General features: G+C 43.0%; 6 protein-coding genes and 3 long non-coding RNA genes across 32 annotated transcripts in view; 5 read left to right on the forward strand and 4 right to left on the reverse strand.

The window, feature by feature from the left end:
• Positions 1-9,252, forward strand: part of LOC144091175 (phosphatidylinositol transfer protein beta isoform-like) — a 43,471-nt gene extending 34,219 nt beyond the window's left edge. For 3 of the 5 annotated variants that reach the window (XM_077623278.1, XM_077623281.1, XM_077623282.1), the window contains 4 exons: positions 2,330-2,407; positions 2,483-2,587; positions 2,742-2,864; positions 7,719-9,252. In XM_077623278.1, coding sequence (XP_077479404.1) covers positions 2,330-2,407; positions 2,483-2,587; positions 2,742-2,864; positions 7,719-7,769 — 357 coding nt within the window. In that variant the 3' untranslated portion in view covers positions 7,770-9,252. Of the gene's footprint in view, positions 1-2,329; positions 2,408-2,482; positions 2,588-2,741; positions 2,865-2,932; positions 3,018-7,718 lie in introns of all 5 variants that reach the window. The other 2 variants (XM_077623280.1, XM_077623279.1) reach the window with 1 other exon arrangement.
• The window catches only part of LOC144091178 (uncharacterized), a 63,888-nt gene extending 53,167 nt beyond the window's left edge, over positions 1-10,721 (reverse strand). For 6 of the 10 annotated variants that reach the window (XR_013305634.1, XR_013305638.1, XR_013305636.1 and 3 more), the window contains exons 1-2: positions 10,152-10,721; positions 4,343-4,425 (exon numbers count right to left, since the gene is read on the reverse strand). Coding sequence is in view for 1 of the 10 variants with exons in the window: in XM_077623287.1 (XP_077479413.1) it covers positions 4,343-4,432; positions 10,152-10,181 (120 nt within the window). In the remaining 9 variants the exon portion in view is untranslated. Of the gene's footprint in view, positions 1-4,342; positions 4,433-10,151 lie in introns of all 10 variants that reach the window. The other 4 variants (XR_013305640.1, XR_013305635.1, XM_077623287.1 and 1 more) reach the window with 3 other exon arrangements.
• Positions 10,722-25,543: 14,822 nt separating this feature from the next.
• On the forward strand, positions 25,544-134,705 carry naa25 (N-alpha-acetyltransferase 25, NatB auxiliary subunit). 2 transcript variants are annotated; one of them, XM_077622185.1, is made up of 23 exons: positions 25,544-25,963; positions 29,076-29,161; positions 34,509-34,647; positions 34,716-34,834; positions 47,283-47,357; positions 47,431-47,538; positions 52,288-52,366; positions 54,076-54,187; positions 55,994-56,083; positions 80,939-81,111; positions 81,185-81,297; positions 81,369-81,567; positions 94,498-94,587; positions 94,653-94,933; positions 113,998-114,149; positions 114,223-114,348; positions 120,912-121,143; positions 121,207-121,330; positions 126,495-126,560; positions 126,629-126,726; positions 128,737-128,847; positions 133,960-134,100; positions 134,410-134,705. In XM_077622185.1, exons 1-23 carry the CDS (start codon positions 25,906-25,908, stop codon positions 134,530-134,532), a joined length of 2,895 nt encoding a protein of 964 aa, XP_077478311.1. In that variant the 5' UTR covers positions 25,544-25,905; the 3' UTR covers positions 134,533-134,705. The 2 variants fall into 2 exon arrangements, with proteins under 2 accessions (XP_077478311.1, XP_077478312.1); XM_077622186.1 differs by lacking the exons at positions 47,283-47,357; positions 47,431-47,538.
• On the reverse strand, positions 77,554-79,438 carry LOC144091249 (uncharacterized). Its single transcript, XR_013305655.1, has 2 exons — positions 79,336-79,438; positions 77,554-78,165 (listed from the first exon to the last, which is right to left on the reverse strand). It is a non-coding gene; the product is annotated as an uncharacterized LOC144091249 (long non-coding RNA).
• A 4,392-nt stretch (positions 134,706-139,097) lies between the features above and the next one.
• LOC144091190 (uncharacterized) lies at positions 139,098-149,398 on the reverse strand. Its single transcript, XR_013305644.1, has 2 exons — positions 148,882-149,398; positions 139,098-145,254 (listed from the first exon to the last, which is right to left on the reverse strand). It is a non-coding gene; the product is annotated as an uncharacterized LOC144091190 (long non-coding RNA).
• A 4,583-nt stretch (positions 149,399-153,981) lies between these two features.
• Positions 153,982-190,952, forward strand: brap (BRCA1 associated protein). 4 transcript variants are annotated; one of them, XM_077621968.1, is made up of 13 exons: positions 153,982-154,638; positions 154,794-154,955; positions 155,035-155,197; positions 173,490-173,679; positions 173,742-173,837; positions 173,917-174,065; positions 182,244-182,319; positions 182,391-182,529; positions 183,458-183,567; positions 183,637-183,726; positions 184,247-184,350; positions 184,425-184,564; positions 189,852-190,952. In XM_077621968.1, exons 1-13 carry the CDS (start codon positions 154,560-154,562, stop codon positions 190,076-190,078), a joined length of 1,725 nt encoding a protein of 574 aa, XP_077478094.1. In that variant the 5' UTR covers positions 153,982-154,559; the 3' UTR covers positions 190,079-190,952. The 4 variants fall into 4 exon arrangements, with proteins under 4 accessions (XP_077478094.1, XP_077478093.1, XP_077478095.1 ...); XM_077621967.1 differs by having other exon boundaries at positions 153,985-154,638; positions 154,797-154,955; positions 173,742-173,855; XM_077621966.1 differs by having other exon boundaries at positions 153,986-154,638; positions 173,742-173,855.
• Positions 190,953-202,518: 11,566 nt separating this feature from the next.
• tor4aa (torsin family 4, member Aa) lies at positions 202,519-235,266 on the forward strand. 4 transcript variants are annotated; one of them, XM_077621974.1, is made up of 5 exons: positions 202,519-202,692; positions 204,376-204,505; positions 217,226-217,609; positions 234,253-234,583; positions 234,657-235,266. In XM_077621974.1, exons 2-5 carry the CDS (start codon positions 204,494-204,496, stop codon positions 234,968-234,970), a joined length of 1,041 nt encoding a protein of 346 aa, XP_077478100.1. In that variant the 5' UTR covers positions 202,519-202,692; positions 204,376-204,493; the 3' UTR covers positions 234,971-235,266. The 4 variants fall into 4 exon arrangements, with proteins under 4 accessions (XP_077478100.1, XP_077478098.1, XP_077478099.1 ...); XM_077621970.1 differs by lacking the exons at positions 234,253-234,583; positions 234,657-235,266 and adding an exon at positions 218,844-225,427 and having other exon boundaries at positions 202,589-202,692; XM_077621972.1 differs by lacking the exons at positions 204,376-204,505; positions 234,253-234,583; positions 234,657-235,266 and adding an exon at positions 218,844-225,427 and having other exon boundaries at positions 202,559-202,692; positions 217,229-217,609.
• LOC144090489 (non-selective voltage-gated ion channel VDAC3) lies at positions 229,105-275,262 on the reverse strand. 4 transcript variants are annotated; one of them, XM_077621975.1, is made up of 9 exons: positions 274,905-275,262; positions 274,430-274,500; positions 251,808-251,857; positions 239,385-239,537; positions 235,713-235,765; positions 235,415-235,636; positions 229,886-230,036; positions 229,762-229,819; positions 229,105-229,694 (listed from the first exon to the last, which is right to left on the reverse strand). In XM_077621975.1, the coding sequence occupies exons 2-9, from the start codon at positions 274,494-274,496 to the stop codon at positions 229,603-229,605; spliced, it is 846 nt and encodes a 281-aa protein (XP_077478101.1). In that variant the 5' UTR covers positions 274,497-274,500; positions 274,905-275,262; the 3' UTR covers positions 229,105-229,602. The 4 variants fall into 4 exon arrangements, with proteins under 4 accessions (XP_077478101.1, XP_077478102.1, XP_077478103.1 ...); XM_077621976.1 differs by having other exon boundaries at positions 274,817-275,262; XM_077621977.1 differs by lacking the exon at positions 251,808-251,857.
• Positions 272,688-273,586, forward strand: LOC144090490 (uncharacterized). The gene is made up of 2 exons (XR_013305419.1): positions 272,688-272,966; positions 273,110-273,586. It is a non-coding gene; the product is annotated as an uncharacterized LOC144090490 (long non-coding RNA).
• Positions 275,263-288,358: the final 13,096 nt, after the last annotated feature.

A 288,358-nucleotide genomic window follows, 5' to 3' on the forward strand; every position in this document is an offset into this window, starting at 1 on the left:
GATAAGATGGCTGCCTGGGACCTACCGTATTTTCACACCTATAAAATGCACCGTGTGATAGGGCGCAGTCTCATTTGCGGGTATATTTTTAGTTTTTTGTCAATACATTTGCGGCATCGTCCGATAAGGTGCTAGCATGACACTAAACTAGAGTATGTTATGCTAGCGTACGTATGTTATGCCAGCCGCTAGCGTACCTATGTTATGCTAGCCGCTAGCGTACCTATGTTATGCTAGCTGCTAGCGTACCTATGTTATGCTAGCCGCTAGCGTACCTATGTATTGCTAGCCGCTAGCGTGCCTATGTATTGCTAGCCGCTAGCGTGCCTATGTTATGCTAGCCGCTAGCGTGCCTATGTTATGCTATCTACTAGCGAATGTTAGGCTAGCCGCTGGCGTGTTATTTTAAAGAAAAAAAGCTCGAACAACAGTGCTGGCCAACACTTGAGCCCAGTCATCCACAATCCATTGTAACTCGTGACATGCATCACTCCCAGGCCTTTTATTCTCCTTGTTATATCGGCATCGACAATTCATTCCAAATCGTCACGTAACTCGTGCGACGCCGCCTGTCCGAACTACTATGTTGGACATCCGTTAGCAATCTGTTAGCAAAGCTGTTAAATTGTGATTCAGTCCATTTTCCGAGCGTTCACACCCGCATTTTGTTGTCATTCACGTCAGGCATTTCCTCTGTATAGCTCTAATATGCTGTTTCTTTAAGTATTGAGTGTTTTTGAGGGTTAAAGGCGATGCGAGCACACGGAAGTCAAATGCTTTGCCAATCGCCCTAGATGTTTTGAATGGATTTACCGTAATGCTTGGAATGCGCGGGCACGCTCTTTTTAGGGTGAACGTCCACTGGATTGATCACAATTAGTGTGAGATGTTATTTTCTTTTTTCTGAAAGATCTGGTGAGTGTTAACAAAAATATAGGCAAGACATTATTGAAGCTTCCATGACCAGTTCTCTTTGTTGGCTCGAGAAAAGGCGAGATTCTCGTTCTGTCTCCATTTCTTAAAGCCTTCATTGCCTCCGCCCAAAGTGGGCGTTAATTTCATCACAAGTGGGTGGGTTTCAATTACAAGGAACATGGCTGATTTGAAATCAAATACTATTGGAGCTTAGCTTTGCCATCTGTTGAGATAGAGATTCTGAAAATATGACACTTCCCTTTGAACCATAAAAAATTTAATCTAGTGCACAAACAAGGCGCACCAACAGATTGGGCGCATCAACCATTTTAGAGAAAATTTTAGATTTAAGTGTACCCTATAGTTGTGAAAGTATGGTAAATTAAAAAAAGATAAATTTGACATTTTTCAGGAAGTTTCAACAGATTCATCAGATCAAATACAGAAACCACCATGTTTTGTCCACATTGATGACCTTGGATTGCATACATTACTGGAATGATGGTTGGGAGGCCCTACCATAGGGGCAGAGGACCTATGGCTCGAGAGCCACATGTGGCTCTTTTGATTGGTGGATATGGCTCTCTGCTAACCTTTTGCCATTTATCTTCCATACCACGGATCCTCCAAGTTTACGGGGGTTACTGGAGCCTATCCCAGCTGACTTCGGGCAAAACGCAGACTACACTCTAGACTAGTCGGCAGTTAGCTTTAGAGCACACAGAGACAAACGACCGTCCAAACTCAATATCATATTGCCACCAGCTGGAATCTGCACCAAAGTCAGGCGAGTGAACACAACGAGGCGGCCTTCTCCGCTAACCTGTGAGGTAAAATATGGAAAGCGCTGGTGAGATAGCGGAGTCCCTTTTTATAGAAGCGTCACGTCGTTGACCCTACCTCTAGCACCACTTTAATCTTCTTCTTTTTTTCATTAAACGCTTGTGCACGCATACACTCATTGATACTCATTGATTAGCATCAGCGTAACAATGTTGTCAAAAAGAATTCAATGGCTTTTTGTACTTTACAAGTGGTGAAATGAATTATTAAAAAGGCAAACATTTTCATGCATTTTTACTTTTAAATTCTCAGTATCGCTCAAGGAATAACATTTGAAAAAAGGAACTGTTTATGGCTCTCTCTGCCAAAAAGGTTCCCGATCCCTGCCCTAGCAGTTAAAAATGGATTGGACGTCTATCCCTGTCCTTTGCAGCCAATGAGTTCAAACTGGAAGTAGCCAGTATGATCAATACTTCCTCATTTTGTTCTTGGCTAAGACTTCTTTTGGGGTTGCCATTTATTTTGGGTGTAAATCCAATGTCCAGCAGTAGAGAAATTACTAAATGGTGTAGATTTGACAAAAGAAACTTACCGTAGAGAAAATTGAATGTCACGTGGTCTTCTATTGCAGGACTATAAAGCAGAAGAGGACCCCTCCCTCTTCCACTCAGCCAAAACGGGAAGAGGCCCTCTCGGCCCTGAGTGGAAGGTGAGGCCAAAGGGTGGCGGTTGAGCCTCTGCATCTTTCTGATTTTCCCCCATCTTTTCTCCTCCTCCCACGCAGAATGAGTTGAAGACCGATTGCCCATACATGTGCGCGTACAAGCTGGTCTCTGTCAAATTTCGGTGGTGGGGTTTTCAAACCAGAGTGGAAAACTTCATTCACCGGGTAATTATCATAAGTAATGCAATTTTCAGAGAACAAGTTGATTTTTTAGGCTTTGGCTGGTCCTGCAATTTACAGTGCACTGCAATTTCTGGTGCGTAGTTGACAAGTAGTCAAAATCACTTTGTGGCAGCTTTCCCTGCTTCTGTGTCTACAGCAAGAAAAGCGTATCTTCACCAACTTCCACCGCCAGCTTTTCTGTTGGGTGGATAAGTGGGTGTGTCTAACCATGGAGGACATAAGGCGCATGGAGGAGGAAACCCAAAGAGAACTGGAAGAGGTAAAGAGCATCTCCCTCCTCCAAGCAAACAGCAAATGGAGTTTTTTAACCCTGCAATGTCATGTTAGATGCGTCAGAAGGGTGACGTGCGAGGCACCTCGGCGACGGACGAGTAGGCTCCCTCGCTGTAGTCAAACTCTAGAGGCAGGCTAAGTAAGTCACGCATGGAGGCCAACCGACTGGCTGCCGCCTGCATGGAGAGCTTTTTGTCTGTCTTTGGTCCTTTTCACCTCATCTATGCTATCCTCTTGGTCATTCATAAGTAGGGCTGCCACCGTTAATCTACAACTAATCCATTACTTTTTTCATCGTTGAATTGTTTAGAACTATTGTTGATCTCCAAAAATAGTCTTTTTGATCCTCATAACTCATTGGCTGCCATTGACGGCACTAGACCATGGGTGTCCAAACCGGTCGCAAAGGGCCGCTGTGGGTGCAGGTTTTCTTTCCCACTAATGAAGAGGATACATTTTCATCAGTCTGTCTTAAAAGTGTAATCAATAGATGGCAGTCAGGTGTTGGCAGTTTCAGACAAAAGCTCATTGGTTATACTGTCCGTGCTGGATCAAAAACCTTCGCCCACTGTGGCCTTTTGTGGAGTAGTTTGAACACCCTTGCAGTAGACGTCTAACCCAATTGAAGTGGGAGAATTGGCAGCAATTGGACGTTTGTTCAATTGATCCCCCTTCAAAGGATTGTCTAGCAGTGGCAAGCTCATTTAAATAGTTTTTTTATGATGATTTGGATGTTAATGGCTCTGAAAGAGTTTGTATCATGTAATTTTTTGCTTAATTGATGCATTTGATGGAATAATGTGTCATCCCATTTTAAAATCCAATTTTTTTTTTATCACCGTATTTCATGCCTATAGGACGCACTTAAAAGTAAAAAAAATCTCTAAAATGGATGGGGCGCCCAATCAGTCGGTGGGCCTTGTGTATGTACTCAATTCAAAATTCTGTAGATGTCGCTGTATGACCCGGACCGCTTGACTCTCTGGGTGAATTTTTTGCCGACACGCAACTTCCATATAGAGGAAAAGGCCTGACGTGAAAGGGGGTGCAAAAAATAGCAGGGAGCAATAGCATATTTAGGTATGCATTTTGCAAAACAATATCAGTTTTACCCCCAAAAATGGCACCTGCTTACAAGCCATGGCTCAAACTGGAATCTATCTGCTACGCGGAGGAACATGGAAAGACGAGTCCATGCTTCGCAAATGGAGGGAGCTGGAAAATGAGCAGTTAAAAAGACAATGCTGAGTTTCCACAGAGGTAAGGCAATAGATGTCCGATGGCAAACATAGTTACTGACAGGCAGTGTTGGGCGAGATACACGACGATTTGTGAATGGGTTGTTGATGCCTGGGCTATTGTGTCGGCTAGCAAGTACAATGAGATTTAAAGCTTTCACTGCATAATGCAAAAAAAACAACTAAAAGACAAATAAATAATCAATAAATAAGTAAGTAGTCTAACCTTGTTCCGTCTGAAGTCCAGGATGAATTCCATGGTTTTGGAGACGTTCAGCGCAAAGTTGTTGAGAGCACCACTCGCTGAGTCTATGAACTCAACAACATACAAACGTAGATAATCAATATTAAGTCATGATAAATAATCAATAAATAGTACTGTACTCGCATATAAGCTACCCGCGTGCATAAGCCGCACCCTTAAAATTGCCTTAATTTTTGAATTTTTCAATTTCTCTCGTATAAGCCGCCCCCTGATTCCCAATTTTCACCTCCATATTCATGGTTTTAATAGGGAGTACACGTGTTACTTTGAAGGGAAAATCTTAAGAAAAATCATTGCAAGTGGTATTTCTGAGATACTGTATGAATCAAAAGCATATTATTAGGGTCAATATCATAAGTTAATATGCATGTCTTTGTAAATGCAAAATATCAAATTATTCAATTTGAAAAAATAAATAAGTATCTTGATGGGAACTTGATGCTTTCTAATTACAGAAATTACAATTTTCTTACCAGAAGTTTAAGATGTTGTGGCAGCCATATTGCTTCTAATGTCAAAATATCTCAATTCTTTCGATGGTTCATATTACTCCAATAGTTGTCACTTTCGAACAAGAAATAAAATGAAAAAAAATCTGTGGAATCTGGTTTTATTTCAAAATCAAGGCTACTCACGTCTGGCCGGTCAGAGCTCGTTTAACTAGGTTTAGACGTCAGCACCCGAGGTAAGCTGACTGCGCCCCGAGCAAGATATGTATGTTTTTTTTCTTGAATTTCATTCATAAACGTCACAATTATATTTTTTTAGCGTTTTATCTGCTTATCTTTTCTCTATTTTGAAATAAATGACCGCATCGGCCGCATTCGCTTGCATCATGACGTCATCGTGCCATGGCGGCGTCAACTTGCTGTTTCGTGCTTGTCGTGTTTTATGCGCATATAAGCCGTACCCTCAATTCAGTCATTTTTTGTCCGGCAAAAGCGGCTTATACACGAGTAAATACGGTAATAGATAAATAAGTGGCCAACCTAATAAAAAAGTAGTAATAAGTCTTGATTAGGTCGTAGGTGCAGAACTTCAGTTGAGTATGGTGACAGCCCTTGGGAAGAAACTGTTCTTGAGTGTGTTGGTCTTGGTTGGTATAGCTCTGTAGCTCCTTCCAGAGGGCAGCAGGTTGAAGTGTTGGAAGCCGGAATGCGTATTGTCTTTTATGATGCTCTCTGCCCCTCTAAGGCACTGGAATTTGAAGATGCTGGACAGGGTAGGTAGTTGATGATCTTTTGGGCTGTGTTGATCACCCTCTGCAGGTTGGTGGTTAGTTGCTCCTTCCTGAGTATTCTCAGGAAATGTAGCCTCTGCTGCGCCTTCTTGATGAGTGTTGTGGTGTTAGCCGTCCAAGTGAGATCAGCAGAGATGTGGAGTCTTAAGAATTTGAAAGTCTCCACTCTCTCCACACATTCGCCATTGATATACAGGCAGAACGGACCAGCCTTGTTCCGTCGGAAGTCCAGGATGAATTCCCTGGTTTTGGAGTGTATTCCACTGCGGTTTTTGAGGCGTAACTTCCTGTTTTGCCGTGCATCACAACCGGGTGTATCTCCCAGTTCGTTTTTTTTTAAATTATCGAACCAGCTACAACTCACTTTGAAGGGATCTGCTGGTGTTGAACAGTCCCTTTTTTCAGATGCTTGGTTTGCTTTCAAGTCCATGTAGATTAAGCTGGCTTTTTCTCATATTATTGACTCAGTCACGTTATCTCCTGCTAACTGTTTGTTTTATCCGTATTAAAAGAAGGGTCTCCATCTTATGGAAGGCTTGATCTCCTTTATAGCATCCTTCTGCTTAAAGATGGTACATATTTTCAAAGTATTCCCCATGTTGGCGAGCCAGCTCAGTCACGCATACACGCCTCATGTTTTACGATCATTTTGTGCTTAATATCGATTGTCATCATGTTTTTTCTTCTCTCTACCCTTCATTGCTTGCTTTGAACCCATTGTTGTTCCCTTAATTCTGCACTGTTTAACGCAAAAAACACGTAAAAAATGCAACCTGTACGCCCTGTGCTCGTAGATATCTTTACGCGAGGGAGATGCGGCGAGAAAGACAATGTGCTGTTATAATAAACAGACTGTCGCATACTCGCCCACCTGGCTGTCTCGTATGCTCGTGTCAAATTTGTCTCGTATCTCAAGGCAAATATTTGCTCGGAATTTTCCTCATATATAATTTCTCGTATGTTGGGGCACTCCGTGTCAAGGTTTTATTGTATTGTAAAACGAGATCATTGGGTGCGAATGAGGGATTTTTCCATTGATTGTGGGGCCTGATAAATATTGACAAAGTCCAATTGTTTTCATCTTGTGAAAAAAAATCTATTGCTAATTTGTGACTGGATATTAAAAATGAATGAATTATAAATTCATTTTAAAATAAATTTTGCACTTAATCAGTAGATTTGATCTAATTTGGCAATTTAGTTTCAGAGTAATCTAGTGCTTCTCAATTATTTTCGGTTTCGCCCCCGTCAGGAACAATTAAACGTTTCGTGCCCCCACATCGAAAAATAGTATTTTTCCATAAAATTCTAAGTACCGCGGCATAAGATTGTTTACTTGTTAAAATACAGAAAAGTGAATATAGAACAGCAATAAAGAGTAACTTATTCAACATTTAACATTTTTGTCTGAAACTAAAGGACTTAAAGCGCATCCATTTTTTCGTATGCCACTATGGTGTTAACAATGATTGCTAGATAAATCTATTAGCTCCCACAAAGAGTGACGATTGGTGCAAATATGCAGTTTTTGCTGAAAAAAAACTCAAGCAGCTCCTTTAATTTTGTAGTAGTCCTCATTGAAAGTGGACATTTAGTGCTGTAATGACGGTCTCAAAGTTTCTGTTTATTCGACTATCAAATTAATAATTTGTGGCAGCTCTGTTGTTCACATCTTATCATTCACCTACTATTCTGAAAATTTGAAGCATGGGTTAGGGTTAAGATGAGTTCATTAGCCTTTCACAAATGTTGTCACAGGTGGCCCGGTGGGGCGAGTGGTTAGCACGTCGGCCTCTCAGCTCTGGGGCCCTGGGTTCAAATCCAGGTCATGTCCATCTGTGTGGAGTTTGCATGTTCTCTTGCCTGTGTGGGTTTCCTCCAGGTACTCCGGTTTCCTCCCACATTGCAAAAACATGCATGGTAGGCTGATTGGACACTCTAAATTGCCCCTAGGTATGGGTGTGAGAGTGCATGGTTGTCTGTCTCCTTGTGCCCTGCGATCGGCTGGCCACCGATTCAGGGTGTCCCCTGCCCTATTATCCACTATATGGAACCTACAGTATGTGTATCAATGTTTTTTTTAATCCTTTTTTTCAGCTGCGTAAGACCGGTCCAATTCGAGGCACCAGTGCTGCTCATGAGCAATGAGCCAAACCACTCTGACCTTGTCCTGATGATGTCATCGGAGACACGCCCACTACCGACCCCTGCTGTCACCATGAGGAAGAGGCCCTGGTTCCATGTTACTGTACAGACCCCTTCTCCTACTCTGCTGAAACAGCAACAACCTGGTTTTAGAGAAACACACGCACATGTTTGTATGTGTGTGTGTATATATATATATATATATATAAATAGTAGTTGGCGATTAGGGCAAAGGGGCTTTGTTTCTAATTCTTTAAAATGAACATTAGGAAACGAATGTGCTATGATGATGTCGAGGTCCACATCAAAATAGGGCCGCTCGCATCGCCGTTGGACCATTTTATGATGTTTTTATTTCACTTGTTGGTTTGTCGTCAGAAGTGCGGTCAGTACAATTTCACCAAGTAGGGGTCAGCACTGTCACCTTTTAGATTTACCCTCCCAAGGGAATGATGTTGCATTGGTTTCATTTGTACCAAATAAACAAACATCCATTCCCTCTTTCAGTCAAAACTGTTGCTGAAATTGACAGATCGACACACTTGTTTAGCGTGATTATGTGCTCTTGCACAAATAAGCTTGTGACACTGGGTAATTAGCTAAGTATTTTCTAGGTGGCAGTTTGTCTCTAGTGTACTTTTTTATCCTTTGGCGTTTTCATGTCTGGTTTTATACTATATTGCTGACATATCTAAAACAAGTACACACAAGGGCATGACAAACAATTTTTTGATTTTTATTTTCAGTCTTTGAACTTGTTTAAACATCACACGACGACATGCTAGCATTTCCTAAGACACTTGTTGTTTTTGATGTTTGTATTTTTTTCTGTGGTCGCTAAAGGGAAACCTTTTTGATGGTAATAGTAACACCAGGTGAGGTTTGACAAGAGTAGACGGCTGTTTTTTTTTCAAGCACTGGCATTTAACTCCTTCACTGCCCTTGACTTATAATCAATGGTGCTTTAAAAGGAAATTAAAATTCATTAAGTTTTTCCCCGAATAGGCATCCAATCCTTTAAACTGGCAAGGCAACCTTCCTAGACAATGAGTTAAAAGAAAAATGTTCTGTGATGGGTTTATTTTTTTCCATTAACGGAATGACTAGTCACAAAGGCAACATTCAGGGGTATAAGTGAATGTATAATCACTACTATTTTTTCCCCACAGTTACAGTTGGTAAACTGTGACTAGAGGTCTAGATCATGGTTGGGCAAACTGGTCATCGAGGGCCGCTGTGGGTGCGCCCCCCTCCCCAACCGATCCAATACAGACACTTTAACCAATGAGATTTATGCAAAATACAAGAAACACATGACTGCAGTCCACTGATTTCACTTGTAAGACACCAAATTGGTGAAAAGGTGTCCTTTTTATGGGTTGGAAGGAAAACCCGAACCCAATATGGCCCTTTTTGGAATAGTTTGGCCACCCCTGGTCTAGACAACGGAACACAATAGAATATCTTAATAAATTTCAACAAACAACTCTGGTGTGTCTTTTCCCCTCCTTCCATCTAATTTCATGCTTAATTTTAGGCTTGGCCTATATGGCAGTTGGTGTCGACAGAAATACTGATTTGTGATACTAGTAGTATGGCCGCAATGTGAATTAAGCCAGGGTAGAAGAGATTTTCATAAGTAATCCATACCCATATGTGGGTACATATACATTTAGAAACAACTATTAAACTGGGTAGAGATTATTCTTTATTTGTACTGCCCACAATTTAGAAAAAATGTATATGTATTATGGGTCTCTAATGTGGTACCAGACAAAAAATACAAATGTCTGTTTAACAGACAAAATACAGTTATACCTCTACTTATGAAATTAATTGGTTCCAGAACTTCTTTTGTAACTTGAAAATTTTGTAAGTAGAGGTGTACTTTATATGTAAATTTTCTAATTCGTTCCATGGTCCTCACACAACTACCAAATAAACCCTTTAAAATTGGTCAATATGTCCCAATTTTGTATTAAAGATGTGAGGAAACCCCAAAATGAGAATATTATAAGAAAATGATATATTAATGTTTTAAAAGCATACAAAATCTATCCATGTTGAAACACATTGGAACAAGAGGAATGGTATGCAACAGAGAGACCACACAACCACTCTTGTTTTGGGTGGATGTGTGTTTGCTTTTCTCTATTGTGTACATCCGGAGGGGCGCGGAGCAAGTTAACCCCCGTGTTGGGGACACAACAGGCTAAAATCAAACACATCCACCCCAAACCCTAAAAAGACATTGACAACCACAAGGACACATAAGCACGTGTCTTATAAACGCAACATTAAGAGATCAACCAACAACATTAATTTTTTATGATTTCTTTGGAATTTTATTTGTTACCCGTTTTATTAGTCGCTGCTGGTTCTTACCTGTTTGGATTTCCCTTGCTCTTCTGCCATGCTGGTTGACGGACGTTTTGGGGGAAAAAAACTATCCAAATACCATTGCCTTTGACGACTTTTAATAATGTTTCTATAATGCAACGGACAAACGTCGTCAAAGTGGGCGCTCGTATGACTTGTGAACTTTTTTCTGGATGTTTTTTTTTCTACGGAGACTAAGTTCGTGAAATCTGTCAGCATTTTTTTTTGTTAGAATGCTCGCTGCTTCCTCGTCTGCCTTCTCGTTTTATTCTCCTGTATTGTCAAGTGTTCCATTACCTCTAGAGAGTTTGTTTTTATGCCCCTCGACCACTTGGTTGGCACATCGACGTCACAGTTCTGAGATCGACTATTGAATCCCGGGTGGGTCCCACGCTGACCACTTCTTTTCATTCGCACTGGTAATTTTCTTGGGAGGCATGTTGATAAAAACAAGCAGCTGCTTTATCCTCACTTGGAAAAACTCACCAAAAACACTGTCAGAACTCCATGACGACAAACGGCGGTCAAAAGTACATAGGAGAGAATCTTGAAACAGTGGTTGTTGGGAGACAGCCAATGAGAGCCCAGTAAATAGTAGGGAGGTTTTAAAGTGAAAATCAATGCATTCGCGACAATATTTTCACAATAAAATAACGGATGACGAATGCATGTACTTTTTGGGTTTTTTCGTAACTTGGATATTTTTCTTATCTCGAGGCACTCATTTGCATATAAAAAGCTTTCGTAACCTGGAAATTTTGCACCTCGAGGCATTCGTAAGTTGAGGTATGACTAGATGTTGAATGAGGACAGAGTAGTTAGTGAGCTCTCAAATTTTGCATCTGAAATATGGGCGGAAGTCCACACTTAAGACCGGGAGTTGGCAACCTTCGAATCTGGAGACTCATGCAACTCTTTAGCGCTGCCCTATGGCTCACTAGAGCTTTTACTTAAAAACAGGATATTGTATTGGAAAAAATGTTTGATTTCTTCTAATTCACCATATATTGACAAAGTAATAAATAGCGAGTGGTTTAACAGTGATAAAATGTGTTTAATAGAAGTAAAATTACACCAATTTCGCCAGGGATATAGACAGCGACATTCACGGAGGCGGGGGGTGGGGGGCTTCTGGGGACTTTATCCACGGCAACAACACACTCGTAAACGAACAAACAAATTTAAATTAACTTGGAAAAATATATACGACACTCAACGTTTAATGTAACTTCACACAAAACTGAATTCTAATTTTGTTTTAATCGTTTTTACCTTAGTTCTACGGGTTGACCCCACCCGGACGTTCCGCCGGAGTCTTCAAAACGAATGCATCGAGAGTTGTTTGGAACTTGCTGCTTCCCCGTGTCTGATTATCGAGTGTATTCCAGATCTTTTTTTAAATTTTTCGAACCAGCCATGACTCGCTTAAAAGGGTTCTGAAGGTGTTGAAGGCTCTCCTTTCATTGTTATCAAATCCATATAAATTCCGCTGGCTTTTTCACATATGGTTGACTCGGTCACGCTATCTCCTGTTAACCGTTTTTCTTTTATCCACAATAAAAGAAGGCTCTCCATCTCGTCGTGAATGTCACTGTGCCAGTGGGAAATTATAGTTAGTCCTTTGGAAGGCCTCTTCTCCTTAATTGCGTCCTTCTGCTTAAAGATGGTGGATAAGGTTGACGGATTCCTCTCGTATTACCCCACTCATATTTTTCAATTATTTCGCGCTTCATGTCGATAGTCAACGGCCGCCTTTTCTTTGCAAAACTGCCAATCCGTTGTTTACCTTGTATGTAAATGTAGACCAACGTGGGGGAAAAACCAGGTGGGGAAATGCAAAGTCCGCCCAGTGCTCGTATATATATTTTATATATGAAAGAGATGCAAAAAAGACCATGGCCATGGCCACCTGGCTTGGTCGCATCACGAAATTTTGATCGTATATCGGGCGAATTATTCGATCGAAATTTTCGTCGTACCACGAGCTGATCGTAGGTTGAGGTACCACTGTATAGTGTTTATTTTCGTTTAGGCTTCTAAGTGGGCAGCTCAGGGTCCTTAAGTTTTCATGTTATGGGATTTAGGCACTTGGGCGGACAGCTTGCGGTCTTTTAGTTGTAGTTAGAGTTCTTCTGCATGGAGTACCGCGAAAATTTTCAGCTGAGTTTTCAATTTTTGTCTAAAAGTTCACTAACGCGTTTGCGGAGAAGAATGTCATGCACTGTCAATTCTTTGGAATTCATATAAAGGAAACAGATGAATCATCTGTGTGTCTTCTTCTCCTTCTTTGACCGTAGTATCTGTGTAGATGGTGTCCCAAGCTAATTTGCTAATAGTTTTAACTGTTTATTTTTTCTCTACTTTGAAATGAAAGACCGTATCGGCCGCATTGTCTTGCGGTATGGCGCTTCGTCTTTTTTACCTTGCAGTTTCATGCTTGTCGTCTTTCTATGCGCATATAAGCTGTACCCTCGATTAAGTCATCATTTTTTTGTCTGACAAATGCGGCTTATATGCGAGTAAATACGGTAATTGACAAAAACAGAGGATTCAATGTTTCTTGGACCGAATCATTTGCATTCATTGCCAGAATGTTTGTTTTGTAGCAAGTTGTCAAATAACAAAAGAAGTCATGTGGAAAGACATTTCCAGGTAAGGCATGCTACATATGCAGGCGACTATTGAAGATAAATATTTCATATAATCACATGTATTCTTTCACTACTTTAAAATGATGTGTATCTGTAGATGGGTCATTTACTTTGTCGCCATGAAGCCTGTGGTATTTAAGATCCTCTGTGGTCTGTGTTAGTAAAAAAAGTTTCTTACATGACTGATTTTATTATCTGGGGCAGGGGAGGGGGTCGTTTCTGGGCCTTCTTCACCACTGCTGTGGTGTTTGTAGACCAGGAGAGCTTATCCGTGACGTGGACCCCCAGGAATTTAAAGGACTGGACCCTGTCTACACATACTCCATTTATGAGGAGTGGGGCCAGATCTGTGCTGTGTTTGCGAAAGTCCAGGATTATTTCTTTAGTTTTCGTGGTGTTCAGTGTGAGATTGTTCCCCGAGCACCACGAATACAGTTTGGTGACCTCATCTCTGTAGGCCGACTCATCCCCTCCTGAGATGAGTCCGACCACAGTGGTGTCATCGACAAATTTGATGATGGAGTTGGACTGGTGGGTCGGTGTACAGGGAGTACAGAAGAGGACTCAGTACACAGCCTTGAGGGGAGCCAGTGCTCAGTACAATGGAGGAAGAGAGGTGGGGACCAAGTCTAACAGTTTGTGGTCGGTTGGTTATGAAGTTCTTTATCCAGCAGCAGATGGAAGAGGATAGTCCAAGATGGGAGAGTTTGTCAGCCAGAATGTCCGGTATTATAGTGTTGAAGGCTGAGCTATAGTCAATGAAAAGCATCCTCACGTAGTTCCCATGGTGCTCCAGGTGGCTCAGTGCTGTGTGTAGAGCTACGGCGATGGCGTCCTCAGTGGACCTATTTGCTCTATAAGCAAACTGGTGAGGGTCAACTGAGGGAGGGATTGTATCCCTGATATGGTGGGTGACTAACTTTTCAAAGCACTTCATGATCACAGGCGTGAGTGCAACAGGCCTATAGTCATTCAGGTCAGCACAGGCTTTGAGCACCTTCCCAGGTACTCCATCGGGGCCAGCAGCCGTCCTGGTGTTCACGGTCCGCATTACCTGTCTCACTTCATGTTCCACAAGCTTCAGTGTACTGCTGCAGGGTGGTGGATATGTTGAGACTGGGTCTGATTTGTTAGTCTCAAAGCGGGCAAAAAACGGTTCAGTTCCTCTGCTAGTGAGGCATCTGCATTAACAGACACATTATTGTCATTGTAATTGGTAATATGTCACATCTTCTTTGGGTTATTTCCTGTGAAATGCTCCTCAATTTTCCTTGTATATGCTGCCTTGGCCTTTTAATGCCTCTCTTCAGCTCTGCTCTGGCAGCGCTGTATTGTACCTTGTCCCCTGACCTGAAGGCGGTGTTACGGCATTTGATGAGTGCCTGTGTCTCACTGCTCATCCAGGGTTTTTGGTTAGGAAAAACCTGCATCCGTTTAGTAACAGTGACGTTGTCCATGCAGTTTTTGATGTAGGAAAGTACAGTGTCCGTGTAGTCCTGGAGATTATGGTGTTCAAAAACTTCCGAAATGGTGCAGGAAAAACAGTCCTGCAGCTGAGAAAGGGTGTCCGCGGGCCATGTTTTTATTATCTTTATTTGTGGCCTTGTTAGCCTCCAGAGTGGGTTGTATGCGGGGGTGAGGGACAGGCAGAGATGGTCTGATCCAGCAAGGTGAGGGAGGGGTGTGGCTTATAAGCATGTTTGATATTAGAATAAACATGGTCTAGACCAGGGGTGGCCAACTCCGGTCCTCGAGAGCCGCTATCCTGTGTGTTTTCCATATCTCCCTCTTCTAGCACACCTGAATCAAATGACCAACTCGTCAGCAAGCCGTCCAGAAGATTGATACCGATCCTGATTATTTGATTCAGGTGTGTTGGTGGAGGGAGACATGGAAAACAGACCGGATAGCGGCTCTCGAGGACCGGAGTTGGCCACCCCTGGTCTAGACTCTAGAGTTTTATCCCCTCTGGTGTGACACTTCACGTAATGGATAAACTTAGGCAGAACAGTCTTTAAACATGCTTTGTTGAAGTCACCAGCGACAATAAAGACTCCATCGGGGTGGTCAAGCTGCTGTTTGTTTACAGCCGCTAGCAGGAGGCTAAGTGCTGTGCTAACGTTAGTGTAGTATATTGATACTAGAACTGTTTGGTTGCCTCAGGTTATACAGGTGTGTTTAACCACCGCCACCTAGTGACCATTGTGTAATACAGCATGACCCGAATGTTGACATGTTTTGCAGTTGGTCTGAGTGTTGCAATAAAGAGCTACACACCTGTGAAAGTTGGCTGTGCCATCTATTGCTGTTATGGATATATTAACAGTTATATAAAGTGCAAAGTTATCACAATGGCAACGAGGATGGGATCCCTTTCAAGCCGGTAGGGATTCCCAGTTTCAGAACGTGGAAATTAAGGTGTTACACGGAGATAACGGGACTTTGCAAACTAGCATTAGCAAGAGTTGCTAAGCTAACGTCGGCGGTGCATCATGGCCAGTTTCATCGGAAATCTCGGCAAATACAAGGAAGGTCCAGAAGACTTCGAGTCCGTCCTACTTGGAGAGGTTTGAGCAATGGATGATCGTAAACGAAGTGGAGGAAGGTAAACGAGCCAACATTTTCCTGTCTGTAATAGGTTCAGAAGCCTACGGACTTAAAAAACCTCTGCATACCAGATAAGCCAAGTAGCCTCTCGTATGATGTGCCGAGTGGAAAACTATCATCGCATTACAAACCGAAACTGCTGGTGATTGCGGAGCGATTCAAATTTCAAAAAAGGAATCATAAAGAAAACGAGTCTGTGTCAGATTATGTTGTGGCGTTAAAGCACTTATCAACCCATCCTCCAGGGTGTCCTTGGTGAAGATCATGCAGTAGTCGCTCTTGTGTGCTGATTGAATGATAACTCGAATTCCCCACAATATGCAACCTTGTTCCACAGACAGTTCATTTTTCCTGAAAAAGTATGGTTTCAGTCTCTCGTCCTTGTTTTGACTTGGCCATCCAGACCGAGTCAGCTCCAGTACTTTGCATAGGACTGGGTCCTTGAGAGTGCTCTGTGCGATCTCTGTAGCCTGCACAGGAAGCTCATCCACTACTGAGAAATATAAGATGCTGTTTTCCTCCGCTGCATTATCCTTTTCCTTCCCCGGCAGTCATATAAATATTCATGAAATTTTGTCACGCCAAAAATTATGGCCAAAGCCTCTTTCTCTATCTGACTGTATTTACTTTCTGTCTCTGTCAATGTACGCGACACAAATGCGATCGGTTTCTCATCTCCATTTTCCATTAGGTGAGACATGACCGCCCCGATTCCATAAGGGGATGCATCTGAAGCTAATCTCAGGGGTTTCTTGGTGTCATAGTGAACTACTACTGAGTATTTTTACTAACTGTTCTTTTGCATCTTGTAATGCTGCTGCACATTCAGGAGTCCATTTCCACTCAACTTCCTTCTTTAGTAGTTGATGTAGTGGCTGCAGCACCGTCGACAGGTCTTTCATGAACCGACCATAATAGTTTAATAGTCCTAGAAAAGACCGTAGCTCTGTGACGTTTGTAGGCTGGGGTGCATTAACAATGGCTGCAACTTTTGTCTCAGTGGGGTGCAGTCCCTCCTTATCTATCAGATGCCCCAGGTATTCTACTTTCTCCTGCATGAAGTCACATTTTGCTCTTTTCACTCTCACCCCGTAGCTCTCCAGGCAGCTCAGTACCTCCTCCAGATTCCTCAGATGTTCAGCTCCTGTTTTTCCTGTGACCAATATGTCGTCCAAAAAACAGGTCACGTGCTCCAAGCCTTGGAGGATCTGGTCCATCACATTCTGAAACATAGAAGGCGCACTGGACACTGCGTATGAAAGTCTATTTACACATACAGTCCTTTGTGAGTATTTATTGTCAAATACTTTTGAGTCTTTTTCTAACTCCAGCTGTTGGTAAGCATGTGACAAGTCTAACTTGCTGAACAGAGTGCCTCCAGCTAGGGTGGCAAAGAGGTCTTCAACGTTTGGTGGTGGATAGATCTCCTCTCCCACACTCTAATTTACTGTGACCTTATAGTCTCCGCCGATCCGAATTGACTTGTCTGCTTTGGGTACCACTACTATTGGCGTGGCCCACTGGCTATGTTCTTTCTTTGAGATAATGCCAGCTTTTTCTAAGCGATTTAAGTCGTTCTCAACTGCATTCTTTAATGCATAAGGCACTGGTCTGGCCTTCCTGAAGATCGGTTTGGTATTTGGCTTTACTGTAATGTTGGCCTTAAAATCACGAATAGTGCCTAACTCCACAGCAAACACTGCTTTGTGTCTCTGCAACACTGTCTCCACATCTGCTTTGTTACAGCCCCTTGCTGGTATAACTGAGAAGATGCTTGCCCAGTCCAGTTTGAAGTTTTTGAGCCAGTTACGGCCAAGGAGGGCTGGTCTGTCACCTTTTACGATCACTAGTAGTAGATCATCACTCTGGTTTCCATATTTTACCTTGACAGTCACTTGTCCCATCAAGGAAATGTTCTCTCCGGAAAAGGTTGACAGCTGCACTTTACTAACTGTTAATGGTAGATGAGAGAGATGCTTCTTATACACTTTTTCAGAAACAAGTGTTACAGGAGCTCATGTGTCGAGTTACATTTCTAGAGGAGTTCCTTCTAATTTGACCTGTACTGTCATTTCCTTCTTCCAATTTCCGACAGTATGTGTGGGATACACGGCATTCAAGTGACATGACTCACACAGTTCATCATCAACATTTCCTGTTGTCTCATTTTTATTTTCCTTTACATACTGTGTGTCCTTGCCTATTTGTAGTTTTACACGTCCTTGCTATGTGTCCTACTTTTGAACACTTGTGGCATATTTCTATTTTATACCGGCATAATTGAGCTTCGTGGTTGTTACCGCCACATCGGTAACAGGGTTGGTGATTTTCTGCTCTCTGTGGTCTGGAATTTTCACTTTTCCATTCGCTGGTGGCTGGTTGGTATTTCCATGCCCTTTTGCTTGTTTTCTTCTGGTCACACCTATTTACTGTGGCAGATCCTTTCATTTTGCTGGCGAACTCCAACGTATTCTTTGATGCCATTTCCATGGAAAATGACAGTTTGCATGTTTTTTTAAATGTCAGATCTTGCTCCGTGAGTAATCTTTTCTGAATAGCTTCCACTCTCAATCCACAAACGAATCTGTCTCTCATTGCTTCATCTAAATGGAGACCAAATTCACAGTGGGTTGATAACTGCTTTAACGCCACAACATAACCTGACACAGACTCGTTTTCTTTCTGATTCCTTTTTTGAAATTTGAATCGCTCCGCGATCACCAGCGCATTTCAGTTTGTAATGTGATGATAATCTTCCGCTTAGCACATCATACGAGAGGCTACTTGGCTTATCTGGTATGCAGAGGTTTTTTAACAGTACATAGGCTTCTGCACCTATTATAGACAGGAAAACGTTGGCTCGTTTACCTTCCTCCACTTCGTTTACGATCATCCATTGCTCAAACCTCTCCAAGTAGGACGCGAAGTCTTCTTGACCTTCCTTGTATTCACCGAGATTTCCGATGAAACTGGCCATGATGCACCGCCGACGTTAGCTTAGCAACTCTTGCTAATGCTAGTTAGGAAAGTCCCGTTACCTCCTTGTAACGCCTTAATTTCCGCGTTCTGAAACTTGGAATCCCAACTGTTAATATATCCATAACAGCAATAGACAGTGCAGCCAAGTTTCACACGTGTGTAGCTCTTTTTTTGCAACACTAAGACCCTTGCAAACATGTCAACATCTGGGTCACGCTGTATTACACAATGGTCACTAGGTGGCGGTGGTTAACACATACTTGTATAACCTGAGGCAACTAACAGTTATAGTATCAATATACTACAGTCCCTTTAGTTAACACTAATAACAAGTCAGTGGGGATGTAATAATTATCCAGCTCTTCATCTCTACATCACTGCCGTCGTCAACGTCCACAATTGCCATCGAGGAGGAAGTAACGGCCACCTTCAGCACCGGACATCTTCAGCAATCTCGAGCCACTTGAAGAGATTTTGATCTCATTTTGATGTTATTGACTCAAAAATAAAAACATTGTGGTGCCAAGAGAGATGAGTTGGAGGCAGGATGTCTTAGTCCACATGAGAAAACATTGATTTTACTTTTTTACAACACAGAAAGCTTTTGTCACAACATGCTTGACTCAAGAGAGGAAGAGAGGGTCCACCTCTCGCGTGTCTCACTATTAACCGCAAGGTGGACCCCATTTACATTAACAGGGTTCCTATCAGGTGAATTACAGTTGTGGTCAAAATTTTACATACACTTGTGAAGAACATAATGTCATGGCTCTCTTGAGTTTCCAGTTATTTCTACAACTCTGATTTTTCTCTGATAGAGTGATTGGAACAGATACTTCTTTGTCACAAAAAACATTCATGAAGTTTGGTTCTTTATGCCTTTTATGGGTGAACAGAAAAAAGTGATCAAATCTGCTGGGTCAAAAATATACATACAGCAGCGCTAATATTTGGTAACATGTCCCTTGGCCATTTTCACTTCAATTAGGCGCTTTTGGTAGCCATCCACAAGCTTCTGGTTGAATCTTTGACCACTCCTCTTGACAGAATTGGTGCAGTACAGTTAAATTTGATGGCTTTCTGACATGGACTTGTTTCTTCAGCATTGTCCACAAGTTCTCAATGGGGTTTAAGTCAGGACTTTGGGAAGGCCATTCGAAAACCTTAATTCTAGCCTGATTTAGCCATTCCATTACCACTTTTGATGTGTGTTTGGAGTCATTGTCCTGTTGGAACACCCAACTGCGCCCAAGACCCAATCTTTGGGCTGATGACTTAAGGTTATCTTGAAGAATTTAAAGATAATCTTCCTTCTTCATTATCCCATTTACTCTCTGTAAAGCACCAGTTCCATTGGCAGCAAAACAGCCCCACGGCATAATACTACCACCACGGTGCTTGACAGTAGGCATGGTGTACTTGGGGTTAAAGGCCTCACCTTTTCTCCTCCAAACATATTGCTGGACATTGTGGCCAAACAGCTCGATTTTAGTTTCGTCTGACCACAGAACTTTCCTCCAGAAGGTCTTATCTTTGTCCATGTGATCAGCAGCAAACTTCAGTCGAGCCTTAAGGTGCCGCTTTTGAACCAAGGGCTTCCTTCTTGCACGGCAGCCTCTCAGTCCATGAAGATGCAAAACACGCTTGACTGTGGACACTGACACCTGTGTTCCAGCAGCTTCGAATTCTTGGCAGATCTGCTTTTTGGTGATTCTCGGTTGAATATTCACCATCCTGACCAATTTTCTCTCAGCAGCAGGTTATAGTTTGCATTTTCTTCCTGATCGTGGCAGTGACAAAACAGTGCCATGCACTTTATACTTACAAACAATTGTTTGCACTGTTGCTCTTGGGACCTGCAGCTGCTTTGAAATGGCTCCAAGTGACTTTCCTGACTTGTTCAAGTCAAGGATTCGCTTTTTCAGATCCATGCTGAGCTCCTTTGACTTTCCCATTGTAGCGTTTGTGGGCGTTTGCATCCAATGAGCCCTATTTAAATGGCCTCAGAAGTCGCCAGCTGTAGTCACTCACAAGAAGTTAAGAGGCCATGCTATGAAGCTCATTTCACTGACACAACTTTCTATGTCACCAAAATTGGTAATTCGTGTTGCTGTATGTTTATTTTTGACCCAGCAGATTTGATCACTTTTTCTGTTCACCCATAATAAAGTCATAAAAGAACCAAACTTCATGAATGTTTTTGTGACAAAGAAGTATCTGTTCCAATCACGCTATCAGAGAAAAATCAGAGTTGTAGAAATAACTGGAAACTCAAGAGAGCCATGACATTATGTTCAAGTGTATGTAAACTTTTGACCACAACTGTATGTGCCAAACGCCATCCCCCTCCCCCACCAGAATTCACCTGTGCAATAAACCTGGGACCCTTGGGGGTATCACCTTTTAACCACGACGTGTGCGGCGGGGAGTGCCGGTAAGAGAACAAAGGTCTGAGAGGGGGTGGAAGCACCCAAGGAAGTGCCCCCAGTGTCCATCAATCAAGCATGCACGGAGGGAAGCTTTAATGGGGCGATGATGTGGCTTTGCCGCATGTGAAATGGAAAATGTGAGCGTTATATTATCAGTGTATGCAGGAAAAACCATTTGACGATTGAAAAAGGCGAGTGGCTGCCAACCCCCGTCAACTCATTGTTTGAACGCTGCTGCCTGCCCGAGCCATTTTTGGTAGCCTCAAACAAAGCTGACCTTTCTGCTATCCAATCACCATACTGATTGGAAGACGTACCTTTGAGAGCGTCAAAGAGCGGACGCATGACGTGAGCTGCATGTCGAATAAAACAGTGGTAGTACGCCACCGTCCCTCCCCAAAAACAATCTAAGCTGCCGAGCCGATCGTGGCTGGGATAGAGATGACGCCTCTACTTTTGAAGGCAGCGGAATTATGTGGGGTTGTCAGCGGGATGGACGTGGGACTTGGTGATAGCCACGCACCAGATCCACCATAGAGAGTACTTTGAGCCTTCACCACTTTGTGGCTTAACTACTCAAAACAGTAGTTTGAGTACATGGGGTTTTATTTAACTTAAGTATTAAAAAAAGGGAAAAGAGGAAAACAGGACATGAAAAATTGCGGAATCAGGGCACCGCTTCTTCTTTGGCGCTGAAATGGGTGGGACTCAGTGCAGAAGAAGAAGTGAAATTTCACCGTAGAAGAATGGCGGGCCAAATAATACAAACACCCGAGAAGGATGTTGTCTTGCCTTTTCTTCGGATAACATTTCGCATCGCGCACAGAAAGACTACGCCGAGCCTCTTCCACCATTGTATGGATTTTGAATCAGCATTGAAAATATCTCTTAAGTCCTGCGTCATCTCAGGCATCATAAATGGATGTGTGTTACATCTAGAAGGAAGAAGCAAACATTCGGTAACCACGAGGAATAAAATCATTGTTAAGATTGAAAAGGCCTTATTGGTCTGATCACAGATTGTGGGGACAAGGTGATTTCTCTGGATACCAACATGATTGGAACATATTGTGGAATTCGGTGCAGTTTATGCAGGCGCCCGTGAGTCGCAGATAGCATCATGTGTTTATATGAGCAGGGGGTTGACCTCCCGAGAAAGATACCAGATGGTCCGAAAGCGATGGCGAAGGATGGCAGATGTTCTTCATGTTCTCATTGTACTGTGCTCAGACGTCAGACGTGATGGCGAACGACGGCGGATGTCCTTCAATGCACTGTTCTCAAGCTTTAAAAGACGCCCAGGTGTGCAATAAAGTAGGTATTGCTCCTGTTCGAACCTCAATAATTGGCGTCACGGAAACGGGAGCCAAAGGGGAAGGCGTTGAATGCTGGCTGCTCTGTGTGTACCGTATAGCGAAATCTTTGCCCGTAAAGAAAAAGGAAAGATTTCTTACCATTTGATTGTCCATACGGTGTACGTGTGAGTGGCTGATGTCGATGCTTTAGTTTTAAACCTCCCAGGCAAAAAGAACATGTGTGGAAAAAGATAGGAGGTGAGACTTCACTCGCACGAAGACCAAAAAGTCTTCGTGTTTTATTTTAAAAGAAAATACTCAGATCAATGCTGTTAAACAGCTGATTTGAATCTCATTCGAAGGAAAGAAAAGAGGGCAGTTTGACCTGCAGCCTTTATTCCGAGTTGTTTGTCCGGGTGGGGCGTGCCCGAGGGAGGCGTCCAGGGGGCATCCTGATCAGATGCCCAAGCCAACTCAACTGGCTCCTCTCGATCCGGAGGAGCAGCGGATCTACTCCGAGCCCCTCCCGGATGACCGAGCTTCTCACCTTATCTCTAAAGGAAAGTCCGGACATCCTGTGGAGGAAACTCATTTGAGCCGCTTGTATCGGGGATCTTGTTCTTTCGGTCACGACCCACAGCTCGTGACCATAGATGAGGGTGGGAACCTCGATCGTCTGGTAAATAGAAAGCCTCGCCTTTTGGCTCAGCTCGTTCGTCACCATTACGGACCGTTGCAGAGTCTGCAACACTGCAGACTCCGCCCCGATCCGCCTGTCAATCTCCCATCCCATTCCCTTTTTAAAAAGGGGGGAACCCCGGTCTGCCAATCCAGAGGCACTGTCCCGATTCACAACATCCGGAGTCGAGGTCAGCAGCGGCGCATCCCCACTATTCACTGTGTTTATGGTGCACTGCTTCCCCCTTCCAAGACGTCAGATGGTGGACCAAAATTTCCTTGTGGCCACCCGGAAGTGGTTCTCCATGGCCTCACCAAGCTCCTCCTACGCCCGGGTTTTTGCCTCAGAGACGACCAGGGCTGCTTGGCCACCCGGTACCTGTCAACTGCCTTCGGAGTCCCATGGGCCAAAAGGGCCCGGTAGGACTCCTTTTTCAACCTGACGGCATCGCTTACCGCCGGTGTCCACCAGCGGGTTCTGGGGTTGCCGCCACAAAGTCTTTCTTATTTTCTATGACTCCTGCCTAAGTTATTAAAGTTTCGTGAGAGCACTCCTTTCTCCTCCATTGCCTGCTTCCCTGCATTTGGGTCCACTCTAGGTTTCCACGCTCGACGTCGCCAAAGACGTAACACACTGCCTCCTCTCACACCTCCGTTCTTCCCCGGCACTCCCCAGCACACACGTCGGGGTCGATAGCTGAGATTCATGTGTGGAGTAATGAGAGCTGTTTGTGTTGTAAGAAAGAAAACTAAAAGTTTTCTCGTATCGACAAAGATATTATTAAATTATACATTATACCTGGCATGTTCTACCCTGCGTGGGTTTCCTCCAGGTACTCCGGTTTCGTCCCACATTCCAAGAACATGCACGGTAGGCTGATTGGACATTCTAAACTGCCCCTAGGTATGGGTGTGAGCGTGCATGGTTGTCCGTCTCCTTGTGCCCTGCGATCGGCTGGCCACCGATTCAGGGTGTCCCCCACCTGTGGCCCAGAGACAGCTGGGATAGGTCCAGCACCCCCTGAAACCCTGATGAGAATAAAGCGGTTCAGAAAATGAGATGAGACATTGTACCTGTATAATGACAATAAAAGCATTCAATTCAATTCAATCCCGCCTACGGCATCAATAATTTATGTAGGAGGTGATAGCATTCTTATTTTTGCTCTGAAGGATTTTGTGAGGCGGCCCGGCGGATGAGTGGTTAGCGCGTCGGCCTCACAGTGGGAGTCCTGGGTTCAAATCCAGGTCGGTCCGCCTGTGTGGAGTTTGCATGTTCTCCCTGGGCCTGCCTGGGTTTTCTCCGGGTACTCCGGTTTCCTCCCACATTCCAAAGTCATGCATGGTAGGCTGATTGGACACTCTACATTGCCCCTAAGTATGAGTGTGGGCGTAAAAGGTTGTTTGTCTCCTTGTGCCCTGCGATTGGCTGGCCACCAATTCAGGGTGTCCCCTGCCTCTGCCCCGAAGCAGTTCAGAAAATGAGATGAGATTATGATTTTGTGAAATAAGTGACCAAACATAGATAAGACATTATTGAAACTTCAATGGTCAATTTCTCTTTATTCGCAAGGGAATGGACGACCTCTTATGATCTGACTCCAGCCCAATTTGAATAATAGTGGGTGGGTTTCAGTTACAAAGGAATTTCCATACAAGGATTTTTCTAAGGCTTGCTAGTCTTTTAATTAACTTGATTTAGTACTTGAGATATTTCAGGCTTCGTGGACAGTTTGGAAGAAGGAATTATGGGTCCCAAGTGTGGAATGTACAACGTATACAAGACTTGAGTGATCATATAAACAGAATACATGTGTAGTTTAAGTGATGTCGAAAGGTTTGTAGACTGGTGAGAATATATTTTAAGTACATAGCAGAGGGCAAGAGAATTTAAACGGGATCATAAAACCCCCTAAAACGCATTGTGATGCTCCTGCTTATTACTGGTCCTCAGCCATCAAGCAAACTACCCTGACGGTCTGAGATTACTGAGATTACACTCTCACAGACAGTAAACCCAAGTCCACCCACATTGAAAGATCATTAGCTTGTTTTACTGACTGGAACAATAAGTGGGCTCTCTGTCAAGCACTTGCTTTGACAGACACACATCATGCACAGGCTCTTTCCAATCTCTCTCACTGGTTGATCTAAACCAGGGGTGGGCAATTCCACAAAGGGCCACAGTGGGCGTGGGTTTTCATTCCAACCCATAAAGAGAACCCCTTTTCACCAATCTGGTGTCCTATGAGTCCAATCAGTGGATTCCAATCAAGTGCTTCTTCTTTTCTGCAGAAATCTCATTGGCTAAAGTATCTGTGCTGAATCGGTTGGAACAAAAACCTGCACCTCCAGTGGCCCCCGAGGACCAGTTTGCCCACCTCTGATGTAGGGTATTAAAATACACAGTGAACGAGTTATTATTTTGCCTGCACGCTATGACAAACATTGACACGCCCCTCAAACCAATAAAAGGAAAAAAAACAAAAAACTTCCTGAGATAGACGCAAATGTCAGGATATTTTATTTGACTCGTGGACATCAGGGAGCAACTATCATAATCAGCGATATAAGGGAGAATCCTGGGACTTCTGAGAGATTTGGGATGTCTGTAGACCTGTCAGCGAATCACACTATTTCACGGGAAATTCAAAATCGGGGGAGCCGCCCACTTGCCCCTCACGGGTCGGGATCAGGGAGCAAAATCTGTCAGAAGAGGCGTCCCAGTGTCTAACTCCCCAGTATGTAACAACTATGCCACCCGCCCATAGTACCTACAGATTACGAGAATGTTATCTACTTTGGCACTAGGGGGCTCCGTAGTATTACAGAAATGACACGAGACAACTGTTGCTCGTGAAGTCTCCTGGCTAAATACATTGCCTAATATCTGATTGGACCAAAAAAGTACACACATGAACGTCCTGAAGCGTTGCACTCTGTATGTAGAAAGAAATGTTGGTAAATGAAGAAAATTCTCTGCGAGAAGTAAACGAATACAAGGAGATTATGTATTATTTCTAATTTTGCTCGTAAATGTAGGCGTTAGTGTAAAACATTAGATGTGTTAATTAGTGCGCATGCGTTTACCCTTACCCAGCAGCAGGTAGACTAAACCACCATGGCGGCGAGAGGCCATGTGCAAGACCCCAACGACCGGAGACTGAGACCCATATACGGTGAGCACAAGCCCGCTTGGTTGGACGTGCGCGCTCGTATGCTTTACTTGAACTTTGGCGTACGTCTCTTTGAAGTGGACTGCCCCAGAGCCGGACGGGCAGTCATTTCGTGGCCCCTCCACGGGCAACCACGGGACGGGCTCGTCTGCCCGCTTCGCCCTATGACAGCCCACCTTCCCGGTCGGGATTGCTCCCACCACCTCCGTTTTCAGACGGAAGCCTCCCGATGTTAACATGAGTAAAATTCACATATAAGAAAGTGTCCGGTTTTGGAGATGTCTCGTTACCTTCTCCGGTGCTAATGGGAGCTATATTTGACAGCTATCCACGCGGGCTAACGTCTAGGCTAAAACGTTTTACATGGATTTGGGGTCCTATTGCTGTTAAAACACACAAACAGACACTCATCATTCTCCTCCGCTTATCGATCGCTGACTGACTAAAGTCAAGATTATATGGTTGCGTTTGCAATTTGGATTTTTCGGCGCGTTTTGTTGCTCGTTATGGTGAATGGTTAGCATAGCATTCCACGGGACAATGCTTTATGTTCAGTCTGGTAACTAGCGTGAGGTCACTCATCTTCAACTTCAACTTTGGGCATATCAATTATGTTTGCACGTATTAACTGCCAGCATCATGTGTACTTGTAGGATACATGGTTAATAACAATACTTGATCACAAAAGATGAGACCGCCCACATAGAATTTTAGAATAGCAAATGATTAGCTGTTTATATTCTTGGATGGATTTTTTTAGTTTGTTTGAGCTCGTTCAAGTATAAGCATCACACAATTTCAGAGCTGCCAACCTCCGTCGACCTCATTTCAGGAGTACCCTTGTCCCATTTCCGGAGTTTTATGTTTTCATCAGGAGTGAATGCGATTCGTGCAAATCCGATATAAAATGTAAACAATCAAAAACTAGGCAATTTAAATCAAAATGTTATTATCGTGCTCGGATGATTCACAATGCTCATCTCATTCATCTCATTTTCTGAACCGCTTTATCCTCATAATAGGATCGCGGGGGGTGCTGGAGCCTATCCCAGCTGACTTCAGGCCAGAGGCGGGAGACACCCTGAATCGGTGGCCAGTCGATCGCAGGGCACGAGGAGACGGACAACCATGCACACTCACACCCATACCTAGGGGCAATTTAGAGTGTCCAATCAGCCTACCATGCATGTTTTGGAATGTGGGAGCCGGCGCGCTAACCACTCGTGCCACCGGGCCGGCCCACAATGCACCCGTGTTACCGAATTCATCCGGTTTACAGTTGAATGAAATGCGTAAGAAAGAATGGTGAAAGCCGTAGCGATGGTGTCTATTTCGAGGCATTTAAATTGAAAATTTGGCACCTCCTGAAATGGTTGCTTAAAAAAAACCTAATGTCGCAATTTTCGAGATTTCCGGAGTCGAGGGAGGTTGTCCGGAGTCCTGGAGTTTGCGTTGCTTGTCCGGAGTAAACTCTTGAAATTCCGGAGACGTTGGCAGCTCTGCAATTTCCACACAATACAAATAACAGTCAAATGTTGAAGAAAAAAAGTTCAAGATCATAATTGTTTATCTGCTCCCATGCTTACTTACAGTGTTGCCACAAATACTGCACTTTGGTTTCTTGGGATTGGTTGCGTAAAATGTTCCAATTCTGACTTGGGTATGGTTGTCGTTGGCTCTTGACCTTGTACCCAGAAAGCCATGTGCTCCTTTTCTATTCTGGAGGATAAACGGAAGATAAACTCATGTTTCAGTGTCTCTGATGTATGTTCATTCGCCCTCTCCCAGTCAATATGGTTTTCATGTCTTGCTCCGTCAGGACTCGACATTAAGGACTACCCGGCCCGGGCAGCCAAGTACTCTTTTCTGGCAGCTAACTACGTTTTGACAGCTGCCCGAAAAGGCAGGTAACATTTTGATTATGTGAAGTAAAATAAAACTCAGGGACTCCTGAGAACCTCCCTAAACTCCGGAAATCCAAAAATGTTGTCGCTTACAATTTTTTTGGGAAGCAACCATTTCGGAAAAGTACCACATTTCCAATATAAATGCCTTGAAATTCACCCCCTCACTACAGCTTGCACATCTTACTTCATCTTGATTCAACTGCACTGTAAACCAGATGAATTCGGTAACACGAGTGCATTGTGAATCATCCAAGTTACAAGTTTTGATTCGTATGTCATTTGTCCTGTGCAACTTCAGCGTGGCAATCGATTCAGAATCGAATGAAGAGGTAGCCTCTATCGCTTTAACATTTTCATTTATGTTTTTTTTTCCATAAGGGAAGTAAGTATTATTAAGGCTGACTAAACAACCAGTCTTTTCTTTGGAAACACATCCTACCATTTGGTTGTTCTAAAGGAAGTAGCATTGGTAAGTCTTATCAATATGCTTGCTCGGGATAAGCACGGAATGGATGGCAATTTGGATGAAACTTCAAATAAGAAACCCAGACACTTGCAGAAGTTTATTGGTTCATATTTGACAAAATATCCCATATTGAAGCCGTCTCCAAAAGGACCGACATTTGCACATTGCACAAAATACAAATGCGGGTAAGGGACCAGCTGAAAAACTTAGTATTCAATGTTGTTGAAATTGAATTTGCCAATAAATGATAAACAAATTATACATTGTTCACTTTTTATACTTATTTTCATTATGCTGTACTTTTCAATAGTTTTCAAAAATACTATTTCAATTAATGTAAAAACATGATAAGAGTTTGATTTAAATTGTCCTACATTTTTTTTTACATTTTATATTGATTTCGTGTGAAGCGCATTCACTCCAGAAATGGGACAAGGGTACTCTTGAAATGGGGTCGACAGAGGTTGGCAGCCCTGGGTGCCTTAAAAAGTTAATGTAGAACCCTGGCCCTGAATGGTGGAAAAAATGTTAATTTCACAAGACCAAGTTTTGCTTCCTCGGGAGCAAGAAAAGCGATGCAAACACAATGGTCGTCTGGTGCAGTTAATGTTGCCTGGCTGCTTTTACAAAAGGGGAAACTGCATTCATCTCTGCATACATTGGTCATCTGTCCCCCCCCATGTCAACTCGAATGGATGTCTATTGTCTACAGCCAATGTTTTCACGCTTTGTTTTTCCTCAGACTACCTTGACAATGGCAACAACAAGATGGCCATCCAGCAGGCCGACAAGCTGCTGAAGAAGCACAAAGATTTGCACTGTGCCAAGGTACTTTTGGTTGCAATGAGACAATCTTAGAAAAAACATACTGTGATACTTCTTCACTTCACGGCTTCAACTTTCGCGGCATCACTACATTGCAGATTTTTTTCCGATGTATATTAAAAAAAGTTCGTTAAAATGTCAATCTACGTTGAAACTCGCAACCACAAAAAATGAAAAAATGTGGAAGCTTCATCTCAGCGCCGAAGGATATACAATAGGGGGAGAATTGGCGTACCAAATATCTTTTTAAGTGCCTTAGATGGCTTACGTCTTTCCATTTTCTCTTTTGTTGCGAGTGAATTTTGCATTGCGCAGATCACCTGTGGAAAAAGACAATTTCTTTGAGTCGCCGTTGGAAATGCCTCCTAAATAATGACGTTCCTTGATATGCTAAAGGCGTAACGCCATCGCGGCATAAATTGTGTTCTTTTGTACATAATTAGGCTGGTAGGAATCGTGTTAATGTTAATGGGGTCCGACGTGCGGCTAAAAGTGAGACACGGAAGTGAACGCTTTTCCCTTTGGAGATGCACGCGTGTTGTGGTGATCTGTATGCTGGGAATTATTAAAAATAAATTTTTGAGGTGAAGCGGTCCGAGATGTGGCTGGTCTCTCCGCCCAGGTTGCCGTGCTGCACGTTGCAACGACCATTCTTCTCGACGAAATGCTGCCACTTTCTCTTTGGCAACTGGCTCGCGGATGCCGTTGTTCACCGCCCAAAGCTTGCATCTTCCGAGGTGCGGAACTACAAATTCTCGTGTGGACTAAAAAACCCCGCCTCTGACTCCGAGGAATAAAAAAAATGAACCAGCATTATGATGGATTCACGCTGTGGCTGAAGCTGACATGACGATGGGAAGTCAACACACTGCATGGGGCCACTCAGGAGACTGACGGCATAAGCCGAAAGGACTCCTTGGTGGTCATTTAAATATCAGAAGCACCTTGCTAAAGTGTGACAAAATTCATTGTCTATTAAGTAACTCAAACCTTGATTTAAAAATAAAAAAAATATATGTATATATGCATATATGTGTATATATGCATATGTGTATATATGCATATGTGTATATATGCATATGTGTATATGTGTATATATGCATATGTGTATATATGCATATGTGTATATATATATGCATGTGTATATATGCATATGTGTATATATGCATATGTGTATATATGCATATGTGTATATATGCATATGTGTATATATGCATATGTGTATATATGCATATGTGTATATATGCATATGTGTATATATGCATATGTGTATATATGCATATGTGTATATATGCATATGTGTATATATGCATATGTGTATATATGCATATGTGTATATATGCATATGTGTATATATGCATATGTGTATATATGCATATGTGTATATATGCATATGTGTATATATGCATATGTGTATATATGCATATGTGTATATATGCATATGTGTATATATGCATATGTGTATATATGCATATGTGTATATATGCATATGTGTATATATGCATATGTGTATATATGCATATGTGTATATATGCATATGTGTATATATGCATATGTGTATATATGCATATGTGTATATATGCATATGTGTATATATGCATATGTGTATATATGCATATGTGTATATATGCATATGTGTATATGTGTATATATGCATATGTGTATATATGCATATGTGTATATATGCATATGTGTATATATGCATATGTGTATATATGCATATGTGTATATATGCATATGTGTATATATGCATATGTGTATATATGCATATGTGTATATATGCATATGTGTATATATGCATATGTGTATATATGCATATGTGTATATATGCATATGTGTATATATGCATATGTGTATATATGCATATGTGTATATATGCATATGTGTATATATGCATATGTGTATATATGCATATGTGTATATATGCATATGTGTATATATGCATATGTGTATATATGCGTATGTGTATATATGCGTATGTGTATATATGCGTATGTGTATATATGCGTATGTGTATATATGCGTATGTGTATATATGCGTATGTGTATATATGCGTATGTGTATATATGCGTATGTGTATATATGCGTATGTGTATATATGCGTATGTGTATATATGCGTATGTGTATATATGCGTATGTGTATATATGCGTATGTGTATATATGCGTATGTGTATATATGCATATGTGTATATATGCGTATGTGTATATATGCGTATGTGTATACAGACGCTCCCCTACTTACGAACATTCAACTTACGAACAACGGTACATACGAACATGTCTGCAAATTGCGTTTAAGTCCAAAAATGTTCGCAAGTCCAATTTTGTATTTCGCTCCTTTTTCGGAGTAGTACTTCTTTCCGCCGCTAATACCGACACCTGGCGCTGTAAGAGCTCAGCTCACCCAGCATCTACTTTCTTCTTCGTTGCAATGCGGAAGTGCGTGAATGTATCTCCAGTGTGCAAAGAACCTTTTTCATTTGTATCATTAAATATCTCATGCATCCAATATTGAATATGGTTGGTAAAAAGCTAAAGGCTTCTATTGAGGGAGTTGCAAGGAAGAGGCAAGCCATTTCATTTGAAACGAGTGGCAATAATAACGAAGCTTGATGCGCGTGAGAGTGGTGATTGTTTCACGGGCATACAACTTCAATCGTTCGACCGTCAGTACCATTTATAAACAGAAAGATCGAGCAGCAGGACCCAAATATTGAACGTTGCACAAAGTTTGCAAATCAATTGAATGATGCCATACAGTGCAACCGCATCATTTATGATGAAAAGAAGAAGAAAACTGTGCAATCGTCATTAGGTCGCTTCTTTTGGCGAGTTTCTAATACATAAATGTCTCTCTCTCTCTACAGTACTGTACATATTCTCTCCATTTTATTAAATGTTTTTTTTCCAGTACAAACCAATGCGTGTTACTTATACAAGCCTTAAACATACAAATGCACTTATATAAACCTTCAATATACTTATATTGGCCTTAAACATAAATTATAATACAAAATATAGCACTGAATCAACTTACAAACAAATTCAACTTATGAACAATCGCTCGGAACCAATTGCGTTCGTAAGTAGGGGAGCGTATGTGTATATATGCGTATGTGTATATATGTGTATATATGCGTATGTGTATATATGCGTATGTGTATATGTGTATGTATATGTATATGTGTGTATATATATATATATATATATATATATATATATATATATATATATATATATATATATATATCTCAGTGGCGGGCCGTCAGGGCCTTCAAGGCCTTCTCTGCTGGCCTAAGAAATATCTGAATCATATATTATATTTTGTCCATCAATACTTATTATTGCAAATGGTCTGTTAGCTTCCTTTCATTGCTTTTCCCCCGGGTTGCACTGCTTCCAGATGTGTTTTCATATTGAAGCATTTAAGTTCGGGGGCACTTTATCCACGGCACTCGTAAACGAACAAACAAATCTAAATTAACTTGGATAACTATATACAGACACTCAACGTTAAATGTAACTTCACACAAAACGGAATTCTAATTTTGTTTTAATCTTTTTTTTACCTTCGTTCTACGGGTTGACACCACCCGGACGCTCCGAAGTCTTCAAAACGAACGCATCAAGAGTTGTTTGTTTTTGCCTCTGCCTCAAAATGTTTTGAAAATGACGCGTAATCCAAGTTTTAGAATTAGCGCGTCACATCACTTGTAGGTTTGCTTTCTTGATGTTGTGTCTCGAAGGCACGCGGGTTCTCTGCATTGTACACCAGTAGCGGCTTAATTTTACAGTCAAAGCTCGCATTAGCACACAACGCTAGCGTTAAGCAGTCCTTCATAGGTTTGTGCCCCGGTAATGCCTTCTCCTCTGCCACGATGAATGTCCGCCTGGTCATCTTTTTCCAAAAAAGACAATTTTCATCGCACTTGAAAACTTCCTGGGGGATGTAACTTTCCTGAGTGATAATCAAGGCAAATGTCTTGATAAATTTCACCGCGGCTTTCAAATTGGAACTCGCCGCTTCCCGGTGTTGGATTACCGAGTGTACTCTAGATCTTTAAAAAAAAAATTCGAACCAGCCATGACTCTCTTTAAAGGGTTGTGAAGTTGTTGAAGGCTCTCCTTTCGTTGTTATCAAATCCATGTAAATTCCGCTGGCTTTTTCACATATGGTTGATTCGGTCACGCTGTCTCCTGCTAATTGTTTTTCTTTTATCCACAATAAAAGAAGGCTCTCCATCTCGTCATGAATGTCACTGTGCCGGTGGGAAATGATAGTTAGTCCTTTGAAAGGTCTCTTTCCCCACTCATATTTTTCAATTATTTCGCGTGTCATGTCCATTGTCAACGGTCGCCTTTTCTTGGCAAAACTCTGCCGATCCATAGTGTTGTTTACCTGGTATGTAAATGTAGACCAAGTGGGGGAAAAAGCGGGCGGGTGGGGAAATGCAAAGTCCGCCCAGTGCTCGTAGATATATTTTATACACAAAAGAGATGCAAAAAAGACAGTGCCATGGCCACCTGGCTTGGTCGCATCACGAAATTTTGATCGTATATCGGGCGAGTTATTCGATCGTAATTTCCGTCGTAAGACGAGAATGTCGTATGATGAGGTACCACTGTACTATTTAGTTATATCCCTTAATACCTGGTTAACACATGCGGACTACCGTATTTTCATGACTATATGGCGCATCGTATTTTTAGCCGCAGTATCAGTAACGAGTGCTATTCCTGTATTTTAAACACACAAAGGATGCACCGTTTTTTTAGACGCATATATGTTATATATTATATATATTTGCACCTCGACAGGCCCTTCCTGAACTATATCATTCACTGCCCTCAAGTCATGCATAAGCCGATATTTTGACTTATCTGCATTCTTTACCAGCAATATTGGCGTGTTACATTAACTGTTTGTTTCAATCAACACACCTCTCAACAGCCCTTTGATTGTTGGTCTAATGCCACTTTCTCATCAAAGTTTTATCACTATGAATCAAATAACCTCCCAAAATGATTCCAAAATCAAAATTTTCGCACCAACCTAATGTTACCAAAAGTGTATTTTGATGAATTTATGCCTTGTCATTTCCCGTGGCATACCTGACCATCTCTCCTGGCACACCAGTTCCGCAACACTGTGATTGGGAAACACTGTTCTAAAAAACCTTTTTATTCAAATGCTCTGATGTTAACGTTCATATAAAGTAATAAGCGGCATTAATACATTTGTGAGTTAAAGTACAAGTAAGTTAAGAAAATATGTACTATGAAGAAGGTTATGGACGCTTGAGCTTTTCTCCTCACACTGCCTTTATTGTGCCCCACCGGTCCACAGGTGCTGAAAGCCATCGGGTTCCAGCGGACGGGCAAGCAGGACGAAGCCTTCTCCCTGGCACAAGAGGTGACGTCACTGGAGCCTACGGACGATAATTCCCTCCAAGCGCTCACCATCCTCTTCAGGGAGATGCATCGGCGTGAGTGCATGTTACGTGTCAATCTGCACCTTCGTGCCTTTAACTCACTGTGTGCATCTGACTTCCAGCCGAGTTGGTGACCAAACTGTACGAAGTGGCAGTGAAGAAGGTTCCACTCAGCGAGGAGTATCACTCTCACCTATTTATGGCATACGCCCGCATCGGCGAGTACAAGAAGATGCAGCAGGTATGAACCACTGCCTCCTCAGGGCCTCTCTTAGCCACGGTTGATGGAGGCAGTCTGAACTTATAGGGTCACCTGAAAAAATATGACTGGCTGAATTAAAAATATATATATATTGGCTAAACAATCTAAACTGAAATTTATTTGTCTTAACAAATTTTTAACCTTATACACCATTTTTAGTTCAGCCAAAACAGTCATTTTATCAATCAAATAATAAAAAAATACCGTATTTTCACGACTATAAGGCACACATAAAAGTCTAAAATTTTCTCCAAAATAGACAGGGCGCCTTATAATCCAGTGCGCTTTATATATGGACCCATACTAAAATTGTTATCACGATAAAATAAAATAAATCTGCCGATTAGGGTACACCGACTCTACTATTTTCCCGTAGACAAAGTACTGCGCAGTGACTGCTGGGAAATGTAGTAGTTCTTTTGTCAATACACCCAATGGATTGTGGCCTGTATACATCGACATCAACACAGCATGACGAAGCATGGAAAGCACCGTTGGAAAAGTTACGCTAGCAACCAGCTAGCTACTATTTGCAAATGGATTGTGGCCTGTATGCATCGACATCAACACAGCATGACGAACCATGGAAAGCACCGTTGGAAAAGTTACGCTAGCTACCAGCTAGCTACTATTTGCGAATGGATTGTGGCCTGTATACATCGACATCAACACAGCATGACGAAGCATGGAGAGCACCGTTAAAAAAGTTACGCTAGCTACCAGCTAGCTACTATTTGCGAATGGATTTTGGCCGCCTAGACGAACGTATTAAACTCAGCATTTTCGATGGACAATTGTTCAATTCGGACACAGAAAATGAGGACTTTGATGGATTTGTGGGTGATGACGTGATTACATTGTAAAATGGCTAAATAAAGTACAACCGAACTCGGTTTTGCTTCCGTTGCCATTTTAAAAACGTGTTTTTAGCGTGCATTTGGTGCATGTAGCACCAAATTAGTGTGTTCGCCGTTGTAGTATATTGGTACTATTAGTGCAAAGTTATCACAGCCGTCAACCTGGGTGTATTGACAAAAGGACTATATATCCCAGCAGTCACTGCGCACCGGAAATAGCGTCTGGGGCTGCTTCCGTAGACAGCGCTATTACGGTTCCATATATAATATATATATGCCACCATACCTGTCAACCTCTGCCGATAACTGCCCTTATAAATGATTATGATTCCCCTTACAAACCCCCCAAAAACCTTACAAACACCGTACGAGTCGTACGGTCTTTGTAAGGTTTTTTGGGGGTTTGTAAGGGGAATCATAATCATTTATAAGGGCAGTTATCGGCAGAGGTTGACAGGTATGTGCCATGCCTGGCTGCGTCTAAAAGAACGGTGCGTCCTGTGTGTGTAAAATACAGAAATAGCACTCGTTATTGACACTGCGGCTAAAAATACGATGCGCCGAATAGTCGTGAAAATACGGTATACCTTAAAATATCCACAGGATATGTTAGGTTTAAGTAACGTTTGAATCCCACCTCCAAGACGGTGGCGCCCTTTGCATGCAGCCTCAAGCTCTCCATATTTTTGTACTCTTTGTGTTTTTCGTGTGTCTTTTTGGATGTTGTTCATCAATATCGGACTTGAACATCAACTAGAGCCGCATGGATTTATTAAACATTGGTCTACGGCACGTGACTACGGTTTCTAGCGACTTCCATCCCGTGTACAATATACCAAAAGAGCGAGCGAGATCGGCATGACCACCGTGGCTTATCAGGTTCGACCGGCGAAGACGACGGCAGCGGGATAGGAAGTGGAAGTGGAAGCGAGACTGGAGTTGGCCGGTTGACGAAACTCAGAAAGTTAACACCAGCCTACACTGTTAGCTACACCGTTAGATGAGTTAGCCAAACTTACACTGTTAGCTAGGTTAGCCTTGTCTACACCTCCGTTAGCTAACCCTACATGTCCCTTTGCCGGACTTAGAACTTTTAAAGAGGAACCGGCGGTGGGTGATTCTCAGAGTGATTTATGCGGGCCTACAAGTCCGCTAGCCGGACTTTCGACTCTTGAAACTGAACCAACGGGGCTGGTAAGTCCCAGAGTGATTTTTTTTTGTAAAAGAAATCTCAAAAGGCATTCAACACCATCAACTACCAGATACTGCTGACTAAACTGTCTAGTTTAATTTCTCACCACTAGCCGCTAGCGTACGTGTTAGGCTAGCGTACCTGTGTTAGGCTAGCCGCCAGCGTACCTGTGTTAGGCTAGCGGCCAGCGTACCTGTGTTAGGCTAGCCGCCAGCGTACCTGTGTTAGGCTAGCCGCCAGCGTACCTGTGTTAGGCTAGCCGCCAGCGTACCTGTGTTAGGCTAGCCGCCAGCGTACCTGTGTTAGGCTAGCCGCCAGCGTACCTGTGTTAGGCTAGCCGCCAGCGTACCTGTGTTAGGCTAGCCGCCAGCGTACCTGTGTTAGGCTAGCCGCCAGCGTACCTGTGTTAGGCTAGCCGCCAGCGTACCTGTGTTAGGCTAGCCGCCAGCGTACCTGTGTTAGGCTAGCCGCCAGCGTACCTGTGTTAGGCTAGCCGCCAGCGTACCTGTGTTAGGCTAGCCGCCAGCGTACCTGTGTTAGGCTAGCCGCCAGCGTACCTGTGTTAGGCTAGCCGCCAGCGTACCTGTGTTAGGCTAGCCGCCAGCGTACCTGTGTTAGGCTAGCCGCCAGCGTACCTGTGTTAGGCTAGCCGCCAGCGTACCTGTGTTAGGCTAGCCGCCAGCGTACCTGTGTTAGGCTAGCCGCCAGCGTACCTGTGTTAGGCTAGCCGCCAGCGTACCTGTGTTAGGCTAGCCGCCAGCGTACCTGTGTTAGGCTAGCCGCCAGCGTACCTGTGTTAGGCTAGCCGCCAGCGTACCTGTGTTAGGCTAGCCGCCAGCGTACCTGTGTTAGGCTAGCCGCCAGCGTACCTGTGTTAGGCTAGCCGCCAGCGTACCTGTGTTAGGCTAGCCGCCAGCGTACCTGTGTTAGGCTAGCCGCCAGCGTACCTGTGTTAGGCTAGCCGCCAGCGTACCTGTGTTAGGCTAGCCGCCAGCGTACCTGTGTTAGGCTAGCCGCCAGCGTACCTGTGTTAGGCTAGCCGCCAGCGTACCTGTGTTAGGCTAGCCGCCAGCGTACCTGTGTTAGGCTAGCCGCCAGCGTACCTGTGTTAGGCTAGCCGCCAGCGTACCTGTGTTAGGCTAGCCGCCAGCGTACCTGTGTTAGGCTAGCCGCCAGCGTACCTGTGTTAGGCTAGCCGCCAGCGTACCTGTGTTAGGCTAGCCGCCAGCGTACCTGTGTTAGGCTAGCCGCCAGCGTACCTGTGTTAGGCTAGCCGCCAGCGTACCTGTGTTAGGCTAGCCGCCAGCGTACCTGTGTTAGGCTAGCCGCCAGCGTACCTGTGTTAGGCTAGCCGCCAGCGTACCTGTGTTAGGCTAGCCGCCAGCGTACCTGTGTTAGGCTAGCCGCCAGCGTACCTGTGTTAGGCTAGCCGCCAGCGTACCTGTGTTAGGCTAGCCGCCAGCGTACCTGTGTTAGGCTAGCCGCCAGCGTACCTGTGTTAGGCTAGCCGCCAGCGTACCTGTGTTAGGCTAGCCGCCAGCGTACCTGTGTTAGGCTAGCCGCCAGCGTACCTGTGTTAGGCTAGCCGCCAGCGTACCTGTGTTAGGCTAGCCGCCAGCGTACCTGTGTTAGGCTAGCCGCCAGCGTACCTGTTAGGCTAGCCGCTGGCGGTTTTTTTTTTTTACAGACGGCACGAGTAAAACTGTTTGATAGTGCTATATTGGGGTAAAAAGTACACAAGTTGTCTGTACCTGATATAAAGAGTTCAGTGTTCAACATGCTATGCTCCACTGTCAGTCAGAGTTGTGTATTCCAGGAACTTGATTCCAGCTTTAACCAAAGCTCAGACAACAGTGCTGACCGACACTTGAGCCCAGTCATCCACAATCCTCACGCCATGAATCACTCCCAAGTCTTTGGTTCTCCTCGCTGTTAAATCGGCATCGACAATTCATTCCAAATCGTCATGTAACTCGTGCGACGCTGCCTGCCCGAACTACGATGTTGGCCACCTGGCATTCATCACTCCCAAGCCGTTAGCAAAGCTGTTAAATTGTGTTCGATCCAGGGCTTCAATCCATTTTCCAAGTGTTCACACCCGCATTCTGTTGTCATTCACGTCAGGCATTTCCTCTGTATAGCTCTAATATGCTGATCTTTGAGTATTGAGAGTTTTTTGAGGGTTAAAAGTGCTGCAAGCACACGGAATTAAAATGCCTTGCCACTCCCCTGGGATGTTTAGAATGCATTTGCCGTAATGCTCGGAATGCCTAGGGAGGCTATTTTCAGGGTGAACGTTCGCTGGGTTGATCGCAATAATTAGCGTGCCGGCAAGAAATAAAACCAGTCACTCAAACGGTCAGGGCATACAAAAATTAAATTCAGTGCACAAACGAGGCGCATCGACCATTTTAGAGAAAATTTGAAACTTTTGGGAAATACAATCACATCAAAACAGGAGGCAAGATGTCGTCCCTCTCGGCCTTTTTATATTATTCTTCTACAGGAAAATTTGGCTGCTTCAGTGCTGAGTGGCACCCAATTCAGCGCCAAAGAAGTGTAGCCCTGACTTTCGACATTTTTATACCCTTTCTTCCGCTTGCAAGTTTCAGCGTGAGTTTTGACATTTTTATGATTTTTTTTAATTTACTTAATATAAAAAAAAAGTGAAGGATCACAGTACTGTCTGTGAATGTACCCAAGTCATCATGGTGGAAAGTCTCCCACTGTGTCTGTTCAAAGCAGTCTTGGAGTCGGGGGAGGGCGTCGTCAGGTTAGGTGATAATGGGTCGTCTTTTGGGCTTTGTTTGTCGGCTAAAAGGGGGGTGTATGCTGGGGCCAACAATGAGAGGTGGTCTGACTGTCCAAAGTGGGGGAGTGGTATGGCTGTGTATTCACACTTGATGTTAAAGTAAACCTGATCCAGAGTTTTTTCCTCTCACCTGGGAACAGTGTCTATCCAGAACAGTGCTGTTTTTACACCATCCCTCATTCACGTAGATGCAAAGCCCACCGCTTCTTTTTTTCCCTGAGTCGCTAGTCCTGTCTGATCTAAGTAGTGTGTGGCCTGCTAGGTGCACCATAGTATCGGGTATTTGTGGGTGTAGACATGTCTTGCTGATGATTAGCATGCAGCATTCTCAAACGTAGCGATTTGCGGCAAGCTGTAAATCCAAATCATGTCATGTTGACAGTGGATTTCACTTTGGATAGGTCGTTGCTTCGCAGCGGTGGTTTGAGTGTCTGCTTTCTGAGCTTAACCAACAGCCTCGCTTTGGTTTGCTCTCCCAACGCTATGTCTTCCGGAATGCTGTGCGCGTAATGTAAGTCGCGAGAAATCGTAATTTCCTGCTGATAACCAATGTTTTATAGGTCTAAACTGTTATAATAATGTTAAAGTCCGGTATTGACGAACAACAAGTGAAAAAAACAAACCGTGAAAAGTGCACGGGTAGGAAGAGCTTGAAGCCGCTGAGCACCCCCATCTTGGTAAATGTTCATTTGCTTCCACCCTCCCACTTGAATATGAATATGACATCTACTAGTGATAAATTGGTTGAGAGTGAATCCTGGCCAGAGTAATAACACATTTTATTTATAACTTTGGCTGCCATTGATTGGAGGAGTCCAATCATTGGTTGCCAATGATTGGAGGAGTCCAAACCATTTGAAGTTCTAAGGCTTGCAGCAAATGAAGAAACATTCCTGCCCTGCTTCCCCTCCCAGTTCAACTGAATTGGGCATTTACAGTTGTGGTCAAAAGTTTACATACACTTGTGAAGAACATAATGTCATGGCTCTCGAGTTTCCAGTTATTTCTACAACTATGATTTTTCTCTGATAGTGATTGGAACAGATACAGACGCTCCCCTACTTACGAACGCAATTGGTTCCGAGCGATTGTTCATAAGTTGAATTTGTTTGTAAGTTGATTCAGTGCTATATTTTGTATTATAATTTATGTTTAAGGCCGATATAAGTATATTGAAGGTTTATATAAGTGCATTTGTGTGTTTTAGGCTTGTATAAGTAACACGCATTGGTTTGTACTGAAAAAAAAACATTTAATAAAATGGAGAGAATATGTACAGTACTGTAGAGAGAGAGAGAGAGATTTATGTATTAGAAACTGGCCAAAAGAAGCGACCTAATGACGATTGCACAGTTTTCTTCTTTTTTTTCCCCATCATAAATGATGCGGTAGCACTGTATGGCATCATTCAATTGATTTGCAAACTTGGTGCAACGTTCAATATTTGGGTCCTGCTGCTCGATCTTTCTGTTTTTAAATGGTACTGACGGTCAAACGATTCAATGCCCGTGAAACGCTCACCACTCTCACGCGCATCGAGCTTCGTTATTATTGCCACTCGTTTCAAATGAAATGGCTTGCCTCTTCCTTGCAACTCCCTCAATAGAAGCCTTTAGCTTTTTACCAACCATATTCAATATTGGATGCATGAGATATTTAATGATACAAATGAAAAAGGTTCTTTGCACACTGGAGATACATTCACGCACTTCCGCATTGCAACGAAGAAGAAGGTAGATGCTGGGTGAGCTGAGCTCTCACAGCGCCAGGCGTCGGTATTAGCGGCGGAAAGAAGTTTTTGGACTTAAACGCAATTTGCAGACATGTTCGTATGTACCGTTGTTCGTAAGTTGAATGTTCGTAAGTAGGGGAGCGTCTGTACTTCTTTGTCACAAAAAACATTCATGAAGTTTGGTTCTTTTATGACTTTATTATCGGTTAACAGAAAAAAGTGATCACATCTGCTGGGTCAAAAATATACATACAGCAGCGCTAATATTTGGTAACATGTCCCTTGGCCATTTTCACTTCAATTAGGCGCTTTTGGTAGCTATCCACAAGCTTCTGGTTGAATCTTTGACCACTCTTGACAGAATTGGTGCAGTACAGTTAAATTTGATGGCTTTCTGACATGGACTTGTTTCTTCAGCATTGTCCACAAGTTCTCAATGGGGTTTAAGTCAGGACTTTGGGAAGGCCATTCAAAAACCTTAGTTCTAGCCTGATTTAGCCATTCCATTACCACTTTTGATGTGTTTGGGGTCATTGTTGTGTTGGAACACCCAACTGCGCCCAAGACCCAATCTTTGGGCTGATGACTTTAGGTTATCTTGAAGAATTTGAAGGTAATCTTCCTTCTTCACTATCTCATTTACTCTCTGTAAAGCACCAGTTCCATTGGTAGCAAAACAGCCCCACAGCATAATACTACCACCACCGTGCTTGACGGTAGGGATGGTGTACTTGGGGTTAAAGGCCTCACCTTTTCTCCTCCAAACATATTGGCATTGTGGCCAAACAGCTCGATTTTTGTTTCGTCTGACCACAGAACTTTCCTCCAGAAGGTCTTATCTTTGTCCATGTGATCAGCAGCAAACTTCAGTCGAGCCTTAAGGTGCCGCTTTTGAAGCAAGGGCTTCCTTCTTACACGGCAGCCTCTCAGTCCATGGAGATGCCAAACACGCTTGACTGTGGACACTGACACCTGTGTTCCAGCAGCTTCTAATTCTTGGCAGATCTGCTTTTTGGAGATTCTCGGTTGAATCTTCACCCTCCTGACCAATTTTCTCTCAGCAGCAGGTGATAGCTTGCGTTTTCTTCCTGATCGTGGCAGTGACAAAACAGTGCCATGCACTTTATACTTACAAACAATTGCTTGCACTGTTGCTCTTGGGACCTGCAGCTGCTTTGAAATGGCTCCAAGTGACTTTTCTGACTTGTTCAAGTCAAGGATTTACATTTTCAGATCCATGCTGAGCTCCTTTGACTTTCCCTTTGTAGCGTTTGCATCCAGCTGTAGTCACTCACAAGAAGTTAAGAGGTCATGCTATGAAGCTCATTTCACTGACACAACTTTCTAAGTCACCAAAATTGCTCATTCGTGTTGCTGTATGTATTTTTTGACCCAGCAGATTTGATCACTTTTTCTGTTAACCCATAATAAAGTCATAAAAGAACCAAACTTCATGAATGTTTTTTGTGACAAAGAAGTATCTGTTCCAATCACTCTATCAGAGAAAAATCAGAGTTCTAGAAATAACTGGAAACTCAAAAGGGCCATGACATTATGTTCTTCACAAGTGTATGTAAACTTTTGACCACAACTGTACTAGTAATACACTCTCATTGCTGGCATCCTGGTAAGATGAACAAATTGTATTTTACTCATTGCCTGCCTTTGAAAGCATTTGATATCCAATACATTTGAGATGGGAGGGTTTGCTGGATGGAAATCGAATGGATGTATACAGTAATCGCTTGAATAATCTTAGTGGCTAGCCCGAGTGTGTTGACGTACACTCGTCATGGCAGGTTCACAACCGTATCTACGATGTTCATTTTTATTTATTTATTTTTAATTCATAGTGGTTTTCCACTCGTTTAGTGTCTTTGGAACACACTATTGTGGTCATCTTCCAAATGTCCGGTTCTTTCTTAGTAAAACACGCACGGTAGATTTTATTTGTGCCGCAATGGTGTGCTACGTCTTTAGCATAGCAGTGTCACATTTTCAGTCACTGTCATCATGTCTAATTTTTTCCTTGGTCTCGTTGGAGGCATGTTCACGGACGATTCGAAATCCAAACAAAGCTGGAATAGGCTCGGCGTAGTGTGTCTCCACAGGTAATGCACACTACAGTGATATGGGGGTCGGACCCCCCGGTAAAAGTGAAAATCCGCAAAGTAGGGTCACCCCTTTTTAAAAATATAAAATAAAATAAAAAATACAAATAAAATAAAATTCTTCATTGCTGAGTCCTAGTAGCAAGCGGAAGACGGGAGTTGCTTCCGCTTGCGAGTTTCAGCGTGGATTTTCAGATTTTTCTGAACTTAAAAATATATATATATATATTTTAAAAATACAAAAATAAGCCGCCCTGTGGTGTAGAGGTTCACTCCCCTGACTTCGTTGCGGACAGACGCGGGCTCGATTCCCGCAAGCGGCGGTATGATTGGGAGTGCGGATGGTCGTTTGTTTCTCTGTGTGCCCTATGACTGACTGGCGACCAGTCTTAGGTGTAGTCTGCCTTTCGCCTGAAGACAGCTCGGTTAGGCTCCAGCAACCCTTTGGAGGATGGGTGGTATGGAAGATGAATGAATTAATATAAAAAATCCCCAGAAAAAAGTCTGCGATGCAGTGAAGCAGCGACAACCGAAGCGCAAAGTAGCAAGGTATCTCTGTATTCGATATTTAATCCAAAGAAACCAGGAAATGGCAAGATGTCATCCTTCTCGGCCTGTTAGTTTCAGTGTGAATTATGACTTTTTATGAACTTCTTTATACTTATACATACACCCCAATGTACTAAAGCCGCAAAATGGTGAAGGATCACAGTACTAATGATACCATATTTACTCCCTTGTAAGCCGCATTTGTCAGACAAAAGAATGATCAGTGTATCAAGGGGAGGGCTTATATGCGCATAAAAAGACAACATGCACGAAACTGCAAGATGACAAGGACAAAACACCATAACACTATAACGCCATGACACCATGATGCAAGACAATGCGGCCGATACGGTAATTTATTTCAAAATAGAGAAAAGATAAATAGATAAAACGCTATACAAAATTTATTTTGACGTCTATGAATGAAATTCAAGAAACAAAACGTATGTTGCATAAAATGTGAAAATAACTCGTGCCTGTCACTGCTTGCCCAGGGGTGTCGCCATCTTACCTAGGGGCGCCACCATTTTATTTAGGGTGCCGCCGTCTTACTTAGTTAAATGTGCTCTTACTGGCCAGACGCGAGTAGACTTGATGTGTTCGTAGCTTTTACCATGTCAGCACATTCCAATAGTTGTTAACGCTGATCGAAGGTCTTGTGGTCGATCGTTTAAATATCAGCCTTGATACCTGCGTAATGTATATCCCATGCTATTGCACCCAGAGACTTAGTCTATAATCCTTATAAGGCGTGATTTATGGCTGTGTGTGTATGTTAAGATGCTCTCGCTACGTTTTTCCAAACCGTGCAACGTAGAGAGTTTAATCTTTTGGTGACCAGAAACAGCTGTCAGATCCTAATAGACAAGTGATGCACCTTCTCTAAGTGTGTAAACTCAACTTTTATTTGTTACAGCTGAAAGCAGAGTTGATGTATGAATTGTTGTTTTTACATGATGTGCCCTAAACGCACCGCGTGTCTGATTGGTCCGCCAGCGAGTTTCTAGGTGCTCCCCGGAACACTTTTTTTTCCTGTCATGACGGGAGTTATAAAACATCCTCCCATCCATAAATCACGCTTTATCTATTCTCTAATCCTTATAAAGCGTGATGTACGGATGGATGTGTGTGTGCACCTGGAAACTCGCTGGCGGATATTCTTCCCAAGTTGACCTTTGTAAATGATGTGGAAAGGCGTCTTGGGTCAGCGCGTCCTGCACCATCGTGTCTCGCCGAGTGTTTCCGTCACGACAGGGAAAAAAAAGTGTTTCGGGGAGCAGGAATAGATAAAGCGTGATTTATTGATAGGTGGATGTTTTACGTTAACATTCCCACACTAATTTTGTCCAAAACCTGCATCCTAGAGAGTTGATATTATGGTGGCCAGAAACGGCTGTCGAATCCTAATAGACGAGTGATTGAATTTCTTTACCTTCTCCAAGGGTTAAACTCAAGCTTTGAGCATTTGCAAGTATTATTGATGAGTATGCCTTAGCAGAAATACATTAGCTTGCTGCTCTCTTGCGGTGGTTTTAAGCATTACACTCTGTGACGATTCCAAAATCCATACTTTCTTCAGTGCACACTGGAGTGCTCCCGCTCAGTTTTTTCCGCTTGAAGTTAGTTGCATGAACTACGCAACAGCACCACTGTTGTGAGTATTTATTTTTGTCATATTATATTTTTTGTCTTTTTGCACGGCAACGCGCTCGTAACATAACATAAACAAATTTAAATGAACTTTGATTACGATGCAGACACACTCAAAAATAATTTTCATCCAACCTTACACTAAACTTAATTCTAATTTTGTTTTAAAATTTTATACCTTTCTTCTCCCAGCCGGGTTGGCTCTATTTGCCCCGCCTCCACCCTGGCTTTCAGACTATCGAGGGTTGTTTGCTTTTGTATTCCCTTCAAAAGATTCCCAAAATTATGCACACAAATGTCCTCACAATAGGATAACGCATGACCACTTGCCAACGAGAATTAGTATATACGTCATTCGCACTGACCAATGGAAAAAAAAAAAACTGAAAAAAATGCAACGCTCTGCCCAGTGCTCGCAGAGACATTACACAACGGAGTTGCGACCACAGAGACATTACACGAGGGAATTGCGGGGAGAGAGACAGTGCCCATGATGTTCTTATGAGCAGCCTCTCGTCTCCGCTGTCTGCTCGTATATCAAAATTTGTCTCGTATCTCAAGATAAATATTTGCTCAAAATTTTACTCGTATCTTAAATTGCTCGTATGTCGGGGCACTCGTATGTCGAGGTACCACTGTATATTATACATTCCTTTTTTGCATACTTTACATACGTTTGCTTCGTCATTTTCACCAGTTATGCCAAAAAAGGGAAGTTCTCATTTTGTATCGAGTTGGGAAAGGCGTAAACTATTTAAGTTCACCAAGATGGCAGCACAATCTTCTGCATTCCAGAGTAGTGGCGAGGCTTCCACCTCGGCGGGAGCTCAGGATTCTGCATCTATATCATGGTTACATGCTTTTGCTTTTGCTTTGTTGTTCTGCGGCCTTTGCGACTGTACTGTCTAACTTATAACTATGCCTTTCCTCTTGCCACTGTCACAATGAAATTTCCCGAATACGGGATGAATAAAGTTATCCAATCCAATAGCCCCGACCTTGCTCAGATGCCTATTACTGAGAGTGTGGACTTAATTGACCCTCATAATGTGCTTTTGATTCATACAGTATCTCAGAATTACCACGTGCGAAGATTTTTCTGTAGATTTTCCCTTTAAAATAACACATTTGTACTCCCTATTAAAACCATGAATATGGAGGTGAAAATTGTGAATCAGGGGTCGGCTTATATGCGGGAAATTGTAAAATTAAACAATTTTATCGGTGCGGCTTATACGTGCGGGCGGCTTATATGCGCGCAAATACGGTCAACTATACTAGCCAACTAAACGGCAAATACATTTCAATTTACAGCAGAAGGATGATCTGATTCCACATGACAGCTATCTTTGTTCAGTGGAATTGAAATAATTCTTATTGGCAATCAAACATGACCATTAGCTTTGAATAGGCTGGCAGTGAATGAGTTAGTCGCTGTGTTGCAAGGGTGAGAAAATGGTAGGGGCTTATTGCCAGAAAAAAAAGTTAGATTTGAATGGCGTCTTTTCCTCTTTCATCCTTCAGGCAGGAATGGCCTTGTACAAAATCGTCCCCAAGAATCCCTACTACTTCTGGTCTGTCATGAGTCTAGTCATGCAGGTACGTGTAACCTTGTCATCTTCACTGTGCATCACCAGAATTTTTCTTTGAATGCCATAACGATGTCCTTCAGGCCATCTCGGCACAGGATGAAAAACTTTCCCAAACCATGTTCCTCCCCCTGGCTGAACGCATGGTGGAGAAGATGGTCAAAGAGAACAAAATTGAAGCAGAAGCAGAGGTGAGAGTTGGGACACTTCCAAGGTTGAAATCTCAGTGGCCCGAACAAAAGTACAGTGGTACCTTGCGATACAAGCTTTATGCGTTCAGGGACTGAGCTCGTTTGTCAATTTACTCGTATCTCAAATCAACGTTTCGCATAGAAATGAACTAAATACAAATTAATTCGTTCCAACCCTCTGGAAAAAAACACCAAAAACAGGATATTACAATGGATATTTGAATGAAAAACATTTTTATTTCTTCTAATTCGCCATCTATTAACAGAGTCACAAATAACTAGTGGTTATGATGTTTAATACTACTAAAATTAGACAGATTTCGCGGACTGGAGAGAGAGGAACAGAGAGGGACTTTTGGCACGGCAACACGCTCAAAACATAAACAAATTTAAATGGACTTTGATTACGATACAGACACACTCAAAAATAAGTTTAATCTAACCTAACACTAAACCCAATTCGAATTTTGTTTTAATTTTTTTTAACTTTCTGCCGGCCGGCCTGGCTCTATTTGCCCCTCCCCCACCCTGGCTTTCAGCTGGAGTTTTTAAAAGGAACGAAGCGGGGGTTGTTTGCTTTTGTCTTCCCTTCAAAATATTCCAGAAATGATGCACACAAATGTCCTCACAATAGGATAACACATGACCATTTGCCACATTGAACTAGTTCTCTCGTATTGGGGAGCAAGCTCCGGCACACGTACATTGTTGTTCCCTTTATTCTGTACTGACTAACGGGGAAAAAAAAAACACAAAAAAATGCAACGCTCCGCCCAGTGCTCGTAGAGATATTTACACGAGGGAGTTGCGCCGAGAAAGACGGTGCCCATGCTGTTCTCAAAAACAGCCTCTCGCGTCGGCCACACCTGGCTGTATGCTCGTATATCAAAATTTGTCTCGTATCAAGGTAAATTTTTACTCATATCTCAAATTGCTCGTATGTCAAGGCACTTGTATGTCAAGGCATTACTGTATTGCAACATTAATCGGTCAACGTGTGAACCAGCGAAGTCTGAATCGTAACGTTGAACCTTATTTACATTTTTTTCCATTTTAAAATTCCAAACATTTCCCCAAAAATATTTTCAATAAAAATTGAAACAAAGTTAACAAATTAAAAAAAAATCAATATCAACATTTTATTTCCCTTTTTCCCCAAAAGAAATAATTCAAAAATTAAAAAGCTTATAATTACAAAAAGTACTTTCCCCTCAAAAATTTCTGGAGTTGCAATAAATATCCTGAAAAATAACAATTGTGAAGTGTTCGTACGGGTGTTAAAAATCCTTGAATGCTTGGGGTTTATTGTTGTTTTCTAGGTTTGAAACATGCTTGTGTAACATACAGAGGCACCTCGCCACTTTGCGCTTCGGTTATCGCTGCTTCACTACATCGCTGATGTCTTTTTCTGTGGATTTTTAAAAAAAAAAATTGTATTCATTCATTCATCTTCCAAACTGCCCATCCTCGAAAGGGTTGCTGGGCTTGCTGGGGCCTAACCCAGCGGTCTTCCGGCGAAAGGCATACTATACCCTAGACTGGTCGCCAGTCAGTTGTAGGGCGCACAGAGACACAAACACCCAATCATACCGCCGCCTGCGGAAATGCAGTCCGCGTCCGCCCGCAACGAAATCAGGCGAGTGAACCTCAACACCACGAGGCGGCTTATTTAAAAAAAAAAAAAAAAAGTTCATAAAAATTTTAAAATCCACGCTGAAACTTGTAACCAGAAGCCACTCTTGCTACTTAGCACTGAAGGATTAAATACAAAATAAAAAAATTAATAGGGGTGACTCTACTTCGCAGATTTTCACATTTTGCGGGGGTGGGGTCGAGCCCCCATTAACCGCGATAATCGAGGTATTAATGTACTTGAAAATGCCTTGAGGTCTTAGGCAGATCTGAACATCCTGTCTAAAAAGATCTATTAAATGAGTGAAAATGGAGTCGAATCAAACGTAAGGTACACAAATAAAGATGTATTTAAATGTAGGCTTGCTGTGGTTTAGTATATTATTAGTAGTCATACCTCTACTTACGAATGCCTCTAGGTATGAAATTTTCAGGTTACGAAAACTTTTTATCTGCAAAAAGATCAAAGTTACGAAACCCCCCAAAAAGTAAATGCATTCATTTTCCGTTATTTTATTCATTCATTTATTTTCTGAACTGCTTTATCCTCATTAGGGTCGCAGGGGGTGCTGGAGCCTATCCCAGCTGACTCCGGGCCAGAGGCGGGGGAAGTCCTGAATCGGTGGCCAGCCGATCGCAGGGCGCAAGGAGACAGACAACCATGCAGACTCACACCCATTGGCCCATTCCTCCATGCAGATCTCTTCTAGAGCAGCGATGTTTTAGGGCTGTTGTTGGGCAACACAGACTTTCAACTCCCTCCACAGATTTTCTTTGGGGTTGAGATCTGGAGATGGACTAGGCAACTCCAGGACCTTGAAATGCTTCTTAGGAAGCCACTCCTTTGTTGCCCTGGCTGTGTGTTTGGGATCATTGTCATGCTGAAAGACCCAGCCATGTCTCATCGTCAATGTCCTTGCTGATGAAAGGAGATTTTCACTCAAAATCTCTCGATACATGGCCCCCATTCTTTCCTTTAGTCGTCCTGGTCCCTTTGCAGAAAAACACCCCGAAAGCATGATGTTTCCACCCCCATGCTTCAGTGTGTATGGTGTTCTTCGGATGCAATTCAGTATTCTTTCTCCTCCAAACACGAGAACCTGTGTTTCTACCAAAAAGTTCTATTTTGGTTTCATCTGACCATAACACATTCTCCCAGTCCTTTTCTGTATCATCCAAATGCTCTCTAGCGAACCGCAGACGGGCCTGGATGTGTACTGACTTTAGCAGGGGGACACGTCTGGCAGTGCAGGATTTGAGTCCCTGGCGGCGCATTGTGTTAATTATAGTAGCCTTTGTTACTGTGGTCCCAGCTCTCTGTAGGTCATTCACTATTGCTCAGCGTTCTCGTTATCATTTTGTCGCCACGGGATGAGATCTTGCATGGAGCCCCAGATCAAGGGAGATTATCAGTGGTCTTGTATGTCTTCCATTTTCTAATAATTGCTCCCACAGTTGATTTCTTTACACCACGCGTTTTACACATTGCAGATTCAGTCTTCCCAGCCTGAGGCAGGTCTACAATTTTGTCTCTGGTGTCCTTCGACAGCTCTTTGGTCTTGGCCTTAGTGGAGTTTGGAGTGTGAGAGACTGAGGTTGTGGACAGGTGTCTTATGTACCGATAATGAGTTAAAACAGATGCTATTAGTACAGGTAACGAGTGGAGACATCGTTAGAAGAAGTTAGACCTCTTTGACAGCCAGAAATCTTGATTGTTTGTAGGTGACCAAATACTTATTTTCCACTCTAATTTGGAAATAAATTCTTTAAAAATCAAACAATGTGATATATATATTTTCCCACATTCTGTCTCTCATGGTTGAGGTTTACCCATGTTGACAATTACAGGCATCTCTAATCTTTTCAAGTAGGATAACTTCCACAATTGGTGGTTGAATAAATACTTATTTGCCCCACTGTATATAAGCTGTTCAGAAAAGGCATGGACACGCGTGTAGAATCCTAGCACTGACAGAACAATCCATTTTTACCACATTTTAAAGCCTTAATACGTATCCCTATTTAAAAAAAATTATTCATTCAAATTTATCAGGCTTGTTAAGTCTACTTTTTCACAATCCAACAATTTATCCAATTTTACTTTGTTTACATCAGCTTTAATGTTTAGATGAAGTGCAACATTTTCATTATACTTATTTAAAATATGCATTATTTTTGTTTGAAAAACACAGTATTCAACAATTAGAAGTATGTATTTCTTTATCAAACATTAAAAATTCCTATTTCTAACTAGAAATCAATGGTAAAGTGCACAACTATGACATTTTCCAGTCTATTCTAATCATAATACCAGGAAAAGTATTTCTAATAAAGCAAATCCAAGTCACGAGAAAACAATTCAAAACACACCAGAATACACAATAAATCAAACTGCAAATAACCTATGAGATTATTTAATTATTTTTAATTTGACAATGGATGGCGTGTCAGCCTCACAGTTCGGGGGTCGTGGGTTCGATCCCAGGTTGGTCCTCACTGTGTGGAGTTTGCATCTTCTCCCCTGGGCGTGTGTGGGTCTCCTCCAGATACTTCGGTTTCCTCCCACATCCCCAAAACATCCAGGGCAGGCTGGATGATAATTCTAAATTGCCACTAGGTATGAGTGTGATCTTCTAGAATGGTTGTCTGTCTCCTTGTGCCCTGCGATTGGTTGGCCACTAATTCGGGGTGTCCCTCGTGGCCCTTGTGAGGATAAGTGGTTAAAACTATCCCTGTCCCGAGTCTTTAAAAATCCTTCAAACTTAGATTTTGGAAGATGTTTGCATGCGTGTGAGAATGATGAGTTTTTAATGGTATTGGGAAAAACGGTACTCGGTCGTTTGGTCGCCGGTCTTTTGGTCGCCCGTTGTTTGGGTCCGGGCGACCAAAAGACCACGACCAAAAGTCCGGCGACCAAAAGACGGCGACCAAAAGACCGGCGACTAAACGACCGCACACAGGGAAAAACTGGTTAGGATTGCTTGGTCTTGAAAATATTTAAAAAGTTAACTAAATTTGGGCATGGAGAATGGTGTACAAACCCTGACTTTTTTTGTCCCAAAACCTTTGTGGATATTATTTTCGTTAATTCAAAGTTGGTGTGATGTGCGACTGTAGGTACAGCTCTACTACATGATCCTGGAGCGCTTGGGAAAATATCAAGAAGCTCTGGAAGTCATCAAAGGTCCACTAGGAGGTACCGTATTTACTTGCACATAAGCTGCCTGCGATTATAAGCCGCATCCATAAAATTACCTTAAAATTGTTGAATTTTATAATTTCTCGCATATAAGCCGCCCCCTGATTCTCAATTTTCACCTCCATATTTATGGTTTTAATATGGTGTACAAATGTGTTACTTTGAAGAGAAAATCTTGAGAAAAATCATCACACGTGGTATTTCTGAGGTACTGGATGAATCAAAGGCATATTATTAGGGTCAATATAAGTTCATATGCCTGTCTTTGTAAATGCAAAATATCAAATTATTCAATTTGAAAAAAGAAATAAGTCTATCTTGATGAGAACCCGATGCTTTTTAATGACATAAATTACAATTTTCTTAACAGAAGTTTAAGATGTGACGGCCAAATTGCTTCTAATGTCGAAATATTTCGATTTTTTTTCCCGATGGTTTGCAATAGTTGTTACTTTCGAACAAGAAATAAAAAGACAAAAAAAATCAAAGCGGAATATTGTTTTATTTTAAAATCACAAATGTACCGTTGTTTCCTTTTTGTGTTCCGACAGGGAGGGTGGTGTTTGCACGTAGACAAATTAAAAAATGAAGTAACGTACGCACAACCAGGAAATATGCCCATAGCGCTATACGTAGTGTTCACCAAGTCTCTGGGTGCAATAATAGCATACACATTACGCAGGTATCAAGGTTTATATTTTAATGATCGACTGCAAGACCTTCGATCAGCCGTAACTATTGTGATGTGCTGACATGGTAAATGCTATGGTCAGAGCACGTACCTACGGTAAAATGGCGGCGCCCCGAGCGAGCGATAGCAGACACAAGTGTACTCACGTCTGGCCAGGCTGAATAAGCTGGTCAGGAGGGCCAGCTCTGTTCTGGGCTGTCCTTTGGACTCTGTGGAGGAAGTGGGAGAGCGGAGGATGCTGACCAGGATGATGTCCATCATGGACAGCACCTCCCACCCCCTGCATGAGTCTGTGGAGTCCCTCCGAAGCTCCTTTAGCAATAGACTGCGGCACCCTCATTGCAGGAAGGAGCGCTTCCGCAGATCCTTCCTCCCATCAGCTGTCAGGCTCTTTAACAAAAAAATGGCTGTGTGTTAAGACCTACCGTATGCATGCATGTACATTTATGTGTATGTATGTATGTATATATGTCCTAAGCAACACGCTTATTTAATTATATATTTATTCATGTATTTATTTCTTGACCTACTTATTACCTATCTATTTATGTCTAAAATGCCTTTCCTATTCCTGCATCCTCACCCTCTTGCCACTGGAACAACGAAATTTCCCGAATACGGGATGAATAAAGTTATCCAATCCAATCCAATCCAGTCTGAGCACGTTTTACTACAGTAAGATGGCCGTGCCCCGAGCGAGCAGTGACGGGAACGTGTTTTTTCACGTTTTAGGCAAGATACGGTTTATTTTTTCCTTGAATTTTATTCATAGACACCAAAATACATTTTGTTTAGCGTTGTATCTGTTTATCTTTTCTTTATTTTGAAATAAATTACCGCCATTTTTTGTCGTGACGTCATCGTTGTGTTTTATGCGCATATAAGCCGTACCATCGATTCAGTCATCATTTTTTTGTCCGACAAAAGCGGCTTATATGCGAGTATATACGGTAATCATGGAAATACATTTTTTTTCTTCTTTTCTCTGCTTCCTGTTTGTATTTTATCGTCGCAGAAAAGCTGACCAGTGAGCTTCAGAGTCGAGAGAGCAAGTGCATGATGCTGTACCGGCGGCTACAGCGCTGGCCAGAATGCAACGCTCTGGCTCGCAAACTTCTGCTCAACAAGTAGGACTCAACTCTTGTTTACCGTAATTTACGGCCAGCGGGGCCCACTTAATGCGGCAACTGCCAATTGTCTTCAAATGGAAGACTAGAATTGACGCATACTATAAGTCACCCCTGACTATAAACTGTAGGAGAGAAATGGAAAATTTATGTTATAGTTCCGGCACATGATCGAGTGCCTAGCACGTCCCCTTCACAGTTCTGAGATGAAGGGTTCATCCCCGGTGGGTTCTGATCTTCTTGTGTGGAATTTGCATGTTCTCCATGTGCCTGCATTGATTTTCTCCAGGTATTCTGGTTTCCTCCCACATCCCAAAAACATGTATGGTAGGCTGGTTGAACACTTTAAATTGCCCCTAGGTATGAGTGTGACCGTGAATGGTTGTCAGTCTCATTTTGCCCTGTGATTGAATGGCAACCAATTCAGGGTCTCCCTTTCTATGGCCCATAGTTGGGTGGGATAGGCTCCAACATCTCTATAACTCTGGTGAGGATAAACTAAATGGAAAAATACTTTCAGGTGCCTTGAGGTCACTTTATATTCTTGGCCAAACCTCTTCACAACTTGCAAAGTTGTTATTGCACTACATATTTATACCACTTTTATCCTCACATGAGGATTTCTGGGCATTGATGACAAACTGAGAATTATTCTGAATTAAGAGATTTGGAGACAAAGCCAGAGAGACCAAACTTGGTCATGTCCAGTGGAGAGGGAGGGATTATATCAGTAGAAGGATGTTGAGGGTGGATCTGCCGGGAGGTCGACCTAGGAGATGCATAAATGTAGTGAGGGAGGACATTGAAGTAGCTGGTACAGACGCTCCCCTACTTACGAACGAGTTAGGTTCCGAGCGATTGTTCATAAGTTGAATTTGTTCGTAAGTTGATTCAGTGCTATATTTTGTATTATAATATGTTTACGGCCTATATAAGTATATTGAAGGTTTATATAAGTGCATTTGTATGTTTAAGGCTTGTATAAGTAACCTGCATTGGTTTGTACTAAAAAAACATTTAATGAACAATCGTCGAACGATTCAAGTTGTATGCCCGTGCAACGCTCACCATTTTCTCACCCGCATCAAGCTTCTTTTTTATTGCCACTTTTGTTTCAAATGAAATGGCTTGTCTCTTCCTTGCACTACCACCCTCACTAGAAGCCTTTTGCTTTTCACCAACCATATTGAATAATGGATGCACGAGATATTTAATGATAAAAATGTTCTTTGCGCACTGGAGATACGTTCACGCACTTACACACTGCAACGAACTGGGCAGAGGAAGGTGGATGCTGGGTGAGCTGAGCTCTCACAGCGCCAGGCGTCGGTATTAGCAGCAGAAAGAAGCACTACAAGAAGTAGCCGAAAGAAGCCAGGCTCACAGAACAAAGAAAGTTGTAAAAACGTTAAAGTAAAAAGTATAAAGTACAAAGTAAAGTAAAGAAGAATGTATTAAGAAATATTAAAATGTAATTTAAAAAACGATAGAAGGGCTGTAAAACACGAAAAACATAAGAATATACAGAGCTACTGTCACTGGCTTCCACGTGACGGCACCATCTTGGGAAAAAAAAAAACCTATGCGCAGTCATGTTCGTATGTACCGTTGTTCGTAACTCGAATGTTTGTAAGTAGGGGAGCGTCTGTATAGGGGAGGATGTTACAAAGGACCAAGTGACGTAAAAATTTCATTTACTGTGGCGACCCCTCACAGGACAAACCAAAATTGTATTTGTACCCATTTAGAACTATCCATGACTGGTTTGGGCCTCACAATGTTGTCATGTTGTCACTCTGCTCACAGTCCTGACGATTGGCAATTCTTTCTGGCCTACTTTGACTCGCTCTTCCACCTTATGGATCAGTCGTGGGCTCCGCCAGAAAAAGGAGAACAGTGAGTACAAATAATTTATTTTCTACAAAAATGGTTACCATTGCTGAGAATTTGAGTTTCTTTTGCTAGCTTGTAAATATTAGCGTACAAAACCAAATTTCAAATCGACGATCATTCACCATCAGCAATCATTTGCGCCTCGATTCATAAATTAATCATATAATCAACAATGAAATTAGTTGACAGATTAATCGTAAATATTAACTTCCTTCATTACTCTTGGGTACTGTTGAACTCCTTGTAAAATGCTTGGATTTTGATGATGTGTTTTCAAGGATTGATGAATGCTTTAACAAACGGTATCCAAAGCTGCCAACTTCTCCGGAATTTCTGGAGTTTACCCGGACAAGCAACGCAAACTCCAAGGCTTCGGACAACCTCTCTAAACTCCGGAAATAAAAAAAAAAAAATTGTCAATTTTTTTAGCAACCATTTTGGAAAAGTACCAAATTTCCAATTTAAGTGCCTCAAAATTCACACCATCGCTACGGCTTCCGCATCTTACTTCCGCATTTGATTCAACTGCACTGTAAACCGGAGGAATTTGCTAACGCGAGTGCATTGTGATCATCCGAGTTACAAGTTCTGACAAATGATTCGTCTTGTGCGACTTCAGCGTAGCAATCGATTCGGAATCGATTGCTTTAACTCCTCTATCGCTTTAACATTTTCATTTTTTTCGTAAGGTAAGTAAGGAATATTAAGACTGACTAAACCACAAGTGTTTTGTTTTGAAACAAATCCTATAATGTCCGGGGTTGTTCTAAAGGAATAAGGCGTACACAACACTGGTAAGTCTTATCAATATGCATGCCCGGGTTCAGTGCAAAATAGGTGGCAATTTGGATAAAACTTCTAATAAGAAACCCAGACACTTGCAGAAGTTTATTGGTTCGTATTCGACAAAGTATACCATGCTGAAGCCGTCTCCAAAAGGGCCGACATTTGCACATTGCACAAACATGAATCTGCGACTTCAGCTTGACACATGGTGGAATTACCGACTGTAAAACGCACGTAGAAGGACCCAAACACAAAGATAAATTTATTTTCATTATGCTGTACTTTTTCAATAGTTTGCAAAACACAATTTCAATTACGTTAAAAACATTGTAACAGCTTGATTTAACTTGTCATAAGTTATTTTATTTTTTTTACATTTTATATCAATTTTGCGTGAAGGAACGTTGATCGACCGGTAGATAAAAATCTTTGACTTTCGGCTCAACTCCTTGGTCACCACCAATGTTCCCTCTAAGCTGTGCGCGTGCGCAATTGCGCACTACTCTTGTCTTCTCTGCGCAGCAGCAATCATATGGCACGCAGTAAATAAAATCCCATTTTTTTTTACCCCCTTCCCCATGATGGTGCCGTTTAAGCGGCAGCCAGTGGCAGTAGCTCTGTCCACTTATGTTTTTCGTGTTTTACAGCATGTTTTACATGAAAAATTAGAGGGAACATTGACATGCACCTGCTTGTGGCAGGTGTGATACTGGTGTGCCCATAGCGAGCAATGATGATGTCGTGACCGGATGATTCGCCTAAAGACGTTTTGCCGACGGACGTTTGACAGACGGACAGGTCGCCGAATGAACGTTCGTTCAAACAGCGTTTAATGATTAAATACAAATACTAGTATTTGTTAGTTTAATGATTAAATACAAATACTAGTATTTGTTAGTTTAATGATTAAATACAAATACTAGTATTTGTTAGTTTAATGATTAAATACAAATACTAGTATTTGTTAGTTTAATGATTAAATACAAATACTAGTATTTGTTAGTTTAATGATTAAATACAAATACTAGTATTTGTTAGTTTAATGATTAAATACAAATACTAGTATTTGTTAGTTTAATGATTAAATACAAATACCAGTATTTGTTAGTTTAATGATTAAATACAAATACCAGTATTTGTTAGTTTAATGATTAAATACAAATACCAGTATTTGTTAGTTTAATGATTAAATACAAATACCAGTATTTGTTAGTTTAATGATTAAATACAAATACCAGTATTTGTTAGTTTAATGATTAAATACAAATACCAGTATTTGTTAGTTTAATGATTAAATACAAATACCAGTATTTGTTAGTTTAATGATTAAATACAAATACCAGTATTTGTTAGTTTTATGATTAAATACAAATACCAGTATTTGTTAGTTTTATGATTAAATACAAATACCAGTATTTGTTAGTTTTATGATTAAATACAAATACTAGTATTTGTTAGTTTTATGATTAAATACAAATACTAGTATTTGTTAGTTTTATGATTAAATACAAATACTAGTATTTGTTAGTTTTATGATTAAATACAAATACTAGTATTTGTTAGTTTAATGATTAAATACAAATACTAGTATTTGTTAGTTTAATGATTAAATACAAATACTAGTATTTGTTAGTTTAATGATTAAATACAAATACTAGTATTTGTTAGTTTAATGATTAAATACAAATACTAGTATTTGTTAGTTTAATGATTAAATACAAATACTAGTATTTGTTAGTTTAATGATTAAATACAAATACTAGTATTTGTTAGTTTAATGATTAAATACAAATACTAGTATTTGTTAGTTTAATGATTAAATACAAATACTAGTATTTGTTAGTTTAATGATTAAATACAAATACTAGTATTTGTTAGTTTAATGATTAAATACAAATACTAGTATTTGTTAGTTTAATGATTAAATACAAATACTAGTATTTGTTAGTTTAATGATTAAATACAAATACTAGTATTTGTTAGTTTAATGATTAAATACAAATACTAGTATTTGTTAGTTTAATGATTAAATACAAATACTAGTATTTGTTAGTTTAATGATTAAATACAAATACTAGTATTTGTTAGTTTAATGATTAAATACAAATACTAGTATTTGTTAGTTTAATGATTAAATACAAATACTAGTATTTGTTAGTTTAATGATTAAATACAAATACAGACGCTCCCCTACTTACGAACATTCAACTTACGAACAACGGTACATACGAACATGTCTGCAAATTGCGTTTAAGTCCAAAAATGTTCGCAAGTCCAATTTTGTATTTCGCGTCTTTTTCGGAGTAGTACTTCTTTCCGCCGCTAATACCGACGCCTGGCGCTGTGAGAGCTCAGATCACCCAGCATCTACCTTCCGCATTGCAACGAAGAAGAAGTGCGTGAATGTAGCTCCAGTGTGCAAAGAACCTTTTTCATTTGTATCATTAAATATCTCATGCATCCAATATTGAATATGGTTGGTAAAAAGCTAAAGGCTTCTATTGAGGGAGTTGCAAGGAAGAGGCAAGCCATTTCATTTGAAACGAGTGGCAATAATAACGAAGCTTGATGCGCCTGAGTGGTGAGCGTTGCACATTCAGTACCATTTATAAACAGAAAGATCGAGCAGCAGGACCCAAATATTGAACGTTGCACAAAGTTTGCAAATCAATTGAATGATGCCATACAGTGCTACTGCATCATTTATGATGAAAAAAAGAAGAAAACTGCAATCGTCATTAGGTCGCTTCTTTTGGCCAGTTTCTAATACATAAATCTATCTCTCTCTCTACAGTACTGTACATATTCTCTCAATTTTATTAAATGTTTTTTTTTTCAGTACAAACCAATGCGTGTTACTTATACAAGCCTTAAACATACAAATGCACTTATATAAACCTTCAATATACTTATATAGGCCTTAAACATAAATTATAATACATAATATAGCACTAAATCAACTTACAAACAAATTCAACTTATGAACAATCGCTCGGAACCAATTGCGTTCGTAAGTTGAGGAGTGTCTGTACTAGTATTTGTTAGTTTAATGATTAAATACAAATACTAGTATTTGTTAGTTTAATGATTAAATACAAATACTAGTATTTGTTAGTTTAATGATTAAATACAAATACTAGTATTTGTGAGTTTAATGATTAAACGCTGTTTTCAGCTGGATTTGACCGAATTTGAGAGCATTTTGAGCCGTTTGGCGAATGGACATATAGACGTTTTTTGCCTCCATCGTGACATCATCGCGACATTTTACAGAGGAATTCACTTCCCTGGGCTCGTTTCTAATGTCCAAAGAGCTCCAGTATTTGTATTTAATCATTAAACGCTGTTTTCGGCTGGATTTGACCGAATTTGAGAGCATTTTGAGCCGTTTGGCGAATGGATATATATAGACGTTCTTTTGCCTCCATCGCGACATCATCGCGACATTTTACCGAGGAATTCACTTCCCTGGGCTCGGTTCTAATGTCCAAAAGAGCTCCAGTATTTGTATTTAATCATTAAATGCTGTTTTAGGATGGATTTGACCCGATTGCTGTCATTTTACGGCTCGGTTCTGCTACATCTGCCCGCCCAAGAGTGCTTATTCCCGGGCTGCCATGCCCGCCCAAGAGTGCTTATTCCCGGGCTGCCATTGATGGGAGACTAACATTGATTTTAGTCAAAGTGAGGCTTTGACAGTAAATCTGCAAACAAATCCATTTCTTCTCCTTCAGCCATTGCGGGTTCACAAAACCGCTATTAAATCAACACAACAATATATTTGCTTGTGCAGCTCGCTCCAGATACAGTTTGGTAGATCTGGCTAGTCCACTCTATGACTAGCCAATCATAGTTGGTGAAAGCGATGACTTATCCCTACGCCTGCGAGAAGGCAATGACGTAGCCCTACGCCTGCGAGAAGGCAATGACTTATCCCTACGCCTGCGAGAAGGCAATGACGTATCCCTACGCCAGCGAGAAGGCATTGGTGTCGCCAACTCGAAATCTGATTGGTTAAAGCAACAGTTTTATCGACGCTTGTTTTATGCAGCAGAACTGATTGTGAAGGCCTCAAGGCAGATTTCTGACCCTGGCAACAAATAATAGCTGAAATTTGATTGGTTAGATGCTTAAATATGAAAACACACATCTGGAAGGAGCGCAACCAGGGAAAAAGCAATGAAAGGAAGCTGACCTACAATTTGGAATTATTTAATAAGTATTCATGGACAAAACATAATTAACATCAGTCTGTGATTCAGATGTTTTTTAGGCCAGCAGAGAAGGCCTTGACGGTCCACGACTGACACAAGACAATGCGACCGATACGGTCATTTATTTCAAAATAAAGAAAAGATTAACAGATAAAACGCTAAACAAAATTTATTTTGATGTAAATTAAATTCAAGGAAAAAAAGTATCTTGCATAAAATATGAAAAACTCGATTACTTCTGGCTGCCATTGCTCGCTCAGGGCGTCGCCATCTTCTCGTAGTTAAATGTGCTCTGACTGACCAGGTGATAGTAGCCTTGATACAGCACACCCCAATAGTTGTTGAAGCTGATTGAAGGTCTTGCGGTCAATCATTAAAATATCAGCCTTGATAGCTGCGTAATGTGTATCTCATGCTATTATTGCACCCAGAGACTTGGTGAACAATAGACCGCTACCGACACTTCCTGGTTTTACTGCTCACATGACTTCCTTTTTGTATTTGTCTACGTGCAGGCAACACCCTTTTGGAACACAGAAAGAAAATGATTGTATATTTGTGATTATGAAATAAAACAAAATTCCGCATTGATTTTCTTTTTTTGCAGAAATGCGAACCATCGAAAGAATCGAGATATTTTGACATTAGAAGCAATATGCCACAACATCTTAAAGCTCTGGTAATTAGATTTTCATTTCTGTCATTAAAAAGCATCAGGTTCTCGTTAAGCTAGACATATTTCTTTTTTCAAATTAAATAATTGAATAATTTGATATTTTACATTTTGCGATGATTTTTCTTAAGATTTTCCCTTGAAAAACGTATTTACTTGCATGTAAGCCGCACCCTCAAAATTGCCTTAAAATGTTTGAATTTTTCAATTTCTCGTATAAGCATCCCCTGATTCACAATTTTTACCTCCATATTTATGGTTTGTGTAGGGGGTACAAATGTGCCACTTTGAAGGGTAAATCTTAAGAAAAATTATCACAAGTGGTATTTCTGAGATACTGTTTGAATCCAAAGCATATTATTCGGGTCAATAAGCCTGTCTTTGTAAATGCAAATTATTATTATTCAATTTGAAAAAAGATGAGATCCTGATGCTTTTTAATGACATAAATTACAATTGTTCTTACCAAAAGTTTAGATGTTGTGGCGGCCAAATTGCTTCTAATGTTGAAATATCTCGATTTTTTTCAATGGTTCATATTACTGCAATAGTTGTCACTTTCGAACAAGAAATAATAAGAAAAAATCAAAGCGGAATTTTGTTTTATTTCATAATCACAAATGTACAATCATTTCCTTTCTGTGTTCCAAAAGGGAGGGTGTTGTCTGCACGTAGACAAATTAAAAAAGTAAGTAACGTAAGCACAACCAGGAAATACAGTAATCCCTCGATTATCGCGGTTAATGTCAACTAGACATGAGATAAACAAAAAAAACGCGAAGTTTAAAAAAGGAAAAAAAAAATTTTTTTCCAGTGCCAATTCCTTCCGCTTGCAAGTTTCAGCGTGGATTTTCACATTTTTATGAACTTAACAAAAACAATTAATTAACAAATAAAACTTTCCCCTAGAAAAAAAACGTGCTGTAGTGAAGCCACGATAATCGAGGGATTACTGTATGCCCATAGCGGTCTACGTAATGTTGACCAAGTCTCTGGGTGCAATAATAGCATACACATTACGCAGGTATCAAGGTTTATATTTAAGTAAGATGGCGATGCCCGGAGCGAGTAGTGACTGGCACAAGTGATTTTTTTCTTCACGTTTTATTCAAGATATGTTTAAGTTTTTATTTGAATTATATTAATAGACGTTAAAATACATTTTGTTTAGCGTTTTATCTGTTTATCTTTTCTCTATTTTGAAATAAATGACCGTATTGGCCGCATTGTCTTGCGTCATGACGTCACGGCAGCATTGCGTCATGACGTCATCACGGGGGGATCTAGTGAATAACCTACAGAGAACTGGGACTACAGTAACAAAGGCTACTATCAGTAACACAATGTGCCGCCAGAGACTCAAATCCTGCACTGCCAGACGTGACCCCCTGCTGAAGCCAGTACACATCCAGGCCCGTCTGCAGTTCGCTAGATGATCCAGAAGAGAACTGGGAGAATGTGTTATGGTCAGATGAAACCAAAATAGAACTGTCGAAGGACACCAGAGACAAAATTGTAGACCTGCCTCAGGCTGGGAAGACTGAATCTGCAATGGGTAAAACGTGTGGTGTAAAGAAATCAACTGTGGGAGCAATTATTAGAAAATGGAAGACATACAGGACCATTTATAATCTCCCTCGATCTGGGGCTCCATGCAAGATCTCACCCCGTGGCGACAAAATGATAACAAGAATGCTGAGCAATAGTGAATGACCTACAGAGAGCTGGGACCACAGTAACAAAGGCTACTATCAGTAACACAATGTGCCGCCAGGGACTCAAATCCTGCACTGCCAGACGTGTCCCCCTGCTAAAGCCAGTACACATCCAGGCCCGTCTGCGGTTCGCTAGAGAGCATTTGGATGATACAGAAAAGGACTGGGAAAATGTGTTATGGTCAGATGTAACCAAAATAGAACTTTTTAGTAGAAACACAGGTTCTCGTGTTTGGAGGAGAAAGAATACTGAATTGCATCCGAAGAACACCATACACACTGTGAAGCATGGGGGTGGAAACATCATGCTTTCGGGGTGTTTTTCTGCAAAGGGACCAGGACGACTGATCTGTGTAAAGGAAAGAATGAATGAGGCCAAGTATCTAGAGATTTTCAGTGAAAATCTCCTTCCATCAGCAAGGACATTGAAGATGAGACATGGCTGGGTCTTTCAGCATGACAATGATCCCAAACACACAGCCAGGGCAACAAAGGAGTGGCTTTGTAAGAAGCATTTCAAGGTCCCGGAGTTGCCTAGCCATTCTCCAGATCTTAACCCCACAGAAAATCTGTGGAGGGAGTTGAAAGACCATGTTTCCCAACGACAGCCCCAAAACATCAGTGCTCTAGAGATCTGGATGGAGGAATGGACCAAAATACAAGCAAAAGTGTGAAGAGTTACAGAAAGTGTGGCCTCAGTTATTGCCAACAAAGGGTACATAAAGTATTGAGATGAACTTTTGGTATTGACCAAATACTTATTTTCCACCAAGAATTGCAAATAAATTATTTAAAAATCAAACTGTCATTTTCAGGGGTTTTTTCACATTCTGTCTCTCATAGTTGGTTTACCCATGTGGACAATTACAGGCCTCTCTAATCTTTGCTAGTAGGATAACTTGCACAATTGGTGGTTGACTAAATACTTATTTCCCCCACTGTAAAGAGTTCGCCGTTCAACATGCTATGCTCCATCTCACTGTCAGTCAGATTTGTATATTCTGAGAACTTGTTTCCAGCTTTGGCAAAAGCTCGAACAGCAGTGCTGGCCGACACATGAGCCCAATAATTTACAATCCATTGTAAGTCACTCCCAACCAAGCCTTACGCCATGCTGATTCACGCTGATATATCTGCATCGACAATCCATTCCAAATCGTCACGTAACTCGTGCGACGCTGCCTGCCCAAACTACTATGTTGGCCATCTGGCATTCATCACTCCCAAGCCATTAGCAAAACTGTTAAATTGTGTTCGATCCATGGCTTCAGTCCATTTTCCAAGCGTTCATACCCGCATTCCATTGTCATTCACGTCACATGGGAAAGACATTGACAGCTTGACCCACTGCATCACAGATTATATTAACTTCTGTGTTGAGAACATTGTACCCTCCAAGAAGGTCCGTTGTTTCTCCAACAATAAGCCATGGGTCACCAGGGATCTAAGCGCCCTCCTTAACAAGAAGAAGAGGGCTTTTAGGTCTGGGGAGAAAGAGAGTCTGAAAATGGTCAAGAAGGAGCTGAAGAGAGAGATAAGGAAGGGAAAGACCATCTACAGGAGGAAGCTGGAGAACCAACTCCAGAGAGGCAACACCAAAGAGGTCTGGAGGAGCTTGAGGACCATTTCGGGCCATGGAGGCAACAGTGAGAGAGACCCGGAGTCCGGCGACAGGGAGTGGGCCAATGAACTGAATCAGTTCTTTAACAGATTGTCCTGCCCCCACTCCCCTGACCCCCCAGACCAGAAGCAATTCTCCCCCCTCGTTCTCCTCTTCCTCCCCCAATTCCACCGGTCTCTCCATTACTGTCGATCAGGTGACAAAACAGCTAAAGAAGATCGAGGCAAGGAAGGCTTCCGGTCCAGAAGGCCTCAGCTCCAGACTACTGAGAGAGTGTGCGGATCAGCTTGGCAAAGTTATTCTGCATATTTTCAACCTCAGCCTCAGTCTGCAGAAGGTCCCCACCTTGTGGAAAACTTCCTGTGTGGTCCCAATTCCAAAGACTGCGAACCCTAGGGAGCCAAACTTCAGGCCGGTAGCATTAACCTCTCACCTGATCAAGACATTGGAGAGGATCATCCTCAATCACCTCAGCCCCCTGATGAATGCAGAGCTGGACCCTCTGCAGTTCGCCTATCCTCCAGGCATTAGTGTGAAAGATGCTACCACCTACCTGATGCACAGGTCTCTTTCACACCTGGAGAACACGGGAAGCACGCTGAGAATGATGTTTTTTGACCTCTCCAGTGCGTTCAACACCATTCAGCCGGTCCTACTGAGAGGGAAACTGGAAGAGGCTGGAGTAAAGAACCACCTAGCCGCATGGATCATCGACTTCCTCACGGACAGACCACAATATGTGAGACTCCAGGACTGTACGTCTGATGTGGTAGCTTGCAGCACGGGGGCCCAACAAGGCACAGTGCTCTCACCACTCTTCTCCCTCTACACATCAGACTTCAAACATAATACAGACACCTGCCACCTCCAGAAGTTCTCTGACGACACCGCTATTGTTGGACGAGTGACGGACGGGAACGACCTGGAGTACAGGGGAGTCATCACAGCCTTTGTTGACTGGTGTAGGCAAAACCACCTCTACATCAACACCAGTAAGACAAAGGAAATGGTCGCGCCTTCAACGTATCAATCCAACCCTCAAACTATTTTCTGGCTATAAAACCTCTACTGCAGCTACAGCTGCAACACATAAAAAATAATCAATAAATTAATGCACAAAAATGGGGTAAAATCCACTTCCTAGCAGCATTTCATGATTAAATACAAATACTGGAGCTTTTCAGACATTAAAACCAGGCCAGGGGGTGATTTACCCGGGAAAAGACAGCGATGAACGTCAATGGCGTACTGGCAAACATTGCCCAAAAATGGGGTAAAATCCAGCCCAAAACAGCATTTATTGATTAAATACAAATACTGGAGCTTTTTAGACATCAGAACCGGGCCCGGAGTATCATTTCCCCGGTAAAAAGACAGCGATGAACGTCGATACGTCCATACGTGAAATGACAAAAAATGCACTAAAATACTAAAATTAGGTAAAATCCACTTCCTAGCATCCTTTATTTATTGATTGAATACAAATACTGGAGCTTTTGAGACATTACAACCAGGCCAGGGGGGTGATTTTTCCCGGGAAAAGACAGCGATGGACGTCAATGGTGAAACGCCAAAAATTTAACTGGGGTAAAATCTACTTCCTAGCAGCATTTTGTGATTAAATACAAACACTGGAGCTTAAATACAAACACTGGAGCTTTTCAGATATCAGAACTTGGCCCACAATTGAAATATTATTTAGGAATATGGCCATATTTTACTCACCAAAAATCCTTTTTACACAGTATCCATCCTCCTTTCTTTCTTCCTTCTTTCCTATCGCCATCGAAGCTAATGATGAAATTCGAGCCTGTCCTGTCATATTTCTGGCATAGTCCGTTCTGAAAATGGCTTTAAATCAAAACAACAATATACTATTTGCTTGTGGAGCTAAGTTAGCACACTGAAAGTGCCGCACACACCATATTCCCGGCTGTAACAGGCTTGCTAGCTTCGGAGTTGACCGCCCTTTCTTAATAATGTCCTTTTTTTTTTTTTTTTAAGTCTGTCTGGAAAATAGCTTTGTGAGAGAAATCTGCAACAGAATTCATTTGTTTTTGCCACTGTCGGCCAAGTGGGTGGAATTTGCGATCTCTGGCTGCTTTGGCCCGCCTACTAGCCAATCATAGTTTGTGAAAACAATGACATGACCCAGCCAGCAAAATGCTAACGCCTATTAAAAATCTTTGTGGGGTCGCCAACTCGAAATCTGATTGGTTAAAAGCAACAGTCTTGTTTAATGCAGCAGACCCCGCAAGAACTGATTGTGAAGGCTTTGAGGCAGATCTGATCTGGCAACAAATAATGGCTGAAATGTGATTGGTTAAATGCTTCAATATGAAAACACATCTGGAAGCAGTGCAACCAGGGGGAAAAGCAATGAAAGGAAGCTAACAGACCATTTGGAATAATAAGTATTGATGGACAAAATATAATATGATTCAGATATTTCTTAGGCCAGCAGAGAAGGCCTTGAAGGCCCTGACGGCTCGCCACTGATATATATATATATATATATATATATATATACATATATATATCAGCAACACGCTTATTTGTTTATATATTTATTCATGTATTTATTTATTAACCCACTTATTACCTATCTATTTATGTCTAAAATGCCTTTCCTATTTCTGCATATTCACCCCCTTGCTACTGTGACAACGAAATTTCCCGAATACGGGATGAATAAAGTTCTAAAGTTATCGGATTTCCTTTTGTACAGTAATGCCTCGATTATTGCGTTTAATGTAGACCAGACATGCCTACGATAAACGAAAAGCCACAAAGTATCGTCACCCGTATTTAAAGGAAAAAAATAAAAAAACATTCTTCAGTGCTGAGTCTTAGTAGCAAGCGGAGGATAGGGGAGTGGCTTCCGCTTGTCAGTTTCAGTGTGGATTCTCACATTTGTATGAACTAAGAAAAAATAACAGAAAAACTGAAGAAAAACAATCGGGGATGTAGTGAAGCCGTGAAAGTTGAAGCTGCGATATTCGAGGGATTACTGCATAGCTCTAATGTGCTGTTTATTTGAGTATTGAGTGTTTTTGAGGGTTAAAAGCACTGCGAGCACACGGAAGTCAAATTCCTTGCCACTCGCCTGAGATGTTTTGAATGGATTTACCATAATGCTTGGAATGCGCGGGGGGGCTATTTTTGGGGTCAACTTCTGCTGGGTTGATCGCAATAAGTAGCGTGCCGGCAAGAAATAAAACTCAAGCGGTCAGGGCCATACAAAAATTGAATTTAGTGCACAACCAAGGCACACCAAACGATTGGGCGCATCGACCATTTTAGAGAAAATCTTAGACTTTTAAGTGCGTCCTATAGGTGTGAAAATACATTACGTTTTGACAGCTGCCCAAAAGGGCAGTTAACGTGCTGTAAATAAATGAGGAAAATCACAATTTTTCTGTTTTGTCTCCTTCCAAAGGCGCAGCCATTTTGTGACACATTTTTTTGCACAGTTGGCTGTGCAGATGAACTTCCGCTACTCATTTGAATTTTGTTTACATTTTCTTTAGGGCGCTGCTATTTTGCAACATTTGTTTTTACGCAGGCTGGTGCGCATCAAACATCTTCCATTTGGGATTTCCTCTGTTCATCGTCCTTGTACCTGTACTCCTAACATATTTAACCATATCTGTGTTTGCTATCACATTATAAATTAGGGCAGGTGGCTTAAAAAGTTAATGTAGAATCCTGTAGGTCCTGGTTTCCTCATAACATACGACAATGTCCAGCCTTATGTCGCTAGAGCATGCATGCGTGTACCAGGAGTATGAAGCAATTGATCCCCTGACCTAGACCCAATAAAACATCTCTGGGACATAATTCAGTCAATTAGGAGCCGCCAAGTTACCGTATTTACTCGCATATTAGCCGCTTTTGTCGGACAAAATAATGATGACTGAATCGAGGGTACAGCTTATATTCACATAAAAACATGACATGCACGAAACTGCAATTTAATGCCGCCATGGCACGATGACGTCACGACAAAATGGCACCGTGACGTCATGATTCAATTGCGGCGCAACGTCATGACGCAAGCGACTGCCCCGATACGGTCATTTATTTCAAAATAGAGAAAAGTTAAACAGATAAAATGCTGAATGGCCAGACGCAACTAGCCTTGATTTTGAAATCAAACAAAATTCCACTAAAAAAATTCTGTTTTATTTTTTGTTCGAAAGTGAATACTATTGGAGTAATATGAACCATCGAAAGAATTGAGATATTTTGACATTAAATGCAGTATGGCTGCCAAAACATCTTAAATTTCTGGTAAGAAAATTGCAATTCCCGTAATTAGAAAGAATCAGGTTCTCATCAAGAGACGTATTTATTTTTTCGAATTGAATAATTTGATATTTTCCATTTCCAAAGACAGGGATATTAAGTTATGATATTGACCCTTAAAATGGAAGTTTTGTGCATAAATAATTTAAATTAACATCTTAATGTATTTATCTCAGATTACGCTATTCGCCCAAAAATATATGGTGTGATACAATCAACTAATTGTTAAATGTACCGTATTTTCATGACTATATGGCACACCCCATTTAAAGGCGCAGTCTCAGTAACCAGTCTCATTTCTGTATTTGACACACACAAGGCGCACCGCACTAATACACGCAGCCAGGCATGGCAAAACATACACCAGCATAAACATATGGACACAAGCTAAAAAAAATGTTTTTAAAAAGGCAACGGAAGCAAAACTGAGTTCGGTTGTACTTTATTTAGCCATTTTACAATGTACTCACATTTTTTGATCAATCATCACCCACAAATCCATCAAAGTCCTCATTTTCTGTGTCCGAATTGAACAATTGTCCAAATGATTCATCTAAAACGCTGGGTTCCCTCCAGTAGCGGGCCGTAAGGGCCTTCAAGGCCTTCTCTGCTGGCCTAAGAAATATCTGAATCATATATTATATTTTGTCCATCAATACTTATTATTCCAAATGGTATGTTAGCTTCCTTTCATTGCTTTCCCCCCTGGTTGCACTGCTTCCAGATGTGTGTTTTCATATTGAAGGATTTAACCAATCACATTTCAGCCATTATTTGTTGCCAGGATATGAAATCTGCCTCAAAGCCTTCAAAATCAGTTCTGCTGGCTCCGCTGCATTAAACAAGACTGTTGTTTTTAACCAATCACATTTCGAGTTGGCAACAGCACAATGCTTTTTCGCAGGCATTGCCATTTTCCTTGCTGGGATACGTCATTGCTTTCACCAACTATGATTAGCTAGCTATAGAGAGTAGGTGGGCCAAAGCCATAGTGAGGCAGCCAGAGATCGCAAACTCCACCCACAATGGCCAACAGAGCAAAACAAATTGATTCGGTTGCAGATTTGCTCACAAAGCTATTTTCCAGACGGACTTTTCCAGAAAAAAATGGACATCATTAAGAAAGGGCGGTCAACTCCGAAGCTAGCAAGCCTGTTACAGCCGGGAAAAGGGTGTGCGCCCCACTTTCAGTGCGCTACCTACAAATAGCTACCAAACTGTATTTGGAGCTAGCTGCACAAGCAAATATATTGTTGTGTTGATTTAAAACCATTTTCAAGACGGACTATGCCGGAAATATGACAGGACAGCCTCGACTTTCATCATTAGCTTCGATGGCGATAGACAAGAAGGTAGAAAGAAAGGAGGATGGATATTGTGTACAGTTAAAAAGGTTTTTTGGTGAGTAAAATATGGCTATACAGTGGTACCTCGAGATACGAGCTTAATCCGTTCCGGAACTGAGCTCGTATGACGAGATTCTCGTAACTCGAGCGGACGTTTTCCATTGAAATGAATGGAAAACAAATTAATTCGTTCCAGCCCTCTGAAAAAACACCAAAAACAGGATATTGGATTGGAAAAAATGTTTTATTTCTTCTAAGTCGCCATCTATTAACAAAGTAACACATAACTAGTGGTTTAATAGTAATAAAATGTGTTTAATCTAACTAAAATTGGGCAGATTTCGCCGACGGGAGACAGAGACGTTTGGGGGTATGGGGGGGGGGGTTCCACGACGACGCACTTGTAAACGGAACAAACACATTTAAATTAACTTGGATTAATACATACAGACACTCAAACATATGTTTAATGTAACTTTACACAAAACTGAATTCTAATTTTGTTGTAATCTTTTGTTACCTTCGTTTTCCGGGTTGGCGGTTTGCCACGCCTCCACCCTCACGTTCGCTATCGATGGACTGTTTGCTGTTGTATTGCCTTCAAAATATTCCCAAAATGATGCACACAAATGTCCTCACAATAGGATAACGCACGACCACTTGTCAACGAGAAATATTCTTTAAAGAACGATCGCGGGAGCTTCTTTCCCTAGAAAGAATAACATGAAATACAATAGTTGAGCTTACCCACGTATTGATTGTGGGTAATGAAGTTTTATTCTGAGAAAGGTTGCCATTGCCTATGGGTGTTGTGTGCACGAGTATACGTCATTACCCAGAAAGCCCTCTTTTTGCCCGCGCATGCGCGTTGTGTGTTTCCTGGTCTTAGGAGAAACTCGTCTGAATTAATCGTTCCGTGCTCGTAAATATTGTTATACACGAAAGATATGCAAAAAAAGACCTGGCTTAGTCGCATCACGAAATTTTGATTGGATTGGATTGGGTAACTTTATTCATCCCGTATTCGGGAAATTTCGTTGTCGCAGTAGCAAGAGGGTGAGGATGCAGGAATTGGAAAGGCATTTTAGACATAAATAGATAGGTAATAAAGTAAGTTAATAAATAAATACATGAGTAAATATATAAATAAATAAGCGTGACCGCATGACGGGCGAATTATTCGATCGAAATTTCCGCCGTAAGACGAGAATTTTGTATGACGAGCGGTCGTATGACGAGGTACCACTGTATTCCTAAACTATTTCAATTGTGGGCCCAGTTCTGATATCTGAAAAGCTCCAGTGTTTGTAATTAAGCTCCAGTGTTTCTATTTAATCACTAAATGCTGCTAGGAAGTGGATTTTACCCCATTTTACCGCAGTTTAATTTTTGCCGTTTCGCCATTGACGTCCATCGCTGTCTTTTCCCGAGGAAATCACCCCCTGGCCTGGTTGTAATGTCTCAAAAGCTCCAGTATTTATTCAATCAATAAATGCTGCTAGGAAGTGGATTTTACCTAATTTTAGTGCATTTTTTGTCGTTTCACGAATGGACGTATCGACGTTCATCGCTGTCTTTTTACCAGGGAAATGATACTCCGGGCCCGGTTCTGATGTCTAAAAAGTATTTGTATTTAATCAATAAATGCTGTTTCCGGCTGGATTTTACCCCATTTTCGGGCAATGTTTGCCTGTACGCCATTGACGTTCATCGCTGTCTTTTACCGGGAAAATCACCCCCCTTGCCTGGTTTTAATGTCTGAAAAGCTCCAGTATTTGTATTTAATCATGAAATGCTGCTAGGAAGTGGATTTTACCCCATTTTTGTGCATTGATTTATTGATCATTTTTATGTGTCGCAGCTGTAGCTGCAGTAGAGGTTTTATAGCCATAAAATGGTTTTTGAGGGTTTGATTGATACGCTGAAGGCGCTACGAGAAAATGCACGGACCGCCACTGGTTCCCTCTCTTCGTTGTCAGAGTTCCTCACATTGCCATGTGGCTCCACAGAAATGATGCTGGCTTTGGCAAAAGCTCGAACAACAGTGCAAGCAGACACGTTAGTCCAAGTGGCCACAATCCATTCGCAAATAGTGGCGTAACTAGCCCGGCACTGCCTGCTCTTCGTAAAGCACTGTTCGCCACCTATCATCCATTGTTCCCATGCCGCTTGCAACTTTGCTTTGAACGCCCGGTGGATGCCGATGTCCAGCTGTTGGAGTTCTTTAGTTAAGCCTCCGGGAATGACGGCAAGCTCAGATCTCATTTTTGTGACTTGGTTTTTCACCGCTGCTGTGAGATGAGCACACATGGAGTTGCTAATCAAGATTGACGGCGAGCCATGGAAAAAGCCATCCGGTCTCTTAACATACACCTCACCTAGCCAATATCTCATTTTCTCCTCGTCCATCCAGCCCTTTTGGTTTGCCTTCACGATGACGCTGGCCGGAAACTTTTCTTTCGGCAGCGTCTTTTGCTTAAAAATCACCATAGGTGGTAGTCTCTCTCCATTAGCATGGCAACCAAGAACGACAGTAAAAGCCGACTTCTCGTGCCCTGTTGTTCGTATCGCTACCGTGCTGGTCTCCTTCTCCACAGTGTGGTTCACCGGGATGTTGAAAGTCAGCGGTACCTCGTCCATGTTCGTTATGTGGTTAGGCTGTATAAATTTGTCGGTAATCTTCTTGGTGCAGTAGGTGCGGAAAACGGCTAACTTTTCAATGTAGTCTGCTGGAAGTTGCTGCGCCACGGTTGTCCTCGCTCTAATGGATAAATGTGCCGTTTCATAAAGCGAAAGCACCAAGACGGACCTCCTTGAAAATGTTAATTTTCAATTCTTCCGCTAGCGCTTTTGCCCTCAGTCGAATGGTGACTGTGGAGACGTTTCTCCCAACTGTTCTTAGATCAAGAATCCACCGCTCCAGTTGATCTTCCAAGTCGGGCCACCTCGCTTTGTTTCCACGGAAACACAGCTTCCTCTTCTTGACTTGGCGATGCTCGTTCTCCTGCTTCCTCCATTTGCGAACCATAGATTTGTTGATGTTGAATTCCCTCACTGCTGCTCTATTCCCATGTTCCACTGCATAATTGATGGCTTGAAGTTTGAACTGAGCTTCGTAAGCGTGCCTCTTTGTATTATTCATTTTCGGGGGGCCTTAGAAACCAAACCGAAATCATTTTGCAATAAAGCACATGCCCACACAAAATACTGGTACCTGGTAGGGGCGTGCCTTTAGCGTCTTCTTACACACACCCCCTCCGCATGCCTGACCCCACCCACGTCCGCCTTCTCTCTATATTAGAGGCGTGTCGGCCAGAAGTGCTCTCAGTCAGGCTTTGGAGCTCGGAGCATACACACGGCGCTCCGCATTATAAGGCGCCCTCTCTATTTTGGAGAAAATTTAAGACTTTTTAGTGCGCTTTATAGTCGTGAAAATACGCTAAGTAACTGTTAAATATGAAGAAACAAAAGATTTTTTGAGAAATAGAAAAATCCCAGCAAACACCAATTAAATTGAGCACAGAAACTAATTTTCCTTTTTAATGACTCAATAAATTAATGATAGTGGCAATTTTGAAATTTGGATTGGGTTGCATCTAATGTTTCGGTTACAGTGTTTTCTCTACTTTAAGTTACACTGAATCCCTCGTTTTTTTGCGGATAATGTAGACCAGAAATGGCCGAAATAATCGAAAAACCACAAAGTTGGATCATTCCTATTAGCACTACTCGGCCGGGGCTTCGCTGGCCCATGCCCGCGGTGTCGGCCGGTGGTCCAGCGGTGAGCGAGGTCTACCCCGGAACAGGTAGCCAGAAGTTTTTTGGAAGAGGTTGCCTTAATCAACTAGTTTGACCGTCCTCATGCTTTAAAAAACAACAACAAAACCTATGTTTTGATTCATTTATAACTGAAATTGGTGTGTTTTTTTTACCTCGTTTTGTTACCTGACATGTTTAGTCAGGCGAGTACAGTTACCCGTCGAATATCGCGGGCAATGGACCCATAGCCACAAGAAGACAAAGGACTTGGACTAAAACTCCTATTTACCTATGTTTTGGGATTTTCTATCAAGCGGAGAGGTACGTCGCACGAGTCACGTGACGATTTGGAATGAATTGTCAATGCCGATATAACAGCAAGGAGAATCAAAGGCTTGGGAGCGATGTATGTCGCGAGTTACAATGGATTGTGGATGACATGGCTCAAGTGTCGGACAGCACTGTTCGAGCTTTCGCCAAAGCTGGAATCAAGTTCTCGGAATACACAACTCTGACTGACAGTGGAGCCTAGCATGTTAAACACACCGAACTCAATATCAGAGTGTACCTTTTGACCTCGTGCTGTCTTTAAAAAAAACACGCTAATGCCAAGCCTAACATACGCTAGCAGCTAGCATAACATACTAGCAGCTAGCATAACATACTAGCAGCTAGCATAACATACGCTAGCAGCTAGCATAACATACGCTAGCAGCTAGCATAACATATGCTAGCAGATAGCATAACATACACTAGCGGCTAGCACAACATAGGTAGGCTTGCAGCTAGCATAACATACGCTATCGGATAGCTTAACATAAGCTAGTGGCTAGCATAACATATGTATGCTTGCAGCTAGCATAACATACGCTAGCCTAGTGTCATACTATCGCCTTATCGGACGAGGCGTTCAATGTATTGACAAAAAAACAAAATATACCCGCAAATGAGACTGCGCCCTATCACGCGGTGCGTTTTATAGGTGTGAAAATATGGTAGTTCAATTTTTAAATATATACCTTAAATTGGATTGGATTGGATAACTTTATTCATCCCGTATTCGGGAAATTTCGTTGTCACAGTGGCAAGAGGGTGAGGATGCAGGAATAGGAAAGGCGTTTTAGACATAAATAGATAAGTAATAAGTAGGTCAAGAAATAAATACATGAATAAATATATAATTAAATAAGCGTGTTGCTTAGCACATGTATACATACATACATACACATAAATGTACATGCATGCATACGGTAGGTCTTAACACTCATTTTTTTGTTAAAGAGCCTGACAGCTGATGGGAGGAAGGATCTGCGGAAGCGCTCCTTCCTGCAATGAGGGTGCCGCAGTCTATTGCTAAAGGAGCTTCGGAGGGACTCCACAGACTCATGCAGGGGGTGGGAGGTGCTGTCCATGATGGACATCATCCTGGTCAGCATCCTCCGCTCTCCCACTTCCTCCACAGAGTCCAAAGGACAGCCCAGAACAGAGCTGGCCCTCCTGACCAGCTTATTCAGCCTGTTCCTGTCCCTCTCCTGTTGCAGTGGCTCCCTAAAAAAAAATTTAATACAATAGTCTTTTTAAATTATTATGGCTGTAATATTTAATAAATATACAGTCTTACCTCTACTTACGAAATTAATTGGTTGCAGAACTTTTTTTGTAATTTGAAAATGTGAAGAGGTTTACTTTATATGTAAATTCTCCAATTCGTTCCTCAGTCTCCACAAAACTACCAACTAAACCCTTTAAAATTGGTCAATGTGACCCACTTTTGTATGAAATATGTGAGGAAACACACGATTTATAAATGTTTTAAAATGAATATATTTGCCAGTAATCACTGTGAAAATGTGCCCTGCGCCGCAGAAATACCATATTTTCACACCTATAAAATGCACCGTCTGATAGGGCGCAGTCTCAGTGCTGGTTGATGGACATTTTGAAGAAAAACTATCCAAAGACAATTGCATTTGACGACTTTTAATAATGTTTCTATCGTATTTTTCCATCAATTGTTTTATTTTTGTTGTTGGAATGCTCGCTCCTGCCGCCTCGTCCGCCTTCTCGTTATATTGCTCCTGGATTGCCGCGTGTTGCATTAACTGTAGTTCCTTCAGCTCCTCCATTGAGAGGATGATTTTATGCTCCTAGACCAACTCCCCAATGCCGTCCTTGCTTACCACTAGGCCCATCGCCGGCCCCATCGACACAATTTTGGGAGTTTCCAGTTGAGGCTTGACTTCAAATCCGTCAAAGGCACTTGGCCACTGCTTCCACCAAGTAGAATTAAGGGTACGCATGCTGATGATCTCCTTTTCGAAATCACAAAGAGGTCAGGGGAAGGATTCGTAGATTTTAATGGTTCCTTCTGTTTCAATATTGTTTGCAATTTTAGTCAACCGCATGCCACCTTCATATTTTTTCAACGACTTCAATTTTTTTTCTATAATGGGGCGCGCTTCTTTTTATTCACGCTCGCCATTTTCTTGGGAGGCATGATGATACAAAAAGAAACTGCTTTATTCACACTTGAAAAACTTGACAAAAAACACTGTTGGAACTCCGTGACAACGAACGGCAGTCAAAAGTATATGAGAAAATCTTGAAACATGGATAGTGGTTGTTGTGAGACAGCCAATGAGAGCCCATTAGAGTGTAGCGAGGTTATAAAGTGAGAATCAATGCATCCACCACAATTTCAAAATAAAATAACTACAGGAAATGCATTTAATTTGGGGGACATTTCGTAACTTGGATCTTTTTCGTATCTCAAGGCACTAATTTGCTTTTGTAACCTAAAAATTTCGTACCTGAAAACATTCGTAATTAGATGAATGACTACAGTTTTTGATCATTGTACTCTTGTACTGTATTTTTGAGCACTAAAAGGCGCACTGCATTATAAGCCGCACCCCAAATGAATGACACATTTCAAGTTGTTTCCATATATAAGGCGCCCCGCATTATACGGGTCTACAGTAGAGGCTGGGGCTACGTTATGCATCCACTATATGGTGCTGCGCGAAAGGGAAGGTCAACAAAACAGTCAGATAGGTCAGTCAAACTTTATTAATAGATTACAAATCAGCTTTCTGACAACTCCATTCAGTCCCAAAGTGAATAAACAACTGTTTTATTATTTTCTCCGAGGTAAAGTATTAGTATTTTCGTGACACGGTTTACCTTTTAACAACAGCAAGGTATAACATGTAAGTGCAACATTTATATCACAGTGGAGGGGAACTTTTCCTCCATTCAGTAATGCTGTTACGGTACATTAAACGTTAGTGCAATCACAATATAGTAACACTCGTAATAGTGCAAAGCAATAACATTAATAACTCAGTGTTGTTCACGAGGGTGAACCGTGCCTGCTCTCACGTACACAATGAGGCACTATAACATTCAGCTGTTGTCGTCCATATTCACAATATGACCAACCTTGTTCAACTGTAAACACAAGAGAAATATGTAAAGCTCACTTCATCAGTTCATTCCCCATCTATGAATCCCTCAAATTCTTCGTCTTCAGTGTCCGAATTGAACAGCTGGGCGAATGCGGCATCCATCACCCAGACTCCGTCTCATCAAAGTCGTCATTATTGGAGCCCGTGTCGCTTTGGTTGTCTGGCAGCTGAGTGACAATTCCTGCCTTCCTGAAAGCTTGAACCACATTTGAAACTGATATCAGCCCAGGCATTTTCGATCCACTGGCAGACAGTGGTGAATGTTGTCCGTTGCTCTCTTCCAAGGGGGATAATATATAATATATAGTTCGCAGTCTACAATGAATGCTCTGTTGACGCCAATCTAGTGGCATGAGGTCGGAATGACGGCGATCATCGAATTAGTGTGCTCGCCATCATAGTGGGTGGATAGACAAAAGAACTAGTGTTACCTCAACATACGAGTGCCCCGACATACGAGCAATTTGAGATACAAGTAAAATTTTGAGCAAATATTTATCTTGAGATACGAGACACATTTTGATATACGAGCAGACAGTGGACGTCATGGGCACTGTCTCTCTCCCTGCAACTCCCTCTCGAATGTGTCTCTGGTCGCAACTCCCTCGTGTAATGTCTCTCCAAGCACTGGGCGGAGCGTTGCATTTTTCCAGTGTTTTCTTTTCCCCGTTAGTCAGTGCGAATGGCGTATATACTACTAGTTGGCAAGTGGTCGTGCGTTATCCTATTGTGAGGAGATTTGTGTGCATCATTTTGGGAATATTTTGAATGGAATACAAAAGCAAACAACCCTCGATAGGTTGCATCTGAAAGTCAGGGTGGAGGGGGGGCACAGAGAGCCAACCCGGGAGAAGAAAGGTATCAAAATGTCAAGCAAATTAGAATTAAGTTTAGTGTTAGGTTAGGTTAAATTTATTTTTGAGTGTGTCTGCATCGTAATCAAGGTTCATTTAAATTTGTTTATGTTATGTTACGAGCGTGTTGCTGTGCAAAAAGCACCCCCCCTCTTTCCCCCCTTTCTCTCTGTCCGTCTCTCTCCCCCTGCGAAATCCGTATAATTTTAGTGCTATTAAACACATTTTAGTAATATTAAACCATTAGTTATTTGTTACTTTGTTAATAGATGGCGAATTAGAACAAATGAAAATGTTTTTCCAATCCAATAGCCTGTTTTGGGTGTTTTTTCAGAGGGTTGGAACAAATTAATTAGTTTTTAGTTCATTTCTATGGGAAACGTTCGTTTGAGTTCCGAGAAAATCGACATACGAGCTCAGTCCTGGAACGCATTAAGCTCGTATCCCGAGGTACCACTGTATATATCCCAGTATGCACCGCGCACGGGGGAAAATGGAGTCTGGCTGCTTACCGTAGTTGCGAGACCTGTTGCGGATCAATATTCATCCATATATAATATATAGTTTGCAGTCTAGCTTTGAATGCTCTGTTCACGCCGATCTAGCGGGTGGAGTTCTTTTTGTCAATCCACCCGGAATGACGGCGAACACTGAATTAGCAGCTCAACTCAGTGGGAGTGTACTGCAACATGACTGTACTGGAATCTTGGGGAAATTCCCACTTCTCTGGCACGCATACAAACACAACAATCTCTGTAACACCAACACAGATTCACTGATGGGTCTTCTGAGTTGTGTGGACACGCTCGACTTCTCTGACAATTAACCAAATCATCCCTGATCTGTTGACCGTGCATGTTAGCCAAGTCTCTTGAATCAACAAAGGTTGAAAACCCATTCACACTGTTCGCCCCAGTTTACGTACAAACTACACCAAACACTGTATTATGCTTCCACAAATCGCATGCACTCAACAATGTAATGGTTATTTGTAAAGCCGTGTTCAGAGTTACATACTGCTATATAATTACCTGAATTAATCACTCTAATTCAATCGGTTTTCAAGATAGTAAAGTAGCCTTGAGTTTATCTACTTCGTACGCCAAGCTCAAAGACCAAACATTTACCCATCATTGTTGTAAAGTCGGCAAGCAAGGCAAAGTTATATTAAGGAAGGAAAAGTGCAACTGCTTCCAAATTACCATCCACTAAGTACGACAGAGTCCCCTTTTCTTCACACATTCCGTTTTATCTTTTTACGATGACTGAGACCTGTCGGGTGTATTACTGGTGGCAGGTGTAGGGACAAAGCCTTTCCACTTTCAAAGCAGTCGTGGTGGCAGTTTCTCATGGTGCCTTTATGTCCTCTCTGGGTCTCCGTAGTGAGTTTGATGCGAAAGAAAATTGGCCGGGTACGAAGCCATGTTATTGGAAGTGGAAAAATCGACTTTTAGAAAATTTGGGGGCCAAATTCAAAAATCGAGCACGGTAACACCCTAGAGCCATACATTTGCAATTGTGTTGTCCTTCAGCATGTTATTCTGGCTCCAATGGCTCAAATCTGCACCATTGTGTTGACAGAGAAAAAATGCTGGCCACATTAGCATCAACGCTATCAAGCGCCGGACTGTGATTGACAGTCGCCTTAGACACGTACAGAATCATGGCACTGACAGAACAAGCCTTTTATGAAACCTTATATCATGGATTTACTTTTTTGGTCTTTCAAATTTTCAAACAGTCTTTACCTTCGCACAATTTATTCATTTTAATTTGACCTTACATGACCTTTTAGCATAAACAGGAATGAAGTGCAAAATTAGTTTACTTCTGTAATTGTTAGCTCATTTACTGTCACCGATCATGTTTTTGTTCTTCGACAGCAAGAGGCGAATCTTTTTGACTCAACATTCGACAGGTTTATCTATTGAATTCATCTTATTTATATAGATTACTATTTCATTCAAAATGATTAAGTGCCTACAGACGTCTTGGCCATTTTAAATGGGAGAACCGGGCAGTGAGTGACCATCCGCTGCCGAATGGTCTGGATGTCTGTCGCTGTCACTGGTGCCTGCTGAGCTAAGCAAAACTAAAAGCCGTCCTTGTGCGCAGCTGTTCGGAGGGAGAGGTGCACCACACGGTGGCAGATGTGACTCAGTTTGTGGAGGAAAGAATTGCAAACGAGGACGGCAAAGATGCTCACTCGCTGCGAGGCCCTTACCTGGCACGTCTGGAGTTCATGCAGCGACTACGAGAGCGCTGCCTTCCCGGAGAACGCCAGCTGGGTAAGAATAAAAGCTGCCGTAAGTTTTGCTGCCAGATTTTTTTCTTAAAGGGTACATTTTTGGGTGTATGCAGGAGAGCCTTTGGATTTGATGGTGCAGTTTTTCGTTAAGTTCGGCGACAAGCCCTGCTGCGTCACCGACCTCAACATTTACCTGCATCTGCTAGGCACGGAGCAGCACAAGCAGGTGAGTGAGCACCTCCTTACACCGAGACGCCCCTCCACTGAACGTGTCTGTATGCACTTGCTCATATTTAGTTGGCAGAGCGGTTGAGCGGGGCGGCCCCTCGGGGACCCGGTTGCTTGGCCTTCCCAGATGATGCTAAAGTGCTGCAGAGGCACTTGTGCACGTGTCAGCTGAGTCGAGCGCTGGGTCTGCACCATTCAATGGACGCCACCGCCAAGCAGAGGCTTGCCAACGAGCTCAAGTCGCATTATCGGCATGGCCTCAAGTTTGGTAAGGAGGGATGCGTGAAGTAACAATAGGTCAAACATTGCTAAATGATTGTCCATTGAAATGAATGAACATTTGTTTATTCCCTAGCAGACATCTAGCGTCGTCAATAGCTGATGTCAACAAATGACGTGTTTGTTTTGAATGTCAACGACTGGTTGTTTGGTCAAAATCAAATCAAAAGCCTTTATTGTCATCATACACAGCTGCGTATAACGAAATTGGTGGTGCTACTCCACAAAGTGCGTTTTCCCAGTAAAAAAACATGAATAGTAATATAAAATTATTGTTGGAATAATGATTAATACAATTTAATCATTATTAGTAATATTTAATTAAAACAGGAAAACATCGTTGACATAACTGATTACAACTTGCAAGGAGAAATCACTCATAACGCGGCTTCGTTCAAAAGCATTATCACGTGTATACTCTTCTCTCTATTTAGTCGCGACATACTGGAAACATTTAATGTAATCTGATTCAAAACAATTGCATAAGCTAACTGTTGGAATAATGATTCAAACCTTTTAAATCATTATTAGTAATATTTAATTAAAAAAGGAAAAACATCTTTCAACATAGCTGCTTACAACTTGCAAGGAGTTGCCTTGTGACGTCGTCTCAGTCCACAAAGCATTCTGACGAGCGGCATAGTCTTCGGTCCATTTAGCGGCACATAACCAAAACATTCAAAGGTAATCTGATTTAAACAATTGCATAAGCAAAAACAACTGTCTCAACTGTTTTGAACAATTGTATAAGCTTAACCGAATAACATCATGAAGGTTATAAAAACAACTGTCACAACAATCTGTTTTTATCGGAACACCTGCGTAAGAATTTGCACAATAAGCAAAACAACGGCATTAGAATTTGCACCAGTAAGCATAATAATTTCATTCTAAAGTAAACCAAGCAGGATTATAATGTAAACAAAGCAGTATTATAATGTAAGCAAAGCCGTATTTTCAAATCTGCTGCTGGAGTCTCGTCATAACAGTCTCATTGGGTCCTGCCGGGAGAAGTGTCCGTAACAATGTGTCCTCTAGCTTTGGGCCTTGAGGAGACGAATGTGGAGGAAAAATGTCCATGTTCCCATGACTTGATTTATAGCCTTACTACTTATTAAAAATGCTTACAACACATATAGAATATTCCATAATAATTCTAACATTCCCTCCTTTGACTATATGTTTGTTATTCATTTTATGACAAATCCAAAAAGAGACAGGGATATCTCCGTTGGCTGTTTTAATTTTACCCGCTTAGGCTGTACTCGTTCGGCAGGTCTGAAAAGCAGAAAACAAGATCATTTTCGCCCAATCCGTCCTCGGAATTACCATGCTCCTGGAATTCACTGCTGTCGTCAGCACGCTTCATTAGTAGGGGATATAATTCATGCAATTTAGAATTTGTAGGGGCAATCGCAGTGGTTATAAGTCGGCTTATCAAAGATCTTAAGCAGGGAATAATACAACACCCACATAATGTCAAAATCGTAGCAAAAAGGCTACGGAAAATGCAACAGATGGGGCCAAATTCTTATATTCTCCAAAAGTCTTACGCCACCAGCTCTGCCAGACGGATTCACTGACTCCAGAATGCTTCTTCATATTGCGGTTGAGGGTCTGCAGGCCATCAATGGCGCTGGTGAGGGACCCCCCGGGTGACGTGTTGTTCGGTATGTAAGTGCAACACTCATCTCCGAACATTGCACACACGCCCCCTTTCTCCGCGAGCAGCATATCAACTGCTATGCGATCCTGGAACGCCATTAGGCTAGTGGCTGCTAATTGTTCCTTTATTGCCACAAATCCCTGTTCAGTATAATTTCCAAGTTTTTGGACATTGTAATGCAGGTAATTTATCCGATCAACATTTTTGTTTGGAGTAATTAAAAGAAAAATAGACTCCCAACCTGCTGCGATCTGATTAACCAACTTATACTCATCTGGTACGCCCTGGGGGACGCCAATCGCATCAATGTATGTCGGATCACCCTCTCTCCATGCCGATCGACGCCGTCGCGAGGGGCCCGCCATCATACCGGATTTCTGTGCAGCCAATTGTATCTCCTCTACTGTAGATGGAAAAACAGACACTGGTAATAGCAGTGAGACCAAGGCACAAAGTCCTGCTGCATTTTGGCAGGAGTCGTATAATTTGTTTTGGCCGCACCACCACCATAGGTCAGAACGTGGTATCAGGGGTGCAGTCTGTTTTAGGACGTGGGCACACCACGTCTCATTTATCGCTCCCAGTGCCGGACCGTGCCCTGTGAGGACTAAACGGGTAAAATGATTAAACGCGACATGTGTTGAAAAGTTAGGCTTGTCCTTCGCTGCCGTTGTAACTGGGTAGACATTATTCCATTTCATACATTTTGGGCTTACATCTTCTTTTGTCATTATCTCCTTTACACAATCAGGGGTAATTTGCGCGGGCACTACTCGTAAGAGAGGGCGGGGCCCCATACATGTTATGCAGGTTTGATTTATAGTATTAGCTGCATTTTCCATCAACAGCAACCAATTATTTCTTACCGCCTCCCGTTTGGGAACTCCCCGTTGCAGAAATGAATTCTCTGGTCATCTCAGATTTTAATTTTACTATGGCGGATCCGGGTGTTTCCATCTCTGACGACTTTCTTACCGTCTTCATAGACATGGTCATTGTTGTTGAGACACAATTGTAGCTTTTTGTAAAAAGAGTCTTCTCCACCTGCCCATGGACTTAGGAAAAACGTCAGACAAGGATCCACAAGTTAATTTGTCAGTCTGAATAATGATTTGTAATGCCCCCACCGTATGGTTTAATTTTATCGAAGGCCTGATGGTTTTTTCGCACGCGTGTGTCATCCAAGCTTGCCAATCTAGACCAGTTTCTGCAACAAGGTTTCCCCAATCTGTTTTAGGACTGTTATGTACCACACATATTCTATAAAATCCATATGTATCCTTTGCAATGGATATGTAGCTTTTGTAGCTTGACATAAGGGGGAATCACCCGTGTTTTGGCCATATATCTGCATATAGATTGAATATATAACCTCCCCCTTTTTTGAGGCATGAAATTTACCATGACTCAAAATGGCAGCCCTCCCAGATAAGTCTTTTGTTTTTGTTTAGTCCCCCAGGTTCCCAAAATTTCCCATTGCAGAAATCAAAAAATTTCATTTGGCGAAATTCTTTTCTTTTTGTTTCTGTCCTACTCTGCCACCGCCGTCCTTGAAAGGCTTATCAGCGATTTCAGAAATATTCCACCTTGATATTAGAATATTGATACATCTTGGTGGCCAGCCAATTAAAACACAAAAGACAGACACTCATCCACGCTCGCACTCATAATCAAGGAATTTGCTTTGAGTGCTCCCCCAATCATCCATAATTTTGGTTTGTTGGAGTAAAACTGGAGTACCCAGAGAAAACCTACGAATTCTTGAGGACACCAGGAATACTCCACACTCCGGAAGGTCTGGATCCACTCCGCATTAGTAGATCCTCGAACCGCAAGATTGATGCCTGAAGAAACTAGATAATGAATGTATTAGATTCACATGGCACATATCTAAAAATAGAAATTTGTTCAATTGCCACCGCCCCTTACCCCAGTCAGTCAGCATGTAGACTGCCATGCGAGCGGCTGTGATTAACTACCTATTCGCCAATAATGCAATAACGGTAAAGTTGTGACACATTGAAACACACACACACCCCCTTTTAGTATTTTAACCGTTTGTAAAAACTTTATCTCCATGTTCTGCATTAAGTTACACCCCCTTTCAACGCTATCGAATTTTGCCCATTCTAGTCAACCCATCTACTTAAAGCATTTCTCAAAGGTTGATATTTTATAATTTGGAGATGTTATTTTCTAAACATAGACATTATTTCATCACTTGTTTCACACCATGAAAGGCCCTACCAGAATTTGTTGTAGATATTTCCCTTTATCTAAGCTTGTTATTGCCAATCGTTATCACCGTAACATTCAGGTGTATTAACCCCATAATTGCAATGCAGTAAGTTTTGGCTAAATTCTTAATTTGTATGCCCCTAAAGTAATAGACAGTAATAACGTCTCAATAGTCATCAATATGACCTATACCAAAGCATATTCCCCCTTTAGGCCAAACAGGGAACGCCTTTTGTGCACTTAAAGACGCTCCATGTTTCTTCTAGGGAAACTATGCCTATCCTTAACGAATTATCTTATCTACCCCAGCCAGGTTGAATTTACCTAACAATTTGGACGAATGCCATGAAATTTCTCATTTCTGCATTGTTAATTCCATGTCTGATCTCTTTAACAACCAAATAACTCTTAATACCTAAGACATAAATTGCAAATCACCCCATACTATGTTTACTTAAGATAAGAGCTATTTCTTATAGCTCTCTGTTACCACAAGAGAAATCTACAATAAGTAAATTAGAGAAATCAACCTTTTACTAGGCATTTCCTAATTACAATTTTCAATGCTTAATAAAGGACCCACAAATTGTCACCAATATGCCATAATATTGTAAAAAAAAATCCATTCATTTTTCTTTAACCAGCCAATCTCCTATATTAAAGTATTTTGAACAATCCAACCATTCAAAAACAGTAATAATCTCGTTTTATCCTCCAAAAACTAGCTCTCTTCAATTAAGAGCCCTTTGAACATCACAAAAGAAAAAAGAAAATAATAATAATAGCATTATTCCCAATTCCAAAGCTTTTACCAAATCAATCTTTGCCAAACAGATTTTCTATCTCGAAAGACATTTCTGATTAAATCCCAAAAATAAATGCGAAGATAATCGCGGAACCCTGCATCCCTTGCAGACCATGTTTTGTTCTTATTCTGAAATGTTTAAACGGAAGCGCGCCCTTAGCCGCTGACTGTGACCTTCACGCTCGCTGCAGAAGCAGCATTTTTATCTTTTGTTTACAAATTCCAAAACGCTCTCTTTTCTTTTTGTGCACAATGCTTCGTCTCCTGTGCCCAATCAATTATATTTTTAGAGAAGACTAAATTAATAAACTAAATTAATTACTCTCCTGATATCCAACTATATCACCATAGTTTGCCAAGACCCCATAATCACAATATGCTGCAAGCACAACTATATCATAGCAAAACCCATTTTTGCCCTCAAGTTTGCTTCAGCGCCCTCAAGGCCAATAATTGTAATATTCTCCACGGAAGGGGTCCCCCAAAAATTTTAGTCGCTTGTGCGGTCCGCGCGCCTACTATACTGTGTTATAATGCAAATCAGCCGCACCAAAACAGAGCGCTTCCCCCGCAATCAAAGCATTATTCGGCAAGTTTAGAGTATGACCAAAACGCAGTTTTGGCAACCCCGCTAAACATTTAATTGGCTGTTTTGTATTTCTGTTAACCAAAATATTCCCGCTAGCAGACGGGAACGAAACCATGATAAGCCACAATAAGCCATTTCATTCCAGTACATTGACAGTACATTTAGTTACTATTAACAAAGTATGCCTAGCACTCCAAATAACCATTTTAATTGCCGTTTTACAACTTTCAGCATCACACAAAAATTTCCAATTGAATTCATTCCCAAAGAATGTGATCTCTGGTTTAAAATTAGCTCAACATCCTCATGTTCAAAATCCTCATTCAAATCATTTTGAGCAGGCCTGCCTTGTTTTTAGAGACCTTTTTGTCCAGGCAATCACGCGATATATGCCCCAATTCTCCACAAACCCAGCACATAGCATTTTTGAAAACCCGATTTCTATTCTGTCCCCGTCAGCCGAGGAGGCCGCGCTATCTTTTATTTTGCACACAACAGACCCGTTTTATCACTCTTCTTTTTTAAAACATCTTCAGCATGGACCGCCTGATTTACGTATTGTTCAAGCGTGCCCGTAGGCCTATCTACCCAGTGTTTTTCAATCCATTCCCTAAGCGTATAATTTGAATGAGCATGCAACACATTTTTTAGCTGCTCCTGATAAAGGCTGCCCACCGCGTGGTCTTCAGCGATGCTGCTGTTGGCCTTAAAACAAGCCGTCATCCTGATTTGATATTCTGCAAAAGGCTCACCATCCCTCTGCTTAGCACTGCTGATCACGGTATAATTAGCTTTTGTTTTAAACGTCCCCGTAAGCCGATCAATCAGTTCATGCACTCTCAAATTCAAATCACGACCGTCATGACACAACGGGCCACCATCAGCTTTTGGATTCCAATCACCTCTAACAGCATGCCAATCACCTTTTAACGCGAACATCCAAATTTGCTGCGTTTCCACCCCATTCAGGTGATAAGATCGTCTAATGTCCTCCACTTGCAAGACAAACTCCCCCACATCAACCTTATGCGACGTGATGCCTTCTACGGCCTTTTTCACGTCGTCCTGCGTCCAAGTCCTGTGAACCAGGATAGTAGGAGCCTGCTCCTTGCCCACATTAGGATTAGCAACTTCGATCATGGGATATTGTTCAATAAACACATCACTCATTGGCGGCGCCCCAGGCTGGGGAGATAGCGTTTCTCCCCATGTCTTTGACCATTCCCCCACGGGCCCTCCCGACCTGGTCAGCCGGTCATTCATATTTGTCGGAGGGGGCCTCGGCAATATCTCCTCCTTTTTAACAACAACAACACACTTCTTCTCCACCGGGCCAGTCTCATCGTCCTCTTTTCTGTGGAATAACACAGCCTGTGTGTTTCCAGTCCTACAGTTATCAACTGATTTAACCCATCCATTACTCCGTTTCCTTGCCATCATAAACCAATAATAGGTATCATTATATCCCTCCTGCTCCATTTTGTTAAGGTTTCCCCCATGCTTAGCACGTATTTTATCCTGCAGTATCAATATCTTATGCATATTAAGCTGGCCAGCAAATCCATATTTATTTATCCATAAGTTTAGGTGTTTAACCCTTGTAGCGCTTTGATTTTCAACAATCCAAACTTTACACGGCAGACGCATCTTTGGATCGTCGTCAATAGCCGCATTACTGTTTGCACCACCCATTTTTGGAGTGGATTTGTGTGTATCCCCGTAGTACCTTTTTTTCTGTTTCTCCTTAGGCTTTAACAACTACGCACACACAACCAACGTCGACCACCACATTTTTATAGACCCCACCGTGTCTACCTGCTAGTGACTAGTATCCGCAGGGTTTTAAAATCGCCATCCCCAGGACGCGAGCCTTACTTCTCAAAATAAGGCCATCGCGTGTGATGCCCTTTGCGCATTTGGAACCCGTCAACAATATGCAGCCATCACACGCGGACTCGGCAGAAATGTCGATAGATGCTCACCCAGAGGATAGTCGTCAACCGTTCAGAATTCAGGCGCTGCTGAGAAATAATCCAGCCTGGAAAAGGGATTCTCGCCGTGCACGGTCACTCCAGATATTGAACTGCAGCGTCTGGATTCCTTATCGGGGTGTTGACCCCGGCTACTCGAAGGACCAAATGTTGGAATAATGATTCAAACCTTTTAAGTCATTATTACTAATATTTAATTAAAAAAGGAAAAACATCTTTCAACATAGCTGCTTACAACTTGCAAGGAGTTGCCTTGTGACGTCGTCTCAGTCCACAAAGCATTCTGACGAGCGGCATACTCTTCGGTCCATTTAGCGGCACATAACCAAAACATTCAAAGGTAATCTGATTTAAACAATTGCATAAGCAAAAACAACTGTCTCAACTGTTTTGAACAATTGTATAAGCTTAACCGAATAACATCATGAAGGTTATAAAAACAACTGTCACAACAATCTGTTTTTATCGGAACACCTGCGTAAGAATTTGCACAATAAGCAAAACAACGGCATTAGAATTTGCACCAGTAAGCATAATAATTTCATTCTAAAGTAAACCAAGCAGGATTATAATGTAAACAAAGCAGTATTATGATGTAAGCAAAGCCGTATTTTCAAATCTGCTGCTGGAGTCTCGTCATAACAGTCTCATTGGGTCCTGCCGGGAGAAGTGTCCGTAACAATGTGTCCTCTAGCTTTGGGCCTTGAGGAGACGAATGTGGAGGAAAAATGTCCATGTTCCCATGACTTGATTTATAGCCTTACTACTTATTAAAAAATGCTTACAACACATATAGAATATTCCATAATAATTCTAACACTAACCGAATAACACCCTTAAGGTCAAAAAACAACTGCGAACCCGAAAACAACTGTGTAATAAATTGCAGAAGTAAGGATACAATGTGACCCGAGCGGATGGGAAACCAAAGCAACTGTGTAAGAAATTGCAGAATAAGCATAATACAGACGCTCCCCTACTTACGAACGAGTTAGGTTCCGAGCGATTGTTCATAAGTTGAATTTGTTTGCAAGTTGATTCAGTGCTATATTTTGTATTATAACTTATGTTTAAGGCCTATATAAGTATATTGAAGGTTTATATAAGTGCATTTGTATGTTTAAGGCTTGTATAAGTAACACGCATTGGTTTGTACTGAAAAAAACATTTAATAAAATGGAGAGAATATGTACTGTATAGAGAGAGAGAGATTTATGTATTAGAAACTGGCCAAAAGAAGCGATCTAACGACGATTGCAGAGTTTTCTTCTTTTTTTCATCATAAATGATGCGGTAGCACTGTATGGCATCATTCAATTGATTTGCAAACTTTGTGCAACGTTCAATATTTGGGTCCTGCTGCTCGATCTTTCTGTTTATAAATGGTACTGACGGTCGAACGATTCAAGTTGTATGCCCGTGAAACGCTCACCACTCTCACGCGCATCAAGCTTCGTTATTATTGCCACTCGTTTCAAATGAAATGGCTTGCCTCTTTCTTGCAACTCCCTCAATAGAAGCCTTTCGCTTTTTACCAACCATATTCAATAATGGATGCACCAAATATTTAATGATACAAATGAAAAAGGTTGCAACGATGAAGGTAGATGCTGCGTGAGCTGAGCCCTCACAGCGCCAGGTGTATTAGCGGCGGAAAGAAGCACTACTCGGAAAAAAATACAAAATCGAACTTACGAACATTTTTCGACATAAACGCAATTTGCAGACATGTTCGTATGTACCGTTGTCCGTAAGTCGTATGTTCGTAAGTAGGGGAGCGTCTGTACTTTCTTTATAAGGTAAACAAAGCAGCCGTATTTTTAAACAATAATGCGATTATCGCCATCTGCCAGAGTCCAAGTCCAAACAAGGTACGAGTCTCTTGCAGATCAGCATCCTTGACTTGGAACAAGGGGTTTGTTGCCGTCAATAGTCCTGAAAACAATTAACTGGCCTCGAAAGCAGCTGTGGGGGAAAGTGTCCTTGTTTGGTCCCAACATAAAGCATGAATTAATTTATAGCTTTATTACCTATTGAAAATGCTTACAAAACAAATAGAAACATCCCAGAATAAATCCAACAAGTATTAAAAGTCACATCCCGGCTAGGTAAATTCTAAAATATTGCACAATCTAAGATATTGTACATTGTTATTGCACACCCCAAAGTTATTGCACAGAAAGGATTGTGTGTCGTGGTAACGAAAGTTCAGAGTCCTGATGGCTGTGGGAAAAAAACTGTCCTTAAGTGTATTTGTCCGTGCTTTGTGAGACCTGTAGCATCTGCCAGAGGGCAGCAGCTGGAACAGGTTGTGACCAGGGTGATATTGGTCCCTGACAATGTTCCTGGCTCTGCTGAGGTAGCGAGGGCAGGGAGCAGCCGATGATCTTCTGGGCAGTGTTGATCACTCTCTGCATGGTCTTTCTGTCTGCTGCCGTGCTTCCAGCGTACCACACTGTAATGCAGTATGCCCGGATGCTCTCCACAGTGGTTCTATAGAAGGTTACCAGAAGCTTAGTGTCCAAGTTGTTCCTCCTGAGTACCCTCAGGAAATGGGGTCGTTTCTGGGCCTTCACCACTGCCGTGGTGTTGGTTGACCAGGAGAGCTTGTCCGTGACGTGGACCCCCAGGAATTTGAAGGACTGGACCCTGTCTACGCATACTCCATTTATGAGGAGTGGGGCCAGATCTGTGCTGCGTTTGTAAAAGTCCAGGATTATTTCTTTAGTTTTCATGGTGTTAGGTGTGAGGTGTGAGATTGTCCACCAAACACCACGAAGACAGTTTGTTGACCTCATCTCTGTAAGCAGACTCATCCCCCCCTGAGATGATTCCGACCACAGTGGTGTCATCGGAAAATTTGATGATGGAGTTAGACTGGTGGGTCGGTACAGTCGTATGTGTATAGGGAGTACAGAAGAGGACTCCGTACACAGCCTTGAGGGGTGCCAGTGCTCAGTGTAATGGAGGAAGAGAGGTGGGGACCAAGTCTAACAGTTTGTGGTCGGTTGGTTAAGAAGTTCTTAATCTAGTAGCAGATGGAAGAGGATAGTCCAAGGTGGGAGAGTTTGTCAGCCAGAATGTCCGGTATTATAGTGTTGAAGGCTGAGCTATAGTCAATGAAAAGCATCCTCACGTAGTTCCCATGGTGCTCCAGGTGGCTCAGTGCTGTGTGTAGAGCTACGGCGATGGCGTCCTCAGTGGACCTATTTGCTCTATAGGCAAACTGGTGAGGGTCAACTGAGGGAGGGATTGTATCCCTGATATGGCGGGCGACCAACTTTTCAAAGCACTTCATGATCACAGGCGTAAGTGCAACAGGCCTATAATCATTCAGACTGTCAATGGTTGGCTTTTTAGGGACAGGGATAATGGTGGCAGATTTCAGGCAGGATGGGATGATGGATTGTTGCAGGGAACAATTGAAGATCTTTGTGAAAACACCAGTCAGCTGGTCAGCACAGGCTTTGAGCACCTTCCCAGGTACTCTGTCAGGGCCAGCAGCCTTCCTGGTGCTCACAGTCCGGAGTACCTGTCTCACTTCATGTTCCTGAAGCTCCAGTGTACTGCTGCAGGGTGATGGTGGATGTGTTGAGACTGGGTCTGATTTGTCAGTTTCAAAGCGGTCAAAGAAATAGTTCAGTTCCTCTGCTAGCGAGGCAGACACATTATTGTCATTGTAATTGCTAATATGTCGTATTCCCTGCCACATCTTCTTTGGGTTATTTCCTGTGAAGTGCTCCTCAATTTTCCTTGAATATGCTGCCTTGGCCTGTTTAATGCCTCTCTTCAGCTCTGCTCTGGCAGCGCTGTATTGTACCTTGTCCCCTGACCTGAAGGAGGTGTTACGGCATTTGACGAGTGCCTGTGTCTCACTGCTCATCCAGGGTTTTTGTTTAGGAAAAACCCATATCCGTTTATTAACAGTGACGTTGTCCGTGCAGTGTTTGATGTAGGAAATACAGTGTCCGTGTAGTCCTGGAGGTTGTGGTGTTCAAAAAGTTCCCAAATGGTGCGGGAAAAACAGTCCTGCAGCTGAGAAAGGGCGTCCTCGGGCCATGTTTTTATTATCTTTATTTGTGGCCTTGTTAGGCTCCGGAGTGGGGTGTATGAGGAGGTAAGGGACAGGCAGAGATGGTCTGATCCAGCAAGGTGAGGGAGGGGTGTGGCTCTATAAGTATGTTTGATATTAGAATAAACATGGTCTAGAGTTTTATCCCCTCTGATGTGACACCTCACGTACTGGATAAACTTAGGCAGAACAGTCTTTAAACAAATTTTGTTGAATTCACCAGCGACAATAAAGACTCCATCGGGGTGGTCAAGCTGCTGTTTGTTTAAAGCCGCTAGCAGGAGGCTAAGTGCCGTGCTAACGTTAGCATCCGGTGGGATGTAAATAGCCATTACAATGACAATCGTTGGCTCTCTAGGTAGATAGAAGGGCCTGTACTGTACTGCTAAGAGCTCGAAATCTGGGGTGCAGTGAGTGTTAATGATCCTACTGTTGCAGCACCATTCGTTGTGTATGTACGCGCAAAGTCCCCCCCTTGCTTTTTCCTGATAATTCTTTCGAACGATCATTTCAGAATGGGGTCCGGCTAGCTAGCGATACCGCGGCGTCGGGGATTTGCGGGTGTAGCCACGTTTCCGTGATGAAAATAACGTTGCAGTTCCTGACAAAGCTGTTCGTAGCAAGCTGAAGTTCCAAATCGTCCATTTTGTGGGTGATGGATCTGGCGTTGGTCAAGAAGATACTCCATACCTGTCAACCTCTGCTGAGGTTGACAGGTATGATACTCTGAAGCGGTGCTCGGTGTGGTTGCTTCCTTAGCTTAGCAGCTAGGCCCGCCCGGCATCCGCTCTTTTGCTTTCTTTCCCTTCGCTGCCTCCGTCGTACTCTGAGTGGGCTGAGTATCCACGGAGATCCCGGTGGTCTCGAGATGTCCTTGGGGATATTGTAGGTCCGTTGGTAATCTGTTCTGATGGATATATCGCATCTCCTCCTGAGAGTAATTAAATCCTGGCGACTGTAGAAAAAGTTTGCCTCACAGATGCTAGTAAATAACGATAAGATTGAGAAAACAAAACACCAAACTGGAGAGCATAGAGCCGCTGCCCCTCTGCGCGCCGCCATCTATCAGTGAACACTGATAGTGAAATCTATTGCATTAGATTGTACATATTGAGCCAAGTTAATAGAAGAATTTGTTGACTAACTTTTGTGATTGATCTACTTTGCAATCACCGCTCTACTCTGTCAAAATGGATTTGACATTGATCACCATCAGTTATACTGAAACATAGTTGAAAGTGAATGAGTTAATGACAGATGAATTAGTCAAATTCTTTTGCAATTGATCGATGCATTTGATAGATGAACCCCTCGACTGCTTTTGGCGTGATCATAAGCACTGAACAAGCAAGTGGTAGATTAATCTTTTGAATAATTTAGCAACTGCTGCATATTGCAATTAGTTTGTCACTAGTTGACCCACCAATTCATTTTAAGTCCAGGACAATTGAGGCGGGATTAAGAATTTCCACCTAAAATGGATCAGATGTCTATCATCATCAATAGCAGCCAGTTACCCTATTTTAGAAGAATTTAAGTCTATTTGCCTTTTTCCCAGGGAAGAATACACTGAAAACGGAGCTTCAGTTTTCCGACATGTATTGCTTGATGGCGGCTCACGTCTACATTGACCTGTGGACAGAAAGCGGTTGGTGCTCCTTTCTCGTCCGTCCCTTTCCCTCTTTTGTTGTGACATGCGCTTGGGTTACTCAGGAGATGAGAAGATGGCATGTCAGAGTCTGGGCCTCCTTCAGGAGGGCTTGTCCAACAGCCCGAGCAACGCTCAGTTCAAGCTCCTGCTGCTGCTTCTCTACTGCCGGCTGGGTGCCTTCGAGCCGGTGGCCGAACTTTACGCCAGCCTGGATGCCAAGCACGTCCAGCATGACACCATCGGCTTCCTTCTGACACGCTACTCCCAGTCCCTGGGACACTTTGCTGCCGCTTCCCAAGCTTGCAACTCCTCACTCAGGTTTTTCCACTCCAACCAGAAAGATGTGAGTCCGCCCTCATGTCAATCTTCTGAATAATGCTTTAAAAAAGTACTGTCTATCGCAGAGTAGAGAAGGCACTACAGTAATCCCTCGATTATCGCGGCTTCAACAATTTTTTTTTGTTAATTAATTTTGTTGTTGTAAATTCATAAAAATGTGAAAATCCACGCTGAAACTCGCAAGCAGAAGCAACTCCACTGTTCTCCGCTTGCTACTAGAACTTGGCACTGAAGTAAAAAAAAAAAAAAAAAAATTCAAGTTCATAAAAATGTGAAAATCCACGCTGAAACTTGCAAGCGGAAGCCACTCCCCTGTCCTTGGCTTGCTATTAGAACTCTCAGCACTGAAGTAAAATAAAAAAAGTAGGGTCAACCCTATTTAAAAAAATAAATTAAAAAAAAAAAAAAATTTACTTTGAGTACTTACAGTGCTGAGTCTTAGTAGCAAGCAGAGGACAGGGGAGTGGCTTCCGTTTGCGAATTTCAGCGTGGATTTTCACATTTTTATGAACTTGGAAAATATATATACAGTGGTACCTCGAGATACGAGCTTAATCCGTTCTGGGACTGAGCTCGTATGACAAGATTCTCGTAACTCGAGCGGAAGTTTCCCATTGAAATGAATGAGAAACAAATTAATTCGTTCCAACTCTGAAAAAAACACCAAAAACAGGATATTGGATTGAAAAAAATGTTTTATTTCTTATAATTCGCCATATATTGACAAAGTAATAAATAACGAGTGGTTTGATAGTAATAATGTGTTTAATAGGAGTAAAATTAGACACATTTCGCGGAAGGTATAGACAGCGGCATACACGGAGGTGGGGGGGCTTTATCCATGGTAGCAATGCACTCGTAAACGAACAAACAAATTTAAATTAACTTGGATAACTATATACAGACACTCAACGTTTAATGTAACTTCAAACAAAACTAAATTCTAAATTTGTTGTAATCTTTATTACCTTACGTAGTTCTACGGGTTGACACCACCTGGCCGCTCCGTCGAAGTCTTCAAAACGAACGCATCAAGAGTTGTTTGTTTTTGTCTACCCTTCAAAATATTTCGATAATGTCGCATACAAATGTCATCACAATAGGATAACGCACGACCACTTGCCAACAAGAAATAGTCTTTAAAGAACGATCGCGGGAGCAGCTTTCCTGAGAAAGAATAACAGGAAATACAATAGTTGATCTTACCCACGTATTGATTGTGGGTAATGAAGTTTTATTCTGAGAAAGGTTGCCATTGCCTATGGGTGTTGTGTGCACGAGTATACTTCATTACCCAGAAAGCCCTCTTTTTGCCCGCGCGTTTCCTGGTCGTATGAGAAACTCGTCTGAATTAATTATTTCCGTGCCCGTAGATATTGTTATACACGAAAGATATGCAAAAAAAATGCCATGGCCACCTGGCTTGGTCGCATCACGAAATTTTGACCGCATCACGGGCGAATTATTCGATCGAAATGTCCCCCGTAAGACGAGCATTTTGTATGACGAGCGGTCGTATGACGAGGTACCACTGTATATATATTTTTTTTAAATAGGGGGGACCCTACTTCGCGGTTTTTCGTTTATCGCGGCCATGTCTGGTCTACATTAACCGCGATAATTGAGGAATTACTGTGTATGCAGTCAGTATTTGAACACCCTCCTATATTGCATGTTCTTCCACTTTAAAATTATGGAGGGGTCTAAAATTTAGATCGTAGGTGCTAAATATGCGAGGCTTATATGCAAGTAAATACGGCATACATATATCGTAATTACCCGCATATAAGCCGTCTGTGCGTATAAGCCGCACCCTTAAAATTGTTGAATTTTACAATTTCTCATGTATAAGCTGCCCCTTGATTTCCAATTTTCACCTCCATCTTCATGGTTTTAATAGGACTGCAAATGTTTTACTTTGAAGGGGAAAATCTTAAGAAAAAACATCACACGTGGTATTTCTGAGATACCGTATGAATCGAAAGCACATTATTAGGGACAATATCATAAAGAAGTTAATATTCCTGTCTTTATAAATGCTAAATATCAAATTATTCAACTTGAAAAAAAGTATCTTGATGAGAACCTGATGCTTTCTAATTACAGAAATGACAATTTTCTTACTAGAAGTTTAAGATGTTGTGGCAGCCATATTGCTTCTAATGTCAAAATATCTTAAAGTGGAATTTTGTTTTATTTCAAAATCAAGGCTACTCGCGTCTGGCCAGTCAGAGCACGTTTAACTAGGTTTAGTCGGCAGCGCCCTAGGTAAGATGGCTGTTCCCCAAGCGAGCACTAATTTTTTGTTTGTCTGGGCAGAAAGACAACCTCCCTGAGCACACTGAGTACCAGTGTGAGCAACATCATTGCTCGCTATGGGCACACACCAGTATCACACCTGCCATAAGACGGTGCATGTCTACTACACATAAATGATTTAGTAATAAAAAAATGTAATGATTAATATCTATGAATGGGCGGCCCGGTGGATGAGTGATTCGCGCGTCGGCCTCACAGCTCTGGGGTCCTGGGTTCAAATCCAGGTCGGTCCACCTGTGTTGAATTTGCATATTCTCCCTGGGCCTGCGTGGGTTTTCTCTACGTACTCCGCTTTCCTCCCACATCCCAAAAAGATGCATTGTAGGCTGATTGGACACTCTAAAATTGCCCCTAAGTATGGGTCTGAGTGTGCATGGCTGTCCGTCTCCTTGTGCTCTGCGATCGGCTGGCCACCGATACAGGGTGTCCCCCGCCCCTTTGCCCAAAGTCAGCAGGGATAGGCTCCAGCACCCCCCATGAGTGATAAAGTGGATAAAGGGGTTCAGAAAATGAATGAAAAAATATCAATGAATAAAACATCTTCATAAATTCAATTAGAATATGCACAAATCCGACTTAAATTTTACCTTATTTTACACATCTTTCCTTCTCACTTCTCATTCTCGTTCAAATGACTTTTCTGCTGAACGTGTCACTTGAGATAGTCAAGTTTCCATTTATATGCAATATTTTTCCATGATTTTGCTTTGATTAATTTAATAAGAGATATTAATGAATATATTTATATTCATGTTAATGAACATATACATGTAAGATTGTAGCCAAGGGCTAATTTCCATTTATAGTCCATTGTAGGTTGAAGACACAATCACACATACTAACACGCACGCATGCACACAACCACACACAGCAGATTTAGACCGTTCTCACCTGATTTCACCACTTGTTCTTCTATTTGCATAGAAAGTAAAAAGGAATGTTCTAAGAAATATTAAAATTTTATTCAAAAAAAAGATAGAAGGGCTGTAAAACACGAAAAACATAAGAGCGTACAGACCTACTGCCACTGGCTGCCGCATGAACGGCGCCATCATGAGGAAAGAGGGTGAAAAAGTTTGGATTTTATTTTGTGCGCGCCATATGTTTGCTGCTGCGCGGAGAAGAAGAGAGTAGTGCGCACGTGCGCAGCTTAGAGGGGACATTGATGGGAACGTGAGTTTTTTCACGTTTTATGCAAGATACCTACGTTTTTTTTAATTTCAGTCAAAATAAATTTTGTTAAGCTTTTTATCTGTTTATCTTTTCTCTATTTTGAAATCAATGACCTTATCGGCCGCAATCGCTTGCGTCATGACGTCGTGGCGCCATTGCGTCATGACGTCGCGGCGCCATTGCGTCATGATCTCATTGTGTAATTACGTCATGGCGCCATTGCGTTCTGATGTCACGGCGCCGTCAACTTGCAGTTTCGTACATGTCGTGTTTTACTGCGCATATAAGCCGTACTCTCGATTCACTCATTTTTTTGTCCGACAAAAGCGGCTTATATGCGAGTAAATACGATATATATGTATGTGTATATCATGGCTCTCTTGAGTTTCCAGTTATTTCTACAACTCTGATTTTTCTCTGATATTGATTGTAACATACTTCTTTGTCACAAAAAACATTCTGTTTTGGTTCTTTTATGACTTTATTATGGGTTAACAGAAAAAGTGATCAAATCTGCTGGGTCAAAAATATACATACAGCAACACGAATTAGCAATTTTGGTGACTATGAAAGTTGTGTCAGTGAAATGAGCTCCATAGCATGGCCTCTTAACCTCTTGTGGGTGATTATGAGTGACTACAGCTGGTGACTTCTCTAAGTCCATTTAAATAGGGTTCATTGGATGCAAATGCACACAAACGCTACAATGGGAAAGTCAAAGGAGCCCAGCATGGATCTGAAAAAGTAAATCCTTGACTTGAACAAGTCAGGAAAGTCACTTGGAGCCATTTTAAAGCAGCTGCAGGTCCCAAGAGCAACAGTGTAAACTATTGTTTGTAAGTATAAAGTGCATGGCACTGTTTTGTCACTGCCACGATCAGGAAGAAAACGCAAGCTATCACCTGCTGCTGAGAGAAAATTGGTCAGAAGGGTGAAGATTCAACCGAGAATCACCAAAAAGCAGATCTGCCAAGAATTAGAAGCTGCTGGAACACAGGTGTCAGTGTCCACAGTCAAGCGTGTTTGGCATCTCCATGGACTGAGAGGCTGCCGTGCAAGAAGGAAGCCCTTGCTCCAAAGCGGCACCTTAAGGCTCGACTGAAGTTTGCTGCTGATCACATGGACAAAGATAAGACATTCTGGAGAAAAGTTCTGTGGTCAGACGAAACAAAAATCAGGCTGTTTGGCCACAATGCCCAGCAATATGTTTGGAAGAGAAAAGGTGAGGCTGATAGATCTGAAATACAACTTCAGGAGCAGGTCAAGAAAGAGTGAGATCAATTTAATAGGAAATAGGTTTATTACCGGACTGCAGGATGGATGGAGAGGTTTATTACTGGACTGCAGGATGGAGAGAGAGCGCTAACAGTGGAGAACCCCTCAGCCTGGTGTCCTTTGCAACTCTCTCTCCGAATGAACAGTGGGTCAGTCTTTATATAGGGAAACAGGGTAATATTTCTAAGACAGCGATGTAGGACAAAGTTTATATAAACAAAACTTTAGGCTGATATGGTTAAGACATTTGCAGGGCTAAGTTGTATGCAAACACAATATTTTTATAGCTCACACAAACTGCCGCAGCCTATCTTACATCGCGCGATTCGAACAAACAATTACAAAGCGAGTTGGCCATATCGCACAATACAAGCAAACAATTGCAAACCCTGTTAGCCAGCCTATCTTACATTTCGCGATGCGAACAAACAATCACAAAGCCAGCTAGTTAGCCTATCTTACATTTCACGATGCGAACAAACAATTGCAAAGCCAGCTAGTTAGCCTATCTTACATTTCGCGATGCGAACAAACAATTGCAAAGCCAGCTAGTTAGCCTATCTTACATTCCACGATCTTAACAAACAATTGTAAAGCGAGTTTGGCCACATGGCGCGACATGAACAAACAATTATTAAGCCAGTTGGCCAGTCTATCCCACATTTCCCTCCTGTTGTGAGTATAAAAACATCGGAATTTCGTTCGTTAGCGATGCTACTTTTAAATGAAATTCTTCACAAATTAGTTCAAACTGGAGTTTAGACCGACCAGAAGGGGGCGAAAACCCTCATGCAGTTGAGGGAAAATTGCTCCGTTGACCTCCCGCTTGGGACGATCGCCTCATGGTCTGGCGTCTCAGAATAGGAAAGACATATTAATCAGTGTCAGACAGTAACGCAACATCAGGGTCAGATTGGGATATGGATTGTTGCATTTGTATACGAGTTAACATTAGCTGGGTTTCAACAATCATGGTGCGTTCAACTGTGGCATTAATGGTACGTTTGATCAAAGCTGAGAAGCAGGGTAAACAACTGGTTAGGATAACAAGCACGAGAGCAATAACAGTTACAAACGGTACTAGGGATTTCAAAAGGGTCTGTGTCCATGAGCCCGAGCCATGAGTCTCCTACCATGGCACACACACCTCCCTGCTGGGCGGTTTTTCTGTCAAGAGCAAGGCACTTCTGGATAATCATTTGGGTCATGGCGGTTATTTGGGCTTCTCGACCTTGTTGTAGTCGGATTGATGCGTTGACATAGGCCTGGAATCTGTAGTCAATGGTTTCTAGACGTAGGGTGTTATTTGCTGTTCCTACCCAGGGAAACAGCTATCAGGATTTTGGAGGAGACTGACCAGTGTTTGTGTTCGAGGGGGACATCCGAGCCCCACACTGGATCATGGGGGCGGAAATTGAGGCTCCGGCGTTGACGTGGGTTGGCGTCGACTGTGGGGATTGACTCTGTTGTAAGGATGTATGTGTGGTCGGAGACATGTAGGGACACAGATGCCAGTTGAATTGGCGGAGATGATCATATACACTCGCCATCCGCAGAGCCACCATACTTGGTCCAGTACTGTCGATGATTGGAAAGTGACTTGTCTGATCTCGGCGCACCTGGTGACGTGAACTTGGTCTAAAGGGGTCTTGGGATCTGGTCCACTGAATTTGAAACAGGATGGATAACAGTCTGTTCGATTGTTGCACCCGACATATGTTGCGGGATTAACTGTAGCTGTTAATGGCACCGCGACCATGGTATGTAGGCGGTCGAACTTTGCCGGACAGGATTCTTTTGGATTACCCAGGATACAGTTGTAGGTGTGGTTGGCGAGTTCTTTGTTCTGGAGGTTGGCCCATAGCTGTGGTTGGGCTACGGCAGTGGGCATGAGGAAACAGACGTAACAACTCTCATTGGTTGTGGCGCGGGCTGTGAGTGCAGCGTATCTGTACCAACTGTTCCTCATCATCGGGTGGTAGTCATTTTCTTCTTGGGTTTGGACATGGGCGAGGATTGGGTGTCTCCTCAGGCTTAGGTGTTCCTGCCGAACCTTGGAGCATATTGCTGGTACTCGGCCGTTTGGTCGGCGAACTTTTGGTCGCTGGACGTTTGGTCGCCCGGAAGGTTATTGATAATTACCATTTAAATCGTTGCTCAAATTCCCTAAATACAAACTGCGAATTATTATTTAGTCATACTTAATGCCCTATTAATTATTAGGCTAAAGAAAAGCTCCAAATTTCCTGTTCTTTTATTTTGTTTTGTTGGAGAACTTGTTAAGACCCTGACTGATGTCCCTTCCTAAGGGGACAACTCATGTACATACAAACTTATACACTCAAGTTCACTCAGTGAAACTGCTCAGGGCCATTGTTGGCTTTTATTGATGCATAGACCGTGTTTTTACCTTGTTTTGTCGCCGGGCGTTTGGCCGCCTGTTGTTTAGGTCCGGGCGACCAAACGTCCGGTCATGCATATTGCTTGTTGGTGAAAAATGCAATGATAGTTGAGAATCTTGGGAAAGTTCGGGTCAGTTTTGCAGTTCCCAATGAACGCACAATGACAGCCTATCATCGCTGACACACTGTGTGGTAATATTCACCAGCTTTTTGAAGGGTTTGTTTTTCTTCACAATTTAGGTCTTCACGGAATTATAAATATCAACACATCTGCTGGTAGTTTTCAATGACAGAAGAGCGATTAACTTCCTTCGTTGAGAAGTCCTCAAAGACCTCGCGAATGAAAACTGCGAGCTAGGCTGTGTCGCTTGAGTTCATTCATCGCATTGAATGGAATACCACTTGCACCTTTTAATGTCCGAGTCCAATTGTGTCATGGCATCTTTACACAGTGCAGTCATTCTCCTGGCTACAGTATTAGCTCCAAGTTGCAGTAGCAGCTAAAATCTCATCCTTGCTTTTATTGTCCTCAAATAGTGACTTTGCCACTGCAGTCATAGCATCCTCTACCATGCCATCGGTAAAGGGCATTTTGTGCTTTGCCAGAATGCGTACAACTTTAAAAGATGCCTCACTTGCAGCGTTCGCCCTCTTTGTGGTTTGTGCAAATAATGATTTTTGTCGCTGAAGAACTAACTTTGGCTCTTTTTGTCAGGAGTGGCCTGTTTTGTCCCTCCTGACGTGCCGTCAGGGAAGCAGCTGCAGTCAATCTGCTGATTGCTTCCTGGCTTTATTATTTAAGGAGCAATGAGTGAGAGCACCATTGCCGGATCGTCTCTTTGTTTGTGCTTGCGCGTAGCATGCTGCCGTTCTGTTCCAGCCCATTGTGGATTTGTAGACCTTTGTTTATTCATTAAAGAATGTAGTTTGAAGTGAACTGGCTCGAGTCACACGTCTCCTGCGCTTGGGTCCCCTAAAATAATCCCGATCGCGCAGCGACGACGCAGCGACGCAGCGTGATCGTAACAGAACGATCCAGCCATAATGGACCCAGCGGGAGGCTACCCACGCTCGCGCCGACGCGCTCGTCGACGCCAGCCACCCTCGTTGAAGCCCCGCGACGACATGGATTTATGAATTGAGTCTTGCTGAGAGGCCCCACAGAGTCTATGAGGGAGTCTATAATGGACACTTGGCGTGGGCACCTCAGAGACGTCTGGGCAACGGAGGAGTCTCGACTAAGAGGTAGTACTGAGCCTCCATTCACCTTTAAACCCACCCTCCGCTCAACCCGTCGCACCGGACTGCCACACAGCTAAATCATAATTCCAAGGCTCCGACACCCTCAGTTCATCGCCCCAGTTATTTGAATTCAGACTCCAGCGAGTTTTTTTCTCAATGGAGGGAGAATCCCCAGCCTCCCTCGGCCCCATTGGAACGCCAAATCTTTGTCGGTTGGGACTCTGACTTTTCTGAAGGTGAGGACGACAGGGAGCTAATAGATTTATATGCTGGAGATTCGGACTCGGACAATGATTTTCTCAGCCGGTTCGGACTCCGATACGCTCCATCGGAGGATGTTGACCAATACTCCTCCGATTACTCCGACTTGGATTGCCCCGACCATGATCTGCCAGGTGGGTGGGCCATCTACAAGGGACCACCACGTGGCGGCCGGCGGGGGGCTCCGGTAGGTGTTTCGAACACCGCCCGTCTTGTTTTTTTGGGGAGACGCAGCAGCGAGGTCTTTCACCTGGTCGGCGGGCCAGCTACGATGGGCCACCACGTGGCGGCCGGTATGCTGTGCCGCCCTCCCGAAGGCGGCGGCTAGCACCATGCCGCAGGGAGAAGCAGAAGGAGGGCCTGGACGCTCAAGCCCCTGACCAAGCTTCTCGCCCGACCACGCCGCTCCAAGCTCCTCGCCCGACCACGCCGCTCCTCGCCCGACCACCCCGCTCCAAGCTCCTTGCCCGACCACGCCGCTCCAAGCTCCTCGCCCGACCACGCCGCTCCAAGCTCCTCGCCCGACCACGCCGCTCCAAGCTCCTCGCCCGACCACGCCGCTCCAAGCTCCTCGCCCGACCACGCCGCTCCCAGCTCCTCGCCCGACCAAGCCGCTCCCAGCTCCTCGCCCGACCAAGCCGCTCCCAGCTCCTCGCCCGACCAAGCCGCTCCCAGCTCCTCGCCCGACCAAGCCGCTCCCAGCTCCTCGCCCGACCACGCCGCTCCCAGCTCCTCGGCCGACCACGCCGCTCCCAGCTCCTCGCCCGACCACGCCGCTCCCAGCTCCTCGCCCGACCACGCCGCTCCCAGCTCCTCGCCCGACCACGCCGCTCCCAGCTCCTCGCCCGACCACGCCGCTCCCAGCTCCTCGGCCGACCACGCCGCTCCCAGCTCCTCAAATACCCGTGCCCAAGCCACGCAAGTTACTCCCTTTGCCACCTGGGCCGCTAGTCGCACCCGTGCCGAAGCCACGAACCAGGCTTCCGGTGCCGGCTGGTCCACCCAGTTCCTGGTCACTCGGTTCCTGTTCGCCCGGTTCCTGGTCGTCCAGTTCCTGGTTGCTTGGTTCCTGGCCGCCCGGTTCCTGGCCGCCCAGTTCCTGGTTGCTCGGTTCCGGTCTGCCCAGCGCTTGTCCGCCCAGGGCCCGGGGGTGGCGGCAGCGACCCTCCGGCGCCCCTGGACGAGGGGGCCGGCGAAGGCGGCAGTGACCCTCCGGCGCCCCTGGACGAGGGGGCCGGCGAAGGCGGCAGCGACCCTCCGGCGCCCCTGGACGAGGGGGCCGGCGAAGGCGGCAGCGACCCTCCGGCGCCCCTGGACGAGGGGGCCGGCGAAGGCGGCAGCGACCCTCCGGCGCCCCTGGACGAGGGGGCCGGCGAAGGCGGCAGCGACCCTCCGGCGCCCTTGGACGAGGGGGCCGGCGACAGTGGCGAGGGTGACTCGCCGGGGCCCCCGGACGAGGGGGACAGCGAGAGCGACTCTCCGGCACCCCCGGACGAGGGGGTTGGCGGCGGCGGCGAGAGCGACTCTCCGGCCCTCTCGGCCGAGGGGGCAGGCGGCCCCCCGAGCAGCCAGGGTAAGGTGCCCGACGACCGTTCTAAGTTTCTGGTGTCTGTTAAGGGCAGGGGGCTTGGCCAGCTCCTTAAGGACCGGCAGGGAGGCCTGCTGGACCGGCTACTCCCTCTCCTCTCCAAGGGCCGACGTGGACGCCCTCCGGATAGGCCCCTCCTAAGCCTCGTCTCAGGCCGGCGCGGACGCCCACCTCGATGCCTCGTCTCTGGCCGGCATGGACGCCCGCCAGGCCGGCCACTCCCACGCCTCTTCACCGGCCGGCGCGGACGCCCGCCGGACCGGTCCCCCTCTCGTCTCTTCACGGGTTGGCGGGGACGCCCCCCGGACGATGAGAACGGAGCTTGACCCCCCTCCCTCCCTGCCTGATTTTTGGCTTTCGTTTTTCATGGACATTAGGCATTAGGACGTCTGGGATCCGTCCGTTAGAGGGGAGGTACTGTCAGGAGTGGCCTGTTTTGTCCCTCCTGACGTGCCGTCAGGGAAGCAGCTGCAGTCAATCTGCTGATTGCTTCCTGGCTTTATTATTTAAGGAGCAATGAGTGAGAGCACCATTGCCGGATCGTCTCTTTGTTTGTGCGTGCGCGTAGCATGCTGCCGTTCTGTTCCAGCCCATTGTGGATTTGTAGACCTTTGTTTATTCATTAAAGAATGTAGTTTGAAGTGAACTGGCTCGAGTCACTCACGTCTCCTGCGCTTGGGTCCCCTAAAATAATCCCGATCGCGCTGCGACGACGCAGCGTGATCGTAACACTTTTACCTTCTCCTTCCGAAGATTTTTGGGCACAGGAAAGTCCTTGGAAACGTTTCCGTGTGGTAAAATGGCATTCAACGTTGGATCGCTTGCCAACAGACACACTGGCCCCGCAAATCAGACAAATGCACTTGTCGTTTACATTAATGGAGACAAATTCAGTTTCATATTATTGGACTTTCCCTTCTTAGCCATCGTCATAATTACAACAAGCACCTCCTGTGCAAATCCATTGCCCAAACATGCCCGAGGTGACTGCAACCTACAACACTACTTGATTGGTGGCTGCATGTTTTGATCGACAAACTGTCGAGGTAGGTTAAAGGGTGCAGCAAGTGTAGTTGCACCAGGGAAGCAGACGGACAAGGGAGTGAAGCTGTACTAACGTAAACTTTAATTACAAAAAAAAACCTTAGATACAAAAACCAGAGAAAGTGACAAAGTAACAACTAAGAAAAACAAAACAAACTTATAGGGATAACACGGGCACAAGAAGCACTGGACATGAATGCCGAAAAAGTAACACACAACAGGTACAGGACTGAACTCGGCAGACGATGCGACAAAAACTGAATAATACACGCAGTTTAAATAGACGGACAAAGTTTGATGAGACCGTTGTACATACCTGGGTGAGACGAGAGGCAGCGAGCAGCAGAGACACCGGGGGCGTGAAAAGGGCAGGTGAACTCAATGGGCAATCACAAGGACAGGTCACAGGATTGAAGGACCTGTATTTGTATTTTATATTTACCATATATACTCGCATATAAGCCGCTTTTGTAGGACAAAAAAATGACTGAATCGAGCGTACAGCTTATATGCGCATAAAAACACAACATGCACGAAACTGCAAGTTGACGACGCCATGATACGATGACGTCAAGACTCAATGGTGCCGTGACATCATGACGGAAGACAATGCGGCCGATACGGTCATTTATTTTAAAATAGAGAAAATATAAATACAGTGGTACCTCGACATACGATCGTAATTCGTTCCGAGACTGAAATCGTATGTCGAGCTTTTCGTAACTCGAGCGAACGTTTCCCATTGAAATGAACTGAAAACAAATTAATTCGTTCCAACCCTCTGAAAAAACACCAAAAACAGGATATTGGATTGGAAAAAATGCTTTATTTCTTCTAATTCACCATATATTGACAAAGTAATAACGAGTGGTTTAATAGTAATAAAACGTGTTTAATAAAAGTAAAATTAGACTCATTTCGCAGAGGGTAGATACATACACAGACATACACGGAGGCGGAGGGGGGGTGTTCGGGGGGACTTTATCCACGGGACTCATAAACGAACAAACTAATTTAAATTAACTTGGATAAATATGTACAGACACTCAACGTTTAATGTAACTTCACACAAAACTGAATTCTAATTTTGTTTTAATCTTTTTTACCTAGCTCTACGGGTTGACCCCACACAGACGTTCAGCCGGGGTCTTCAAAACGAACGCATCAAGAGTTGTTTGATTTTGCCTCCCCTTCAAAATATTTCAATAATGACGCACACAAATGTCATCACAATACGATAACGCGCGACCACTTGCCTGCTTGTCAGGGTGAGTCTTTTCTATAAAATCCGAAACCTCTTGCCACTTCGCGAGCATGTCTTTGATATCTTTTATAGCCAGGGGCCCCGCCTCTTCCACCGCCTCCTCGCTACTGAGTTCCGGCAACAAATGTTCACCAAATGTATTCCAAATCTTTTTTTACATTTTTTGAACCAGCCATGACTCGCTTTGAAGCAGGGGTCTCAAACTAGCGGCCCGGGACGATAATTTGCGGCCCCGTCTTGATATGAAAGATTAATGTTCGTGCGGCCCGCAAGATTGATATGAATGACACTTGTTGTGTTCGGAGCTGAATGAACCAATCACGGTGAGGTATACGGCTCTGGAGGGCGGGACATCGGCCTGGCTGTCCAGTGCCTCGCTCACTCACTCACTCATTCCTCCAATCAGCTGGGCGGAGGAGAAGCTGTGAAGCCGATCACTCCGCTCGGCGCGCACAGTCCTCCGCTGCTCTCAGCTTAGAACTGAATGAGGCGCTATGATCCGTGATCCAGCCTGTCTGTGTCTGTAGCCATCTCCGCGAGTGAAACTGAAACTTAACAGTAAGTGCGTTAACATGACACTTGAGAAATTCGGAGAACTGCCGTAATCCAATACGATCGGAGAGCGAAAGTGCGCATGCGCCACAGACCCGCGCGACTGAAAGTTAAAGTTCAACCCGAGACTCATTCCAAGTGGAAACACATTACAGAGCCCCAGAGATGTCTCTTTCAAAGCCTGCCGTGAAGAGAAAGGTCGGTGATGAACACAGACAGTTTCAAGAAAAGTGGGGAGTGCAATATTTCTTTGTTGAGTACAGGGGCACACCGACGTGTCTCATTTGCACTGAAAAAGTTGCGGTGCACAAGGAATACAATTTGAAACGTCATTATACTACGAGACATGCTGAGGAGTACGAAAAATACCAGGGAGATGAGAGAGCCAACCAGGTTGCCAGTCTTAAAACACGTCTTCTGAGGCAACAGGATTTCTTCAAGAAGGCTACCAAAGACAGTAATGCAGCAGTCAAAGCTAGCTACGACGTTTGTGAGTTGATTGCTAAAGCAGGAAAGCCATTCCCATAAGGTGAATTTATCCAAAAGTGCATATTACAGGCTGCACATTGGATTGGATTTGATTGGATAACTTTATTCATCCCGTATTCGGGAAATTTTGTTGTCACAGTAGCAAGAGGGTGAGGATGCAGGAATAGGAAAGGCATTTTAGACATAAATACATAGGTAATAATTAGGTCAAGAAATAAATACATGAATAAATATATAAATAAATAAGCGTGTTGCTTAGCACATACCGTAATTACTCGAATATAACGCGCACTCGAAAATAACACGCAGGTATAACTTTGGGCCAAAAAAATCTGGAAAAACGCAGTACTCGAATATAGTGCGCACCTAAAATTTCCCGCTGACGAAAATCAGAAATCTTACCTTTTTTTCTTCGTTTCACGATTGTTTTGTTCAAACAAATTTATTCATTAGAATCCTTCAAATGAAAAGTTCCTCTCTTTCTTTGTCTGTCCTCTCATACATCTCTTCGTTGAGAATCCTATCAACGTCCACGCTTCCTTCATCCACTTCCTCTTCCTCCCACAACACATCATCCGATTGGCTTTACGAGATGACGTAAAATCCGTGCGTCAAAGTGAGTTTGACAATGCTTTTTTCGATCGAAAATTTGTAATTTATTTTAGTTATTGATTATAACACTGAACTGAGAGAGGGTGAACTGAGACGGGTACGAGGCTAGAGGGGGGCAGTGGTGGTCTCGGCTTCACGAGATGACGTAAAATCCGTGCGTCGGCTCTACGAGATGACGTAAAATCCGTGCGTCAAAGTGAGTTTGACAATGCTTTTTTCGATCGAAAATTTGTAATTTATTTTATTCTATTCAATTTCAATTCAATTTATTTGGCAAGAAAAAGCACCAGGCTAAGGGCCATGTAACAAGACACCAAAAAAAAAAAAAAAAAAAAAAAGTTTTTGATTATAACACGCACCCCCAACTATTGGAATTAATTATTTTGCAAAAACCTGCGTGTTATATTCGAGTAATTACGGTATATACATACATACACATAAATGTACATGCATGCATACGGTAGGTCTTAACACTCAGCCATTTTTTTGTTAAAGAGCCTGACAGCTGATGGGAGGAAGGATCTGCGGAAGCGCTCCTTCCTGCAATGAGGGTGCCGCAGTCTATTGCTAAAGGAGCTTCGGAGGGACTCCACAGACTCATGCAGGGGGTGGGAGGTGCTGTCCATGATGGACATCATCCTGGTCAGCATCCTCCGCTCTCCCACTTCCTCCACAGAGTCCAAAGGACAGCCCAGAACAGAGCTGGCCCTCCTGACCAGCTTATTCAGCCTGTTCCAGACATTGTCTGTCCAGAAAAGAAAAGTCAGTTCAACCACATCATCCTTTCATCCAACACCGTGGCAGAGCGCATTTCTGACCTGTCAAGTGACATTTATGATCAACTGTGTGAGAAAGCACAATGTTTCAGTGTATATTCAGTGGCTCTTCATGAGACCACAGACATCATAGACACTGCCCAGCTCACAATATATGTCCGTGGTGTTGATGACAATTTTGAAGTGATGGAGGAGTTGCTCACAGTAATTCCAATGCATGGCCAGACCACCGCTAAGGAAATATTTCACCAGCTGTGTGATGCCATTGAGAATGCCGGTTTGCCATGGAAGAGCTTTGTTGGAATAACAACCGATGGAGCCCCATCAATGACAGGGAGGAAGAATGGACTGGTTGTTCAAAAAAAAAATGGAAGAGGAGGGTGTGGAGGAGGCCATAGCGCTGCACTGCATTATCCATCAGCAGGCCCTTTGCAGCAGATGCCTGAAGTTTGACAATGTGATGTCTGTCGTTGTTAAATGCATCAACCAAACCAGATCCAGGGGCTTAAAGCACAGAAGGTTCCCTGCTTTTTTAGAGGAAATGGAGTCAGAATATGGGGATGTGCTCTACTTCACTGAGGAACGTTGGCTCAGCAGAGTAAACGTGTTGAATAGATTTTTTGAGTTGAGAGCAGAAGTAAAAGACTTCATGGAGATGGACGGGGTTGCTGTTCCTGTGCTAAGTGATCCCAAATGGCTCATGGACTTAGCTTTTCTTGTTGATATCACACATGAGCTTAATGTACTGAACAAGAAGCTACAAGGCCAGGGGCAACTTGTCAGTGCTGCCTATGACAACGTGAGAGCATTCTGCACTAAACTTGTGTTATGGAAAGCCCAGCTCTCTCAGACAAACCTTTGCCATTTCCCAGCATGCAAGGCTCTTGTGGATGCAGGCACACCATTCAGTGGTGAGAAGTATGTTGAGGCCATTTCGAAGCTACAGGAGGAATTTGATCACAGATTTGCAGACTTCAAGACACACAAAGCCACATTTCAAATTTTTGCGGACCCCTTCTCCTTTGATGTGCAAGATGCCCCTCCTGAGCTTCAAATGGAGCTCATTGACCTGCAGTGCAACTCTGCACTCTAAGCCAAGTTCAGGGAGGTGAGTGGAGAAGCAGACAAGCTTGGGCAATTTTTGAGAGAGTTGACCCCCAGCTTCCCTGAACTTTCCCTAATGTTCAAGCAGACCATGTGCCTTTTTTGGGAGCACATACTTGTGTGAGAAGCTCTTCTCCACCTTGAACTTCATAAGTCCAAGTACAGGTCCAGACTTACTGATGAGCATCTTCAAGCTCTACTGAGGGTCTCCACTGCTTCCTCCCTCAAGCCAAATGTTACTCAGCTATGTGAGAAGAAGCGATGCCAGGTCTCTAGCAGCAACAAGTAGGCAAGAGAAGCCGTGTTCAGAATATTTCATGTTCAATGTTCCATTCAAGTTCAGAAAGTTAAAGGTTAAAGAGCTGTTAATACAGACATTTGAAATAGAATAAAAATAATTAGTTTTCTCTACTTAGCCAGCGTATATCTACTGCAGGGGTAGGGAACCTGTGGCTCCTTCGATGGGTGCATCTGGCTCTTCGCTAACCTGTGAGCTAAAATATGGAACCCGCTGGTGACAGAACTGAGATACTATGTCCAGTGCTGCTTTAGTCTTCTTTTTTTGCATTAGACTCTGCTAGAATGCATACTCTCATTGATTAGCAACTGCATAAGAATGTTGTCAAAAGTATTCTTTTTTTTTTTCACTTTAAAAGTGGTGAAATTACTAAAATAAAAGACACCCATTTAAATGTATTTTGACCTTTAAATTCGAAGTATGGCTCTCAAGGAATAAAATTAGAAAATATGAATTGTTTATGGCTCTCTTCGTCAAAAAGGTTCCCGACCCCTGATCTACTGTATGCTCATTATTATTATTTTTTATTACTGATTTATTTATTTTTAATTCATCTTTAAGTTAATTTATCTAATTCATTTTTTTTTGTTAAAAAATAAAGATATTTGATAACGTTGGAATGTTTTATCAGCGCTTTTCTTGTGGAAATCCTGATGCGGCCCACTCTCTCCCAGACTCTGCCTCTAGCGGCCCCCAGGTAAATTGAGTTTGAGACCCCTGCTTTAAAGGGTTCTGAAGGTGTTGAAGGCTCTCCTTTCGTTGTAATCAAATCCATGTAAACTCCATTGGCTTTTTCACATATGGTTGACTCGGTCACGCTATCTCCTGCTAACTGTTTTTCTTTTATCCACAATAAAAGAAGGCACTCCATCTCGCCGTGAATGTCACTGCGCCGGTGGGAAATTATAGTTAGTCCTTTGGAAGGCCTCTTCTCCTTAATTGGGTCCTTCTGCATAAAGATGGTGGATATGGTTGACGGATTCCTCTCGTATTACCGAGCAAGCTAGGTAACACGTACCCCACTCTCATATTTTTCAATTATTTCGCGCTTCATGTCGATTGTCAACGGTCGCCTTTTCTTTGCAAAACTGCCGATCCATTGTTGTTTACCTTGTATGTAAATGTAGACCAACGTGGGGGAAAAAACGGGTAGTGAAATGCAAAGTCCGCCCAGTGCTTGTAGATATATTTTATACACGAAAGAGATTGATGAGTTTATCCTAAGGTATTTCCAAATTCACCTTTCAATAAAAGAGGCATCTGAAGTCACATCCTTTAATTCTTGCAAGAAGAGAATACATCCACCCGTGTGTCCAGTCAAGATCATTCTAATAACTCGATGTCTCTCTCGCTAACGTATTCATAAGATTTTAACACCATGCCCCACAGAAGTCTAAACATTTTTAGAGTCTCATAACAATTTATCTCAGTTCTCAAAACAATTGTAGGTCTGTCGAATCTTCCCAAGAGAGTTTTGATGTGAACCATCCTGAAAAGATGATGCTTCCTAAAATAATCCACAGTTCTTGTGAGCCATCCTGAGAAGCCGATGCTTCCCAAAGCAATCCACCGTTTGATGTGAACCATCTTGATGCTTCCCAAAACAATCCACAGTTCGATGTGAACCATCTTGATGTACAGTTCTCTTGATGCGAACCACAGTCATTACTTTTGCAAGAGATGTATTAAAATGCCCTTTGTATTAATGTTAATAACTTCTTTGCAAGCACATATATCATAATATTGATACACATTTATAATAATGATAAACCTAACAGAGATGCAAAAAAGACAGTGTCATGGCCACTTGGCTTGGTCGCATCTCGAAATTTTGATCGTATCTCGGGCGAATTATTCGATCGAAATTTTCGTCCTACCAAAGCATGTCGTACCACGAGCTGATCGTAGGTCGAGGTACCACTGTAGATAAAATGCTAAACCAAGTTTATTTTGACGTCTATAAATGAAATTCAAGAAAAAAACATATGTATCTTGCATAAAACGTGGAAAAAAACTCGCGTTCCTGTCACTGCTCGCTCGGGGCACGGCCATCTCACCTAGGGCGCTGCCGTCTAAACCCAGTTAAACGTGCTCTGACTGGCATTATATGAACCATCGAAAGAATTGAGATTAGAAGGAATATGGCTGCCATAACATCTTAAACTTCTGGTAAGAAAATTGTAATTTCTGTAATTAGGAAGCATCAGGTTCTCATCAAGATAGACTTTTCTTTTTTCAAATTGAATAATTTCATATTTTTCATTTACAAAGACAGGCATATTAACTTCCTTTTGATATTGACCCCAATAATGTGCTTTTCATTCATACAGTATCTCAGAAATACCACGTGCGATCGTTTTTCTTAAGATTTTCCCTTCAAACTAACACATTTATACTCCCTATTAAAACCATGTTAGGCTCCAGCAACGCCCGCAACCCTTTCGAGGATGGGCGGTATGGAAGAAGGATGAATGAATTAATTAATTTTTAGTTTCATGTTTTGTAATTTGGACAGTTTTTCGCATCTTGGAACAAAGGGTTTCACATTAAAGTTTTTCGGAACCTGAGTATTTTGTATGGAGAGCATTTGTAAGTAGAGGTATCAATCTATATAGTCCTTCAATAGCCATGTAGAAAATGAATAGTGAAGGAGTATGTCGTTCCCCCAGACCTCCGAATACATCATTCAGGCATACAAGTACGGCGCCTTTGAGAAGATCCCAGAGTTCATCGCCCTCAGGAACCGACTCAACCAGTCGCTGCATTTTGCCCAAGTCCGCACCGAGAGGATACTATTGGATTTGTTCGTGGAGGCCGACATGTGAGCTGACTTGACCGAGGGAAGAACCAGCTCACCTTTGTTTACAGTGGTGACTGCCAATGTTGTTTGTCAGTGTGTCCAGTCTGGAGGAGAGCGTGAAGGCCATGTGTTTGTCTGCGGAGGAGGATGACATTCCCTGGGACAGCATGAGGGACAACCGAGACCTCACAGTCTTCACATGCTGGGACCCAAAAGAGCGGTACGTAACACATGCACGAAAGGACTAGCTGATTTATTATGTAATAAGAAAAAGTAATAAGAGTACGTTTTTCTTTATTGCCATTATCGTCTTCCCTCCGCCGCACCGTCTAGTCATGCTACCCGCCCAGTCATACTACCCGCCCAGAGAACTCGATTTTTAGATAAAAGCGACGGGATCCGCCTGGTGCCCGCAATGAGGGGAACTTAACTTCCACCTTTCTCCTCCGTGGTGTCTACCCGTTTTTCCCCACCCAAATTAATGTAATTACACCACAAAGGATGGTGCCGCTGATATGACGTGAATGCTAGTTCAAGACCAAAGTTCAGTGGCCGAAGAAAATAGTAAGGAACAGCTCGACATTTAGCAGGGTTAGCGATAGAGCAGTGCACACAAATCTTGAAAGCTAAAGAACTAGAACATGGCCAAAATGAGCTATTTTGAGATAGAGGACAACACCGAGGCTACCCCCTAAAAGTTCCAAGTCAAGTATAAATGCACGCGAGCTACACTGAGAGAAAACACGATTGACTGTACCTCGGCAGCCGTATCAGTTTACAGTCTTAATACTCTTTCTAACACATACAGCACGGCCAAGAAGAGGTTATTGATTTGCTAACATGCGGAACGATATAATAGCATGTGCGGTCGATTGGTCGCCGGTCTTTAGGTCGCCCGGAAGTTTGGTCGTCGGTCTTTGGGTCGCCGGTCTTTTTTGTCGCCGGTCTTTTGGTCGCCTGATCGGCTGCTGCCACCTACTGTCAATTTAGTCCAATGAACCTTCATTCTCTGGGAGAACTTGCAATGTTGAAATACTTTAGATTAGATGGTCATTTTTATCAAACAAATGAAAGTATTAGTATACATTTAGTTAGACAGTATTTAGATCGTTTCAACAGTATTTAGACTAAATCCTGTTGAAACGATCTAAATACTGTTGAAACGATCTAAATATCTAATATCAATAAGAGCACTCATTTAACACATCGGCTGCTGCCATCGACTGTCACAGGCGTCCAATGAACCTTCATTCTCTCTGGGAGAAATAAGAGCACTCATTTAACACATCAGCTGCTGCCATCGACTGTCATTTTAGCTCCAGTATTTGTATTTCATCACTAAGTGCTAATTTTACCGCATTTTAGTGCATTTTTGGCACTTTTGCGAATGGTCGCGCCGACGTTTATCGCTGTCTTTCCCCCGGGAAAATCACCCCCAGAGCCCGGTAGCCATGTCTGATAAGCTCCAGTATTTGTATTTAATCATTAAATGCTGTTTTAAAAACTATTACTCCGCGTTTGGAACACTTTTCTGGGCATTCTTAACCATTTTTTCTACCTTAAGAGAGATTCTCCCATTCATTCTCCCAGAGAGAATGCTATGACAGTCGATGGCAGCAGCCGATGTTTTAAATGAGTGTTCTTATTGATATTTTGATGTTTGATAAAAATGACCATCTAATCCAAAGTATTTCAACATTGCGAGTTCTCCCAGAGAGAATGAAGGTTCATTGGACGCCTATGACAGTCAATGGCGCAGCCGATGTGTTGAATGAGTGCCCTTTTTGATGTGTTAAATGAGTGCTCTTATTGATATTTTGATATTAGATATTTAGGTCGTTTCAACAGTATTTAGAGTCTAAATACTGTTGAAACGATCTAAATACTGTAACTAAAAGTATACTAATACTTTTATTCGTTTGATAAAAATGACCATCTAATCCAGGGGTAGGGAACCTATGGCTCGGGAGCCATATGTGGCTCTTCTGATGGGTGCATGTGGCTCTTCGCTAAGCTGTGAGGTAAAATATGTTTTTAAACCGCTGGTGACAGAGCCGAGTCCCGAATGCACCAATAGGAGTGTCACGTCGGCACTATGGCACTGACAGTACCTCTAACTTTAATCATCTTTTTTTAAATTATATTTTTATTAGACTTTTCTGCATGCATATTTTCATTGGTTAGCAACTGCGCAACAGTGCTGTCAAAATAATTCATTTAGTACTTTAAAAGTGGTAAAATGACCCCAAAAAAGTCACATCTCATTTTCACATTTTTACACTAAAATTCTGAGTATGGCTCTCAAAGAAATAAAATTTGAAAATAGGAATTGTTTATGGCTGTCTTTGTCAAAAAGGTTCCCGACCCCTGATCTAATCTAAAGTATTTCAACATTGCAAGTTCTCCCAGTGAGAATGAAGGTTCATTGGACTGCTTCAACAAAAACACCATCTGTGAATTTGTTTTTTATTAAATTGACAGTAGGTGGCAGCAGCCAATCAGGCGACCAAAAGACCGGCGACCCAAGGATCGACGACCAAACTTCCGGGCGACCTAAAGACCGCGACCAAAAGACCGGCGACCAATCGACCGTGTACCTATAATAGGAAGCCAGTAAGAGAAATTCTCATAGGGTAGAGCTCTTTTAAACAAAAAGAGGGAAGGGATTTCTTCTTTTTTCAAATGCCTCTTAAACACCTGTGCACAAACAGCAGCCTAATTGAACATTTTCCTAACCCATTTTAACCCACTTTTCTCATTTGAGGCTGTATTTCTTTTCATAATTGGTATCAAGAAGATTTCCCTGTTTGTGCAAATGTTATGAAAACGTTGAAAAAATCTAAAAACGTTTAAAAAAAAAATTAAATGGCCACATGTGAGGTATATTTATGTCACTTATTTTTGTGAGGCTGATAATAGTCTACTTGCCAATGATGTCTTCAGTTAATTATTTAATTTATTTTCTATTGCACAGCAACTTTCTGTTTGAAGGCAAATTTATAAAATATCATGTATATACATAAATAACAATAATAATGTCTGTCAATTTGTGCAGGTTTTATTATTTATTACTTTTCATAGTGTAAGGAGGGAGTTGTGTAATCTTTATGGCACGACAGAACAACGATGACACTTTAAAATCATCATATTTTATATTCTCTTTTTTTAAGTTAGGTAAAGTACTTACAGACGCTCCCCTACTTACGAACATACGACTCACAAACAATGGTACATACGAACATGTCTGCAAATTGTGTTTATGTCGAAAAATATTCGTAAGTTCGATTTTGTATTTTTTTTCCCGAGTAGTGCTCCTCTCCGCCGCTAATACCGACGCCTGGCGCTGTGAGGGCTCAGCTCACCCAGCATCTACCTTCTGTCCAATTCGTTGCAACGCGGAAGTGCGTGAACGTATCTCCAGTGGGCAAAGAACCTTTTTCATTTGTATCAATAAATATCTCGTGCATCCATTATTGAATATGGTTGGTAAAAAACGAAAGGCTTCTATTGAGGGAGTTGCAAGGAAGAGGCAAGCCATTTCATTTGAAACGAGTGGCAATAATAACGAAGCTTGATGCGCGTGAGAGTGGTGAGCGTTGCACATATACAACTTGAATCGTTCGACCGTCAGTACCATTTATAAACAGAAAGATCGAACAGCAGGACCCAAATATTGAACGTTGCACAAAGTTTGCAAATCAATTGAATGATGCCATACAGTGCTACCGCATCATTTATGATGAAAAAAAGAAGAAAACTGTGCAATTGTCGTTAGATCGCTTCTTTCGGCCAGTTTCTAATACATAAATCTCTCTCTCTCTATACAGTACTGTACATATTCTCTCCATTTTATTAAATGTTTTTTTCAGTACAAACCAATGCGTGTTACTTATACAAGCCTTAAACATACAAATGCACTTATATAAACCTTCAATATACTTATATAGGCCTTAAACATAAATTATAATACAAAATATAGCACTGAATCAACTTACAAACAAATTCAACTTATGAACAATCGCTCGGAACCTAACTCGTTCGTAAGTAGGGGAGCGTCTGTACTTTCATACTTTACATAAGTAATTACTTTTTCACAAAAGTTTAAAATTTCAAATTTGAAAGACAAAACATTTGACAATTGTTGGTATCGACTCTTTTTTTTTTTTTATCGTGATAACAATTTTTGTTGTATTGCCCAGCAGTACTATATTTTGAATCATTCTCCCCATGGGTGGCATATTCTTCTTGATTTCTGTATTTTTGGTATATTTATGACAAACAGGTTTCAGATCATCAAACCAAATTTAGTATGACACAGAGACAACCCAAGGAAATAGAAAATGCAGTTTCTAACTGACGATTTTATTTACCAAAGCAGAATAATAATAATCGGACATAGGCCCTGTCGTCATTATCAACAACACAAAAAGCCTACTTGTCATCACACGCAGAAACAGCGTGTGACGAAATTGGTGGTGCTTCTCCATAAGCTGCGTTTACTCGGCAAAAGACCTAAATAAGTGCAAGTGACGGACTTGTAATTTGGCATTCTGCTGTTGTGGATACAGGTCGCTTACCTCTCACTGTCTTTCACTTACCTTACTTCAGTCAGCTCGTAGGAGGCAGATCACCACCCAAACATCTTTTCATATTACCGCAGAAGGGAATGTGTGTTATGTTACCGCAAGTTTAGAACCTGCCGCAACGGTATCAGCTGCTCTGGCTGCAGAAGTGGTTGCAACGTCCGCAGATTGCCGAGCTGCGGTTTCCTCAGTAGTTTCTCGCTCTCGGGCAGCGGAGGTTGAGGCTGCATTAGCCGCCTGCCACTGAACCTTCTCACTGGTGGTTTGCTTAGCCCTGGCTGAAGAGGTGGATGCAGCACTGTTAGCTTTACGCAGGGCTCTGCTTTCGGGGCTTTGAGATGAGCGAAATTTAGCAGTAGCGGCAGCATCCCTTTCTCGCCGTCTCAAGCGCTGTGCAGGAGTTTCGTAAGATGGGGGTACATTCTTTGCGCCTGACGGGAGCGCAAGGTGTCCGCGTCTTCTGGATTTAATACACCTCTGCTTTTTCGACAGGCAGTGGATTTCTTTGTCCGACGGCCGAGTTGACTTTTCTTGGGCGGCATTGTTGAGTAGCCGTTTAGATCAAGTAGCGGGATTTGAGGCGGAGAAGTGGGAGTGACAGGCACTCCATGTTGACCTTAAAGTTAGGTTAGGCGGAACAATTTTGAAAGTTAATTGATTACCGATTGTGAGCTCTGTTTAGAAAACTGAGAATCCTGTCGTTGAAATCCAGCACACCTTTAAAATTGGTCAGTGTCCCAATTTTGTATAAAAGATGTGAGGACACAAGGAATGAGAGAAAATTCTAAGAAAATGATTTATTAATATCTTAAAAGCATACAAAATCTATCCGTATTCAATCACATTGGAACAAGAGGAAGGGTATGCAAGAGAGAGAGCACACAACCACTGTGTGTGTGTCTGTCTGTGGTTTTTCCTATTGTGTCCCACCGGAGCAAGTTAAGCACCAAGGGTCGAGACACAACAGGAAAAAATCAAACACACACACACACACACACACACACACATCCACCCTAAACCTTAAGAAGACATTGACAACCACACGGACACATAAGCACACGTCTTATAAATGCAACATTAAGAATTCAAACAACAATATTAATCAACAACAAACATTAACGTTTTATGATTTCTTTGGAATTTAATTTTCACCTATTTTATTAGTCACTACTGGTTCTTACATGTTTGGATTTCAATTGCCCTTCTGCTGTGCTAGTTGACGGACGTTTTGGAAGAAAAAAAAATATCCAAAGACGATTGCATTTGACAACTTTTAATATTTCTATAATGCAACAGACAAACGTCGTCACAGTGGGCGATCGCACGACTCGTGAACACTTTCTGGATGGTGTTACTTTTTCTACAAAGACAGAAAGTCCGTGAAATATCACCAGCATTTCTTTTATTTATTTATTTATTTTTGCTCTTGTAATGCTCGCTGCTTCCTTCTTGTCTGCCTTCTCGTTGTATTCCCCCGTATTGTCGAGTGTTCCATTAACCCTAGAGAGTTTGTTTTTATGCCCCCTCGACCAACTGGTCATCCACGCTGACCACTTCTTTTCATTCGCACTGGTGATTTTCTTGGGAGGCATGATGCTAAAAACTGAAGCAGCTGCTTTATCCATACTTGGAAAAACTCAACAAAAAGCACTGTCAGAACTCCGTGAAGACGAACGGCGGTCAAAAGTACATAAGAGATAAGAGAGAATCTTGAAACAGTGGTTGTTCTCGGGCAGCTAATGAGAGCCCAGTGTAGAATAGAGAGCTTCTAAAGTGAGAATCAATGCATCCGCGACAATATTTTGAAAATGAAATAACGGATAACGAAGGGATGTACTTTTGGGGGGTTTTCGTAACTGGTATTTTATTATCTCGAGGCACTCAATTGCATATAAAAAGTTTATTGACCTGGAACTTTTGCACCTAGAGGCATTCGTAAGTCGAGGTATGACTATTTGAGAGTCTTGATCGTTTATTTTTTTATAGTTTTGACAGGATTTTATTATTTAATTGGTGTGTCATAATCCGTGAAATGGGACCTTTAAATCAATGAATTATGCAAATAAACATCCTCAAGATGCAGAGTAGTTTCTTTATCATTCCTATGGAATGTTAGAATACACAGATTGACCATGATTTAGGTTAATCACAAAAATAGTCGACAAATTAAATCTATTGATTAATCTATTATTCAACCCAGGAAGTTGAGCGAGGAGCATCGGCAGCACTCCTTGGAGGAGGAGCGTGCATGGCTGCGCTGGCGCTCTCTCACCTTGCGCCTCCTAACCCTGGTAGCGGCAATGGGGCGGAGATCCTTGCCCCCGGACGCCGAGAACGGCGTGGCTGACAAAACATCGATGCTGCGAGGCCTCCTGGCACAGTTGAGCCAGACCTTGCAGATATCCATGCAGCTGTCTGAGAAGGGCGTGCAGGTAAAAAGGGAGTTTTGCTCTGGTGCGCTGTCCCTAAATGCCGATGCTACTTTGTGCTCGCAGTACCCGTTCCTGGGACCGCCCCCCTCCCGTTTGGCCGCTGCTCTGTCCTGCGGCAGCTGCCAGTGTCAAGCGGCGGCTCTGCAGCTTTCGCTCCACGTGCACGAGCTAGGCACCATTGGACTTGGTGAGTGCCGCCCTTCTGTTGTTCATTCACATCCAGCGCTCTGTGTAGCCATCAGGGGGGAATGCGTAAATTGCCATTAACTCTTTCAATGCCATTGATTATATAGATGTCCAATCATGTCTCTCTAAAACCAAATTTAAACACATTGAGTTTATAACTAACGTACGTACAATGCAAAATGAATCTACAGATAATTCACCGCTGCTCCTGATCATGTTCTGTTGCCAGTGACTGAGAGTAATTGAAAAAAGTAGGGGGGAATTAGTTGTTGAATTGATCAAATCCTTTGATTCATTTTAAAATTATTTGCTAGATTAACCCTTTCACTGTCACAATCATTGATTAGGTGCAATATCATTCTATAGATTAGGCCATCAGTGAACCATTCTTTGCCAATCATCGTGTTTCAGTGCCACTGCTATGTTAGAATGAATCCCAAAATGAGATGAATATTTTATGGGATTCTATTAGAAATTCATTGCAAAAATTGATAGATTCATTCACAGCCAGTGATTGTTTCGTTCCTAATCAATCAATGTCAAACAATGAGTTAATAACAAGTGTTTAAAGTGTGACTCCAGCCAAAATGCTACCTTCCATGTATCGAAACCAAATCTACTCTCTATAATTATCTAAAGCATGATAGCAAGCTATTTGTCCAATACCTTTTCGCAATTTCACATTGAAAGTGTGCCTATCTCATTGCACTAATAATACTTCAGGAAGACTGCCACGTCATATGAGGCGTACAGTATACTGTGATCCTTCACCACTTCACGGCTTCACTCCATCGCTGATTTTTTTCTGAAGTATAAAAAAAGTTCATAAAAATGTCAAAATTCAGACTGAAATCCGCAAACGGAAGAAAGATTTAAAAAATGGCAGAAGTCTGGGCACCACTTCTTTGGCGCTGAAATGGCTGGCACTCAGCGGCATTGAAGAAGCGATAAGCGAGATGCACTACATCTTGTCATTTCCTGTTCTGTTGCGTATGGATTTCGCATCACGCACATCACCTGTGGAGGAAGAGTCGCCATTGAAAATGCCTCCTAAATATTGACATTTCTGGATATGCTAAAGGCGGAGCACGCCATTGCGGTGTACCGTATTTTCACGACTATAAGGCGCAAATAAAAGTCTTAAATTTTCTCCAAAATAGACAGGGCGCCTTATAATCCAGTGCGCTTTATATATGGACCAATACTAAAATTGTTAAGATTGTTAAATATAATAAATCGGTCGATAGGGTACACCATCCTCTACAGCTCTCACAACTACGGCAAGAAGCCCCCGACTGCCCGTAGAAAAAGTACTGCGCAGTGACTGCTGGGATATATAGTTCTTTTGTCAATACAGTGGTACCTTGACATACGATCTTAATCCGTTCCGGGACTGAGATCGTATGACAAGATTCTCGTAACTCGAGCGGACGTTTCACATTGAAATGAATGGGAAACAAATTAATTCGTTCCAACCCACTGAAAAAACCAATAACAGGATATTGGATTAGGAAAAATGTTTTATTTCTTCTAATTCGCCATCTATTAACAAAGTAACACATAACTAGTGGTTTAATAGCAGTGGCGGGCGGTGCATTTTCTGGCAGCGCCTTCAACGTATCAATCCAACCCTCAAAAACTATTTTATGGCTATAAAACCTCTACTGCAGCTACAGCTGCGACACCTAAAAATAATCAATAAAATAATGCACAAGAATGGGGTAAAATCCACTTCCTAGCAGTATTTCATGATTAAATACAAAACTGGAGCTTTTCAGACATTAAAACCAGGCCAGGGGGTGATTTTCCCGGGAAAAGAGAGCGATGAACGTCAATGGCGTACGGGCAAACATTGCCCGAAAATGGGGTAAAATCCAGCCAAAAACAGCATTTATTGATTAAATACAAATACTGGAGCTTTTTAGACATCAGAACCGGGCCCGGAGTATCATTTCCCCGGTAAAAAGACGGCGATGAACGTCGATACGTCCATACGTGAAATGACAAAAAATGCACTAAAATTAGGTAAAATCCACTTCCTAGCATCATTTATTGATTGAATACAAATACTGGAGCTTTTGAGACATTACAACCAGGCCAGGGGGGTGATTTTTCCCGGGAAAAGACAGCGATGGACGTCAATGGTGAAACGCCAAAAATTTAACTGGGGTAAAATCCACTTCCTAGCACCATTTTGTGATTAAAGATATCAGAACTTGGCCCACAATTGAAATATTATTTAGGAATATAGCCATATTTGTAATTTTACTCACCAAAAATCCTTTTTACTCAATATCCATCCTCCTTTCTTTCTTCCTTCTTTCCTATCGCCATCGAAGCTAATGATGAAAGTCGAGCCTGTCCTGTCATATTTCCGGCATAGTCCGTTTTGAAAATAGCATTACATCAACAACAATATACTATTTGCTTGTGGAGCTAAGTTAGCGCACTGAAAGTGCCCCACACACCATTTTCCCGGCTGTAACAGGCTTGCTAGCTGCGGAGTTGACCGCCCTTTCTTAATGATGTCCATTTTTTTCCTGAAAAAGTCCGTCTGGAAAATAGCTTTGTGAGCAAACAGAATCTATTTGTTTTTGCTTCTGTCGGCCATAGTGGGTGGAGTTTGCGATCTCGGCTGCCTCGGTATTGCTTTGGCCCGCCTACTAGCCAATCATAGTTTGTGAAAGCAATGACATGTCCCAGCCAGCAAAATGCTAACGCCTATGAAAAATCATTGTGGGGTTGCCAACTCGAAATCTGATTGGTTAAAAGCAACAGTCTAGTTTAATGCAGCAGAGCCCGCAAGAACTGATTGTGCAGGCTTTGAGGCAGATCTGATCTGGCAACAAATTATGGCTGAAATGTGATTGGTTAAATGCTTCAATATGAAAACACACATCTGGAAGCAGTGCAACCGGGGGGAAAAGCAATGAAAGAAAGCTAACAGACCATTTGGAATAATAAGTACGTATTGATGGACAAAATATAATATGATTCAGATATTTCTTAGGCCAGCAGAGAAGGGCTTGAAGGCCCTGACGGCCCGCCACTGTTTAATAGTAATAAAATGTGTTTAATCTAACTAAAATTGGGCAGATTTCGCCAACGGGAGACAGACGTGTGGGGGGGTGGGGTTCGTTTTTTTTCCACGACAACGCACTCGTAAACGGAAAAAAAAAATTTAAATTAACTTGGATTAATATATACAGACACTCAAACATATGTTTAATGTAACTTTACACAAAACTGAATTCTAATTTTGTTGTAATCTTTTGTTACCTTCGTTTTCCGGGTTGGCAGTTTGCCACGCCTCCACCCTCACGTTCGCTATCGATGGGCTGTTTGCTGTTGTACTACGTATTCCCTTCAAAATATTCCGAAAATGATTCACACAAATGTCCTCACAATAGGATAACCCACGACCACTTGCCAACGAGAAATAGTCTTGTAGTACATTTTAGCCATCGCTCCGCTGCTCCTAAAGACCGGCTCGCAACTCCCTCGTTGAAATGGCTCTGAACGCAGCCGCTTTGAACGGCGCCTATGAGAGAGAGTTGCGACCAGAAATATTACAAAGAGGGAATTGCGAGCCAGTGCCGCTGATGTTCTTAGGATCAGCGAACGAGAAGTAATATAATACTCCTCGTATTAGATAATACAAATAACAGGAAATGCAACAGCTCAGCTTACCCACGTATTGATTGTGGGTAATGAAGTTTCATTCTGAGAAAGAGTGCCATTGCCTATCGGCGTTGTGTGCACGAGTATACTTCATTACCCAGAAAGCCCTCTTTTTGCCCGCGCATGCGCGTTGTGCGTTTCCTGGTCGGAAGTTGTCTGAATTAATCGTTCAGTGCTCGTAGATATTGTTATACACGAAAGATATGCAAAAAAGGCTTGGTCGCATCACGAAATTTTAATCGCATGACGGGCGAATTATTCGATCGAAATTTCCGTCGTAAGACGAGAATATTGTGTGACGAACGATCGTATGACGAGGTACCACTGTACACACAATGGATTGTGGCCTGGACATCAACATCAACACAGCTTTACGAAGCATGGAAGACAGCGTTGGAATAGTTACGCTTGCTACTAGCCAGCTACTATTTGCGAATGGATTGTGGCCTGGCCTTCGACATCAACACAGCTTTACAAAGCATGGAAGACAGCATTGGAATAGTTACGCTAGATACTAGCTAGCTACTATTTGCGAATGGACTGTGGCCTGGCCTTCGACATAAACACAGCTTTACAAAGCATGGAAGACAGCGTTGGAATAGATATGCTAGCTACTAGCTAGCTACTATTTGCGAATGGATTGTAGCCTGGCCTTCAACATCAACACAGCTTTACGAAGCATGGAAGACAGCGTTGGAATAGTTACGCTAGCTACTAGTTAGCTACTATTTGCAAATGGATTGTGGACTGGCCTTCGACATCAACACAGCTTTACGAAGCATGGAAGACAGCGTTGGAATAGTTACGCTAGCTACTAGCTAGCTTCTATTTGCGAATGGATTGTGGCCTGGCCTTTGACATCAACACAGCTTTATGAAGCACGGAAGACAGCATTGGAATAGTTATGCTAGCTACTATTTGCGAATGGATTGTGGCCGCCTGGACGAACGTATGAAACTTGTTTTCGATGACTCATTTGGACAATTGTTCAATTCGGACACAGAAAACGAGGACTTTGATGGATTTGTGGGTGATGATGACGTGAGTACATTGTAAAATGGCTAAATAAAGTACAACAGAACTCAGTTTTGCTTCTGTCACCTTTTTAAAAACGTGTTTTTAGCGTGTGGGTGTAGCTTGTATGTTCAACCTGTACGTCCCTGTGGTGCTCATAGATATCTTTACACAAGGGAGATGTGGAGAGAAGACAGCGATGCTGTTCTCATAAGCAGCCTCTCTCATATTTGGCCCCCTGGACGGCCGTATCGGGAACCATCTCTTATGCTTGTATCTCATATTTGTCTTGTATTAAGGCAAAAATTTGCTCAGAATTTTCCATGTATCTCAAATTTCACGTATGTTGGGACTCTCGTATGTCAAGGTTTTACTGTATGGGTCTTTCCTGTGTCTTAGAATACCTGCCATTTTCTCTGTGATGGACTAAAATCAGAGCATAATTTTTTACACCTTCTTTACTTCCGCAGACGACTCATTGGAACTCCAAACACAGATATGTAATGTTTTCAAGTCACTCGCCGTTCAGCTTCAAGGTTTGCGCCGTTCCCCACATTTCCTTCACCACGTCTTGGTCTTCACCTCCCTCTTGTTTCTGTTGCAGAAATGCTGAATAAATGTGCAGGAGACCAACTAGACATCAAAGACGGAAAGTTAAAAATCAAACCCACTTTATTAGAAAACCTCGTCTTCTTCGTGGAAGTGAGTTGCCCAACACTTCCGTCAAACCACGCAGCCATGATCAATTTAATTTGTCAATAAATCCTTCAAAGACATAGATGACGAAAAATTGTCCTATTTTTAAAAATAAATTAAATTGAATGCTTTTGTTGTCATTATACAAGTATAATGTGATTTAAAGCTTTCACCACTAGTGCACAAACACCAACAAATAAATAATCAATAAATAAGAAATGAATAAATAAGTAGTCCAAGTGAGGTCAGCAGAGTGAAGTGGGCTTATTCCGCCTGTCCAGGATGAGTTCCATTGTTTTTGTAGATGTTCAGCGCCAAATCGCACCACTCGCTGAGTCTATGGACGCAACAACAAGCAAGTAGACACATAGAAAATCAATATATAGTAGAGATAAATAATCAATAAATAAGTAGTCACCCTCTGCAGTCTTTCCGGTCAGCTTCTTGAGTGCTAGACTGATACAGCGTAGGTCAGCATACTCTCAATGGCAGACCGGTAGAAGTTTGTTGGTGTTGAGTTGCTCCTTCCTGAGTACTCTCATGAAGTGTAGCCTCTGTTGTGCCTTCTTGATGAGTGCTGTGGTGAAAAAGATTTTGAAAAATACTTTTAAAAATTAGTCCAAGTCGTTTTTGTCAGCTGCTTAATGCTCAATATTTGCTTAATGTTTACATTATGTAAATATTTTTATACAGTCAGTATTTGAACACCCTTCTTGCTATATTGCAACTTCTCCCATTTAAAAAATCACGGACGTGTATAAATTTTTTATCGTCAGTGTATGTCCACTGTGAGAGATAATCTAAAAAGAAAAATCCAGAAATCACAATGTACAATTTTACTTTTTTGATTTGTGTGATACAGTTGCAAATAAGTATTAGAACACTTGTCTATCAGCTAGAATTCTGACCCTCCAAGACGTGTTAGTCAGCCTTTAAAAGTCCGCTTCCACTCCATGTATTATCCTGAATCAGATGCATCTGTTTGAGGCCGTTAGTTGCATGAAGACACCTGTCCACTCCATACAATCAGTAAGACTCAAACTTGAAACTTGGACAAGACCAAAGAGCTGTCCACCAGATACCAGCGCCAAAATGGTATACCTCAACAAGGCTTGAAAGGGATACGGAGAAATTGCTAAGCTACATGGTGAAAAAAACGTCCACTCCAATATATCACGTTATAGGGTCTCACGAGTACTACTAATTAGTCCAGAACTACAGGAGATGATTTGGTCAATGACCTGAAAAGAACTGGGACCACTTTTTCCAAGGTTACTGTTGGTAATACACTAGACATCAAGTTTTGAAATATGCATGGCACGAAAAGTTCCCCTGCTTAAACTGGGACATGTCAAGGTCCGTTTTATTTTCCCAATGACCATTTGGAGGATACAAAGGAGTCATGGGAGAAGGTTTTGTGACTAATGAAACCAAAATAGAACTTTTTGGTCATTATTCCACTAACCGTGTTTGGAGGAATAAGTACCACAAGAACACCATTCCTATTGTGAAGTATCATGCTTTGGGGGTGTTTTTCTGCGCATGGGACGGGACAACTCCACTATATTAAGGAGAAGGAAAAAAATACAGGAAACGTTTAACAAAGGCTACTGTACCAAAAATTATCATTGGTTTTAAAAAACGTATTTGCAGCTGTATCACACAATAAATGGTTTAAAAAAAGCCCTACATTGTGATGTCTAGGTTTTCCTTTTTAGATTATCTCTCAAAGTGGTCATGCACCTATGATGAAAATTCCAGATCCCTCAATAATTTCTTACTGGGAGAACTTGCAATATAGCAGGGTGTTCAAATACTAATCATAGAACTGACTCTATCAGACACTGTGTTACTGTCTTAGACCCCCTCCAACAAAAAGTTTAAAACAATAATATAATGAAAATATTTTTTGGGACAATATTAAATAAAATGAATATTATGGTTGGATATTCTGGTTTTGTGCTTGAAAACTTGTCTCTGGTCGTTGGTCAGCTTCTTTTTTGCGCTTCCACACAGACTGTGTGCGTGGTCTTATGGGTCGCCAGCTACTGTACCAAAGTCCTTCGTCCACTCAAGTCCATCCTACAGAAGAAGAAAAAGAAAAAAAAGGACATCGGCGCGGCTCAGGTAAACTATTTCTGTGATTCAAGTTCAAGTGGATCAGAATTTTTGCCATCAATGACAGCCAATGAGTTAAGCCAATGAAAATCATCCATAAATGTTGTAGTTTCCTCATCATTCCTGGATTAAAATGTACAGATTGAATACACCATTAGATTAATTGCAACATTAGCTGAAAGTTAAATGTATATAAATCCCTGATTGGTGCTGGTGGTAGTGTTGGGAGTTTGGTATTTTTCCTGTTCTTTTTCACTTTTTCAGGATTTTTTTCAAAATTGTTTAATGTGGTTTTCCAGTTTTCAAGGTTTTTTGCATTGATTTGGGAGGCATTTCTACGTCACTTGTATATATTTTAAGAATTTATTTCAGGTCACTTCCTGTAAGAGCTGGGCGATAAAACAATAACGATAATCGTGAAATAATATTAAAAACTTAAGATCTTAATTCGATAGTTTTAACCTGCAATTACACCACCTGGCCACCACAGAAAACGGAAGCGCTGTTGTGAGATGAACGGTAGTTCCAGACCAACGCTCAGGAGAAAGGGATGATGGGCAAACGTGTTTTTAGCATGTTAGCAATAGAGGCTAACGCAGAGCATAAACGCAAAAGGACAATAACAGCCAAACTAAGCGATTATGAGATGCAGAACAACACCGAGCCAACCCACTAAAACATAAAAGTGAATTCTCCCTAGCGTTTTCTCTTTTTTTTAATGCCTCATAAGTACCTGTGCGCAAAGTGCAGCCTAATTGAAAATGTCCTTAACCCATTGAACTCATTTGATGACAGCCTGTAATATTTGTCTTACTTGATATCAAGGTGTTTTCCCATTTTATGTAAATATTCTGAAAACGTTTCACAAATCAAAAACTTGTTATGTATTTAATATTGTACAGCAACTTTTGGTTTGAAGGTAAATTTATAAAAATAAAGACAAATTTCTGCAGGTTTTAGTCTTTACTTTTCATAGTGTAAGGAGGGAGTTATCTTATCTTTATTTACTTATTCAAAGTTTGAAGTTACAAATTTGAATCAAAAAGATGTGATAGTTATCGTGATAATTGTCGAGGGAGGGAGAGAGAGACGGATGCGCTTGTAACATAAACTTTAAATATGAAATTAGATTCCTATACACACATAAAAGGTTTTAATCTTACGTTACATTTAATTTAAACCTTGTGCAATAACCAAGTCAAAGAGGCTAATGTATTCCACGGGGGCTTTCGAGTCGGAACTTCCTGCTTCTCCATACGTATTAGCGAGCCAGCTCGGTCATGCGTACATTACTCATGTTTTTCGATTATTTCGTGCTTAATATCGATTGTCATCATACGCCTTTTCTTCGCACTACCCTTCTTTGCACGGGCTTGCTTTGGACCATTGTGTTTCCCTTAATTCTGCAATGATGCAAAAACACGTAAAAAACTGCAACGCTCCGCCCAGTCCTCGTAGAAATCTTTGCACGAGGGAGATGCGCAGAGAAATGCGCTGAAATCATAAAGAACCTCTTGCGGCTTGGCCACCTGGCTGTCTCGAATGCTCGTATCTCAAATTTGATCTCGTATCTCAAGGTAAACATTTGCTTGCTTTGCGCATCGCTGGTAAATGGCACTCAGAAAAAGGGTCACTATTTTTGATGTTTGGCAGCTCTGTATTACTCATCAATATACTTTTCTCATAGTGATCATCCATACAGCTGTCCTCCCAAATAAATATAATATATAAATAATATCTGTACACGATACGTACAAGAACATCTTTCAGTTTCATATTTACATGTCTTGCAACTGCAGTTGACTAGGTTGAAGTATGTATTGTAATGTATTTTGATGTCTATGAATGAAATTCAAGAAAAAAGCGTATCTCGTGAAAAAAACTCACTGCTCGCTCAGGGCGCGGCCATTTTATCTAAAGCGGGGCGCCGCCATCTTACCTGGGGTGTTGCCGTTGCCGTCTTACCTAATCAAACTGGCTCTGACTGGCCAGACCCGAGTAGCCTTGATTTTGAAATAAAACAAAATTCCACTTAGATTTTTTTTCGTTTTATTTCTTGTTCAAAAGTGACAACTATTGCAGTAATATGACACATCGTAGGAATTGAGATATTTTGACATTAGAAGCAATGTAGCTGCCACAACATCTTGAACTTCTGGTTAGAAAATTGTAATTCAATAAAGCAATTAATGTGGTAATCGCGGGAAATGCATTTTTGCACATTAGGTTTACAGTGCATTAAAAAATCTGAATTATAATGGGTGTCTTATATGCGAGTAAATACGGTAGTTATATTGAAGATTTATCTTTTTTGTTTAATTTAATAATGGTCATAGACATTCAGTGCTCGCATTAGTGAATTTTCCCGCATATAAGCCGCCTCATCGTTGAATTTTACAATTTCTCGTATAAGACGCCCGCCCCCTGTTTCACAATTTTCACCTCCATATTCATGGGTTTTAATAGGGAGGACAAATGTGTTAATTTGAAGGGAAAATCTTAATAAAAAGAATCGCACATGGTATTTCTGAGATATTGTATGAATCGAAAGTATCATCTGCTGGATTGCACATTATCATAAGGAAGTTATCAATTTATTCAATTTGAAAAAATAAGTCTATATTGACGAGAACCTGATGCTTTTTAACGACAGAAATTACAATTTTCTTACCAGAAGTTTAAGACATTGTGGCGGCCATATTGCTTCTAATGTTGAAATATCTCGATTACTTTGATGGTTCATACTACTGCAATAGTTGTCATTTTCGAACAAGAAATAAAAAGAAAGAAATTAGAGCGGAATTTTGTTTTATTTTATAATCACAAATGTACAATAATTTTCTGTGTTCTGAAAGGGCGTTGCCTGCACATAGACAAATTAAAAAAAGGAAGTCACGTGAGCAGTACTACCAGGACGTGTGTCCGTAGCGTTCTAGTGTTCACCAAGTCTCTGGGTGCAGTAATGGCATGCGACACACATTACGCAGGAATCAAGGCTGATATTTTAATGATCGACTGCACAACCTTCGATCAGCCTTAACAACTATTGAGTTGTGCTGGCATGGTATGGCATGTATCAAGGCTAATCGCGTCTGGCCAGTCAGCTCACGTTTTTGAATTTCATTCATAGCCATGAAAATAAATTTTGTTAAACGTTTTATCTGTTTATCTTTTCTCGATTTCGAAATGAAGGACCATATCGGCCACATTGTCTTGCGTTGTGGCGTTTCGTCTTTGTCACTTTGGAGTTTCCTGCATGTCAAGTCTTATTTGTGCACAAATAAGCCATACCCTGGATTCAGTAATCATTTTTTCGCCAAAAATGCAGCTTGTATGCGAGAAAGTACGGTATTCATTTTTTTTATTACACTCTTACTGCAAATGAATATCAGCTCCAAATATTGGTTATCGACCTCTAACTGCTAATAATCGGTGTCGGTCCTAAAATACCCACATCGGTCGATCTCTAGTTAACAGCTTCTGTGGTACCACACCTCCAAGGCCATTCGATCTTTTTCTTTAATTAAAAATGTAATTAAATATCTGTGACAAAAGGCTGGTTTGCTATGATGAGCACTACAGACAAGACAAGGTTCAAACTAAATACAGTGGTAACTTGACATACAAGTGCCCCGTCATACGAGCAATTTGAGATACCAGTAAAATTTCGGGCAAATGTTTATCTTGAGATACGAGACAAATTTTGATACACGAGCATATGGTGGACGCGAAAGGCTGCTCATAAGAACATCATGGGCACTGTCTCTCTCCCCGCAACTCCCTTGTGTAATGTCTCTACGAGCACTGGGCATTTTTTTCAGTTTTGTTTTTCTTCTGTTAGACAGTGCGAATGGCGGAGCGATTGTGAGGAGTATATACTATGAGAGGAGTATTTACTACTTCTCGTTGGCAAGTGGTCGTGCATTATCCTACTGTGAGGACATTTGTGTGCATCATTTTTGGAATATTTTGAAGGGAATACATAAGCAAACAACGCTCGATAGGTTGCATCTGAAAGTCAGGGTGGAGGCGGGGCTAATAGACCCAACCCGGGAGAAGACAGGTGCAAAAAGTCCCCGAGTAAATCGACATACCAGCTCAGTCCCGGGACGAATTAAGCTCGTATCTCGAGGTACCACTGTATTTTGCTCAATGTAAGACAATGTAATATACTTATGTCAAATGACTTTGTCATTGGCTGGGCACCAATTCAGGGTGTCCCCCGCCTGGTGCATGTAGTTAGGTGGGATAGGCTCCAGCACCCTCCACGACCCTTGTGAGGATAAGCAAATCCACCTCCGACTCTGTCTTTTTTTGTACATCTCTCTTAAATGACCAATACATCACATCACAGTTGCAGCCCAGAATTCACATTATAAGTGTTATCTTGATCTAAATAGAATTCTCTCTCTCCCACCCCCATGCCCATTACACACAACAAGTGAACAAGTGTGTGTGGCTTACATGCAGTCAATTTGCGAGATGCATATGACATTGTTACAATCCATTTTGTATTTTTTTAAGGTGGTTTCCTTGTCTCTTTATCTTCGCTCGTATGTGCTAGATACAGTCGTCGCCTTGTTGTGTATTGATCTGAAACCACGGGACAGGACTCTGCTCCTATTGGTTCATGTGACCAAAAACCGCTGCGCACACTGCAAATCCGAGTATAATTATCACGATGAGACAGTAAAATAAAAGACTGACACTAAAACATTAATTATTCTAAAATGACTGGAAACTGAGTAGAAACTTTTTGGGGGTACAAATGTAGCAATGTATACATCTTACAAAGTAGATCAACTTGAGTGAAATGAACTAACACCATTTCGTCCAACCAATACAGCCTAAATTGGTCAAAGTGCAAGGGCTGGCCAACACACTAATAAAGTAGACAAAAAAGGGAATATTATAGGTGGGAAGGTATGCTTTGCAAATCATCTCTACAATTAATCCATCACTGCCAATGATCATGTTTTAGTGCCACTGACCTGTTCCAATAGTTGATGAAGCGCTCAGTGCCCATGACGATTATAGACATTCGATCGTGGAGTCGAATCGTCCTTCAGCTGTGAATTGAAAGTAGTTTGTCACTAGTTGATTCAACCGCCTTCCATGCAGCCGGCGGTGGTGTGTGGCTTCCAGGAACTGACGGCCAGCTTGCAGGACGTGCTGGCCCAAGCCCTGGGACACATCAAGGTGCAGGAAGTGGGTATCATGGCACTCAAGATGGCAGACTTGTCACTGGAAGGATCCACTGAGGTCAGTGGCTCAAATATTAGCCTTATGAAAACTAGGCTACAAGCTTACCAATGACTAGTGTGGCTGTAAATGCTCATCTTTCAGCACCCTCGACGGCGCTAAACGTCCCATTTTGAATGGGAGAGGCAAGAGGCAAATCAGTTTTTGTTAATTCTCCCCTACTATTTCAAATGGTTTGGATGTCTAGCACCATCAATGGCAGGCAATGAGTGCCCCGCAAGAATATTTTATAAAAGGCGTAACAGGGTTAAAAGCATTAAGGGGGAAAAGGTGAAATGGAAAAATATTTGCTATTTTCGATGTTTCTAGGAAGAGTCATCGTTCACTCGGGCGGCAATGGACAAGCTGCAGAGCAGTCACCTGCATTCGCTGCAAGAGGTGACAGAGCTGCTGAGAAAGCGAGCGGATACTCTGAAGAACCTCAAGATCTAAAGACAGACCCTTTTCCTAGAACAAGTTCAACACTTCTCACGTACGAGCGGACACACCCTTTATGGCATGCTGTCATTCACGTGCCGTTTTTTTTCTTTTATTTTTTATTTTTAGCCAAACTAGTAAATTATTGTACATAATAGTGCGGAGTTCAATAAACCACTATTTCCGTCTTCGCTTGCTCACTTGCGTGCGCTCCAGATTACACCTGTTTGTCGTGCATGTCTGAAGGAAGTCGGGCACCTCCAGCAAAATGAGCGTATGGCAGATGCAACTTAATTTTTATTTTATTTTTCTTGGACCCATCTACCCTGAGCACCAGGTTTTTCTGGATTCTGCCACACCAGCAGTTTCTCCACTTGTTAGCTCCCATTTTGTCTTGGAAGAACTAACTGGAAAACCCAGAAATATATGTTCTTAAATTAAAAAAGAGAACTAATATTTGGAGGAAATATTGGGAAAACTTGGGGACAAAGAGGAGCAACAGGGGGAAACAAGTGAGAAATCAACAAACAAACAAAAAACCACAGCAGAATAGCAGGGAAAATAAATTATAGATAATGACAAATAGAAAATTAGATGAGCTGGAAAAGAAATACTGTAAAAACTACTTTTAAAAAATATTAAAACATACAATAGAAAAATGATACCAAAAAACAAGAGGGTGAAAAACTAAAAGTCAAATACTAGCACTGAAAAAAAACTGCATAGTTAAAGAAAAACAAACCCTTCAAAAAATGAAATTGTGACAATTAGATGTTGTTTTTACTATCTATGTTTTAACTCAACCAGTGCCATTCCCAATCCAAATGGATTGGACGTCTGTCGCTGACAATGGCACTGAAATGTGATCAGTGGCAATTAATGGTATATAATTTTGCCAAATATACAGTGCCTTGTGAAAGTATCGTCCCCTTGAACTTTTCAAACTTTTGCCACATTTCAGGCTTTAAAAATACATTTTTTTCATTGTCTGATCTACTTTGTCCTCACAACGAGTTGTGGGGGGTGCTGGAGCCTATCACAGCTGACTTAGGGTGGGGGAGGACACCCTGTATTGGCGGGCAGCCTATCGCAGGGCACAAGGAGACAGACAGCCATTCACACTCATACCTAGGGGCAATTTAGAGTGTCCAATCAGCTTACCATGCATGATTTTGGAATGTGGAAGGAAACCGGGGAACCCGGAGAAACCCATGCAGGCCCGCGGCGAACATGCAAACTCCACACAGGTGGCCCGACCTGGATTTGAACCCAGGACCCCACAGCTTTGAGGCCAACGCGCTAACCACTCAAGCCGCCGGGCCGCCCAGCTTTAAACATAAAGATAAAAAATTAAAACTTTTTGTCAAGAATCAAAAAGTGGGACACAATTGTGAAGTGGACCTAAATTTATTGGCTATTTAAAAAAAAATTAACAGATAGAAACCTGAAAAGTGGGGCGTGCGACATTATACGGCCCTCTTGCATTAATACTTTGTAACGCCACCTTTGCTGCAATTACAGCTGCAAATCACTTAGTTTTGCACATCGCTGGACTGAAATTCTTGTCAATTCTTCCTTGTAAAACAGCTCGAGGTCAGTGAGGTTGGAAAGAGAGAGTTTGTGAACAGCATTCTTCAGCTCTGCCCACAGATTCTCGATTGGATTCAGGTCTGGACTTTGACTTGACCATTCTAACACCTGGATATGTTTATTTGTGAACCATTCCATTGTATATTTGGCTTTATGTTTTCGATCATTGTCCTGTTGGAAGATAATCCCTATCCCAGTCTCAGGTCTTTTGCAGACTCCAACAGGTTTTCTTCTAGTATTTGGCTCCATTCATCTTCCCATCAATTTTAACCATCTTCACTGTCCCTGCTGAAGAAAAGCAGGGCCAAACCATGAGGTTGCAACCACCATGTTTGACAGTGGGGATGGTGTGTTCAGGGTGATGAGCTATGTTGCTATTATGCCAAACATCATTTTGCATTGTGGCCAAAAACTTAAAATTGGGTTTCATCTGACCAGAGCACCTTCTTCCACATGTTCGGTGTGTCTCCCAGTCGGTTTGTGACAAACATTAAATGTGACTTTTAATGAATATTGTGGCAAAATGGCTTTCTTCTTACATAAAGTTCAGATTTGTGCAGTTTATGACTGATTATTGTCGCATGTACAGAATCTCCTCTGTGGATCTCTGCAGTTCATCCGGAGTGATCACGGTTCTAATGGCTGCGTCTAAGATCAGTCTTCTACCTGTTTCGAGGTTAAAATTTTGAGTGACGGCCACTCTTGGTAAATTTGCAGTGGTGGTCTGATACTCCTTCCATTTCAATATGTTTGCCTGCACAGTGCTCCTTGAGATGTTTAAAGCTTGAGAAATCTTTTTTGTATCCAAATCTGACTTTAAACTTCTCCACAACAGTATCACTAGTGTGCTCCTTGGTCTTCATGATGCTCTCTGCACTTTAAACAGCCCTGAGACAATCACAGAGCAGGTGCATTTATACGGAGACATGATTACACACGTGGATTAAAAAAAAAAAAAAAAAAGTATCACCTTCAGTCAACATTGGATCATTCAGAGATACTCACTGAACTTCTCAAGTGAGTTCGCTGCACTGATAGTAAAGGGGCCGAATAATATTAAATAATAATAAACTTTTCAGTTTATTTGTTAAAAAAAAGTCTAAAATATCCAATAAATTTCGTTCCACATCGTGATTGCTGATTCTTGACAAAACAATGTTATATCTTTGTTTGACGCCTAATATGTGGCAAAAGGTTGAAAAGTTCAAGGAGGGCTGAATACTTTCACATGCACTGTATTTGCAACTAATTGCCGAAGAGAGATAAACCAACTGAATAATTGGCAGTGAAAAATGTTAATTGACAGTGAAATCAGTTGAATAATTTTGCTCCTAGTTATTAATCTGTTGACTCATTGTGATTAATCTAGGCATTCTGTCGGAAATTTCAAATCAAAATGGATTCAAGATCTATCGCTGTCAATTAATGAATCATGATCATTGAGTCAATGAGTAAATGATTTATATGTAATTAATTTTGCGATAGATGCGATTCGACACGACCATCACGTTTTAGCATTACTGTTTCACAGTAATGATTGAGAGTTCAATCTCCAGTTGGTTCTCCCTAGGTCCTCTGGTTTCTTCCCACATCTAAAAAAGAAGCATGGCAGGCTGATTGAACACTCTAAATTAGGGGTGCTCATCCTTTTTTTCTCCAAGATCTAATTTTCAAGGACCCAACTTCATGCAATTTACCAGGTTTCACGAGGGGGGGGGGGGGGGGTATATGATGTCTCATTATGCAAAATGTGAATGGTTCTTCGTCTTATTGTGCCCTGCGATTGCCGAGTAACCAATTCAGGGTATCCCCAGCCTACTACTTATACTTGGCTAGGATAGGCTCCAGTACCCCTGCGATACTAGTGAGGGATAGAAAATGAATTAATGAATCGATGTGATTTAACAGTTAGCTCTGTAGACTACTTTGTGGTTAATCCATGAATAATAACTGCCAAATAGGACCTTAATTGCTCTAATTGCAGCCAATGAGTTAAGCACTCATCTCAACAATTTTCTACGAGAGAAAAGACATGAATTTGAATTATACTAATTGGGAAGTTTTCCTGTGTTTCTTGAAGAATCTGGCACATTTTGATCAACTTCCTGTCTGCTTCAAAGCACATGTTCAAGATCACTTTTGGATCTTTCCTATTTCTGCATCCTCACCCTCTTGCTACTGTGACAACAAAATTTCCCGAATGCAGGATGAATAAAGTTATCCAATCCAATTTGCGTTTGGACTGGTTGAAAATGTGTTCCTCATCGACAATCTGGAGTGCAAGCATCTGATCATCCTTTTTGTTAGAAAATGGAAAAAAACTGGAATATTAAAGTGTTTTGGAAATAAATGTTCAGTGTGAGGAAAACTGGCTTGAGCTTTAACTTTAAATTTTATGGTTAAAGAAAAAACTATTTAACAGAAATGTAATCATGGTACAGTAGTTAAGTTTCACACCTGAATGACACAAATGCTGCTTATCCTATTTTAGTGCCGTCTAAATTTTAATTGAATATTTTTCACAGATTTTTGGGGGCATGGTAAGAAAACGTGTTAGAAAATCTAAGTTTCAGGCTAAGATAAACTTTTGTGCATTTTTAGCACTAATCATTTTAGTTTCAATATTCAGTTTTTTCCTAAATAATTTGGTACATTCATGGATTATTTCCTGTATGTTTTGGGTCAAGTCATTTTGAAAATGATGGCAATTGGAGGAATTTTATTCAACGGGCCTGTTAGAAACCGAATGACCCGAAATTGAGTTTTTTTCTTACCTCCGAGATGAAAAGTTAATGTTATTAGTGATAATCGTAGTGATTAGATTACAATGACTTAATTATTCATTATTTTGACCTTTGGAACCTTCCTACAATTTATGTTAATTTGCCTCCATGCTAAAGGAAACTTTGTTTTAATTCACCAATTGACCCTGTAATCCTGAAGTTTACATGCATGTTCGTTTTCAAAAAAAGGACTCTAATAACAATGTGTTCAAATCTAAACAATTTATTGCCCAAAACAGAGGTATCCGATACAGCCCGCTGGGTCTTTACTACCATCCTTTCCTTAGCAGAGGTGTGTAGACTGACAAAGACTGTCTGCAGTTGGCCGCTGTGAAGTCTGGTACTGGTCGCTGATCTCCACTCCTTGGCTTCTTGTAACTCATACCATGTTGCCCTGGTGACCTCTGGCAGACGCAGTGTTCCATGGCTGTCTTCATTAACACGGCCACTTGGATCAAATAAACAGCCTCAACTTTCTTATATCACACCCCACTGTGAGGTCACTTTTAAATGTTAATACTGGTTATTAGTAAATATTAATCTCCTTTTCGTTCTCAACTATGTAGCGATTGACATAAACAATCAAAATATAAACAAATTACCAAGGGCAAAATATAATAATATGATCATATGACTTCTAAGACAAGAAAGTACACAACAATATGTAAGATGTAAGCACAATTGTAACTCCTAAAAAAGTGTGTTCTAAACTACAACTACGTCATTTGCGCAATGTTTTTACCAGTAAACAGTGACGGGTTATTGTACCTCCCTGAGTTAGACTTTAATTTTAACACGACTTGCATACCTCTCATGCATCTTGTGACCTTTTCAACTGGTACCGTGCTATTAATACTGGTTGAAGTATAACAATATCCTCCCATACAAACGCAAGCACAATCTTTTTCGACTAATCTGCTGTTGAAGATTAGTCCGTTTTGTTTATTAAACGCGGTGTACCGTTTGAACCAGCTCAACAGTCATAATTCCAGGTGAAATTGCCCGTGGTCGATTTTTGCTCTGAGAGGGGGTTAAAACAAATGGTTAAACCAATCAGAGCTGCAAACCTCCGTCGACCCCATTTCAGGGTTAGGGTTGGATGGTGGAAGCCGTAGGGATGGTGTGAATTTCTAGGCATTTAAATGGGAAATTTGGTACTTTTCTGAAATGGTTGCTTAAAAAAAATTAAGTGACAACTTTTTGGGATTTCCGGAGTTTAAGGAGGTTGTCCGGAGTCCGGGGAGTTTGCGTTTGCATTTCCGGGTAAACTCCTGGAATTCCTGGAGTACTTTGTAGCTCTGAATAAAGGCACAAGTGCCCATCCATCCTATGGTCAGGAAGTCTCACAGCAGGACGCCTTCACACATGCCCACATCAATGAGGTCAATTGATACTGAAAAATTGCAAAACAGTGGGAGTACGTGGGCAATTAATGGAAGCAGTTTATCTAGTCCAAATGCAAATCTATAAGGCAGGGCTGGAAACAATCTGACATCATCGAGGAGAGTGTCTTTTACCGTAGTCCATGGGAATGCCTGGCATTCACCCTTCAAGTCACCTATGGTCAACAATTATTATGTAGTTCTCGAGCTGTGTCCTATTGCAAATGTTAGTGAAATGTGTGGAGATTTAAAACTCATCATGTATCCCTCACTCTGTTCCAGAGTCATGGTGGAGGCTTCCTCTGCACTTGCTTGCCTATAATGATGCCAGTGCTATTAAGCCTCAAGCTATCTATTAATTGATTGAAACACTTTCTCGTAAACCAAATCACTGCCGAGTAGACGGCGCCTCCCTCCTTGTCGGACCCAAATCACCTCAGCTGTTGCTTCAGGCAGGTGTTGTGGCACCATGTTCCATCCAACAAACAATCTTAGTCCACAGTTCATTACAAGCCCATTAGGGAACTGAATCATCAGTCCATTCTGGCTGAAATAGATGGTCACTCCCATTTTATTGAGTAAATCTTCTAGATCACTTGCGCATACCTTTTTATCAAGACAAATTCATGTTGGAGTGTTTGTCCGGCAATTCCAGTCTTTAATGGCATGGTATTCAGCAGACTCATCGGTAGAACTGTGTTCAGTTGCATTAATTGTCCGTATTATCCACCTTCATGGGGAGATGAGGCTCTGCTTTGCCTCTCCCCCAGTACCTGGTCACTCCTTGTAACAGTAGAACAGTCCAACCGGCTGTTTTGTTATTGATGCTGTGGTTGTGTTGAAAAGACAAGGTGGAGACCTCTGTGCATCAGGCCTCTCTGTAGGGTAAAGCAGTGCTTTGCAGTGCCAATGTTCATACTGACGAGTTAAAGCAGTTTGTAGAGCAGGCGCTTCCTCTGCGTTTCACTGATGAAACTCCTTTCACGACTCTGCCCCTCAAATCCTATCCATTCACACCTGTCTCGCCACTCCTTGCTGCAAATTCAAGAACTGTTTCTGCATATATTTGACTTTTCGCATTGTACTGTGATCCTTCTTCACTTCACAGCTTCAACTTTCGCGGCTTTACTGCACAATTTTTTTTCTGAAGAATAAAAAAAAGTCATAAAAAAGTCAAAATCCACGATGGAACTCACAAGAGAACCCACTTCCCTGTATTTCGCTTGCCACTAAGAAAATGGCGGAACACAGAGGACTGCCACTCAACTCAGCACCAAGGAAAAAAATGGTTGCGCAGTGGGCGGTGCCCGTAATTTTTATCCAAAAATAGAGCTTTCTGAGTGGCCAAGAGACTCTATGAGGGTGGAGTTTTATCAAAAATGCGAGCCCCGTGTGACCTTAGCCGTGACTCTTATTTGAAAATAGAACTTGCTCAGCAAACTGGACGGCAGAGAGCATCGGCGAAGGAGGATTTTTTTTTTAAATGCAAGCCCCGGGTGACGTTACAGAGGACACCGTGGTCCTAAACCGAAAATGGAGCTCACTCAGCGGACTCCAGGAGTCTCGTGGTAGCAGAGCTGACAGTGGAATTTCTCCAGAAATGTTTCAAAGCTCCCGGTAATGTTATTGCGGGTGCCATCGCCCAAGGGGTAACGTGGAAGTTCAGATTTCATTTAGGTCCGGGCAGCGGGCTTACGTCGTTGCACTTATGTGAAAATAGAGCTCCCTGGCCGGCTAATTGACGGTTGGACGGCACAGAAGAGTGAAGTGGAAGTTGAATTTACCCCAATCCGAACACTGTAATAGCAATTACAAGTTCGTAGGTTTTAAACCTAGGTTCTCTTAATTTGCATGCCTTCAAAGCACCAGAAAGCAATCTAGTTGACATTAATTGTTTAATGCTAATGCAATCCGTGAATATTCTAATCAACATCAATATGACATTGTTTATCAATGTGCGTCCATGTGCATTAGGTCTAATACATGTGTACCAAAACACATCCGCATTAGTCAAAACAGATGAGGACTGAAGCATCTGGAAGCCTTCTGAAGGGTCAGTGGTGGAGGGCAGATGCCCCAGGTGCAGTTCTCAGAGCAAGTTCCCAACAGGCTGCAGTATTCTGGCTCCTCTTTGTTTAGGCTAACCAAGGCTTCCAGGAGCAAAGCTCGTACTTGGTTGCAAGCAAGTATGATAACAATAATAATGAACTAATGGTGAGCAAAGCATTCTTTAATAGCAAGGCTTGCTTGCTTTGGAGTTGTCCGACCTTTCTTAATGATATCCAGTCTTGAAATGTCCGTCTTGAAAATGGCTTTGACAGTAAATCTGCAAACAAATCCATTTCTTCTCCTCCTTCAGACATTGCGGGTTGACAAAACCGCTATTAAATCAACAACAATATATTTGCTTGTGCAGCTCGCTCCAGATACAGTTTGGTAGCTCTGGCTCGTCCACTATCACTAGCCAATCATAGTTGGTGAAAGTGATGACGTATCCCTACGCCTGCGAGAAGGCCTTGGTGTCACCAAATCGAATTCTGATTGGTTAAAGCAACAGTCCAGAGGGGGAGAGGGGGAGAGAGATAGAGATAGGGATAGATGGATAGAGATAGGGATAGATGGATAGAGAGAGACATAGGGATACGGATAGATGGATAGAGATAGGGATAGATGGATAGAGAGAGAGATAGGGATAGATGGATAGATGGATAGGGATAGATGGATAGAGATAGAGATGGGGATAGAGATAGGGATAGATGATAGAGATAGGGATAGATGGATAGAGATAGGGATAGATGGATAGGGATAGATGGATAGGGATAGATGGATAGAGATAGAGAGAGGGATAGAGATGGATAGAGATAGAGAGAGGGATAGAGATGGATAGAGATAAAGAGAGGGATAGAGAGAGGGCTAGAGATAGAGAGAGGGATAGAGATAGAGAGAGGGATAGAGATAGAGGGATAGAGATGGATAGATATAGAGAGAGGGATAGAGATGGATAGAGATAGAGAGAGAGATAGAGAGGGATAGAGATGGAGAGAGGGATAGAGATGGATAGAGATGGAGAGAGGGATAGAGATGGAGAGAGGGATAGAGATGGAGAGAGGGATAGAGATGGAGAGAGGGATTGATAGATCTGAAAATACAACTTCAGGAACAGGTTAAGAAAGAGTGAGATCAATTTAAAGGAAATAGGTTTATTACCGGACTGCAGGATGGAGGGAGAGAGCTCAAACAGCTGCGAACACGCTCACAGTCTGTTGTCCTTGCAACTCTCTCTGAATGAACAGTGGGTCAGTCTTTATATAGGAAAACAGGGCATAGTATGGTTTCTATGACAACGACCAAACTCTGGGCAAAGTCTGATTAATCAGTGGCAGGTCTCCATGACAACGACAAAACTTTGGGCAATGTCTGATTAATCAGTGACAAGTCTCCGTGGCAACGGCCAAACTTTGGGCGAAGTCCGGTTAATCAGTGTCAAGTCTCCATGACAACGACCAAACTCGGGGCAAGTTTCTAATGACATCGATGTTTCTATACTTACAAAAACTGATACAATATGAACAAGCAATTGCCAAGCGACTGTCATTTTATCTTACAATCTTATCTTACAATTCCCTCCTCTTGTGAGTATAAAAACATCGAAACTTTGTTTGTTAGCGACGCTACTTTTGAACGAAATTCTTCACAAATTACTTCGAACTGGAGTTTAGACCGACCAGAAGGTTGCGAAAACCTTCACGCAGTTGAGGGAAAATTGCTCCCTTGACCTCCTGCTTGGGACGATCGCCTCATGGTATGGCGTCTCAGAATAGGAAAGACATATTAATCAGTGTCAGACAGTAGTGCAACATCAGGGTCAGATATGAATATGGATTGTTGCATGTGTATATGAGTTAGCATTAGCTGGGTTTCAACAATCATGGTGTGTTCGACTGTGGCATTAATGGTACGTTTGATCAAAACTGAGAAGCAGGGTAAACAACAGGTTAGGATAACAAGCACGAGAGCAATAACAGTTACAAACGGTACTAGGGATTTCAAGAGTCTGTGTCCATGAGCCTGAGAGGAACCAGTCAAGCCATCCTCGTTGTGGAACCGGATCTTTGGTCATAGCGTTCTGGATGTTCTTCATAGTTTGTAGGGCATCATGGACTGAGTAGGATGCGTTGGCAGGGATGAAGGTGCAGCATGAGTCTCCTACCATGGCACACACACCTCCTCGCTGGGCGGCCACTCAGTCAAGAGCAGGGCAGCCCTGGAAAATCACCTGGGCCATGGCGTCTACCCGGGCCTCTCGGCCTTGCTGCAGCCGGACTGACGCATCGACACAGGCCCAGAACCTGCAGTCAATGGTCTCCAGACGCAGGGCGTTCCTTGCCGCTCCCACCCAGGGGAACAGAGCCATCAAGATTTTGGAGGAGACTGACCAGTGTTTGTGTTTGAGGTGGACATCCGAGCCCCCACACTGGATCATGGTCGTGAGCTCCGACACTTGTTCATCAGCTTTGACGGTGGTGGCCAACTTGGTGAAGTTAGTGGTCAAACTTGGAACATTTTGCATAACCACTAAGTGAGAGAATCCGCTTCTCCTCTCTCCTCCACCACCAGTCTGAGTCTTTCAACGAGTCCAGCACTTTGGGGGCGGCAGGCGCAATGATACCTCAGGTCGATTGCAAGATGCCGTCCCATAGCTTGCATCACGCGGCTCACGAAGCAAGCACCACCATCACTCCAAATGACTCGTGGTATTCCATGGCTTGGAATGATCCTTTTGCATATGGCTTTTGCGACTGCCCTGGCGTCCGCTTTCTTGGATGGGCATATCTCAACCCACTTGGTCAATGACCACCAGACAGTACCTGTATATGCCATCTTGGTTCAGCTCGATGAAATCCATGTTCAGAACCTCAAAGGGATATGTCCTTGTTTGCCTTGTTCCGCGCTTGGGTCGTTCATTGCCTTGATAGTTGTGTCTATAGCAGGTGAGACAGTTTCTGCAATTATTATTTTTTAAAGTAGGTTTGGAGACCTCTGGGAACATGCATTGTTTGTTGTACTATACTGATCATCCCCCTGTTGAGACATGGCTCCGCCCATGGCTCAATTTGGCAATTACTTCAAACAATGATTGTGGGACGGATGGCTTGTTTGCATAGAGGCCGCTCTCGCGTTGAGTGGCTCCTTCCGTTTCCCATTGTAGTTTCTCTCTTTCTGGTCGTTTATTTTAACCCTTTGTAAGAAGGTTTAGTCTCAATTGAAATGCTTTCATCTTTTTTGCATATGGAGACAATAAAACCTATATAAAAGAGTTCCCTATGGTTTATGGCATTGCTCGCTGAGCAATAATCTTTCCAATCAATATTGGAGTGGTTGCCGTTTCGTTTTATTAAGTCAGAAAGTTTATCTCGCCTGTCTCCTCAAACGTTTCAACTGAGAGAACCTTCTTACAGTGCAAAAGGTGGATCCTCATCCCCCTCTCGGCTATTTTCATGTCTGCTGGTTGGTCAGGAACACTTGGTATGGACGTTCCCACTTTAAGGCACCACCTGGCACCACCGTTGGTCCGTTTCCTGTTGAGAAGCACAGTCTCCCTCTGCTAACCCAAATTCAATACATTTCCTTAAAGATTTTTCTTTTTTCCCCCAATCTCTCTTTGTCACTCTCTTTCTCTCTCTCACTCTCTCTCTGCCTCTCTCTCTGTCCCTCTCTCTGTCACACCTTCAGCTGCTTTTCCCAAACTTTCTTTTCTATGCACTACTCTTTTCTCCATGCTTACCAAAATCTTTTCTATTCACTTAGAAAAATATTTTCTATTCACTTAACAAAATCTTTTCTATTCACAATTCCCTTTCTATGTTCATCAAACCTTCCACATCCTTCAAATTGGTACAGAAACCATGCCTCCACCCATCACGGCAGACACAGGTAACCCCCCACACTATGCATCTGCACGTACCCCACATCAGCAACCCCCCGATCTCCATTCTGCAGTCCGGCAACAAACCCATCTCCCTTGTCGCTTTTCGACCCTTTTTAATCACTTACTTAATAGTTTAAACAACAATTCTATTCTAAATTTACCAAAATTGATCTCAATACTTCGTGATTCACCCAATATTTCTGATCACACCAAGACCACAAGTCCCTGACTTTGTCTTAGCAGAGTCCCTGACTCTATAAACACACCAAGACTATAAGTCCCTGACTTATTCTTAGCGGAGTCCCGGACTCTATTCTTGTTCTACTTACGTTGGTCCCAGACCACAAACTATAATGTTCTACATACGTTGGTCCCAGACCACAAACTTTAATGTTCTACGTACATTGGTCCCAGACCACAAACTGTTAATACTACCGCAGTGATAATACTCATTCAAATTATCACACTTCACGGAGACAGAAATCAAAGGGTGAACTCACGATCTTTCTCGTTCCGAACCTGCGCTAGTTCGGGGGACCCGTCACCAGATCACCGGAGCGGCGAGGGAACGTCCGTCGGGTTGACCCTTTCAATGGAGGATGCTGTCGTCGTGCTCTGTCGTCGCTCCGGCAATTGTTGGCTGTTGGGTCTCGGGTTTCTGGCACCAAAGTACGATAAATCTGAAAAGCCAACTTCAGGAATAGGTTAAGAAAGAGTGAGATCAATTTAAAGGAAATAGGTTTATTACCGGACTGCAGCATGGAGGGACAAAGCTCAAACAGCTGCGAACACGCTCACAGTTTGTTGTCCTTGCAACTCTCTCTGAATGAACAGTGGGTCCGTTTTTATATAGGAAAAAGGGGCATAGTATGGCTTCTATGACAACGACCAAACTCTGGGCAAAGTCTGATTAATCAGTGGCAGGTCTCCATGACAACGACCAAACTTTGGGCAAAGTCTGATTAATCTGTGACAAGTCTCCGTGGCAACGACCAAACTTTGGGCGAAGTCCGGTTAATCAGTGTCAAGTCTCCATGACAACGACCAAACTCGGGGCAAGTTTCTTATGACATCGATGTTTCTATACTTACAAAAACGGATACAATATGAATAAACAAGAAATATCTGAATCATATTATATTTTGTCCATCAATACTTATTATTCCAAATGGTCTGTTAGCTTCCTTTCATTGCTTTTCCCCCTGGTTCCACTGCTTCCAGATGTGTGTTTTCATATTGAAGCATTTAACCAATCACATTTCAGCCATTATTTGTTGCCAGATCAGATCTGCCTCAAAGCCTTCACAATCAGTTCTTGCGGGCTCTGCTGCATTAAACTAGACTGTTGCTTTTAACCAATCAGATTTCGAGTTGGCAAGCCCACAATAGAGCTTCGGGGGCGCTGGCTAGCGGCATGTATAGTTTTCTGTGCCAATTATTAATACATGTGTATATACACATGTATTAATACATGTATATACACATGTATTAATACATGTATATACACATGTATTAATACATGTATATACACATGTATTAATACATGTATATACACATGTATTAATACATGTATATACACATGTATTAATACATGTATATACACATGTATTAATACATGTATATACACATGTATTAATACATGTTTATACACATGTATTAATACATGTATATACACATGTATTAATACATGTATATACACATGTATTAATACATGTATATACACATGTATTAATACATGTATATACACATGTATTAATACATGTATATACACATGTATTAATACATGTATATACACATGTATTAATACATGCATTAATACATGTATTAATACATGCATTAATACATGCATTAATACATGCATTAATACATGCATTAATACATGCATTAATACATGCATTAATACATGTATTAATACATGTATATACACATGTATTAATACATGTATATACACATGTATTAATACATGTATATACACATGTATTAATACATGTATATACACATGTATTAATACATGTATATACACATGTATTAATACATGTACATACACATGTATTAATACATGTACATACACATGTATTAACACATGTACATACACATGTATTAACACATGTACATACACATGTATTAACACGTACATACACATGTATTAATACATTTATATACACATGTTTTAATACATATATATACACATGTATTAATACATTTATATACACATGTATTAATCATAATTTATTAATACATGCATTAATACATGTATATATAAATATATTTGTATAAATAAATATTTATAAATATATATGTAAATATGTAAATATGTAAATATATAAATAAATATATAAATAAATAAATATAAATACAGTGGCACCTCGACATACGATTGTAATCCGTTCCGAGACTGAGATCGTATGACGAGGTTCTCGTAACTCGAGCGGACGTTTCCCATTGAAATGAATGGAAAAAAATTAAATTCGTTCCAGCCCTCTGAAAAAACACCAAAAACAGGATATTGGATTGGAAAAAATGTTTTATTTCTTCTAACTCCCCATCTATTAACAAAGTAACACATAACTAGTGGTTTAATAGAAATAAAATGTGTTTAATCTAACTAAAATTGGGCGGATTTCGCCGAGGGGAGAGGGGCACAAAACTGAATTCTAATTTTGTTGTAATCTTTTGTTACCTTCGTTTTTCGGGTTGGCGGTTTGCCACGCCTCACGTTCGCTATCGATGGACTGTTTGCTGTTGTATTGCCTTCAAAATATTCCCAAAATGATGCACACAAATGTCCTCACAATAGGATAACGCACGACCACTTGCCAACGAGAAATAGTCTTTAAAAAACGATCGCGGGAGCTTTCCTAAGAAAGAATAACAGGAAATGACATCACTGAGCTTCCTACGTAGTGATTGTGGGTAATGAAATTTTATTCTGAGAAAGGTTGCCATTGCCTATGGTTTTGTGTGCAGAGTATACTTCATTACCCAGAAAGCCCTCTTTTTGCATGCGCGTTGTGCGTTTCCTGGTCGTATGAGAAACTCGTCTGAATTAATTAGTTCCGTGCTCGTAAATATTGTTATACACGAAAGATATGCAAAAAAGACCTGGCTTGGTCGCATCACGAAATTTTGACCGCATAACGGGCGAATTATTCGATCGAAATTTCCCCCGTAAGACGAGCATTTTGTATGACGAGCGGTCGCATGACGAGGTACCACTGTGTGTGTGTGTGTGTGTGTGTGTGTGTGTGTGTGTGTGTGTGTGTGTGTGTGTGTGTGTGTGTGTGTGTGTGTGTGTGTGTGTGTGTGTGTGTGTGTGTGTGTGTGTGTGTGTGTGTGTGTGTGTGTGTGTGTGTGTGTGTGTGTGTGTGTGTGTGTGTGTGTGTGTGTGTGTGTGTGTGTGTGTGTGTGTGTGTGTGTGTGTGTGTGTGTGTGTGTGTGTGTGTGTGTGTGTGTGTGTGTGTGTGTGTGTGTGTGTGTGTGTGTGTGTGTGTGTGTGTGTGTGTGTGTGTGTGTGTGTGTGTGTGTGTGTGTGTGTGTGTGTGTGTGTGTGTGTGTGTGTGTGTGTGTGTGTGTGTGTGTGTGTGTGTGTGTGTGTGTGTGTGTGTGTGTGTGTGTGTGTGTGTGTGTGTGTGTGTGTGTGTGTGTGTGTGTGTGTGTGTGTGTGTGTGTGTGTGTGTGTGTGTGTGTGTGTGTGTGTGTGTGTGTGTGTGTGTGTGTGTGTGTGTGTGTGTGTGTGTGTGTGTGTGTGTGTGTGTGTGTGTGTGTGTGTGTGTGTGTGTGTGTGTGTGTGTGTGTGTGTGTGTGTGTGTGTGTGTGTGTGTGTGTGTGTGTGTGTGTGTGTGTGTGTGTGTGTGTGTGTGTGTGTGTGTGTGTGTGTGTGTGTGTGTGTGTGTGTGTGTGTGTGTGTGTGTGTGTGTGTGTGTGTGTGTGTGTGTGTGTGTGTGTGTGTGTGTGTGTGTGTGTGTGTGTGTGTGTGTGTGTGTGTGTGTGTGTGTGTGTGTGTGTGTGTGTGTGTGTGTGTGTGTGTGTGTGTGTGTGTGTGTGTGTGTGTGTGTGTGTGTGTGTGTGTGTGTGTGTGTGTGTGTGTGTGTGTGTGTGTGTGTGTGTGTGTGTGTGTGTGTGTGTGTGTGTGTGTGTGTGTGTGTGTGTGTGTGTGTGTGTGTGTGTGTGTGTGTGTGTGTGTGTGTGTGTGTGTGTGTGTGTGTGTGTGTGTGTGTGTGTGTGTGTGTGTGTGTGTGTGTGTGTGTGTGTGTGTGTGTGTGTGTGTGTGTGTGTGTGTGTGTGTGTGTGTGTGTGTGTGTGTGTGTGTGTGTGTGTGTGTGTGTGTGTGTGTGTGTGTGTGTGTGTGTGTGTGTGTGTGTGTGTGTGTGTGTGTGTGTGTGTGTGTGTGTGTGTGTGTGTGTGTGTGTGTGTGTGTGTGTGTGTGTGTGTGTGTGTGTGTGTGTGTGTGTGTGTGTGTGTGTGTGTGTGTGTGTGTGTGTGTGTGTGTGTGTGTGTGTGTGTGTGTGTGTGTGTGTGTGTGTGTGTGTGTGTGTGTGTGTGTGTGTGTGTGTGTGTGTGTGTGTGTGTGTGTGTGTGTGTGTGTGTGTGTGTGTGTGTGTGTGTGTGTGTGTGTGTGTGTGTGTGTGTGTGTGTGTGTGTGTGTGTGTGTGTGTGTGTGTGTGTGTGTGTGTGTGTGTGTGTGTGTGTGTGTGTGTGTGTGTGTGTGTGTGTGTGTGTGTGTGTGTGTGTGTGTGTGTGTGTGTGTGTGTGTGTGTGTGTGTGTGTGTGTGTGTGTGTGTGTGTGTGTGTGTGTGTGTGTGTGTGTGTGTGTGTGTGTGTGTGTGTGTGTGTGTGTGTGTGTGTGTGTGTGTGTGTGTGTGTGTGTGTGTGTGTGTGTGTGTGTGTGTGTGTGTGTGTGTGTGTGTGTGTGTGTGTGTGTGTGTGTGTGTGTGTGTGTGTGTGTGTGTGTGTGTGTGTGTGTGTGTGTGTGTGTGTGTGTGTGTGTGTGTGTGTGTGTGTGTGTGTGTGTGTGTGTGTGTGTGTGTGTGTGTGTGTGTGTGTGTGTGTGTGTGTGTGTGTGTGTGTGTGTGTGTGTGTGTGTGTGTGTGTGTGTGTGTGTGTGTGTGTGTGTGTGTGTGTGTGTGTGTGTGTGTGTGTGTGTGTGTGTGTGTGTGTGTGTGTGTGTGTGTGTGTGTGTGTGTGTGTGTGTGTGTGTGTGTGTGTGTGTGTGTGTGTGTGTGTGTGTGTGTGTGTGTGTGTGTGTGTGTGTGTGTGTGTGTGTGTGTGTGTGTGTGTGTGTGTGTGTGTGTGTGTGTGTGTGTGTGTGTGTGTGTGTGTGTGTGTGTGTGTGTGTGTGTGTGTGTGTGTGTGTGTGTGTGTGTGTGTGTGTGTGTGTGTGTGTGTGTGTGTGTGTGTGTGTGTGTGTGTGTGTGTGTGTGTGTGTGTGTGTGTGTGTGTGTGTGTGTGTGTGTGTGTGTGTGTGTGTGTGTGTGTGTGTGTGTGTGTGTGTGTGTGTGTGTGTGTGTGTGTGTGTGTGTGTGTGTGTGTGTGTGTGTGTGTGTGTGTGTGTGTGTGTGTGTGTGTGTGTGTGTGTGTGTGTGTGTGTGTGTGTGTGTGTGTGTGTGTGTGTGTGTGTGTGTGTGTGTGTGTGTGTGTGTGTGTGTGTGTGTGTGTGTGTGTGTGTGTGTGTGTGTGTGTGTGTGTGTGTGTGTGTGTGTGTGTGTGTGTGTGTGTGTGTGTGTGTGTGTGTGTGTGTGTGTGTGTGTGTGTGTGTGTGTGTGTGTGTGTGTGTGTGTGTGTGTGTGTGTGTGTGTGTGTGTGTGTGTGTGTGTGTGTGTGTGTGTGTGTGTGTGTGTGTGTGTGTGTGTGTGTGTGTGTGTGTGTGTGTGTGTGTGTGTGTGTGTGTGTGTGTGTGTGTGTGTGTGTGTGTGTGTGTGTGTGTGTGTGTGTGTGTGTGTGTGTGTGTGTGTGTGTGTGTGTGTGTGTGTGTGTGTGTGTGTGTGTGTGTGTGTGTGTGTGTGTGTGTGTGTGTGTGTGTGTGTGTGTGTGTGTGTGTGTGTGTGTGTGTGTGTGTGTGTGTGTGTGTGTGTGTGTGTGTGTGTGTGTGTGTGTGTGTGTGTGTGTGTGTGTGTGTGTGTGTGTGTGTGTGTGTGTGTGTGTGTGTGTGTGTGTGTGTGTGTGTGTGTGTGTGTGTGTGTGTGTGTGTGTGTGTGTGTGTGTGTGTGTGTGTGTGTGTGTGTGTGTGTGTGTGTGTGTGTGTGTGTGTGTGTGTGTGTGTGTGTGTGTGTGTGTGTGTGTGTGTGTGTGTGTGTGTGTGTGTGTGTGTGTGTGTGTGTGTGTGTGTGTGTGTGTGTGTGTGTGTGTGTGTGTGTGTGTGTGTGTGTGTGTGTGTGTGTGTGTGTGTGTGTGTGTGTGTGTGTGTGTGTGTGTGTGTGTGTGTGTGTGTGTGTGTGTGTGTGTGTGTGTGTGTGTGTGTGTGTGTGTGTGTGTGTGTGTGTGTGTGTGTGTGTGTGTGTGTGTGTGTGTGTGTGTGTGTGTGTGTGTGTGTGTGTGTGTGTGTGTGTGTGTGTGTGTGTGTGTGTGTCTGTGTGTGTCTGTGTGTGTCTGTGTGTGTCTGTGTGTGTCTGTGTGTGTGTGTGTCTGTGTGTGTGTCTGTGTGTGTGTCTGTGTGTGTGTCTGTGTCTGTCTGTGTGTCTGTGTGTCTGTGTGTCTGTGTGTCTGTGTGTCTGTGTCTGTCTGTGTGTGTGTGTGTCTGTGTGTGTGTGTGTCTGTGTGTGTCTGTGTGTGTGTCTGTGTCTGTGTGTGTGTGTGTGTGTCTGTGTGTGTGTCTGTGTCTGTGTGTGTGTGTCTGTGTCTGTGTGTGTGTGTCTGTGTCTGTGTGTGTGTGTCTGTGTCTGTGTGTGTGTGTCTGTGTGTGTGTGTGTGTCTGTGTGTGTGTGTCTGTGTCTGTGTGTGTGTGTCTGTGTCTGTGTGTGTGTGTCTGTGTCTGTGTGTGTGTCTGTGTGTGTGTGTGTGTGTGTGTGTGTGTGTGTGTGTCTGTGTGTGTGTGTGTGTCTGTGTGTGTGTGTGTGTCTGTGTGTGTGTGTGTGTCTGTGTGTGTGTGTGTGTCTGTGTGTGTCTGTGTGTCTGTGTGTGTGTCTGTGTGTCTGTGTGTGTGTCTGTGTGTGTGTGTGTGTCTGTGTGTGTGTGTGTGTCTGTGTGTGTGTGTGTGTCTGTGTGTGTGTGTGTGTCTGTGTGTGTGTGTGTGTCTGTGTGTGTGTGTGTGTCTGTGTGTGTGTGTGTGTCTGTGTGTGTGTGTGTGTCTGTGTGTGTGTGTGTGTCTGTGTGTGTGTGTGTGTCTGTGTGTGTGTGTGTGTCTGTGTGTGTGTGTGTGTCTGTGTGTGTGTGTGTGTCTGTGTGTGTGTGTGTGTCTGTGTGTGTGTGTGTGTCTGTGTGTGTGTGTGTGTCTGTGTGTGTGTGTGTGTCTGTGTGTGTGTGTGTCTGTGTCTATGTGTGTCTGTGTCTATGTGTGTGTGTGTGTCTGTGTCTATGTGTGTGTGTGTGTCTGTGTCTATGTGTGTGTGTGTGTCTGTGTGTCTGTGTGTGTGTGTGTCTGTGTGTCTGTGTGTGTGTGTGTCTGTGTCTATGTGTGTGTGTGTGTCTATGTATATATGTGTGTATATATATGTATATATAAATAAATAAATATAAGACCTCTCTGGGATCCCATTTGTTTTCCGTGTCTTTATTAAAGAAATCTTCCACGGCAAAAAAAAGAGCACGTGGCATTGCGCGCACGAGGTCGAAAAGGAACGAAGGGCATGGGCGGCCCAGTTCCTGAGTGGTTAGTGTGTCGGCATCACATCTGCGATCAATGATTTGATCCCGGTCCGGACCTTCTTTTGTTTTCATGTTTTTCTCGGCCTTGCATTGGGTTTTCTCTGGGTACTCCTCTGTGTGTTGTGAGAGCGCTGCTAAGTTTCAGATGAATAAAAGTAAATCATGTTTGCTCACTGTCTCACCTGCACTCATCCGTACAGGTAAAGTAAACGAGAGGGAGACTTTCCCCTTGGTTCCGCTCGTACACTAACAATAGGGCCGTTATAGAGTGAGCAATAGCACTACGTTAGAAGTTACAGCGAAAAGTAGTTTCGTTATGTAACGTAACGAATGTAACGGCGTTCGGTCAAACCGATGAAAATATTGCCATCGCTGGAGCGGAAGTGACACAAATTTGCGCATGTGCAGTAGAAACAACTCTGATCGTGTTCCTTGTCACAATTTTTGTTGTGAGTGACAGCGCTTGCGATACTGATTTTATTGTGAGCTCCCTTCCTGTTTTGACTGATAGTTTGGCAGCAGCAGCCCTCTCTGTTGTTGCTTCCTAGGAGAAGACACATGACCGTGTCGCTGGTGGTTATCCGCTTGGAAATCGCCGACCAGTCTCCAGACCCGCAAGGCTTCAGCTACTCTGCCGGTGAGTAAAGGCAATGACGTCGGGTGCCGTTGTACTAGCCGGCTGGCTAAGCTAACGAGCTGACTGCAATTACTCCACCTAGACGAAGAACAATGGACGTTCTCTTGCATTATCAGAGCCTGTTCAGAATGCAATTGTATCGCTTTTGTCCTCAGCAGGCGACATGTCGGAGGAACAGCTTCGGGATAAATCATTAACGATGGCCCGGGTGGCTTTGAGTGGCAAAACTGCGCAGGAGAGGAGCGCAGTCTTGCATCAGCATATGGGCAGCCGGTCCATGGGGGACATGGTCATCGAAACTTTCGAACCCAGTCCAGGTCATCAGCGGCCGCAGCTATGAGTCGTGAGTTTACTGTGGCAAAACGTACTTTTTCTAATCTATGACTGTGTGTGTAGATAAAGGTGGCGGCCAAGATCCGGGGGGTTGCGGCAGTCATGATGAAGCTGCAAGCGCAGCGCCCATCTCGCCTTCGGAGCAGCTGCCTCAGCAAATATCATTCTTCAGCGGGAACCCATCGGTGGAGGTTGTCCACGGGATCATGCATATCTACAAGAGCAAGTAAGCGGTGTTAGCGTTGGCTCCTGACTAGGGCTGTCCCAAACGATTATTTTTCTCCTGACTAAATTGACAATTGGTCAATTATTCTCGCAATTATTTTTTAAAACGAATCTGGCGATTATTTTTGGAGTTGATAATTATTAATTCACAATCATTTATTTCCACTTTTAGACGATTATTTTTCTCCTGACTAATCCCTTGACTAAATTGACAATTAGTCAATTAGTCTCACGATGATTTTTTTTAAACGAATCTGGCGATTATTTTTGGAGTTGATTATTAATTCACAATCATTTATTTCCACTTACTTAAATTCTTAACACTCGCATCATGTTGATTTTCTAATTAGTCAATTAGTCTCACGATGATTTTTTTTTTTTACGAATGTGGCGATTATTTTTGGAGTTGATTATTAATTCACAATCATTTATTTCCACTTACTTAAATTCTTAACACTCGCATCATGTCGATTTTCTAAGTCAATATACTTTTTCCCCCAAAATCATTTTGATTATGAAATGCAAATTTAACACGTCAGTACGGACTTACTTAAATTCTTAACACTCGCATCATGTCGATTTTCTAAGTCAATATACTTTTTCCCCCAAAATCATTTTGATTATGAAATGCAAATTTAACACGTCAGTACGGGTAAGGAGGTCTCATCTCCTTTTCTGAACAGCTTTATCCTCATTAGGGTCACGGGGGTTGCTGGAGAAACGTTAAAAGGCGAAAGCAACGTTACTTGTTCTTTTTTTCAAGATAAAAACAAAATCTTACCATTATTACAAAACAAGGATCTTGAAGCACCTCCTGTGAGACCTGGGCGATATGACAAGCATTGTTATCACGATTAAAAAAAATCAGTCAATATTGATAATTATCACGATAACTATGACATCTTTCTTTAAAATTTTAAACTTCAAACTTCTGTCAATAAGTAAATAATTTACTTTTCTCATTATTCATTTATGAAAGTCACTGTTACCTTACTTAATAAGAAAAGACAATATAAAATATCATTTTGTTGTTCTGTTGTGCAATAAAGATAAGACGGCTCCCTCCTTACACTATGAAAAGTAAATAAAACCTGCAGAAATTTTGACATAATCAACTGAGGACATCACCATTGGCAAGCAGACTATTTTCAGCCTCACAAAAAGAAACTGTAAATTTTCCTTGCATATGGCCATTTAGGGGCACCCGATGGTGCAGTGGTTCTTCTGCTTGACTTTGGTGCGTGCAGCCTGGGTTTGATTCCCACTTGGTGGCAATGTGAGTGGTTGTCTCAAAAATCAAAAGCCTTTATTGTCATCATACACAACTGTGTATAACGAAATTGGTGGTGCTACTCCACAAAGTGCGTTTTCCCAGTAAAAAAAACCAAGTAGTAATATAAAAATATAAAGTCACGTCCTGGCAAGATATATTCTAAAATATTGCACAATCTAAGATATTGCACAATGTTATTGCACACCCCAAAGTTATTGCACAGAAGGGATTGTGTGTCGTGCTAATGCAAATTCAGAGTCCTGATGGCTGTGGGAAAAAAACTGTCCCCAAGTCTATTTGTCTGTGCTTTGTGAGACCTGTAGCGTATGCCAGAGGGCAGCAGCTGGAACAGGTTGTGACCAGGGTGGTATGGGTCCCTAGCAACTTTCCCGGCTCTACTGAGGTAGCGAGGGCTGGCAATGTCATCCAGTGAGGGCATAGAGAAGCCGATGATCTTCTAAGCGGTGTTGATCACTCTCTGCATGGCTTTCCTGTTTGCTGCCGTGCTTCCAGCGTACCACACTGTAATGCAGTATGCCAGGATGCGCTCAACAGTGGCTCTATAGAAGGTTACCAGAAGCTTAGTGTCCAGGTTGTTCCTCCTGAGTACCCTCAGGAAATGGAGTCGTTTCTGGGCCTTCTTCACTACTGCCGTGGTGTTGGTAGACCAGGAGAGCTTGTCCGTAACGTGGACCCCCAGGAATTTGAAGGACCGGACCCTGTCTACGCATACTCCATTTATGAGGAAAGGGGTCAGATCTATGCTGCGTTTGCGAGAGTCCAGGATAATTTCTTTAGTTTTCGTGGTGTTTAGTGTGAGATTCTTCACCAAACACCACAAAGACAATTTGTTGACCTCATCTCTTTAGGCAGACTCATCCACCCCTAAGATGAGTCCGACCACAGTGGTGTCATCGGCAAATTTGATGATGGCGTTAGACTGGTGGGTCGGTGTACAGTCGTATGTGTACAGGGAGTATAGAAGAGGACTCGGTACACAGCCTTGAGGGGAGCCAGTTCTCAATGTAATGGAGGAAGAGAGGTGAGGACTAAGTCTAACAGTTTGTGGACGGTTGGTTAAGAAGTTCTTAATCCAGCAGCAGATGGAAGAGGATAGTCCAAGGTGGGAGAGTTTGTTAGCCAGAATGTCTGGTACAATGGCACCTCGAGATACGAGCTTAATGCGTTCCGGGACTGAGCTCGTATGTCGATATTCTCGTAACTCAAACGAACGTTTCCCATAGAAATGAACTAAAAACAAATTAATTCGTTCCAACCCTCTGAATAAACACCCAAAACAGGATATTGGATTGGAAAAACATTTGTATTTGTTCTAATTCGCCATCTATTAATAAAGTAACAAATAACTAGTGGTTTAATATTACTAAAATGTGTTTAATAGTACTAAAATTATACGGATTTCGCAGGGGGAGAGAGAGAGACGGACAGGGGGGGGGACTTTTTGCACGGCAACGCGCTCGTAACATAAACAAATTTAAATGAACTTGGATTACAATGCAGACACACTAAAAAATAAATTTAATCTAATCTTACACTAAACTTAATTCTAATTTTGTTTTAAATTTTGATACCCTTCTCCCGCACGGGTTGGCTCTATTTGTCCCGCCTCCACCCTGACTGCACAGCAACGCGCTCGTAACGTAACAAACAAATTTAAATGAACTTGGATTACAAGTCAGACACACTCAAAAATACATTTAATCTCACCTTACACTAAACTAAATTCTAATTTTGTTTTAAATTTTGATACCTTTGATCTTCCGGCCTTGTTGGCTCTATTTGCCCCGCCTCCACCCTGACTTTCACATGCAACCTATCGATTGTTTGCTTTTGTATTCCCTTCAAAATATTCCCAAAACGATGCACACAAATGTCCTCACAATAGGATAACGCACGACCACTTGCAAACGAGAAGTAGTATATACGCCATTCGCATTGACTAACGGGGGAAAAACACTGAAAAAATGCAATCTTTGTGAAAACCCCAGTCAACTAGTCAGCACAGGCTTTGAGCACCTTCCCAGGTACTCCGCCAGGGCCTGCAGCCTTCCTGGTGTTCATAGTCCGCAGTACCTGTCTCACTTCATGTTCCTGAAGCTTCAGTGTACTGCTGCAAGGTGGTGGATGTGTCCAGACTGAATCCGATTTCTCAGTCTCAAAGCGGGCAAAGAAATGGTTCAGTTCCTCTGCTAGTGAGGCATCTGCGTTAAAAGACACCGTATTATTGTCATTGTAATTGGTAATGTGTCGTATTCCCTGCTACATATTTGGGTTATTTTCTGTGAAGTGCTCCTCAATTTTGTCAGTTGTCTGTCTTTCTGTGTGCCCTACACCTGGCTGGCGACCAGTCTAGGGTGTAGTCTACCCTTCGCCCGAAGACAGTTGGGTTTGGCTCCAACAACCCTTTCGAGGATGGGCGGTATGGAAGATGAATGAATATGGCCATTTACAAATAAATACAGAGCTACCAAATACTAAGAATCGTCCGTAGTTTACTACGCCAGTTTACAGACACTCCCCTACTTACGAACCAGTTAGTTTCCGAGCGCTTGTTCATAAGTTGAATTTGTTCGTAAGTTGCTCAGTGCTATATTTTATATTATAATTTATGTTTAAGGCCTATATAAGTATATTGAAGCCTATATAAGTATATTGAAGGTTTATATAAGTGCATTTGTATGTTTAAGGCTTGTATAAGTAACACACATTGGTTTGTACTGAAAAAAACATTTAATAACATGGAGAGAATACATACAGTACTGTATACATTCATTAGAGAGAGAGAGAGATTTACTAGAAACTGGCCGAAAGAAGCTATCTAATGACGATTGCAGTTTTCTTTTTTTCATCATAAATGATGCAGTAACACTGTATGGCATCATTCAATTGATTTGCAAACTTGTATTCCCGTGCAACGCGCATCAAGCTTCGTTATTATTGCCACTCATTTCAAATGAAATGGCTTGCCTCTTCCTTGCACCTCCCTCAATAGAAGCCTTTCGCTTTTCACCAACCATATTGAATAATGAATCTTACCAAGGGTGCCGCCGTCTAAACCTAGTTAAACGTGCTCTGACTGGCCTGGCCAGACGTGAGTAGCCTTGATTTTGAAATAAAACAAAATTCCACTTTGATTTTTTTTTCCGTTCCATTTCTTGTTCGAAAGTGATAACTATTGGAGTAATATGAACCAAATGGCGCCGTGACGTCACGACACGACAATGCGGCTGATACGGTCATTTATTTCAAAATAAAAAAAAGATCAACAGAAAAAGCTAAACAAAATGTATTTTGACGTCTATGAAGATAATTCAAGGAAAAAATACACCAAATCTTGCATAAAACGTGAAAAAACTCACGCTCCCCGTCACTGCTCGCTTGGGGCACGGCCATCTTACCGTAGTTAAACGTGTTCTGAATCGCAGACGCGAGTATATTTACTTATCTTCTTTTGCTCGCTCAGGGTGCCGCCATCTTACCGTAGTTAAATCTGCTTTGAGCGTAGCGTTTACCATGTCACCACATGACAATAGTTAAGGCTGATCAAAGGTCTTGCAGTTGATTGTTAAAATATAAACCTTGATACCTGCGTAATGTGTATGCCAGGGGTGCCCAAGTCCGGTCCTCGAGAGCCCCTATCCAGTCTGTTTTACATGTCTAACTCAACCAACACACCTGAATCAAACCATTGGGATTGGTATAAAGTTTCTGGACAGCTTGCTGATGATTTGATCATTTGATTCAGGTGTGGTAGAGGAGGAAGATATGGAAAACAGACTGGATAGGGGCTCTCAGGACCGGACTTGACCACCCCTGGTGTATGCTATTATTGCACCCAGAGACTTAGTGAACACTACGTATACCGCTATGGGCATATTTCCTGGTTGTGCTTATGTTACTTACTTTTTGAATTTGTCTACGTGCAGACAACACCCTCCGTTTCGGAACACAGAAAGGAAATGATTGTACATTTGTGATTGAAATAAACCAAACCGCTATGGGCATATTTCCTGGTTGTGCTTATGTTACTTCCTTTTTGAATTTGTCTACGTGCAGACAACACCCTCCCTTTCGGAACACAGAAAGGAAATGATTGTACATTTGTGATTGAAATAAACCAAAATTCCGCTTTGATTTTTTTTCTTTTTATTTCATGTTCGAAAGTGACAATTTTTTGCAGTAATATGAACCATAAAAAAGAGATATTTCGGCATTAGCAATTTGGCCACCACAACATCTTAAACTTTTGATAAGAAAATTGTGATTTAATTTCATTAAATAGCATCGGGTTCTCATCAAGATAGACTTATTTCTTTTTTCAAATTGGATAATTTGATATTTTGCATTTGCAAGGACAGGCATATTAACTTATGATATTGACCCTAATAATATGCTTTTGATTCATAAAGTATCTCAGAAATACCACGTGTGATGATTTTCTTACGATTTTTCCTTCAAAGTAACACATTTGTACTCCCTATTAAAACCATAAATATGGAGGTGAAAATTGTGAATCGGGGTGGCTTATACGTGAGAAATTGTGAAATTTCGACAATTTTAAGGGTGTGGGTTATATACGAGTAAATACAATAGTTCATTTCTATGGGAAACATTGATTTGAGATACGAGTAAATCAACATACGAGCTCAGTCCCGGAACACATTAAGCTTGTATATCAAGATACCACTGTACTTTCCTTGACAATTAACTTATGTAACCTAATTATTTTTATGAAGGAACAACTTTCAACATACACCTATGGTAGTTGAGATGACTAGTGGGTTGATTAATACAGACGCTCCCCTACTTACGAACATACGACTTACGAACAACGGTATATACGAACATGTCTGCAAATTGCGTTTATGTCGAAAAATGTTCGTCAGTTCGATTTTGTATTGCACGCCTTTTTCCGAGTAGTACTTCTTTCCTCCGCTAATACTGACGCCTGGCACTGTGAGAGCTCAGCTCACCCAGCATCTACCTTCTTCTGCCCACTTCGTTGCAATGCGGAAGTGCGTGAACGTATCTCCAGTGCGCAAAGAACCTTTTTCATTTGTATCATTAAATATCTCGTGCATCCATTATTCAATATGGTTGGTGAAAAGCGAAAGGCTTCTATTGAGGGAGATGCAAGGAAGAGGCATGCCATTTCATTTGAAATGAGTGGCAATAATAACGAAGCTCTATGCGCGTTGCACGGGAATACAACTTGAATCTTTCGACCGTCAATACCATTTATAAACATAAAGATCGAGCAGCGGGACCCAAATATTGAACGTTGCACAAAGTTTGCAAATCAATTGAATGATGCCATATAGTGCTACCGCATCATTTATGATGAAAAAAGAAAACTGCAATCGTCATTAGATAGCTTCTTTCGGCCAGTTTCTAGTAAATCTCTCTATTGTATGTATACAGTACTGTATGTATTCTCTCCATTTTATTAAATGTTTTTTCAGTACAAACCAATGCGTGTTACTTATACAAGCCTTAAACATACAAATGCACTTATATAAACCTTCAATATACTTATATAGGCCTTAAATATAAATTATAATACAAAATATAGCACTGAGCAACTTACGAACAAATTCACCTTATGAACAATCGCTCGGATAACTCGTTCGTAAGTAGGGGAGTGTCTGTACTACCGTATTTACTCGCATAAAAGCCGCCTGCACGTATAAGCCGCACCCTGAAAATTGCCTTGAAATTTTTAAATTTAATTCCCATTTTCACCTCCATATTCATGGTTTTAATAGGATTACAAATGTGTTACTTTAAAGGGAAAATCTTGAGAAAAATCATCAAGTGGTATTTCTGAGACTGTATGAATCAAAAGCAAATTATTAGGGTCAATATCATAAGGAAGTTAATATGCCTGTCTTTGTAAATGCAAAATATCAAATTATTCAATTTGAAAAAAGAAACAAGTCTAGGGCGGCGGCCCGGTGGGGCGAGTGGTTAGCCTGTCGGCCTCACAGCTCTGGGGCCCTGGGTTCAAATCCAGGTCACGTCCACGTGTGTGGTGTTGGCATTTTCTCCTTGGGCCTGCATAGGTTTCCTCCCACATTCCAAAAACATGCATGGTAGGCTGATTGGACAGTCTAAATTGCCCCTAGGTATGGGTGTGTGTGTGCATGGTTCTCAGTCTCCTTGTGCCCTGCGATTGGCTGGCCATCGATTCAGGGTGTCCCGCACCTCTGGCCCGGAGTCAGCTGGGATAGGCTCCAGCACCCCCGACGACCTTAATGAGGATAAAGCATTTCAGAAAATGAGATGAGAAATAAGTCTATGTTATGATGTTTAATAGTACTAAAATTAGACGCATTTCGCGGAGGGGAGAGAGACAGAGACTTTTTTTCATGGCAACGCGCTCGTAACATAACAAAAACAAATATACCGTATTTACTCGCATATAAGGTGCCCGTGCGTATAAGCTGTACCCTTAAAATTGCCTTAACATTTTTGAATTTTACATTTTCTTGCATATAAGCCGCCCCGCTAATTTCCAATTTTCACCTCCATATTCATGCTTTTAATAGGGAGTACAGACACTCCTCAACTTACGAACGCAATTGGTTCCGAGCGATTGTTCATAAGTTGAATTTGTTTGTAAGTTGATTTAGTGCTATATTTTGTATTATAATTTATGTTTAAGGCCTATATAAGTATATTGAAGGTTTATATAAGTGCATTTGTATGTTTAAGGCTTGTATAAGTAACACGCATTGGTTTGTACTGAAAAAAAAAACATTTAATAAAATGGAGAGAATATGTACAGTACTGTAGAGAGAGAGATAGATTTATGTATTAGAAACTGGCCAAAAGAAGCGACCTAATGACGATTGCACAGTTTTCTTCTTTTTTTCATCATAAATGATGCAGTAGCACTGTATGGCATCATTCAATTGATTTGCAAACTTTGTGCAACGTTCAATATTTGGGTCCTGCTGCTCGATCTTTCTGTTTATAAATGGTACTGAATGTGCAACGCTCACCACTTTCTGACGCGCATCAAGCTTCGTTATTATTGCCACTCGTTTCAAATGAAATGGCTTGTCTCTTCCTTGCAACTCCCTCAATAGAAGCCTTTAGCTTTTTACCAACCATATTCAATATTGGATGCATGAGATATTTAATGATACAAATGAAAAAGGTTCTTTGCACACTGGAGATACATTCACGCACTTCCGCATTGCAACGAAGAAGGTAGATGCTGGGTGAGCTGAGCTCTCACAGCGCCAGGCGTCGGTATTAGCGGCGGAAAGAAGTACTACTCCGAAAAAGACGCGAAATACAAAATTGGACTTGCGAGCATTTTTGGACTTAAACGCAATTTGCAGACATGTTCGTATGTACCGTTGTTCGTAAGTTGAATGTTCGTAAGTAGGGGAGCGTCTGTACTAATGTGTTAAAATGTGTTACTAAATCATAATGCAAAATAAGAAAAATGAGAACCTGATGCTTTCTAATTACAGAAATTACAATTTTCTTACCAGAAGTTTAAGATGTTGTGGCAGCCATATTGCTTCTAATGTCAAAATATCTCAATTATTTCGATGGTGTATATTACTCCAATAGTTGTCATTTTCAAACAAAAAATACAATGAAAAAAAATTAAATTGGAATTTTGTCTTATTTCAAAATCAAGGCTACTCGCATCTGCCAGTCAGAGCACGTTTACTAAGACGGCAGCCCCCTAGGTAAGATGGCTGCCCCGGGACCTAGGTAAGATAGCTGTGCCCCGCGCGAGGAGTGATGGAAAAGTGTTTTATGTTTTATGTAAGATAAGTACAGATGCTCCCCTACTTACGAACGAGTTAGGTTCCGAGCGATTGTTCATAATTTGAATTTGTTTGTAAGTTGCTCAGTGCTATATTTTGTATTATAATTTATGTTTAAGGCCTATGTACGTATATTGAAGGTTTATATAAGTGCATTTGTATGTTTAAGGCTTGTATAAGTAACACGCATTGGTTTGTACTGAAAAAACATTTAATAACATGGAGAGAATACATACAGTACTGTATACATACATTAGAGAGAGAGAGAGATTTACTAGAAACTGGCCGAAAGAAGCTATCTAATGACGATTGCGGTTTTCTTTTTTTCATCATAAATGTTGCGGTAGCACTGTATGGTATCATTCAATTGATTTGCAAACTTTGTGCAACGTTCAATATTTGGGTCCTGCTGCTCGATCTTTATGTTTATAAATGGTACTGACGGTCGAACGATTCAAGTTGTATTCACGTGCAACGCTCACCACTTTGTCACGCGCATCAAGCTTCGTTATTATTGCCACTCATTTCAAATGAAATGGCTTGCCTCTTCCTTGCACCTCCCTCAGTAGAAGCCTTTTGCTTTTCACCAACCATATTGAATAATGGATGCACGAGATATTCAATGATACAAATTCAATTCAATTCAATTTATTGGCAAGAAAAAGCACAAGGCTAAGGGCCATGTCACAAAGATACAAGAAATGTGCAACAAAACGTGGTGTAGTCACTGGTTCACGGCCAAAACGTCATCCAGAGCCTTCTTGAACTGGGCGACCGTCGGCTTCTCGACCACACTCTGCGGAAGCCGGTTCCAAGGACCGGCGATGTGCACTGAAAAAGCAGCCTTCCGCCGATTCAACCGGAACCTGCGAGGATACAGCTTCCACGGATGACCCCTCAGACCACAATCAGGTGCGGGCGTGAAGAAGAGGTCGCGGGGCATGTTGTAGATACCGTGGAGGATGTTGTAGGCCAGTATCAGGTCCCCTCGCAGACGCCTAGCCTCAAGGGTCGGCAGGTTGAGTCGCTGGCATCTTTCCTCGTAGGACATTAAGCTGAGGCCGCGGACCATCCTCGTTGCAAGCCTCTGGACCCGCTCCAGATGCTGGATGTCCCTGGCGAGGTACGGTGATGCGGCTTGGATCCCATACTCGAGAATCGGCCTCACCAGGGAAACATACAACGGAAGGAAGATGTCTGCTGTGATGATGGCAAAGGACCGGAACATCAGGAACAGCACTCCGCGAGCTTTGTTGGCTGCTTGGATGCATTGGGCCGTTGGTTTGAACGTGTCGTCGACAATGATGCCCAGATCTTTGCACCGTTGAGATCGTTCCAGTTCCAGGCGTCCCGGTTCAAAGTCAAGAGGTGCATCAGGAGGAGCCCCAATAGCCAAATCACTGCATTTCGTGATGTTGAGCTGCAGGTCCCACAGGTTCGACCATCTCCACACATTATGAAGGCACCTACGCAGGTCCTCGTAGTCGCTCCGGGGAGCAACGAGCTTCACATCATCGGCAAAGAGGAGAACCCGCTGGGAGATGTGCTCTGGTAGGTCGTTTACAAACACCACGAACAGCAGTGGTCCAAGAACGGAGCCTTGGGGGACACCGCTGGGGGCGTTGTGAGTCTCAGAGTATGCCGTTGACTTGTACCTGAAAGGTGCGGCCAGCCAAAAACGCATCAATCCACCTCACGACCGCTGGGTGAATCGCATGCGCTTCCAACTTGCGGAGTAGCAAGCGATGGTTGACCGAGTCAAACGCCTTGGCGAAGTCCAGGAAGACCAGGTCGGCAATTTGTCGATCGTCCATTAATTGAGTGACCCATTCCTCCATCAACAGCAAGTTGGTGAGGCAGGATCTCTTGGACACGAAGCCATGCTGACTATCGGAGATCGCCGCTGCGTTCTGGAGATGGGCCATCATGGACGTTTTGGTAATAGATTCGAACATTTCGCAGATTACTGAAGTGAGGGAGACCGGTCGGTAATTCAACGGGTCTTCTCGGTCTCCTTTCTTGTAGATAGGGCAGATGACGGCCCGTCTCCAGTCTTCGGGGATGTCACCTGATTGCAAGTACAGTATGAAGAGATATGCGAGGGGAAGTGCTATGGTCGGAGCGAGTGCCTGGAGGACCCTCGGGTGAATACCATCAGGACCAATGTTCCCTCTAAGCTGCGCGCGTGCGCAATTGCGCACTACTCTCGTCTTCTCTGCGCAGCAGCAATCATATGGCGCGCAGTAAAAAAAAAGTTCGGATTTTATTTATTTTTTATTTATTTATTTATTTTTTATACCCCTTTCCCCATGATGGCGCCGTTTAAGCGGCAGCCAGTGGCAGTAACTCTGTCCACTCTTATGTTTTTCGTGTTTTACAGCATGTTTTACATGAAAAAATAGAGGGAACATTGACATGCACCTGCTTGTGGCAGGTGTGATACTGGTGTGCCCATAGCGAGCAATGATGATGTCGTGACCGGATGATTCGCCTAAAGACGTTTTGCCGACGGACGTTTGACAGACGGACAGGTCGCCGAATGAACGTTCGTTCAAACAATGTTTAATGATTAAATACAAATACTAGTATTTGTTAGTTTAATGATTAAATACAAATACTGGTATTTGTATTTAATCATTCAATGCTGTTTTCAGCTGGATTTGACCGAATTTGAGAGCATTTTGAGCCGTTTGGCGAATGGATGAATATAGACGTTTTTTGCCTCCATCGCGATATCATCGCGACATTTTACCGAGGAATTCTCTTCCCTGGGCTCCGTTCTAATGTCCAAAGATCTCCAGTATTTGTATTTAATCATTAAATGCTGTTTTAGGATGGATTTGACCCGATTGCTGTCATTTTACGGCTCGGTTCTGCTACATATGCCCGCCCAAGAGTGCTTATTCCCGGACTGCTATACTGAAGAAGTCACTGAACTTGGCGATCAAACTGCACGCGTTGGTGTAGATCAGGGGTCACCAAACTACGGCCCGCGGGCCGGATACGGCCCGCCGGCACATTTGGACCGGCCCTCTGAACAATACCAGAGACGCTATCGGATGATTTATTTTATTTTTTTTTTGGATGCAGCCCGCCGGCACATTTGGACCGGCCCTCTGAACAATACCAGAGACACTATCTGATTTTTTTTCCTATTTGGCCTTGAAGACTGGGACGTTTTAATCTTGTGTTTGGTTCATTGCACCCCTGCTGAGCCCACAAATCATCCCAGTGAAGCGGGGTTTCGCATTGCTTCTTTGGTGACACGCGCGGGGAGAGTGTTTCCCTTTGATGCAGGCGGGCACGTCCACCGTTGCATGCACGAGCAGTGTTACCGAGACATCTGGACGATCGCAGGTGAGGGCGGAGCCCTGGGACCATCGCGGACTATTCAAGCATATAAAAACTGCAACCTGTTTGAGAACGGAATAATGGCGAAAAAGTTAGGTGAGTGAAAAATTGATTCAGAATGCAGGGTATTTAACCTGGAGTGGACAAACGATTATTTTTTTGTTCAATGCAAAGAAAAGGCTGGTTGTCTCATTTGTCAAGAGACGGTGGCGGTATTCAAAGAATACAATCTTTACCGACACTATGAATCCCGTCACAAAGACAAGTATGATAGCTTGCAAGGCCAAATACGAGCAGACAAACTCTCAAAGCGAAAAAGTGGACTACTATCTCAGCAGAACCAGGCATCCGTTCGGGCCAGCTTTTGGGTTGCTAAATTGATAGCAAGCAGCGGTAAGCCTTTCACTGACGGAGAGTTTGTTAAGAAATGTATGGATACTGTCGCGGAAGAGGTGTGTCCCGAGAAGAAAGATGCATTTAATGCTGTAAGTCTGTCGGTGAGTACAATGACCAGACGCGTTGAAGAAATCGGGAGTAATGTATATGCCCAGCTGCAGCAGAAGACGAAATAATTTGACTTTTTTTCATTAGCACTGGATGAAAGCACGGACGTGCAAGACACAGCGCAACTGCTCATTTTTATTCGTGGAGTTAGCGCAAACTTTGAGATTTGCGAGGATCTGGCAGCCCTCCAAAGTCTCAAAGGGACTACAACGGGAGAGGATATTTTTGACAAAGTGTGCCAAACCATGGAGAAGTTGGACCTGGACTGGTCAAAGCTAGCTAGCATCACGACTGACGGGGCTCCTAGCATGGTGGCCGAAACTTGCGGTCTAATAATGGGACGCATGAACCAGGAGTTGGGAAAAAAGGGGTCTCACCGCCCCGCTACGAGTCCACTGCCAAATTCACCAGCAAGCACTGTGCTGCAAAATGTTGACGTGGGATTCTGTAATGACGGTTGTGGTGTCGTGCATAAACTTCAGAGCAAAGGGAGAAGATTGTGCATGGCACAACAGAAAGTTAATGTTCCATGGCTTTTTTTTCTATGAAGAACCCAGAGAGAGTTATTTAGTTATTATTTATTTCATAAATAGTGTTATTTATTTCCTGTTTTTTCTGTGAAGAACTCAGAGAGGGTTATTTAGTTATTATTTATTTCATTAATAGTGTTATTATATGTTTCCTGACTTTTTTTCTGTAAAGAACCTGGAAAGGGTTATTTGGTTATGTGTGGCTTTCTGGAAAACAATAAAAAAAAATTAAGCTCCCCTACGATCGTCACACTTTTTCTGTTACAAACTGACACCGGCCCCCCATCAGAGAAGGGAAAAGTTATGTGGCCCTCACAGGAAAAAGTTTGGGGACCCCTGGTGTAGATGATGACTAGGGGTGGGCCACCGCCATCCCTTGTTCCCTCACCATCACCCAGTTGTTCTGAGTCTCTGTGGTCACCTTCAGTGGCGGGTGGACGTAGCTTGTCAGGGCTAGTTGGCCGTTGCGGATGCACAGACCTATTTCGCCCTTCTGACGTCTCGCTGCCAGCTCTGCTACAAGGTTGCGCCAACGAATCCTCTCCCTCAAAGAGTACTCCTTCCGAAAATCCAGTTCGAGATCAGGCCATGAAATGAAAAAGGTTCTTTGCGCACTGGAGACACGTTCACGCACTTCCGCATTGCAACAAACTGGGCAGAGGAGGGTAGATGCTGGGTGAGCTGAGCTCTCACAGCGCCAGGCGTCGGTATTAGCGGCGGAAAGAAGCACTACTCGGAAAAAGGCGCGCAATACAAAATTGAACTTACGAACATTTTTCGACATAAACGCAATTTGCAGACATGTTCGTATGTACCATTGTTCGTAACTCGACTGTTAGTAAGTAGGGGAGTGCCTGTACTTATTTTTTCTTTAATTTCATTCATAGACGTCAAAATAAATTTTGTTTAGCGTTTTATCTATTTATCCTTTCTCTATTTTGAAATAAATGACCATATCGAGCGCATTCGTGTCATTCCGGGTGGATTGAAAAAAGAACTATATACCCCACCACTGTGCACTGTATAAGCATATAAAATACCATATTTCACACCTCCCTCAGTCGAAGCCTTTTGCTTTTCACCAACCATATTGAATAATGGATGCACGAGATATTCAATGATACAAATGAAAAATTCTTGTTTATGCAGAAAATTTTGGCAAGGTTGGAATCAAGTTCCGGGAATACACAACTCTGACTGACAGTGGAGCATAGCATGTTGAACGCCAAACTTTAAATTAGATACAGACACAACTTGTGTACCTTTTACCTCAATAAAGCACTATCAAACTTAGTTTTGCTCGTGCTGTCTTTAAAAAAAACACACTAGCGGCTAGCCTAACACACACTAGCAGCTATCATAACATACGCTGGCGGCTAGCATAACATACGCTAGCCTAGTGTCTTGCTAGCGCCTTATCCGACAAGGTGCCCTATGTATTGAAAAAAAAAACAGAAAATATACCCGCAACTGGGACTGCACCCTATCAGACGGTGCGTTTTATAGATGTGAAAATACGGGTAGATAGAAATTAATCCTTCCACCCTCTGGAGAGAAAAAAAACTGAAAACAGGTTATTATAATGGAAACATGTTTTTAATTGTTCTAATTCATCATTCATCATAAAGTAACAAATTCCTATCTAGTGGTTATGATCTGCAATAAAATGTGACATGTACAGTACTGTATGGAGTTCTTACCTTCGAGACAGACGGTAGCGGCTTAAGGCTGTGTGTAGAGGAGGAGGGAAGAAGAGAGGGCAGGAAAGAGACTTGACGGCAACACGTTCAGTATGCTACACTTTTGTGACACTACATAACATAACGAACTTTAAATTTAACTTAATTGAACTTAGCTTACTATACACACTTAAAAAATGGATGTAACCTTGTGCTGTAACTGAGGCAACAGTGTTGAGGTTTCCGCCACGGCTTTCGAGTCGAAACTTGCTTCTTCACCATGCCTCACAACCAAGTGTATCCCAGTTCATTTTTTTAAAGTTATCGAACCAGCTACGACTCGCCTTTGAAGGTTTCTGCCGGCGTCGAAGTCACCCCTTTCTGAGCTGCTTGCCTTACTTTCAAGTCCTCGTAGATTCCCCTGGCCTTTTTGTAGATGATCGTCTCAGTCATGCCACTCCCACTAATTGTTTCTCCTTTATCCATATTAAAAGAAGCCTCTCCAGCTCGTCATGATGTCATATCACCGCGCAGATTGGAAAGGACGACCTAGCATCGGGAACCGTTTCATATGCTCATCTCAAATTTGTCTCGTCTCTTGTGACCAAACTTTTTCTTATGACTACAGAGCTACCAAATACTAAGAATCGTCCGTAGTTTACTACGCCAGTTTGTAGCAAATTACGAACTTCGCATTTTCTATGAAAACTACGAAAATATAATATGTGACATCCGTTTAGGTCACGTGGATGTAGTTTCGATAGATTTTTTAAGCAGCATAGACGTACCGTAGCCATGGCTTCCAAGTGAAGACGAGAGAACTGTGATACTGATATTTTTCAGTATCAATTTCGTTATACGCAACTGTGTATGATGACAATAAAGGCTTTTGATTTTGATTTGCCATAAAAAAAATACAACGAACTACAGCCTGCAAAAGTTCAAAACGGAATACAGTATTATATGTCCATGTTTGGCGCCATCAACCGAAAGAGAATTTTTCCGTTGGAAATTTCCAATGGAGGACTGGAATTGCTCAAATATGCTGAGGTACCTGATCTCAGTCAGCATCATTAAAAAAAGTTTCTTCACAAGTGTAAGGTACTTCATCAACAGATTCCCATGCATGAACCCTGACTGTGAGGTTGATGCCTTGGAAGAAGAATTCAGCTACCTGCAAGTTGAGGAGCTAGGAGACATTACAGTACAGGAGAGAGCAGATGTGCAATGGGGACTAGTAGGAGAAATAAAAGACAGCTCTGGAAACCCAAAATATGCTAACATAAAGATTGCACTTGGCATACTTTTGATTCCCCACAGCAATGCAATATGAGTGTTTTTTCAGTGCTGTGAGGAAGATCAGGACAGATTTCAGGATGTCAATGGGACCAAGCACACTTGAGGCCATGTGCTTGGTAAAGATGGACATGCAACTGGCAGGAGCAGCTTGCGATGAACAGTAATATTCAAGGGAGGAGTCAAAAGAGGCCAAGTGTGCAACTGAGAAATTTAATAGAACTAAGAAAATTGATGAAATTTGCATGTGGTATAAAATTTGTACGTCTTTCATTATTCATTTTTTTTTAAAATTGAAAATGTTGATTGCCACAAATATTTTGACATGATTGCATTCACACAAATTTTGTGTAATAAAGTTCTCAATAGTCATGTGTTGTTTGCAGCTCTTTTTTTTTAAATAAGTCATAAAATGATCCAAAAAACAACTTTAAAATTAGAACTTGTGCTCTTAAACGGCACTAGGAAAAAATCTCCCAAAATCTGAAAATTCTCAGCTCTGTAACTATTATAAGCCTTATAATGAAGACAATACGTAATGTATGTATCTATATTCGCCTACTATCAAAATGACTAAGTTGGCTACAAATACATCACGAGCCTTCATGATTAAATGTTTATTTTCCCTGCAGTGCATTCTGTAGAGCAGAGGTCTCAAACCGATTCCACAAAAGGCCACAGTGGGTCCTGGTCTTTGTTTCAACCTTTCCAGTGTTGACAGTTTAACCAATGAGGGGACTTCTGAAATAAGTGGCACCTGGCTGCAAGCAACTGATTACACTTGCGAAAGGTCTTCTCTTGTTCGGTTTGAATGAAAACTTGCACCCACTGCGGCTCTTTGAGGACCGGTTTGAGACCGCTGCTGTAGAAAATGAAACACTATGTGAATGCTCAGTTTTACAATGCCGCCTCAAGTTTTCCTTCCTTACAAATTGATGAATTAAGTTTCTTTGCTTTGATGAAATTAAATTAATGCAAGAAAACTGATTTTTTGATGTCATTTTTATTTTGAGGATTTGACAAAACCACAAAAAAATGGAACGTATACTGTATAAGGTGCCCTTTTGGCATCTTTGAACGGTTTTCCACGCTTTATTATCTCCCGGGTTGCAACAAAACTTGCAGCAGTTGTTTGGACATGCAATCCACTTCGTAAATCTATTTTTGTGTTCAGCTCCAAATGTAGCATTCCTTACCGGGAAATCTCTTCTCACAGGACTCTTTTTGTTATTTGACAACTTCCCGCTACGAAAATGAACATTCAGGCAATGATTTGGTCTAAGAAATGTCAAATTCAGTTTTCCTTGGTTATTTTTCTCTTTTCCCCTCTGGATCCATGGCTCATCACACAGTCAGGGATTTGTTTACAACGCGACCTGCCTAGCATCCGGCCCTGTCGATAGAAACGGGTGTAGCAGGCTATGACACAAATCTTTGTTGACTTAAATGTTGAAAAAGAGACCAGTACAGATATCCGTGGCTTCACTATGGAAAGTGCTAGTCTCGTGTCATTTTCACAAAGTGACACAAAATGAACTCACTCACAGATAGACATGCAATTTCTTTAAACTGACAGGATTTGTAGTGAATGCTGATGTTTCAGTGCATTGACACCGGTAGACATCCAATCTATTCAAACTGTTCTAGACGTCTTCGTGCCGTCAGTGGCAACCAATGAGTTGCTCTTACGAAAATTCTCCAAAAATGAATAGGAATTGACTAAAACATATAGACGTGACCCAGAGGGAGCTTCACCTAGATATTTCTCCAGAAATTGCATCTTTTAGTCTTCCAATGTTTTCCTCCATTAACAACTCCCCACTTTCTTCATCCTCTTCCTGACCACAAGCAAGATGACGTCCTTGTCGGAGGGCGCCTGTCGCAGCGCGCTGGTGTGCATCCTGACGGTTCCTGCCGCCATGACGAGTCACGACCTGTTGAAGCTGATGGCGCCCTTCAACGATGTCATGGAGCACATGAAGATAATCCGGGACTCTACCCCCAACCAGTATATGGTACTCATCAAGTTTAGCACACAGGTGGGGAAGCGCCGCACCGGCGAGAACACGCACTTGACCTGACAGAGCTGGGTTACCTTCAGGCCGACGCAGACAGCTTCTATGCCACATGCAACGGCTGTCGGTTCAACTCCATCGAGGAGGCGGTGTGTCAGTTGGTTTACGTGGAGCGTGCCGAGGTCATCAAGTCCGAGGAGGTGAGAGTTGCCCAGCAGTGACTGGTGCCGCAATCCCCTCCTCTTTCTTCCCATCCTTCAGGGCGCTAGCTTGCCGGTGATGGAGCTAACGGAGCTTCCCAAGTGCACAGTGTGTCTGGAGCGCATGGATGAGTCTGTCAACGGGATCCTCACGACGTTGTGTAACCACAGCTTCCACAGTCAGTGTCTACAACGATGGGAGGACGCGTCGTAAGTAGGGGTATATACTTTAAGAAAAATATCGATACAGTCGTATTAAAGGTTTCCAGAACTTTTTTCGGATATTGAAAATTTCGTAAGTAGAGCAGTGCTTTACATGTAAATTCTCTAATTCGTTTTACAGTCCTCACACAGCTATCAACTAAACCGCTAAAATTGATCAGTGTTCCAATTTTGTATTAAAGATGTGAGAAACATAAAAATGAGAGAAAATGATTTATTAATGTCTTAAAATGAATAACAACCATGCAAAAATCTATCCGTTTTAAAACGCAGCTGAACAAGAACAATAACCACAAAAATAAGACTTCTAACAACAACATTAAAAAGATTAATCAACAAAGATTAACGTTTTATGATTTCTTTGGACTTTAATTTTTCACCCATGTTATTTCTCGTTACTGGTTCTTACCTGTTTGGGTTTAAGTTGCCCTTCTGCCGTGCGGGTTGATGGACGTTTTGAAAATAACTATCCAAAGAACATTACCTTAGACAACTTTTAATAATTTTTCTATAATGCAACAGACAAACGATGTCAAAGTGAGCAATTGCACGATGTGTGAACGCCTTTTCTGGATTTTTTATTCTACGAAGACAGAAAGTTTATGAAATTTCTCCAGCATTTCTTTGATTTTTGCTTTTGGAATGCTCGCTGCTTCCACTTCGTCTGCTTTCTTGTTATATTCCTCCTATTTCCGAGTGTTCCATTACCTCTAGTTGATTCAGCTCCTCCCTTGAGCTTTCGTTTTTGTGCCCCTCGACCAACTCATCAATGTCCTCCTTGCTGACCACTTATTTTCATTCACACTGGTAATTTTCTTAGGAGGCATGAGGATAAAAACAGAAAAAGCTGCTTTATCCACACTTTGAAAAACTCAACAAAAACACACCGTCAGAACTCTGTGACGACGAACGGTGGTCAAAAGTAGGGAGAAAAGGGAGACTCTTGAAACATGGATAGTGGTTGTTGTGAGACAGACAATGAGAGCCCATTCGAGTGTAGCGAGATTGTAAAGTAATAATCAATGCATCCGTGACAATTTCAAAACAAAAGTTAAGTCTATTAAAATATGTTGCTTTTTAACGCATACTTTTGATAACGTAATCTGTTAACTTCTGTCCTGACTAATAGTATTCTGCATTTCATCTATGCAATTGTCACTGACGAGCAATCATTCGCTTGATTAATCTATGCATTGCAACACGGTCAGCGGCAATGAGATTTGATAATTAAATGATGGCTTATGTATAGTTGTTCCATTCATTTGTGAGCCAATATGCAACATCTGCAGTAAAATGTAAAAACAGTTTAATAGGTGGAAATCTGCTTTAAAATTACAATATCTACTTAAGATATCTTTAAAAAAAAAAATTGAAATTAAAGCAAAGTGATTTGCACAGGAACTGTTTGAATATTCGTTGGTCTGCTGGATCCCTGTGTAAATAGCACAACAAATTTGAAAAAGCAATAATACATTTATATTAAGAACAGTAAAAGCATGACTTTAATCTTGCATTTTTTTGATACGCTAAAACAAATGGTTGTGATTGTTAAAGGTAGTAACCATAATTCCAGCATTTGATTTTTATATAAAATTAGTAATAATAAAAAAATTCCAGCAGTGACAAAAATATTTTTTATAGACCAACCTGTTAATGTAAGTACAGTCATGTTAAATAAAAAATAAAATGATCGATGAATAAGAAGGTATAATCGAAAGTCCACCGCTAACATGTTCTAAAGTTAATACCATCTCATCTCATCTCATTTTCTGAACCTATTTATCCTCATTGGAATCACGGGGCGTGCTGGAGCCAATCCCAGCTGTCTCCGGTCCAGAGGCGTGGGACACCCCTAATCGGTGTCCAGCCGATCGCAGGGCACAAGGAGACGGACAACCATTCACATTCACACCCATACCTAGGGGCCATTTTGGAATGTGGGAGGAAACCGGAGTACCCGGAGGAAACCCACGCAGGCCCGGGGAAAACATGCAAACTCCACACAGATGGACATGAGTTGGATTTGAACCCATGGCCCCAGAGCTGTGAGGCCGACGCGCTAACCACTCGCACCACCGCCCAAGTTATTTCCATTACCTGATATGTAAATTTTCACAGGGAGGTCTTAAATTTTAGGTTTCCAGTGTCAAAGGGACACCAAAATATCCGTGTCCTTTTACACAGGAAAATGGGAAGGTGAGTATTGTTAAACATGAAAACAAGTATTTTGAATGCAGGTACACATTGTGTGTGTTCCAAAACATGATCGACTTAACTGTTTAAGACCTGTTATTTACATTTAGTTGATTTTTCATAACAGAATTTTCTAGAAGTATTGATAAAGGCAGATTTTACAAATTTACACAGGTTCTAAACTATTCTTACCATACCAAAACAAAACCATTTGTTGTACAAAACACTGAAAGAATCACATATTTCCGGGTAATTAGTTAAGCAAAAACGAACTGATTGAATAAATAAAGTACGTATTTCTGGCTAAGCATTTTTAACAAGGTCGTATCGGGAAAAATACCTTGGATAGTGTCAGGATGGTGACCTGGGGCATACTGTTGAGCTTTGTTTGGTCTCAGCACATATCTTTACATGTCTCAAGTGTATTGGTGCTATATTCTAGATGAGCACCTTGAAGCCAGGCAATAATGAGACTTGACGCAGGAGACTTGCACAATAAAACAAAATTCTCTTTGAATAATTTGTATTAAAAGACAAAAACAAAGAAATGAACGTTTCATTATAGTCTTAGAGGTTGTGTCTGCTAATATCAAATACAGCGATCTAGTCTGCTGGCATCTATTAGTACATCAATCATCTTTGCTGGTTAAAAAACTATCCCTTACACATGAGCTGGCCTCAGCTGGTCTGCGTGCGTTGAAACCTCTCCTTTATACTTATCCCTACTCGCGTGACCTCAATGCAACAAATACATATATCAAAGTGTCAATTTGATTCTACACAGAAAATGACACAAATAGTAAAATTTAAAACAGGCGGCATGACCTCCAGAGCTGGTCACCGCAGGACTGCCTGTAAGGTCCATTACAAGACTGGCTGAAATAATCATATAGGGTTTTTGATGTGCGTCACAACCGGAACAAAGCACTTAAAGGGTGGGTCTTCCAACTTGAGCCAGCTCGCCTTGCATCTGAGGAAACTCAGCTTTGTCATTTTTAAATTGTCAAAGCTGATTTAGCAGATTCCTTCACTTGCGAACCATGGATTCATTTATTTTTTATTGTATTGCTGAAGCTTAATTCCAGGTTCCTCCACATCAGGTTTACCAAAAATCAAATAAAACAACATTTAACTTAATACTACGAAAGCTGTCATTATAAACTATTAACTTGAAAATTATGGAATACATGATTTAACCCTAGAATGGTAACCCTCTATTTCAGGGGTTACCTTTCACGCTTCTGAAATAGAGGGTTACCATGGTTACCGGGGAAAATATTAGTCCTAAGCAATGTTCCCTCTAATTTTTCGTTGGTCTGGGCAGAAAGACAACCTCCCTGAGCGCACTGAGTACCAGTGTGAGCGACATCATCGGTACTCAGATGATTCGCCTAAAGACGTTTCGCCGACGGACGTTTGACAGACGGGCAGGTCGCCGAATGGACGTTCGGCTGAACGGAGGTTTCGCCGAAACGGGATTCGCACGCTCACCCCGCCCCCGGATCGTGTGTGTACAAGTTTTTCAACCTCGGCCCGCGGGCCATATACGGCCCGTTAGGATTTTTAATCCGGCCCGCCGCCGGCGTTTTCCAAATTATAGTAAAAATCAATGTTCGTCTACCATCAATGGCAGCCTGGGAATAAGCACTCTTGGGTGGGCATGGCAGCCCGGGAATAAGCACTCATGGGCGGGCAGATGTAGCAGAACCGAGCCGTAAAATGACAGCAATCGGGTCAAATCCATCCTAAAACAGCATTTAATGATTAAATACAAATACTGGAGCTCTTTGGACATTAGAACCGAGCCCAGGGAAGTGAATTCCTCGGTAAAATCTTGCGATGATGTCGCGATGGAGGCAAAAAAACGTCCATATGTCCATTCGCCAAACGGCTCAATACAAATACTAGTATTTGTATTTAATCATTTAACTAACAAATACTAGTATTTGTATTTAGTCATCAAACTAACAAATACTAGTATTTGTATTTAATCATTAAACGCTGTTTGAACGAACGTTCATTCGGCGACCTGTCCGTCTGTCAAACGTCCGTCGGCAAAACGTCTTTAGGCGAATCACCCGGTCACGACATCATCATTGGTCGCTATGGGCACACCAGTATCACACCTGCCACAAGCAGGTGCACGTCAATGTTCCCTCTAATTTTTCATGTAAAACATGCTGTAAAACACGAAAAACATAAGAGTGGACAGCACTACTGCCACTGGCTGCCCCTTAAACGGCGCCATCATGGGGAAAGGGGTAAAAAAAAAGGATTTTATTTACTGTGCGCCATATGATTGCTGCTGCGCAGGGAAGACGAGAGTAGTGCGCAATTGCGCACGCGCGCAGCTTAGAGGGAACATTGGTCCTAAGCAATACGGTGCAATGAAGGGTACCCATTTTTTCCCCTGGTTACCATGCTAACCCTCTATTTCAGAAAGGTAACCCCTGAAATAGAATGTTACCATTCTAGGGTTAAAAAGAAAACAATCATGTCAGGTGCGCCGTTTGACATTCCCAAATTCACGCTCAAATAAAGAGGAAGAGTCAGACTTCTGGAATTTTCACTAGCAAGGGGAACGACCGCTGAGAAAGCTTCCCAACTCCGTTCTGACCTTACACGTCTTTTTTGTTGTTTTTATTACATTCAAGGGCTTTGATTAGATGAACATCTCAATTCTAAAAGCGAGGAGTGGAAACAAGTGAAACGCCTGAGCTTGTATGTGATTTGAGGCTAATACATGTGTACGAAAACACGTCCACAATAATCAAAACAGATGAGGACCAAAGTGTCAGGAAGCGTTGTGGAGCGTCTGTGCTGGAGGCAGATGTCGCAGGTGCAGTTCCCAGAGAGTTTCCAGCAGTCCATGGTGTTATGGCTTCTCTCTGTTTAGTCTAACCAAGGTCTCCAGGAGCAAAGCTTTTACTTCGTTGCAAGCAAGTACGTATCATGATAAGAATGATGAGCTAAGGGTGAGCAAAGCTTTCTTTAATAGCAAGGCCAAGCATATTCTTTGTTGCGAACAAATGTATAATAATATGAAATAAAAACCCTGACACCCCACTTACAGTTGTGGTCAAAAGTTTACATACACTTGTGAAGAACATAATGTCATGGCTCTCTTGAGTTTCCAGTTATTTCTACAACTCTGATTTTTCTCTGATAGAGTGATTTGTCACAAAAAACATTCATGAAGTTTGGTTCTTTTATGACTTTATTATGGGTGAACTGAATAAAGTGATCAAATCTGCTGGGTCAAATACAAATAGCAGCGCTAATATTTGGTAACATATCCATTGGCCATTTTCATTTCAATTAGGCGCTTTTGGTAGCCATCCACAAGCTTCTGGTTGAATCTTTGACCACTCCTCTTGACAGAATTGGTGCAGTTCAGTTAAATTTGATGGCTTTCTGACATGGACTTGTTTCTTCAGCATTGTCCACAAGTTCTCAATGGGGTTTAAGTAAGGACTTTGGGAAGGCCATTCAAAAACCTTAATTCTAGCCTGATTTAGCCATTCCATTACCACTTTTGATGTGTGTGTGGGGTCATTGTCCTGTTGGAACACCCAACTGCGCCCAAGACCCAATCTTCGGGCTGATGACTTTAGGTTATCTTGAAGAATTTGAAGGTAATCCTCCTCCATTATCCCAGTTATTTTCTGTAAAGCACCAGTTCCATTGGCAGCAAATCAGCCCCACAGCATAATACTACCACCGCCGTGCTTGACGGTAGGCATGGTGTGCTTGGGGTTAAAGGCCTCACCTTTTCTCCAAACATATTGCTGACAGGTATAAATACAAACCCGTGTTAAAACGCATGGGAACAACAGAAAGCTACCGGGATGCAACATAGAAATAGCACACAAACATGAACACACATTTCATAAACACAGCATTAAGAATTCAAAGAACAACATTAATCAACAACAAGCATTAACGTTTTGTGATTTCTTTGAAATGTAATTTTACACCGATTTATTTATTTTATTTTATTTTTTAAAGTCACTACTGGTTCTTACCTGCTTCTGGATGACGAACATTTTGGAAAAAAACTACAAACATGATTGCCTTTGAGGACTTTTAATGTTTCTAAAATGCACAAGACAAACGTCGTCTAAGTGGGCACAACTCGTGAACACTTTCAGGATGTTTCTTCCACGAAGTCGGAAAGTTTGTTTCTCCGCCGTTTTTCTGATTTGGGCAGTTGCAATGGTGTGCCTCCTCCTCGGCTGCATTCTCGTTGAATTTCTTGCGTATTGCCGAGCGCTGCATTTAGTCCTGCGTCCGTTTTGGTGCACATCGACCAACTAACTCGTCAACGTCCTTATTACTGGCAACACGGCCCACAGAATTTTAGACTTTTAAGTGAACCCTATGTGAGTAAATATGTGCCGCGTTGCATTTGTACGGTTTATCACTTAACAAGGGGAATTGCAATCATTAATAAAGGGAGCAATTGGTCGAGGTTGAGAGGTATGATATCTATACCATACTTCCATATTATTGCGTGTATGCAATACCTAGAAGTGTATATATTAATCGTTACAATATATGCATATGTAAAACTAATGTATTACATTTAAATATAATCTAAATATAAATGTGTAAATACTTTAAGTACTGTACTCACAATGACAATAGCTCTTCTCCTGTGCAGTACGATGAAGGTCAAGTGATGATGATGAAAATCAAGATTTTTCTGCGCAGGCTATAGAAAGCTTTATACCAAGTCAGGTAATGCTTCTTTGTCACATTCAAGAAGCGTGCAAGGAAAAACAGGAGCCTCTTCCAAAGTGCAAGGAACATGGTAATAGGGAGTTGTGACTGGTCCTTTTTATTTTTGTACAAATATGTTTTTGTACAAGGACATGAAACCCTCAAGACTAGGGCTATGGCTATGACTATTGCCATGGCGATTGACATCAATCTCCTGGACACTTTGTTTCACTCGGCATGCCATTTTGAAGATCTCTTGCCGATTTCTCAAAGTAAGACCATATTTTTCATCCTCTTTTTTGTCATCGTTGTCCTCTTCTTCACTCCCCGATTTCATCATTTCGACAAGATTCTCATAAGTTTGGAGGATTGAGTGGCTCACGAGCATGACTCCATTGTCATGTCTAAGAAGCCTAGCCAGCTTCACGGCCTTATCTACAGCTGGGTAATGAACGTCCTCAGGATTAACTCACAGATAGGCGCCTCACGAGAGAAAATCAAATATTTGCTCTGCTCCCCTATGGCGTCTGACCATTTTGTCCGCCCAGAGAGCTCTGTTTTCGGATAAGACCAACAGCGTCCACCCGGTGTTTGCCTCTTCTTCTGTCATGTTTTAGGGTTGGCTGCGCAGCGTATTTGAACCCAGGATGCAGGAAAAAAGCGGCAAAAATTGTTGGTGCAAAACTTAGGCTTTTAATGACAAAAATGGTGAATACAAAAGTGACAAAATAAACCAGGAACACGCATACCAACAAAAAGGGCAAAGAACATGACTTACTGGACGGGACACACAAGGTAATGGGAGCAATACTCCCACGCCAGATGTCACCAAACACTCTCATGCACACAAGGGCTAATCAAATAAACTCAAAACAGCTGGTCACATAAGTAAGGGGAGCCTAGAGGGACAAACCCAGACAACACACACACCACCAAAATCCCAACATAACGTGACACCTTCAACGGTGCCATTTTTTTCTTGGGCCCCAAGTTGAGTCGTGGTCCCCTGTCTTCCGCTCATGAGTTTTAGATGTGAATTTTGACATTGTTATGATTTTTTTTTAAATACTTAATATAAAATACTTCGATAGACTGAAACCACCAATGTTGAAGCCGCAAAGTGGTAGGGGTAATAAATTTAAAGTTTTTGAACTTATTTTTTCAAAAAGTTCCATTGCGGGGAAAAAAAGAAAACAAGCACATTGAATCATTGTGTTTTTGCACTTGTGCTTGTAACCGTGTGGCACGCAGGTGTCCGGTGTGTCGCTACTGTCAAACTCCAGAACCAGTGGAGGAGAACAAATGCTTTGAGTGCGGCGTGCAGGAGGTAATGCCAACCGCCGGGTTAACCCTAACCCTCCTGTTCTCTTTTAGTTATCATGTTGCCCCACCCCTTAGAACCTGTGGATCTGCCTGATCTGCGGTCACATTGGCTGTGGTCGCTATGTCAGCCGCCATGCCTATAAGCACTTTGAGGAGACGCAGCACACTTACGCCATGCAGCTTACCAACCATCGTGTCTGGGACTACGCTGGAGGTGTGCTCACATGTACCCAGGGACAGCGCTGTCTTTCTGAACTAGGGGACTGCTGTAGGGAGCAGTTTGCACTTTGAGAACCACTTGTTTAGATACATTCGCTCCGTTTAAATGTATACATAATTCCTTTAATCCGACTGGAGTATGGTTTAAAATGATCGGATGCAATACTTTGATGAAAATTAAAAGTTGTCTGAATATGATTTGCGTGTACATGGACCACACTTACGTTCCAAATATGCTGGAAATATTAAAAGTAACGATTTTAAGATATATTTTATTATCACCAACAACATGTAAGTCTTGGATCAAAACCAATTTAGTCTTTAGTCGCTTTGCTTCTCGTTTACAGGAATAAGAGAAATGCGTCTACTGGTATCATAGACATGTGCAATTAAGGAGATTCTCAAGTTTTTGCATCCTGATCGGATTATAAACCTCGGCTCGGTCATTTAGAATATTCTAAATGGGATATGTACATGAAGCATTTATATTCCCTATCAGCCTTTTAATCCACGAAAATGTTCACGCGACTTTCCATTCCTATGGTATTTTTTTTCACGACAAAGTATTTAGCACCACACAAAAAAGAAAACAATGATAAAGTTGGAATAGTACACTTGTTACATCCTGATATGATATTAAAGTTGTGATATTACGACAATAAGACATTTAGACTTTAATCTCATAGTATGATTCTTTTCTTTCTGTCGCTTTTATACTTGGTTGTATTTTGGGAGTATTTTTTATTCATTGTTTTGTTTCAACTTTTTGTTAGCTCTTTAGCTGCAATTGATGGCATCAACGTCCAATCTACTTGAAGTAAGAGTGTTTGGCAGCGACTTCCACTTCAAATGGATTGGACACCTAGTACCGTGATTGGTGCTCAATGCGAGGGTTAATGCTAGCTGGTCTTTCGCATTGTCAGACAATTATGTGCATCGTTTGGTGGCCAGCAAGACGGACGGCAAGATGGTTCAGTACGAGTGTGAGGGAGACACTTGCCAGGCGGAAAAAATCGACGCCCTACAGCTGGAGGTTAGCTTACCCTTACCAACTCCCCACCCATCTGTTGCATTGCTGATGAGTGGTCGTTGTCTTTTTCAGTATTCGTACCTGCTAACCAGTCAGTTGGAGTCCCAGCGAGTCTACTGGGAGAACAAGATTGTACATTTGGAGAAGGAAATGGCGGAAGAGGTGACCCATCACTTACTGTGTATTTTTTTTTCAAATCCATGTTCTTTGGTCTCAACTACCATTAACACAGTTTACACCTAAAAAAAACAACACCGAACAAAAACCATGTCGTAGAAATCACTGCAGAGCACTTAAAAGCAATGGTCCTTTCCAAAACTTTCGGGGAAACCAAAGTGGATCTACAGCAGAGCGAGCAAATTCGCAGGGAATCGGAGCTCCACAACCACATGGTGAGCAAAAATAGGGAAATCTTAAGACTGATACACTGTCATTTTTGGGGGCAAGCAGGTAGTTGAAATCTTGGAAGAATGAGATGGATTTTGTGTACAAATAAAAAATGTTTGGTGAATAAAATCATTTTACTCAATGTGGTTTACTAAACGTCTCTTGGTACAAAAATTTTAGATTACGAAACCCTTTGATATGCAAACAGTTGTCCCAATATACGAAAACCAGATCCAAGTTACGAAATGCCCCAAGACGTAAATGCCTTTCCTCTATCAGTTTTTTTTTTTGACAGATCAACAACATGAAGGCTAAATTTAAGGAAACTCTGGAACGTTGTGACAGCCTGGAGCGCAGAATGGGAGAAATCAGCAAAGAAAAGCAGAGCACAGAGAAGAAGTAAGTTGAACTTCACCAAAAATAGAGAATATTATTTTAGACCACCATACATATTTAATATGTGCGACGAGCAGATGCACGCAGCTGAGCAGCCGCGTGAGCAAACTCAGCCAGGAACTGAAGGAGGAACAGGAGATGAACAAATGTCTGCGAGCTAATCAGACCCAACTTCAGAACCGACTCGCCGACGAGCAGCGTCGAGCCAAAGAGAACAGTGAGGACCGCACTTACACGCGTACTGTTACAAGGAACTGCTTGACAATTTGCGTGTAATGGGTCAATAATATTTCACGTCAAATTTACAAAATAAAAAAAAACCTTACTTTGAAAAAATCAGGTAGTACTATAGCTTATCCAGGCATTTCAGGAAGCTGTCGTGCCAAATAATCCACCTCAGAGTGCCCCATTTTGGGTTAAAAAGCCAAAGTTACATTTTGTATATCACACCGATCCTTTGCGAAAATAGTGTGGCTACAAAACAAAGGCTAAGTGCCTGGAGCCTCAAGGCTGGAGGTTTTATGGTGCTGGAAAATGTTCTTTTTTTTGTTCCATATGTTTATTCAATAAATGACAATAAATGCTACACGCCGTATTAGAATGCCTCATTTTGGGCTAAAGCAGCCAAAGTTATGTTTCGCCTGACACACTGATATTCCTTGTGCTTGGGGTCACCTGTAGTCCGTCTCGCCGCAGTAGCTACGCAGGGCTCCATGAGATGCATCGCAGGTTTTCATCGAAACTTTCTTGAAAGCACTAATGGGTCACATCAGGCAGCCAGGCGAATTCGATCTCATTCACTATGCCTCATTTTGCGCATTAAAACCCAAAATTGCCGACACTCTCCCAAAGAAAATGTTCATGCAGTGGCGGGCAGTGCATTTTCTGGTAGCGCCTTCAACGTATCAATCCAACCCTCAAAAACTATTTTATGGCTATAAAACCTCTACTGCAGCTACAGCTGCGACACATAAAAAATAATCAATAAATTAATGCACAAAAATTGGGTAAAATCCACTTCCTAGCAGCATTTCATGATGAAATACAAATACTGGAGCTTTTCAGACATTAAAACCAGGACAGGGGGTGATTTTACCGGGAAAAGACAGCGATGAACGTCAATGGCGTACGGGCAAACATTGCCCGTAAATGGGGTAAAATCCAGCCGAAAACAGCATTTATTGATTAAATACAAATACGTACTGGAGCTTTTTAGACATCAGAACCGGGCCCGGAGTATCATTTCCCCGGTAAAAAGACAGCGATGAACATCGATACGTCCATACGTGAAATGACAAAAAATGCACTAAAATTAGGTAAAATCCACTTCCTAGCATCATTTATTGATTGAATACAAATAATGGAGCTTTTGAGACATTACAACCAGGCCAGGGGGTGATTTTTCCCGGGAAAAGACAGCAGTGGACGTCAATGGTGAAACGCCAAAAATTAAACTGGGGTAAAATCCACTTCCTAGCAGTATTTAGTGATTAAATACAAACACTGGAGCTTTTCAGATATCAGAACTTGGCCCACAATTGAAATATTATTTAGGAATATAGCCATATTTTACTCACCAAAAATCCTTTTTACACAATATCCATCCTCCTTTGTTTCTTCCTTCTTTCCTATCGCCATCGAAGCTAATGATGAAAGTCGAGCCTGTCCTGTCATTTTTCCGGCATAGTCCGTTTTGAAAATAGCTTTAAACCAACAACAATATACTATTTGCTTGTGGAGCTAAGTTAGCGCGCTGAAAGTGCCCCACACACCATTTTCCCGGCTGTAACAGGCTTGCTAGCTTCGGAGTTGACCGCCCTTTCTTAATGATGTCCATTTTTTTCTGGAAAAGTCCGTCTGGAAAATAGCTTTGTGAGCAAACAGAATCCATTTGTTTTTGCTTCTGTCGGCCATTGTGGGTGGAGTTTGCGATCTCGGCTGCCTCGGGTACTGCTTTGGCCCGCCTACTAGCCAATCATAGTTTGTGAAAGCAATGACATGTCCCAGCCAGCAAAATGCTAACGCCTATGAAAAATCATTGTGGGGTTGCCAACTCGAAATCTGATTGGTTAAAAGCTCTCTGCCGTCCAATTCACTGAGCAAGTTTCATTTTCAAATAAGCGCCAACGACGTCAGCCACTTGCTCGGACTTAAATGGAATCTCAACTTCCACGTTGCGCCTCCTCGACGTCCTGCCATCCTCGCTGGCCAAAGTGCTCTCTTTTTGGACAAGGCCGATTCCATTCGCCGTAATGTCGCCTGGGGCTCTCATTTCTCCCCCAAAAAATCCCCCTTCGCTGCTGCTCTCTGCCGTCTAATTTGCCGAGCAAATTTCATTTTCAAATCAGCGCCAACAACGTGAGCCCACTGCCCGGACTCGCATTTCTGATAAAAATCCACCCCCACAAGGGTTTCCGGCCGCTCAGAAAGCTCTACTACTTTCAGATAAAAATGATGTCCACCGCCTACATTGGACCCCTCGTCCGATGAGGCGCAAGCATGACACTAGGCTAGCGTATGTTATTCTATCCGCTAGCGTACCTATGTTATGCTAGCCGTTAGTGTACCTATGTTATGCTAGCCGTTAGCGTACCTATGTTATGCTAGCCGCTAGCGTATGTCAGGCTTGGCGCTAGCATGTTTTTTAAAGACAGCATGAGCAAAACTAAGTTTGATAATGCTTCATTGAGGTCAAAGGTACACTCTGATATAGAGTTTGGCGTTTAACATGCTAGGCTCCACTGTCAGTCAGAGTTGGGTATTCCGGAAACTTGATTCCAGCTTTGGCGAAAGCTCGAACAGTGCTGGCCAACACTTGAGCCCAGTCATCCACAATCCATTGTAACTCGCAACATGCATCACTCCCAAGCCTCCTTGCTGTTATATCAGCATCGACAATTCATTCCAAATCGTCACGTAACTCGCTGCCTGCCTGAACTACAATGTTGGCCATCCGTTAGCAATCCGTTAGCAATTCTTTTAGCAATCCGTTAGCAAAGCTGTTAAATTGTGTTCGAGTCTGGCTTCAGACCATTTTCCAAGCGTTCACACTCGCTTTGTGTTGTCATTCACGCCAGGCATTTCCTCTGTATAGCTCTGATATGCTGCTTCTTTAAGTATTGAGTGTTTTTGAGGGTTAAAAGCGCTGCAAGCACACGGAAGTCAAATGCCTTGCCACTTCCATGGTATGTTTTGAATGGATTAACCGTAATGATTGGAATGCGCGGGGAGGCTATTTTTAGGGTGAACATCTGCTGGGTTGATCGCAATATTAGTGTGCCGGCAAGAAATAAAACCAGTCACTCAAGCGGTCAGGGCCATACAAAAATTTAGTTTAGTGCACAGAAAAAACGCACCGACCGTTTGGGCGCATCGACCATTTTAGAGAAAATTTTAGACTTAAGTGCGCCCAGTAGGTGCGAAAATACGGTACTTTGTGTTCTTATTCGCCAGTCCCACTTTCTGGTTTAGAACCAAAATATAGTTGTTGTGCTATAACAAAAAATATCTTTTGAAAAATGGGTTAGATGAGAAAAGAAAATTTCAGTTACGTGCATAGCACAGCAAACGTGTATACAATTATGTACAGCAGTGGCGGTCGGTGCATTTTCTCGTAGCGCCTTCAACGTATCAATCCAACCCTCAAAAACTATTTTATGGCTATAAAACCTCTACTGCAGCTAGAGCTGCGACACATAAAAAATAATCAATAAATCAATGCATAAAAATGGGGTAAAATCCACTTCCTAGCAGCATTTATTGACTGAATACAAATACTGGAGCTTTTGAGACATTACAACCAGGCCAGGGGGGTGATTTCCTCGGGAAAAGACAGCGATGGACGTCAATGGCGAAACGGCAAAAATTAAACTGGGGTAAAATCCACTTCCTAGCAGCATTTAGTGATTAAATACAAACACTGGAGCTTTTCATATATCAGAACCGGGCCCACAATTGAAATATTATTTAGGAAAATAGCCATATTATACTCACCCAAAAATATTTTTAACTGTACACAGTCCTTCTTTCCTATCACCATCGAAGCTAATGATGAAAGTCGAGGCTGTCCTGTCATATTTCCAGCATAGTCCGTTTTGAAAATGGCTTTAAATCAACACAACAATATACTATTTGCTTGTGCAGCTAAGTTAGCGCACTGAAAGTGCCGCACACACCATTTTCCCGGCTGTAACAGGCTTGCTAGCTTCGGAGTTGACCGCAATTTCTTAATGATGTCCATTTTTTTCTGGAAAAGTCAGTCTGGAAAATAGCTTTGTGAGCGAATCTGCAACAGAACCCATTTGTTTTTACTTCTGTCGGCCATTGTGGGTGGAGTTTGCGATCTGTGGCTGCCTCACTATGGCTTTGGCCTGCCTACTAGACAATCATAGTTGGTGAAAGCAATGACGTTTCCCAGCCAGCAAAATGCTAATGCGTATGAAAAAGCATTGTGGGGTTGCCAACTCGAAATCTGATTGGTTAAAAGCAAAAGTCTAGTTTAATGCAGCAGAGCCCGCAGAACTGATTGTGAAGGCTTTGAGGCAGATCTGATCTGGCAACAAATAATGGCTGAAATGTGATTGGTTAAATGCTTCAATATGAAAACACACATCTGGAAGCAGTGCAACCAGGGGGAAAAGCAATGAAAGGAAGCTAACAGACCATTTGAAATAATAAGTATTGATGGACAAAATATAATATGATTCAGATATTTCTTAGGCCAGCAGAGAAGGCCTTGAAGGTCCTGACGGCCCGCCACTGATGTACAGGTATACGCCTTTTAGAAAAAAGTCAGGAAAACTGACGGTCAATTTCAAAAGAAAGGATGATGAATTTTACCTATTCAAGCAATGTTTGGGTGTTTTTTTGTTAAAACATTGTAAATCAAAGTGAAAATATCAATAGCTCAGTCCCGGAACGCATTAAGCTCGTATCTCGAGGTACCACTGTAAAGCGTGATTTGTGGGTGGGTGTGTGTACCTGGAAACTCGCTGGCGGAAATTCTTCCGAAAATGGCGTTTCTAAATGACTTGGAAAGGCGTCCTACCTTACGACCAATTACGCACATCATTTAAAAAAACAAAAATCAACTCTGTTTTCAGCTCTAACAGATAAAAGATTGAGTTTACACACTTGGAGAAGGTGAAGAAATTCAATCACTCGTCGATTAGGATCCGACTGCCATTTCTGGCCACCATAAAAAAAATTCAACTATCTACAATGCATGGTTTGGACAAACGTAGTGAAACAATAATAACATCCATCCATTAATCACGCTTTATAAGGATTATTATAGAAGGTAGGCGACAGATTTTTAAAATTTAAAGATTTTCAGCTTTTTAATAAAAATAGGGTTGGGAAACAATGTGTCATAGGATAAAATCTATCTACCTTACTATCAGAGCCTAGCACTGCTTTAAGATAGCCGCCACCTAACGAACGCTGCCGACTTAATCTTCTTGTCTTGCCTGCTTTTTGTGTCTTTTTTTGGCGGCTGTGCTTAGACGATGCCAAAGAGTTGGCCGTGTCAGAGCTGCGAGATCAGCTGCGTGACGTCATGTTCTATCTGGAGACACAGCGGCACATTCAGCACCTCCCCGACGAGGCACGCTGCGAAATCCAGGAAGGACAAATTAACATGGCGGCAGGGCCCGCAGCCTACGACGAAGAAGACAGTCCTGTGGATTCCGCCACCAGAGGAAGGCGGGGCCGTGGCAGGAAAAGGAAATAGAAGTACTTTTCAATCCCCCGCAAGAAAATACAGCATTTGGAAATTGATTTCTAACTTTTTTTGCCCAAATTCCCTCATCTATCAGTTTTCAATAACTTTGCTGCATTCTGCATAGTGCTTCCCTCACAATCCACAATCATGTAAAATTAAAATATATCTATATCTAATGATGATGCTTTCATTTGACTAGGATTGTACTGATGTGATTGCATGATAGCGAATTGGGGTCCAACATGTCATTTTCAAAAGATTGGAGTCGGATATATATACTGTATTTTCACAACTATAAGGCGCACCGCATTATAAGGCGCCCCCTCAATGAATGAAACTTTTTTTACATATATAAAGCACACTGGATTATAAGGCGCCCTGTCTATTTTGGAGAAAATTTAAGACTTAAGTGCGCCTTATGGTTGTGAAAATACGGAATGTATTATATGTATATATATATATATATATATATATATATATATATATATATATATGTATATGTATGTGTATATATATATATAATTTGTTGATTAATGTTTAGGTATTACCTCATTGGTTGCCATTGATAGTGGTGTCTAATCCATATGACTGCTGAGCTGGCAGTGATCAAATGTGAAACTTCATCCTTCAAAGCCAGCCGTCCCAGTTGAAAATCAACAGGAAATAACCCTAGAGTTTAATTTGGGAATGCCCAAATTAAACAGAAAGTGACCCAGGAATGCCCAAACTAAGACACAACCCGTACATGGCTCAAAATGATCAGAAAACGACCCACATCTGCCACAAACTCTAGAGGAAGTGACCCAAACGGAACAAAAAGTGAGCCCATAATGCCTCTCAAATTTATTTATGTAATTTTATGTAATAAAATTATTTAAATGTGGGCAACCGTATTTTGTGCTGCACTACTGATTTGCAAAAATGTTTATTTTTTTCCCATTATTAAAAGCGTTAATAACAGCGTTAACGTTGTTAGACGTCAAGTTTTAGCTTCTGACTCCAATTCCTAAATCTGTCTTATCCCGTCTAACAATTGTGCGTGTTCAGCATCGGAGGAGACAGACCAGGGTAGAGCGAGTTAATCCACAGATGATTTATTCTTGACAAATTGATCCATACAGAGCTCCGGGTCTCCCTCCCAAGTAATAAGCCCGCTGAGTTTCTCTGCCCCCAGCGGAGGATGAGAAAGACAACGCCCAAACCCGAGTTTGCCCAGTTATAGTAATACAAAAATGAATATTCATTCGCTGATTAACAATGAGATGCGGACTGGTCCACGACTGTCTTGAGGGGTATACTCCTTGGGATTTTCCACTGTCCATTTGTCTCCGTAACTGCTGGCCCTGGAATCCACATCGTCTAGGTCCTTGTATCCGGTGTCCTTTGAAGTCCATACCATCTGTCTAGCACCTTGTCTCCACTGTCCTTTGGAGTCCACACCATCTGTCTTCTTATCAACGTGAAATCAACCTCAAAGAAGAATCTCAGAGAGCCTTTGTTCATTGTAATTGAGTTAAGAACAATAATTTAATCCTACAGTAGTAATATATCAAAATGAAACAGCTACAATAAAATGAATGAGTAAAATGTCATATTCTTCATTCCTCTCTTGGTCTCCCAAAGAGACCACACCGACAAACAACACACAGGTTAGTAAGAAACGAAACGAAGAAGCACTACATTAGTGTATCTATGAACACATGCCCAGCGGGGGGTGCAGAGAGGTCAGTTTGGAGCAACTGAGCATACTGACCTTTAGGGTCTGGTCCCACTGCCCTATTGATCAAACGAACAACCAGAGTACGAGCTAAGGGGATGATGCAACAGCCACAGAGAATAAGTAAAGCAGTGAACACAACAACAGATATGAGGACGTTCGCCACCAAACCTTTCCAGGCACCGAAATGATTCATCCATTGGTCCCAGATTGAGGCGCCCACACCTGAATGGTCTGCCATCTTATTAGTCAGGGTTCGGAGGCCTTCTAAGGCTTTGGTTAGACGTCCATTTGGAGCAGTGTTATTAGGGATGAAAGTACAACAAGCATCACCAAAGGGAGCACACACCACCCTTCTCAGCCAATAACATGTCTAATGCTATACGATCTTGGAAAGCCATGAGAGATGTTGCCGCTAACTGTTCATGTACCGCCTCAAACGACTCAACAGTGTAATTGCCAAGTCGTTGGACATTGTAACGAACATAATTAATGCGATCAACATTTTTGTTAGGGGTAACCCAAATCAGAATACTTTTGAATCCTGCTGAAACCTGATCAACCAGTTTATACTCATCAGGAACGGCACGTGGGGCGCCTATGGTGTCAATATAGGTGGGGTCGGAGTTACCCATCCAGGTGGGTGATGCTCTCTTATTGCGATGCAAGACATCCTTCAGGTTTGAAGGTAATCATTTTTCAGTTGTGAGATCCAAACTTATCGCTTCCACACCATAACCAGATGTCAGCTCGGGATAAGGGGTGTGGTACTGGAAAAGACATATTTACTACACACCAGTCAGACGGAATGCTACCCAACGATTTTCCAGTCCCGTTTAATTTGAGACAGGTAAAATTTTGGCGGGCTACTGATTTGTCAAAAAATGTTTTTTCTTTATCCTCTTGGTCAAGTGGGAATATCGAATCGTAATTAGAACAATTAAATGTCGGATTGGTGGGTTTTTTTTAGGAGGTCCACAATACATTCATTGTCGACTGGGGCTGAAACAATGCGGAGTACGGGTCGAGCACCCATACACAAGAGACAATCATCTTGGGTTTCTCTGGCAGCTTGCTCTGCCATTAACAGCCAATTGTTAGATACAGCTGTAATACCTGTAGTCATTCTAAACCAATTGTCCACTGATGGTTCGCCATGGATTATGCGGACTTCACTCGATTTAGCGGATACGATTGACGGAGTCACCTTGCCAGTTTTCGCCTGAGTAGTACTGGGTTTTTTACACAACCCCACTGGCCAGCATGGATCGGTATCCGAGGAGCACGCACACAGGGTTAGGAAGCTAGTGGTGTTTCATTCGTTGGAGATTGCGGTGTTATTGGAGCCACATCCGTCTGATTGGAGATTTCCTAACAGGAGTATGACATACACGTGGAGCGCTCCTTCAAAAAATAACGAAAAAAATTAAAACAATCAATAAGCCAAAACATCCTGTACCCCACTTCCCTCTTGGACTGGGATAAGCCCAGTCCAGACCAGGAACTATGTCCAGGAACTATGTGTCATGTTTAGATGTATGTGACCTGTCCCTGGGAGAATCAAAGGCCGCCTTTGGAGAATCTTGTGGGTGATCACGTGCAGCTGCAGCAGCCTCCTGTACCTGTGAGGATATACTAGATACAAGAGAATGCAGTTGAGACCAATATGCTGCATGTGAGAGACCGGGTAACGAAACCTCTTCATATGGGGTGAGTGAGGAACTGGGACCGGGCATCAGCCGGCCCGTAAGTAATTCAAATTGGGCAAAATTTGTGGTTTTGTTGATGGTTTGACGAAGAAGTAAAGCCAATGGGAGGGCTTGAACCCAAGACATTTTGGTGCCGTACATTATTTTGCCAATTTCTCTTTCCTGTAATTACACAAATTAACTAATCATACTAAAATAGGAAAAATACAAAAAGCAAACCAGGCTGCTTTCTCCTCAGGAAAACAGCTTTCCCGCTCTCTGCAACAGTTAAATTCACATCAATTAATATTCAGAAACAAATGTACACATTTATAATTCTAAAAAGAATTGAACCCACTAAAATGTAAACACCCCTTGGTTGTCAGGGTTAATATTTTAGCATAACTGTCCTTTAGAGCAATTAAAACTCATTACTTATAAAATGCATACTAATCAAGTCCCAATTCATTCAATAATGTGTATCGCGTTGCATAGTAAACTCGGTTGTTTGAAATTCAAAATATCCCAATCTAGTAGTCTTTTTATCAAATGTAACATTCTATTGTCTTTGGAGTTTGCAAATCATCTCCTATAAAACTTTCCTAATCAATATTTTTCAATAGTCAGGCATAAAATTAAAATCTAGTTACATTTCTATCCATTTTCTTCCTAATTGTTTACATTAACTATCTGTAAGAAGATTTGGTGTCAATTGAAACGCTTTCACTCCTTTATTTTTATGGAGACAATAAAACCAATATAAAAAGTTCCTTATGACTTTCAGCATTGCTCCCCGAGCAATAATTTTTCCAATCAATATTGGAGTGCTTTCCATTACGTCTGATCACGTCAAAAAGTTTATCTTACCTGTCTCAAACGTTTCAACTGAGGAGAACTTTACAGTGCACAAGGTGGATCGGCTATTTTCATGTCTGCTGGTTGGTCAGCAACACTTGTACGGACGTTCACATTTTGGGTTGAGCACCCAGGCTGCCGGGACCACCGTTGGTCCAGTCTGTTGTTTGTTGAAGCACAGTCTCCTTCTGCTAACCCAAATCCAATGCATTTTTGCAAGTTTTTTCTTTTATGCAGATAGCCAGATTAGCCTCATCATCCAGCTCCAATCGTGTAGTGAATAATGGTGTTTTGTATGGTCTACTAAATAGGATTTCCATATTTTTGTCCGGTTGACCTCGTTATGTAGGCGCAATGATTTCATAATGAAGTATGGAACCTTTTGTCAATTCAGTCGGTTATTCCGCTAACACAATTTGGATGCCATTATCACTATAAATCAATGGTACTTTGGAATTTCATATCATGCACTGTCTTTGTTTTTTGTTTTTCTCAGTGCTCCTAAATTTTGCATAGCAGATTTGTTTCTCCACTTCAAGTTTCACATTTCGAGTACTGCTGCTTTTTTCATTAAAAATGTCATTTGACGAAATATTTTTTTCCATAATTTGTCGCCGCCATCCCTGAAAAGGGCTTATTGGCGATTTCAGAAATCGATTCCAATTTGCTAAATCCTTTTCCACCTTGATATCTAACCGATTGATATATCTCTGTGGCCAGCCAATCAAAAACACAAAAAGACAAACCACCATTCACGCTCACACTCATAATCAGACATCAGTGGTCTGCAATTTTCATCACTAGTGGAGAGCGCCATCCCCAGTCTGGGCTTCTTGACAGCTCACCTCCATTTTGCTGTCTTATCAGCATTAATCATTTTCAAAAGAAATAGGTTAACGTCATTTGGTTGACATCAATTGTTTGATGCTAATGCAATCCGTGATATTCTAATAGTCATTAATATGAGCGCCATCCCCAGTCTGGGCTTCTTGACAGCTCACCTCCATTTTGCTGTCTTATCAGCATTAATCATTCTGAAAAGAAATAGGTTAATGTCATTTGGTTGACATCAATTGTTTGATGCTAATGCAATCCGTGATATTCTAATAGTCATTAATATGACTCATGCTAAAGCATATTTCATCTGTTGATGGGCAAAACAAGATGTAAATCCCATGCACTGAACATGCATGATGTTTATTCCATCCCAGGGAAATCATGCCTATCCTAAATTAATTATTTTATCTGAACTTGTCAGGTACAATTTACCTAATAATTTAGACAAATGCCATTTCTGCATTGTCTTCATCTTTGATATCATTAATATTCTAAATTATTCTTAATACTTAAGTCTAAATCGCAAATCACTCATTTTGCTAAAATAGCTGAATTGCGGATAGCTAAATTCCTATTCTGCTCCAAGCTTGTGTTTATTTAAAATAAGGGCCATTTTTGTAGCTCCTTCTTACCACAATTAAAATTTAGAGAAACTAACCTTCCACTTAGCCATTTCCTAATGATAAATTTCAGTGTTTAATAGAGGGCCCATAATTTGTCACTAATACATCCCAATACTGTCAACTCTCTCTCTGTCTCTCTCTACATCTCTCTGTATCTCTCTCTCTTGTGGTAGTCTTCCTTGCCCTTTGTTTGGTGTGAAAGGAGCAGTAAGGTCTATGGGCGACCCCCCCTTTTCCCCTTTTTGTTTGCACAGGGTGTGCTTAGTTTGTCAGGTGAGGGGTGTCCGCATCTGTGAAGGGGTGCTGGCCGTAAAGTAGGCTTCTTGCCATTGTTTCTTCCAAAATGGAGGAGTTTAACAATGGAGTCTGTGGGTCAATCTGATAAGAGTCGTGCATTTTGAAATAAGTCAGTCTTGGGATGTCAGTGGACTGCCAGGCAGTGACTTTAAGAAGTTTCTTGACCATTGGACCGAGTTGGCAAGCTTCATGACCAGGAGACAGACCCAAAGTAATGTGTGGGTCGGCTGTGTCCGACATTTTGTACCACACTTTTTTCGATGTATCCAAATCAACCTTCCAGACCCATAAAGATTTTGGTGGATTTCAACTGCCAGGGTGTTCCAAGAACCTTCTGAAAACGGTCTCAATAGACTAAGTCATCTTCTGTGTATTAAAACAACGTACAATGAAAATCATTCATGGATGATGGTAAAGCATGGTGAGTCAATGAATGATTTCCACAGGTGATAAACAGACAACAGTCCCCCAGTGGCCGGAGTTTCAGGATCAAGACGTGACCAATAGATTGTTGCTACCTCTGAATCTTGTTGCAAAGGACACATCAACCACTGTCCACATGTTCATACTTTTTGTGAACACGAAATCTTTGCACCATTTGGTGTAGTCACTGTGAGGCCATCCGGCCCACATAAGATGGTAGCTCCAATAGACATCAACAAGTCTCTTACCATCAAATTCACACGAGCCTCTCGGGCACCTCTATTCAGAGTGTGGAGGATCCCATGGACCATAAGAATCATCTCCGCCCTGGTAATATTGTCCAGGTGACTGAGCCGGCTGCTGGGGCCGCCATGGTCTGCCAGTGCCTTGTCCTCCTCCGCGCATAGGCCGCTGTTGGTGTGGTGGGCCATACTGCTGTGCTTGGGGTTGCTGCGGGAACAGTTGTTGCTGTTGCTGCTGTTGACTGGGACAATCACGTCCCCAGTGTCCAATACCGCCACACACAAAACAGTTGCCTTGTTGGCCTTGTCCCGAGTACCCTCTACCAGAGAAACCACGACCACCATATCCACCATGGAACTGACCAACATCTCGGGCCCCACCATAACCCTGGAACATCTGGGCCGATTGCCCTTTCTTTTCCTGTTTAGATTGTTTGGCTTCACTATGGAATTTGGATAGTTGGAGTTTTAACAGAGTAGAGGTCAAATGTTATTATTTGGCTTTTCTTTGACCTTCTCGTCATCATACATCTGACAATGGTGAGTCAGGTGATGTTTAAATCTAGGTTCGTCACCTGTCAACAAGTTGGTTTCTTCAACTCCTTTTTCACAGGTTCCGGAAGACCCTCGACAATAGCTGCTCGGAATAAGGTTTCACTCTCAAATTGGCCGGATGGATGGCGGCCGGTGCTTTCTATCCAATCTGTAGCACACTGTTCCTAGTGCACCGGACCTCCCACTCCATTGGTGTATGGGAACATGGTTGGGGCCAAGTCATGGGGTCTTGGGGAGGTATTTTTAATTGCCCTAAACAAGCCGTCTGACACCTGGGTCAATGGGGTTTCATGTGGGTGTCCAGTAGTTGCTGCTCCTCTATCATTCGTACCTGATGTTGAGTGCAGGAAGCTGATATGGCCTGTCTCATGTCACCAAGCGCACAACTCTGTCCACTCATCAAGGCCAAGAGCCTCATCATCCATGGACTTCCTCCCCTCGCCAGAGGGGGGATTTGTTCAGTGTCACATCTCTAAGAACAGCCTGAGGGCCGAGGGGAAACATGCCTCCTCTCTCTGTATTGGGCCATGCCTCCACCTACTCACCTCCCTCCTTCGCCTCTATAGTTCTGCCTTAGCTGTGATGTCACGCTCCTTTTTTTTACAAACCGATGGACAAACCATTCATATTCCATTGGCCTTTTTGACACGTAAAATGTAAATTTCCTTTCAACGTACAAAATTGTTTCTCCAACTCATGTCTAATTTTAGCTTGTCTTTGAACCTCATTCAGAACCTGTGCTTCTACATCTCCGTACAAACTCATCAATTCATTCCATTCTCCGTCGGCATTCTTATCTTTTTCAACATTCCTTTCAACACACACACACTTTCACATTCTCTCTCAAGCTCTCCTTCCATTTTCACCAATTCAGTCATCACAAATCACCGGATAAATTTAGAATTTTAGTATATTCAATTCTAGGAATTTGGAATTGTTATTAGAATCAATCCTATGACTCAAACATCTGTGGACCCAGTCGTTTCCCTGCTGAAGACTTAAAAAATAAGGTTGCAGAATTTTTGTACGGTAAAGTAGCAGGTCTCCTGCATACAACCTTTTTCGGAATCGCTTATTCCCTTGTTTTCATACGAACGTTTGCCTTTATCTCAAAATGACAGTTCTGGAATCCCCAATCACCGATTCCAGATATATAATCACGGAAATGTCCCTGAACAAATACTTGTGTTATATGAATCACATTTCTATTGTGACTTCTACTCTAAAAAATAAGTTTGCAGAATTTTTCACGGTAAAGCAACAGGTCTCCTGCATACAACCTTTCGAAATCCCTGATTCCCTTATTTAATACGATCGTTTAGGAAATCCCGATTCCCTTATTTTAATATGACCGTTAGGAATCCCAGATTCCGAATATATATCACGGAAATGTCGAAGTCTAAGTCCACGACTCCGGCGGGGTGTCCCGGGCTCCATACAGAGCTCCGGGTCTCCCTCCCAAGTAATAAGTCCGCGGAGTGTCTCTGCCCCCAGCGGAGGATGAGAAAGACAACGCCCAAACCCGAGTTTGCCCAGTTATAGTAATACAAAAATGAATATTCATTTTCTGATTAACAATGAGATGCGGACTGGTCCACGACTGTCTTGAGGGGTATTCTACCTGGGATTTTCCACTGTCCATTTGTCTCCGTAACTGCTGTCCCTGGAATCCACATCGTCAACACAACAATATATTTGCTTGTGCAGCTAGCTCCAGATACAGTTTGGTAGCTAAACATTGTTGGTGAAAGCGATGACATATCCCTACGCCCGCGACAATACTGTCTAGGAACCCTGCATTTTAAATCACCTTTTAACTCCTTATTTTCGTTCGTGTTCATATCCATGTAAGAACTCCAATATTAAAGCCACGTGTTCTATGCTTCTCATAGGGAAGTCCATTTCCATCTATCTAAAACCAAGCAAAGACTTGTCTTTGTCAGACTAAGGCGTGGAGGATTTCTATTTTTCCGTATGTACATTTTTGTGATAAAATAAAGGAGCCTCTTACCTCCTGTGTCAAATCAGAGGGTATTTATTCAATGTCCAATATGTGCAAATATCGAGAAGAAATTCCATCTTTTCTCACGTTACCAGAGGTACTCTGAACCAAACATTTCCCATAATACACCAGAACACAACAACATTACCCATAGTTCGTAATTTCCCTCTTTTTACGAAAGCCTGTTATGTGCAGATAGGCGTATGATTTCAGCTTTGGTTTGAACCATGGTGCGGTCGTTTTCACACATAAAGTGAACCACACTTCAGGCTGCTTGGAAGCGACCACATTGCTTACCAGGTCTCAGCCAAGACCACATTGCTTGCCAGTGTTTGTTCCGAACCAAAGTTCGCTAGTTTGTATTCACACCAGCGTAAAAGGTCAAACAACTCCCGTTTGGATAATTGAATTGAATTGAATGCTTTGATTTTCATAATACAAGTACAAGGAGATTTAAAGCTTCGTCATCAAGTGCACACATAGTAAGTATTCAACCTAAATGACACGGAGGCAACCCAAGGAAATAGAAAATGCAGTTCCTAAATGATGATTTTATTTACGAAGGTAGACAAAATTACAAACTTGTCTGGCTCTCTGTGAAAAAGTAATAACTGAAAGCAAGCGTTTATGATAATTTGTATCTTTCACAACGCTTTTGGAGGAATTTTGGCCCTGTGCAGAATTGTTCAATCCTGCAATATTAGAGTGTTTTCATGAACAGCCCGTTTCAGATCACACCACAGCATTTCAATCGGTTTAAATCTGGACTTTGACTTGCCCACTCCAAAACCTTAACTTTGTTTTTTTTAGCCATTCAGAGGTGGACCTGCTGGTGTACTTTGGATCGTTGTCATGCTGCATGCAGAATTCATTCCATCAATTATAGCAAGTCGTCCTGCAAAAGCAGCCCCAGACCATCACATTACCACCACCATACTTTACTGTTGGTGTAGTGTTCTTTTGATGGAATGCTGTGCCTTTTTTTGCCAAATGTAATAAAATGCCAGCCCAGGCCAGTGTTTTTTCTAATAGTAGAGCCATGAACATTGACCTTAACTGAGGCCAGTGAGGCCTGCAGTTCTTTCGATGTTTTCTAGGTTTTTATGACCTCCTGAATGAGTCGCCGTTGCACTGTTGGAGTAATTTTAGCTGGCCGACCACTCCGGGGAAGGTTTGCCACTGTTCCCAGTTCTCTCCATTTGTGGATAATAATAGTGGTTCGCTGGAGCCCCAAAGCCCTTAAAATGGCTTTGTAACGTTTTCCAGACTAATAGATATCCATCACTTTTTTTCACATTTCTTCTTGAATTTCTTTGGATCGTGGCATGATGCTCTGATTTTATAGACTACTTCACTTTGTCTGACACATTCTATTTACCATATTTACTTGCATATAAGCCACTTTTGTTGGACAAAAAATGATGACTGAATTGAGGGTACGGCTTATATGTGCATAAAAACATGACATGCACAAAACTGCAATTTGACGACACCATGACACGATGACGTGATGGTGAATGGTGCAGTGACGTCATGACGCAAGACAGTAACGCCGATATGGTCATTTATTTCAAAATAGAGAAAAGATAAACAGATAAAACACGTATCTTGCATAAAACGTGAAAAAACTCATGTTCCCGTCACTGCTCGCTCAGGGCCACAACCTTCTTATCTAGGGTGCTGCCGTCTAAACCTAGTTCATCGTGCTCGAATGGCCAGATGTGAGTAGCCTTGATTTTGAAATAAAACAAAATTCCACTTTGATTTTTTTTTCGTTTTATTTATTGTTCGGAAGTGACAACTATTTGAATAATACGAACTATCGAAATAATTGAGATATTTTGACATTCGAAGCAATATGGCTGCCACAACATCTTAAACTTCTGGTAAGAAAATTGTAATTTCTGTAATTAGAAAGCTTCAGGTTCTCATCAACAGACTTATTTCTTTTTTCAAATTGAATTATTTGATATTTTGCATTTACAAAGACAGGCATATTAACTTTCTTATTATATTGACCCTAATAATGTGCTTTTGATTCATACAGTATCTCAGAAATAAAGTTTTAATTTTTTCTGCTTTTGTAAATAAAATCATTTAGAAACTGCATTTTCTCTTTCGTTGGGTTGTCTCTGTGTCATACGAAAAATTGATTTGAAACCTGTATGTGTGATAAATATGCAAAAAAACACAGAGATCAGAAAGGGGGCAAATACTTTTTCACGGAATTGTAAGTAGTGTGTGTGTAGAGCGAGTATGGTACTAGTGGACTCACCACACAGCCTTCGGGCCTGGGAAATTTAAAGTGTTCAACCAGCCTACCATGCATGTTTTTCCAATACGGAAGGAAACTGGAGTACCCAAAGAAAATCCATGCAAGGCCAAGCAGAACATGCAAACTCCACACAGGAAGGTCCTACTTGAGGTTGATCCCTCGATCTCAGAAATGTTTGGCCGATGCGCTAACCACTCACAGAGCTGCCAACTACTCCAGAATTTCAGGAATTTACACAGAAATGCAGAGCAAACTCCGGGACTCCGTACAACCTCCCTAAACTCCGGAAATCCCCCAAAAATGTCACTTAATTTTTTTTAAGCAACCATTTCAGAAAAGTACCAAATTTCCAATTTTAATGCCTCAAAATTCTTATCATCGCCACGGCTTCCGCCATCTTGATACAACTGCACTGTAAACCGGAAGAATTCTGTAACAAGAGTGCAGTGTCATTTGATTTAAAAGTTCTGAATGATTTGTCTTGTGCGACTTCAGCGCATGTGGATTTTGGGTTAATCGCATTGACTCCGGATAAACTCCGGAAATGGGACAGGGGTACTCCTGAAATGGGGTCGAGAGAGGTTGGCAGCTCTGCACTCACCATCAGGCCGGAAAAGATTTAATGACAGATAAATCGCTAGAATAATTTTGGGATTAATCAATGAGTTCAATGATTTAATCAGTGGACCACTTTATGGCGAATCTATTAATTCGAACCCTGCCAGCTTCAGCCAGAGTAAATAAACTGGACATCTGTTGCTGTCAAGATATTGACAGTTCAGTCGCTATTGCTGCCAATGGCTGACAATGTAAAAAAAAAAATCTGTATTAAACATAAAGACGGCCCTCTATCTGCTCCAGTCATATGATTTTTTTCCCCAGTGGTCAAAGTTCCTGTATATGTTTGCAAACTTGAGTTAGCAGCACTGATGAAAGCAATAGAACACTACTTGCAGTTTGTTTTTTTCCATCAGGCGGAGCAAAAGAAGGAAGTGTTGTAACCAGGATGGAGGTGGAGCCGCCTGTTTGCAGGTCTGTCTCACACAAAGCCTGTCTGCTCACAATGGAGTTTGGCAGTGCAGCGCTGTGAGCGCCCCGATACCTTGCAGGTGAGTCACAGTTACTATATTTTTGCCTCAGGGAAGCCTTCGGCGCCGACTCACTTGGGGTGGCCACGTTGCTTTGGAGGAGGAAGGGGGGAAGCATTATGTGATAAGTTTGGAACGTGGTCTCTCTCCCGCCCAGGTTTGCTTGTTGCGAGAGTAGCGTTCCTCTTTAAGTTTACTTGCTAACTGGTGTACTGCTTCTTTTAACACTGGCAGACAAACCACATACCTATGATGTAATCCAAAAGCGTCATGAGAGTTGTCACTCATATTTTGAAAACGTACTAATGGGTGATCAACTTAATTTAAAGTAAAGGGAATAGAGATCAATTTGAAGTGGGATTACTGGCACCAAATGAACATTCCAATGGATAGGACGTTCAGGGATGTCAGTAGGTTTTGAAGACAGGGGAGACTTTGCCCCCTGGAGGAGCAAAAGATCCTCATTAATGCAGTAGATTTATCGATCCGATACTCGGTATCTGCATCAGTGCCCGATATGAGTATATTTGGAGTATTGGACATTATCGTATATGGTCACAAGATCGGATCTGATTCAGTCGTGTTTTTCTAGGCTGGTGTAAATTAAAAAAAACACTAGGCAAACATGTCTGCTAAGTGGGGTGGGGGTGGGGGGGGTTGGGGGGGCACTTTAGAAACTAATGACAAAAAAAATTACATTGTATGATATTGTAAAAAAGTTGTGCACGCAAGCATTTCTTGACTTTAATACAAACAAAGTGATTTATTATTTACTGGTTATATTTATGCATTATTTTTTACTGGTCTAAAAACATGGGCATTGGCTCGGTATTGGCAAAATATATTGTTGGCGTAATTGTGCACACATTTAATTTTTATGCTACTCTTAGATTAGAATGGCACTGTCTAGTTAGTTATTTGGGGATTTTAACCCTTCCTGCATTCTATATTTATTTGGCACATTTGTCCACCTCTGCCATTTGCTAATCACCTCTGGTCCTGCAATAAAGGCTGGTGATAAGTAAATGGTCAGCAGAAGGCTCAGACTGAAGGCCCGGTAAGGGGGCACGAGGGGGGAGCTCCTTGTGTCTCGCAGCTAATGTGATTGTCTGTCTTCTCATTAAAATCAATTATATTCACCTCGACGTAATGAGAAAACCTGATTTAGATGGAATGGACTAACTAACGGTAGTGTAGGTGCTCTCAACCGCACAAGAAATTAAGATATGACCATTTTGCTTAAAAACTTTTCTTGTTCAGTCATACCTAAACTATAGCAATAGATGGGTACTGAGTACTGCCGCAGTAGGTTAATAACTGCGATGTTTAGACTGTGTTGCCAAGGCTATGTTCTTTCGGCAGTCTGCTATCCAAAGGGCCAAAGTAGATTCCACACAGACAATAGTTTTATGAGACGTAACAAACATCTTTGCTGTCTTACTAAGTGTTGGAAAATGCCTTACTAATGTTACCCTCGTCCTTCTTGATAGAGCGAATGGTAGACTCATTTACTCTAAAATTGAGCAAGATAGCTGCGTAAGTGTTCCCTTTCTTTGCCATCTCAAGAGCTTCCACCTTCCTGACAATTATCATTTTCTGTTGCTGTTTAGATTTAGTAACATCTTTAGATGAAGTAACACACTTGTGAGGCATAGCAGGGGTTGATACATTCATTCATTTTCTGAATCGCTTTATCCCCGCTAGGGTCGCGGGGGCGTGCCAGAGCCTATCCCAGCTGACTTCGGTCATGAGGCAGGGGTCATCCTGAATTGGTGGTGTTGAGGGAAAGTGCCGTTGATTGTTCACTCGTGTGTTCATCCAAATGGTCCAAGAGGTAAATAATGGAAACAGAGGCAGAAATGTGACAACTACTTACCGAGTTTAATAAACATAGCGCTATGTGACCATCAATGCGATACAAAAAATGCCTTCTATCTCATTGAGGGTCTCGATGGGAAGAAAAGGCGAGCTAATGTATGGGAGGCTCAGGGTTATCTTCATGCTGACTCAACCCTATAGACAGCTGGGGAGCCGCCGGCGCTGTGGTTATAGGCAGTTTCGCTGATGATGATGCAAGCTGGGCTGAGTTCTGTACACCGAGTCTTTTCATGGTACTGAACTTTCTCATGTCTTCAAATTCACCCATCAGTGGCCAGCCAGTCGCAGGGCACGAGGAGACAAACAACCATTCACGCTCACACTCATACCTGGGGGCAATTTAGATTATCCAACCAGCCTACCATGCATGTTTTTGGAATGTTGGGAGGAAACCAGAGTACGTGGAGAAAACCCACGCAGGCCCGGGGAGAACTTGCAAACTCTCCACCGGTGGACCTACCTGGATTTGAACCCAGAACCCCAGAACTGTGAGGCCGACACGCTAACCACTTACCCTCCAGGCTGCCTGGGGTTGATTCAATCACAAAAAATAAGAAAAATCGTAAAGAACAGATCTGCGATCGGCTGTCCCCGCCTCTAGCCCCAAGTCAGCTGGGGTAGGGTCCAGCACCCTCCACAAACCTTGAGCGAATAAGCGGATCAGAAAATGAAATGGGGAAAAAAAACAGAGATCACATCGTGAAACAATCCAAACTGTGTGGTAGATGGACACTAACTGAGCATGGAGAAAAGCAACGGGTGATACTTTGAAATATATTGTAACATCGACAAATGAGTCGCAAGCTTTTTCTCCTGCTTGAGGTCACCGGACAGGCATGCACATACACAGTGACATAAACGGTTCCAGAAATAAAAACCTGCGGTCCATAAGGGTGTATTATCCCGTGCTGGCAGAACATATCAGTATATTACTAAAGGGAATTGAATTGGTTTCTCGTTTGGGTACACCTGGATGTTTTTCTCCACAGTGACTGTAGCCATGCAGTACTTGATGTAAGACAGTACTGAGTCTGTGAATCTTCCCAGGTCCTCATTGAATTGTATTGAATTGAATGCTTTTATTGTCATTATACAAGTATAATGAGATTTAAAGCTTTCACCACATAGTGCACAAATAACAGCAGACGGACAAATAAATCAATTAATAAATAAGTAGTCCAAGTGAGGTCAGCAGAATGAATTGTTCCATCTGAATTCCAGGATGAGTTCCATGGTTGGTTTTGGTGACGTTCAGCGCCAAGTCGCACCACATGCTGAGTCTGGACGCAACAACAAACAAGCAGACACAATCAATATATAGTAGGGATAAATAATCATTAAATAATCAATAAATAAATAAGTTGTCCAAGTGAGGTTAACAGAGTGGAGCGGGCTTGTTCCGTCAGAAGTCCAGGATGGGTGCCACGGTTTTGGAGATGTTCAGCGCCTAGTTGCGCCGCTCACTGAGTCAACAAACAGGCAAACACATAGAAATCAATATATAGTAATGGGGTTATATATAAATAAATAATCACGAAATAGTAATATATAAATTAGTGGTCAAAATAATAAAAAAGTACTGGTGGAAAGAACTCTTGGAGGCCGTCTTCAGGTCATGTGATTATGGTTCGTCTTTGTGGGTACCCGGTCGTTCCGTCGAAAGACGTTTGGTCGACGGACGTTTGGTCGAAGGACAGTTCGTCCAACGGACGTTTGGTCGACGGACAGTTCGTCCAACGGACGTTTGGTCGACGGACAGTTCGTCCAACGGACGTTTGGTCGACGGACAGTTCGTCCAACGGACGTTTGGTCGACGGACAGTTCGTCCAACGGACGTTTGGTCGACGGACAGTTCGTCCAACGGACGTTTGGTCGACCGACAGTTCGTCCAACGGACGTTTGGTCGACCGACAGTTCGTCCAACGGACGTTTGGTCGACCGACAGTTCGTCCAACGGACGTTTGGTCGACGGACAGTTCGTCCAACGGACGTTTGGTCAATGCGCTGGACCAATAACTCAATTGCAGTCCCCTCCCCCACCCGTCACGGTGGACTTGATCCACATAAGCGAAGCATCTCCGGTAAGAGGATTAGAAATGGACGTGTCGGCCGGAAAGCTGCAGAAACTCCGCGCTTGAATAAAAAAAAAAGGAAAAAACTCCTGAGTCATAGTGGTCGAACATTATAGATATGTTGTCTTGGATTGGATAACTTTATTCATCCTGTATTCGTGAAATTTCGTTGTCACAGTAGCAAGAGGGTGAGGATGCAGGAAGAGGAAAGGCATTTTAGACATAAATAGATCGGTAATAAGTAAGTTAATAAATAAATACATGAACAAATATATAAATAAATAAGCGTGTTGCTTAGCACATATATACATACATACACATAAATGTACATGCATGCATACGGTAGGTCTTAACACTCAGCCATTTTTTTGTTAAAGAGCCTGACAGCTGATGGTCCAACGGACGTTTGGTCGACGGACAGTTCGTCCAACGGACGTTTGGTCGACGGACCGTTCGTCCAACGGACGTTTGGTCGACGGACCGTTCGTCCAACGGACGTTTGGTCGACGGACCGTTCGTCCAACGGACGTTTGGTCGACGGACCGTTCGTCCAACGGACGTTTGGTCGACGGACCGTTCGTCCAACGGACGTTTGGTCGACGGACCGTTCGTCCAACGGACGTTTGGTCGACGGACCGTTCGTCCAACGGACGTTTGGTCGACGCACCGTTCGTCCAACGGACGTTTGGTCGACGGACCGTTCGTCCAACGGACGTTTGGTCGACGGACCGTTCGTCCAACGGACGTTTGGTCGACGGACCGTTCGTCCAACGGACGTTTGGTCGACGGACCGTTCGTCCAACGGACGTTTGGTCGACGGACCGTTCGTCCAACGGACGTTTGGTCGACGGACCGTTCGTCCAACGGACGTTTGGTCGACGGACCGTTCGTCCAACGGACGTTTGGTCGACGGACCGTTCGTCCAACGGACGTTTGGTCGACGGACCGTTCGTCCAACGGACGTTTGGTCGACGGACCGTTCGTCCAACGGACGTTTGGTCGACGGACCGTTCGTCCAACGGACGTTTGGTCGACGGACCGTTCGTCCAACGGACGTTTGGTCGACGGACCGTTCGTCCAACGGACGGTTGGTCGACGGACCGTTCGTCCAACGGACGTTTGGTCGACGGACCGTTCGTCCAACGGACGTTTGGTCGACGGACCGTTCGTCCAACGGACGTTTGGTCGACGGACCGTTCGTCCAACGGACGTTTGGTCGACGGACCGTTCGTCCAACGGACGTTTGGTCGACGGACCGTTCGTCCAACGGACGTTTGGTCGACGGACCGTTCGTCCAACGGACGTTTGGTCGACGGACCGTTCGTCCAACGGACGTTTCATCATCGCCGGATTCGTGTGTGTACATGTTTTTCAAACTACGGCCCACGGGCCATATACGAACCGTTAGGCTTTTTAATCCGGCCCGTCAGCGTGGTCCAAATTATAGTAAAAATCAATGACCTCATTCATTTCCCTTTGCACTGCAATACCGCTCATCACTCTCAATTTGGATTGGATTGGATTGGATAACTTTATTCATTCCGTATTTGGGAAATTTCATTGTGACAGTAGCAAGAAGGGGGGGAATGCAGATACAGAAAAAAAATACATAGTTACAAGTTAGACAGTACAGTCGCAAAGGCCGCAGAACAATAAAGCACAAAGCAAATCAAAGTAAATGGGATCATTAAGAATGACCAAATCAATTATCTCATTCTATGTCACTGACCACTGTAGATTTCAATGCATTGAAACCAGAATTCTGGCAGTTAATGCTCTTGTTGTGGTGCCATTGACGGTGCTAGATGTCTAATTCATTGTGACATGGAGGGGCGAATAAGGTTAAATGAGCGTCAGTAAGGCTTAAAAAATCATAGTTTGTGATTGGAAGGGTGAAATGTCAATATTTTTCCAATTATTAAACAACACAAACAAATTAAACAGTATGACTTTGTAACTCTTGTGGTAAAGTTCAAAGCATTTACAATACAACCAAGCAGGCAATTATAGTTAAGTGTTTAGGTCAAATAATTGACCATAAATGTCATTAATTACACAGTTTGTACTATAGCGGTTTGTCCGTCGCTAAATTCCTTTCCTCGTAGTACATTCAGTGGAAATTGAATTTTTAAGCTCTCAGGTGTGGCTAACCAGACCTATAATTGATTCCATCAAAACCATTTTATAATGGTGATTTCACAAGCAGTCATGTGACAATGAACTTTAACGTGTTTTTTTTCAAGCGTTTCTGATGGAAATCTGTTTTAATGACCTCAGCACGGCCGTCTTTTTACACGTGTTGCTCAGGCATGCACACAGACAATGCGCTGGACCAATAACTCAATTGCAGTCCCCTCCCCCACCCGTCACGGTGGACTTGATCCACATAAGCGAAGCATCTCCGGTAAGAGGATTAGAAATGGACGTGTCGGCCGGAAAGCTGCAGAAACTCCGCGCTTGAATAAAAAAAAGAAAAAAACTCCTGAGTCATAGTGGTCGAACATTAGATATGTTGTCTTGGATTGGATTGGATAACTTTATTCATCCTGTATTCGTGAAATTTCGTTGTCACAGTAGCAAGAGGGTGAGGATGCAGGAATAGGAAAGGCATTTTAGACATAAATAGATCGGTAGTAAGTAGGTCAAGAAATAAATACATGAATAAATATATAATTAAATAAGCGTGTTGCTTAGCACATATATACATACATACATACACAAATGTACATGCATGCATACGGTAGGTCTTAACACACAGCCATTTTTTGTTAAAGAGCCTGACAGCTGATGGGGGGCAGGATCTGCGGAAGCGCTCCTTCCTGCAATGAGGGTGCCGCAGTCTATTGCTAAAGGAGCTTCGGAGGGACTCAAAACTGCTTTCTTTCGTTGAATAATAGTATGTTCTTAATGTTGAAAGTAAATTAGAAAATAAATTTGTACCTTTGTTGAATAATATGTTCTTAAATTTGAAAATAAATTTCCACCTTCAATTGTGTATTTTTTCTTATATTTCAATCCCCAGGTTTGATAAATTACATTGCGTGTCCAAATGCTGTCAAATTTTAGTATCCATTCTGGCCCGCAAGTCAAAAAGTTTGCCCACCCCTGGTATAGACAAACTTGCCTCTTTTGTACTATTATTGTCCCAAATTAAACACTATCAATAAGCTGCCATTGACGGCGGTAGACGTCCGATTCATGTTGACTGAGGTGCAGATGCTATATCTGTCATTAGAGCTCCATCAAGTGGATATATAATGCAGCAGTCAACATGAATCGGACGTCAATGGCAGCCGGACGTCCGGCTTTGTTTGTCAGCTAAAGGGAGTGTAAGCTGGGGCCAAGAACAGAAAGACATGATGTGACTATCCAAAGTGTGATAGTGGTGTGGCTCTGTATGCAGTTCCGGTTTGGGCACACCTGGATGGTCTTCTCCACAGTGACCATAGTCATGCGGTACTTGATGTAAGACAGTACTGTGTCTGTGAATGTGCCCAGGTCCTCATGGTGGAAAGTCTCTCACTATGTCTGTTAAAAGCAGTCTTGGAGTCGGAGGAGGGCGTCATCAGGCCAAGCCTTTGGGGCTTTGTTTGTCGGCTGACGTTGCAACCTTACTCACAACCACACCACCACGAGTGGGAAATGCTTTCTACTGTCGCCAGGATTTAATTACTCTCGGTAGGGGATGCGATATATCCCTCACAACAAATTACCAACAAACCTACAATATCCCTGAGGACATCTCGAGACCACCGGGATCTCCGTGGATAGTCAGCCCACCCAGCGTACGACGGAGGTGGTGAAGGGAAAGAAAGCAAGTCCTTATTGTCGCCGGTGACTTTAACAAAGCATGTTTAAAGACTTCTGCCTAAGTTTATCCAGTATGTGAAGTGTCATACCAGAGGAGATAAAACTCTAGACCATGTTTATTCTATCATTAAACATGCTTATAGAGCCACACCCCTCCCTCACCTTGCTGGATCCGACCATCTCTGCCTGTCCCTCACCCCCTCATACATCCCACTCCGGAGGATAACAAGGCCACAAATAAAGATACCGTAATTACTCGAATATAACGCGCACTCGAAAATAACACGCAGGTAATTTTGGGCCAAAAATATCTGGAAAAACGCAGTAATCGAATATAGTGCGCACCTAAAATTTCCCGCTGACGAAAATCAGAAATCTTACCTTTTTTTCTTCGTTTCACGATTGTTTTGTTCAAACAAATTTATTCATTAGAATCCTTCAAATGAAGAGTTCCTCTCTCTCTTTGTCTGTCCTCTTGTTATGATCGCGCCGCGTCGCTGGGTCGTCGCAGCGCGATCGGGGGCATCTGTTACGGTCGCGCCGCGTTGTGCGACGCGACCGTGGATGTAGGTAGACCCAAATGCAGGAAGCAGGAGAGGACGAGGCATTCAGCGTGATACGGAGTCCTTTAATGAATCAACCAAGGCGTGGAAACAAACGTGGCCGCATGCAGCGCGCATACGGACAGAGGCAACAGAATAACGACAGCTAGCGACCGCTAGCAACCGCTAACAACAGTCAATGATAGTCAACGATAGTGAACGATCCGGCGACGTGTGATGACGCGTCGCTACTTAAATACAGGAAACGAAAGCAATCAATGGATTGGCTACAGCCGGTATGCGTCAACGGCAACCCAGGAGGGCCAAAAGGGCCACTCCTGACACCTCTCATACATCTCTTCGTTGAGAATCCTATCAACGTCCACGCTTCCTTCATCCACTTCCTCTTCCTCCCACAACACATCATCCGATTGGCTTTACGAGATGACGTAAAATCCGTGCGTCGGCTCTACGAGATGACGTAAAATCTGTGCGTCAAAGTGAGTTTGACAATGCTTTTTTCGATCGAAAATTTGTAATTTATTTTAGTTATTGATTATAACACGCACCCCCAACTATTGGAATTAATTATATAGCAAAAATCTGCGTGTTATATTCGAGTAATTACGGTAATAAAAACATGGCCTGAGGACGCCCTTTCTCAGCTGCAGGACTGTTTTTTCCCGCACCATTTGGGAACTTTTTGAACACCACAACTTCCAGGACTACACATACACTGTACTTTCCTATATCAAAATTGTATAGACATGGTCACTGTTAATAAATGTATGTGTGTTTTTCCTAACCAAAAACCCTGGATGACCAGTGAGACACAGGCACTCATTAAATGCCGTAACACCGCCTTCAGGTCAGGGGACAAGTTACCAGAGCAGACCTGAAGAGGGGCATTAAAAAGGCCAAAGCAGCATATACAAGGAAAATTGAGGAGCACTTAACAGAAAATAACCCAAAGAAGATGTGGCAGGGAATACGACACATTACAATGACAATAATAGTCTGTTAACACAAATGACTCACTAGCAGAGGAACTGAACCTTTTCTCTGCCCGCTTTGAGACTGACAAATCGGATTCAGTCTCAACACATCCATCACCTTGCAGCAGTACACTGAAGCTTCAGGAATATTAAGTGAGACAGGTACTGCGAACTATGAACACCAGGAAGGCTGCTGGCCCTGACGGAGTACCTGGGAAGGTGCTCAAAGCCTGTGCTGACCAGCTGACTGGGGTTTTCACAAAGATTTTCAATTGTTCCCTGCAACAATCCATCATCCCCTCCTGCCTGAAATATGCCACCATTATGCCTGTTCCTAAAAAGCCAACCATTGACAGCCTGAATGATTACAGGTCTGTTGCACTTACGCCTGTGATCATGAAGTGCTTCGAAAAGTTGGTTGCCCGCCACATCAGGGATACAATCCCTCCCTCAGTTGACCCTCACCAGTTTGCTTATAAAGCAAACAAGTCCACTGAGGACGCCATCGCTGTAGCTCTACACACAGCACTGAGCCACCTGGAGAACTATGTGAGGATGCTTTTCATTGACTATAGCTCAGCCTTCAACACTATAATACCGGACATTCTGGCTGACAAACTCTCCCACCTAAGACTATCCTCTTCCATCTGCTGCTGGATTAAGAACTTCTTAACCAACCATCCACAAACTGTTAGACTCGGTCCCCACCTCTCTTCTTCCATTACAATTACACTGAGCACTGGCTCCCCTCAAGGCTGTGTACTGAGTCCTCTTCTGTACTCCTTGTACACATACGACTGTACACCAACCCACCAGTCTAACTCCATCATCAAATTTGCCGATGACACCACTGTGGTCGGACTCATCTCAGGGGGGATGAGTCTGCCTACAGAGATGAGGTCAACAAACTGTCTTTGTGGTATTTGGTGAACAATCTCACACTAAACACCACGAAAACTAAAGAAATAATCCTGGACTTTCGCAAACGCAACGGCCCCACTCCTCATAAATGGAGTGAGTAGACAGGGTCCAGTCCTTCAAATTCCTGGGGGTCCACGTCACAGACAAGCTCTCCTGGTCTACCAACACCACAGCAGTGGTGAAGAAGGCCCAGAAACGATTTCCTGAGGGTACTAAGGAGGAACAACTTGGACACTAAGCTTCTGGTAACCTTCTATAGTGCCACTGTGGAGAGCATCCTGGCATACTGCATTACAGTGTGGTACGCTGGAAGCACGGCAGCAGATAGAAAAGCCATGCAGAGAGTGATCAACACCGCCCAGAAGATCATCGGCTGCTCTTTGCCCTCACTGGATGACATTGCCAGTCCTCACTACCTCAACAGAGTCGGGAACATTGTTAGGGACCCATACCACCCTGGTCACAACCTGTTCCAGCTGCTGCCTTCTGGCAGACGCTATAGGTCTCACAAAACACGGACAAATAGACAGTTTTTCCCCAGAGCCATCAGGGCTCTGAACTTGCATTAGCACGACACACAATCCCTTCTCTGCAATAACTTTGGGGTGTGCAATAACAATGTGCAATATCTTAGGTTAAATAAATAAAATAAATAAAATAAAATCAGACTTAGGCTTGTCATCGTCATTGACTAGACAAAAGCCTAATTGTCATCATACCCAGCTGTGTATGACGAAATTGAAAGTGCTTCTCCACAAAGTGCGCTTTTCTCAGGCAAGAGCCCAACCAAGTGATAGTTTCAGACTTGCTGGCATTCTGCCGTGATGGATACATCGCATCACCTCCCGAGCGCAACCAACTCCCGGCAACTGCAAAAAGGTTTAGAGTCCTGATGGCTGTGGGAAAGAAGCTATCCTTAAGCCTCTTTGTCCGTGCCTTGTGAGACTGGTAGCGCCTGCCAGAGGGAAGCAGCTGGAACAGGTCGTGACCAGGGTGGTCCGGGTCCCCAACAATGTTCCCGGCTCTGCTGAGGTAACGAGGGCTTGCAATATCTTCCAGTGAGGGCAAAGAGCAGCCGACGATCCTCTGGGCAGTGTTGATCACTCTCTGTATGGCCTTTTTGTCTGCTGCCGTGCTTCCAGCGTACCACACTGTGATGCCGTATGCCAGGATGCTCTCCACAGTGGCTTTATAGAAGGTTACCAGAATCTTAGTGTCCAAGTTGTTCCTCCTGAGTACCCTCAGGAAATGGAGTCGTTTCTGGGCCTTCTTCACTACTGCCGTGGTGTTTGTGGACCAGGAGAGCTTGTTCGTGACGTGGACCCCCAGGAATTTAAAGGACTGGACCCTGTCTACACGAACTCCATTTATGAGGAGTGGGGCCAGATCTGTGCTCTGTTTGCGGAAGTCCAGGATTATTTCTTTAGTTTTTGTGTTGTTCAGTGTGAGGTTGTTCATCGAGCACCACGAAGACAGTTTGTTGACCTCGTCTCTATAGGCCGCCTCATCCCCTTCTGAGATGAGTCCGACGACAGTGGTGTCATCAGCAAATTTGATGATGTAGTTGGACTGGTGGGTTGTTGTACAGTCATAAGTGTACAGGGAGTACAGAACAGGACTCAGTACACAGCCTTGAGGGTAGCCAGTGCTCAGTGTAATGGAGGAAGAAAGGTGGGAACCAAGTCTAACAGTTTGTGGTCGGTTGGTTAGGAAGTTCTTTATCCAACAGCAGATGGAGGAGGATAGTCCGAGGTGGGAGAGTTTGTCAGTCAGAATGTGTCCAGTTTCATGGTGTTGAAGGCTAAACTATAGTCAATGAAAAGCATCCTCATGTAATTCCCATGGTGTTCCAGGTGGCTCAATGCTGTATGTAGAGCAATGGTGATAGCATCCTCAGTGGACCTGTTAGCTCTATAAGCAAACTGGTGAGGGTCAACTGAGGGAGAGATTGTATTCCTGATATGGCGGGCTATCAACTTTTCAAAGCACTTCATGATCACAGGCGTGAGAGCAACAGGCCTATAATCATTCATGCTGTCGATGGTTGGCTTTTTGGGGACAGGGATAATGGTGGAAGATTTCAGGCAGGGTGGAATGATGGATTGTTGCAGGAAACAATTGAAGATTTTTGTGAAGACTCCAGCCAGCTGGTCAGCACAGGCTTTGAGCACCTTCCCAGGTACTCCATCAGGTCCAGCAGCCTTCCTGGTATTCACAGACCGCATTTCCAGTCTCACTTCCTGTTCCTGGAACTTCAGTGTATTGCTGCAGGGTTGTGGCGGGGGTGTTGAGATTGGGTCTGATTTGTCAGTCTCAAAGCGGGCAAAGAAACGGTTCAGTTCCTCCGCTAGTGAGGCATCTGCGTTAACAGACATTATTGTTATTGTAGTTGGCAATATGTCGTATTCTCTGCCACATCTTCTTTGGGTTATTTTCTGTGAAGTGCTCCTCAATTTTCTTAGTATATTCTGCCTTGGCCTTTTTAATGCCTCTTTTCAGCTCAGCTCTGGCAGCTCTATATTTCATCTTGTCCCCTGATCTGAAAGCGGTGTTACGGCATTTGATGAGTGCCTGTGTCTCCTTGGTCATCCAGGGGTTTTGGTTAGGAAAAACCTGTATTTGTTTATTTCTAGTGACATTGTCCATGCAGTTTTTGATATAGGAAAGTACAGCGTCCGTATAGTCCTGGAGGTTGTCGTGTTCAAAGAGTTCCCAGTTGGTGCGGAAAAAACAGTCCTGCAGCTGAGAACGGGCATCCTCGGGCCAAGTTTTTATTGTCTTTATTTGTGGCCTTGTTAGCCTCCGGAATGGAGTGTATGCTGGGGTGAGGGCTAGACAGAGGTGATCTGATCCAGCTAGGTGAGGGAGGGAAGTGGCTTTGTAAGCATGTTTAATGTTAGAATAAACATGGTCAAGAGTTTTGTCTCCCCTCGTGTGACATTTTACGTATTGGATAAACTTAGGTAGAACAGTCTTTAAACATGCTCTGTTGAAGTCACCAGCAACAATACAGAGTCCATCGGGATGGTCAAGCTGTTGTTTGTTTACAGCCATTAGCAGGAGGTTTAATGCCGTGTTGACGTTAGCATCAGGAGGAATATAGACCGCCGTTACTATGACGACCGTTAGCTCTCTCGGTAGATAGTAGGGCCTACATCGTACTGCCAATAGCTCTAAGTCCGGGGAACAGTGAGTGTCAATGATCCTACTGTCACCACACCATTAATTATGTATGAACAAGCAAAGTCCTCCTCTGCTTTTGCCTGTTAGTTCCTTTGAACGATCGTTCCGAAAAAGCGTTCGGCTAGCTAGCGATACCGCAACGTCGGGGATTTGCGGGTGTAGCCACGTTTCCGTGATGAGGATAATGTTAAAGTTCTTAACAAAGCTGTTGGTGGCAATTCGAAGTTCCAACTCATCCATTTTGTGGGTGATGGATCTGGCGTTGGTCAAAAAGATACTCGGAAGCGGTGCTCGGTGTGGTTGTTGACTTAGCTTAGCAGCAAGGCCCGCCCGACAACCGCGCTTTTGCTTCCTTTCTCTCCGCCGCCTTCGCCTCCTTCAACGTGCTTTGAGTGGGCTGACTATCCACGGAGATCCCGGAGGTCTCGAGATGCCCTCGGGGATATCGTAGGTCCGTTGGTAGTTCGTTGTGACATCGGATATATCGCATCTCCTTCCGATAGCAATTAAGTCGTGGCGACTGTAGGAAAAGTTTGCCTCGCAGATGTTGGTAAATAACGATAGGATTGAGAAAGGAAAACACCAAACTGGAGAGCAAAAAGACGCTGCATCCGTGAGCGCTGCCATTGTTGCAAGGTTGTGCAATATTTTAGAATTTACCTTGCCCGGACGTGACTTTTTATATTACTTATTTATGTTTTTACTGGGAAAACGCACTTTGTGTGGTAGCACCACCAATTTCGTTATACGCAGCTGTGTATAAAGACAATAAAGGCTTTTGACTTTGGAATCGATCCCACACTGCCCGCACTGAAATCAGGCAAAATAACCACTAAACAATCAGGGAGTTCTCCCTCCCTGTTTATTTTAGTTCAATTACAGAAAACTTTCTTTTAATCATTGGGCATTTCTGAGTCCCTTTCTATTCACTTTGGGTTACTTCCTGTTTATTTAGGTTCAGTGCATGGTCACTTCCTATTGATGTCGGTTCAATTCAAGAAAACTGCCTGTTTCTTTTGGGGCATTTGTGTTACTTCCTCTTCATATTGGGTCACTTCCTGTTCATTGCCGTCAATTGCAGCCACTGAGTTCTTAATTAATCAACACGTTAAAAATTGTGTTTGTTTGATGAACATTTTCATGTGTCCTCAAGCAGATGACATACGAGGAGTGGGGGTCGTCAGGGGAGGAGCAGCAGGAAGAGATGCGTCCTGAAGGCAACGTTAGCCTCTTGGGCGTGTCTTCCACCCTGCGTGCCGTCGTCCGCATCAAGCAAAAGTACCAGGCCCTTAAGAAACGGCGACAGGCAATGACACTCTTGGCGAGTGGGCAGCTCCTGGGGGCCCCGGCACGTACCAGCCCGAAGATCTTCACCTTCGACACCTCTGCCTCTGCCATGTCGTCGCAGCCGCTGAGGAAGAAGCGTAAGAAGAGGACAGTGCTCTTCCCCAATCGGAGGCGAAAAGCACTTGTGCCGACCGAGCTGAGTCATGCCCGCTTTTGTCTCTACCTGCTTAGCGCCATACTCTTTCTTCAGGTATGGTATGCCATCTTCAAAATGCACTGTTCTTCCTTACTGTACTAAAGGACCACCAGTGCCAGCTGCAACAAAATCTGTACCTAAAATATTATTAATTCAGTGGCAGCGCTAGACCTCCAATCTTTGTGTAGTGGCACGGCGAACATGTAAACTCCACACAAAACGGTCTGAACCTGGGATTGCACCCTCAATCTCAGACATGTGAGGCCGATGTGCTAACCACTCGCACATAGATGTCAATTGTATAGCAAACTAACTTCAAAAAGCCATCTTATGCCAGTGCTCTTTAATAAACGTTATGCTATAATGCGTATTGAAAAGCACTGACGTAATATAGTCAAGGGAGTGTATACAGTGTTACCTTGAGATACGAGCTTAATGCGTTCCGGGACTGAGCTTGTATGTCGATTTACTCGTATGTCAAATCAACATTTCCCATAGAAATGAACTAAAAACAAATTACCGTATTTTCACACCTATAGGGCGCACAAGTCTAAAATTTTCTCTAGAATGGTCGATGTGCCCAATTAGTCGGTGCGTTTTTTCTGTGCACTAAACTCAATTTTTAGCCCTGACCGCTTGCGTGACTGTTTTATTTCTTGCCGGCACGCTACTTATTGCGATCAACCCAGCTGACATTCACCCTAAAAATACCCTCCCCGCGCATTCCAAGCATTACGGTAAATCCATTCAAGTAGTAGTAGTATTGATAAATTCATTTAAATTTACAGCAGAAGGAAGATTGGATGCCACATGATTGGCCACAATCATCACCGATGGCACTAAAATAGTTAAATGTCAGTATTTGTTTAAAAATGTATATAATCATTTTTAAAAAAAAAATCTTTGGCCCGGCGTGCTACTGGTTAGCATGTCAGCCTCACAGTTCTGGGGTTGAGGGTTCGATCCCAGGTCCGTTCTCACTGTGTGGAGTTTGCATGTTATCTCCGGGCTTGCATGGGTTTTCACCAAGTACTCTGGTTTCCTCCCACATGCCAAAAACATGCAGGGTAGGCTGGTTGAAAACTTCTAAATTGCCCCTTGGTGTGAGTGTGAGCGTGAATGGTTGTCCGTCTCCTTTGCCCTGCGATTGATTGGCTGGCCACCGATTCACGGTGTCCCCCACCAGGTCCCCGTAGTTAGGTGTGAAAGACCACAGCGCCTCTGTGACCCTTTTGAAGATAAGAAAATTAATGAATGATGCTTTACTTCATTTTGTGCACTTGGGCAGGTGTACAACGCCATCGAGAATCTGGACGACCATGTGATCCGCTACGACCTGGATGGTCTGGAGAAGACTCTGCGCAGGGAGGTCTTCGGCCAGCATGGGGCAGTGGAGGCGCTGCTTTGGCACCTGAGGGACTTCCTCTCCACCTACGTGCACAACAGGCCGCTGGCGCTGTCGCTGCACGGGCCTAGCGGTGTGGGCAAAAGCCACTTGGGCCGCCTGCTGACTGGACACTTTCGCTCGGTGTTGGGCGAGCCGCTGGTTCTGCAGTACTTTGCGTTGCACCAATGCCCCCCAGAAGACGCCGACGCCACTGGCTGCGCCCGCCGACTTGTCTCAGCCGTTGCCCATGCGGCAGAGCTAGGTAATAAGGAGGAAAAGATCCCGCTCTTTGTGCTTGACGAGGCCGAGCAGATGCGTCCGGAGGTTCTGGACGCCCTGTTGGAGCTGGTGGACTCGCCGCCGGCTAACCACTTCCTCAACACAGTCTTTGTGCTTCTGGGGGATCTGGGCCATGAGCTTATCGCCGAGCAAGTGCTGCGCAACACCTCAGTAGGGCAGCCGGCCGACGCAGCGCCTGCGCTTAGGCGCCACCTGGAGAGCCACCACCCACTCTGGGCCCGGCTCCACTTGCTGCCTCTGGGACTCCTCGAGAAAAGGGACGTTGTCCGCTGTTTTATGGATGAGATGAGCCGGGAGGGCTTCTACCCGAACCGTGAACACGTGGAGCGACTGGTAGCCGAGATCCATTACTATCCTGCCATGGGGGGGAGGGAGTATTCTGTCACTGGTTGTAAGCAGGTGGTGGCCAAGGTCAATTTGCTCTGACCGACCTTTGGCTTAGAAACAAACAACAGAAGAGGGCCAATCCATGTAAACTGGAATTGAACCTAAATCAATAGAAAATAACTCAGAATAACCCTGAATAAAAAGCAAGTGACTTGAAACTGAACTGAAATCAATATGAAGTGACCCAAAATCAACAGGGAGTTACACAGGAATGCCCAATAATTAACAGGAAGTTAGCTGAAATTGAACCTATATCAACATAATATTCCCAAAATCAACAGGGTACCCTGTAAATGCCCCAAAATTATCTAATTTGCTGCTGTTGATTGTAACAAATGTCCAATCCATTTGGACTAGGAGTGTTGAATGAAGCATGATCCTTCTATGCTAGCCATTGCAAATTGATAAGTCTATCTGTCAACGGAGTGAATGAGTTAACATGCCCCCTCCATTTCTCACAGTTCAGGGCGGCACCATGCCATTCAAAGGCAGCAACCCCCACCTCTTCACATCAATATAATTGAAAAGTGCTAAATCTCCTCCATGGGACATGAAAGGAGTTCATTCCGTTGTAGAGAGTGAGTGGGAGATATTATTCATTCATGTTCTGAACGAACCGCATATCTTCACATGAGTCATGGCGGGTACTTGAGCCAATCCCGTCTAACTACGCTCACACTCTTAACTAGGAGGAATTTCAAGCAGCCTATCAAGCATGTTTTTGGGATGTTGGAGGAAAACAGAGTACCAAGAGAAAAGCCAAGCAAGCCCGGGGAGAACATGCAAACTCCACACAATGATCGAACCCTCAATCCAAGAACTGTCAGGCCGGTGTGCTAACCACTCATCCACCGGACCACGAGGAGATATTAAAACTGAATGGATGTCCATTGACGTCACAGAACAGTCAGCCTTAAGCTCCGCCTACCATTTGGAAATCTTTTCTAACCACAAACTTGAGCCTTGCAAAATAAAATAATTATTTTTTACTGTCATTAAGCATTTTGACTTTACATCAAAGTGAAGGAAGAATAGCAAGTGAATGGCCCTGATGCTATAATGCTAATGTTATCTAGATTAGCAACAACTTTGTTTTTCACTATTCAGATTTTCTTGTGGTCGCTACCAGAGAAATAACAGATTTCTATCGCATCAAATATCTCAAGACCTGCTCAGTGTTTTTTTTCACAAACATTTTTCAAATTAGAAAAAAGCCCCAAAACACATTTGATATTCATTCATTTTCCCCACCGCTTATCCTCAAAGACCCCAAAGACAGGAGCCTATCCGAGCCAACTATGAGCATCAGGCCGGAAACACTTTGAATTGGTTGCCAGCCAATTGCGGGGCGTAAGGAGTCGGACAACCATTCACGCTCACACATACTGAGGGGCAATTTAAAGGCCATCCAGCCTATCGTGAATGTTTTTGCAATGAGGGAGGAAACCGTAGTACCCTGAGAAAACCCACGCATTCAATATTAAAACTCCATGCAGGAATGCCAAAACCCGCGGGGATGGAAACCTCTATCAGAATTGTGAGACTGCATCAGAGCTGCCAACTTCTCCGGAATTTCCGGACAAGTAACGCAAACTCCGGGACTCCTGACATTCCAAAAAAATGTCACTTTAATTTTTTTTAAGCAACCATTTAAAAAAAGTACCAAATTTCTCATTTGTATGCCTCGAAAATCACACCATCGCTACGGCTTCCGGCATCTTGATTCAACTGCACTGTAAAACGGATGAATTGGGTAACACGAGTGTATTGTGAATCATCCGAGTTACAAGTTCTGACAAATAATTCGTCTTGTACGACTTCAGTGTGGCAATCAATTCGGAATCGATTGCATGGGGTAGCTTCTATCACTTTAACATTTTCGTTTTTTCATTACACTAAGGCTGACTAAACCACCAGTCTTGTTTTGAAACAAATTCTATCATTGTTCTAAAGCAGTGGTTCTTAACCTTGTTGAGCTGCGGAACCCCACCAGTATCATATGCGCATTCACCGAACCCTACCATAGTGTAAAATAAAATGTGATTTTTTTTCAAATTCAAAATACATATATAAATTCCTCGCATCATTGATTGGCCAAGTAATGTCACGTAATTATCTGCAGCCAGTGATGGTCAAGCGCGGCATGTTATTGTGAATAGACATGATGATTCGATGTGTCTTAACCTCCGCGCCAGAGGCTCCACCGAAGCCCTGATTGGATTGAATCCAGGTTAAGAACCATTGTTCCAAAGGAATTAGAAGTACAGAGTGCTTATCCATATGCCTGCCAGGGATAAGCGCAAAATGGACACACAAGCGCAGAGGTTTATTGGTTCTTCTTCAACAAAATATCCCATGTTAAAGCCGTCTCCAAAAAGGCCAACATTTGCACATTGTACTACATGCAAGTGGGGGTTAGGGACCAGCTGAAAAACTGGAAATTTGAATTTGTCAATACATTTTCAACAAATTATACTTTGGTCACTTTTTATACTTATTTTCATTATGCTGTACTTTTTCAGGGGCGGCCCGGTGGAGCGAGTGGTTAGCGCGTCGGCCTCACAGCTCTGTGGTCCGGGGTTCAAATCCAGGTCTCGTCCACCTGTGTGGAGTTTGCATGTTCTCCCCGGCGTGGGTTTCCTCTAAATTGCCCCTAGGTATGGGTGTGAGTGTGCATAGTTGTCTGTCTCCTTGTCCCCTGCGATTGGCTGGCCACCGATTCAGGATGTCCCCTGCCTCTGGCCTGGAGTTAGCTGGGATAGGGTCCAGCACCCCTCGTGACCCTAATGAGGATAAAGCGGTTCAGAAAATGAGATGAGACATGTACTTTTTCAATAGTTTGCAAAAACACAATATTTCAATTAATATAAAAAGAGTTAGATTTAAATTGTCCTGTTTTTTATGTTTTATGTTGATTTTGCGCGAATCGCATTCACTCCTGATGAAAACATAACACATCCGGAAATGGGATCGACAGAGGTTGTCAGCTCTGCGGCATGCCTACTTCTTAGCCACCGGGGTATCTCCCTTCACTTATAGATGGTGCATGCTTTTGGAAGCATCCTGCATTATTATTTTAACATACAGTGGTACCTCAAGATATGAGCTTAATTCGTTCCGGGACTGAGCTCGTATGTCGATTTTCTCGTAACTCAAACGGACGTTTCCCATTGAAATGAACTAAAAACAAATTAATTTGTTCCAACCCTCTGAAAAAACACCAAAAACAGGATATTGGATTGAAAAAAATGTTTTATTTGTTCTAATTCGCCATCTATTAACAAAGTAACACATAACTAGTGGTTTAATATTACTAAAATGTGTTTAATAGTACTAAAATTATACGGATTTCGAAGGGGGAGAGAGAGATGGACAAGGAGAGGGATGGCTTTTTGCACGGCAACGCACTCGTAACATAACATAAACAAATTTAAATGAACTTGTATTCCGATGCAGACACACTAAAAAATAAGTTTAATCAAACCTAACACTAAACTTAATTCTAATTTAGTTTGACATTTTGATACCTTTCTTCTCCCGGGTTGGCTCTCCACACTGACTTTCAGTCAATATTGAGGGTTGTTTGAGTTTGTATTCCCTTCAAAATATTCCCAAAATGATGCACACAAATGTCCTCACAATAGGATAACGCACGACCACTTGCCCACGAGTAGTATATACGCCATTCACACTGACTAACGGGGAAAAACACTGAAAAAATACAACGCTCCGCCCAGTGCTCGCAGAGACATTACACGAGGGAGTTGCGACCAGAGACATTACACGAGGGAGTTGCGGGGAGAGAGACAGTGCCCATGATGTTCTTATGAGCAGCATCTCGCGTCCGCTGTCTGCTCGTATATCAAAATTTGTCTCGTATCTCGAATTGCTTGTATGTCGGGCCACTCGTATGTCGAGGTACCACTGTATACAGTAATACCTCGACATACGAGTGCCCTGACATACGAGCAATTTGAGATATGAGTAAAATTTCAAGCAAATATTTATCTTGAGATACGAGACAAATTTTGATATACTAATTCAACATACATCACACACGTAAATATGGTTTACAGAAAAAAAAACAAAGCAATATTCGACGAAGAAAGCTGTATCAACCTAATAAAGCTATAGCTGGCAGAGCTGTGAACACCTTTAACCATAACCCACTTCCGTAAGGTATTGAAATGATGACAGAAACAAGCCGCGTGAGAAATGCTCTAAAATAAAAGAAACATCCTGAAGAACACGCAAAGCGTGTCACAAGAACGATTCTCAACCGAGTGTGAAGCGGTCGGCATGAGAATCAGCACCTCCAAATCTGAGACCTCAGTCGGAAAAAGGTGGCATGCCCTCTCTGGGTCAGGGATTTGGTCCTTCCCCAGGTGGAGGAGTTTAAGTACCTTGGGGTCGACAGGTGGATTGGTGCAACTTCTGCAGTGATGTGTGTGAGTGAACTCTGCACTGGTCTGTCCTGGTGAAGAATGAACTGAGCCAAAAGGTGAGGCGCTCTATTTACCGGTCGATGTACCTTCCTACCCTCATCTATGGTCACGAGCTGTGGATCTTGACCGAAAAAACGAGATCCTGGATAAAAGCGGCTGAAATCAGTTTCCTCCGCAGGATGTCCGGACTCACTATTAGAGATAAGGTGAGAAGCTCGGTCATCCGGGAGGGGCTCGGAGTAGAGCCGGTACTCAGATCGAGAGGAGCCAGATGAGTTGGCTCGTGCATCTGATCAGGATGCCCCCTGGATGCCTCCCACAAGAGGTGTGGTGGGCACAGCCCACCGGGAGGAAGCCCCAGGGCACGCTGGGGAGATTGTGTCTCCTGGCTGGCCCGGGAATGCCTTGGGATACTCCCGGAAGAGCTGGATGAAGTGGCTGGGGAGAGGGAAGTCTGGGCCTCCCTGCTGAAGCTGCTGCCCCCGACTTCAGATAAAGCAGGAGAAGATGAGATGAGATAGTTTTATATTGTCATGGAACAGATTAAGACCATGTACAATATTTGTTAAGGGGAAAAGTTTTTTATGGGGCGTTCGTAATGATGAAGATGTAAGTCTCACGTAACCAGAGGAATCCCTGCATATAGTCATTGTTGATTATATATATATAGATTATATTTTAGGCGGACCGACAGAGCCCACGTCGATCTGGTAGCTCTGCTTTGCCAAATACACATCCGAAAAGCGGACCGCGAGCACTTTTATTCAAGGTAGGCGGAGACAAATTTTAGGCAGGAACAACAACGGGAGGCGCTATATACAAAGTGATGACAGGCCTTGACCAGTAGGTGTCACTAAAATTCTATTCTAGATGCTAATGTTAAGAATACAAAATAAGAATACAAGAGAAATACATTCCATATTCCACAGCTGGACCCTATCCTAGCTGACTTCAGGTACAAGGCAGGGTACATCCTGAATTGGTGGCCAGCCAATCGCAGGGTACAAGGAGACAGATTACCATTCACTCTCACACTCACCTACGGGCAATTTAGAATGTCCCACGAGCCAACCATGTATGTATTTGGAATGTGGGAGGAGTACATGGAGTAAACCGACATAGGCCTGGGGAGAGCATGCAAACTCCACAAAAGTGGAACTATCAGGATTCGAACCCAGGACCACACAACTGATGCCAATGCGCTAACCACTCATGCGCCAGGCCGCACTTGATTATATTTATAACCTGTGGTGTGCCGTCAGGGCCTTCTATGCTGGCCTAAGAAATATCTGAATCACAGACTGGTTAATTATGTTTTGCCCATGAATACTTATTAAATAATTCCAAATTGTCTGTCATCTTCCGTTCATTGCTTTCCCCCTGGTTGCACTGCTCCCAGATGTGTTTTCATATTGAAGCATTTAACCAATCACATTTCAGCCATTATTTGTTGCCAGGGTCAGAAATCTGCCTCAAGGCCTTCACAATCAGTTCTGCAGGCTCTGCTGCATAAAACAAGCGTCGATAAAACTGTTGCTTTAACCAAACAGAATTCGATTTGGCGACACCAAGCCCTTCTCGCAGGCGTAGGGATATGCCATCGCTTACACAAACTATGATTGGCTAGTGATAGAGTAGGCGGGCCAAAGCCAGAGTAAGCCAGCCAGAGCCCGCAAACTCCATCCACAATGGCCGGCGGAGGAAAGCAAATGGATTTGGTTGCAAATTTGCTGACAAAGCCATTTTCCAGATGGACTTTTCCAGAAAAAAATGGACAATATAAAGGTGGTCAACTCCGAAGCTAGCAAGCCTGTTACAACCGGGAAAAGGGTTTGTCCGCCACTTTCAGTTCGCTAACTACGAGCGCTATCCCTGGCTCACGGGCTCCGAATAACATTGCAAATTGTATTGCTGGGAGTGCATGTTATTTGCCACCGATCGACATAGTATTTGGAGTGACACTGGATTTGCAAATTTGACTTGTTTAACCAAAGTCACAACGGGACACCAAAGCACTGCCGAACACTTACAAGCAACGGTGCTCTCCAAACCTTTTGGGGAAACCCGAGTGGAGTTACAGTTCAGCGAGCAAGTGCGCAGGGAAATGGAGCGCCATAACGAAAAGGTAAAGGAAAATAGGGAAATCTTAAAAAGTTTGATAGACTGTGTAAACTTTCATTTCGGGGACACGATGAAATCGCTGTATCCCCAAACTGAGGAAATTATGTGGAACTTCTTTCTCATTGCTGAGAGAAACACGGATTTACATTACCACCTATCCACTTCTACTGTGTTTAGTGGCACATCGGGCAAAATACAAAACAACCTGATCACTGCTATTGCTGAAGTGACGGAGGGAGAGATCAGAAGGGAAATAAAAAAAGTAAGAGTATTGGGCATATGTAGGTTCTTTGCTATATTTTGGCTTGGAGACAGAACGTCTGTGGAATTTATGCTTTCATATATCTAATTCAGTTACCCAAGCAGAGGGGCCCAATAGGAGACAGAAAGGTTGTTCTGTTCCTGACTATTGTGATGAGCAAGGGAAGTTCACAGCTTTTTGTTCTGAACTCATCTCCTTGGAATAGGAAATGACTTGAGTAACACCCACTTGTTAATTTGCATATAGTCTTAAAAGTGGACTTCCTTGAGAGGATGGACCTCCCTTCATCCCGGAAGTAGTCGTTTCGATGACGCTCTAATGGAGGAATATGAAATAATGTCTGTGACTCGTGGCTAATTTTGCTTAGTGTTTAAGAAAAAATAATAATAATAGTTTTTCACCATGTATTTTTATTTTTGAAATATATTCTGCACAGGTGACTGGCTTCCTTTTATTCTCACATAATAGCTTTAGAATATTGTTACTTTTAAGTCTGGACTTTTGTTACATGTCGGACTCTCCCTGCTTTGGACAGATGTAGCCAGGGATTGCCGTCTGTAGGAGATTGGAGGAGTTGCGGGAAGAGCCTCAACTGCGGACTATCCAGCCATAAATCTCATTGAGTTGAGCTTTTTTTTGACGCACGAGTTCTGCTGATGCAGAAATATTACGGGCCACTCACACGCCTCCCCACACCAGAAAAGACAGTTTTTTTCTGAAAGAGGATTCTGATTGTGGCAGCGGCAATGCTGTCTTCTGGGCAAAAGGATTGATTGAGGCAAGTGGTTCAGGTCAGCTCCATTATTTAAATCTGGCATTTCTGTGTCACCTTACACAAATAGATTACCAAAACGCAATAACAACCTCGCCCGAGCAGGTGGGATCTGCTTGAATTTCCTAAATATACTGCTTGATAATTATACAGTGGTACGTTGAGATACGAGCTTAATGCATTCCAGTCCGGGACTGAGCTCGTATGTCGATTTACTCCTATCTCAAAACAATGTTTCCCATAGAAATGAACTAAAAACAAATTAATTTGATCCAACCCTCTGAAAATACACCAAAAAACAGGATATTGGAATGGATTTTTTTAAATTTGTTCTAATTCCCCATCAACTAACAGAGTAAAAAATAACTAGTGGTTATGATGTTTAATACAGTACTAAAATTAAACACATTTCGTGGAGGCGTGAGAGAGGGACAGAGAGTGACTTTTTGCACGGCAACGCGCTCATAACATAACATAAACAAATTTAAATGAACTTGGATTACGATACAGGCACTCTCAAAAATAAATTTAATCTAACCTCACACTAAATTTATTTCTAATTTTGTTTTAAAGAAGTGTTAGGATTATTAGTTTTACATTATTATATATTTGCTTGCAATGCTTTACTATTAAACTTTGCTCATAATCATTAGAGGATTATTAGTTTCACATGATTATATATTTACTTGCAATGAAGAATATGCTTTGCTTTACTATTAAACTTTGTTTCATATTATTATATAGTTGCTTCCAACGAAGTAAATGCTTTGCTCCTGAGAACTTTAGGTAGACTAAACACGAAAACGCCTTGGACCGCTTGGAATGAACTAAACAAAGAAGATTCAAAACACCTTGAGCTGCACATGACTTTCAAACCTTCATTTGTTTTGACTATATTGACGTCTCACTTCTGTTTTCCACCTCTCCCTTGAGAGTTGAGACGTCCATTGTAACTAGGGTCGTTGAAGTTACTAAACAAGAAAAGAACCGTGACGCCAGAACAGAGCGGTGACTCGGCATGACCAGTTCTGTTCTCCTTGCAAGAAGAAATCCAGAAGATTGTCTTTTCTCTTTATTTGTGTGTGCATTTGGGTATGCCTATATTTGGGAATGCATATTGGTGAACCTATCAAGAAGGTAAAAAAAAAACCTTCTTCTCCCGGGTTGGCTCTATTTGCCCCGCCTCCACCCTGACTTTCAGCTAAAGTTTTTAAGAGGAACCTATTGTTGATTGCTTTTGTCTTCCCTTCAAAATATTTCGAAAATGATGCAGACAAATGTCCGCACAACAGGATAACGCGTGACCACTTGCCAACGAGAAGTATACCCCTCTCGTATTAGCGAGCAAGCTCCGTCATTCTGAACTGACTATCGGGGGAAAAAACACTGAAAAAAATGCAACGCCCAGTGCTCGTAGAGACATTACACGAGGGAGTTGCGACGGGAAAGGTAGTGCCCATGTTGTTCGCAAAAGTAGCCTCTCGCCTTGGCCACATTTGGCTGTATGCTCAAATCAAAATTTGTCTCGTATCTCAAGGTAAATATTTGCTCGAAATTTTACTCGTATTTCAAATTCCTCATATGTCGGGGCACTTGTATGTCGAGGTATTACTGTACTTGTATTTTTGTATAAACTCGAAAACGTAGTATGGTAGTAATAATAGGGCTGATCCTACTTTCCGGTTTTTCGATTATCGCGGCTGTGTGTCTACATTATCTGTGAAATTCGAGGGAATACTGTGCTCCTCATAAAAAACAAATCCTGACTACATGCATTTTAGGTGAAAAAAGCTTTATGGTAATTTTTGAGTAAAAAAAAAACACCCTACTGGATGTATTTTTGGGTGAAACTTGTTGAAAGAACACAAAGGAGTGTTACTGTTTACAATTTATTAAATAATCAGATTGCCTAGAGGACATGAAAAAATAGGTCTAAGTGACATTGATGACAATACACACACAAAAGAACTTTTGAGGGGCTACGCAAATGGCAAGTAGATGATAACAATCTGGGAGAGAAGGAAACGAACTATATTTTACGACTTTATTGCCATTGATGGTGATATGTCCTGTTAAAATCCATTGCAATCATTCGATTGCTGACAGCTTTCTCGGTCCAAACGTCCATTGCCTTCAATGGCAGTGAAACAAGAACACTCGGTCGCTTGCGCTGTTGTTTGGTCGTCAGGATGGCCCTCAGCAGGAAGTGACATAACACACGCTCGCACATGGTGGGTGAAAACCCTCCGCAAGGAAAAGGTAGCACCTCAACACGCGATAACAAGCATCTCAACATCTATCAACATGCTAGAATTTGAGTGGTGGGAGGCAGAGTGTAGGGGGAGAAGGTATGTGACTCTTCTCCTGGTGCTTCTACACCTCTAATTCGAATCCTATGCCAACCTTGTGACCGCCGGCGTTGAAGTTCTTTCCGTCAATGAGCGCCGACAGCGTGACCTTAATTCCTGCACGAAAAGAGGTGTTAGCCCCAAGCTAGCCAGAGTTTTGTGACGATCAAGTGCACAGATCTACCTGGTCGGAGGCTCTGAGTGTATCCCACCCCAATAAGGCTGGCGTTGTTGACTTTGGCCTACATGACGACAAAATTGTTTGCTAATGGCAAGAAGAGGACGAGTGCGGCTTGGTCCCCACTTACCGACACAGAAGTATTGGTGTCCACTTTGTATTTGACAGCGATGCCAAAGCGGGTGTTGTTGCTGCCTGCCGTCCAGGCCAAGGTGACAGCCGTTTCTAACTCCTCGTTGACTTTTTGGTAGATGGAGCCACCAAACTCGGTTCCATTGTTTCTGTAAACCCCCCACCGTCCAAAAAAGGGTTCAAATAAAGAAAGACTGAGGCTGGAGTTTCATACTCATTCTGACTGCTACAGTATTTTCAACTTCGGGCGAAAGGCAGACTACACCCTAGGCTGCTAGTAACTGCTATGCTTACTGGAAAAGTACTACAATTGTTTCACAATTACCATTGTTTTGCTTAAATGTCACTGAACAGTTTATTGTAAAACAACCACACTCATTATTTAATAATGGCACATATGCCAACTAGTAGACCTGGGCAATCAAACATTCACGATAATTATCGTCAAATAATTTTTGTGACCAATAATAAAAACTTTTCACACAATTCGATCAATTTAAACTGCAATTACACCCGACCACGAACGGTGGCAGTGATGTGACGTAAACGCTAGTTCCAGAACAACGTTCAGTAGACGAAGAAGGTTGTAAGGAACAAACAGCTACTTATAGCATGTTTACCTATAGAGTGGCTAACCCAGAGCATGACAGCAAAATGACTATAACACAGCCAAAATGAGCAATTATGAGATTCAGGAAAACTCTGAGCTGACCCACTAAAACTGGGGTGGGCAAACTTTTTGATTCGCGGGCCACAATGGGTTCTAACATTTGACAGGGGGGCCGGAACAGGAGCAGATGGATGGATTGCTTTGGTAACCCCACCTCATTGGAGAAAAAAAATACACATCTTGGGGTATAGAGAAAACGTGTGCTTTAATTTAAAATGAAAATGAAGATAAGCATTACAACAAAACATCTGACTTTGGAATGAGTCTTGAAACACTGAAAATCAAATGAACAAAATGTTCATTTTTTAAATTACCATTTCTATTTTAAAGCACGGAAAGTTCTGTTGTTCTTCAGACAAAACAGTGGCAGCAAGTCAGTCTGTGGAGCGGAATGATATTTGATCAGCGCGCACTGTTTATTTTGAGAATGTGCGCATCACGGAGACACTTTCAATTTTAATGGGAACAGTGCTGTTGGTCTCCTTTTTTAGCCAGCGCATCAAAGTGTGGATTTAGTTTTGTTGTGGCGATTCTCAGAATGGATCTGAGGTGTTGGTCTGTTAACTTGGATCTGTGGCTGACTTTGTTGATGTTCATGATGCTAAAGGTCTGTTCACACACGTAGGTCGACCCGAACACTGCCAGCATCTTCTGTGCCGCCCGCCGCAGCCTTGGAAATGCTGCTTTGTTGAGTGAAGCATAGAAGTCATTTAGTTTCAGAGAGTTGAACTTCTCTTTTAAGACAGGGTCGGACTGAAAGTCGATCAGTTCGAGCTGGAGCGTCTCTGGGGCAGTTTCGGGGTCTCGTGACAGAAGACAGGCCACCAACTGAAGTGACTTGTCAATTTTGTAGAAATCTGAGAACCGACGGCAGAATTATCCGTGCAGTGCATCCAGTAACTCACTGTATTTCTTCACTTTTGCTCTGACCTCTTTCAGTGTGGCTAGTGTAGAAAAATGAGTGAATGATTTGTTCAAAATTTGCCAAGAGAATAAAGCCAGCTTGGATTTGAAGGTTTTCACGTTTGTGTACATGTCTTGCACAAACAGATCCTTCCCCTGCGGTTTCGTTTTGAGCTCATTCAAGTGTGAAAATATGTCTGTAGCAAATGCAAAATCACAAATACAGCACTTGTTGCTCAGCTCAGAAAATTCATCAGCCTTCCCCAGTTGCTTCAAAAACATGCCAATCTCCTCCTTGAGCTCTCACACGGGTTGAAAGACTTTGCCCAAACTCAACCAGCGCACACGGAAGTGATAAAGCAAGTCCTGGAGATCCGTGTCAGTTTCCTCCAGGAACGGGATAAACTGACGATGCTTAAGTCCCCTTGCGAGTATGAAGTTGACAAGTTTCACGAGAGGATTCACAACATGATTCAGCTGTAATACCGATTTACATAGATACCTGGTGGATGATGCAGTGGAGGAAAATGACATCCTGGTCAGGGTTTTCAACTTTCACTCCCAGGCCAACATTTTCCCCCGTTAAATTCAGGGATCCATCTGTGGTGACATTGATGAGCTTACTCCAAGGAAGCTTCACATTTTTGATGACAGCAGACTTCCGGTTTGTCCTTTAAGAGACTCCATTGTCAAAAACTTCTGTTATTTCAAAATTGTCATTGATACCTCGGATAATGAGCAGTGTCTTTGACATCATTGCTTTCATCCAGCGCTAAAGAATACAACGTGAATGACCCCATCTTTTTGTTTAGGATGCTCTTGATATCTTCATCTATTAGTTCAACACGCCGAGTCACTGTCCGCCATGATAAAATGATTTTCTCAAATTTGTCTTTGGTCTCTGGGCACAAAATACCTGCTATCTCCACCATACATTCTTTTAAACACCCGCCCTCAGACAGTGTTTTGCTGGCCTTTGCTATTTTGAAAGAAAGCATAAAACTGGCCTTGGTACTTGACTCTTGAATGGCAGTGTGACAATGAAAAAAAAACTTTGTTGAGCCTTTAAATTACCTGACAACTTCTGAGCAGCAGTTTCCCTTTCTTTTGTTGACAACTTGCTAACGTAGTTAGCGTGCTTTGTAGCAAAGTAACAGGCTAATTTTATACTCTTTGAAAACCGCAATAGTTTCTTGGCATGATAGGCAAACAGCAGATGATCGGTGTTCAGTGAACAAATATTTAGTTGCCCACTACGTATTGAACACTCGACATTCTTTGTCCACTTTGCGTTTCTTAGGTCCGCTCATCTTTACCGAAGGGCTGATGGATTGACAAGAGTCAAAGGGGAAATAGCAAACGTGGAGTAAATCGCCCTACGCTTCACCTCAACAAACCCAATGTCTATACAGTGGACAAAAACAGAATTGCAGGGAAAATAAAAATTAACAAGGTTTATTAATGTAATATTATCATGTTCGGCGGGCCGTATTAAAACGTTTAATGGGCCGTAGTTTGCTCATGGCTGCACTAAAAGATCCAAGTGAAGTCTCCCTTCCTTCCTTTCTCCCTCCTTCAATCCCTGCCTTGCCCTCCCCCATTATTCCTTCTTTCCTTTGTTAAAAAACAACACAACATTGATTAACGCAATGGCTGCCACTGACCGTGATATGCATCCAACCGGGGCCGTCAGAGCCTTCTCCGCTGGCCTAAGAAATATCTGAATCATGTGTTATATTTTGTCCAGCAATACTTATTAAATAATTCCAAATTGTCTGTTAGCTTCCTTTCATTGCTTTCACCCTGGTTGCACTGCTTGCAGATGTGTGTTTTCATATTGAAGCATTTAACCAATCACATTTCTGCAATTATTTGTTGCCAGAGTCAGAAATCTGCCTCAAGGCCTTCACAATCAGTTCTGCAGGCTCTGCTGCATTAAACAAGTGTCGATAAGACTGTTGCTTTAACCAATCAGATTTTGAGTTGGCAACACCACAATGCCTTCTCGCAGGCGTAGGGATACGTCATTGCTTTCACCAACTATGATTGGCTAGTGATAGAGTAGGCGGGCCAAAGCCAGAGTGAGCCAGCTAGAGCTCGCAAACTCAACCCACAATGGTCGATGGAGGAAATGGATTATGTTGCAGATTTGCTCACAAAGCCATTTTCCAGACGGACTTTTCCAGAAAAAAATTGACATTAAGAAAGGGCGGTCAACTCCGAAGCTAGCAAGCCTGTTACAGCCGGGATTTAAAGCACATCTGGATGATTTTGAATTCTGTAGATTTTTGGTCACTTCCTATTAATTTTGTTGCATTTTTGGGTCACTTGTTAACATCTACTCATCATTGAAAAAAACATGATTGGACGCCTATCATCCTCAATAGCGTAGATTTTTTTAAAATTATGTAATAATCAAATTGGTATCAATCATATTTGTGTATGAGCATCCAGTTAAAAAATAGCATTGGGGAATATATATATATATATATATATATACATATATATATATATATATATATATATATATATATACACATACATATATATATATATACACACACATAAAATCTTTGAAATATTGGCCATGATGATTCTTAATGGATTTGTCGCGCAAAAAAAGATTTCTGCTTCAAAAAGTTAAACTTTGTAGCACATAATTTGTATTATTTTGAAACCTAGGATAATAAAGACTTGGGACAAAATGACAAAACAATCCTACGTAGGTTTTTTTGCTTCACACATTTAATGGCATTTTTGAGCATTCAGACGTGCTTTTTTCAATACTACAGAACAACAAACTGGATGTACAGTTTTGTCCTGCAAGAGTAAAGGAGTTTTGTAACAGAGTTGAGCGCAAGAGGAGCCGATATGAGGAAATCTACGAGGCCACTGAATGCAGTGCGGGTGCTCCAAGCGCAGGAAGAGGTCAAGCGCAAGATTCTCGCGCGCACTACCACCAACTCCACGACAGGATTCTGGACAATATTACTTGCCAGACGCGGACCAGATTTCAAGAACACGAAAGACTGATGTTTCTCTCCCTCCTCGACCTGCAGACGTTTTGGGAATACCAGAAAACTTTCCTACATGCAGCCTTCTCCATCTTAACGCAGAGCCACGGTACACTTTTCGATCTGCATCGGTCGGCTAAGAATAGAACTGATTGTAATGTATGCCACGGATGATTTTACAGGAAAATCTCCCACTGATCTACTTGACTTCCTTCAGCAGAAAAATCGGAGTGAGAGCATGGGGCAGCTGTACACATTAGTGGGTTTGACAGTGACCACCGTGTCCACTGCTTCTGTTGAACTGACATTTTCGGCCCAAAACAGAATCAAAACTTATGCCAGAAATACAACAGGACAGACTCGACTGTCAGCATTAGCTTTGATGGCGATAGAAAAGAACTTCTTGATGGACCTGAAACGCACGTGTAATCTGTACCACAGAGTAATTGAAATCTTCTTGAGAAAAGAAAGGAGAATGCATTTTGTGTATAAATAAAAAGAATTTTTGGTGAGTAAAATATGTCTATTTTCCTAAATAATATTTCCATTTTTTGGGTTATTATTGATTCTTTTTTATATGTGTCGCAGCTGTAGCTGCATTAAAGGTTTTATAGCCATAAAATACTTGAGGGTTGGATTGATTCACACACAGCACTACTGAAGGCCTAAGTGTGAAATGCACGGCCCGCCACTGCATCCAACCCATGTAAATTGAGACAGTTGGCTAAACTATGATTGAGAAACTGTCAGGTCACAGCAGACTGTATTCAGTCATTATCAATGGTGCTAAAAGAGTTAACACAACACCTGCAGCTTATGGGTATTTTCTTGCATTGATGAGATTTTACTACTAGAGATTCTAGTAAGGTGTGCTCTTTAAAGTGGAATTGATGGTTATTTTGAAATGAAGAGCCTTTTTTGTGCCAGGCTGTCAACTCACACGTTGGTGTGCAGCTGGAAGTCTCCGGCCTTGTAACCCAAAGCAAAGTTGTTCTGCGCCAGTTTTGACTTGGCTGTGTCGAAAGCCATCTGGTAGCCGGCCAGCCATCCCTCATAGCCCAGCACGGCGGTGGCGTGGATCGCCGGACCCTCAAAGTCCATGTCGCAGCTCACATTGAAATAGTCACGCTTGTAGCCTGTCTTCAGTTTGCCGCCTTTCTTGCTGCCCAGAAAAGAAAAAGAAAAACAAAACTGTTCAGGCTAAAAAAACAAAAACAAAAACAGGAATGTTCACTTACCCAGTGTTCGGAACAAAAGATGTGTCCAAAGCCACTTTCAGGCCTTGAGTCAACTGTGGGCGAACCAGAGTGCATTATCAAAATTTGATCATCTTCCATACGGCAACATGCAACGATATGGACGTGCGTAAATCAAGAGTGAATTTTTGTTGCCCCCAATATTCCCTCTAATTTTTCATATGTCTGGGCATACAGAATACCTCCCTGTGCACACTGAGGACCAGTGTGAGCAACATCAGAGTGCTCGCTATGGCCACACACCAGTATCACACCTGCCATCACCATGTGTATATCTGTGAAATGTATCAACATGTTTACTGCCATGCATCTTGAGTAACCAAAAAGAATGTTTCAGTACGTGTCATAGCCTTCATCCGTGCCATAGAGACTTTGTATGTCACGCAATCTTGTTCTAATGAAACCCGTTGATGCGGAAAGGGGGTCGGACATTGGTGGGCGGAAACAGTCTGAGATTGACCGGAGTCTTACGCAGAGTAACTCTCTGTCTGTTTCTCTCCGTGCTCCCCTTCTGCAGAAGCGTTAAAATCTCACTCCATCTGTCTTGGTGTGCTTACCTGCGTTCGACCTTGTTGAATGTACAGCCTGGACCTGACAATATCTACTACCCATAAATGATCTAGTAATAATAACATGTAATTATTAATATCCTTACATAAAGCATTTTAATAAATGTCACTAGAATGTGCACAAATCTGACTTAAATTTTACCTTATTTTTCATGTCAGAGAGAAGTGATTCTTATTTTCATTCAAACAACTCTTCTGCTGAATGTGTCGCTTGAGGTAGTTGAGAATCCATTTAGTCCATATTTTTCCATCGGAAAAATCGCTCACAACTTTACCTTTGGTGCATGTTTTGCGGAACAAACTTTACTCACTCGTAAAACAAAAGATGTCCCACAGTTTCACCCGTTGTTCTTCTATTTGCACATAATCCGACAGCCATTCCAACTTAAAAGCACAGTTATTTTTTACTCTGGTTTGGGGAGTGGAAGTATCACATTCACTTTAGCAGGGTTAGCTTTAGCCTCATGTGCAAGTACTGTCTATGCCGTGATAGGCTGCGTATGTCAGGAGCGGGTCATTTGGCCCTCCTAGCTTGCCGCTCTCGCTCGCTGGCTGACTGGCTGCTGCTCTCGCTCTCGGTCTATCGCTCTCTCTCTCGCGCGCTCGCTCTCTCAATCTCTCGCGCGCTCGCTCTCTCAATCTCTCGCTCTCTCTCTCGCACGCTCGCTCTCTCAAACGCTCGCTCTCTCAAACGCTCGCTCTCGCTCGCTCTCTCAAACGCTCGCTCTCGCTCTCTCTCTCAAACGCTCTCTCTCTCAAACGCTCGCTCTCTCAAACGCTCTCTCTCTCAAACGCTCGCTCTCGCTCGCTCTCTCAAACGCTCGCTCTCGCTCGCTCTCTCAAACGCTCGCTCTCGCTCGCTCTCTCAAACGCTCGCTCTCGCTCGCTCTCTCAAACGCTCGCTCTCTCAAACGCTCGCTCTCTCAAACGCTCGCTCTCGCTCGCTCTCTCAAACGCTCGCTCTCGCTCGCTCTCTCAAACGCTCGCTCTCGCTCGCTCTCGCTCGCTCTCTCAAACGCTCGCTCTCGCTCGCTCTCTCAAACGCTCGCTCTCTCAAACGCTCGCTCTCGCTCGCTCTCTCAAACGCTCGCTCTCGCTCGCTCTCTCAAACGCTCGCTCTCGCTCGCTCTCTCAAACGCTCGCTCTCGCTCGCTCTCTCAAACGCTCGCTCTCGCTCGCTCTCTCAAACGCTCGCTCTCGCTCGCTCTCTCAAACGCTCGCTCTCGCTCGCTCTCTCAAACGCTCGCTCTCGCTCGCTCTCTCAAACGCTCGCTCTCGCTCGCTCTCTCAAACGCTCGCTCTCGCTCGCTCTCGCTCGCTCTCTCAAACGCTCGCTCTCGCTCGCTCTCTCAAACGCTCGCTCTCGCTCGCTCTCTCAAACGCTCGCTCTCGCTCTCTCTCTCAAACGCTCGCTCTCGCTCTCTCTCTCAAACGCTCGCTCTCTCAAACGCTCGCTCTCGCTCGCTCTCTCAAACGCTCGCTCTCGCTCGCTCTCTCAAACGCTCGCTCTCGCTCGCTCTCTCCCTCTCAAACGCTCGCTCTCGCTCGCTCTCTCCCTCTCAAACGCTCGCTCTCGCTCGCTCTCTCTCTCAAACGCTCGCTCTCGCTCTCTCTCTCTCTCAAACGCTCTCTCTCTCTCTCTCAAACGCTCGCTCTCGCTCGCTCTCGCTCTCTCTCTCAAACGCTCGCTCTCGCTCTCTCTCTCAAACGCTCGCTCTCTCAAACGCTCGCTCTCGCTCGCTCTCTCAAACGCTCGCTCTCGCTCGCTCTCTCAAACGCTCGCTCTCGCTCGCTCTCTCCCTCTCAAACGCTCGCTCTCGCTCGCTCTCTCCCTCTCAAACGCTCGCTCTCGCTCGCTCTCTCTCTCAAACGCTCGCTCTCGCTCGCTCTCTCTCTCAAACGCTCTCTCTCTCTCTCTCTCAAACGCTCTCTCTCTCTCTCTCTCTCAAACGCTCGCTCTCTCAAACGCTCGCTCTCGCTCTCTCAAACGCTCGCTCTCGCTCTATCGCTCTCTTGCGCGCTCGCTCTCTTGCTCTGGCTCGTGCGCGCTCTCGCTCGCTCTCGCTCGCTCTCGCTCGCTCTCGCTCGCTCTATCGCTCTCGCTCGCTCTATCGCTCTCGCTCGCTCTATCGCTCTCGCTCGCTCTATCGCTCGCTCTATCGCTCTCGCTCGCTCTATCGCTCTCGCTTGCTCTATCGCTCTCGCTCGCTCTATCGCTCTCGCTCGCTCTATCGCTCTCGCTCGCTCTATCGCTCTCGCTCGCTCTATCGCTCTCGCTCGCTCTATCGCTCTCGCTCGCTCTATCGCTCTCGCTCGCTCTATCGCTCTCGCTCGCTCTATCGCTCTCGCTCGCTCTATCGCTCTCGCTCGCTCTATCGCTCTCGCTCGCTCTATCGCTCTCGCTCGCACGCTCGCTCGCACGCTCGCTCTTGCTCTATCGCGCTCTCGCTCTATCGCGCGCTCGCTCTCTCGCACGCTCGCTCTCTCGCACGCTCGCTCTCTCGCACGCTCGCTTTCTTGCTCTATCGTGCGCTCGCTCTCTCGCACGCTCGCTCTCGCTCTATCGCGCTCTCGCTCGCTCTATCGCTCTCTCGCACACTCGCACGCTCGCTCTCGCTCTATCGCTCTATCGCTCTCTCGCACACGCTCTATCGCTCTCTCGCTCACGCTCTATCGCTCTCTCGCACACGCTCTATCGCGCGCTCGCTCTATTCTGCTCTCCCTCGCTCACTCTCTCTCTCTCCCTCACTCTCTCTCTCCCTCACTCTCTCTCCCTCTCTCTCTCGCTCCCGCGCTGTAATTCCCTTGGGAACAAATAAAATACCTGGGTTCCCTCTGGGACTCTTTTACTGGTGCATGCGGTCAAGAGACGGTAAGGAAATAGCAGTATTGAGTTAAGTTAATTTGTTCCTATTTGCATACAAAACATTTGTGCTAACATCTGAACTTTAACCTTGTACCCCTGGTAAATGGTGACCAAAGACAGTCCAGTGAAAATAAGAAAACATGAAGCATGTGCGTGTTAGTGATATCTGTGAAAAGTATAAGTTTAGGTTCTACAATCTGGTGAATGGAAATTACGAACCTGGTCCTCCAGCATAATCTGGGTGGCAAGTGTGTTATCGGTGTTCCACTTCTGGTTAATGCTGAGGCCTAAATCCTGCATCTTGTATTTAGTCTGCAGACTGCCCGACGCTTTGCCCGAGTTGGTGTTGCTGGAGCCCGAGGTATTGAACTCCTGCACAAGCAAACATAGGCGATATTGTACATATTAACAAGAATTACCCGCAAATAGCACAGGACACAATCCAGGTAGGGGGTGCCTAACTCCAGTCCTCGAGGGCCCCTATCCAGTCTGTTTTCTAGGTCTCTCTCCACCAACACACCTGAAACCTAAAATCAGGATCGTTATCAAGCTTCTGGACAGCTTGTTGATGAGTTGATCATTTGAAAACAGACTGGATAGGGGCCCTCGAGGATGGGTGTTGGGTACCCCTGATGAACATAATGTATTCAATCTTTCCATTTTTCAGTGCATGCATCAGAGTTCACACTTGCAAAAAAAATAGTAAAGAATACAATAAGAAAATATATATACATACATGCACACATACAAAAATGTGATCAATGGCACTGAATGTGTTAAATCACAGAATACTGAGATCCTTCTTCACTTCGCGGCTGTGATAGACCACCGAACGGGTTTCACCAAAAATCGTGGGTGCGGCCAAAAACAGCGGGAGGTTTGGAAGGCAGCATAGTTTTATTGTGCCAAATATACATTTAAAAAAACTAGTGTCAATTAGCAAAAAAAGGAAAAAAGAAAGAGCAAACCCTACCCGACGAGAAAGAGGACAAAAAGCATTAAAAAATAATGAGACATCTACTTTGTCTCACTTAGACAAGACAAGACTAACTCATTCACAAAACATAGGGGTACATATATAGCAGGTGGCCAACAGCATTGAAACACAAAGGGGACATCAAACAATCAATTAACGCAACATCATGAGAGAGACTCAGGCAAAAAAGCACCAAAAAGAAATACCTAACAGAACTCATTCCCAACACGTTCCTAAAATACATTAATTCCTACACTAATAGATGGAGAAGGAATGGCTTGATCAGGGCCATTCACCCTACTCCAATTAGTGAAATGTACTCCTAATTCCCTTAGGAACAAATAAAATACCCGTGTACCCCATAAGCCCCCCTCTTTTATTGGTGGACACAGTCAAGAGGCGAAATAACAGTATCGAGTTATGTTAATTTGTTCCTATGCTAGCCAAAAATTAAATGCTAGATAACTTTGTCTGTCTGGTGTCTTCTTTATTTTTAAGTGAATATGTGCAACATCGTCCCATTTGTATGTTTGATCCCGCTACTTTAGATGTAGCAATGGTCACCGTAGGATTGTTTGGTCGGCAATTGAAGCCGGGAAGGCCTCAGTCCTGAGCAGTCTTGCCATGGCCATCACAGCGGCTTCACTGTATCGCAGTATAAAAAAAAGTTCAAAATTCCTGCCTCCCGATTGCCACTAAGAAAATGGTGGAAGACAGGACTGTCACTCAACACAGCAACGATAAAAAAAAAAAAAAAAACGGGTGACAGTGGGAGGAGACACCGTCATTTTTATCTGAAAATAGAGCTTTTTGAGCAGTCGTGAGCCTCTGTAAAGGTGTTATCAGAAATGCGAGCCCCAGGCTACGTTACGGCGTACGCCATCACCCTTGTCCGAGAAGAGAGCACTTTGGGCGGCGAGGATGGCTGAACGCCGCAGCGGAGGATCATAGATTTTAGACAGAAATGTTTCAAAGCTCCTAGCGACGTTACGGCGGACACCATCGAGCACTTTGGGCGGTGAGGATGGCTGGACGCAACGGCAGAGGGACGTGGAAGTTAAGATTCCATTAGTCGGTGCAGCGGGCTGACGTTGTTGTACTGAAAAAAGAGCTCCCAGGACGGCTAATTAATGGCTGGACAGCACGGAGGTGGAAGTGGAAGATTAATTTCCCCCAAAACAATTACGGCAATAACGATGAAGAAAGTAGTCTTAGTACTTTGAAAAATTGGCTAGAAACTTTCAATATGGCTCACCGTTTGAAGCAAAGTGTCCCAGAGATTGATGAAAACACGGTCATTGCCATGGAATATGGCAATCGTCTTGACAGTTTCATGTCCTTGACAAAAGCATATTTGTAGCAAAAAAATAAAGAAACAGCGCTCACAACTCCCCATCATATGCTGATAGCTGTAATATTTCATGAATACACTTCTTAATAATTGTACTGTACAGTCATACCTCTACTTAGGAATGCCTCTAGGTACGAAATTTTCAGGTTACGAAAGCTCTTTATATGCAAATGAGTGCCTCGAGATACAAATGATACGGCAGATCTTTCTTCGCAGTTTTTTGATTATCGCAGCCATGTCTGTCCTACAATATCTGAGATATTCAGGGGATTACTGTAATATTTTTCCCTCTGGGACTCTTTTACTGGTGCACGCAGTGAATGAATGAAAAACCCAGAAGATTGTCTTGTCTCTTTATTTGTGCATGCATTTGGGAATGCCTATTGGTGAACCTATCAAGCGTGCAGTTCCGTTGAACATTAAGTAACTTCATGTTTGACAAAAATGTAGATGCCGGTAGTTACTTTCGCATATTTCAGTTTCCACACTAAAACAGATTTCAAGGCACCGCCATTATGAAAATCTGATTAGCAAAAAAATTAATAATTTGATTTCCAATTTAGGGTGGGCCGGCGCTTGCGTCGGCCTCACAGTTTTATTAATTTTATTTTTAAAATTAAAACTATTTTTTAGGCAAAAATTAAAATTGATTTACTTCTCATCTCTCATCTCAATTTCTGAGCCGCTTTATCCAAATTAGGGTTGCGGGGGGTGCTGGAGCCTATCCCAGCTGTCTCCGGGCCAAGGGCGAGGGACACCCTGAATCGGTGGCCAGCCGATCGCAGGGCACAAGGAGACAGACAGCCACGCACTCTCACACCCATACCTACCCAATTTAGAGTGTCCAATCAGCCTACATGCATGTTTTTGGAATGTGGGAGAAAACCGTAGTACCCGGAGGAAACCCACGCAGTCCGGGGAGAACATGCAAACTCCACACAGATGGACATGACCTGGATTTGAACCCAAGACCCCAGAGCTGCGAGGCTGACGCGCTAAACAGTCGTACCACCCATTGATTTACTTAGCAAGACAAATTAATTTTTGGGACAAAAAATATTTTTTTACAGTCCCTGGTTGTCAGTCTCCTTATTCCCTGTGAGCGGCTGGCCACCGATTCAGGGTGTTCCCCGCCTCTGGCCCGAAGTCAGCTGGGATTGGCACCAGCACCCTGCCGAAACGCTTGTGAGGATAAGCGATTCAGAAAATAAATTAATGAATGAATTTCAAACTTTTTAACATACACACTTTGCAGGATAAGATGACATTTAAGCTAAATCAAAACATTTAACTCTAATCAGCAGAGAACAAAAATTAAATTTCTCACCTATTTCATATTTAATGCTAAACTAGCTTTCAAATTACATGTTATGGATTGATCAAAACATATTTATCAATATTATTTTTAGGTCTCTTGGTGGTGTAGTGCTTTATCAGCTTGACTTCAGTGCGGGGAAGCGTGTGATCGATTCCCGCTGGGTATGATTGTGTCTGTCTCTCTGTGTGCCCTACGGCTGACTGTCGACCAGTCTAAGGTATAGTCTGCCTTTCCCCCAAAGTCAGCTGGGAAAGGCTACAGCAACCCTTGCGAGGATGTCCGTTATGGCTGAAGCATGAACAAATATTATTTTTTATATAGTTTGTGTTTTTAATTCTACGAATGACAGTTGATTGCATTTGAATTGGTGATTTATCTTTAATTACTGTCTTATTAGTGAAGGTATAAACATGCATGGTTGAACACTACCCTAGGTATAAGTGTAAGCATGAATGATTCTCTGTGTCCTTGGGCCCAGCGATTTGGTGGTCACCAATTAAGGGTGTCAATTTTTGTATGGCCCTGACAGCTTGCGTGACTGTTTTTTTCTTGCCGGCACGCTACTTACGGTAAATCAATTAAAAACATCCCAGGGGAGGGGCAAGGCATTTGACTTCTGTGTGCTTGCATGGCTTTTAACTCTCAAAAACACTATATAATACTTAAAGAAACAGCATATCAGAGCTATACAGAGGAAATGCCTGGCGTTAATGACAACACAATGCGGGTGTGAACGCTTGGAAAATGGACTGAAGCCATGGCTCGAACACAATTTAACAGCTTTGCTAACGGATGGCCAACATTGTAGTTTGGGCAGGCAGTGTCGCACGAGTTACGTGACCATTTGGAATGAATTGTCGCTGCCGATATAACAGCGAGGAGAATCAAAGGCTTGGGAGTGATGCGTGTTGCGAGTTACAATGGATTGTTGATGACTGGGCTTAAGTGTAGGCCAAAGCTGCATTCATGTTCCCGGAATACAAAACTCTGACTGACAGTGGAGCCTAGCATGTTAAACGCCGAACTCTTTATATCAGGGTGTACCTTTGACCTCAATAAAGCATTATCAAACTTAGTTTTGCTCGTACTGTCTTTAAAAAGAACACGCTAGTGTCAAGCCTAACATACGCTAGCAGCTAGCATAACATACACTAGCGGTTAGCATGACATACGTAGCGGCTAGCATGACATACGCTAACGGCTCGCATAACATACGCTAGCCTAGTGTCAAGTTATCGCCTTATCGGACGAGGCGTCCAATGTATTGACAAAAAACAGAAAATATACCCGCAAAGGAGACTGCGCCCTATCACATTTATAGGTGTGAAAATACGGTAAGCGTTACGAAAAGTGAATCGAAGATTGGTAAATTTTGGTTTAAGATTTGTAGATGACAAATTGACAATTCAGATCAGCACTTTGCTTAGAAAGAAAAATGCTAAACATCTGCGCTTTTTATGTTTGAGTTAAGATGATTTTGCCTGATTTTTCTCATTTTTTATTTGTTTCATACTCAAAACCTCTATTTAACTAAACACTTGAACAAGTTTTTTGTACCATATTTTTAAACCTATAAGGCGCACTTTAAAGTCTAAAATTTTCTCTAAAATGGTCCATGCACCCAATCGGTCGGTGGGCCTTGTTTGTGCTCTAAATTCAATTTTCGTTGATTATGAGTTTGAATGGTTGTCTGTCTCTCTGTGGGCCCTATGGCTGACTGGCGATTCAGTTTATGGTGCCTTATGGTGTCTGCCTTTCGTCCAAAGTCATCTGGGATTGGCCATAGCAATGATGAGGATGCCTGGTACGATTAACCTAAAATTGCCTTAAAATTGTTGCATTTTACAATTTCTCGCGTATAAGACGCTCCCTGATTCTCAAGTTTCACCTCCATATTTATGGCTTTCAATAGGAGTACAAACGTGTTACTTTGAAGGGAAAATCTTAAGAAAAATCATCACACGTGGTATTTATGAGATACCGTATGAATCAAAAGCATATTATTAGTGTCAATATCATAAGTTAATATGTGAGTAAATACGGTAGTTGATTAGTCGTTGACTTCATCACCCAATTAGGTAAATGATCATATCTCTAATTTTCATTCTCCCCTCCCCACTGCTGCTATTTATGAAACATGCGCAAGTCAGTCCTCCTAGTTTAAAAGCATGAGATCTTCCCCAGGTGAGCCAATAATAAATTAATTAGCCAGCTAACCTTGGGATTCATGTTTTTTTTTGCGATTTATCTATGCATTATCACATAACATACCCCCCCCCCCCCCCCGCTCAAATGTTTGATGCCAATCACCGTAAATGGCACTGAAACTTAGCCATCAGCAGTGAATTATTTATCTATGATAAACACCGTCAAAGGGAAAACCGATTGCACGTCTATCAGGGTCACTGGCATTGAAACATGATCAGTGGTTGTCAATGAGTTAAAGATATACAGTCGTACCACTACTTACGAAATTAATTGGTTCCAAGACTTTTTTCGTAGCTTAAAAATTTTGTAAATAGGTGTACTTTATATGTAAATTCTCTAATTCGTTCCACGGTACTCACACAACTACCAACTACCATATATTGCCTTGCAATGTGTGAATTTTACAATTTCTCGCGTATAAGCCGCCCCCTGATTTCCAATTTTCACCTCCATATTCATGGTTTTAAAAGGCAGTACAAATGAGTTAAATTTGAAGGGAAAATCTTTTAGAAAGGATAGATTAATAGCAAAAAATGCGAATACCGTATCTACTCGCATTTAAGCCACCCGTGCGCATAAGATGCACCCTGAAAGTTGACTTGAAATGTTTTAATTTTACAATTTCTCGCATATGAGCCGCGCCCTGCTTCCCAATTTTCACCTCCATATTCATTCAAATTGTTATTTTGAAGGTGAAATTCTTAAGAAAAGTCATCACAAGAGGTATTTCTGAGGTACTGTATGAATCAAAAGCACATTATTAGGGTCAATATCATAAGGAAGTTAATATGCCTGTCTTTGTAAATGCAGAATATAAAATTTTTCTATTTGAAAAAATAAATGTCTATCTTGATGAGAACCTGATGCTTTCTTATTACAGAAATTACAATTTTCTTACCAGAAGTTTAAGATGTTGTGGCAGCCATATTGCTTCTAATGTCAAAATATCTCAATTCTTCCGATGGTTCATATTACTCCAATAGTTGTCACTTTTGAACAAGAAATACAATGAAAAAAATCAATATTAGCAAATTAGCTTAGCGTTGCCTCATCTACCCAGATCCTCCGGTCAGAGAGTGAGACGAAGGCACACAGATGATTCTCCACCTTCTTTTATATCCAATCCAAGTAATTGACAATGTAGAGCATTCTTCTTTGACAACACATTCCAGTCAACTTTGATGAACACTGAATCAAACTCCGCTGGAAACGTTCGCGGTGCTCTCTACTAAAGACTACAACTCAAACTACAACCATAGGACTGACTCCAAGCTGTCCGCCTAGGTGCCTGAATGAAAAGAAGGATATAACTTGCCTTTTAATGAAAACAACGGAAAACATACGAAATTTATAACAATCAAAGGGGAATTTTGTTTTATTTCAAAATCAAGGCTACTTGCGTCTGGCCAATCAAAGCACGTTTAACTAGGTTGTGTCAGGAGTGCCCTTTTGGCCCTCCTGGGTTGCCGTCGACACGTACCGGCTGTAGCCAATCCAGTGATTACTTTCGGTTCCTGTATTTAAGTAAGCAACGCGTCATCACACGTCGCCGGATCATCACTCTATCGTTCACTGTCAATGACCACCATTGACTGTTGTTAGCGGTTGCTAGCGGTAGCTAGCGGTCGTTATGCTGTTGCCATTCTGTTTGCCTCTGTCCGTATGCGCGCCGCATGCGGCCACGTTTGTTTTCCACGTTTTGGTTGATGCATTAAAGGACTCGTTATCACGCTAATGCCTCGTCCTCTCCTGCCTCCTGCATTTGGGTCCCTACCTACATCCACGGTCGCGGCGCACAACGCGGCGCGACCGTAACAGATACCCCCGATCGCGCTGCGACGACCCAGCGACGCAGCGTGATCATAACAGAATGATCCGGCCATAATGGACCCAGCGGGAGGCTACCCACGCTCGCGCCGACGCGCTCGTCGACGCCAGCCTCCCTCGGCCCCTTTGGAACGCCAAGTCTTTGTCCGTTGGGACACGGACTTTTCTGAAGGTGAGGACGACGGGGGGCTAATAGACTTAGAGGCTGGATATTGGGACTCCGACCTTTCTGAAGAGGAGGACGGCCAGCGGCTAGGTGAGCTGGATGCTGGAGATTCGGTCTGGGACGGCTATTTTCTTAGCCGATACGGAATCCGATACGCTCCAACTAAAGACGCTGAACGTTATGCCCCACTGGAGAAGGATCGCATTTTCCCCTCCGACTACTCAGACCTGGATTACCCCGCCCAGCATCTGCCAGGTCCGCGGGCCATCTACACAGGACCACCGGGTGGCGGCCGGCGGGGGGGCTCCGGTAGGAGTTTCGAACACCGCCCGTCTTGTTTTTTTGGGGAGGCGCAGCAGCGAAGTATTTCACCTGGTTGGCTGGCCAGCTACGATGGGCCACCACGTGGTGGTCGGCATGCTGTGACGCCCTCCCGGAGGCGGCGGCGAGCGCCACGTCGCAGGGAGAAGCAGAGGCAGGGCCTGGACGCTCGAGCCCCTGATCAGGCTTCTCGGCCGACCACGCCGCTCCCAGCTCCGCGGCCGACCACGCCGCTCCCAGCTCCGCGGCCGACCACGCCGCTCCCAGCTCCGCGGCCGACCACGCCGCTCCCAGCTCCGCGGCCGACCACGCCGCTCCCAGCTCCGCGGCCGACCACGCCGCTCCCAGCTCCGCGGCCGACCACGCCGCTCCCAGCTCCGCGGCCGACCACGCCGCTCCCAGCTCCGCGGCCGACCACGCCGCTCCCAGCTCCGCGGCCGACCACGCCGCTCCCAGCTCCGCGGCCGACCACGCCGCTCCCAGCTCCGCGGCCGACCACGCCGCTCCCAGCTCCGCGGCCGACCACGCCGCTCCCAGCTCCGCGGCCGACCACGCCGCTCCCAGCTCCGCGGCCGACCACGCCGCTCCCAGCTCCGCGGCCGACCACGCCGCTCCCAGCTCCGCGGCCGACCACGCCGCTCCCAGCTCCGCGGCCGACCACGCCGCTCCCAGCTCCGCGGCCGACCACGCCGCTCCCAGCTCCGCGGCCGACCACGCCGCTCCCAGCTCCGCGGCCGACCACGCCGCTCCCAGCTCCGCGGCCGACCACGCCGCTCCCAGCTCCGCGGCCGACCACGCCGCTCCCAGCTCCGCGGCCGACCACGCCGCTCCCAGCTCCGCGGCCGACCACGCCGCTCCCAGCTCCGCGGCCGACCACGCCGCTCCCAGCTCCGCGGCCGACCACGCCGCTCCCAGCTCCGCGGCCGACCACGCCGCTCCCAGCTCCGCAGATTCCCGTGCCCAAGCCACGCACAATACTCCCATTGCCACCGGGGCCGCCAGTCGCACCCGTGCCGAAGCCACGAACCAGGCTTCCGGTCCCGGCGGGTCTGCCGAGCTCCGTTCTGCCGAGCTCCGTTCTGCCGAGCTCCGTTTGGCCAAGTCCCAGACTGATAAATTACATCCTTGCCGGTTTCGGCCGGCCCGGTTTCCGCCTCACCCCGGCTGATTTCCTCGAGCCCAGCCCTCTCCCGCCCAGCCCTCTCCCGCCCAGCTCTCTCCCGCCCTGCTCTCTCCCGCCCTGCTCTCTCCCGCCCCGCTCTCTCCCGCCCCGCTCTCTCCCGCCCCGCTCTCTCCCGCCCCGCTCTCTCCCGCCCCGCTCTCTCCCGCCCCGCTCTCTCCCGCCCCGCTCTCTCCCGCCCCGCTCTCTCCCGCCCCGCTCTCTCCCGCCCCGCTCTCTCCCGCCCCGCTCTCTCCCGCCCCGCTCTCTCCCGCCCCGCTCTCTCCCGCCCCGCTCTCTCCCGCCCAGCTCTTGCCCGCCCGGAAGTGGTGGCGACGCGCCGGGGCCCCTGGACGAGGGGTTCGGCGAAGGCAAGAGCGACTCTCCGGCGCCCCTGGACGAGGGGGCCGGCGAGGGAGAGAGGGACTCTCCGGCACCCCTGGACGAGGGGGCCGGCGAGGGAGAGAGGGACTCTCCGGCGCCCCTGGACGAGGGGGCCGGCGAGGGAGAGAGGGACTCTCCGGCGCCCCTGGACGAGGGGGCCGGCGAGGGAGAGAGGGACTCTCCGGCGCCCCTGCGCGAGGGGCCCGGCGACGGCGAGAGGGACTCTCCGGCGCCCCTGCGCGAGGGGCCCGGCGACGGCGAGAGGGACTCTCCGGCGCCCCTGCGCGAGGGGCCCGGCGACGGCGAGAGGGACTCTCCGGCGCCCCTGCGCGAGGGGCCCGGCGACGGCGAGAGGGACCCTCCTGCCCTCCCGACCGAGGGGCCCGGCGACGGCGAGAATGACCCTCCTGCCCTCCCGACCGAGGGGGCAGGCGACCCCCCGAACAGCCAGGGTAAGGTACCCGACGACCATGCTAAAGTTCCGTTGTCTGTTAAAGGCAGGGGGCTTGGCCAGCACCCAAAGCACCAGCAGGGAGGCCCGCAGGACCGGCTACTCCCACTCCTCTCCAAGCGCCGAGGTCTGCTGGAGAGGCCTCTCCTACGTCTCGTCACCGGCCGGCACGGACGCCTGCCGGACCGACCCTGCCCACGCCTCGTCATCGGCCGGCGCGGACGCCCGCCGGACCGACCATGCCCACGCCTCGTCATCGGCCGGCACGGACGCCCGCCGGACCGACCATGCCCACGCCTCGTCATCGGCCGGCGCGGACGCCCGCCGGACCGACCACGTCTTCGCCTCGTCTCTGGCCGGCGCGGACGCCCGCCGAACCGGCCACTCTCCCGTTGCTTCACGGGCTGGCGCGGACGCCCGCCGGACCGGCCAACCTCTCGTTGCTTCACGGGCTGGCGCGGACGCCCCCCGGACCAAGTGTACAGTTCCCGCCCGCCCTCCCTGGCTGCTTTTCCGCTTTTCATGGACATTTGGCTTTGGGGCGTCTGGAATCCGTCCCTTAGGGGGGAGGTACTGTCAGGAGTGCCCTTTTGGCCCTCCTGGGTTGCCGTCGACACGTACCAGCTGTAGCCAATCCAGTGATTACTTTCGGTTCCTGTATTTAAGTAAGCGACGCGTCATCACACGTCGCCGGATCATCACTCTATCGTTCACTGTCAATGACCACCATTGACTGTTGTTAGCGGTTGCTAGCGGTAGCTAGCGGTCGTTATGCTGTTGCCATTCTGTTTGCCTCTGTCCGTATGCGCGCCGCATGCGGCCACGTTTGTTTTCCACGTTTTGGTTGATGCATTAAAGGACTCGTTATCACGCTAATGCCTCGTCCTCTCCTGCCTCCTGCATTTGGGTCCCTACCTACATCCACGGTCGCGGCGCACAACGCGGCGCGACCGTAACAGATACCCCCGATCGCGCTGCGACGACCCAGCGACGCAGCGTGATCATAACAGGTTGATACGTCAGTGTCCTATGTAAGATGGCTGCCCTGGACCTGGGTAAGATGGATGTGCCCCGAGCGAGCATTGACGGGAACGTGAGTTTTTTCCCGTTATGCAAGAAATGTACGTTTTTATCTTGAATTTCATTCATAGACGTCAAAATACATTTTGTTTAGCGTTTTATGTTTATTTTTTATCTATTTTGAAATAAATGAATGTATCGGCCTGAATTCGTGACGTCACGCACCAACGCTATCTTAAAGTGACGTCATCGTTTCGCGGCTGTCAATTTGCAGTTTTTTGCATGTCGTGTTTTTATGCGCATATAAGCCGTACCCTTGATTCAGTTATCATTTTTTGTCTGACAAAAGCGGCTTATATGCGAGTAAATACGGTAGACCCTTTAAAATTGGTCAAAGTGTCCCAATTTTGTTATGAAAGATGTGAGGAAACACTAAAATGAGAGAAAATTATAAGGAAATGATTTACCATGTCTTAAAATAAATAAATCATATGAAAATGTGCCCTGCGCCGCTGAAATATCTCCCTTCGCGGCTGTTATAGATGTAATACCCTTTTTGTCCGCCAGATGGCGGCAAGAGCCCCTTCTACCACCACCGAAAGATACCCACTTTGTAGTACATTTTAGACTTTTACGTGTGCCCTATGTCTGTGTGTGAAAATATGTTCCACAGTGCATTTGTACAGTTTTTAATTGCTTAATAATGCAAATTCAAAATAAAATAATGCATAAGAAAATGCATTTACTTTTGGAGGGATTTCGTAACTTCGATCTTTTTCGTATCTCGAGTCACTCATTTCCATATAAAAAAATTCGTAACCTGAAACTTTCGTACCTTGAGGCATTCGTAAGTAGAGGCATGACTGTATTTATCAGTCAACTAAAGTGCAGACAAGGGTCGCAAGGAGTGCTGGAGTCTATCCCAGCTAACCACAGGCAACAGGCGGGGGACACCCTGAAACGGTGGCCTTCCAATCGCAGGGCACATTCACACTCACACTCATACTTAGGGGCAATTCAGAGTGTTCATGCAGCATAACCGGCATTTTTGGGGGATGTGGCAGGAAACCGGAGTACCCGGAGAAAGCCCACGCAACCCCAGGGAGAATATGCAATCCACTCACAGTGAGGACCGACCTTGGATCAAACCCTCGACCCCAGAACTGTGACGCCCACGCGTTAACCACTTGACCACCGGCCCACCCAATGAGTTAAATACATTAATTCAAGTAAGGAATACAGAAGATGAAGACGGACAAAAGAAGCTTGAAATAAATTATGAAAATATCATGATCAAGTTTAAATCTTACCATCTACACCGCATAGTCAAGAAGGAAGGGAGGGAGTCAAAGAGCACAAGGACAGAGAGATGAGAGAGCCTCAAACACTGCTTCTAGTCACTGGTTGCCGGCGCTGGTCTGGAGGAGAACAAATGCAAGAAACAAATAGGAAGATGCTCACCATGCCACTTTGAGATTTGGTCTTCAGGTCCACCTTGAACTGCCCAAAGCCTGTCAGGAGGAACAGTAATATTTCAAAACATGCAGTTAACATTTAATTAGCTAGGAACAATAAATACAGTGGGGCAAATAAGTATTTAGTCAACCACCAATTGTGCAAGTTCTCCAACTTGAAAAGATTAGCGAGGCCTGTAACTGTCAACATGGGTAAACCTCAACCATGAAAGACAGAATGTGGAAAAAAAGAGAAAATCACATTGTTTGATTTTTAAACAATTTATTTCCAAATTAGCGTGGAAAATAAGAATTTGGTCAACTACAAAAAAGCAAGATTTCTGGCTGTCAAAGAGGTCTAGCTTCTAACGAGGTCTCCACTCGTTACCTGTATTAATAGCATCTGTTTTAACTCATTATCGGTATAAAAGACACCTGTCCAAAACCTCAGACTCTCACACTCCAAACTCCACTATGGCCAAGACCAAAGAGCTGTCGAAGGACACCAGAGACAAAATTGTAGACCTGCAACAGGCTTGGAAGAATGAATCTGCAATATATAAAATGCTTGGTGTAAGGAAATCAACTGTGGGAGCGATTATTAGAAAATGGAAGACATACAAGACCACTGATAATCTCCCTCGATTTGGGGATCCATGCAAAATCTCACCCAGTGGCGTCAAAATGATAACAAGAATGGTGAGCAAAAATCCCAGAACCACCCGGGGGGACCTAGTGAATGACCTACAGAGAGCTGGGACTACAGTAACAAAGGCTACTATCAGTAACACAATGTGCCGCCAGGGACTCAAATCCTGCACTGCCAGACGTGTCCCCCTGCTGAAGCCAGTAAACACACATCCGCGGTTCGCTAGAGAGCGGAAAGAATGAATGGGGCCATGTATCGAGAGATTTTGAGTGAAAATCTCCTTCCATCAGCAAGGACATTGAAGATGAGACGTGGCTGGGTCTTTCAGCATGACAATGAACCCAAACACACAGCCAGGGCAACAAAGGAGTGGCTTCGTAGGAAGAATTTCAAGAACCTGGACAATGTTCCCTCTAAGCTGCGCGCGTGTGCAATTGCGCACTACTCTCATCTTCTCCGCGCAGCAGCAATCATATTGCGCGCACAAAATAAAATCCAAACTTTTTTTTATTCATGTGGCAGCCAGTGGCAGTAGCTCTGTCACTCTTATGTTTTTCGTGAGAAGGACAGATGTATAAAATAAGGTAAAATTTAAGTCAGATTTGTGCATATTCTAATGGCATTTATGAAGATGTTTTATTCATAGATATTTTTTCATTCATTTTCTGAACCGCTTTATCCACTTTATCACTCGCGGGGGGTGCTGGAGCCTATCCCTGCTGACTTTGGGCCAGGGGTGGGGGACACCCTGTATCGGTGGCCAGCCAATCGCAGGGCACAAGGAGACGGACAGCCATGCACACTCAGACCCATACCTAGGGGCAATTTTAGAGTGTCCAATCAGCCTACAATACATCTTTTTGGGATGTGGGAGGAAAACGTACTCAGAGTATTCAGAGAAAACCCACGCAGGCCCAGGGAGAATATGCAAATACAACACAGGTGGACTCACCTGGATTTGAACCTAGGACCTCAGAGCTGTGAGGCCAACGCGCCAACCACTCATCCGCCGGGCCGCCCATCGTAGATATGAATCATTACATTTTATTATTACTAAATCATTTATGTGTAGTAGACATGCACCTGCTTATGGCAGGTGTGATACTGGTGTGTGCCCATAGCGAGCAATGATGATGTTGCTCACAATGGTACTCAGTGTGCTCAGGGAGGTTGTCTTTCTGCCCAGACAAACAAAAAATTAGAGGGAACATTGGTCCTGGAGTGGCCTAGCCAGTCTCCAGATCTCAACCCCATAGGAAATCTGTGGAGGGATTTGAAAGTTCATGTTGCCCAACGACAGCCCCAAAACATCACTGCTTTAGAGGAGATCTGCATGGAGGAATGGGCCAAAATACCAGCAACAGTGTGTGAAAAGCTTGTGAAGTTACAGAAAACGTTTGGCCTCCGTTATTGCCAACAAAGGGTACATAACAAAGTATTGAGATGAACTTTTGGTATTGACCAAATACTTATTTTCCATCATGATTTGCATATGAATTCTTTAAAAATCAAACAATGTGATTTTCAGTTTTTTTCCTTCCACATTCTGTCTGTCATGGTTGAGGTTTACCCATGTTGACAATTACGGGCTTCTCTAATCTTTTCAAGAAGGATAATTTGCACAATTGGTGGTTGACTCAAGACTTATTTGCCCCACTGTAACTCATTAGCTGCAATCGACAGATGCCTAATCAATTTTGGATTAGATATCTTTCGCCGTCTGATAGATTAGATATCTATCCCAGTGAAATATACACGAAACATCCAGTCCTCCCAATTTAACTGAATTAGTTGTGTATCATTGTCAATGGCAGTCAATGAATTAAACGTGATATTATTTCACAATGTATTTACAGGAGCAGCCAGGACAGATCCCAGGGGTAACGCAATCCATCAATGGGTCGATGACCATGACCTAACTCTCCTCAATGACGGCGTGTGGAAACGGACTGCCAGATACCAACAAGGAGCAGGCATGAGTGCCCCCGACCTAACACTCGCTGACCCCACCACGGCCGAACATCTGCAATGGGAACCCATCGACGAGATGACCTCTGACCACAGACCGATTCTGATTAGGTGGAACCGTGTTCTTCTTGTCGAATGCCAACTTCTCGAAAGCTGACTGGAAGAGATATCGTACCATCCTCATAGATCGCCTACCCTTAATCTCCGCAGCAGCCACAGACCCGGAAAAACTCTCCCTCTTAGTGCAACACATGAAAGAGGCAGCAGCACTTACAATACCGGTCAAAGTTATCTACCAGAAGGAGCTCCCATGTTTGACACAGGACCTGAAGGACCTCATCCACGAAAGGAATCGACTACGTCGAGACCTCCAACAAAATAGGAAAGAATGGATAGCACTCTGTCAACAGATCAAACAAAAAACCACTGAAGCGAAAAGAAACGCATGGCGCTTACACCTCGCCAAGATCGCCGAGACAAAATCTACGGGACAAGCCTGGTCCTTAGTAAAATCCCTCTCAGGCACCAAAACACAATAATCTGGCGAGTCCTTGGTCTACAAGACCGAGCCAAGGCAACAGCATTTATCAGGGAGTATGCCTCGGTCAGCGGACGCAAGAGTGACAAGCGGAGCAGACAAGCAGTGCGTTCTCTACGTACAGCTACCCGCAGACTGCTCGGCTCACCGCGACAAGTCCTCGAGCTCCCGTTCACCGATACTGAACTGCAGACAGCGCTGTCCCAAAAACGGGTAAGGCAGCTGGACCTGACGACATAGCCCCGGACCTTCTAAAAAATCTCCAGGCAAACATCCTCCCCGAACTACTCCATATCGTCAACACCAGCTGGCTAGAGGGCTGGTGCCCATAAGCTTGGCGAGTGGCCACCATCATCCCTTTCCTCAAAAAAGGGGAAGGCACCAAAGGACGTTGGGAACTACAGACCCATCGCCCTCACCTCTACGCTTAGCAAAACGATGGAAAGGCTAATCGTGAACCGTCTCGCCTGGTGGTTGGAAGATAAACAGCTTCTCAGCCATTGGCAAGCCGGTTTTCGAAAGGGAAGAAGCACGACGGACCAGGCCCTGCGACTGTCGCAGTTCATCTCTGATGGCTTCCAGTCGACTCAACGACAACACACGCTTGCAACTTTCTTTGACTTCAGCAAGGCATTCGACCAGATATGGAGAACAGGTCTCTTACAAAAAATGGCAGACCTGGGGGTCCCCTACCGCTCCATCAGATGGATCGCCAACTGGTTCACAAATCGCACAGCCAGGGTCAGGATCAACAATACCGTCGGCAGGAGCAGAACCTTCAAAGAAGGGCTCCCCCAAGGCTCGGTCCTGTCGCCCCTCTTATTCATCATCTACAGTAATGACCTCCTCGACAAGTTCAACGATTCCACCCTGGTCAGCGCCTATGCAGACGATCTGGCTCTTGCTTGTCGGGGTAGGAACAAAGAGGAGGTGGAAAGCAGACTTCAAACAGAGGTCAAAAAAGTCTGGAGGTGGAGTTCCGAGGCACACCTAAACCTTAACACCACAAAGTGTGAGGCGTCATTTTTCAGCCTGGACTCAGCCGAGGCCAAATGGCAACCAAAGATATCAATAAATGGCGCCGCCCTCAAGCATAACCCCACCCCCACTTTACTTGGCGTATCCTTTGACCGACAACTCACGTTTGCGGAGCAAGCGAAAAAAGTCCGCCAAACCATGTCCAAAAGAACGAATCTCCTCCGCAAACTCAGTGGCACATCTTGGGGTTGGCAACCAAACGACCTTAGAACGGTGTATATTGCCACCCAGAGAAGTCTCGCAGAGTACGCAGCACCGGCATGGGCACCCTGGCTGGCCCAAACTCACCTCAAATCCCTTGAAACTGCCCAACTGGAAGAAGCCCGCGCCATAACCCACCACCTCAGGTCTACCCCCACCGAAGCAGTCCTACATGAGGCACATCTTACACCCCTCTCATCCCACCTCAATTTGCAAGCACTTCTTAAAGCTGATGCCTGTAACCAGCGGCCTCCTTCTGATCCGAGACACCGCCTTCTCCATGAAAACGTCAAAATGCGGTTACAAAAGAAGCCAGACTGGCGATCTTCGACCCTCCCCCGTCTTACCGCTCTTGAACTCCATACCCCTGGTACATACTCTTCCCACCCCTGCCCACCCTGGCTATTACCCCCCGCCCCCATCCAAACCGCCTTTACTGCAGTCTCTAAAACACATGCCGACCATCATCCAAAGAGATAAGGCCGAAGAGCTCATCAGAAGCATGGGTGAACCGGACAGATCTTCACAGATGGATTCACCAAAGAAGGCACTGCGGACGGTGGTGCAGGTTTCGTCGTCATTAAGGAGACTGCAATCATCTACCAATGGCATGGTGCCACTGGCGCCCGCAGCAGCTCCTACCATTCTGAAAAAGTGGCACTGACCGAGGCACTCTCCTGGCTGAGGGAAACAGCAGACTGGCAGACATCAATCATCCTCAGTGACTGCAAATCGCTGGTCCAAGCTATGGGAAACCCCCACACGCAAGACCCCGCCATTCGGAGACTTCAGGGTGACATCGCACTTTTCCCTCCGCCTAAACCAGTGGTTTCCAAACTATCTTACCTGACGCCCCCCTTCTTGCTTCCAGTAGACCCGCACGCCCCCCCTCCCACTTCCTCTTTTGCTCATGTGAACTTATTTGATTTTATTGCATTTATTTCTTAGCATTGTTCAGGAAAACAGATCTCTGTTAATAGAAAACAGATTGGACCGTTGGAGTGACTGCTATTATCATATTTTGCATGTATTTAATGGCAGATATTTGATCTTTGATTTTATTATTCTTATAATCTATTTAAACATTTTTTTTAGCAGATGACCTCACGCCCCCCTTGAATTCTCTTTATGCCTCCCTAGGGGGGCGCGCCCCCCAGTTTGGGAACCACTGGCCTAAACGAATACAGCTACTGTGGATCCCGGGCCACTGCAACATATGCGGTAACGACTTGGCCGATGCCCTAGCTAAACTTGGCTCGTCAGATGACCAAACCCATACCTCCCCGGACGCAGCCACAAGATGCGCCATCATCCAACGTGAGGATCACCCCCCCCCCTCTTCCACCCCCACCCCCGCTTTTTGCAGACCCACACTACGAAAGTCACAGAGGAAGACCTTGCCCTATCGAAAGGAGACCGCACAGACCTGATTCGTTTCCGCAGTGGACACCACCCACTGCTCCGCCTTTGGCTCCACCTTGTGGGGAAATCCGACTTTGATCGCTGCCGCCTGTGCGACGAGGAAACAGTCGTCTGAACACCTATGGCTCCGCTGTCCAGCCTTAATGACCGAACGCTACCATCGCGGCCTGGGCAACTCCCTGGATGAACTAATCCGTGTTCCAGTGGCAGCTCTAGCGTTGCTGAGGGTAATCCTCAGGCGCCCATACCTGTCAACCTCTGCCGATAACTGCCCTTATAAATGATTATGATTCCTCTTACAAACCCCAAAAAACCTTACAAACACCGTACAAGTCGTACGAGGTTGACAGGTATGGGAGCCTGAGGTGAAAAAGAAGAAGAAGAAGAAGAAGGAGCAGCCAGGTGATGTAGAGGTTCACTCGTCTGACTTCGGTGTGGGCAGGCGCGGACTCAATTCCTGCTGGTGGCGGTATGATTGTGAGTGCGTATGGTCGTTTGTCTCTCTGTGTGCACTACGGCATACTGGCGACCATTCTAGGGTGTAGTCTGCCTTTCGCCCGAAGTTAGCTTTATTAGGCTCCAGCAACCCTTTCGAGGATGCGCAGTATGGAAGGTGAATGAATGAATTTATTTGCAGGTTCCCACTTGGTGGCGGTGGGATTGTAAGTGTGAATGACTGACTGGCGATCATTTTAGGGTATAATCCACCTTTCGCCCAAAGTCTGCTATGATAGGCTTCAGCACTGCGCAAAGAGGAAATTAAATGAATGAATGAGTTTACAATGGTACCCGTATTTAAGAAATTAATTTGTTCCGGTGGTTTCTTAAGTTGTATTTTAAATAGAAGCATAATTTAAATAGCACAATTTGTTCCATGATCTTTAATACTACCCTTAGTATTTTCATATTATAAATGTAATATTTAATAAATCCACTTCTTGATAATTGAGGCGGGGAAAATACAGCCAACCCAGGAGAAGAAAGGTATCAAAATGTCAAACAAAATTAGAATTAAGTTTAGTGTTAGGTTAGATTAAATTTATTTCTGTGTGTCTGCATCGGTACCCGGACATTTGGTCGACGGACGTTAGGTCGACGGACATTTGGTCCCCGGACGTTTGGTCGAACGGACGTTTGGTCGACGGATAGTTCATCGAACGGACGTTTCGTCGAACGGAAGTTTCGTCGAACGGACGTTTGGTCGACGGATTCGCCGCCAGACATTTCGTCGAACGGACGTTTCGTCGCCGGATTCGCTCGCTCTCCAAATTATAATCATGAGAGAGAGAGAGAGACAGAGTTTACTGTTGAAAGCGATCAACCAGGTAATCTCTCGCTCTCAAAATTATAATCATGAGTGAGAGTTTGTAATTGCATTGACAATGTAAGAGCATTAATATCTAAATATCTAATATCAAAATTATCAATAAATTGCGTATAATCTTGAGAGAGAGACAGAGAGTTTACTGTTGAAAGCGATCAACCAGGTAATCTCTCACTCTCAAAATTATAATCATGAGAGAGTGAGTTTGTAATTGCATTGACAATGTAAGAGCATTAATATCTAAATATCTAATATCAAAATTATCAATAAGTTGCGTATTATCTTGAGAGAGACAGAGAGTTTACTGTTGAAAGCGATCAACCAGGTAATCTCTCGCTCTCAAAATTATAATCATGAGAGAGAGAGAGAGAGTTTGTAATTGCATTGACAATGTAAGAGCATTAATATCTAAATATCTAATATCAAAATTATCAATAAGTTGCGTATTATTGGCGTGTGTGTACATGTTATTCGTCGCCGGATTTGCTCGCTCGACCTGCCCCCCACTTAGCGTCGTAACTAAGAAAACACCCCGGCCTAGTTCCTTATTTTGTTTGCGGAAAAATGTCTACATAAATGTTTTGTGTGCAGTGTGCCTGTCCCTTTTAAGTCACATCAACATTGAAAACGTGTCAGGGCGACATTGGCACACAGGGCTCTGTAAATCTAAATATAGCCGTCTAATGTTGATACCTAAGCCTCTCCGTGACCGGATGATTCGCCTAAAGACGTTTCGCCGACGGACGTTTGACAGATGGACAGGTCGCCGAATGGACGTTCCACTGAACGTTCATTCGGCCGAACGGAGGTTTCGCCGAAACGGGATTCGCTTGCCCCGCCCCCGGATCGTGTGTGTACATGTTTTTCAACCTCGGCCCGTGGGCCATATACGGCCATTACAGATAACATTCATTTAGGAATAACAAGGGCATGTACTGCCCCCCGCAATAACAAGGGCATGTACTGCCCCCGCTGAACATATTTCTAAATACAAGTACTGGACATATTTCTAAATACAATTACTGGACATATTTCTAAATACAAGTACGTACTACACTAATATGTGCTGCCATTTTTTTACATTTTTTTATTTTATCCTTGCGTTTAAAGTAGTAGCCATTTGGAGATCACGCAGAACAGTATGTGACAGAAGAAATTGAGAAAATAAAGTAGTAGTAAACTTACACCAGCATAGAAAACGTTGAGATTAATCTTTGAATTAAGGTTCTCAGCAAATCATTTTGAATATATATTTCCTAAAATATGGCAAATGGCTACTACTTTAAACACAAGGATAAAATAAAAAGTATAAAAAAACATTGGCAGCACGTACGTACTTGTATTTAGAAATATGTCCAGCGGGGGGCAGTACATTTTGAGATGAAGATTTAAAGTGGAAGTAGAAAGTGGTTTTGTTGTTCTTGTCTTTTTTTACACCGGACATCCTGGTTGGCTAGGTGAGCCAAGGGGAAGGCGACGGCAACGCGGTCCATGTTTTGCTATCCCCTTATGGAATGTTAGAGAAAAGACCTTGCTGGGAATACCACGCACTAATAATTCTGTTGAAGGTTGGCACCGCGCATTTCAATGTAGAGTATCAGTTGTCCATCCAAATTTATCTCGTCTGATAAGCAAACTCAAATTAGAGCAAAGTGATTGGGAAATACGAAAACAACAGGCTTATGGCGGTATTATGCCCAGACAGACCAAAAAGTCATACGCAGCTGTTAATGAACGGTTAAAAAAAGCTCACGGATGACTATGAAAACCTGGGTCGATTTCCAAACAAACTACAGTACCTAGCCATTGCGCTTAATTTGTAAGTTTTACTGTTTTAATAAAAACTGCCACTGCCATCTGTGAATTCCCTTTGTACATAATTTGTAAGTTTGTATTGAATTTGTAATTTTTGTACATAGTTTGTATTGTATTTGTAATTTTTGTACAAATTTTGTATTGTATTTGTAATTTTTGTACAAATTTTGTACGTTTTTACTGCTTTAATAAAAACACCATCTGTGAATTTGCTTTGTCTTTTTAATAAAATATTTTTTGAATGGCATCTTATTGATAATGTGTTTAATATTAAAAAGCAAGTAAAATGATTATCTTTGTACTGGCTCTTGACTAATTCCTTTAAACCATGTCTATTTACTCCCAAACATACTTGTATTTAGAAATATGTCCAGCGGGGGGCAGTACATGCCCTTGTTATTCCTAAATGAATGTTATCTGTAACGGCCGTATATGGCCCACGAGCCGAGGTTGAAAAACATGTACACACACGATCCGGGGGCGGGGCGAGCGCGCGAATCCCGTTTCGGCGAAACCTCTGTTCGGTGGAACGTCCATTCGGCGACCTGTCCGTCTGTCAAACGTCCGTCGGCGAAACGTCTTTAGGCGAATCATCCGAGTATCAAGCCTCTCGCAAATGCTGCATTCACTTGCTCCTCCAGAGTCAATCACACTAGCTACTTTGATCAGAATTAAACTTCAAAGCATACTTAGTGAAATGCGCTGTTTTTTGCCCTGACACGTTTGCAATGTTGATGTGACTTCAAAGGGACAGGCACACTGCACACAAAACATTTATGCAGACATTTTTCCGCAAACAAAATAAGGAACTAGGCCGGGGTGTTTTCTTAGTTACGACGCTAAGTGATCGACACTGAGTTTCTGAAGAAAGAGAATGGTTGCGTTTTCTTGTTGTTGTAAAAAAGCTTGTGTGAATTGTTGGGATTGGACGAATTTAACCTACTACTTTATTGTTTGCAGAGAATGCACATTGCATAATAGCACCTTGGCAACTTTTCTAGTGAAGTCTCTTGAGTTTGTGTAGCAGCATCAAGGCTTCGGAGGTCATCTCTCCAGTTTGGATTGGATAACTTTATTCATCCCGTATTAGGTGCTGACTGACCAGTAAAACAATGATTTAGGGAAGCAATCAACAATAAATGAACAGACCAATGGTGATAAACACATGGCCTTCATGTTGTAGTAGCACCTCTGGTCAGTTTGTTGTGCTGTCCATTGAAGAATATTGAATAGACAAAATTCCACAGAAAAGCTTAGACAAGTCAGTGTGTGAGGTTAACTCATTCTGCCATTGACGGCAATAGGCGTCCAATCCATTTTCCTTGGGTGATTGGCAGTTAAAGAGCCCATTCATTCACTGCACTTGTCAACAGTACATTTCAACCAGAGGTTCCACTTTAAATGGATTGGTCGTCTGGCAACTTCATTTGAACTGCACTTGAGTTTGAGTTAGATTTATTGGATAAAGGGACTATACAAATTAATGAATATATACATGTAAATATGTAAGATTATAGCCACAGGTTAATTCCCTTTGTGAAATTAATTGCCCACCCCTGCCTTAATATTAAACCTCTTTTTAAAGTACATTCTTAGACCACAAAATTTTGAGAGCGAGCAAATCCGGCGACGAAACGTCCGGGGACGAAGTGTCCGTCGACCAAGGGTCCGTCGACGGGGACGAAGTGTCCGTCGACCAAGTGTCCGTCGACGAAACGTCCGTGTACCATTGTGAATGCGGAATGTCGTTTCTCTCTGCGTGTCCTGCGGCTGACTGGCGACCAATCTAGGCAGCAGCGTCCGTAACCCTTACGAGGATGCGCGGTATGGAAGATGAATGAATGGATTAATTTGATCTTTCATAACGTTTTTTCCTATCTTGAAACAAAAGGTTTCCCGTCAAAGCTTTTCATGAATTGAATATTTCGTATATAGCACCGTTACCACTATAATTATCTTGAACTTTTTATACAATATTTAGTTATTCTTTTAAATGTTTATTTCAAATTCTAGAAACTTTGCCTTTTTATTTATATATTTATCCTAATATTGAATGACTTCACATTTTTAATCAACATTTATATATTTAACTCATTGCCTTTCATCAACCACAATAGACATACAATCCATTTAGAGAGAGAGGGCCATTGACAGTGTTTATTTAATAGAATAACAGCAATATTATTTCACAGAACGAGTCATTCACTGCCAATGGCCATGTTTCTGCCACTGGTCGCGTGGAAATTCAGATATTAATCGCAACATTTTTTTACGGATTAATCTATGAATAAATCATTCACAGTCAATGTTTCAGTTGCATTAACAAGGGGTAGACGTCAGATACATTTCTTGGAGAGAAATCTCAAGATTATTTGATCAATTGTTTCATCATCAATAAACTCATTCATGCCACTAATCACATTTCAGTGCCATTGACGTCAAAATCCAGTTCATTAGGAGTGGGAAGGTGACCATTGACGGTGTTAGAATTCATGAGTTAATTGGAGCATTATTTGACAGATTAATCGATCTACGTCAATTTATGGATGTTTGATGGCAACACACACATCTGATACATTTTGAACATGAGAGGCTGGCAATTTTAGAAAGGATAGATTAATAGCAAAAAATGCGAATACCGTATCTACTCGCATTTAAGCCACCCGTGCGCATAAGATGCACCCTGAAAGTTGACTTGAAATGTTTTAATTTTACAATTTCTCGCATATGAGCCGCGCCCTGCTTCCCAATTTTCACCTCCATATTCATTCAAATTGTTATTTTGAAGGTGAAATTCTTAAGAAAAGTCATCACAAGTGGTATTTTTGAGATACTGTATGAATCAAAAGCACATTATTAGGGTCAATATCATAAGGAAGTTAATATGCTTGTCTTTGTAAATGCAAAATATCAAATTATTCAATTTGAAAAAAGAAATACCGTATTTTCACGACTATTCGGCGCATCCTATTTTTATCCGCAGTGTCAATAACGAGTGCTATTTCTGTATTTTACACACATAGGACGCACCGTTCTTTTAGACGCAGCCAGGCATGGCACATATATATATTATTTATGGATGATTATCAAACCGTAATAGCGCTGTCTACGGAAGCAGCCCCAGACGCTATTTCCGGTGCGCAGTGACTGCTGGGATATATACAGACACTCCCCTACTTACGAACGAGTTAGGTTCCGAGCGATTGTTCATAAGTTGAATTTGTTTGTAAGTTGATTCAGTGCTATATTTTGTATTATAATTTATGTTTAAGGCCTATATAAGTATATTGAAGGTTTATATAAGTGCATTTGTATGTTTAAGGCTTGTATAAGTAACACACATTGGTTTGTACTGAAAAAAAACATTTAATAAAATAGAGAGAATATGCACAGTACTGTATAGAGAGAGAGAGATTTATGTATTAGAAACTGGCCGAAAGAAGTGATCTAACGACGATTGCACAGTTTCCTTATTTTTTTCATCATAAATGATGCGGTAGCACTGTATGGCATCATTCAATTGATTTGCAAACTTTGTGCAACGTTCAATATTTGGGTCCTGCTGCTCGATCTTTCTGTTTATAAATGGTACTGACGGTCAAACGATTCAATGCCCGTGAAACGATCACCACTCTCACGCGCATCAAGCTTCGTTATTATTGCCACTCGTTTCAAATGAAATGGCTTGCCTCTTCCTTCCAACTCCCTCAATAGAAGCCTTTAGCTTTTTACCAACCATATTCAATAATGGATGCATGAGATATTTAATGATACAAATGAAAAAGGTTCTTTGCACACTGGAGATACATTCACGCACTTCCGCATTGCAACGAAGAAGAAGGTAGATGCTGGGTGAGCTGAGCTCTCACAGCGCCGCGCGTCGGTATTAGCGGCGGAAAGAAGTACTACTCTGAAAAAGGCGCGAAATACAAAATTGGACTTACGAACATTTTTCGACTTAAACGCAATTTGCAGACATGTTCGTATGTACCGTTGTTCGTAAGTTGAATGTTCGTAAGTAGGGGAGCGTCTGTAATGAGTTTTAATTGCTCTAAAGGACAGTTATGCTCAAATTATTAACCCTGACAAGCAAAGGGGGTTACATTTTAGTGGGTTCAATTCTATTCAGAATTATAAATGTGTGCATTTGTTTGTGGATATTGATTGATGTGAGTGTGGCTATTGCAGAGAACAGGAAAGCTGTTTTCCTGAGGAGAAGGCAGCCTGGCTTGCTCTTTGTATTTTTCCTATTTTTAGTATGATTAGTTAATTTGTGTAATTACAGGAAAGAGAAATTGGCAAAATAATGTACACCACCAAAAGGTCTTGGGTTCAAGCCCTCCCATTGGCTTTACTCTCTATTCGTCAAACCATCAACAAAACCAAGAATTTTACCCCAGTTGAATTACTTACAGGCCGGCTGATGTCCGGTCTCAGCTCCTCAATCACCCCATATGAAGAGGTTCCATTACCTGATCTCTCGCATGCAGCATATTGGTCTCAATTGCATTCTCTGGTATCTAGTATTTCTTCACAGATACAGGAGGCTGCTGCACGTGATCACCCACAAGATTCTCCAAAGGCGGCCTTTGATTCTCCCGGGGACAGGTCACATACATCTAAACATGACACATAGTTCCTGGACATAGTTCCTGGTCTGGACTGGGCTTATCCCACTCCAAGAGAGGGAAGTGGGGGTACAGGATGTTTTGGCTTATTGATTATTGTTTTAATTTTTCTCCTGTTATTTTTTGAAGGAGGGCTCCACGTGTATGTCATACTTCTGTTTGGCGATCTCCAATCAGATGGATGTGGCTCCAATGACACCGCAATCTCCAACGAACGAGATACCACTAGCTTCCTAACCCTGTGTGCGTGGTCTTCGGATACCGATCCATGCTGGCCAGTGGGGATGTGTAAAAAACCCAGTACTACTCAGGCAAAAACTGGCTAGGTGACTCCGTCAATCGTATCCCCTAAATCAAGTGAAGTCCGCATAATCCATGGCGAACCATCAGTGGACGACTGGTTTAGAATGACTACATGTATAACAGCAGTATCAAACAATTGGCTGTTAATGGCAGAGCTAGCTGCCAGCGAAACCCAAGATGATTGTCTCGTGTGTATGGGTGCTCGACCCGAACTCCGCATTGTTTCGGCCCCAGTCGACAATGAATGTATTGTGGACCTCCTAAAAAACACCAATCCGACGATTAATTGTTCCAAGTACGATTCGATATTCCCACTTGCCCAAGAGGATAGAGAAAAAACAATTTTTGACAAATCAGTAGCCCGCCAAAATTTTACTTGTCTCAAATTAAACGGGACGGGAAAATCATTGGGAAGCATTCCGTCTGACTGGTGTGTAGTAAATATGTCCTTTCCGGTACCACACCCCTTATCCCGAGCTGACATCTGGTTATGGTGTGGAGGCGATACGTTGTATGATAGATTACCCACAAATGCTTATGGTGTGTGTTCTTCTGTGTCTTTGTTGCTTCCGGTTTCTGTTTCCCCAGTGGATCTCACCACTGAAATACGATTACCTTCAAACCTGAAGGATGTCTTGCATCGCAATAAGAGAGCATCACCCACCTGGATGGGTAACTCCGACCCCACCTATATTGACGCCATAGGCGTCCCACGTGGCGTTCCTGATGAGTATAAACTGGTTGATCAGGTTTCAGCAGGATTCGAAAGTCTTCTAATTCGGATCACCCCTAACAAAAATGTTGATCGCATTAATTATGTTCATTACAATGTCCAACGACTTGGCAATTACACTGTTGAGTCGTTTGAGGCGGTACATGAACAGTAAGCGGCAACATCTCTCATGGCTTTCCAAGATCGTATAGCATTAGACATGTTATTGGCTGAGAAGGGTGGTGTGTGTGCTATCTTTGGTGATGCATGTTGCACTTTCATCCCTAATAACACTGCTCCAAAAGGACGTCTCACCAAAGCCTTAGAAGGCCTCCGAATCCTGACTAATAAGATGGCAGACCATTCAGGTGTGGGTGCCTCAATCTGGGACCAATGGATGAATAATTTCGGTGCCTGGAAAGGTTTGGTGGGCAACATTCTCCTATCTGTTGCTGTTTTCACTGCTCTACTTATTCTTTGTGGCTGTTGCATAATTCCCTTAGCTCGTATTCTGGTTGTTCGTTTGATCGATAGGGCAGTGGGACCACTCCCTAGAGGTCAGTATGCTCAGTTGCTTCAAACTGACCCCTCTGCACCCCCCGCTGAGCATGTATTCATGGATACACTAACGTAGTGCTTCTTCGTTTCTCTTCTTACTACCTGTGTATTTGTTGGTATGGTCTCTTTGGGAGACCAAGAGAGGGAATGAAGACTATAACATATAACCATATAATCTAGATAAGACTATGACATATTTTACTCATATTGGATTGGATTGGATTGGATAACTTTATTCATCCCGTATTCGGGAAATTTCGTTGTTCCAGTGGCAAGAGGGTGAGGATGCAGGAATAGGAAACGCATTTTAGACATAAATAGATAGGTAATAGATAGGTAATAAGTAGGTCAAGAAATAAATACATGAATAAATATATAATTAAATAAGCGTGTTGCTTAGGACATATATACATACATACATACACATAAATGTACATGCATGCATACGGTAGGTCTTAACACACAGCCATTTTTTTGTTAAAGAGCCTGACAGCTGATGGGAGGAAGGATCTGCGGAAGCGCTCCTTCCTGCAATGAGGGTGCCGCAGTCTATTGCTAAAGGAGCTTCGGAGTAATAAAATATATTTTATTACAGCTACTTCATCTTTATATATTATTATTGTATGATTAAACAATTGTTTTAACTTGATTACCACGCAAATGGAAGGTTCCCCTATAAATGCTTTTACAATAAACAAAAGCTCTCTGTCCAAGATTCTTGTGAGGTTGAATTACAGACAGCTACAAGATCAGCAGAGATAAGGAGGCAAGCGGAGAGGAGCTCCAAGGCCAGAGCTGAGCGGAGGAAGATAAGGAACAATGGACGATTGAAACATCCTAAAGGAGGCATCCTTCAAGAAAGCCTGAGCCGAGGGGAGAGGAGCTTCAAGGCCAGAGCTGAGCGGAGCGGAGGGAGATAAGGAAGAATGGACAATTGAAACATCCCAAAGAGGCATCCTTCAAGACAGTTGTGTCAGCGAATGAATATTGATTTTCGTATCACTATAACTGGGCAAACTCGGGTTTTGGACTTTGTCTCTTTAATCCTCCGCTCAATCCTCAGCTGGTTTATGTTCAGGAAAAGGGGCCTGGAGCTCTGTAAGGATCAATATTAGGAATAAATCATCTGTGGAGTAACTCGCAAACCCTGGTCTCTTCCTTCGATGCTGAACACGCACAGTTGTTAGACGGGATCAGACTGAGTTAAGGAATTAGGGTGTTGGAGTAATCATTATTATAAATGTGTTTGCAATGCTTATTTAGGAATATAAATCCTTATTACAAAAATGCTTACAATATTAATCAATATATTTGCTTATTAGGTATAGTAATGCTCATCCTAAATGTGTAACAATATTAAACAATATATATATGTGTTGATCGCTGTGCTTTTATGTTAGAGTTATTGGCATTAATAAAAGCCATTTTAATGCATCTCTTGCTAAAGTAAGGACTGTGGTTCACTCCAAGAGGACAGGGAATGGCCTTGGGCATGGAGAGGTCTCACAACAAGTGCTCTTGGGAACTGCGAACTGTTTTCGGCTTCGGAGGACTCACAACAGGTGCTCTTGGGAACTGAGGACTGTTTTCGGCTTCGGAAGATGGTCTCACAACAAGCGCTCTTGGGAACCATGGACTGTTTGTTTTGGGAAGCACCTCTTCAATGGAGGGTTCGCATCGAAACTCTCTTGGGAAGATTCGACAAGACCTACAATTGTTTTGAGAACTGTACAAAATTGTTCTGAGACTCTACGAATGTTTAGACTTCTGTGGGGCATGGCGTTAAAATCTTATGAATAAATTAGCGAAACGGACTTCGAGTTGTTAGAATAATCTTGACCGGACGAGCGGGTGGATGTATTCTCTTCTTGCAAGAATTAAATGGAGATGTGACTACAGAGGCCTTTTTTATTGAAAGCTGAGTTTTGAAATACCTAAGGATAAACCTAACATAGGGATAGGTGCTAAAACTGTACGTCTAACACTAGCTATTAGCTAGCGTAACTATTCCAAGGCTGTCTTCCATGGTTCGCAACTGTGTTGATGCCGATCGCCAGGCCACAATCCATTCGCAAATAGTAGCTAGCTAGTGTTGATGCCGATCGCCAGGCCACAATCCATTCGCAAATAGTAGCTAGCTAGTGTTGATGCCGATCGCCAGGCCACAATCCATTGGGTGTATTGACAAAAAAAACTATATATCCCAGCAGTCACTGCGCAGTACTTTATCTACGGGAAAATAGTAGAGTCGGGGGCTGCTTGCCGTAGTTGTCCTATCGACTGATTTATTTTATTTTATCGTGATAACAATTTTAGCATTGGTCCATATATAAAGCGCACTGGATTAGAAGGCGCCCTGTCTATTTAGGAGAAAATTTAAGACTTTTATGTGCGCCTTATAGTCGTGAAAATACGGTAAGTCTATCTTGATGAGAACCCGATGATTTTTAAATGACAAACTACAATTTTCTTACCAGAAGTTTATGACGTGGGGGCCAAATTGCTTCTAATGTTGAAATATCTCGATTTTTTTTAGATGGTTCATATTACTGCAATAGATGTCACTTTCGAACAAGAAATACAAAGAAAAAAAATCAAAGCGGAATTTTGTTTTATTTCATAATCACAAATGTATAATCGTTTCCTTTCTGTGTTCCGAAAGGGAGGGTGTTGTTTGCACGTAGATAAATTAAAAAAGGGATTAACGTACACAACCAGGAAATATGACCATAATGCTATATGTGGCCTGGCCAACACGCGGCTCGCGAACCTCATGCGGCTCTTCAGGAGCTGTCACATGACATGCGTCAAAAATGCTTGGCTGGTGCCGTCATTCACTCCACCTACAGCTAGATGGCACACTGACCATGTAAGCCTGTTTGAGTGACGTCAAACGAGCAACGAGAGAATCTTTGGTGTGACATCATTTGTGTTGTAAACAATTTCCGTCAAGTTACCTCTTGAAATGGCAGGGAAAAAAGCACAGCCAAACGAAAATATGAAGAATAACATAGGACGTTTTTGCCAGAGTGGGAGAGTTTATATTTTTTGTTGAACGTCATGGCAAGCCGATCTGCCTTATATGTCACGCAGATTAGCGCATTTCAAAGCTTCAAATCTTCAGTGTCACTTCAGCTCACTCCACCCGAACATCAACCAGGAATTTTCAAGAGGGACTGAACTTCGCATGAACAAGTTGGTCGCTTTGAAAAGCCAGGCAGAAAAGCAGGTGCAGTTTATCCAAAAATTTATGAAACACTCGAAGACCGTAACGCTTGCATCATATCAGCTGGCTTGGAACATAGCACGGTCTAAAAAGCCATACAACGAAGGAGACTTCATTAAAAAATGCCTCATTGACACCTTTGAAATCTTGGCCCCTGGAGACGACAAACAGAAACGGAGCGTATCAGACATTCAACTGTCCCGCCACAGTGTTAAAAGCAGAATATTGGATATTAATACAGCTGTTGAATCACAGTTGCACTCTGACCTTCAAGCATGTGAGTATTTTAGTGTGGCATTGGATGAGAGTTGTGACATACAAGACAATCCTCAGTTGGCAATATTTGCACGGTCTGTGTCAAATGAATATATGATCAAAACAGAACTCTTTGATATTGTGCCATTAAAAGACAGAACCCGTGGCATAGGTGTGAAAGAAGCAATGATGGCTGCGTTTGCAAAAGCAAATCCGCCCATACCGAAACTAACTGCAATAGCCACGGATGGAGCGCCAGCCATAATCGGATCCGTGAACGGGCTTGTGGGGCTGTGCAAAGCTGATCAAACATTTCCCGGCTTTTGGAATTTACACTGCATCATCCACAGGGAGCAACTCGTGTCTAAATCATTGAATTTAGACAACGTCATGAAGCCTGTGATGGAAATCGTCAACTACATCCGCATACATGCGCTTAACCACAGGCAATTCAGGAATCTCATCGCTGAGCTGGACCAAGGGCTTTCAGGCGACCTGCCGCTGCACTGCACTGTGAGGTGGCTGTCAAAAAGCAAGGTATTCTCTCACTTCTTTGAGCTTTTGGATGCTGTGAAACTGTTCATGGAAGAGAAGGACAAGGACTATCCTGAGCTCTCAGACCTTGAGTGGATTATGGATCTGGCATTTTTAGTCGACATGCTGTGTCACTTGAACAGACTGAACCTGACCCTGCAGGGTAAGTTAAAAATGCTGGTGCAAAGTGTGTTTGCATTTGTCAACAAACTAAAGCTGTTCGAGGCGCATATTCAAAAGGGAGATTTAACACATTTTCATACTCTGCTAAAAAGTGAGCAAGTCACCAGCGCTGCCCTGAAAAAGAAAAGAGACAGATATGCAACACTGGTTGCAAACCTGCACGAAAGCTTTGTGACCAGGTTCTGTGATCTACAGATTACGTTCCTCGCCGACCCATTTAACGCGGAGAGAGACTGTTTGAAAGCCCCGCTCGTCACAGATGAGTTGGAGATGATCGACCTTTGTGAGGAGGATCAACTGAAAGCTGTTTTAAGGGAAGGGACCGTTGAGTTCTGGAAAAGTGTTCCAATACCCCAACATCAAACGAGCTGTGCTTAATATACTGTCCATGTTTGGGTCAACGTATGTCTGCGAGTCTGTGTTTTCTACCCTGAAACATGTGAAATCAAAGCATCAATCTGTTCTGACTGACACTCATTTGAAAGAATTGCTTAGAGAGTGCCAACAACAGAATACAAGCGAGATTTGAAGAGGATTGGATAATGAATGCCAGAAGTCTCACTAAGCAGCATACAGTAGTGTGCCATCAGGGCCTTTAAGGCCTTCTCTGCTGGCCTAAGAAATATCTGAATCACAGACTGATGTTAATTATATTTTGTCCATGAATATTTATTAAATAATTCCAAATTGTCTGTTAGCTTCCTTCCATTGCTTTCCCCCCTGGTTGCACTGCTTCCAGATGTGTGTTTTCATATTGAATCATTTAACCAATCACATTTCAGCCATTATTTGTTGCCAGGGTCAGAAATCTGCCTCAAGGCCTTCACAATCAGTTCTGCAGGCTCTGCTGCATTAAACAAGCGTCGATAAGACTGTTGCTTAAACCAATCAGAATTCGATTTGGTGACACCAAGGCCTTCTCGCAGGTGTAGGGATACGTCATTGCCTTCTCGCAGGCGTAGGGATACGTCATCGCTTTCACTAACTATGATTGGCTAGTGATAGAGTGCACAAGCCAGAGCTCCCAAACTGTATCTGGAGCGAGCTACACAAGCAATATATTGTTGTGTTGATTTAATAGTGGTTTTGTCAACCCGCAATGGCTGAAGGAGAAGAAGAAATGGATTTGTTTGCAGATTTACTGTCAAAACCATTTTCAAGACGGACTTTTCAAGAAAAAAAAGCTGGACATCATTAAGAAAGGTCGGACAACTCCAAAGCAAGCAAGCCTGTCACAACCGGGAACGGACATTTTCAGCACTAAATCGAATAAAAATGTATGCCAGAAATACGACAGGACAGGCTCGACTTTCAGCATTAACTTTGATGGCGATAGAAAAGAAGGAGGTAAGAAAGGAGAATGGATATTGTGTACAGTTAAAAATGATTTTTGGTGAGTAAAATATGGCTATATTCCTAAATAATATTTCAATTGTATGAGGTTATTATTGATTGGATTGGATAACTTTATTCATCCCGTATTCGGGAAATTTCATTGTGACAGTAGCAAGAGGGTGACAATGCAGATACAGGAAAGGCATAGTTACACATAGTTACAAGTTAGACAGTACAGTCACAAAGGCCGCAGAACAACAAAGCAAAAGCACAGAGTACAAAGCAAAGCAAAGTAAATGGGATCATTAAGAATCACCAAATCAAGACTCAAGAAAAAGACGTAAAAATGATTTTTTATGTGTCGCAGCTGTAGCTGCAGTGAAGGTTTTATAGCCATAAAATAGTTTTTGAGGGTTGGATTGATTCCGACACCTGAAGGCGTCACTAGGAAATTCACGGACCGCCACTGGCAGCATAGTAAGAGAAAGATGTTATTGAAAATTATTCCATTATCGTTTGTGGACTTGCTTGAACTGAGTTTGTGTGTGTGAGACAGTGCACACAATGTTAACTGTTGAAAATTACTGATATTTTCATGTTGGTGTGGTTATTTTCATTAGACCTGGCTGAGCAGATCTGTGTATGAGTGCCTTACCAGCAACGGCGTCGAGGAGTTCTGCCCTGCTGCTGTTTTCTTCAGCTCCAGACTACTGAGGAACTGTGCGGATAAGCTTGGAAGAGTGACTCTGCATATTCTCTACCTCGGTCACAGTCTGCAGAAATTCCCCATCTTGTGGAAGACTTCCTGTGTGTGGATCCAGTTTTTGTCCAATTTACGTCTTTTTGAGTCTATCCGTTTTTGCTACCGAAACTCGTAGCTCATTTTGTGTTTTTGCTGCTTTTCTGTCTTAATGATTTGGTGATTCTTAATGATCCCATTGACTTTGATTTGCTTTGTACTTTGTGCTTTTTGCTTTTGCTTTGTTGTTCTGCGGCCTTTGACTGTACTGTCTAACTTATAACTATGCCTTTTCTTGCTACTGTCACAATGAAATTTCCCGAATACGGGATAAATAAAGTTATCCAATCCAATCCAATACATGATTAAAAGATTATGTTCATGTGTATGATGTGGCTTTTTGCAGTAACAGAAAAAAAAGTGGCTCTTAGTCTCTGACTAGTTGGCCACCCCTGCGTTATATGTAGTGTTCACCAAGTCCCCTGGTGCAAAAATAGCATACACATTACGGATGTATCAAGGTTTATATTGACGATCGACCGCAAGACCTTCGATCAGCCTTTGCTATTGTGGTGCGCTGACATGGTAAACGCTATGGTCAGAGCACGTACCTACAGTAACATGGTGGCGCCCCGAGCAAGCAATAGCAGACACAAGTAAGTGTACTCACGTCTGGCCAGTCTGAGCACGTTTAACTATAGTAAGATGGCCGTGCCCCGAGTAAGCAGTGACAGGAACGTGAGTTTTTTCACGTTTTATGCAAGATACGTACGTTTTTTTCTTGAATTTCATTCATAGACGTCAAAATAAATTTTGTTTAGCGTTTTATCTTTTCTCTATTTTGAAATAAATGAAAGTATTGGCTGAACTTGTGACGTCACGCGATGACGCAAGGGCGGCATCTTGAAGTGACGTCATCGTGTCGCGGCGCCGTCAATTTGCAGTTTTTTTGGGCATGTCGTGTTTTTATGCACATATAAGCCGTACCCGTAATTCACTCAATTTTTTTGTCTGACAAAAGTGGCTTATATGTGAGTAAATACGGTAATTGTCATTTTAGCTGACAGATTGATTCATCTTTAAACTGAGGCTAAAAACATTCCAGTTCATGTTTTTCTTCTTTTTTTAACAAAAAAATCTTAACCACTGAATTTCCCTTGCATCACTAAATTACCCGTGCCATCTTTTTCAACAGACTCACCATAGCCTTTGCTAAAGATGTCCTTGGCATCTTTTCCCAGGTCATCATACGATGGGGGAGCGGTCATAATTCTGCGACGCAAACATACAAATAGACAAATACATATAATCAACCACACAACAAAGCAATATTATAAAACTGGCAATCAAATAGCTTGGCTCTTCACGCTGTGTAATTTTTGCGCTGCGCTGCACTTTGAACAATGGTCGACGCAGCAGCGGCCTGATGGACAAAGGACACAAAGGGACAAAAACTGCGGGGTTGACAACTAAACATCCAATCCGAGGAGAAATTATGAAAACCGGGATTAAAGAAGACATGCAATCGCCAGGCTCCCTATCATTACATAATGTTAACGTTAAATAAATCACTTCACGGGTGGCTAACCTTGGGCGCAAACCTTATCGATGCGAAGTTAATCGTCCACCCTGCCTGGAATAGGAATGGGCGATAAAGAGACGCAAATGTCGCTCACCGATCCTGAGGGTTATTGGCAAAGTCCCGCTGTTGTCAAGATGCTGAGCGCCTCGACAGATCTTTTTTTCAAGTTACACCGTCACGCGACGCCAGGAGGACCAGGGCGCTGTGAAGGATACGCGCTGCAAATGCGCATTGATAGCACGACAGAGTTCTTTGGAAAGGCAAGAGGAACTTCGCTCCCACTTTAGCCGACGTCGACGTAATTCCAGAGAAACTAAAGAGTCGTAAAGAAGATGGAATCATCATTTATCATTTCGGTGCTGAAAACCATTATGTGACACCAACACAGAGACAAAAGTTCAAGCTAAGAGGCAAATCGCAACTTGACCAAAATAATTGCGGAAATACGTCAACGGAAGCCAAAGTAAATGGGTCGCTGAGATACACTTCACTGCCACCCAAAGAGTTTTCGTTTAGAGAAAGATGCATGCAGTTCGGAAATGTTTCCATTGAAGTTTAACTTTTCATTACTGAATGCCCGAAAATTTCAGAACCGCTATTGCACACAAGAGAAATTTCGAGTACGAGGGTGTCCACCGCCTGTTGCCCACAGTTGGCTGGGATAGACTCCAGCACCCCCGCGATCCTTGTGAGGATATGGAAAATGAATGAATGAAAAAAAACATGCTATGCGTGTTTTTGTGTCCCGTTCACGCCCAATCGATGAGAAAATACGAGGGCTGGTGTGGCAGTGAATGAGTTAAATGTCAGTATCTACCAAAGGAGCCCGGCTTTGCAAAAAAGTGTGATTCGACGTCAAAAGAAAAACTTTAATCTGTCACAAGTCCCCAACCGAGACGAGGGTGAAAGCAGTCCCAAGTCCAATGTTTAGGGGCGTACCTCACACTTTGGACCCGGTCTGGTGCACCCATTGCAGCGGGTCGAATGAGGCGTGGACCCCATACTGAGAGCCACTGGGGCATCGAACACAATCATGTCGAATCAGCCGAGGTTGGGCGTACACACACAAGCACACGTGCACACGTTCACACGTACACACACGTATACACTCATACACTCATACACGCGTACACGCATTCACGCATTCACGCATTCACGCGTACACGCATACACGCTCACACAAATTTTCTGCCGCCGTTGTAAGTAGTATAATTTACACTTAATGGGTCCTTGTTAAAATTAAAGAAACAACATTTCAGGAATTACAAATTTTAAACATTTTTGTCCGTAACAAGAGACTTAATGTGCATCCATTCTTTTTGTTTCTTTTGGTTGTTAATTCAGTTTTAGAGTTTATTGTTTATACCTCGGATAAGCAAAGGAAAATGAGATGAGACGTTACAAATATTCGGCATGTTTTCGCTAAAAAACAAACACAAAAAAAAGCTCAAGCAGCTTATTACCATGGCACAGCAAACATTCCAGTCTTTCCTTAACTCTCACTGAAATAACAGTAGAGCCAAATGCTACATATGCTTTGTCATATTTCCTCCTCTTGGCTTCCAGGTGACTTATGTTGAATTGAATTACCGTAATTACTCGAATATAACGCGCACTCGAAAATAACACGCAGGTAATTTTGGGCCAAAAAAATCTGGAAAAACGCAGTACTCGAATATAGTGCGCACCTAAAATTTCCCGCTGACGAAAATCAGAAATCGTACCTTTTTTTCTTCGTTTCACGATTGTTTTGTTCAAAACCGGATAGAGAAATCTTCAGGTACGAGCGTGTCGAGTGTCGTGCAGTTGGGAGTTATGCGTTTGAATTTTAGGGCAATAGATGATACACAGAGTGGACAAACATATCATGTAGACATGTTATGTTGCAATACCTTTTAGACTTCCTTGAACATTGACTACATTTCAATTGACAATACCATGTTTTAATTCAAATATCTATTGTCATTCTCAAACAAGAAAAGGAACATACAAATTGAATAAATAAATGATTTGAAGATATGCACAATGGAAAAGACTATCACATGTAACAAGGGAATGTACTGCCCCCCGCTGGACATATTTTTAAATACAAGTACGTACTACACTACAATGTAGTATTCTACTTTCCAGCTTATTAATGCAGGATTGTGATGTTTGTGAGGCTTGACGATCTTTAATATGCGTGTATTTTGAATTCAAAGTTGGAAATTGCACAATGTCCGTGCGTCAAAGTGAGTTTGACAATGCTTTTTTCGATCGAAAATTTGTAATTTATTTTAGTTATTCATTATAACACGCACCCCCAACTATTGGAATTAATTATATAGCAAAAATATGCGTGTTATATTCGAGTAATTACGGTAAATACTTTTATTGTCATTATACAAGTATAATGAGATTTGAAGTTTCACCACGAGGTGCACAAATACAACAACAAACAAACAGACAAATAAATAATCAATAATTAATTAACGGGCGGCCCGGCGGATGAGGGGTTAGTGCGTTGGCCTCACAGCTCTGGGGTGCTGGGTTCGCATCCAGGTCGGTCCACGTGTGGAGTTTGCATGTTCTCCCCGGGCCTGGGTAGATTTTCTCTAGGTACTCCGGTTTCCTCCCACATTCCCCAAAAATGTGTGGTATTTTTTGGGGCACTCTAAATTGCCGCTAGGTATGAGTGTTAGCGTGAATGGTTGTCTGTCTCCTCGTGACCTGCGATCGCCTGGCCACCGATTCAGGCTGTCCCCCGCCTCTGACCCTAGTGAGGATAAAGCGATTCAGAAATGAATGATTGAATGAATGAATGATTTTGTAATAAATTAAGTAGTCCAAGTGAGATCAGCAGAGCGGAGCGGTCTTGTTCCGTTGGAAGTCCAGGATGAGTTCTCTGGATTTGTAGACGTTCAGCGCCAAGTTGTTTAGAGCGCACCACTCATGTACAAATACATACATACATACACATACATACATACACATACATACATACATACATCTAAGGACTCAACAACAAACAAACAGATAGATAATCAATATTTAGTGATGATAAATAAATAATCAATAAATAAGTAATAGATAAATGAGTGTATGTACCCTCTGCTGCGGCTTCTCTACGAGTGCTGTGGTGTTTGCCGCCTAAGTGAGATCAGCAGATATGGACCCCTAGGAATTTGAAGGTCTCCACTTGCTCCACACATTCGCCATTGATACAGGGGGAGACAGAGTGGTCTTGTTCCATCGGAAGTCCAGGATGAGTGCTCTGGTTTTGAAGACGTTCAGCGCAGCGTTGTTGAGAGCGCACCACTCGCTGAGTCTAAGGACCTCATCTCTGTAGGCTGTCTCATTCTATTTTGTGATCATACCCAGCACCGTTGTATCGTCCGCAAATTTCACAATGATGTTCTCAGGTTGCGTGGGTCTGGATTCGTGTGTGTCTAGAGCGAGTAGAGTAGTGGACTCAGTACGCAGCCTTGGGGGGAGCCGTTGCTGAGCATTCGGGCGGATGAGAGCTGGCGACCCAGCTTCACGTGCTGGGGTAGTTTGACCAGAAAATCCTTAATCCAGGAGTAGGTGGGAAATAGGAGGCCTAGGTTAGCCAACTTGGGGGAAATAATGTGTGGTCTTATGGTGTTAAAGGCTGAGCTGTCGTTGATGAAGAGCATTCTGACATAGCTCCCTCTTTTCTCAAGGTGACACAGTGGTTATTGCATCTTCAGTAGATCTATTTGGCCAATATGCAAACTGATGCGGGTCCTAGATGAGGGGAGTACCAATTTTTTAAATCACTTTGTGATGATTGGTGTGGGAGCTACTGGGCGGTAGTTGCCCAGATTGTTTTTGGGTGACTTCTTGGGTGCTTGGATGATGGATGGTAGCCAATTTTAGGCAGGCTGGGATGGAGGCTTGTTCTAGTGACATGTTTAAAAATCGCTGTGAAGACTGCTGCTAGTTGATCAGCACATGCCTTAAGTACTTTCCCTGGTATTCCATCTGGCCCTGTGGCCTTCCTGGGGTTGACTGCAGGGAGCACACGTCTCACGTCCCCTACCTTCACAGTGAGTGGGCTGAACTTTTTTCCCGAGCTTGGTGTGGGATGTATTGGTGGTTGGGATGTTGTGACTGGGAGTTGGGCTTGGGACTCAAAGCGGGGAAAAAAGCTTTTTAGCTCCTCTGCCAGTGCCGCATCTGAGTCCGCTGGAGTCACAGCTTGGCCCATGTAGTTGTTGAGGGACCACATATGCTCCACCACATCGTTCGGGGGTTGTCAAGGGACCGTGTATGCTCCACCACATCGTTCGGCGTGACCGGATGATTCGCCTAAAGATGTTTCGCCGACGGACGTTTGACAGACGGACAGGTCGCCGAATGGACGTTCCGCCGGCCGTTCGGCCGAATGCATGGCATCATTCAATTGATTTGCAACCTTTGTGCAACGTTCAATATTTGGGTCCTGCTGCTAGATCTTTCTGTTTATAAATGGTACCGACGGTCGAACGATTCAAGTTGTATGCCCGTGCAACGCTCACATTTTTCTCACCCGCATCAAGCTTCTTTATTATTGCCACTTTCGTTTCAAATGAAATGGCTTGCCTCTTCCTTGCACCTCCCTCTCTAGAAGCCTTTCGCTTTTCACCAACCATATTGAATAATGGATGCACAAGATATTTAATGATACAAATGAAAAAGGTTCTTTGCGCACTGGAGATACGTCACGCACTTACGCAACTTACGCACTGCAACGAACTGGGCAGAGGAAGGTGGATGCTGGGTGAGCTCTCACAGCGCCAGGCGTCGGTATTAGCGGTGGAAAGAAGCACTACTCGGAAAAAGGCGCGCATCACAAAATCGAACTTACGAACATTTTTCGACATAAACGCAATGTTCGTATGTACCGTTGTTCATAACTCGAATGTTCGTAAGTAGGGGAGCGTCTGTACAAATACATACATACATACACAGACATACACATACATACATACATCATACACATACATACATCATACACATACATACATACACATACATACATACATACAGACATACATATACATACATACACATACATACACATACATACATACACACATACACATACATACACACATACACATACATACACATACATACACATACATACACATACATACGTATACATACGCATACATACGCACGCATACGCACGCATACGCACGCATACGCACGCATACGCACGCATACGCACGCATACGCACGCATACGCACGCATACGCACGCATACGCACGCATACGCACGCATACGCACGCATACGTACGCCTACGCACGCATACGTACGCCTACGTACGCCTACGTACGCCTACGTACGCCTACGAACGCCTACGTACGCCTACGTACGCCTACGTACGCCTACGTACGCCTACGTACGCCTACGTACGCCTACGTACGCGTACGTACACATACGTACACACATACGTACACACATACGTACACACATACGTACACACATACATACATACATACATACACACATACATACATACATATACATACATACTGTTAGGGTTATTAGTCTTACATTATTATATGTTTGCTAAAAACTCATTATAGTACTTGCAACGATGTAAATGCTTTGGTCATTACTTAGACCAAACAACAGGAAGGTCGAATCCTCTTGGACTGCTGGAATGTGGAGAAGATCCTTCGGCTCTACATGACCTTCATTTGTTTTGAGAGCTAAAACGTCTATTGTAACTAGGGTTCATGTGTGGAGTTGGTCGAACCTGTGGGACCTGCGGCTCAACATCACGAAATGCAGTCATTTGGCAATTGGGGCTCCTCCTGATTCACCTCTTGACTTTGAACCGGGACGCCTGGAACTGGAACGAACTCAACGGTGCAAAGATCTGGGCATCATTGTCGACGACACGTTCAAACCAACGGCCCAATGCATCCAAGCAGCCAACAAAGCTCGTGGAGTGCTGTTCCTAATGTTCTGGTCCTTTGCCGTCATCACAGCAGACATCTTCCTTCCGTTGTATGTTTCCCTGGTGAGGCCCATTCTCGAGTATGGGATCCAAGCCGCATCACCGTACCTCGCCAAGGACATCCAGCATCTGGAGCGGGTCCAGAGGCTTGCAACGAGGATGGTACGCGGCCTCAGCTTAATGTCCTACGAGGAAAGATGCCAGCGACTCAACCTGCCGACCCTTGAGGCTAGGCGTCTGCGAGGGGACCTGATACTGGCCTACAACATCCTCCACGGTATCTACAGCGTGCCCCGCGACCTCTTCTTCACGCCCGCACCTGATCGTGGTCTGAGGGGTCATCCGTGGAAGCTGTACCCTCGCGGGTTCCGGTTGAATCGGCGGAAGGCTGCTTTTTCAGTGCGCATCGCCGGTCCTTGGAACCGGCTTCCGCAGGGTGTGGTCGAGAAGCCGACGGTCGCCCTGTTCAAGCGGGCTCTGGATGACTTTTTGGCCGTGAACCAGTGACTACACCGCGTTTTGTTGCACATTTCTTTTATCTTGTTGCATGGCCCTTAGCCTGGTGCTTTTTCTTGCCAAATAAATTGAATTGAATTGAATTGAATAGGGTCCTTGAGTATTGACTTCTCACTCCTGTTTCCTACCCCTCCCTTGAGAGGGGCCACACCAAATGCAACATTCTGCGACAAAACGGCACATTGGAGAGGCCTCCAAGATGCCTCTAAACGCCCCACGCAGCCCACTCAAAAATTTCAAGTCGGAGTATTATTTACCCGGTAAAAAGACAGCGATGAACGTTGATACGTCCATACGTGAAATGACAAAAAATGAACTAAAATTAGGTAAAATCCACTTCTTAGCAGCATTTATTGATTGACTACAAATACTGGAGCTTTTGAGACATTACAACCAGGCCAGGGGGGTTATTTCCTCGGGAAAAGACAGCGATGGACGTCAATGGCGAAACGGCAAAAATTACACTGGGGTAAAATCCACTTCCTAGCAGCATTTAGTGATTAAATACAAACATTAGAGCTTAAATACAAACACTGGAGCTTTTCAGATATCAGAACCGGGCCCACAATTGAAATATTATTTAGGAATATAGCCATATTATACTCACCAAAAATTCTTTTTAACTGTACACAATATCCATCCTCCTTTCTTTATTCCTTCTTTTCTATCGCCATCGAAGTTAATGCTGAAAGTCGAGCCTGTCCTGTCGTATTTCTGGCATACGTTTTTATTCGATTTAGTGCTGAAAATGTCCGTTCCCGGTTGTGACAGGCTTGCTTGCTTTGGAGTTGTCCGACCTTTCTTAATGATGTCCAGCTTTTTTTTCTTGAAAAGTCCGTCTTGAAAATGGCTTTGACAGTAAATCTGCAAACAAATCAATTTCTTCCTCTCCTTCAGCCATTGCGGGTTGACAAAACCACTATTAAATCAACACAACAATATATTGCTTGTGTAGCTCGCTCCAGATACAGTTTGGGAGCTCTGGCTTGTGCACTCTATCACTAGCCAATCATAGTTAGTGAAAGCGATGACGTATCCCTACGCCTGCGAGAAGGCAATGACGTATCCCTACACCTGCGAGAAGGCCTTGGTGTCACCAAATCGAATTCTGATTGGTTTAAGCAACAGTCTTATCGACGCTTGTTTAATGCAGCAGAGCCTGCAGAACTGATTGGGAAGGCCTTGAGGCAGATTTCTGACCCTGGCAACAAATAATGGCTGAAATGTGATTGGTTAAATGATTCAATATGAAAACACACATCTGGAAGCAGTGCAACCAGGGGGGAAAGCAATGGAAGGAAGCTAACAGACAATTTGGAATTATTTAATAAATATTCATGGACAAAATATAATTAACATCAGTCTGTGATTCAGATATTTCTTAGGCCAGCAGAGAAGGCCTTGATGGCCCTGATGGCACACTACTGTATGCTGCTTAGTGAGACTTCTGGCATTCATATCTTGAACAATCCTCTTCAAATCTCGCTTGTATTCTGTTGTTGCCACTCTCTAAGCAATTCTTTCGACCGCGACATATTTCCGGCATTGTGGGTGGAGTCTGCCTCACTGTGGCTTTGGCCCGCCTACTAGCCAATCATAGTTGGTGAAAGCAATGACGTATCCCAGCCAGCAAAATGCTAACGCCTATGAAAAATCATTGTGGGGTTGCCAACGGGAAATCTGATTGGTTAAAAGCAACAGTCTTGTTTAATGTAGCAGACCCCGCAGAACTGCTTGTGAAGGCTGTGAGGCAGATCTGATCTGGCAACAAATAATGGCTGAAATGTGATTGCTTAAATGCTTCAATATGAAAACACACATCTGGAAGCAGTGCAACCAGGGGGAAAAGCAATGAAAGGAAGCTAACAGACCATTTGGAATAATAAGTATTGATGGACAAAATATAATATGATTATAGATATTTCTTAGCCCAGCAGAGAAGGCCTTGAAGGCCCTGACGGCCCGTCACTGATATGTATGTATGTATATATATATATATATATATATATATATATATATATATATATACAGACACTCCCCTACTTACGAACATTCAACTTACGAACAACGGTACATACGAACATGTCTGCAAATTGCGTTTAAGTCGAAAAATGTTCGTAAGTCCAATTTTGTATTTTTTTCCGAGTAGTGCTTCTTTCCGCCGCTAATACGCCTGGCGCTGTAAGGGCTCAGCTCACCCAGCATCTACCTTGTTCGTTGCAATGCGGAAATGCGTGAACGTATCTCCAGTGGGCAAAGAACCTTTTTCATTTGTATCATTAAATATCTTGTGCATCCATTATTGAATATGGTTGGTAAAAAGCGAAATGCTTCTATTGAGGGAGTTGCAAGGAAGAGGCAAGCCATTTCATTTGAAACGAGTGGCAATAATAACGAAGCTTGATGCGCGTGAGAGTGGTGAGCGTTTCACGGGCATACAACTTGAATCGTTCGACCGTCAGTACCATTTATAAACAGAAAGATCGAGCAGCAGGACCCAAATATTGAACGTTGCACAAAGGTTGCAAATCAATTGAATGATGCCATACATTCGGCCTAACGGCCGGCGGAACGTCCATTCGGCGACCTGTCCGTCTGTCAAACGTCCGTCGGCGAAACATCTGAAAATCAATTGAATGATGCCATACAGTGCTACCGCATCATTTATGATGAAAAAAAGAAGAAAACTGTGCAATCGTCGTTAGATCGCTTTTTTCGGCCAGTTTCTAATACATAAATCTCTCTCTCTATACAGTACTGTACATATTCTCTCCATTTTATTAAATGTTTTTTTCAATACAAACTAATGTGTCTTACTCATACAAGCCTTAAACATACAAATGCACTTATATAAACCTTCAATATACTTATATAGGCCTTAAACATAAATTATAATACAAAATATAGCACTGAATCAACTTACAAACAAATTCAACTTATGAACAATCGCTCAGAACCTAACTCGTTCGTAAGTAGGGGAGCGTCTGTATACACATACATACACAGTGGGGCTAATAAGTATTTAGTCAACCACCAATTGTGCAAGTTCTCCTTTTTGAAAAGATTAGAGAGGCCTGTAATTATCAACATGGGTAAACCTCAACCATGAGCGATAGAATGTTGGGAAAAGAAACAGAAAATCACATTGTATGATTTTTAAAGAATTTATTTCCAAATTACTGTGAAAATAAGTATACAAACAAGCAAGATTTCTGGCTGTCAAAGAGGTCTAACTTCTAACGAGGTCTCCACTCGTTACCTGTATTAAAAGCATCTGTTTTAACTCATTATCGGTATAAAAGACACCTGTCTACAGCCTCAGTCTTTCACACTCCAAACTCCGCTATGGCCAAGACCAAAGAGCTGCCGAAGGACACCAGAGACAAAATTGTAGAACAGCACCAGGCTGGGAAGACTGAATCTGCAATAGATAAAACGCTTGGTGTAAAGAAATCAACTGTGGGAGCAATTATTAGAAAATGGAAGACATACAAGACCACTGATAATCTCCTTCAATCTGGGGCTCCATGCAAGATCTCATCCCGTGGCATCAAAATGATAACAAGAACGGTGAGCAAAAATCCCTGAACCACATGGGGGGACCTAGTGAATGACCTACAGAGAGCTGGGACCACAGTAACAAAGGCTACTATAGGTAACACAATGTGCCGCCAGGGACTCAAATCCCGCACTGCCAGACGTGTCCCCCTGCTCAAGCCAGTACACATTCAAGCCTGTCTGCGGTTCGCTAGAGAGCATTTGGATGGTCCAGAAGAGGACTGGGAGAATGTGTTATGGTCAGATGAAACCAAAATAGAACTTTTTAGTAGAAACACAGGTTCTCGTGTTCGGAGGAGAAAGAATACTGAATTGCATCCGAAGAACACCATACCCACTGTGAAGCATGGGGATGGAAACATCATGCTTTGGGGCTGTTTTTCTGCAAAGGGACTAGGACGACTGATCTGTGTAAAAGAAAGAATGAATGCGGCCATGGATCGAGAGATTTTGAGTGAAAATCTCCTTCCATCAGCAAGGACATTGAAGATAAGACATGGCTGGGTCTTTCAGCATGACAATGAACCCAAACACACAGCCAGGGCAACAAAGGAGTGGCTTCGTAAGAAGAATTTCAAGGTCCTGGACAATGTTCCCTCTAAGCTGCGCGTGTGCGCAATTGCGCACTACTCTCGTCTTCTCCGCGCAGCAGCAATCATATTGCGCGCACAAAATAAAATCCAAACTTTTTTTTATTCCCCTCTTTCCTCATTATGGCGCCGTTCATGCGGCAGCCAGTGGCAGTAGCTCTGTCACTTTTATGTTTTTCGTGAGAAGGACAGATGTATAAAATAAGGTAAAATTTAAGTCAGATTTTTGCATATTCTAATGGCATTTATGAAGATGTTTTATTCATAGATATTTTTTCATTCATTTTCTCAACCGCTTTATCCACTTTATCACTCGCGGGGGGTGCTGGAGCCTATCCCTGCTGACTTTGGGCCAGGGGCGGGGGACACCCTTTATCGGTGGCCAGCCAATCGCAGGGCACAAGGAGACGGACAGCCATGCACACTCAGACCCATACCTAGGGGCAATTTTAGAGTGTCCAATCAGCCTACAATACATCTTTTTGGGATGTGGGAGGAAAATGTACTCAGAGTATTCAGAGAAAACCCACGCAGGCCCAGGGAGAATATGCAAATTCAACACAGGTGGACTCACCTGGATTTGAACCTAGGACCTCAGAGCTGTGAGGCCGCCCATCGTAGATATGAATCATTACATTTTATTATTACTAAATCATTTATGTGTAGTAGACATGCACCTGCTTATGGCAGGTGTGATACTGGTGTGTGCCCATAGCGAGCAATGATGATGTTGCTCACAATGGTACTCAGTGTGCTCAGGGAGGTTGTCTTTCTGCCCAGACAAACAAAAAATTAGAGGGAACATTGGTCCTGGAGTGGCCTAGCCAGTCTCCAGATCGCAAACCCATAGAAAATATGTGGAGGGAGTTGAAAGTCCTTGTTGCCCAATGAGAGCCGCAAAACTTCACTGCTCTAGGGGAGATCTGCATGGAGGAATGGGCCAAAATACCAGCAAGTGTGTAAAGCTTGTGAAGAGGTACAGAAAATGTTTGCCAACAAAGGGTACATAACAAAGTATTGAGATTAACTTTTGGTATTTACCAAATACTTATTTTCCACCATTGCTAATACATTCTTTAAAAATCAAGCAAAAAAACTGAAAATCACATTGTTTGTTTTCAGTTTTTTTTCTCCACATTCTGTCTCTAATGGTTGAGGTTTACCCATGTTGACAATTACAGGCCTCTCTAATCTTTTCAAGTAGGATAACTTGCACAATTGGTGGTTGACTAAATACTTATTTGCCCCACTGTATATATATATATATATATATATATATATATATATATATATATATATATATATATATATATATATATATATATATGTGGGTGTGTATATGTGTATAGATATACATACACATACACCCAAAATAATCCTTCGGATATTGCGGTTAATGTAGCCCAGACATGGCCGCAATAAGTGAAAAAACGCGAAGTAGGATCACCCCCATTATTACGACCACAATACAGTGGTACCTCGTCATATGAACGCTCGTCATACAAAATTCAATCAAAATTTCGTGATGCGACCAAGCCAGGTCTTTTTTGCATATCTTTCGTGTGTAACAATATCTACGAGCACGGAACGATTAATTCAGACGAGTTTCTCATACGACCAGGAAATGCACAACGTGGGCAAAAAGAGGGCTTTCTGGGTAATGAAGTATACTCGTGCACACAACACCCATAGGCAATGGCAACCTTTCTCAGAATAAAACTTCATTACCCACAATCAATACGTGGGTAAGCTCAACTATTGTATTTCCTGTTATTCTTTCTAAGGAAAGAAGCTCCCGCGATCGTTCTTTAAAGACTATTTCTAGTTGGCAAGTGGTCGTGCGTTATCCTATTGTGAGGACATTTGTGTGCATCATTTTGGGAATATTTTGAAGGCAATACAACGGCAAACAGTCCAGTCCATCGATAGCGAACGTGAGGGTGGAGTCTTAGCAAACCGCCAACCCGGAAAACAAAGGTAACAAAAGATTACAACAAAATTAGAATTCAGTTTTGTGTAAAGTTACATTAAACGTATGTTTGAGTGTCTCTATATATTAATCCAAGTTAATTTAAATGTGTTTGTTCCGTTTACGGGTGCGTTGTCGTGGGAAAAAAAGGTGAACTCAGAGCTTGCCGTCATTCCCGGAGGCTTGACCAAAGAATTACAGCTGCTGGACATCGGCATCAACCGGGCTTTCAAATCAAAGTTACGAGCGGTGTGGTAGCAGTCAATGATCGCTGGCGAACACAGCTTCACGAAAAGTGGCACGCAGCGCCAGGCTTCTTATGCTACGATTTGTCAATGGATCGTTGCCGCCTGGGCGAATGTGTCTGCTTGCACGGTTGTTCGAGCTTTTGCCAAAGCCGGCATAATTTCTAAGGAGCCACATGGAAATTACGGTGACTCTGAAAATGAAGAGAGGGGGGGACCCGGCTATTTGGAAGGCTCGTTCGGGCAATTGTTTAATTCTGACACAGAAGATGAGGAGTTTGAGGGATTTGAAGGTGATGATGACTTGAGTAAATTGTAAAATGTCCAAATAAAGCACTACCGAACTCAGTTTTGCTTCCGTTGCCTTTTTAAAGCGTGTTTTTAGCGTGTGGGTGTAGCGCCCAAGATCTGTATTTCCCAGCAGTCACTGCGCACCGGAACCCGGAAATAAGCTGCTTCCGGTAGCCAGCGCTATTGCGTTTCGATCTTAATCCATATGAAATAAATATATATGCGTCTAATGAAATGGTGCGTGCTTTGTGTCTAAAATACAGAAATAGCACTCGTTACTGACACTGCGTCGTAAGAAACGATGCGCCAAATAGGCGTGAAAATACGGTAATTCTCAATAAAAGCTTTTGATACTTGTGAAATGCTTCTAATTTTATTTCATCATACCATCCAAACATCTGGCAAACACCTATAAACCCTGAAG

The sequence above is a fragment of the Stigmatopora argus genome, chromosome 16 (genome assembly GCF_051989625.1).
Source record: "Stigmatopora argus isolate UIUO_Sarg chromosome 16, RoL_Sarg_1.0, whole genome shotgun sequence".
Classification (NCBI taxonomy): Eukaryota; Metazoa; Chordata; class Actinopteri; order Syngnathiformes; family Syngnathidae; genus Stigmatopora; species Stigmatopora argus.

Bases quoted from the DNA above. Each gene is read 5' to 3' on its own strand.
- naa25 (XM_077622185.1), top strand. From the start codon at position 25,906: ATGGCGGCGAGAGGCCATGTGCAAGACCCCAACGACCGGAGACTGAGA. The intron at 47,358-47,430 runs GTACGTGTAACC...GATGTCCTTCAG, and splicing joins TCATGAGTCTAGTCATGCAG to GCCATCTCGGCACAGGATGA. The intron at 114,150-114,222 runs GTGAGCTGACTT...GTTGTTTGTCAG, and splicing joins TTGTTCGTGGAGGCCGACAT to TGTGTCCAGTCTGGAGGAGA.
- brap (XM_077621966.1), top strand. From the start codon at position 154,560: ATGACCGTGTCGCTGGTGGTTATCCGCTTGGAAATCGCCGACCAGTCT. The intron at 154,956-155,034 runs GTCATCAGCGGC...CTGTGTGTGTAG, and splicing joins AACTTTCGAACCCAGTCCAG to ATAAAGGTGGCGGCCAAGAT. The intron at 174,066-182,243 runs GTAAGTAGGGGT...TGTGGCACGCAG, and splicing joins CAACGATGGGAGGACGCGTC to GTGTCCGGTGTGTCGCTACT.
- tor4aa (XM_077621970.1), top strand. The intron at 217,610-218,843 runs GTATGGTATGCC...GCACTTGGGCAG, and splicing joins GCGCCATACTCTTTCTTCAG to GTGTACAACGCCATCGAGAA.
- LOC144090489 (XM_077621975.1), bottom strand. From the start codon at position 274,496: ATGACCGCTCCCCCATCGTATGATGACCTGGGAAAAGATGCCAAGGAC. The intron at 251,858-274,429 runs GTGAGTCTGTTG...TCCTCCTGACAG, and splicing joins CATCTTTAGCAAAGGCTATG to GCTTTGGGCAGTTCAAGGTG. The intron at 235,637-235,712 runs GTAAGTGAACAT...TTTTCTGGGCAG, and splicing joins TCTTTTGTTCCGAACACTGG to CAAGAAAGGCGGCAAACTGA.